This window comes from Eulemur rufifrons, chromosome 3 (genome assembly GCF_041146395.1).
Source record: "Eulemur rufifrons isolate Redbay chromosome 3, OSU_ERuf_1, whole genome shotgun sequence".
Taxonomy (NCBI): domain Eukaryota; kingdom Metazoa; phylum Chordata; class Mammalia; order Primates; family Lemuridae; genus Eulemur; species Eulemur rufifrons.
Genome location: NC_090985.1, coordinates 61,556,942 through 61,826,522, shown reverse-complemented (window position 1 = coordinate 61,826,522; position 269,581 = coordinate 61,556,942). Strand labels below are relative to the sequence as shown.

Here is a 269,581-nt window from a genome sequence, read left to right as displayed (position 1 = left end):
CTTATATTTCAAACCTAATCACTTGATCCCACTAACTGTTAAGGATGGGAACTAATAGTCTTTATTCTGTCTGGCTTGTCAGCCAAATGAACGTTTTGGGCTACTATTACTGAGGAAGAAAAGAATTGGATATTGGGCACTGCTAGCAATCTTTGTCACAGAGTTGACGTACACTCTGTATCTCCTACCCCCAAGCATCATTTTTGAGGTCAGATATTAGCTTTTCCAGCTGAGCAGAAATTTGGAAGGCTCTGGGATGCTACTTATTAGCAGCTAATAATATCCCAACTTCTATATAATAGATTCTAGAAGAAATCTCTGCCTCTCAATGATTGCTTTAAATTCTAGGGACAGGCTGAGACAAATGTAATATCCTGTCGTCACACACTGCAAGTATAGATTATAACAACTTTTAATAGAATTACCCTGGTGTATATTTTAAAAATTAAAAAGGCATTACTACTGTTGTATTCTTCCTAAATAACAGGACAATAATTTCTAACCCTAGCATTGAGACATGTATGTGAGGCGTGTGGAAAGATGTTTGCTAACTAATGGTTACAATACTAAGGTTTGTGAATAGGTAATTGAGGAAAAATCTAAGCAGATTCAAGGTCATCCCATAATAGTAGCATTGATATTTGTAAGTACGTGCTTTCCTTTTTTACTTGTATCAAGGAATTCAAAATGAATATATGTAACATACAAAAGTTTTAAAGCATGATAAAATGAACATCTCTGAAACCACCATTCTGCTTTAGAACTAGAACATTACCATAAAGGGGATACTGGGAGCAAGTTTGACTTTGGTTGTTTGGTAACAGGATTAAGGCGGATAGACATGGATGAAAATGGCTGTTCTCAAGTACCTGATTGGCACAGGTCCTTTTTGGTACTAGAAGTGGCTAAGGATCCCAGGTAACATTTAGCCTGGTTTTGGAAAGGTTTCATGGCAATCTTGTTGCTGTCCCTTCCTCAAGACATTCCAGTGATATCTCTTGGGAAATTGTTTTGATAAATAGACATAAGCACAATGACAATGAACGTGAATGATGCCCCGAGAGTTGTGTAGTGCACGACTCTACATGGCAGCCTTTCCATGAGGAAGGGTTAGATAGCAAGACAGAAGTCTTTTCTAGACAGGTTTCCCCAGAATTCAGAGGTGCAGCAGTGCCCCTTAGGCACTTAGGGTGAGAGTTCCTGTGAAGTTTGTCATGGGACTGGAAACTTTCTGACAAACACCAAAGAAGGTTTGTGGCAAAACAGCAAGAGCTATTAGTAACTTAAGGTAGTGGGATGACCAATGATTTCCTTCTCTTCTTAACAGTCTTTAATAATTAAAAAATATAACATTACCTGGAAAAGTTGCAGCTGTTCCCATTTCTAATCAAAATTGAGATGACCGAAACAATGGAAAAATTCGAGAAAACCTGCCTTAGTACTAGAACTAGGAAAGGGGGCATCCAAATGCCAGAAATTTCTGTTATCAAATAATAAAACCTAACACTTTATCAGAAGAATAAAACACTGATCAAGGATACAAGGGTGGGCTGACATCAGGAAATCTATTACATATTATCATTTCATCACAAAGCAGAAAAAGTGTATAATCATGACGTGCTGAAGAAGTATTTAACAAAATCCAATAGCCATTCTCAATTTAGATTTTTTAAAAACTTACAATAGGTGAAATACTAAAAGTCATCTCAATTAAAATCAGAGCAAGACACAGTTACCTGCCAGTCAGCATTGTCTTAGAGATACTAATAGATATAGTAGGCCGGGCGTGGTGGCTCACGCCTGTAATCCTAGCACTCTGGGAGGCCGAGGCAGGCGGATCATTTGAGCTCAGGAGTTCAAGACCAGCCTGACCAAGCTTGAGACCCCGTCTCTACTAAAAAAAAATAGAAAGAAATTAGCTGGACAACTAAAAACTATATAGAAAAATTAGCTGGGCATGGTGACGTATGCTTATAGTCCCAGCTACTCAGGAGGCTGAGGCAGGAGGATCACTTGAGCCCAGGAGTGTGAGGTTGCTGTGAGTGAGGCTGACGCCACGGCACTCTAGCCCAGGCAACAGAGCGAGACTCTGTCTCAAAAAAAAAAAAAAAAAAATTATAAATAATTTATTACTTTTTATTGTTGAGTTTTATCTCATCGTATAGATATACCACAATTTAACCATTCACCTATTGAAGAACATTTGGGTTGTTCCCAGTTTTTGGCTATTACAAATAAAGCTGCCATGAGCATGTACAAGATTTTGTGTAGACATTTCATTTCTCTGGGATAAATGCCAGAGATTTAAGATCACATGGCAAGTCCATGTTTAGTTTTACAAGAAACTGCCAAATTATTTTCCAGAGTGGCTGTACCATTTTATGTTCCACCAGCAACGTTTGAGAGATCCAGTTTCTCCACATCCTTACCAGCATTGGTATTGCCGTGTGTGTGTGTGTGTGTGTGTGTGTGTGTGTGTGAGAGATGTTCTAATGATGTACAGTGATGTCTCATTGTGGTTTTGATTTGCATTTCTCTAATAGCTAATAATGTTGAACATCTTTTCATGTGCTCATTTGCCATCATATATCTTCTTCAGTGAAATGTCAGCTGATGTCTTTCGCCCATTTTCTAATTGGTTGTTGGTTGGTTGTTCTGGTTTTTTTTGGTTTTTTTTTTTTCCGAGACAGAAATCAAAATCTAAAACTCTTGGTTTGCAAAAGCTCCTGCTTAGAAAATGAAACGACATGCTATAGCCTAGAAAAAAGTATTTGTAAACCACACATCTGATAACCCAAAAATGAGTGACTGAGACAACAGTCATGATCAGTTCATGTTTACTAACATAAAGCCAGAGTTGGAGGACGTGCCCCGGCTAGAGTGCCGTGGCGTCAGCCTAGCTCACAGCAACCTCAAACTCCTGGGCTCAAGCAATCCTCTTACCTTAGCCTCCTGAGTAGCTAGGACTACAGGCATGCACCACCATGCCTGGCTAATTTTTTTTTTTTTCCTATTAGAGAAAGGGTCTCGCTCTTGCTCAGGCTGGTCTTGAACTCCTGACCTCAAGCAGTCCTCTGGCTTCAGCCTCCCAGAGTGCTAAGATTACAGGCATGAGCCACTGCACCCCACCTGGTTGTTGGTTTTTGATTAGTGGGTTTTGAGAGTTCTTTATATTTTCTAAAGTTCTTTGTCAGATATGGGAAGAAAAATAAAATCTCAGGACCCCAAACTCCTTAAGCCAAAGGGAGAGCTAAGCCTGGGAACTAAGTTGTGCAACACTCATCTTTTTACCCAAAAAGCTGGGATTTCACAGCCTGTGTCATAACATTATTCATAGGTCACAATGATACAACAACAAAAGGCTTTATGCACCCTCACAGGCTACTTACAAGGAAATTCCTTGTTGGCCCCCAAACCTTTCAGGATACATAGCCCCCCTATAAACAAGTGCCTGTCAGTGGTAACGTGAGGTCTGCTAAACCTAAGTAAATTCTTAAACCTGAACTCTGTCAAGTCTCACACTGACAATGACTACAAGCTTATCTGCACAGACATAGAACGAGGACAAGATGAGATCCCTCCCTCCTCTACCTACCCTGAGACAGCTACATATTAAATAACTGACCTTCTTCTCTACTCCCTCTTCTTCCAATGTAATACGCAGATTTACTGAACACTAGTGCCTCCCAGGAATACAACTGTTGGCCTCACTGCCCACCCCCTCCTCCTTTTCCTCCTGCATCTTCTCTCCCCTTAAATACTGAGTTCCCAAAACCCTCTTTGGAGAGCACAGACCACAGATGCGCCTGTGCTGTGTGCTTTTCCTGGGCACGTCCTCCAACTCTGGCTTTATGTTTGTAAACATCAACTGATCATGACTGTTGTCTCAGTCACTCGTTTTTGGGTTATCAGATGTGTGGTTTACAAATTTTTTTTCCAGGCTATAGCATGTCTTTTCATTTTCTAATCAGGAGCTTTTGCAAAGCAAGAGTTTTAAATTTTGATAAAGTACATTTTATTGACTTTTTCTTTTATGAATCATGTCTTTGGTATCATGTCTGAGAACTCTTCACCTACCTATAGGTCCCAAAGATTTTCTCCTCTGTTTTCTTCAGTTTTGGGGGAGAGGTTTATTTTGTTTTGTTCTGTTTTGTTTTGTTTTGTTTGAGATGGAGGGTCTTACTCTATCGCCTGTGCTAGAGTGCAGTGGCACTATCATAGTTCAGTGTAGCCTCAATCTCCTGGGCTCAAGCAATTCTCCTGCCTCAGCCTCCTGAGTAGCTGGGACTACAGGCATGAGCCACCATGCCCATAATTCGTTTAATATTTTTTGTAGAGATGGGGTCTCACTATTGCTCAGGCTGGTCTCAAACACCTGGCCTCAAGTGATCCTTCTGCCTCGGCCTCCCTAAATGCTAGAATTACAGGTGTGAGCCACCACTCCCAGCCTGAATTTAAAAGTCATATGATCAGCCAGGCGTGGTGGCTCATGCCTGTAATCCTAGCACTCTGCGAGGCCAAGGCGGAAGGGTCCCTTGAGCTCAGGAGTTCAAGACCAGCCTCAGCAAGAGGGAGACCCCCTTCTCTACTAAAAATAGAGAACACCTACTCAGGAGGCTGAGGCAGTGGGATTGCTTGAGCCCAGGAGTTTGAGGTTGCTGTGAGCTAGGCTGACGCCACAGCACTCTAGCCCGGGCAACAGGGTGAAACTCTGTCTCAAAAAAAAAAAGAAAGAAAGAAAGAAATATTTAAACTTATTAGCACCTAGAAAATACAAATTAATGTAAGCATGAACTATCACTTCATACACATCAGACTAGCAAGACTTAAAAAAGAGGGATAACTCCAATTGCCAATGGGGATACAAAGAAAATGGTATTCTTTTCACCCCAAGTGGCAGCATAAATTAGTATAGCCCTTTGGGAGATCAATCAGGTGTTATTTTATTTATTTACTTATTTTTTAAATTTTTTATTTTTATTTTTGAGAGGCAGAGTCTCGCTCTGTTGCCCAGGCTGGCGTGCAGTGGCGTCATTATAGCTCACTGCAGATTTGAGCTCTTGGGCTCAGAGGATCCTCAGCTTCCTGAGGAGCTGGCACTACAGGTGTGAGCCACCGTGCCTAGCAAGTGCTATTTAAAAAATTACAAGTAACTGTAACAAGCTAGAGAAGTTGATACTAGAGTTCATGGAGGCCAGGTGTGGTGGCTCACATCTGTAATCCTAGCACTTGGGAGGCTGAGGCAGGAGGATCGCTTGAGGACTAGGAATGGAGACCAGCCTGGGCAACAGAGTGAGACCTCGTCTCTGCAAAAAATTTAAAAAGTAGCCAGGCATGGTGGCTACTTTTCCGAATTACAGATATCATCCCATGAGCAAATCCACAAATTTAAAGTGTTTATGTGTACTTTTTGGTATGAAGTATAAAAAGTGTTCTAAAAATTACAGAATGGAACCAAGACACAACCATGTGGCCTTGTTATAGACAAAGGGGAAAAAAACTGAGGGTGCTACAAGAGAGACCGAAGATACACCTTGGCAGAGACTCTTAGCTCAGACACGGGGCCTCCCTTCTCCCTTTGCTGGGCTTTAATGCAAACCCAGAGCAATGGGAAGCCTTTTTTAAGACCCTAAGTGGCCTGTGGGTCATCACGGTCAAGTAACAGCTGGCAAAGATGAAGACAATCAGTTGAAAAGGAGCTGGTGGCTTCTTTGACCCCAAGCAAACAATTTTGATGGTAAATGCGGCTCAAGGTATTCTCAGCCTTCTGTGGCTGTCATTACAAAGCCACAGGGCAGGTTTACAAACCTTAAGGCTGCAGTCCCCAACCCCTGGGCCATGGACCCATACCCTGGCATGTTAGGTGCCTGGCTGCACAGCAGGAGGTGAGCAGCTGGTGAGGGAGTGATCAAAGCTTCATCTGTATTTACAGCTGCTCCCCATGCTTGCAAAACCGCATAAGCCCCACCCCCTGTCAGATCATCAGGCATTAGATTCTCATAGGAGCTTGAACCCTACCATAAACTGCTGGTGGGAGGGATCTAGGTGGCACACTCCTTATGAGAATCTAATGCCTGATGATCTGAGGTGGAGCTGGGGCGGTGATGCTAGTGCTGGGCAGCGGCTGCAAATGCAGATCATCATTAGCAGAGAGGTCTGACTGCACAATAAATGTAATGTGCTTGAATCGTGCCGAAACCACCCCCGGCACCTCCCAGAAAAAAGCTGGAGACCGCTACCTTAAAGAGAAATCTGAAACCACCACAAGGTGGCAATCTGAACACAGGGCATTCACTTCCTATCCGCATCCCTGACTGCCATTTTTCAAATCAGGAAACTGCAAGCCAGAAGTTGAGCACAAATTTAAGTTGCACAGCTGACAAGTGGCACAGACTGTGTTGGAAGCTAGGTCCCCGTCCCCAGGTTTGGAACGCTTTTCAGTCTCCCAATCTCTGGCCACGTGCAGGTGCCTCTACCTGCACCCTGGGTCAGTATTTCTGTATATTTGTCCCAATTTTGCTCTTTGAAGATCTCTTTCTCTGACTCCTTGTATCTTTGTGTCTCTTTGTCTTCCTCTGATTATTTTTCTCCTGTGTGTCTTTCTCTTTCTCTTGTTCTAATCTCTGTCTCCACTTCTCCAGCCCCCAAATTCTGTTCTCTTTTCTCTCCCTCCCACTTTTCTCTCTCTAGTGATTAGCCTAAACATGAAACTGAAATGTAATACTCAAAGAAAGCTCTTGGGTTCTTTACTAAAATAGAAGGGTTTTATTTGTTGTATTTAAATCAATTGTTTCTGATTTATAAATAACAATAATTGCACAGAACTAATATAAAGTTTCCATTGTATAATATCATATTATATCTCACTTCTGTCATTACAGCAACTCAGTGAAGTGCCATTATTTTACAGATGAGGAATCATGAGATTAATTTCCCAGGATTGAGGAAGCTGACTCGACACTATGATCACACCATTTTATATTTAAAATAAATTAAGTTACTTTTGCTCAATTTAGCCCCAACAGAGTCTCCCGTTTTGTCCATAAACCGGAGCCTCCTCAATTAAAAAAGAAAAAAAAAGAGTTCTCCACCTTACCAGGCTAGCAACTGTCAATCATTCAGGTAGGAGAAAATTTGGACTAAATCTCTTGGTTTTACTCTAAGAGCAAAATGGGAAGGAAGATAGAATTTACACAGAACAACCCTAGAAATACAGAGTAAGGACAGTTCAGAATCAAAACCTATCAAATATGAGTCTGCACATTTCCTGTTATGTATGCATATTTTAATGTAATGTTTTGAATTGGTAGTGCATCCAGGTACTTCAAAATTCAAAATGGGCTGGGCGCGGTGGCTCACGCCTGTAATCCTAGCACTCTGGGAGGCCGAGGCGGGTGGATCGCTCGAGGTCAGGAGTTCAAGACCAGCCTGAACAAGAGTGAGACCCCGTCTCTACTAAAAATAGAAAGAAATTATATGGACAACTAAAATATATATATACAAAAAATTAGCCGGGCATGGTGGCGCATGCCTGTAGTCCCAGCTACTCGGGAGGCTGAGGCAGGAGGATCGCTTGAGCCCAGGAGTTTGAGGTTGCTGTGAGCTAGGCTGACGCCACGGCACTCACTCTAGCCCGAGCAACAGAGTGAGACTCTGTCTCAAAAAAAAAAAAAAAAAAAAAATTCAAAATGTATCAGAAGGGATACAGTAAAAATGTCTTCCTCTAAATGCATATTTCCTGACCAGGCATGATGCTCATGCCTGTAGTCCCAGCTACTCGGGAGGCTGAGGCAGTAGGATCACTTAAGCCCAGGAGTTTGAGGTTGCTGTGAGCTAGGCTGACGCCACGGCACTCACTCTAGCCCGGGCAACAGAGCGAGACTCTGTCTCAACAAAAAAAAAAAAAAAAAATCACAGTAATAAATGTTATATTTGCCATGGCACGAGAGGAAGAAGTTTGCTTGTCCCCCTCTTCCATATACTTGCTTGTCCTCTAAGTAGCTGAGACCACTAAATCTACAAAAGGAAGAAGGGATTTCCTGTAATTGTTTGCAGTGGCTGGAAGGACCACACAAGTGGGTTGTAGGCCAGAGGAGGAGGGATTGGAAAGATGTTGCTGAGAGGATACAAACTTTCAGTTAAACAGGAGAAATAAGTTCAAGAAATCTATTGTGCTACATGGTTACTATAGTTACTATAGTTACTAACAATTTTTTTTTTTTTTTTTTTGTAGACAGAGTGTCACTTTGTTGCCCTGGCTAGAGTGAGTGCCGTGGCGTCAGCCTAGCTCACAGCAACCTCAAACTCCTGGGCTCAAGCGATCCTCCTGCCTCAGCCTCCCGAGTAGCTGGGACTACAGGCATGCGCCACCATGCTCGGCTAATTTTTTCTATATATATTTTAGTTGGCCAGATAATTTCTTTCTATTTTTAGTAGAGACAGGGTCTCGCTCCTGCTCAGGCTGGTCTCGAACTCCTGACCTCAAGCAATTCACCCGCCTCGGCCTCCCAGAGTGCTAGGATTACAGGCATGAGCCACCGTGCCCGGCCAATAACAATGTATTTTATTCTTGAAAGTTACTAGAGTAGATTTTAAGTGTTCTCACCACAAAAAAATAAGTATGTGAGGTAATGCGTATGTTAATTAGCTCAATTTAGCCATTTCCCAATGCATACGTATTTCAAAACAACATGTTAAATGTGATGAATATATATAAGTTTTATGACAATTAAAAAAAAGAACTTTCTGTTGGGATCATTGTAAATTTATATGCAGTTGTAGGAAATAACATAGAACCCTTCATCCAGTTTCCACCAATGGTAAAATCTTGCAAAATTATAGTATAATATCAAAATGAGGAAATTGGCATGGATACCATCCACTGTTGCATTTAGATTTCATCAGTTTTAGATGCACTTCTATGTGCATCTAATCTTGATGCACATCTGATTAGATGCACTAATACTGTGTGATTCTATCACGTGTGGATTCATGTAATCAGCACCACAAGGGTGCCTTGTGCTACGCTTCTATAACTGTACCCACATTCCCTGACCCCACCCCTGTCCCTAACCCATGGCAACCGGTAATCAGTTCTCTATAATTTTGCCATTTCAAGATTGTCATATAGGCCGGGCGCGGTGGCTCATGCCTGTAATCCTAACACTCTGGGAGGCCGAGGCAGGAGAATTGCTTGAGGTCAGGAATTCGAGACCAGCCTGAGCAAGAGCGAGACCCCGTCTCTACTAAAAATAGAAAGAAATTATATGGACACCTAAAATGTATATATATATAGAAAAATTAGCCAGGCATGGTGGCGCATGCCTGTAGTCCCAGCAACTCAGGAGGCTGAGGCAGAAGGATCTCTTGAGCCCAGGAGTTTGTGGTTGCTATGAGCTAGGCTGACACCACAGCACTCTACTACCCTGGCTGGGCAACAGAGTGAGACTCTGTCTCAAAAAAAAAAAAAAAAAAAAAAGATTGTTATATAAATGAAATAAGGGCCATGGACAACAGCTCACGCCTGTAAACTTAGCACTTTGGGAAGCTAAGGTGGAAGGATCACTTGAGGCCAGGAGTTTGAGACCAGCCTGGGCGAGATAATGAGACTCCATTTCTACAAAAAATAGAAAAATTAGCTTGTCATAGTGGTATGCACCTGTAGTCCCAGCTACCCAGGAGGCTGAGGCAGGAGTATTGCTTAAGCCCAAGAGTTTGAGGTTGCAGTGAGCTATGGTGATGCTGCTGTACTCCAGCCTGGGCAACAGAGTGAGACCCTGTCTCTAAATAAATAAATAAATGGAATCATACAGTGCGTACCTTGGGGATTGGCATTTTTCACTATACATAATTCCCTTGAGAAGAATTAAAATTGTTGTATGTATCAATAGTTCCCTAATTTGTGTGTGTGTGTGTGTGCGTGTGTGTGTGATGTGGTAAGTAAAGATGCACCATGTTCGTTTAACCATTTATTCATTGCAGGACATTTGGATGATTTCCAGGTTTTGGCTATTATGAATAAAGCTGCAATGAATATTCCTGTACATATTTTTGTATGAACAGAAGTTTTCATTAATCTGGGATAAGTACCCGGGAGTGCAATTGTGTTGTATGGTCATTGCTTGTTCAGTTTTATGAGAAACTACTAAACTATTTTTCAGAGTGGCTGTATCATTTTACACTTCCCAAGAGCAAAGCTTTTAAAATAAGGCCAATTTGAAAATAAGCCAAATTCCTATTAAAAAGTCAGGTGTTTTGTTAAAATAAATTTGCTTTAGACCAAGGTCAAGCTCTGGCCTCCACGTTAGAATCTGCTGCTTCATAACAGATCATAAACTGCACTTGGGGACAGTTGATTTGGTTTGTTATCGCTTGCAGCTTGAGCGTGTCAGAAAGAATGAAGTGATCATAAAGTTCTGAACAGTCATTTCCTCAGGCATCCTATGAATAGCTGATAAAAACGTAGCAAGGCCAGTGAGTTCTAGCTGATGGTGATTGTTAGGGAGACATTTTAAAAAGTACCAAAGATATTTTTCATGGTGAAATGTTAAGTGCTGTTGAATTTTCAAAATTATAAACCGAAAATCCTTTAAAACAGCCTTGATTAAAATCAGTGTTAAGCCAAAGAACACAAGGTTCTAACAGCAATATCTTTGAGAAATTGAGTATCTTTGAGTTGTGACTTTGGGAAAAGAACGTACTGACCCAGCCATTGCCTTTTGTGATACAGGTGAGGGCAAAGCCCTGGAGAATATTACAAGTCAGTTACCTTGAAGACACCAACAATATGAACAATAAGCAGTTTGGGGTAAAAGTCCTTTTTGGAAAAAGTATATATACTGTGTATGTTATCACCATAAATGTAAGTACCTTGTTCCTAAAAAGCTCTCATTCTGAGACCTTTAACTCCAGTGGTTAAATGTGATAGCCTTTAACTTGGACCCTGTTATTATATAATCCAACAAACATCCAGCCATAATGTGTGTGTGGTGTCCAAAATATTTAATCACATAAGTATTGATTTATGTGATTAAATAATGAAAAACATACTATTTTCAGCCAGGTTATCCTGTCTCATAAAGCACAAAAGTGAAGATAATGGAGGCTGGGTGCGGTGGCTCATGCCTGTAATCCAAGCACTTTGGGAGGCCGAGGTGGGAGGATTGCTTGAGCCCAGGAGTTTGAGGTTGCTGTGAGCTATGATAATGCCACTGCACTCTAGCCCGGGTGACAGAGTGGAAAAAAAAAGATAATGAGACTTAAACACATCTGACCAAACCCTGATCTATGAAGGTTCTAGGTTCTGCATGATCATCACAAGGCAGTGACTTCTTAATCTCCCCCACAGTAGGAAAGAACTCCCCTCCACTCATCGCCTCTGGTCACCTGAGAATCGGGGCTGGGCACAGGACGGACGCAATCTGATCATATACCCCAGCCCCTGTTATCTCAGGGCATGTCATGCCTGGCTTTCACTTATTTGTTGGGGAAAATTGGGCTAACTCATTGCATGTTTGTAATAGGAAATTCAGTTTTCTAATATTTAACCCACTTTCTGTGACTTCACCCATTCCTTTAAAAGTTAATTGAAGCAGTATAGAAACTGCTCAGATCTTGGTGTTAGGACAAACATGCCAGATTTTCTCCATGTGTCAATATTGAAATATGCAAAATAAAGGAAGACTATAGCAGAAGTTTTTTTAAAACACGATTCAGAATTTAGGCTTTTTCCCTAACAGTACAGCGCGCATGTGATTGTTCTTACAACAAAAGAGCCATTGGTGAAATGTCCTTACTGATGGTGGGATGGGCAATGGGTTGATTCCACATCCATGAACCTCAGATATTTTTAATGAATATCTGTCATGTATGGGACATCTATTCTATAGCAGGTGTTTTATATGTGTTATCTTGGATGGTCACAAAAGCTCAGGAAGTTAAGATTTAGTCTTATTTCATAGTCCCAAATCACAAAGAGGCTGTGCAGCGGGGAGGCGGCAAGGAATAGAGAACCAAGGTCCCAGCTGTCTTTCTTTTTTTTTGTTGTTTTGTTTTGAGACAGAATCTCCCTTTGTTGCCCAGGCTAGAGTGCTGTGGCGTCAACCTCAAACTCCTGGGCTCAAGCAATCCTACTGCCTCAGCCTCCAAAGTAGCTGGGACTACAGGCGAGAGCCACCACGCCAGGCTGATTTTTTGTTTCTATTTTTAGTTGACTGGCTAATTTTTCTTTTCTGTTTTTAGTAGAAACGGGGTCTCGCTCTTGCTCAGGCTGGTCTCAAATTCCTGACCTCAACCGACCTTCCCGCCTCAGCCTCCCAGAGTGCTAGGATTATAGGTGTTAGTCCTCCTACACCCAGCCCGGGAATTCTTATTACTTGTCTCAAAACTGTGTTCCAGAGTCAAAGTTTAAGAATTCTGGCAAATTCTCTCCTCTGTCTCATGACTTTAACATTCACATCAGAATATTAGAGTTTCAGAGAAGTCCTGCATTAAAGAAAAGTATTTATTCCATTTAGTTGTTTCTAAACATATTTGGATTTGGAACTATTTTTACAAGGGATGCCCAGGAGCATCCTGGAAACTTACTGTAATTGATGTGGAGTTGAAGTCTTCTCACTGCCTTGGAACTGACCACTGAGGCCTTCAGCTGAGGACAAAGAGGGCATTAAGTACCCCAGGTTCTGAAGGGAATTGCCATCCCAGGAACATCATCCTGGTCTAAGTCCCCCCATCTGGTCAATCCCCAACCCCCACCCAAAAAGACTGGGTTGGGGAGATGGAAAGAGAGTCACAAAAGTAGGATGCTGTTGGCTTAGAGCAGCACACTGTGGCTTGTCCCTCCCCTTTGTGAGGGGGAGGGAGGAAGTGTGCTTCACCGCCAGCCTGCCAAATGAGCAGCTGCCCCAGGAGAAATTCTTCCGAAGATCTGGGGGCCTGCACAAGGATTCTCCACACAGAGGTCATTGACACAGTCCAGTGAGCAATGGCAGAGAAGCAGAGAAAAGCCTGTATCAGGATTCTGCAGAGAAACAGAATCACTAGGATGCATATATATACGTATATGTATAAAGAGAGATTTATTTTAAGGAATTGGCTCAGACGATGGTGGGGGCTGGCAAGTCTGAAATCTGCAAGGCAGGCCAGCAGGCTGGAGATTCTGCAGGCGTCAGTGTTGCAGCGTTGAGTCAGGAGGCCGTCTGGAGGCAGAATTCCTTCCCCCTCCAGGGACCTTGGTCTTATAAGGCTATCAACTGACTGGATGAGGTCCACCCACACTGAAGAGAGTAATCTGCTTCACTCAAATTCTACTGACTTAAATGTTAGTTATATCTAAAAATATATCTTCCCAGCAATATCTAGACTGGTGTGTGGCCAAAAAACTGAGTACCACAGCCTAGCCGACACATAAAACTAGCCACCACAACCTCCAAGAGAGAAAACCCTCAAGTTAGAAAAGAGGCTGGGCATGGTGGCTCACGCCTATAATCATAGCACTGTGGGAGGCTGAGGCAGGAGGATCCCTTGAGCCCAAGAGTTCAAGACCAGCCTGGGCAATATAGCAAGATCTCATCTCTACAAAAAATAAAAAATTAGGCAAGTGTGGTGGCATGTTCCTCAGCCTCCCAGCTACTCGGGAGGCTGAGGCAGAAGGATTGCTTGAGCCCAGGAGTTTGAGGTTGCAGTGAACTATGATTGTTCCACTGCACTCTAGCTTGGGCAAAAAAGACTCTCTCACCTGGCTGTATGAACACAGAGAAACTGGAGTACAGAAGAAAGGGAGTCCCCAATGTAGATCCAGAGGCAACCCCCCTACACACACACACTCCAAGATGGCAGAGGGAGAGAAATGGAAGCACAGAGCAAGCCCCAGTCATCTGTAAATCTCTAAACCACCAGTGCCCAGCCAATGCTGGACAGCACAAGGGACAAGTTTTATATTGGAGCCATAAACTGGACTAGACTTTTTTTTCTTTAAGGAGCCAGGCGTTGATCTGTTGCCTAGGCTAGAATGCAGTGGTGCAATCATAGCTCACTGTAGCTTCCAACGCCTGGACTCAAGAGATCCTCCTGCCTTAGACTCCCGAGTAGTTGGGACTACAGACATGCGCCACTATGCCCGGCTAATTTTTTAGTTTTTGTATTTTGCCGAGAAGGAGGTCTCAGTATGTTGCCCAGGTTGGTCTCAAACTCATGGTTTCCCAAAGTGCTGGGATTATAGGCATGAACTACCATACCGGGCAGGACTGGACTTTTAATTACTGAAAATGATGGAATGTTCTAGTGGCATCTCTAAGGGATAGAAAATGAGGATTCAACAGAAAATGAATGATGGTATTGATGGAGAAAGATAAACCATTTGTGTTTAGACCCTACCACACTGATATTAATAAATAAAAACAGCTGGGTCTTGTTATACCCCATTGCATTGACACTAATAAACTGGTAATATATTGCATGAGAGACCCCCAATTTGGAACAGCCTGCTTTAATTCATTTCTATCAATATTACCATAAGAAAGGCAGAGAAATTTTTTTAAATGTGTGAATGATTAAAAAATAGAAAAATATTTTTATTCCTATAATGACTTGAAAGTGAACTTATTTTCTCAGATATCAGGCTTAGGGAAATATGTCTTTGAAAAATCTGTACAGAAATCAGGATGGTAGCTGAGGACTTCCATGCCCTTAGTGCTGAGACCATGGGACCACGAAAGATAACATCACAGGATGCTGTGTGGCTCAGCAGACTCTGAAAACCTTTTCTGCATAAATTTCTACAATATCCAGAGTACAAAGGATAGTACTTTGTGTACAGAGTGTTACAAAGATACATTCCCAGAAAGGGAATTAGAATTTACATTCAACATTTATTAGCCAATTGTTCATTTCTTTCGAGCTATAAAACTTAAAAGGGAAGAATGACCAAGTGATGTTTTAAAAGAGGAAATTGGGATGCTAATGAGGACATTTAAAATCTCCCACTCTGTCCTTCTTGTTTCAAACAGTGGCTCAATTGAGATTTATTGAATACTTACTCTAAAAAGCACAAAATTAAAACCCCTCTGAAGAAAAGGGAAGGTGAACCCCTCAAGGCTTAGATCTGCTGCCAGGAATTTATTCTAAACATAGTACTGTATAAAAGACCCTCTGTCGAGCTTACCATTGTATCTCTGGCGTCCATATCTAGCCTGATGGAGGTACCCAAAAGGTACTTAACGTAAATAGATGGATCCACGTCAAATGTGTTGCTCATTTTATAAAGAAATTGTGCTTGACCTAACATGTCATGTGTCACCTCCATGCCTAAATTAGGAATCAAAAAGCTACTCTTGGCCAAGCACAGTGGCTCATGCCTGTAGTCCCAGCATTTTGGGAGGCCAAGGTGGGAGGATCACTTGAGGCCAGGAGTTCGAGACCAGCCTGGGCAACATAGCGAAACTCTGTCTCTACAAAAAATACAAAAATTATTTGAGTGTGAAGGACAGACCTGTAGTCCCAGCTACTTGGGAGGCTGAGGCAGGAGGATGGATTTTGAGCCCAGGAGTTGGAGGCTGCAGCAGTGAGCTAACACTGCAAAGCTGCCAAACCACCCTGGACCCTCTGTCTGCACGTTCATTTTACATGAGAGAGAAATTCACTTTCTGTCTTAAGCCACATTCATCACAGCTCTGTTATGAGTAGCCAAAAATTATCCCAAGGGAACCTAGCACCTAACTCAAACAGGGTAAGTCAGAGGAGACTTGCCAAAAGATGTCACATCAAAGGACAGACCCTGGCAAACAAATCAAAGAGGTGGAGAAGAGTGTTCCAGTTAAGGGACCAGCCCGAGTGCAGGAGGCCTGGGGACAGGAAGTGTGCCTAGACATGGGCTGGAATTCACTGTGCAGCTTGCAGTGCAGCAGGCTGGGGGGAGTCAGGTGGGGGAGGAGGAAGATGATGAGCAATGAAACCCAGAAGTCTATGAGGTTTTGCTGTACAGCAAAATGTCTTGTGGGAAAAACAATGGTTTATAGTCAGGTAGCTAAGTATATTAACCACAGCTGAGAAGAAATGCTTGAAATAAGATTGGACTAGGACTTCAAAATAGGCCTGGTGTGGTGGCTCATGCCTGTTTGTAATCCTAGCACTTTAGGAGGCCGAAGTGGGAGGATCGCTCGAAGTCAGGAGCTCAAGACCAACCTGAGCAAAAGCAAGACTCCGTCTCTACTAAAAATAGAAAGAAATTAGCCAGACAACTAAAAATATATATAGAAAAAATTAGCCAGGCATGGTGGCGAACGCCTGTAGTCCTGCCTACTCAGGAGACTGAGGCAGGAGGATCGCTTAAGCCCAGGACTTTGAGGTTGCTGTGAGCTAGGCTGATGCCACAGCACTCTAGCCCAGGCAACAGAGTGAGACTCTGTGTCAAAAAAAAAAGACTTCAAGATAAACTGTTTTGGAATTGTCGCTAGAAATGGAAAAGATGAGGAAATGGTTAGTTGATGTAATAGGAGATGGGTGATATTTAGGAATTTTATTTCAATCATCACTCGGTTGGTCAACCTTTAAGTCTGTTTTGGAGGGAACTCAGTATGAAAGGTGCTAGCTTTTTTTTTTTTTTTTTTCCTGAGACAGAGTCTTGCTCTCTCTCCTCTCCTACGCTAGAGTGCAATGGTGTCATCATAGCTCACTGCAACTTCGAACTCCTGGGCTCCACAGATCTTCCTACCTCAGCAAGGAGCTGGGAATAAAATCACACCACCACTCCAGGCTAATTTTTGTAGGTTTTTTTCTTTTTTCGTTTTTGGAGAGACAGGGTCTTGCTGTTGCTCAGGCTGGTCTGCAACTCTTGGCCTCAAGTGATCCTCCTGCCTCAGCCTCCCAAAGTGGGAGGATTACAGGCGTGAGCTAGGGCACCCAGCCTAGGTATTAATTTGATTTTAATCATCTCAGCAACAGCTACCCAATAGATCCCTTCCAAGTGTTAGCATTCTGAAATCACACAATCAATGAATGAATTACCAACTATCTGTCTAAAACCTATTATGTTCCATCAATAGGAATTTCTAAACTTTTAGAGTTTTTCTTAGTCAGGAAAGAGATAAAGTAGATCTTTGTAAGGGAGCTGTTTATGGGCTGGGCCTGGAAGGGGCATACGTCACTTTCACGCAGATTGCAGGCACAGGGCCTCATTTAACCACAGGGCAACCTGGGAAATGTGGTCTATGCATGTGTGCAAAGGGAAAGGGAAGTGGTTTGGCGAATTCCTATCAATCTGCATCCAATAGAACACCTGACACATGCGAAGTTGTCCATAACTGTTTGTTGAATGCTTGCCTGGTCTCAGGTTCTAGGGCCAAGTGCTAGAGCTGGAATTCCAATATCTTCCCACATCACCATGCTGTCTGTTCTTCTGCCAACCTGCACATGTAACACCCACCTGCTTAAGCAGTTAGAGGAAGAGGGAGCTTAATAACAAACCTCTAAACCATGCAGAATCAATTAGAGAGTACTACGGGCTATACTTAGCTGCTAATCCTATCAGGAAGGCAAGATGCAGAAGCCAGATCCGGAGCACTCTGAACCCTACCGAGAATCCAGTGGCAAAAGGAGAGGGGAAGGGGCAATGCTGGCAAAGCCAGAGGGGGACAGAAACACAATTAATGGGGACCTTTCTCCTCCATTTCAAAAGATTGGGTTCTCATATGAGTTTTCAAACTAGAGTTGATTTAAACTTGGATCAACAATGTTGATCTGGAGAAAACAAAATTAATTTTGGTGACCTGTTTTTGAAAGAAAGCAGGTTTCTCCTCTTTAAAGCTACATTTTTTCCGCCCTTTCCATACTGTGTGTGCTCTTTGGAAGGAAGTCACTAAAAGCAGCCCATGCATAAGGAGTGGGGAGTTGTGCTCCACCTCCTTGAGGGCAAAATATCTACATAAATTATTTGGGATTTTTCTGTATGGGGAATTTGTCTCTTCTCCCTCATTTATTTATTCAACCATTAATTTTATATCGGTACAGACTCCTGGATATTAGCACAGTTCTTTTATTTGGGGGAGTGGACAGGATCTTACTCTGTCACCCGGGCTGGAGTGCAGTGGCGTCATCATAGCTCACTGCAGCCTTGCTCTCCTGGGCTCCAGCGATCCTCCTGCCTCAGCCTCCCAAGTAGCTGGGACTACAGGTACGTGCCACTGTGCCCAGCTAATTTTTGTATTTTTTTGTAGATATAGGGTCTTGCTATGTTGCCCAGGCTGGTCTTGAACTTCAGGCCTCAAGCAATTCTCCCACCTCGGCCACCCAAAGTACTGGGATTATAGGTGAGAACCACTGTGCCCCGCCAAGGGTAGATTTGTGATTCTGCCCAGTCTCAGTTCATTTTTAAAAAACGTAAAATTTTTCCCCATTAGGGAAAACAAGAAAGGCTATCAACCATTTTCATAAACAAAGTACCCTTAGCCTTGTTTCAAGCACATCTCAGGAATGTATTAAATCCTCTGTGTAGCAAGGGACTTGTTGCAGGTAAAGAGGAATTATTGCATGTAATTTAAAATGGTTGCTGGCTGGGAGCTCATGCCAGTAATGCCAGCACTTTGGGAGGCCAAGGTGGGAGGATCACTTTTCTTTTCTTTCTTTTTTTTTTTTTTTAGACAAGAGTCTCACTCTGTTGCCCAGGCTAGAGTGCCATGGTGTCAGCCTAGCTCACAGCAACCTCAAACCCCTGGGCCCAAGCGATCCTCCTGCCTCAGCCTCCTGAGAGTAGCTGGAACTACAGGTATGTGCCACCATGCCCAGCTAATTTTTTCAATATATATATTTTAGCTGTCCAGCTAATTTCTTTCTATTTTTTTAGTAGAGACGGGGGTCTCGCTCTTGCTCAGGCTGGTCTCGAACTCCTGAGCTCAAAGGATCCACCCGCCTCGGCCTCCCAGAGTGCTGAGATTACAGGCATGAGCCACTGTGCCCAGCCTGTTCCTGGTTTTTACTTAAGTGAACCAATGAAAAAAGAAGACAGAAAACCTCCCTTAGACTATAAAAACAAAAACAAAACACACAAACAATACCCGTGGATGATTTGGTTGGAGAGAAAGGGAAGAGAGGCAGCCACAGATGTCCTCCGGCACTTCACAGCCTTCCTGGGGCCGTCCGATTAGCTGCAGGCCTTACCAAATCCTCAGGCCAGCTAAGCCTGCTAGGGAAGCTCTTGGGCGTCAAGGTGACCCCAGCAGGCAGCAACTTGCCTTCCACCGCTGCAGGCCATGGGCTTGGGGGACAGTCAGTCGGCATTTCCTGACTTCCTAAGGTCTCTAAGCTCCATGTGACTGCAGGGCTGGCTCCCTTTTCACACTGCCACCTCCAACATCTCGGGATGTTATCGAAAACCTGGCCACTTGTCCACGAGGCCAAATCAGAAGAATGAAGACACCTGGTTTGAGGAGGAAGGAAAGAGAGCTTATTTTGTTGACAAAGGAGGAAATATGGTAGACCTTCTTGTCTCAAAATCCAAATTTCCTGAACAAAGGCAGAAATATAGAGCTTTTAAAGGGAGGGTTCTCAGCTTTAGGCAATTACTGTGGTTAACTATTCTAATGTCCCATCTCTGCCAAAGACAAAGCCAGTGAACTCTGCCAGCTGCCCACCTCAGGGGCTGGTGCCACCTGGGAGTTGGGAGTTTTAACAAAAGACCAAACCTGCCTCAGGGATACAGGCCAGGCTGCAGGTCCCAAAAAGAGTGGGGGAAGTTTTAAGGAGACAGAAAATCTCTTTGCCCCTCCTTTTTTTTTTAGCCCATACTCTCTGTTTAATATCCCCCCTGTCAATTTTACCCTTCCATATCTATGGGAGGAGGGGTGACAAGTAGTCATCCAGCTATTTCCTGCTGCAATGGGGGTGACATTTCAGATGGAAGGTTTATACTCATGTATGTCATTGCAAAGCTTTGGCGTATATTTACAACAACTGAAGAAAAGGCAAAAACTGCAACACTACAACAGTGAGGATTGGCAGGGCAAAATGGACTGTGACCTTGTAGACAGTGTCTGATACAGGGCTGGGCAGGAAAGCACCCTGTGGGTGATCGAGAGACCGGCTTCTGCAAATTCAGAGATCACACACAGATGACAAATACAGGTCAACAGAAGACGAGATAGCCTGGGGAAATCCTCACTAGGGGAAATTCTCACCGAGGAGTTGTCTCTCCATCCTACACACACAATAATTCCCTCGGTGCCAGGGATTGTTCTCATACCTCCAACAGTTGCCCAGGTACGTGGCGCTGACTGAGAGCCAGTCTTCCCCTCCAAAGTCTCTCTTCCTTACTACCTTTGCAAGGTAATGCTACATGGGGACAAAGTTCTAGCTCTGACACAAATTACCTGTACGACTTTGGGCAAGTTGCTTCAACTCTCTGGGCCTCAGTTTCTCAAGTATAAAATGAAGACACTGGTTCTAGTTGGCTCCATACACTTTCCAGCTCCGAAATTTTCTGTTAAATCCTTAAAGGCTGGGATAATACTGTTTCCCAATACCGTGTAAGCATAACACTGGAGAAAACAGAATGTAGTTGTTAAATATTGCCCTGTCTTTCCCTCAATTCTCTCCTCTGACCAGCTGGCATTTTTATTTTATTTTATTTAAAAAAATTTGAGGGGCCAGGTGCAGTGGCTCACACCTGTAATCCTAGCACTTTGGGAGGCCGAGGCGAGCAGATCGTTTGAGCTCAGGAGTCCGAGACCAGCCTGAGCAAGAGCAAGACCCCATCTCTACTAAAAAAATTGAAAGAAATTAGCTGGACAACTAAAAACATATAGAAAAAATTACCCGGGCATGGTGGCACATGCCTGTAGTCCCAGCTACTCGGGAGGCTGAGGCAGGAGGATTGCTTAAGCCCAGGAGTTTGAGGTTGCTGTGAGCTAGGCTGACACCACGGCACTCTACCCTGGGCAATAGAGCGAGACTCTGTCTCAAAAAAAAAAAAAAAGAAAAAGAAAAAGAAAATTTTTTTGAGGTGGGGTCTTGCTCTATTGCTCTGGCTAGAACGTAATGACATCATCATAGCTCACAGCAACCTCAGACTCCTGGGCCCAAATGATCCTCTGTCTCAGCCTCCCGAGTAGCTGGGACCATAAGCGAGTGCCACCATGCCTGGCTAATCAGCTGGGATTTTTAATGATTGTCTGGCTTTTACACCTTGATATAAGTTGTGTTTTTTTTTTTTTTTAAGTATGCTTCTCACTTTTGCCATCAAAAAGGTGTAGTTTTTCAAGGTGGGATTTTTATTTTGATGGTTTCTAGCTTTTTTCAATGACTAATTTACTGAGTTGTAAAATGTAGACTTTTTAAAAGAAGAGGAATAAGATGGGGAGGGGTATGCAGGAAGCTTCAACTTAGTGTATCTGCAATGTTTTATTTCTTTAGAAAAATATGAAGCAAAAATGGCAAAAATCTTAGGATGTGATGAAATCTGAGTGATGGAATACAAAAGTTGTTCATTATATTCAGGACAATATTTTTCAGGAGTACCTCGAAGAGGGAGCCAGATTATTTGGTGAACAGGTGGGTAATGCAATCTACCATGCATTCGTAGGGAACATCTCTTCTGCTGAATTTGAACTTTCATCTCTCAACTGCCAACCATTCTCATATCAACCATCTCACCTGCGGATACTGCCAATTTCAGCAGTGTTGCCCTCTTAAGGAACTATTTGTACCAGCATTTAAATATTTTATTGCATTTTAGTCCTTACTAATTTTATAACCATGGATGGAAAAAGGAAAATTAAAGTGCTGATATGAGTCATAAGAAATATAGGTCCCTTGTCTACCAGTGAGATGTCAAAAGAAAAAAAGAGAAACTTAGGTCTCATAAATTTAAAATACATGAGAGGATTCCTTGGGCATGCCAGAGGCTATAACTATCTCAATCAGAGTTTTCCCGGACATGCTAAGCTAATTGACTCTGTTCAGTTTTTTTTTTTCTTTTTCTTTTTTTTAAATTAAAAAAAAAAAAATTTTGAGACAGAGTCTCACTCTGTTGCCCAGGCTAGAGTGCCATGGTGTCAGCCTAGCTCACAGCAACCTCAAACTCCTGGGCTCAAGCGATCCTCCTGCCTCAGCCTCTAAAGTAGCTGGGACTACAGGCATGTGCCACCGTGCCCGACTAATTTTTTCTATATATGTTTTTAGTTGTTCATATAATTTCTTTTTATTTTTTTAGTAGAGACGAGGTCTCACTCTTGCTCAGGCTGGTCTCGAAGTCCTGAACTCAACCCATCCGCCCACCTCGGCCTCCCAGAGTGCTAGGACTCTGTTCAGTTTTGAAGGAAACAAATTAAGAAACTTGTAAGAAGCTAGAGCAATATGATCAAAGTTCAAAAGTTGGGTGTAATTAGATTTTTTATTAAATCTCTGGGAACAGAAACTCTATTGTGTCAACTTGTGGACATTCTAGTTTCGTATATATTTTCAGGAACACATTATGTAGAGGCTACGCACATTTAGCTGACGTTTTTAGTTAGTGCGTTATACATGTGTCTTATTTCCTCAAATTGTGAGGAAACAATTTGAAGATCTAAACGGTAGTGTGGAGAACAGAATACATTCAAACTGCATTGGGACCAGGTTGGATCCGAATTCTGAATCCCAGCCCTGACACTGCCTGGTAACGGGATACTAGGCAAGTGACTTAAAGTCTTCGAGTCTCAGTTTTCTCATCTGAAAAATGGGGATTTTAACTCCTAGCTCATAGGTGGTTTGTTGTACCTTACCTAATCTATGTATAATCACTCCAAGGTGCTATGTAATGTCAATTTTGTTTAAATCTATCATTTACTACACTTACTATGTACTGGGCACATAACATGTTTTACCCTGTAATCCTCTCAACAACCACAAAAGATTATCATTCCCATTTTACAAAATTCAGAAAGATTAAGTGATTCTCCCAAAGACATAACCATTGGCAAATTATGTCTTGAACTCATGCCTTTTTTTTCCATGTAAACCGGTCATTTATTAGCATTGGTACAGTTTGACATAACAGGTTTCCAGTAAATATGCCAAGTTGCATGGAGGTGACAGAACACGGTGAGGTCCAGTTGCATGGACAGCACAGTCTCACTTCTTCCACTTGTTCTTGCAGTCCCACTTGGCAGAGATGCCCTGGATGGGGCTGACCTTCATGTCGAGCATCCTCTTGGTCTGCTTGGCCACCCAGTCATCCTCAAAGGAGTGCAGGATGGGGCCATACACGTAGCGCTTCTCCCAGATGACAGTGAGCGCAGTGAAGCCGATGAAGAACATAGCCATGCCCACAATCATCTAAAAATATGGAAAGCTTCACAAATTTGCATGTCATCCTTGCTCGGGGGCCATGCTGATCTTCTCTATATCGTTCCGATTTTAGTGTATGTGCTGCCGAAGCGAGCACAACTCATGCCTTCTTATAACAAAATTCTACAAACTGAGAAAGGGGAGGTTAACTGGTCTTCCTGCTTCATGGCCTAAGGCGTTGCAAGATTCTGATTTTCTAGATCATCAGAAAGATAAACTGTGCTTGATATTTCAGGCTTAGTGTTGTGTTCCCTAGATCATGTGCCTGTTTGCTCTCAAATCCATTCCCCTTCCTTCTCCTGCCTTTTATTTTTAATTGTGGTAAAATATATATGTAACATAATATTTACCCTTTAACCATTTTGAGTGTACAATTCAGTGGCATTAAGTACCTGCAAATGTTGTGTAATCGTTACTATTATCCATTTGCAGAACTGTTTCATCATCCCAAACAGAAACTCTGTACTGATTAAATAACTTCCTGTCTCCTTCTCCCCCTCAGCCTCTGGTAGCTTCTATTCTACCTTCTGTTTCTATGAATTTGCCTACTGTAGGTATCTCATATAAGCAGAATAATATATTGGTCTGACTTACTTAGCATGTGAACGTAAACAAAACTTTATGCTCACCCCCCACCCCCACCGGCTGACTGAATGGACCCCCTCATGTCCAAAGGAATATCCTAAAACTAAATTGCCTGCCAGGAGGAGGGAGGTCAGACATGTCTCATCATGCCCCCCTCCCTTCTTGGGGACATCCTTTGTAACCCATTAACAAGCCTAAGGGTATGGAAGACAAACCTGCAGGCCTTCAATTTACACAACAAATCTATGTCCTGTTGGTTTGTCTCCGATAAGCAGCAACTATGTTAAAACAGTCCAAGCCTTTAGACAAAGCTTCATGTCTTTAACCAATTACAAGCCAAAGAATCTTTAAACCCACCTATAACCTGCAAGCCCACCCCTCCTGCTTCGAGATGGCCCGCCTTTTAGGGCCAAACCAATGTATGAGTCCCACGTATTGATTTATGACTTTACCTGTAACCCCGGTCTCCCTGAAATGTATAAAACCAAACTGGAACCCAGCCACAGGGAGTCCATTTGCTCAAGACTTCTTGGGCATGGCTCTGGGTCATGATCCTCAAATTTGGCTCAGAATAAACCTCTTTAAAATTATTTTACAGAGTTTGGTTTCTTTTCCGTTGACAAGCATAATGTTTTCCAGGTTCATCCATGTTGTAGCATGTATCTGAATTTCATTCTTTAATTCTGTATTATGGTAAAACACATATAACAAAATTTACCATGTTAATCATTTTTAAGTATATAGTCCAGTAGTGTTAAGTATACTCACATTGCTGTGAAGTGGGTCTCCAGAATTTTTTGTCTTGCATATCTGAAGCTCTATATCCAGTTGCCTCCTTAGCACAGTAGCAAGGCACCAGTCTCATAATCTGAAGGTTCTGAAACTCTCTTTTCATTAAACAATAAATCCCTAATTCCCCCTCTCTCCTTGTCTCTGGCAATCACCCTTCTATTAATACTTTCTGTTTCTTTGAGTTTGACTACTCTCAGTACCTCGTATAAGTGGAGTCATACAATGTTTGTCTTTTTGTGACTGACCTCTTTCACTTAGCATAAAGTTTATCAAAGTTCATCCATGTTGTAGCATGTGTCAGAATTTCCTTTCTTTTCAAGGCCGAGTAATATCCCATTGCATGAATTAATATATATCACGTTGACTTATCCACACATTCATCAAGGGGCATTTGGGTTGCTTCCACCTTTTGGTTATTGTGAACAATGCTGCCATGAACATGGGTGTACTCCTTGCTCTTTTGTATGGCAGGAAAGTTGTCGCCCAGGGCCCCTTAGTCAGTTGGCTTGTGGGAACTCAGCCAGTGGGAGGCCCTGGCAGAAGACTGGAGGCTGGGAAGAGGAGAGAGGCCAAGATATTTCTCTTCTTTTCCCTCTGTCTGTGTCTGACAGCCATTTCCCCATGGTTTCAGCTCCAGCCCGGTGCATGGTAGCAGCTTTCTTCCTACTCCTGCTGATCTCTAGGTTGCCTCACTGTCTTGTCTGCCTTCTCTTCTGTTTGCAGCCACGGTATAAGATCTAAAGATTCTTTTGACAGCGACACAACACAACAGACACTTGGATAAATGAAAGGCAGAACTCTATGTACTTACAGCTCCAAAGGCGAGAAGTCTGCCACACAGGGCCACAGCCCCACAGGGGTTGCACCTTAGGATGGGGTAACAGCATCAGAAGGTGGCTTCTGTTAGTGCAAGAGGGGTTTTATGGACTTCTTAGGGATTGGGTATTTTGAATAATTTCTGTGACTTAAGTAGGAAGGGCTGTCCCTGTGTGCAGTTAGCTATCTGGGGCTCTGGCCTTGGGTGTGTGCCTATTGTAACCCAGGCATGTCACAGCCTGATAAGGGAAGTAGTTGGGGTGGGGCCTTAAGCAAAGTGTCTGTGAAGGTGAATTGAATCTTTAGTCATGATTTCTGAAGGAGCTCTGGAAACTTCACCCCAAAATGTATCTCCTTAGTATAAAAAATATTTTGAATTAATTAAAGGCTCTTAGAGATTAACAGGCCCCTGGAAAAGGCTTTCCCTCCATCTGTGTAAACCGGACTAACTTGATCAGAGGGAGCAATTGACTTCCCTTCCTCTCCCTGTTATCTCAATAGATTGATTGTAGGAAAGAAGACCAAGAATCCAAGCAGACCTGGCCCAACTTATTTTCAACACAATACCTGTCTGGCAGGTTAATTTAGTTTGCAAAGAGACTCATTTACAAGTCAATCTTTCTTCCCCATGGAATTGTCCTCCCTAGCACCCTGTGTCTCTCCTAAACAGAATTACCTATACTCCACATTTCCCCTCCCCCCCAAACAGACAGGTATAAAAATATCTGAACTTCAGTGGGATATTGGGTAATCACTATGTGATTCTCCCCGTGCCCGTGGTATTGGGAAATAAACATTTCTCTTATTAATCTGCCTTAATTGTGAGTTGAACTTTCACTGAACTTTTGGGGAAAAGGGTTTCCCTTTTTGGGAAAAGTTTCCCCTCAGCCCTACACTTCAAAACTGGATCAATATGTCACTTGTGAAACAACATATTACAGCAAACAATTCCCTGTATTACTTTCCCGTGTTTGACATACCAAGAACGGTTTCTGTTTTCCTGACTGGACGCTGAGAGACACAGAGATAAACTGCACAGAGTGCCACCGTACTGTCACTGTGAGAATACTGCTGTCTTATTGTAGGCCACCCCTCTACACTGCTGACTCCCTCTGCCCATCTTTGTTTCTCTCATTATTCTGAGTTCTTGGAGGGAGGGATTGTGTCTTACACAGGCCGTCTCACAAGCCCCAGACCCCCAAGGTGTGCTTTAATAAATACGGGATTAGTTACATGGGTCTCTGAGAGTGTAGGGATCATCATTTTTGACTTCCACCTCCGCTGCAGTTCGGCCTGGAGCCAGCGGCACATGCTGACCTTCACGGTCCTGCCCCTGACTGGGATGAGATCCAGATTCTTTCATGAATTGTCTGGCACACTACTTATTTCCTTCCATGCGCTCCTGTAGAACTGACATTTATCATGGCCTCCCTGCAGCAGTTCCCTGTTACCTGTCAGAAGCAAGAGACAGCTCACAACATTTTGTTTAATTTTGGTTTTAATTTCTTTTCTTTTTTTTTTTTTTTTGAGACAGAGTCTCACTTTGTTGCCCTGGCTAGAGTGAGTGCCATGGCGTCAGCCTAGCTCACAGCAACCTCAAACTCTTGGGCTTAAGCGATCCTACTGCCTCAGCCTCCCGAGTAGCTGAGACTACAGGCACGTGCCACCATGCCTGGCTAATTTTTTCTATATATATTTTTTAGTTGTCCATATAATTTCTTTCTATTTTTAGTAGAGACTATTTTTAGTAGGTCTCGCTCTTGCTCAGGCTGGTCTCGAACTCCTGACCTTGAGCGATCCACCCGCCTCGGCCTCCCAGAGTGCTAGGATTACAGGCGTGAGCCACCGCGCCCGGCCTGGTTTTAATTTCTTACAGAGATATGAAGTCTATCTCTAGGGCCAGTTTCATGGGCAGTATGACTTGCCACGGTGACGTGGGCTGTGTGATCAGGGTGTGTGACCTGGGCTTGTGACCTGGGTAGTGTGACCTAGGTGTGGGACCTGGTCAGTGTGACCTGGGTCTGTGACCTGGGTAGTGTGACCAGAGTGTGTGACTGGGACAGTGGGACCTAGGTGGATGACCTGGACAGTGGGACCTAGGTGTGTAACCTGGTCAGTGGAACCTAGGTGTGTGACCTGGACAGAGGGACCTAGGTGTGTGACCTGGACAGTGGGACCTAGGTGTGTGACCTGGTCAGTGGGACCTAGGTGTGTGACCTGGACAGTGGGACCTAGGTGTGTGACCTAGGCTTGTAATCTGGGCAGTGTGAACAGGGTATGTGACCAGGGCAGAGGGACCTGGGCAGTGTGACCTAAGTGTGGGACCTGGACAGTGGGACCTGGGCAGAGGGATCTGAACAATGTGATCTAGGAGTGTGACCTGGGTCTGTGACCTGGGTAGTGTGACCAGAATGTGTGACCTGGGCAGAGTGACCTAAGCAGTGTGACTAGGGTATGTGACCTGGGCAGAGTGACCTAAGCAGTGTGACTAGGGTATGTGACCTGGGCAGAGTGACCTAGGTGTGTCATCTGAACATGGGACTTGGGCAATGGGACCCCAAATCCCAAGCTTGGTTTAATGTCCTATTGTTGCCATCTTGAAATCCTTATTTTTTAAAAATTTATTTTTTATTGAGGTAAAATATACATATGTAATTTACCAGTTTACCATCTGTATCATTTTTAAATGGTAATAAATGCATTTATATGCTTCCCCCCCTTGATTGCCCCCTCCCTACCTCTACCATCTTGAAATTCTTAATACCTTTTAAATAAGAGGCCCCACGTTTTCCTTTTGCACTGTGAGACCCAGCAGGGACCCCCCTGAGGGCTCTGGGAGGGGTGCGGAGCATGGAATTAAGGGAAAATCTGGAGTCCCTTCAGGGGAAGTTCTGGGCACCTGGCTGGCCTTGAAAAGTGAATGGGCAACCTGGGGAGAACAGTGGCCCCTCCAAGCAAGCCTGAATCATGACGCCTTTGGAAAGGAAAACATGGAACCTTAACATATGTTCTTCGTTGTTTTCCAGAAACCCCCACAGGATGGAAAATGCAGATAAGGGGAACTGAGAAATTGAACTCTGACCATCCATTCATTGTTCTAAATCCCACCCCCTACCCCCAACAGGGGCCGGTCACACCCATCTCAACATTCCTGCTGCTCTGAATCCACCTAGGCCCACTTCCCTTCAGGACGTCCTCCTTTTTGGACAAGGCCTGCCTGAAATGTACCCCTGCCTTTAAAAATGGCCACTAGTAAGCCATCGTGGAGTTCAAGTTCTAAACCTTAGCTCCTTGCACGACACCCCCGCAAATAAAATACCTCTCTCTGCTGCCGCAGCTCTTGGCTACCGTGTCTGTCCTTATTACTCCAGGTGAGCGGACCCCAGTTTGCTTCGGAAACAACTGGATCCCACAAATTACGTAGCGGGTCCTGGGTCCTGCCTATCTCTTTGGTAGGTGCCTGAAGCCTATGACATTAATTATCAAGTCATGTGGGCTTTGTCACAGGTGTAAAGGTTCTTGGTAACTTTGCAGAAAGGAATTGTAGGACACGCACACAACCGAATGATAGTGACAAGTTTACTGAGTGACAGTAAACAGGCTTAGGAAAGGCTTGTGCAGAAGTGAGGGTACACTCCCAAGAAAGGGGGGGGGCAGGCTCAGAAAGAACAAATGCCCCAAACCCCCAGCCCTAAGTGGTTGCTGTTTTTATTTGTTGCAAAGGTCAGTGTTCATTCTGTTCTTACAGCTACTCTGTTTTTCCCACAAGTGGGAGTCTAAACCACAATGTTACCTTTTTTTTTTTTTTGAGACAAGGTTCTCACTCTGTTGCCCCGGCTAGAGTGCAGTGGCATCATCATAGCTCACTGTATCCTCAAACTCCTGGGCTTAAGTGATTCTCCTGCCTCAGCCTCCCAAGTAGCTGGGACTGTAGGTGCATGCCACTATGCCCAGCTAATTTTTTCTATTTTTAGTAGAGATGGGGTCTTGCTGTTGCTCCTCTCTCGAACTCCTGATCTTAAGGGATCCTCCCGCCTCGGCCTCCCAGAGTGCTAGGATTACAGGCCTGAAGGCCTGAGCCACCGCGCCTAATGGTTCTTTTCTTCTCCTCAGGGCTGTTTGTTCCTAGCCAGCTGACTAACTTTTCTGTTCCCTCCCCCCTTGCTCATACCCAACTGACTACCTACTCTAGCAGTTCAATATTTATGAAACCTTCAGTAGTTCTGCCATTCCCCATTTTCCTCAAGAAATATGCTCCAAATGTCTCAGGGTAGCATGGCAAGAAAAGGTTTCCATCATCAGTTATCTCCCCCACTCACAATGACACCACTAAAACTTCCTTAGCCTCAACTCTGTTCCCCTTCCCTTAGTTATTGTGTTACTTGTTCTTTTTAAACTTGTAGGATCCTATTTCCATCCTGCAGGGGGTGGGGGAAGTCCTTGCTCTCTCTTTTTCCCTGGCCAACTCCAACTTACCCTACAAGTCTGAATTTAGATGTCACCAACTCTGGGATTCCCTCTTACCTGATCTTCCCAAAGCTGAGATAAGGGCTCTCACAGCACCCTGGGCTAAACATATTGAAGCACTTGTCCTGCTAGTCAGGTTATTTCCTGTTTATTTCTCTGTCTCCCTCATTCATTAAATCATGAGCTCCTTGTGGATAGACTGCCTTTTGTTCTTTGAAGTGGCAGCCATGCTCAGGTCCAAGGAGGTACTCAGTAAGCACCTGTTCAGGCAATAAATGAATGAATGAATCAGTGGGTCCCTGGTTTATTTGGAGAATACATGAGGGGGCCTCTAAGATTCTTTTATTTCACCTAGGAGAGCAGTACTTTCATTTTTGCAGCAGACATTCAACAGCACCATCTGACATAGGTACATGGATTGCTTTTTCTTTATTATTTAAAACATTTTATTTATTGTAGAGAAGGGGGTCTTGCAATGTTGCCCAGACAGGTTGCACTCAAACTCCTGGCCTCAAAGAATCCTCCCACCCCAGCCTCCTGAAGTGTTAGGATTACAGACATGAGCCATCTTGCCTGACCTATATAAGGGTTTCTTTTCCTATAAATGGATTTCTTTTCCAACACATATAGGGAAGGCATTGCCTCCCTTTTTCCTTTCCAGGTGTTGGGGGGAAGGGAAAACTTCCCCTTTGTCCCAGGAAGGTTTGCTGAAAGATCAACTCACAATAAGGCAGACTGATAAGAAAAGATTACAAATTCATTTACCCTGGGACCATGGGCACGGGAGAATCACAGAGTGATTACTCAATATCCTGATGGAGTTCAGAAGTTTATATACCCTCATTTTAGAGGGGCAGGAGGAGATGAGGAATATAGTTAATTTTGTGGAGGGGCAATAAATGTTTATTGGGGAGGATGAATAGATACTTGGGAGAATGAATGGATGGGGGAAACAGATTGGCTTGCAAATGATTCTCTTTGGAAATTAAATTAACCTGAAAGATAGGTATTGTCTTTTAAATGGCTTGGGTCAGGTCTGGTTGCATTCTTGATCTTCTTTCCTTCAATACTGAAATAACTGGGAGGAGAAGGAAAGGCAATTCTTGATGGGTCTCTGGTTTTTAGGAAAATAGAGAGAAAGTGCCATCTAATGTCTGTTGATTTCTAAGGGCCTTTAATTCAAAAAAGTCTTTATACCAAAGTGTCATATTTTGGGCTGAAATTCCTTGAGCTCCTTCACAGGAAAACTAGATAGTAGCTCTTTGAGCCTTCACTTTTTTTTTCTTTTCTAATTTTTATTTAATTGTTTTTTGGAGACAGAGTTTCACTATGTCGCCCAGGCTAGAGTGCAGTTGCATAGCTCACAGCAACCTCAAACTCCTGAGCTCAAGTGATCCTCCTGCCTCAGCCTCCCGAGTAGCTGGGACTACAGGTGTGCACCACCATGCCCGGCTAAATTTTTCTATTTTTGGTAGAGACGGGGTCTCACTCTTGCTGAGGCTGGTCTCTGAGCCTTTAGAGGGGTCTTGAGGTCTCTCTTGGGACAGACCCTTGCTTAGATAACGGAGGTAGCTGAAGCAAGACCTTCCCTGCCACAAATGCCTCACTGGCCCGATCCAACCCCTGGAGGAAGTGTCTTTTCTCTCACCTTTCCTGAACCATTTCCCCTTCACAGGATCCAACTGAAATGCTAACATCCCACATTGTATTGTAATCATCCCTCCTAGGATTCCTACTGCATTTTGTTTTTTTACCTGTAATGATATTCAGCACAATTCTGACTTACACCTTAGTAACTAGTGCCTCTAGGCTAGATGGTCAACTTTGGGGGCAGGAACTGAATGTTTCTAATTTTTGTAGCCATTATTTCTCATATGTGGTAGGCACTCAAATTACTTTGGGTAGTTTGAATATCTAACCAAGAGATTGAAATACGATTAGTCGTAGAAAATTAGAGATTTGAAAAAGGAAGGAGAGTGGCTTTATCTAATAGAAAAATGTCCCCCCACTCACTGAGAAATACCTGAACTCAGAAGGGGGAGGTAAGGGGATGATATAAGGACTGAAAAATTGTGCGTATAAGAAGACAAAGGAAAGGCCCTGGGTGACAAAGAGGCTGCAAGCCCTAAAGTCTGAAAGGTGAGAACCATTTAAAATTTGGTAGGGAATGCACCTTGGGCAAGGAGGTGTGAGTGAATTGCAGGGCAACCTGACCTAGGTTATGGAGGCTGTTATCTTTTGCTCTAGCAGAAAAGGAGCAAGTGTGGTCCCTAGAAACTCAGGCTCCTAGGGATGAAAACCAGGCAAATTTTGTAAATAATTGTACTACTCCAATCAGTATTCCAGTTAAATTTGCCATTGTTTGAAAAGAGTGACCCAGCTGTGACTTAGTTCCTTGGGAAGCCTCTGTTCTTGTTTTTAGCCCAATCCCCACACTCTTACATCCAAATAAATGCAACTCGTATTATATAATACACTTCATCTGCAAAGGTATTTTTCTCTCTTCTTACTTTTGTTCTCCTGCTAGGTTTCCTCTAGTCTCTGTCTCTTTTCTTACCTAGACCAATTTGGCAACTGTCTGTAAATTCAGATCTTGAATAGTAAGCTTTCTGAAATCTAAAATTCCCTTGAATCAATGAGTCATTTTGCCTAATGAATATGACATTCTGGTGGGGAAAGAAGAGAGGGCAGGAGTTATGGGAACTTCTTGGGAGTTTGAATTTCTAGTCTCTTTCAAGGAAACATTCATCGTTCTGATCCTATAGTTCCATTTTTTCTCAGAGCACTAATGCTTGTCCTATATCTCATTAAAAGAGGCTGTGGGCATAATTAAATACTAAATGCCAAAGCCCAGAGAGAAAATTATCTTTAATGTGAAAGAAACTAGAATTTTGTGGTGAGAACACAAAATAAAAACTGAACTTTGGCCAGGCATAGTGGCTCAAGCCAGTAATCCTAGCACTTTGGGAGGTCAAAGCAGGAAGATCCCTTGAGGCCAGGAGTTTGAGGGCAGTCTGGGCAACGTAACAAAATAAAAATAAAATAATTAAAAATAAAAAAAATTACCTAGGCATGGTGGGATAGCCTGTAGCCATTGCTATTGGGCAGGCTAAGCCAGTGTTGCCGCCCAACCAGGTTCATTTTCCTGCTGCCCAAGAAGAAGCCAATATGGCAGAGACAGTCTTTATTCCATATAGAGCTAAGTGGGGAGATGGGAGAGATTTCTCAAATCTACCTCCCTGAGAACTTGGGAGACAGGGTTTTTAAGGATAGTTTGACAGGCAAGGGATTAGGCAATTAGGTTTGTTAATTGGGGCAAAATTATAGGGATGTGGAAATCATCTTTTTGTGTTGCTCCAGTCCCTGGGGTCACAATTCCAGTTGAGTCAGTTTTTTGGTATGGGCCACTGGTCTGGGTGGGCCAATGGATCCACTGGAATGCCGGGCCTAGATGATATCTTAAGAACTACCTTTAGGTTTAGAAAAGGTGATGTTATCTATGGAGAAAGTTAAGAATCTTTATGCACACCAGCTATGGGGAAAAGTTAAGAATCTTTATGACCACCAGCTGGGTGGCTGGAGTAGCAATTATGGGGGACAGTTACTAATTATAATCATTATTTTTAGCTAGGCCCTTACAACAGTTCTCACCTTGCACCCCGTTACTGAAGAGCAGTTTCACCAGAAAGATCTTCTGAGCCCAGTAGTTTGAGGTTTGATCTATGATCACACCACTGCACTCTAGTTCAGGTCACACAGCGAGACCCTGTCTCAAAACAAAAACAACTCCTGAGCTTTCTTGTTTGGTATTTCTGATGAACTCCCACAGTAATGTTACTTATTTTTTATTAAGGGCCTTTACTTGACATCTCTGGAGATGGCTTTTGGGTCCCTTAGGGTTCAGGATTAAACTACACAATAAGAATGTCACAGCCCAGCCTTAGCAAGAGTGAGACCCGTCTCTACAAAAAATAAAAAAATTAGCCAGGAGTGGTGGCATTGCCTGTAGTCCCAGCCACTGGGGAGGGTGAGGCAGGAGAATTGCTTGAGCCCAGGAGTTTGAGGTTGCAATGAGCTATGATGATGCCACTGCACTCTAGCCAGAGCAAGACCCTCTCTCAAAAAAATAAAATAAAATAAAAATTAAATAAATAAAAAAGAATGTCACAGCTTTAAAGCCTCGTAAAACTAACCAGTTCTGCACTTGAATAGTCTTAACTAACATCATTTTTCTTCCTATTATAACCTGTCCTTAAGAAATTTAGATCAAACCATTTTTTTTCTTGCCCCAAGTCTCAAATAAAACTTTCATACGTGCTAATAATCTGAACTATATTAGGTACTTACTTGGCTTTAGAAGTTAGAGGATAATCTGGAACAAGGGCGCTTTGAGACAAAACACCAGTTGGGAGGAAATAAACTCCAAACCAGTGCTATCTCTCAACACTGTGTTGTGTCTTACAGAGACCTTGTGTCAGTAAAATTGGTACGATAATTGTTTCTCTAGCGCTACAGTCATGATTAAAAATGCTACCCAAAGCACAGCGAGGATGTCCTTGACACACATCCGATTTTCTGGGAAAGATTAATTACTACCACAGGAATTGAGCTGGGAAGTAGAGACAAATTGCTCTTAGTGGCTTCAGCGATGGTTCAAAGTACTGCAGAGGACTGGAATCACCGCGCAATTTTGCTTCCTCTAGTTTTCAAGATAACAGTGATAGCACTCCACCCTAGGGCTTATCTGCAACATAGGAGTGGAGGGGAGAAAAACAACGAACTAGAGTAAAAGAGTCTCGAACACGTAACAGAGTTACACCCACGGCCAGATGAAACAGGGAAGGCCTGGAACTCCCCTGCAGGCCAACCGCGGGACGAGCCGAGGGTGCAGCGATGATGTATTTATTTACAAGGGCTCATCGCGCCCGCAGCTGGCTAGAACCCGCGGTGACGTCACAGGCCCGGGCGCAGGTCACGTGCCGGCCCGCCCCGCCCCCTCCTACTGCCTCCCGCGCCGCCTCCGCCGCCGCGGTCGTTAGAGCTTAGGGTCCCGCCGCGGCAACTGCCCGGAGCTCTCGGGGAAGCGCGGAGCGAGGCGGACAGCGGGCGGGCGAGCAGGCCGGGAGCCAGAGCGGCTGAGGAGGCGGCAGCAGCGGCCAGGCGGGCACTGAGCGACGCGGTCGACGCTCCTGAAAACTTGCGCGCGGTCGCACCACTGCGCCCGCGGCCGGAGCGATGAAGATGGTCGCGCCCTGGACGCGGTTCTACTCCAACAGCTGCTGCCTGTGCTGCCATGTCCGCACTGGCACCATCCTGCTCGGCGTCTGGAACCTGGTGAGCGCGGCCGCGGGACGGAGCGCACCGGCCAGGCTGGGCGCGGGACCCCGGGACCCCGGCCCACGCCCCCGCGTGGCTTTTCACGCCCCCAAGTTGGCTCCCGGTTCGGCCCCGGCGTTGGGCGAGGCGGCGCTCATCCGCCTAAAGTTATATTATTAGAAACTTAATTCTCCGGGCGAGCCTGTCCGCAAGTCCCCGCAGCTCGCCACCCCTGGCGGGGGTAGGCCGGGAGTTTGGGGCCCTGGGGCGGGGGTGAGGGGCGGGCCAGGGGCGCTTGGAGAAGGAGCGCGCCTCACGGTCAGCGCTCGGGGCGGTGCGGGGAGCCGGGCTCCAGCCGCCGCGGGGCTCCGCGGGGTCGGTGAAAGTGCACTCGGAGACAGAACAACTCCAGTCTTATCTTGCCGGCACGTGTTTCCTTTCCTTTCTTCTTAAAATCCGTTGGGCTTTGCGTTTTGACGGGTGCGGACAGCCGTCGTGGAGGTGACGGGGCATATTTTGCTGCCGCCGTGGTTAGGGTTGCAGATTTGGCGTGCCCATTCTGCATGCCCGCATCGCTCCTCGGGTTTGCTGTGCGTTCGCATCCCGAGTTGAAATGGTCGGGGGCTCCTGCCTCCCTCCTGTGCATGGGTCTCCCGCACATTCTTGTTTTAAAGCTCTTACCGTAGGAAGAGATTTGCGTGTGATTTACTGCGTGCGTTTCAATCTGCCCGGGGAAGCCATTTTCCACCCACTTCTTTCCTGCCCATGGACAGGTGGTCGCAGTACCTTTTATTAACGGACACATTTGGCAAGTCTGACATGTTTTTCAGGTTGGCGCTTTTAAGATCCTATTTGTATGGGGAGCAGTGATTCTCAGGGGTAGTGAGGAAACCTGATGGAATCTTGGCCTGTACGTGCCCTAGGTTGATTTTTGGCACTCCTAGACTGCACCAACACTGAACCGAATTCCACTGCATTTTGGGTTTTGTGACATTCATGATGGAGAGTTAGACCCGAGCCACTTTGCAGCGAATACCGCTGCGTCGAGAGGAAATGCCTTAAAAATGGTAGACAAGTGGCATATAGAACTTTTCAGTTCTTACTAAGACACATTCTTAATCATGAGTCGGAGTTTTTTGTTGACTCCTCATTTTTTCGTATAATATGGATATTATGTCGAATTGTGAACCCCTTTCTTGTGGTATTATAAGCAAAACATTCCACCTCCCCTGTATGGGTGTTTGGGTGTTTACTGTGCTATTTATAGTTTCAAGTTTCCTTTAGTCAGTGCCTATCATGGCCACACAATAGAAATTTTTGGCCTTAAAAGCTTTTAAACAGATCTTTAGTATGTGTGGGTTCTTCCTGTGTAGTGTAAATGCAGATAGAACATCAGCATATTGGCTCAAACTCCTCTTTACTAAAAGCCAAGAAATTCTTTATAGAAATCTAAAATTAGAGCAAAAGTATAGTGTGTGGCTTCAAAATAGTTGGTGTTTTGTTGATGATCAAGACAATTTATGCAAATGTCTGCGTCCTCCTTGAAAATGTTCAAATCTGCAGACTTGGAAGTACATCCTTGAATGTAATTTGTAAAATCTAGGGCACTGCATTAGGCAAATGTACTACGTGATCTACAGGAAAGATAAATCTACTTGAGCCCTGTTGTTGGCTGTAATCCAACCAGACACTATTGGTGTGATAAAAGGAGAGTACTCAGCATGCTTTGTCTACTGTGTGAGCATACTCATGTGGAAAGTAGTTATTGGTGTGCATGTCTTAGTATTTGGAAATATGTGGCCTTTTGGAAGATAATTAGAAAGCTTTCTAGCAGATGTGAATTAGAAATGACTTTTTGTCTTTTGTTTAATTGTGATTTACATATGATGAAATCCATAATTAGATGTGGCATTGAGTTGCAAATGCAAATGTAACCCACATTGCTTTAAAACATTTCCAAAACATTCCCCAGAAAAGTTCCCTTGTGCCTCTTCCCAGTTAATTCCCTCCACAGCCCCAACTCCATCTATCACCGTAGGTAAATTTTGCCTGTTCATATAAGTGGTTTTACACTGTGTGTAATCTTTCTGTATCTGGCTTCTTTCTCCTAGCATAACTTCTTTTATATTCATTCTTGTTATTGAGGGTATATCTATAGCTTTTTATTGCTGAGTATTGTTGTATGAATATACTCAATCTGTTTATCCATTTGCTAGATACTGGACCTTTGGGTAGTTTCCAGTTTGGGGATATTATATATAAAGCTGCTCTGAACATTCTTGTACAAGACTTTTTGTGGCCATGTTTTTATTTCTCTTTGGTAAATAACTAGTGTAGAGACCATCCCTGGGCAAGAATTGGCTTGAGCCCAGAGTCAGCAAAGCTGGACGTGCTTCTTGGGGCCAAAGGTCAATAGGTCCCCACACGGCCTATTGACTGCTGAATGCTTCTTGGAGCTAGAGGTCAATGGCCTATTGAATAGACAAACTGTTCCTTATGGCAAATAGCCATGGGCCTTAGGTCTTGGACACAAGCCAAGGCGTGTCTCATTGTCCTGCACCCGGGTAATGAAGTCTAAAGGTTAAGATGCAAACGTCTGCCTTCCTTGAGCAATTTCCATAAGAAATGGAACATTTTTCCTCAGGGCTCTAAAGATAGTCATGTACCAGAAAGTAGCTGCTGGACTAAAGGAGTATAAAAATAAAGCGACTGGTGCTTTCGGCGCTGCAGTCTTGTACCATCTTTGTGTGTCTGTATGTTTCTTTATGTGTTCATCCCCCATTCTGTAATCGGGCCGCAACAACTAGGAGTGGTATTGTTGGTCTTTGGATAAACATAGATGTATGTTTAACTTCGTAAGAAACTACTAACCAGTTTTCCAAAGCAGTTCTACCATTTCACACTCCCACTAGCAATGTATGAAGTTCCAGTTGGTCCACATCCTTGCCAACATTTCGGTGGTGTTAGTCTTTTTAATTTTAGTCATTCTGGTGGGTGTGTAGTGGTAGTTCTCAGTGGCTTTAGTTTGCCTTTCCCTTATGACTAATGATGTGGGACGGTTTTATCGTTGCTTCTTGGCGATCATGTATCTGCCTTTGTGAAGTTTGTTGCCCATTTTTAATTGGGTTTTGTCTTTTTCTTTTTCTTTCTTTTTTTTTTGTTTGAGACAGAGTCTGGCTCTGTTGCTTGGGCTAGAGTGCCATGGCGTCAGCCTGGCTCACAGTAACCTCAAACTCCTGGGCTTAAGCGATCCTCCTGCCTCAGCCTCCTGAGTAGCTGGAAGTACAGGCATGCGCCACCATGCCCGGCTAAATTTTTCTATATATATTTTTAGTTGTCCAGCTAATTTCTTTCTATTTTTAGTAGAGTCAGGGTCTCGCTGTTGCTCAGGCTGGTCTCGAACTCCTGACCTTGAGCGATCCTCCAGCCTTGTCCTCCCAGAGTGCTAGGATTACAGGCGTGAGCCACTGCGCCTGGCCTGGCTTTTGTCTTTTTCATATTGATTTGTAGGAACTTTATATGGATACAAGTCCTTTTTAAAATATATATTTTGTGAATATTTTCTCCTCAGTGTGTGGCTTGCCTACTCCTGTTATTGATATATTTTGATGAATAGGAATTTTTAATTTTGATTAAGTTCAGTTTGTCAATGCTTTTCTTTTATGATTAGTACTTTTCTGTGTTCTAAGAGCTCTTTCCCTACTCCAAGATTGTAAAGATACTCTGTTAGGTTTTCTTCTAGAAGCTTTATGGTTTTAGCTTATTTGGATCTGTGATCCATCTCAAATAATTTTTTTTTTTTTTTTTTTTTTTGAGGCAGTCTCACTTTGTTACCCTGCGTAGAGTGTGGTGATGTCATTGTAGCTTACTGCAGCCTTAGATTCCTGCCTGGGCTCAAACTCACTGCAGCCTAAAACTCCTGGCTGGGCTCAAGCCATCCTCCTGCCTCAGCCTCCCTAGTAGCACAAAACCAGGCTAATCTTGCCACCTTAATCTCTTCTTCTTTATTCCATCTCTGTGTCCTATCAATTTCTGTTCTACTTTCTTATTCTGTGCTGTTCTTCTCCTTCATTTTTCTCATTTAGCTCTTGGCTATTACAATAGTGTCATAATTTAGGAGTTTGAGGTTGCTGTGAGCTAGGCTAACGCCACGGCACTCACTCTAGCCTGGGCAACAGAGTGAGACTCTGTCTCAAAAAAAAAAAAAAAAAAAAAAAAATAGTGTCATAGGCCGGGCGCGGTGGCTCACGCCTGTAATCCTAGCACTCTGGGAGGCCGAGGTGGGCGGATCGTTTGAGCTCAGGAGTTCGAGACCAGCCTGAGCAAGAGCGAGACCCCATCTCTACTAAAAATAGAAAGAAATTATATGGACAGCTAAAAATATATATATAGAAAAAAAAAATTAGCCGGGCATGGTGGTGCATGCCTGTAGTCCCAGCTACTCGGGAGGCTGAGACAGGAGGATCGCTTGAGCTCAGGAGTTTGAGGTTGCTGTGAGCTAGGCTAACGCCACGGCACTCACTCTAGCCTGGGCAACAGAGTGAGACTCTGTCTCAAAAAAAAAAAAAAAAAAATAGTGTCATAATTGGTCTCCCTCCTTTAAACAGTTATGGCCTGAGCCACATCTCTTTCCCCTCCTCTTTCTCATTCAGGTTATCCTCCTTTTGGATACAAATGGCTGTGGCAGTTGCAAGCCAATACTTAAGCTCTAAGTCCTGAGATTCTTTCCGATTTGACCAGGTTAAATTATTTGTTCCTCCCTGAACCAAACATGGCCAAGGGAGGTGACAAGAATATACTGATGAATTTGGGTCTGGGGTATTCTTCTACCTTTGAACTATAGACTAGAAGGAATGGAAGGCCGCCGGGTAGGATTAACTATTCATAACACCAGGTTGAGGGTGGAAGGATGAGTAATTTCCCAAAGAATCAGACTATTACTAGAAGGAGAAAGGAATAATGTTTGGAGGCTAATAAAAAATATCTGCTACACTCCTTAGGATGAAGTCCACATTTCTTATGGAATATTTTTTATCATCAGGACCTGCATTTCTCACCATGCTCCAAAGCATACTTTCTCCTTTGCAATTTCTTGTATTGTTTTACCACGTGTTACTGGTAAATGGAAGCATCTGTCATTGACACCTGGGCTGGGTCCCCCTTTAACATATCCTTTTTAAAAATCATCGGTTAAGTTGTATTTTAGGAACTCAGTCACTCAGCAAATACATAATGAATGCCTCTTTGTGCCAGACACTATTCGTAGGGTAGTTGGGCATATATCAGATCATAAAGGATGAAAGAGGTCAGAGTAGCTGGTCTCACTGGCTTTATGACCTGGTCTTTCAGATAACTAGTTCACTTGGAAAGTCCCAGCTTGCTTGTGTACCTAAGTAAAGAAAACTAGAATATCTCGCACCCCAAAATATACCTCTTTGGCATATTTCAAGATGGTGTTTTAGAGAAACTGCAGACGGGAATAGCCCTGGAAAGCTGCCTTATGTGGAGGAGATTTGCATCTTTAGGGAAAATCTACATTAGGGAAATAAGCAGCCAGGTTTTCTCTGAGCTTCCCTCCCCCGCTCATGCTGACCTGAGAAAGATTAACTCTCCTAGGAGAGAGAGACTGAGAGTCTGACACCTTTTTGAAGGTCTGGCAGAGGAACTTGCCACTGGCTACCAACTATTGTTTCCGAGAGCTGCTATCCCAGAGATTTCATCTACATAACAAGACCGCCTTCCCTAGCTAGGCCTTTCCATCTCTCTCCCTGCCATAACCTCTCTTTGGGTTTTCATATTTTGTATGACTCCGGGGCACATGTGTGCATATAATAAATTTGTATACTTTTTTTTTCTGTTAATATATTGTTTTATAGACTCAAATGATCAAATTTTCAAAAGGAGGGGATTCTCTTTGTATCCTGAGAAATTCTATAGCTTATGGGTTTTGTCTGACTACAGGATAGTAAAAGCGACATCCTGTATTTGTAGAGTGATTGATAGTTTTCAGTGGGCTTTCACATTTGTCCTTATGTAGACCTCAAAGCAACCCTGGGTCAGGCATGATAGGTGGTAAGATACTCATTTAAGATTAATAGTTTCTTTCTAGCTGTCAAATTCTATGCCTTGGCCCATAGTTCCAGGGCAAAATACTGGCTGATTCATGGTATTTATGTAATCTTGTCTAGGGTTTTTCCCACTATGTTAGGTTGCAAAATACTTAAATACTGGGCTAAAGAGTTTGGATTTTATTTTGTAGACAGTGGGGAACATTGAATTACGAATAGGGGTGATATGAAAGCAGTTTTTAAGGAAGATTCAAATGGCAGGTTGTTTTATATGGCTGGAAAACCAGATAGGGTGTGTTATAGCTCCCTGGATATGAGATACAGCAGTTACTAGTTTTCAGGCATGAGCCACCATGCCCACCCTCAGAATGTGAATTTATTAATATTCAGTGGGGAAATATAATTGTTTTTGAGATGAATACTCTTACCCTTAGGCCTATGTATTCTTTTTCTATAGAGGACACTAAATATGATTGTGGAATGATTTGAATACTTAATAGTTTTTCATCAAGACAGACTGGTGAGTCCAATTTCACAAAAGAGGTAATAGACCTTCAGGTTTAAAAAGATCAAGTTTCGCTGTCAGTGGTCCAGTGGCTCCCAGCACTTTGGGAGGTCTAGGTGGGAGAATTGCTTGAATCCAGGAGTTTGAGACCAACAACATAGCAAGACCCTGTCTCTACAAAAAATAAGAAAAATTAGCTGGGCATAGTGGCACACACTGGCCTGTTGTCCCAGCTGCTCAGTAGGAGGCAAATTTTTCTATTTTTTGTAGAGACAGGGTCTTACTCAGGCTGATCTTGAACTCCTGGCCTCAAGCGATCCTCCTTCCTCCCAAAGTGCTAGGATGATAGGAGTGAGCCATGGTGCTCTACCTGGCTCTCATTCTTGAAAGATAATTTTGCTGGATATACAATTATAGGTTGACAGTTACTGTCTCTTACAACATTGAAGCTATCTTTTCACTTTCTTTTAACTTTTGTTTTGCTGCTGAGAGGTCGGTCGTCAGTCTAATTGACATTTTTTTCTGATTCCTTTCCTCTGTGGTGGGTCTTTGTGATTCTAAATTAGTGATTAGTTCCTTGGTGGTGCTGAAGCTGTTGTCAGACCACACTTTTGTTAGCAGTGGTTCAGTGGGACATGTACCTTTCTAATGCCAACCCCCCCTTTTTTTTAGAATCTTGCCTATGTAGTTAAAACTTTGACTATTACTAGTTTTTAATTCTTTCACAATATATTGAACAAAACAAAATCTTAATATTTATTCCAAAATGTGTGTAAGAATAGAATCTTAAGGATACTTTTATATTAGTGATAGATAATTAATTTGCTAATCTTTTCATTACTTTGAGAATAGCTAAGAGCAGCAGTGATCTTCAGAGGCCATCAATTTTTGAAGTAATTAGGTACTGTTTTCTTTTAAATAAAAGTAACTATCAAATATTGACACCTTGAAGAATGTTTCATTACCTAGATCCATAGTGATGAATATTTATGGCATATACTTAATGTATGGAAAGGAGAAAACATTCAACAATTTTATGTTTATAAACATTTCTTTATCTGAGAGATGGTTAATAATTACATTTGATTTTAATTTGAGAATTGATTTTTTAAAAACTGTGAAGTTATACTTTTGCAGCTTTTTGTTTCAATCCTAGAAAATGTAAATTTTTAATCTTTAATTTTAAAATTTGTTTTTGGATGTATTGAATGTATTGCCATTTTTAAAGAAAATTTTAACACTAAAGCACAATGTAACAACACTGTTCCTGAATGGAATGAAAAAATTATATCTGATTTACTGTCCTACTTTCATTTGTAAAAACATTCTGTTTTAGGTGTTTAATTTCTGTCTTCGGTAAACAGCTACAGGAAGAAAGCATTTTTTATGTATTAAAACTAAACAGGAAGTTAAAAAATACCACTTCAAATAGTCTTTCAATGTATATCTTATGACAATCCAAGTTGTTGCAATAGAGTGGTTAAGAGCAGTACTAACAGACCTGATGGATACAGTGTACTAGAGCACAGAGAGCCCCATGTTTGCTGTACTAAAAAGTTAATTCAGCCATTTTGCACTTCACATTTTCTCTTTTTTCCAGATTCCAGCCTTCTAACTCCCTAGCAGTTGGTACCTTTTTAATGCACAGTTTATGTCTCCATTGCCTATCCTAAACTAAGTTCTGGGCTGGGCCTGTCTCTTCATATTCAAAGATTTAAAATGTTCTTTAAGACATAAAAGGGACACGCTCATTCTCCTGGTCCCCTCCGCACCCCTAGGTCTCCCAGTGGCTCTTTGGACAACTTCCCTCCTGCCTCTGGTAGGGGACCATCGTTTGGCTTCTATCCTCTGTCTGTCCAGAGATCTTTCTTCTTAGTTATGTGGACCTTGTGTTCTGAGATTCTATTGGTGTCTCAGCCTGAGAATGAAGACCAGAACCCACCTAAGTCCCTTCAGAGAAATTAGGGGATTGCTTCTGCTGGTGGGGTGGGGGGAAATCATTTTGCATGTCAGCCTTCTGCCGGATTCAGAGTGGCTGTCTGGAACACTCCCTTGAAAAGAATTCTGAGCCCGCTGCCAGGGATTGGTTAGCAGAGTTGGCCAGGGCTTGTGAATGGGGTGTGGTGGCTTCTTGAAAGTAACCCGGGTTACTGGAAAGTGCATATGGCATTTGTAATCAAAGAGCCAACGATTGTGTTTCAGCTGAAAACCATATGCAGCTGAGAACACTGCAGGTTTCCTCTAAAGCTGAGAGTCCTCATCGTAGAATGGTGTAATAATAATCACACGTGGTAGGGAAGCAACACTGCTTTTGTAATATAAAACGGTATGTGTGGTAATGGTGGTTTCTTGATTTAGTTCCTCACCCATGAGGAAGACCTGCCAAAAGAATGGCACTGTGGGCTGCACAGATGAGTCAGAGGACCTGATTGAATCTGGGGGGAAACCTCTATAATTGATCTTAAATTTGCCTATTGAGATGGGCTCTAATAAAAAGTACAACTTCTATTTTACTCCTTAAACTTTTTCCTTCACAGTCTGCAACCTAGTGACTGTCCTTTGATTTAGAGCTTCAGCAACTCAAAACATGGGCTGCCATTATAATCCATTTAAAGAACCACCAACCAGGGCTCATTACTGTGTTTGTGTTCCTTGGAGTTTTTAACTGGGCAATTCTCAGTCACTTGGTCTGATATCCTAAGATTATTTGTGCTGTAATCTTTGTCTCTCAAGATTTCCAAAAGTCTGTTACTTTCTGGTGTTAATGTCACCTCCTGGTGAAGTCTCTAAACTACCAATCCCCTCTCCCCAAGCCACTAATATAACAATTCATTTCCACTCTGAATGGAACATTCAATTTGTTTGGTTATCTCTCCCACTGGATAATAGGCTACCTTTGAGGGGTTCGCCATATGTTGCTTAGCATTGTGCCTGGAAAGTATTTGTTGCTTAATAGGTAATTTTTGAATACTTGAATGAATAGGTTAATGAATATTATAGCATTTCCATAATTTACTTGGCTGTTAATGTATGTTTCTCCCTCTGGACTACTAATCCTTTGGACCATGTCTTAATCATTTTTGTATAACACTTTTTGTTAGCTTCAAGCAGAGTGTTGGGCACATAGTAAATTGACCTAATTTAGTCAATTTCTTAGGCAAATGGGATTTTTATGGTAAATCTAATTTTTCCCCCAGAATATATCCACAATTGTTTGAATTGAAATAGAAAGTGTCAAAAATTTATTTTAAAATCAGAACAGGTCCTTATTGAGGGTCTAATTTAAATAAGAGCACATTTGGATCAGAATTCTAAAAAAAAAACTTGTTGAAAGAAATTAAAAAAATTTTTTTAAACTTGGTGCTGTTAGGTTTAAAGAATTCACCCTCCCCAAACTTCCATCCAAACCTCCTATAGAACCCACCCTTCTCCCCTTCCTAGGGGTGTGTTAGGCACAGAACCTTTGCCAGACCCCTAGGGAGATACACGAATGAAATGCAAAAGGAGAACTTACTTTCCTTATCCCTCCTGGTTGTTTGAAAAGTATTTACTCCTCTCACAGAAACCCAAGGCTGTCCCCTTTTCTCTCCTGGATGCCTTTTTGGGCTCCACCGATCTGTACCCAGATGCTCAAAATAAACAACATTTGCTATACAGGAGGCTTCCTCTGTGTGTGTGTGTGTCTGTCTGTCTGTTTCTCCCTCCCTCCCCCCACTTCTCTCTCCCCCCCCTCCCCCCACTTTTCTCTCCCTCTCCTTCTCTCTCTCTCTCCTCTCTCTCTCTCTCTCTCTCTCTCTGTGTGTGTGTGTCTCTTGGCTCCGGACCTAACAGGTGCTAAAATAGAAAGGCATTAAAGAAATTTTAAGTTAAAAGTTCAAACTTTTCCTTTCATTAATTTGCCCATGAAGTGGAACCCAAATGAAAGTCACACCTGCCATTAATAACTTTTAGAAAAGCTGCCACCCTAGTCTGATTGTTCTTAATGATTATCCTAGACATTGTAACATACATCTTTGACTTTTTAAAATCTAACATTAATTGGTACTTTTGTTCTCTTCCTTGACAATGCTTAGTTCACTTCAATCAACACCTCTTTATGTATATGCTGCTGTTATGTATTTTGATTCTATTTATTTTTTTGTACTCATAAATCATTACTATATTTACCAGTATTCACAATTGCCAGTGTAATTATTTTTTTTCATTGTTAGTTTCTTTGTGCATCTTCAGCCTTCCATCTGGTATCATTTTCCTTTTGTCCAAAGAATGCCCTTTAGTGCTACCATGGCTGTTGAGCTTCTGGTGAATCCCCTCAGTTTTATGCAAAAGTATCTGAGTTCATTTTCATCTCTGAGGATTTTTTTTTTTTGCTTGATATAAAATTGTAGGTAGGCAGTCCTCCCTTCACCTCCTATATTTTGAATATGTAACACCATTGTTTTCTGGCTGCTTTTGTTTTTGTTAAAAGCAGCTGTCTGAATATTCTGTTATCTGACTCATTAATTTTCTTGCAACCCTGTCTAATGGGTTAAAGTCATCCCTAAGTTCTTGATTTTGATTTCTGTATTTTTTTTTTTTCCGAGACAGAGTCTCGACAAGTGCAGTTGGCTAAAATATAAGAGGGATTTAAAAAAAAAAAAAAAGAGAGAGAGAGAGACAGAGTCTCACTCTGTTGCCCAGGCTAGAGTGCCGTGGCATCAGCCTAGCTCACAGCAACCTCAAACTCCTGGGCTCAAGCAATCCTACTGCCTCAGCCTCCTGAGTAGCTGGGACTACAGGCATGCGCCACCATGCTTGGCTATTTTTTTCTATATATTTTTAGATGTCTAGATAATTTCTTTCAATTTTTTTAGTAGAGATGGGGTCTCGCTCTTGCGCAGGCTGGTCTCGAACTCCTGAGCTCAAATGATCCTCCCGCCTCCGCCTGGAGCCACCACACCCGGCCAGATTTCTGTATTTTTTCATTCTAGAATTTGCACCTTTTTTGTGATTCCAGTTCTGTGCCAAGATTCTCATTGTCTCTTTTTTTTCTTATCTCTTTGAAGATCAGGGACATAGTCACTTAAAGAACATACCCATCAACTTCAATACCTAGAGCACCTATGGTCTGTTGTGTGTTTCTGCTGGTTTTTGTTCTTGAAGTCCTGCCTTCTCTTGTTTGTTGCATTCTGGACATAGTATTTGAAAAATTGAAGAAATAATTTGAGGCCTAGGCTGTTAATCTTTCTCAACTAAGGATTTTAATAGCTTCTTACAGGGGTTGGGGATCCCCTTAATCCAGTTTCAGGATTCAGATGAAGCAAAGCTGGACTGTGTCCTTACAAAGGCTTGTCTCCTTCTGGTTTACCTTACTGCTGTGGTAAGGCCCCTCTGGGTCTCACTGGCAAAGGACTAGGGAATTATGCCCTGCACTGCCCCTCTGCACCCTGCTTTTGATGCTCTGGCCCAGGCCCAGCAAGGCTGCCAGGGCTGCTGCTCAAGCTCTTTGCTTTCATCTCTTCTCTTTGATTCCATCTCTTCTGGAATCAGCAAACGCTCCCAGGGGTGTATTTGCCTTCTGGATCTGGAAGCAGTAATTCTTCACTGCCTTGTTAGCGCTCTAATGCCTTCTCACAGACGTTGTTTATATTTTGTCTAGATTTTCCAGTTGTCCTCAGTGGGAAGATTGGTTTGTGTTACCTAGGTTGCCATTATCGGAAGTGGCAGATCCCTGAATTACTGCTTTACTCATGATGTTTTCCCTTGTGTTATACTTACTTCCAAGTTTTGATTTGAATGCCTGGACAGATTTGCTTATTATTGATCATCTTCTTACCATATTCGTTTTTTCTCTTTAGACAATCAAGTTTAATAATAATACAGTATTCTGGAATGTATTTTATATTGAACCATTTTTGAAGCTTTTAAATAATCTTTTCTGACTTTAAAAGTAATTATGCTTACTTGCTCTGGAAAATAATAAAAAGGTATAATGATAATTAAAGGTACAAGTCACCTGCAAACCTATGACCTGGTTTATAACTGTTATATGTTTTAGAGTTTTTTAGCCTGTGATTTATATACATGAACATATTACAGATATAGATAAGAAAATTAGAATCATAAATTTTTGTACAGTGTTTTTCATTTAACATTATACTGTGAACATTTTTTTGTCATTAACATCTTTTAAGAAATGATTTTAATGCTTTATAGGATTCCATTACTTGACTTTAATATGTAGCCATTCTACATTTAAATTTTTATTGTTACAGATAAATCTGCAATGATCATTTTTGGGTACAACTTTATGTGTAAATTTCTGGTTATTGTTTAATTACTATCACGGTTTGAATTTTCTAAAGGTTTTTTTAATTGAGGCTTTTATTTATTTTATTTTAATTTTTTTGCTTTTTAATTTCTTTTTATTTCCATCTCTTTTTGTTTTCTTTTTTCTTTTTATAGTATTTATTCTATTCATCTCATAAATAGAATTATTGAGGCTTTTAAAAAGTAGAGTTGACAATTACATTGTCAATTGTTTAGATTCAAGCTGCAAGTCTCTTCATTTGGGATCTGATATATGACTTAGATGAAAAGCACTTTGGATCCCTGGCGAATACACGAGGGCCTAACAATGCTCAAGTAATTGGACAGAAGTTGGATTTATTTACATGTGGAAGTAATCATTGTCAGGAACAAGGAAAAATATGTGATACCACAGAAACAGTTTGTAAATAGACCAGGAACAGTCTGTACACCACATAACAAAACAGACCAAAATACAAGAAAAGTGCAAGTGAGCATCAAGAACATAAAAAACTCCTCTGTTTTACATTTAGATTAGCTGTGGTCATTATGTAATCTCTATCTTCTTGGTTCTCATTTATGGTGATATTTCATTCGTGGTCAGAATTGATGATTGGGTGATTTCCATTTTCTCTTTTTCAGAAAGTTCTTCTCCAGTGTTCATGGGGCTTTGACCTATGTTTGACCTTTTCTGTCTAACCATGCTTACCATGTCTAGTCCCACCCTCATCCTTTGCACAGACACAGGTGCTGGGGGACCCTTGCTGTGTTCACATCAGCCATGGGTGCCAGATCCCCATCCAGCAATTGAAGTTTTACCTACTAACACAGTAGATACATGTTGGCACACAGACCTTCTGTTACAAAAATTTTACTCTGCGATTGTGAAAGAGCACAAGGGTGAATCATTTGTGATGTGTAATAAGCGTACCATCACATCTTTGTTTTATCTATGCCTCCTTTATCTGGACTGTCTCATAAAGAACCAGACCAGACCACCTGTCAGGGAACTTGGCCCCAGGACTACAGTCTGTGACTGAGCGCAGAGAGAAGGGCCACAGGGCTAGAGGTACAGGGTAGATGATGGTAGTTACTAGAGCAATTAGGAATTAGGGCACAGCCAGGCGTAGGAACCAGGACCCCTCCTGGAGTGAGAAAGACACACTGACAAGCAGCCAGAACTGTCAGACACCATGTGACGTGTTACAGATGCTGAGCAGGAGAGAGCAGACATGCACGTAAGACAGAAAGGCAGAGGGCACACGTGTGGATAAAAAGAGGAGGGTTAGAGGCCAGAGGACAAGCTAGGAATGATTATTTGGACATCCTACAGGTACTTTCAGCACAATGTATCTAAAATCAGTCTGTCATAGTCCTTCCAATGACCTTCCTTGTTTCTGATAATGACAAGATTCCAGGGTCTTGTTTGCTTCCCTTTCCTTTATCTTTGCACCTAGTCAGTTACTATGTCTCTAATAATTCTACCTTCACCTGGAAAGGTTCTTGGAGTTCAAATCTTGGCCCTCTCACATGTAGGACCTAAGATAAAGGTCTTGGGGTTCAAACCCTGGCCCTCCCACACATTGGACCTGAGATAAAGTCACTTCTCCAAATAACACATGGAAGATGACAGCCTCGCAGGGTTGTCATGAGAATCAGAGATGAAAGGGATAAAACCCTTATAACCTATCAGCCAAACTATTGCAAGATTATCCACTGTCAAAGGACAAAATTGCAACAATTTAAAGATCTTCATTGGCTTTATTTGCAATTCTAGAATCGGGCAACACTTCATTCCATAAAATGAGCTGAGCAGAGGAGGTTTTGTAGACAGAAAAGGGCTAAAGAGGCAGAAATGAAGAAAAGCGGATTGGTCATTTTGAAGTTATTTTCCTGGTAAGGCAGGAACCGGGAAACAGAACAGTAGAGAGATAACTGATTGGCTGACATCAGGTTACTCATGGCACCTCAGCATGAGTGATGACTCCACTTTGGTTTTTAGTCTGGTCTAGGTGCCCAGTGTGGGAGCTCAGTCCAGAACAGTAAACTCCTGTAGTTTCTATTTAACACCAGATCGAATTGAGCCTCCCCACCTCTCCCAGTTAGATCTTCTAACGACATAACCTCTGATCATATCATATCCCACCTCAAAAACCTTCACAGCGTCTTCATTAACTGTTGGAATAAAGCCCCAAATTCCTAGCCTGGTTTTGAGGCCTCTCCCCCGTCTGGCCCCATCCTGCATTTCTGGTTCCATCCCCTGACACTTCCCTTCATCCCTCGTGTTCCAGCCAGATTGAACTACTTGCTATCTTCAGGACCGGCCTCTGTCCCAGTGGCCTTGCTCATACTTGGAATTATCTTTCCTTGCCTCTGAGGCTCCAAATCCTCATTGTTCCAGTCCCTGTCCAAATGCTGCCACCTCTGTTGCAGGTCCCTGCCAACCCACCTCAGCCCCAGGCTTCAGTGGTATCTTTCTTTTCTGTACTTCCATACTTCTTTCGTGGAGCTCTTGTCATATGTGCTGCTTTATGCTTTGTGTTATTTGAGTATGCGCCATATTTAACTTCATGTTCTAAGTCCTGGGGAGTTAGTCCTTCCTGAGCGCTTAGCAAGCACCCGTATGTGTTGTAGGCAATTAGTAAATGTATTATGAGCAGACCAGGCAAGGGGATGATAACAAGCTGATTGAGAGTTGACTGGTCCCTTGGAACTGAGAGGGCAGGAAAGCAGCTACATAACAGTGGCTTAGAAGATCAGGACGAGTAATTTTCTGATGCCAGCCAAGAGCTTTTCTATGGTTCTTGTTAAGGTGCGAAGAAATAAGGGAACTAATTTGAGTGGATGTTATGTGCCAGTCGCTGGTCAGTCTGAATGTTTTACATGTGTTCACTCATTTAAACTCTGGTCAGATGACAGTCTTCCCTTCTGTAATATTGTCCATTGACTTCTTGTTTCGCTTATCCAAACTCTGCAAGTAGCCCTGCAGGGTCCCTAAATCTGGCTTGAGTCCCCACTGTACTACCTCCTCACCTTACCAACTCCTTACTCCATCCCTTCTTTTATAGCTTTGCCCATGAATCCCAGATTTGTCTTCTTCCTTTTTAACCTTAAAACCTACCCTTTATTGTGGTAGCAACAATGAATACATTGCTTTTGTGTGGTTCTTTATACTTTTTCAAAGCACATTTGATCTGATCTTATTTCATTCCATAATTTTTCAGAAATGAGAGTATAGAGGGAATGAAATGCCAATAAAATGTGACAATTTATCAAGTAACATCTTTGCCAAACATCGTAATGCCCGTTGTGGGACTAGCCCATACTTCCTTTAAGCCTTAGATATGTTCCGTAAAGTTTTCTTTGAACAGGGTTTTATTAATCACACTCTCTTTAAAATGCACTATGAAATTTCTTGGCTCTTTGGAAAGAAGCAAGAAACTGTTAGTTCTCATAACCACTGTGGGGAAGGTAACTTTCCACCATATGTCCTTTTTGTACCTTCACTTTTTTGTCTTTTTTTTTAAAGAGACAGGGTCTCACACTGTCACCCAGGCTGGAGTGCAATGATCATAGCTCACTGTAGCCTTGAAGTCCTGGGCTCCAGCGATCCTCCCGCCTCAGCCTCTCCAGTGAATACCTGGGACTACAGGCATGCGCCACCACACTGGCTAATTTTTAAGTTTTTTTGTGAAGATGAGATCTCTGTGTTGCACAGGCTGGTCTTGAGCTCCTGGCCTCAAATGATCCCGTCCTGCCTAGGCCTCCCAAAGTGCTGGGATTACAGGCATGAGCCACTGTGCTCAGCCCCTTAAAAAAAATTTTTTTTAATTACATGCTTGTATCTATTTAAATTAGTCTTATGTATATGTACTTTGGGGAATGCTATTCTTATAATTGTTTTCAAAAAGCAGTCATACTATATTGTACAATCTGGAAAATAGAGGAAGAATTCCAAATCCTACAACGATCCTAAAACAACCACTTGGGGATTGCCATTTAAAAATGAATTCTGGATTGAATGTCATGCTGTACTATTAAAAAAATGAATCCTAGAGTGGATGTTTTGTAAAGCAACCCGACATTCCATATGAACCTCTTCTGTAATAGATATTTCCAAATATGATTTTTATAGTAGCATATGCCTTTAGTTAATGTTGTTAGTGAAAAGGCTTTTGTATGTATAAAGGTTGTTCATCTTTTCTCTCTATTTTGAGAAGGATAAAACATTGAACTTCATGAGTTTCTGAATAAAACCTCAGTTCTGAATTTTGAAAAAAGGAGAAATAACAACACAGTCTCGGCCAGGCTCAGTGGTGCTCACGTGGTGTTCAGGAGGGCGAGGCAGGAGGATCACTTGAGCTCAGGAGTTCAAGGCCAGCCTGAGCAACATAGAGACCTCCCCTCTCAAAACAATAAAACAAACAGCAACCCAGTCTCAGCCTGTGGGTCACCTAAACTGTACAACACTTGCCCCTCCAGCCCCATCTGTATTGACACACATGCATATTAGTCAGCAAGGACAATTAGAACAAAGGAAATAGAAATGCAGAGGTAGAATGGTCAGGGCTTCACAGTTGGTTGGATGTGGGGAATAAGGGTGGGTAAGCCCATAACAATCAAGACTTCAAGAATGATCAGGACACTTTGAGAGGTTAAAATTCCTGGATTCAAATCCCACCACCACAGTTTGTTAGGTCTATATTCTTTGGTGGTGTTCTTAACCTCTGAGTCTCAGTTTTCTCATCTACAAAATGGGGATAATTTAGCACCTACTTCAATTAGGTTCTTGCAAGGGCTTAAGAGAGAGGATCCACATGAAGCACTTAGCACAGTGCCTGAATGTCTTCTGTTAATCATTTATGGTGATGCTATTTTTAAAGACAGAAAACAGAAAAGGAGGAGCAGAGGTGGTGGGAGATGTTAAGAAAGATGATTTCAGCTTAGAGGAGCTGAACTTTGAAGTAGCCAAGGGAAATGTCCTCAGCAGTATCCAGAAGGCAGAAATGTGGGCCTGGGCTAGAAGGGGAGTCACGTGGGCTGCTCTGCAGTGCAGGGGTGACGATTTTGGGGCTCTGTCACTAAGTAGCTTTGCATTCATTCTCTGAAACTAGTTCTTAGATGGTTTGATTGAACCTGTGAAAATGTTTGATCACCTGAAGAAACTTGGGCTGCTTACCTTTAGCTCATTAGAGTGTGCTTGGCTAACTGCAGAGTGTTTGTGCTTTTCTAACCACCAGCAGCCAGTGCTGCTGCCTATATTTGTACTGTCGTGCTCTGGGGTGTCCAGGCCAGAGGGAGGGAGGTGCAATCCTGCTGTCATCTGGGCTGCAGCTGAATGGGCTGGCAGTGTTCCTGCCTTGGGAATGTTGGCCTGCCCCCTTCATGGGCAGGTCTTGGTATTGAGTGTTTAGCCGCTGTGGAAGTCAAACTCCATGTGGTCAGTGTGATTTTCTGTTATAAGGGCTGTATCCTGGGGTTACTTAAAAAAATTTTTTTTTCTTACTGCAGGTCATCAATGCTGTGGTACTGCTGATTTTACTGAGCGCCCTGGCTGACCCGGATCAGTATCACTTTTCAAGTTCTGAACTGGGAGGTGACTTTGAGTTTATGGATGATGCCAGTAAGTCGTAGATATTTTGGTATTTTTTAGGGCAGGGAATCTGATTGTCAGTCCTTCCTATTAAATTACAGGTATTGATTCATGGGCCCATTTGGGCTGATACTTTCTATCATTACAAATCAACAAATATTTATGTGCTTCCTAGTTCTGCCTCTGTTCTAAGTGCAAGAGTCTAAGATCTCTCCTTTTTTCATCTTTTTTTTTTTTTTTTTTTTTTGAGACAGAGTCTCGCTTTGTTGCCCGGGCTAGAGTGAGTGCCGTGGCGTCAGCCTAGCTCACAGCAACCTCAAACTCCTGGGCTTAAGCGATCCTACCGCCTCAGCCTCCCGAGTAGCTGGGACTACGGGCATGCGCCACCATGCCCGGCTAATTTTTTCTATATGTATTTTAGTTGGCCAGATAATTTCTTTCTATTTTTAGTAGAGACGGGGTCTCGCTGTTGCTCAGGCTGGTCTCGAACTCCTGACCTTGAGCGATCCACCCGCCTCAGCCTCCCAGAGTGCTAGGATTACAGGCGTGAGCCACCGTGCCCGGCCTCCTTTTTTCATCTTATGTTAACTTACCCATCTTTAAAATAATTGCTTTATCATGGACTTTTTACCCTGGGCCTTTTGGCTTTTGTAGGAGGAAGAGGAGTAAATGACAGGGAAGATTAAAAGGATCATGAAAATCTCATTGTGTATTCTATTATGTTTCAGCATTTACCTTCTAGAAGGTGGTCATTTTCCATTCTAGAAATGATGTTGCTGATTATTTGGGGAATTTAGAGCCTTTTTTCAGTAAATGGAAACACGCACAGGGATGTGGGTGGATGTTGGATAAGCAGGGCGGAAGCTAGGCGCCCAGCTCCGAGATCACTGCAATCTGAACATTTTATATCAGAATCATGCCTTGTCCAAGCTAACGGAGAGGGATGCTGCTGTGTGTAATCTCAAATAGAAGATTAAGCAAATTTCTTTCTTTTTTTCTTTTCCTTTTTTTTGATACAGGGTCTTACTCTGTCACCTGGGCTCTAGGGTACAGTGGGTGTGATCATAGCTCCCTGCAACCTCAGACTCCTGGGCTCAGGAGATCCTCCTGCCCCAGCCTCCCAAAGTGCTGGGATTACAGGAGTGAGCCACTATGCCGGGTCTTTTTCTTAATGGCTGCCACTATGCCCGGTCTATTTCTTAATGGCTTTGTAGAAACCTACGCGAGTTTAAAAAAACAAGACAAAACCAGGCGCCATGGCTCATACCTGTAATCCTAGCACTCTGGGAGGCCAAGGTGGGAGGATCACTTGAGGTCAGGATTTTGAGACCAGCCTGAGCAAGAGTGAGACCCCATCTCTACTAAAAATAGAAAAAATTAGCCAGGTGTGATGGTATGCGCCTGTAATCCCAGCTATTCGGCCAGGAGGCTGAGGCAGGAGGATTGCTTGAGCCCAGGAGTTTGAGGTTGCTGTGAGCTAGGCTGATACCATGGCACCATAGCCCAGGTGACAGAGTGCGACTCTGTCTCCAAAAACAAAGGGGCTAGAGCAAACAAAGTTCATGGGGAGAGAGTAGCTCAAGATGCAGTTTTAGAGATAGACCAGGAGCATTCAAAAGATATAGTGAGGATTTTATATCAAGAGTGAGAAAAAGCTACTTAGTGGTTTTAAGTAAATGCACAAAGTGATGTGTGTTTTAAGATCCCTTTTGTTGCTGAATGGGGACTGGGTGTGTGGGCACAGAGGCCAGGAGACTGGTCTTGGGGATGTTTCTCTACAATCCAGGATGCACTGAGGATAGAGAAGAGGGTGGGATTTGGCAGAACTTGCTGGTTTTAGGCAGTGAGGGAAAGGGAGGAATTAAAGATGCTTCTACTTTCCAACTTTAGTAAATGATCTGGGTCTTTACTAAGTTGAGAAAGTCTGGGGTCAGGAGATAAGAACATAACATGGGGAGGAAACTAGACTTTGATTTCAGTGACTTAGCTCAGTGTAGTTGTTCGGAGTGTGGGCTCTGAAGCCAGAACAGCTCAGTTTGAACCCTGACCCTGCCATGTGTTAAATATGCTGACCTTTGTGTGCCTTAATTGCCCCTCTGAAAGATGGAATAATCCTAGTATCTACCTACCTCATAGGGTTGTTGTGAGGATTAAATGACTTAGTACATGAAAAGTGCTTAGAATGGGGCTTGGCCCATAATAAGTGCGCTCAGTATATTTCGATGTTTAATAGCTATTATATAGATGTGTTATGGTTGAAACATGTGAGCTATCGTAGAATGGAGATAGAGGTAGTCAGACCTCTATCTACATGTGAGTCTGTAGCCCAGAGAAGACATCTGGACTAGATATAAATTTGAAGACATCAGCCTAAAAATGACATTTATGTTAGGGAGAGAGTAAAGAGAAAAGGAAGGGGGCCCAAGACCCAGCCCTGAGCTCTGACTCTGTGAAGTCTGGAGGAGAGCAACTCGTAGTGAAGTAAACAGAAAACCAGGACATGCTTTATAGCCATCATCTTCAACCACTATTTCGTAAAATTTTAGTTATTTTTTTAGAGACAGGGTCTCATTGTGTCACCTAGACATGAGGTGCAGTGGCACAATCATAGCTCACTGCAGCCTCCAACTCTGAGCTCAAGCCATCCTCCTGCCTCAGTCTCCCAAGTAGCTGAGACTACAGGCATGTACTACCATGCCTGGCTAATTTTTCTTATTTTTTTTAGACTTGAGGGTCTCAATATGTTGCTGGTCTTGAACTCCCAGCCTCAAGCAATTCTCGTGCTCCCTCCCCCCCATTATACTCATTAGCCCGGCCCTTCCATCACTATTGTTTCTTAACATGGATTAAGAAATCAGGGCATTCATTATATTATCCTGTGATTTGTTACCTTGCCAGACAGAGATGTGACTTCTGCTGTAACATTTCGTATTCTCTCTGTTTTGAATAATCCTGTTACTCTTATGAAGTCCTCCAGAAAAGATAATGAGTTCCATTAATGTTAAATTAATATCTTTCTGCTTTTCTCCCTGAGTTTAAAGACTATATAAGCTGTACAATTCCAGTAGCAGGATTCCTTTTCTAAGGTAATTGAAATTAGAAAAAGAAGTTTTAAATGATCCCACTATGGTTCTGTCTGGACTGAATAATAACACTGCATGCCTTATTCTAATTGCCAGAGATTTTGCTGGGTAATGACTATCTGACGGGGTAGGCTTAATTTAGCTGCCTTCAAAGTCTTGCTGGTACTTAACATTTTAAAATAATAATTGTTTTGTAATGTTCTGGATATTAATTCCAGTACATTTGAGGTTTTTCCTCATATTTCATATATTTGAAGGGATTGAATGAATACTTTGTAATTATTTTAAAGACTTTATATCATTTAAATCAAGATGGATAAAAAGGTACAGAAGAGTGGATATATTCAATTGAGTGGGTCTTTTTTTTTTTTTTTTTTTTTTTTTTTTTGAGACAGAGTCTCACTTTGTTGCCCAGGCTAGAGTGAGTGCCGTGGCGTCAGCCCAGCTCACAGCAACCTCAGACTCCTGGGCTCAAGCGATCCTCCTGCCTCAGCCTCCCGAGTAGCTGGGACTACAGGCATGCGCCACTATGCCCAGCTAATTTTTCTATATATATATTTTTAGTTGTCCATATAATTTCTTTCTATTTTTAGTAGAGACGGGGGTCTCGCTCTTGCTCAGGCTGGTCTCAAACTCCTGACCTTGAGCGATCCACCCGCCTCGGCCTCCCAGAGTGCTAGGATTACAGGCGTGAGCCACCGCGCCCGGCGAGTGGGTCTTTTTTTTAAAACTTCTTTTACATTTCCAAATGTGTTGATCTCCTTTCTTTAATAAACTCATAGGTCAAAGGTCATTGTGTCAGACACACCTTCCCATATTTAACTCACATGTGGATAGAATTAATAGTCTTTGAGATGGGCACAATCAATTGCTTTAAATTGTGCTCGAAAATTATGAAAGTTGGCCAAGGGCGGTGGCTCATGCCTGGAATCCTAGCACCCCGGGAGGCTGGATCACTTAATGTCAGGAGTTTGAGACCAGCCTGAGCAAGAACGAGACCCTGTCTCTACTAAATATAGAAAATATTAGCCGGGCGTGGTGGATTGTATTCCCAGCTGCTCAGGAGGCTGAGGCAGGAGGATCGCTTGAGCCCAGGAGTTTGAGGTTGCTGTGAGCTAGGCTGATGCCAGTGAGACTGTCTCAAAAAGAAAGAAAATTGTGAAAGTTAATATACAGTTTTATGTTGATATCTTTTTGGAATGGTGGCAGCTGTCTGACAATTTTATCCAGACAGAGCAGAGATATATCTCACTTTTTTTTTTTTTTTAATTTCATCTTATTGTTATGGGGGATACAGAATTGCAGGTTACATACGTTGCCCATGTACCGCCTTTCCCCCCAAGTCAGAGCTCCAGGCGTGTCTGTTCCCCAGATAGTGCGCGTTGCACCCATCATGTAGGTATATATCCCTCCCTTCCCCCCCCTCCCGAGTCAGCACCTTCAAGCGTGACCATTCCCCAAACGGTGCACAATGCACTCATTGTGTAGGCATACACCCATCCCCTCCCCCACCCCATATCTCACTTTTTTATATGATCTTTTCCTAAAATGATCTCTGGTAGAAAGCCAAATTCCTATTTACATCAAAATAGAGCCTATAGGAGAAACTGCTGGGACAAACAAAATATAATTATGTCTCATTATTTTTAAATCTAGTGTTTTTAACATTTCTATTTTATAAAATACAAAAATACATGCTTATGATTTTTAAATGATTTTTTTATTATAAAAAATTGTACTAGGAAAGAATGAGGAGCTGTCATAGACTGGAGGAGACTAAGGAGACACAACTAAATGTCATGTGGGATCCTGGATTAGGTTCTGAAACAAAAGGAGGACATTGAGGGGAAACAGGTGAAATCCAAATAATGTCCATAGTTTAATTGATAGCTTACAATGTTAATTTCCTGATTTTCATGATTATACTAGAGTTCAGTAACTTATTAACAGGGGAAGCAGAGTGAAGAGTATATGTGAACTCTACTGTGTTTACAACTTTCCTATGTGTCTAAAATGACTTCAGAATAAAAACTTAAAGAAGAAATAGTTCATTTCACTAACCTAGAAGCTCAAAGGGTAGTGATTGAAAAGCATGTATGTGTGGCATATTGTCTTATGCACGTATAGCTTACTTAGAGTAGAAGTAAACTGCACAGAATTTTATTTGTGAAATTTTAATGCTTTGGCAAAGAATTTTAACAGCAAGTGTCAGTGTTATGCATAATACCACACAGCAGATCATCCAGTTTAACTTCTGATTAATTTTGCAGATGTCTTTCTAGAAGTAATAGTTATTTTTTTCACTGGATAGACACACTTAGCTTGAAGAAGAGAATGGCCAGAAAGTAGTCTAGATTCGATGGTTACCCATATAGATGGTCACCTGATTTAGGGTGAAGGCATTCCTACATTTATTGGAGAAAACATGGTCTTTTCAATGAACAGTTCTGGGTGAAATGAATAAGAGAAAGACAGATACCTCACAAAACAAGATGACCATATGTTCAATAAACATATGTGAATATTCTCTACGTTATTAGTTATAAGCAAAATGCAAATTAAAAGTACAGTAATGAATCACTACAGTACAGTAATTACAGTACAGTAGTGAATCACTACACCCCTTCAAAATGACCAACACCTTCAAAATGACAGTACTACCCTGGTATGAGTGTGGAAAGACTGGCATTCTCAAATTGCTGCTGGGAGTATAAATCATACAACCACTTTAGGCAAACGAACACTAAATATACACCTACCCCATGACCCAGTAGTTCCTCTCCTAGATATATACACTACAGAAATGGGCACTACGTAAGTCCATTGTATGCCACATGTAAAAATGGTCATAGTAGCTTTATTCATGATAGCCAGAAACTGGAAACAATCCTAGTTTCCACCAGTGGTGGATTGGGCAGAAAATGGAGCAATCAGAGGTAAAACAATACAGGCAAATTGAGTGATGGGAATTCATTATGTTTCTCTGTGTATGCTTATATACTTCTGTGTATGTTTGAACGTTTTGATAATAAAGACTAAGAAATAGAAAAAAACAAAAGGTTGGTCGGAGTGCAGTGGTGTTGACAACTAATTGATCACAACTGGTTACAGATTCCTTTTTTCCTTCTCCACTCCCACTGCTTCACTTGACCAGGAAAAAAAGAAAAGAAAAAGAAAAAAAAAAGAATGGTCAGCCCGAGGAGAGCTGGGGCTTTCCCTGTGGCTGTCAGCAGCAGAGTTGGGCTTACCCTGCTGTGGCATTCTGCTCCATCCGTGTACCCAAACAAACTTGGCAGTCTCCTCACAGCCTTGAGGAAATAGAACTTACAACAGCAGGGGACCAGCCTGGCCCTTTGTTTTCATCCATCTACCATTCTTTCATCTATTTATCTTTTAAATCACGTTGTTTAAAAGGTGGCACATTCTATATCTGGACTACATATTGCCCAATTTTTTAAAAGGATAATTCAGTGAATATTTGATGAATGATTATTTTCAAGGAGGTTTTTTTTTTTTTCTCTCAGAGATGTAGGTATATAAGAAGACCATTAGAGATGGTGAAGTCACTTGGATAATCCAGGCCAGCTGATAACTGTCCCTAGAGCTGAAGGATAGATAGGAGGCCCTATGTACTGGAGCTGGGAATGAGAGAGTCACCTAGAGTTGACCTCTTTGTGAGGAGCAGTGACCTTTGATATAGGGCCACAGCCAACCCAAGACAACCTCAGCAGGAGGCAGCCTCACTGTCTTCACTCCACCTGATCTCATTCCTGGGTGAACTCAAACTGTATATTGGTACCCCGTACACGTCTGCTCTGGGACAGGGAACAGAGCATTGAAACTGGCTGGTAGAGTCATTCAACTATTAATACTTATGTTGATGTTCCACTTAACCAAGTTATTTAACTTGGTGCACATTTCCCTGCTTTGCCTACAAAAATATTATGAAAAATTTGCTAAATTTCTTACTGATATCTGAAGATACGCTAGGCCTGCAGGATGCCATGAGTCGTTTGAGGTCCTAAATTTGCCAGTGGCTGAGCAGGAACTAGATCAGCCCAGGTGTCCAGTACCCCCCTTTTGTGCTCTTTGCCTCAGCTGCTGCTTCTCTGATGCATGTGGTTGTTGTTTACACTAAAAGTTTATTTTTATTTTTTAGACACAGGGTCTTGCTCTGTTGCCCCTGTTGGAGTGCAGTGGTTTAATCATAGCTCACTGTAGCCGTGACCTCCTGGGCTCAGGCCATCATCCTGCCTTTGCCCCCCAAAGTGCTTAGATTTATAGACGTGAGCCACCGGCCTATTGTTTACATTTTTTGAAATTAGGATTTGATTTACAGTTTAGCTTAGATTTAGTGTGTGGATCATTTCTTTCTCCCTCAAGATCTTCATATTGAAAAAATTTAAACCTTTTAGAAAATTTGCATGTACAATGAACATTTTTTTCATTAACAGTCGTTTGGAGTTCCTCATTTTTTATCGAATTATTTCTTATTAAATATTGAGTAGGTATAAAATAATATTTATAAAATGTACCAAATAATGGTACTACAAGCACTTGTATACTTGCCTGATGATTTAAAAAACTGAATTTTAGTCCAGGCGTGGTGGCTCACACCTGTAATCCTAGTACTTTGGGAGGCTGAGGCAGGAGGATCGCTTGAACCCAGAAGTTAGAGGTTGCAGTGAACTATTATGATGCCATTGAACTCTACCTGGGGAGACAGAGTCTCACTCTGTCTCAAAAAAAAAAAAATTGAATTTTATTAGCTGGGTGTGATAGTGCCTGCCTGTAGTCCCAATTACTCGTAGGCTGAGGCAGGGCAGGAAGATCACTTGAGGCCAGGGATTTGAGGTTGCAGTGAGCTATGATCACACCATTGCACTCTAGCCTGGGTGACAGAGTGAGACCTTACCTCAACAAAAACAAAAAAAATAAAAAAGAAATTGAATTTTACCTTAATTTTTAAAGAGCCTTATCTGTCCCTTTCTGATTGCATATTTCTTCTGCTCAGAGATAGCCACTCTTCTGAATTATCATTCCTTTGCTTTTTCTTTTCATTTACCACATACATTTGTATCTCTAGTTGATCTGTTTTTTAATTTTCATGAGCTTTAACTTAAATAATGGATTCATATAGTATGCATTCTTCTGAGACTTGCTTTTTTTCAGTTTTACTGTGTGTTAAAGAAAAAATTATTCAGACACTTGTTAAAGATGGTAAGGAAGACTTTATTCAAGAGGGACTGCCACAGTGGGGTCTCTGCAGTAGGGAAGAGATTGGACTCAACTCCCACCCCAACGGGGACTAGTGGAGATACCCCAGGAGCAGGGTGGGGGGTGGGGGATGGAAAATGAGGAAATACAAAGGCTGGGGAACTCTTCCTAGACCAACTCAACAAGATTCTTGCTGCAGGCAGGCTAGGGTGATAAGATAGCAAGAGTGAGGGGTAAGGAATTGAATCAGATACCAAGAGTGGAGATTTTTGTTAAACGGACACAGTAGGATTCTTGCTAAAACTAGATTATATGGGCCAATGTTGAAGCCGACAAAAAGATGACTGGGGGGGGGGGAGAACCTGGCTCAAGTTTGGTCAAAGGAAATTCTTTGCCACATGTCTGGATTTAACTGGGAAGGCCTAATCTGCTTCCAGCACCCAGCTGCAAGGGAATCTGGAAAATTTAGATTTTTAGTTTTCTAGCCTCTGCAGAATAGGGAGGTGGGAACAAATGTGCAGTGCCAATTTACTATATCCTCTGTAGATATGTCTCAGTATATGGTAAGGCTAACTCTTTTTCTGTTTTAGAAATTTTCTCACTATTGCTCATTTATTTTTCTTCCGTGTTTTAGCATTAACTTGTCCAGTGTGACTACATTAAATTAATTGATCTGTTTTGGAGGAAGTGACATCTTTACGTGTTTTTATGTATATGTGTGTATATATATACACACACACACACACACACACACACACCTTTTTTTAAAATTTTTTTTATTCCACGGAAAAGAGGTTTTTCTTTTTTCCAAAAATTGCACCAAGGTAAAGAAAGCAAAGCTCTAGTTGATGTGGGTGTGTTGTGTAGGCGTTTGCAGTACCGGCCTCACTAGGCAGTCATTGGACAGTAGCGCAACCCTAAGAAAAGGATATATGTTATGTTTTATCTAGTTACATGTGTTTTAATTTTTTAATATATTTTTTTACTTTTTAAATTTTTTAAAATATATATTATGGTTTGGCTGTCTTTTTTTTTTTTTTTTCCCTTTTTTTTTTTTTTTTTTTTTCTTTTTGGAGACAGAGTCTCACTCTTGCCTGGGCTAGAGTGCTGTGGCATCAGCCTGGCTCACAGGAACCTCACACTCCTGGTTTCAAGCAATCCTCCTGCCTCAGCCTCTTGAGTAGCTGGGACTATAGGCATGCGCCGCCATGCCCGGCTAATTTTTTTTATTTTTAGTAAAGATGGACTCCCTTGCTCAGGCTGGTCTCCTCCTACCTTGGCCTCCCAGAGTGCTAGGATTACAGGTGTGAACCACCACACCTGCTCAAGTTAACATGGTTTTTTTTTTTTTTTTTTTTTTTTTGAGGCAGAGTCTTACTCTGTTGCCCAGGCTAGAGTGCCATGGCGTCAGCCTAGCTCACAGCAACCTCAAACTCCTGGGCTCAAGCAATTCACCTGCCTCAGCCTCCCGAGTAGCTGGGACTACAGGCATGCACCACCATGCCCGGCTAATATTTTCTATATATTTTTTTAGTTGTCCAGCTAATTTCTTTCTATTTTTCAGTAAAGACGGGGGTCTCGCTCTTGCTCAGGCTGGTCTCGAACTCCTGAGCTCAAACAATCCTCCCGCCTCGGCCTTCCAGAATGCTAGGATTACAGGCGTGAGCCACCGTGCCCGGCCAACGTGGTTTTTAAACAGCTTTGTTGAGGGTATAATTTATATACCAAAAATTTATCCTTTTTAAATGTACAATTCAGTAATTACTAATAAATTTGCAGTGTCATGCAACTTAAAAAAAAAATGTCTGTTTACACCTTATGCCTCTGCAATTATCTAGATCTTTAATGTTTGTCAGTGTTGTCTCCAAATTTATCCATGTAGATCATGCATATTTTTATTAAATCTGTTTTCTTCTGTTGAGGTCCAGTCACACAACTTGGTTCCCCAGTGAACATAATCACAAAAATATAAATGCTGTCCACTGGTTTTTCCACTGTTACATAAGCACCTTTGTAATACTTATGTCAAATCTCTTAATAGAAGAGTATAGCTGGCAGAAGCTAGTTTCCTTAGAGAGTTGAGAGTTAAGAGATATTCTCTGATGAAATTGACATTTAAGAGTATATTAATTATTTTTAACTTTTTATAGCTTATTTTCAATCTTTAGGCCCTACAACATGGATGACCCTTGAAAACATGCCAAATGAAGGAAGCCTGACACAAAAGGCCATATACTGTATGATTCCATTTATATGAAATGTCCAGAAGAGGCAAATGCATAGAGATGGAAAGTAGATTAGTGGTTGCCAGGGGCTGGAGGACGCAGAGAATGGGGAATGATTGCTAATAGGTATCCAGGCTCTTTTTGGAAGGATTTAAATATTCCGAATTAGCGGTTGTGGTTTTACAACTTTGTGAATGTACTTTAAAAAGATACTGAATTGTACACCTTAAAAGGCTGAATCTTATACGGCATGGGAATATAGTAATAAAATTTATGAGGAGAAAAAAGACCCAGCCTAAATACCATGTCCTCCAATAAATTCTTCCTTTTGGTTAAATATAATATCATCCCCTCTGAACTCCCCCAGCCTTCATTTGTTAAGTTCCTACAGATACTAAGCTTTTGGAGAATTAAGACTATGTCCTGTTAATCTTTGTAGCATCACAGTGTTTATCCCAGGTTACACATCTATTGAGAACTTTTGAAATAAATTTTGGGTTTAAGAATGAAGTTATACATTATCAAGTTACCAAAAAAAAAAAAAACTGTATGAATTTTATACTTCAATAAAAAATTATAAGCAATCACCATGTGCATACAAAAAGGATATTAGACTCTCCCTTCTGTTTTAGGGGAATAAAATTAGTATCTTATTGCTTATTCTTTCCCAAGCTTTCAACCTCAGAATGTGGGACCTTGTGGTAGGGAATTGAATGGGTTTTCAGTTTGCCCCTTTTGGGTTTGAGGACTTTGTATTTTCCTCTGAGTAGCTAGCTACGTATACTGTTGTTGTGGACACAGCTGACAATAGTTCTCTAGACTTAATGGTCATAATAGACCCCAGATGCTGTTTGTTTTCATGTATTGCAGTGCCAGAAAGGTGGGCAAAAATTAGAGAAAATCTAGAAATAAGAATGATTTATGATTAGGCCAATAAGATGTGGGAAAATAAATTAGGTAGCTAGCTAGCTACAAGTTTTATGGGAAGGAAACAAATCCAAGAAATAAGGGAAAGTAGAATTAGAAATAGATTATTTAAATGAAGGCAGTTGAGGTAATTTATATGCCTATTCTGTTTCAATGACTAATTGACTAAGTATCAGGAAACATTTTCTAATGCCTTTTGTGGCCTGTGGTATGGCTTGTCCTAGGATCATTTTCAAATTAGAACTGCATTATTAAGGCAGGAATTTAATTTAGGAAACAATGTGATGTCAGTGTGTTTTGGCATTTGGTTGGGGGAGCTACCGTGCAAAGAATAAGTAAAGGATATTCCTATCTCTGGCCAGAACTAATAATACTTGGAAAACCCTGTGTTATTATCGGGACCATTTCCTCATTCGCCTTTGATATAATTACAAGGAATGAGTTTTAATTCCTCAGAATAACTGTATTTACCATGGTCTGCTGCACAGTGTTTCCAGCGTGCTCTAGATTGCTGGGAGATAGACTGTATACTAGCCCATTTTATCTGCTCTTTTGTTTTTAACTATTTCACATGCTTGAAATATTTTTGTCTGTGCATTGTGGAAACTTCCTCATCTCAAATTAACGTTTTTACGGTAAATAGTATCTCATTGTGGGTGGTGATAAGATACTCTTTGACGACTTTCCTTTTATTTGTACCTTTTAAATTTCTGAGTTCATTGTTAGTAAAGGATGTAAATTTAAAATTTTTTTATTATGATTGTGAATGTTAGTCCCAGTCCCGGAATGTTATTTGAAAGAGTGTGAAATTCGTACTCCTGCAGACAAAGATTTTCTCAAAGTTTAGGATAGAAAGATGTACAAAGTTTATTACCTTCTCCTGAGACAAAGGGCACCGCACCAGAAGGGAAGAGAGACGTGTGTTGGCCCCAAAGCCCAGCGATTTTGAGGCTCTATTAGGAAGGCAAAAGAAAATTTACCGCTATATCCCAATTAACAGGAGACAGCTGCGAAACTGTTGAGTTGCTCTTTTCGTGTTTCTTATGTAGCAGATTGATAACAGGAATTGGTTTCTCTTTCTTCCTAGCTATAGATTGATAACAAGAGGCATCTGGTGCCCTCTCTGCTTGAGGAGGTGGGGAAGCTCACTCCCCTGGCTGTCCTCTCAGGAACTCTTCTTCAGGGCTGTTTAAACAAACTCAGAAAAGCCTTTTGGTCTACAGGTAGTGAATCTTAAGGACAGTCAGATAGTCTACCCTTTCCTTCCCCTCTCCTGGAGACTTATCTCTGGAATGTGGATCGGCCAGCGAATGTTAATGAGGATTTATTCTTTCTTTGCTCAGCTTCTTTTAATTGCTAGGTAAACATATCTGTAGGACAGATATTCCTGTAACTAATCTTAGAGACAATTTATTTCTCTTCTAAGAGGGTGGCAAAGCTGCCCTTTAGGAATTTATTTTTCCTGTCAGCAAGCTCGTTCTTTCATTATTTATTTATTTTTTCAGAATAGGACGTATAATTAAGATTATTCTTTTTGTAGGTTATATTAATATTTTTATTTTTTGAATAAAGCCTTGAGTTTGTTTGCCTCTATCTATCTACGTCTTTTTTTTTTTTTTTGAGACAGAGTCTCACTCTGTTGCCCAGGCTAGAGTGAGTGCCGTGGCGTCAGCCTAGCTCACAGCAACCTCAAACTCCTGGGCTCAAGCAATCCTCCTGCCTCAGCCTCCCGAGTAGCTGGGACTACAGGCATGTGCCACCATGCCCGGCTAATTTTTTCTATATATATTTTTAGCTGTCCATATAATTTCTTTCTATTTTTAGTAGAGATGGGGTCTCGCTCTTGCTCAGGCTGGTCTCGAACTCCTGAGCTCAAACGATCCGCCCACCTCGGCCTCCCAGAGTGCTAGGATTACAGGCGTGAGCCACCACGCCCGGCCTATCTACGTCTTTTAAGATCTATGAGGTAGTCAAAGAATATCCTACAGTGGGCTGGCTTCTGTAAAATTAATTTTTTTCCTCATAAAATATACTTGTACAGAATTTAGAAAACCTCAGTGTATACAGAGAAGGAAATAATAACACTTCTGCCTGAGTTCAAGATTCAGAGATTGCTAGACTCTAATAGGCTTTACAGATAGTGCTTATTGACCTCTAACTCCTTTTATGATTTCCCCAGCACTTTGACCTCTACAATTGCGTGTGATCACTTCCTTCACAGCTAGGTAGCGTGCGGGCCAAGAGTACTGGCTCTGCGGTTAGACTTTCTGGTAGAATATCTCATCCATCGCTTCACTAGCTGGCATTCTTGGACAAGTTACTTTTTTTAGTCATCCTTTTGTTCTCTAAAAGGGAGATAATAATTGTGCCTATCTCATATGGTTATACGTGTTAAATGAAGTAACACAGTGCCTAGTTCACTGGGGGAAAAGACACTTAGAGATGGAGGAAAGAGAAAGCAGACAGTGAGCATTGCATTGTGGTCATACCTTTGTACAGGAAGTTCAAGCCTCATTGCTCCACATGCATAGGACAGCACTAGAAAGTATCTTTGTGTGTGCTTAGATGTATGTGTGTAAACAGACTTTTATCTTTGGGTTTAGGGAGTTAAGTCACTCAGTTTTTGGCCTCAGTTTTTGCTTGTAAAATGCATTCAAGTTTATTCCCCCCGTTGACCCCATGAGAGTACAGTGAGGCATGCAGGAAATTTCCTTGTGGGCACCTCTTCCCTTACAAGAGGGGAAACTTACAAATTGTAAAATGTATGTGTGTCCTGAATGAAGTCATGTTCCCCTTTTTCTTTTTCTTTCTTTTTTTCGTTTTGGAGATAGTGAGTCTCTCTGTCACCCTGGCTAGAGTACAGTGACATCATTATAGGTCACTACAACCTCAAACTCCTGGGCTCAAGCAATGCTCCTGCCTCAGCCTCCTGAGTAGCTGGAACTACTACAGGTGTGCACCACAATGCCTGGCTAATTTTTTTATTTTATGCAGAAACAGGATCTTCCTGTGTTGCCCAGGCTGGTCTCAAACTCCTGGGCTCCAGGGATCCTCCTCCCTCAGCCTCCCAAAGTGCTGGGATTATAGGCGTGAGCCACCATGGCTGGCCCAAAGTCCTGCTCTGTTAAGTAATGAGTAGTACTGATCATTCTCTGATGCTCTCATAACCTTCACTTTTCTTCCTTTTTGAGAATCAAGTTTTTACTTCTTTATTAAGAGCCATCAACATCTTTATGAGTTTCTTGGATGAAGTCTATAGACATATTTAAGGAACCTTAACTTTTTTAGGATGGCAAATGATCTTTGTTGATACATCTGCATTTCTGTCCTAGAGTATACTTTTACGGTGCTTTTGTTTGTAAACCTCTTGCTTAAGATGTTCGCCCATTTCTGATCCTTAGGATACAGAGAGGATGGTTCTAAAACGAGATACTTTCCTTTGGAGAAAGACGTATGGGAAGTGGCAGCCCAGGTTGGTTCATTGATTAGTATTTCAAGCTTAAATAGAGGCAACATAGTGTAGTAGAAAGAGGCAGAGCTTTAAAATCATAGAAATAGAATTAGTTATGGTTTAGCCTTTTGATGCAAATGCTATTTCAGAAAGGTACATGACCTCTGAGCCCTAGTTCTGTAATCTGTTCACTGGAACAGTAATATTTACCTTGGCTGGGCTCAGTGGCTCACGGCTGTAATCCTAGCACTTTGGGAGGCCATGGTGGGAGGATCACTTCAGGTCAGGAGTGAGCAAGAGCAAGACCCCGTCTCTACTAAAAATAGAAAAAAAAAAAAAAATTAGCCAGGCATGGTGGCTTACATCTGTACTCCCAGCTACTCAGGAGCTGAGGCAGGAGGATTGCTTGAGCCCAGGGGTTTTGAGGTTGCAGTGAACTATGGTGATCCCACCGCACTCTAGCCCAGGCAACAGAGCAAAACTCTGTCTCCCCCCGCAAAAAATCTAAGTGTTAGGAAGACTAAAACAGATATTTGTGAAAATGCCTTGAAAGCTGTCAAGCACTGTACAGATACTTTACTACACTAGTTTTATGCTTAGTGTAATGGTAACCCCCATGTTGCCTTTAGAAACCTAGTCATCCCATACTTCTAATCAGAGTCTCCTGAAGATATGGTAGCAGGACCTGAGTAAATGTTCACTTAGTAACTACTATGATGTAGGCATTGTTCTAGATCAGCATTGTTCAATAGAAATAAGATGTGAGCACATATATAATTTTAAAACATCTAGCAGCCACATTTAACAAGGAAAAAAGAAACAGGTGAGATTATTTTTAAATTATTTTATTTAGTGTATCTAAAATATCTTTTCAGCATGTAATCGTTATAAAAGTTATTGAGATATTTTATGTTCTTTTGTTTATACTAATCTTACAGCACATCTCAATTGGATCGAGTCGTTTCTAGTGCTCAGTGCCCACGTGAGGCGGTGGCTACTCTGCTGGGCATTTCTCACCTAGACATTGGGGTTGTTGTGGTGAACAAGATACAGAAAGCCTTTTCCATCAGGAAGGTGACTTTAGCAGAGGGAAGCAGATAGTGCACAAGTAACAAATAGAAATAAGGTAATAGCGATGTATGCTTTGAAGAAAATACTGCAGTAATGTGATAGTGACTGGGAGGCGGACCCCAGCTAGAATATTCAGGGAGGCTCTTTGAAGTTTTGACATTGGAGCTGAGACGTGAATGAATGATTAAGAAGGAGGAGCTGGTCCTGTGAAAATACGAGGGAATTTTCCTCTTGTCAGTGGGAACTGTAAACACAAGGCCTGAGATGGCATGATCTTCCTGTATTTAACGAACCAAATGATATGGCTGGATTATGGTGAGGAACGAGCGTGTGGGCCGAGTTGTGATTAGAGAGGTAGGCACAGGCTCTTGAGATTTTATTTTAAATGAGGTGGGAAGGTACAGGAAGGTTTTAATTAGAGCCATGAGGCACACATGAGTTAATAAAATATACATCAGACACCTATATGACCATGAAAGAAAACCTCACTCATTATTTCTATAATTCAGTGGACCAGAAGACCAAACTTTTAAAAATACCCGCAATCAATATCTCTTCCCCTATTTTGAAATAATCTCTTATCTATGGTCATTTATATTGTAGGGAGAACATCTTATATTAGCGATCACCACCTCCAATTCCAAAGAAAGTGTGATGGTTTACTTAGCATTAAGTTTTCACTTAAAATTGGTTTATAAATAAAATGCTTTTTATTTTATTTTTGAACACCCAAGTGTTCAAAGGCTGGGTGCAATGGCTTATGCCTATAACCCTAGCACTCTGGGAGACCAAGGTAGGAGGATTGCTTGATGTCAGGAATTTGAGACCAACCTGAGCAAAGGTGAGACCCCATCTCTACTAAAAATTCAAACAGTCGATCTACTACTGATTGTCTTTGTCTTTTTTTTTAAACCCTTTTACAGACATGTGCATTGCTATTGCAATTTCTCTTCTCATGATCCTGATATGTGCAATGGCTACATATGGAGCTTATAAGGTAAGCAGCTTGCAATAAGATGCTGGACCTTTTCCTCAGTTCCTTACATATATAATCTGTGCAGCTACCTATAATAAGTAAGAAGTAGTTATTTCCAGTTTTCTCCAAGAATCTTTGAAAGCTTAAATCTCTTATTAATATCACATGGCGCTAGGAAGACCATAATAAAACCAATATTATAGTACCAGAAATGTTCTTTTAGGCTTGTTTGTTGACTACTTATCTTTGGCATAGCAGTTGCCATCATGACCTGGTTTAACGAATTTCAATTTTTCCATTTCTTTTCAGATTAATAAAAGATTTCTTTGAACTGAACAAAATAATGTTTTACAATATTGAACACAGTCTATTTTCTATTATGTTTAGCAACGCGCTGCCTGGATCATCCCATTCTTCTGTTACCAGATCTTCGATTTTGCCCTGAACACCTTGGTTGCAGTCACTGTGCTTGTTTATCCAAACTCCATTCAGGAATATATACGGCAGCTGGTATGTGGCCCTCTCTCTCAATAACTGCTGCTGTCTATGCGGGAAACCTGCATTAAAAAACCTGATTTACAAGTATAGAGATAGACATACGCACAAATTAATTTGTGGATTTTTAGCTTGCATCTGAGTTACTGACCAGAGATTTTAAAAAATGTTATCCTAAATATAAGAGTTTTGGTTTCTTAGAATACTATTTGGGAAATCATAACCTCCCTGAGTCTGAGAGAGATTAAGTTGGTGGCAAGGTTGATGGTGGTGTGTGGTTTTCAATGTGCCTATCTAAATTATGATCTAATTACTGATAGTCTTACTTTCGTAAAATGCTATTTACTCAGTAATCAGCAAAGAGTAGCTTTTTGCCTTTGCTGTTGTACGGAGAAAGTGGCACCATGCTGTACCTTAGTTTCCAGACTTATTTGACCTTAGAACCCCTTTCTTCCCCAAGCATCATTTCGGGACTCATTTCCAGCTAAATGTCCTTTGTGACCAGGTGAACAAACATTGGTGCCTGGTATTAAGAAGCTTAGGGCAGTTTTGAGGTTGGAATACGTCTGTCTCTGCCTTCACATTCTTTGACCCTTGCCTTTTAAATTGTGAATGTGCCTTAGAATTTAATTTCTTTGAAATCTTAGAATGTTTTAAATAGAGAGGATGTTCACTGGAGGTTTTCTCTGAGCAGGGGGTATGCGGTAGGGTGTTTTCCTGGTTTGGGAGGGATGAAGCTGTGAGATTTGATGTGAGAGCGGGGCCTAGAAGAGAGAGTGGTAGTGGGGCACTGGAGGGAGAGAGAAATGGGACAGCAGATGTTGGTCATCTTGATTACAGTCCTGGCCAGATCATCTGGTACCCAGCAGACCTGGCAAAAAAAGCTCCTTAAAAGTATCTGTTGTGTCATTGTTGTGGTTATCATTCTTATTAGTAATACCTTCCTTTTTTTTTTTTTTTAAGAAAACAGATCCATGTTTCCATAGAATGTTACATCAAGAAAATTTTTCTGTATTTCCCACTTGGTAATTTTATGTATTACCTCTTCTGGGCCAGCTAAGTGTTTCTGCGTCAGGGGTTTATATATGATGAGCAGGTTGTAGAATTATCTCTGTTTTTAAGGACTTGTGTTTCTACTCCCTAATAATGATCTGATGCTGGGCTCCTCAGATCATACTGGAAGTGAGGAGGAAACATGATCTCAACAGAGCCTGTCATGTGAAGGAGCTGGGACAGGGCAGTGGTGATTAAGGAGACATGAAGACAGCCCTGTGACTGTTTGCATAGTATATTATGTGCTGCATCCCATACATTGCAGAGATGATAAGGAACAAAAAGCCTACTATGGAAGGCAAGCGTGCAGAGCACTTAGATGCTACCTAGACTTCGTTTTGTGCCCCACACAATGTGTAACTATGTACTCATTTGCTTTAGAGCCATTGGTTATGTAATAACATTAGTGATTTTAACAGTAATTTTAATGTCAGTTAAAAAAATCAGCATCTACTCTTATTTATAATCACAAACCAATAATATAAGAAGATAATAATATCTTCTGTGTGTTCTACTTCAAGATCAGTCTGGGTTGATCAAGCGAGGCCTGCAGGTTACCACGATGCCCAACAGACAGTGATGAATGGGAAGGCTCATGTTCCACTCATGGAGGCCCCTGTTGACAGATTGGATATATTGAGTCTGGGGAGAATGTTATCTGAGAAGGCTGGAAGACAACCCCCACTTAATTCTAATGTCGGTTCTGTTTATCTGTTTAAGTGGAGTCTTGTAAAACACATTAAAATAATTTGTGCATATCTTTTTATTGATCTCAACTGAACATACTGATCTTGACCGTGTTCACTTTCCAGGGGAAGAGTGTGAAGATCTTTGTGGAAAGGATCACATACGTATTTGTGCGTTAATCCCTTTTAAAAAATAGACATAGGAACAATATAATTTCTCGCTGGTCTTGGTAAACAATACCACATTATTTTATTCTTTCCCTTTAAGACCAGCACTACAGAAAAACCTTTCAGGCTCCAAGGGAAAAAATGGTCCAGAATTTGCAGAAAATCCAAATATCAGAGGTGTGCAAAATGTCCCTGGATACAGACCACTGACTTTTAACTTTTGTATAGTAAGAGGACAGAGTTATATTTTCAGGTCTCACTTCTGACTCTTCCTTGATTTTTCTTGTCAAGAGTTATTATGTGACTTGTGAACAGATCAGCCTCTCCCCCCACACCATTTGCAGCTTTTTCATCAGTGATGTTAAGCTAGAAATTTTGTATTAGTCCTAAATAATACCTTACCGCTTCAAGCAGTTGCTGTCTGATAAGCACATCTGAGTTGCCGCCTAAGGAATATAATCTTGAATGATTAATGAGATTTTCCTAATGAGGCCCTTTTCTTTTGCAGCCTCCTAATTTTCCCTACAAAGATGATATCATGTCTATGAATCCTACCTGTTTGATCCTTATTATTCTTCTGTTTATTACCATTATCTTGACTTTTAAGGTAAGCATGACGATTATACTTATGATCTAAATCTTAAGTGTTTTCCTGAATGCCAAAGATGTAAACAAACTTTAATCAGTTCCTTGTCTTATTTTGCATATCTGAACTGCTTTTTGATTTCTTAACATTACAGTTCCTTCTGTTTTCTATATTAGAGATAAACACTAATTATAATTTTACAGGCCAAGCTAGGGTTATTCCAAAATATATTTGGATGGGAATAAATTAATATAATAGCTGTATATTATGGGGTTGGGGAAGAGGGATAGGGAAAAATAGTTATGTGTTACATAGTATATATTATAATAGTGCAACATCCATTACAATGTGTATGTAATATACATTCTTTTGTATTTTGTGTTTAAAATATATTCTGAACATTGTTCTATATCAATCCATTATATGAATATCTTTTTTTTGCAAATTACACATGATTGGACATTGAAACGGTTTTCCACTTTTTCACTTATTAATAGTGCTGCAGTGAATATATTTAAATGCATTCTTGTATACTTACATTTATTTCCTCAAGATAAATTTCTTAAAGGGTATTCATGCATGGTTTCAAACCTTTTGATAGGTTGTCAAATTGATGCTCCCAAAAGTTAAACGACTTCCACTGCCATTAGCAGTGTCCCCTTAACCCTCATCAGTTAAATACTACCTATTCTTTTTCATCTTTGTCAATCTGTATATAATTTGTGCATGTGTGCTACAAACAGGTAGAAAATTCTCAAATGGCTTTTATACTTCGAACTTTTAAATCTCAGTACCTTTCATTGCCTTTATTTTGGAATAAAATTACCCCATTCTTTGATAATCAAGCCTCAATAAGCTTGAGAAAGCTGCATTTTGGGAGGAAAATCATCTAGATACTATGATGAAGGAGGAGTAGAAAGAAAATGATTCATTGAAAATCAGTGGGCCAGGCGCAATGGCTTAAGCCTGTAATCCTGGCACTCTTCATTGGCTGAGGCAGGAGAATCGCCTGAGCTCAGGAGTTTGAGACCAGCCTGAGCAGGACTGAGACCCTGTCTCTACCAAAATGAGAAAAATTTGCCCAGCATGGTGGTTTGTGCCTGTAGTCTCAGCTACTGGGGAGGTTGAGGCAGGAGGATCACTTGAGCCCAGGAGTTTGAGGTTGCAGTGAGCTATGATAATGCCTCTGCACTCTAGCTGTGATGACAGAAGGAGACTCTGTCTCCAAAAAAAAAAAAAAGAAAGAAAGAAAAAGAAAATCAATGGAATCTGAGCTGGGTGTGGCAGCACGTACCTGTAGTCCCAGCTACTGGGGAGGCTGAGACAGGAGGATGGATCTCTTGAGTCCAGGAGTTCCAGGCTTTAGTGCACTTGATGGCATCTGTGAATAGCTACACTAGCCTGGGCAACATAGCGAGACCTTGTCTTTAAAAACAAGGAAAGAAAAAATACATTGAATCTGAATTTTCCCCCATAAAACACCTCTCTGAATTGTTTGATATTGTATGTGTAGTTTAGTGGTTAAGGATTTGAGTGAATTTTATCCATGGATGTTGGGACCTACCACCAGGCTGCTCCCACTCCCAAGTTCCAACTTTCTGGCTGCTTGGTTGGTCCCATATGTTGTCCTCTAACCCCCAGGCCTGTGACATTAGTGCTACCTGTTGCCCAGGCTGCAGGTGGGGTTGGCAGTGCCCCCTGGTGAAAGGCCACAGACTCTCAAATGTCAGTCATTGCAGTTTGTCTTTCAAGGATAGACTCCTTTTGACACCTGCCTTTTTTGGGTCATTTTCCCATGCCTTAAAATACTGTGTGTGTGTGTGTGTGTGTGTGTGTGCGCGCGCGCGTGCGCGCACAGACAATATGTATGTATTTATTCCATATTTTATAATTTTTACCTCGAGAAAGGTTAGTCTGACCAAGCTAACTCTGCCTTTACCAGAAGGTCAGAAGCTGAAACCTCCAAGACCTCTTTTTTATAATGGCTTTTAAATTTTGTGGGCATTTTACCTATACTGGAAACGCCCACTTCAGATTTTGTCACAGGACCTATGGTTGGCCTCTATCACTACTACTACTAACAGTGTGGTTAGAGCCTTGGTTTCTTCATTTACTAAATAGCAATAATAATTAATAAAACATCCTACAGGATGACTATAAGATAAAAGGTGGAAAGGTATGTCCTTCATTCATTTATTCAGTAAATATTTATTAAAAATCTCTTTTGTGGCAGGCTCTGTTCTAGGTACTGGGGTTTGGTAGTGAATACGACATCCCTGATTTCCATGGTGCCTTTATAAATTGCAAAACACAGATTGATTATCATAATTGTCCCATAAAAGGCATCGTACAAATTGTTCACAGCACCGTCTCCAGCCTGTGAGAAATATATACTTGTTTATATTTCTTTATTTACCTCTCTCTCTCTCTCTCTCTCTCTCTCTCGCACTGACTAGACTGCATTTCCTTGGGAACAGTCTGTTACTTCTTTTCTATATCCCCCTTAGCACTAAGCTGATGCTTTGTGCCTAGAGACTCAGTAATTATTATTTTAAATTAACATGGGTATTTATGTTGCAGTTTTACCTATTGGTTTACTGGATTAATGGCTCTCAGCACCTAAATTCGCTCTTACTCTTCAATACATTTTGTCACTACACTGGTTTTCTGGGACCCCAAAACGGGACGTTTGTCAGCTTGGTTCTGTCCTAAGACAGAAAAGGGAGGAATGCTTACCACCTAGTTCTGCAGAGCTGGCAGGAGGAATTTTTTTTTAGACAGCAGGCAAAGGTTTTTCCCCATTTGGAGTGTGTAGTGAGTAAATAAACACTAGGTGCTGCCCATTTATGTGTCTCATGGCCTCTCAGGTATAGAATTGTCATTTTAAAGCCTCGTATCCAAAGGATTTTTTGCCTTTTTACTTTTTTTGGTTTACACAGTGCTTTATTTTTTTTTTAAAGACAGATCAAGGCAGCGTGCCAGTGGTGGCCTAAGGTAACTTTCAGTGGCATTCCTTCAGACGTTGTGCTGCCTCTCCTCTGATAGTCCATAAGCAACTTGAGTGCAGGGTTGGGTCTTACTCTTTGAATCCTCCAGAGACTAATGCACAAAAGCATTCAACAAATCTGAATTAAAAAAAAAAAAAAAAATTGACTTCCAGCCCCAACTGACAAAATTAATTCAGATTAAAATTATATATACATAAAACATAAGAATTGAAAACTTAAGTTTTGTGTAAATTAAAAAGTGCATATCATTAACATCAAATAATTCATTTTACCACATACCAGAGGGATAAAGAGGCTGACACTTAGAAATAAATTTTTTTTTTTTTTTTTTTTTTTTTTTTTTTTTTTTTGAGTCAGGGTCTCACTGTGTCTCCTAGGCTGGAGTGCAGTGGTGTGATCACAGCTCACTGCAGCCTTGAACTCCTGGGCTCAAGCAGTCCTTCCACCTCAAGTTCTTGAATTGTGATTAGTCTTCTTACATAGCACGTGACTAATATGCGTAAGCATCTCTTTTCCATTTTTACTGAAATTCTTACAGAAGTGTACATCTTGCCCTCACCCCCATGAGGAAGTGGTAGCATTGTTGACTAAACTGAACGTTCGAGTAAATTGACTATTGTGTACTTTGTTATTTAAAAAAAAAAAAAAAAAAGCTGGTTGGTCTGAGTGCAGTGGTGTTTACAACTAATTGATCAGAACCAGCTACAGATTCCTTTGTTCCCTCTCCATTCCCACTGCCTCACTTGACCAGAATAAAAAAACCCTTTCCATCTTTTTCTTTCTCATTGTCGATCCGTGGTTTCAAATTATTGACGTTTATGAAATATATTTTCATCTTAACATCATATAATAATTAAATACAAGAAATAATCACCATCAATTATGAATGCACGTTAAAGACTAGTTCTGAGTATACAACAGAATATTTTACCCCCTTTGTCCATAAATGTCTTCATTTTTATAAAACAAACTTACTGAGATATAATTCACGTCATAAAATTCGCCCATTTAAAAGGTACAAGCCAGTGGTTTTTAGTGTCTTCACAGAATTGTATGATCATTGCTCTGGTTGCACAATCTAATATTAGAACATTTTTGTCACTTGCCATTCACTCTCATCCCCTACTCCCGGCAGTCACTAATCTGTTTTCTGTGTCTATAGATTGTCTATTTTGGACGTTTCATATAAATACAGTCATATAATATGTGATCCTTTGTGACTGGCTTCTTTCACTTAGCATAATATTTATAAGGTTCATCCATGTTGTACCATGGAGCAGAGTTCCTTCCTTTTTATTGCTGAGTAAAAACTCCATTCTGTGAATAATATCACATTTTGTTTATCAGTTCATCAGTTGATGGACATTGGGTTGCTTCTTCTTTTTGTGTCTTATAAATAATGCTGCTGTGAACATTTTCATGCAAGATTTTGTATGGGTGTGTATTTTTATTTTCTTGGGTATATACCTAGAGTGGAATTGCTGAGTTATGTGGTAACCCTTGTTTAGCCCTTTGAGCAGCATTTTACATTCTTATCAGGAATGTATTTCTGGATTTCAGCAGTCCAGTGTCTGCATATGTTTAAACCTCTTCTAATCAAAGAATTTTAAAGCTAGAAAGGGACTTTGAAGTCATTTAGTTCTAATTCAATTACAAGTGATTGGAATGAAAGTGCAAAGAGTTCTTAGCTTAAACAGCTCCCATGAACTCATGTTTTATTTATAGCATGTCTTTATTATGGACATTAATTTTAAGTATCTTCATTGGATATTTCATTAAGAAAATGGAAATGTTTTAGTGAATTTTATTGACAGTGAAGTAAACTTATATGCTATGAGCCTTTTTAAAAAAATTGACTTGTGTAATAAAATCACAGATAATCACAGAATAAAACTTCCCAAAGAAATAGTTAAAATGTGGTGATAAATGGGTTAATAAATTTTATCTGTGCATTTGGGGGCAGTAAATGTAGTGGTGATTGTTCTTCCCACCTTTTCTTAGAAATTTCTCATTCTACTCTCAGCCCCTCCCCTTGCCTCCTCCCCACCTACCACCAGCACTGCCGCCCCCCCCATGTGATATAGGGTATGGCTCCAGTGCCACACTTTGCCAGAAAGTTACTGTACCCAACATTAGTAATTTTAAAGGCTTTTGTTTTAGTAGAGTTAATGTGTGCATTTATAGCTTATATAAATAAAAGTTTTATAAGATAGCTTTATCTGTGTGGTATTTTAAATTGCCTGCACTTTGAAAATTAAAAATCTAATAATCATAATCATTACTCACTTCTAGGGTTACTTGATTAGCTGTGTTTGGAACTGCTACCGCTACATCAATGGCAGGAACTCTTCTGATGTCCTGGTTTATGTGACCAGCAATGATGCTACGGTAGGTGTGATTATCACTTAAGGTGGAGATCTCCCCACGACTCTGCTAGGTGATGGCTTCTAAATGTTGTAGTGTTCACTCCATCTTTATTGTCATTGAAGCATACTCATGAGCTGCTTAGTCATCAAAGGATTCATAGTTAAATGAGACATATTTTGTTTTCCTTACAGCATGTTAAAATCTAGGTGGTGCTACTCTGGTTTATTCTTAAAAATATTACAGGTAGGTAATATATGTACCCTACCCACATTTATGTATCTTAAACCTGAATTATTAAACTATGGAATATGATTGTAGATGCTGATTCTGCATAGTATGACTGTACTATCTTATTTTACATGTGGAAGTAAACTAAGAAGTGTGATTTTATAGGTTGATAAGAATGGCAGAAGTTACTATATCTTTATAACTTGCCCCTTCCCTTGTGTATGAAAGCTTTAGTAAGAGAATTTAGATGATCTCTATTCTGCTACTAGTTGCTCATATGTAAAAATTATAAACCTATCAGATAAGATTTTTGGGAAACGTGTCTTCACTGGAAGAGTCCATGAAAACATTTGTTCTTTATGTAAATTGTCTTGAAACTGCCTGGCTTGAGGTAAGATAAAAGTGTAAGTCCTCTAGGTATTTTCCAGATTGAAATATTTTATTTATTATATTTCAAAATATTAAGGGGCCTCTAGGTATTAAACTTGCTGTGTCTCTACCATCTTTGTATTCAGCACGGTGCCCGATGAAATGCTTGGTGCCAGTAAGTGCTTGATGAATGGTTCGTGGCAAGGGTGGGGATGCATGACAGGAATGTGTGGGGAGAGGCAGGAGGAATGGGTCAAAATGGATAGGGTGGGACGGGATGGGATAGAATGGCCTGGATAGCTGACAGGACACGTAAATGGTAGGTCAGATCTAAACTAGAACAAGTTTTGTGCTTTGTTTTTAAAATTCTCGTGACTTGCTCACTCTGAGCTTACTGAAATAATTTAACTGTCCCTTACTTTACTTTCTTGGGTAGAAAATGGGAATAAACTATTTTCATGCTGTATGCTAACTTATATGGATGTAATTGAGTATTACTGAGAACTTTGTGGGGATATCTAAAGCATGTTACACATAAATATTAGTAGTTTTCTGAAGTGTTTGCCAAACATCCCTTGGGTCGAATCAAATGCTTGTGAACATGAGCAGTGGTTTAAGAATAGACTCTGCTGTGATCAGATACACAAAACTCGGCATACCCAGCTGCTGAGGAGGCCCTTTTTGGGGGCCTGCAGAATCCTATGCACTGATTACAGTAAACACATGTTTTACTCAACCCTTTAAAGAATTGTCTTGGGTCAGTAAGTCTCTTTAAAGAAATAGCTGTTCAAAATTACTGTAATTACTGGCTTAAGAATTTTTTTCCTTCTAAGTCATTCAGTATTTAGTTACCTATAAGTTTTTTTTTTTTCCAGTCTTTTTCCCCCCTGACTTTTCTTTAAAAAAAAAAAAAAAAAAAACAAAAAGAAAAACCTCAGTACAATTATTGTCTTGCTGAACTAATGAAAGATCTGTGAGCAGAGTTTGAGATTTTTGAGGAACCAATAAAATTAAATAAGATATATAAGATATATTAGAACCTTGTCCTAGATTTTCTGGTATACAGAGCTTATAAAATTATTATCTTTTAGAAGTATTTCAGACAAGATAATGCCCATGTTGCATGTGCTTGTTTTGATATACTTTTGGTTATTTTTTTCGGTAGAAGTTTTGTGGAAATTAGGGTGCCCAGAGACTTTAAGAACCGTTAAGTCCTTAAAATGCATTCTACTAGCTTTTTAGAAAAACCTTTTAGTTTTCCCCTTTAAAAGAGAGAAAATATTAAAAGATATGGAATAATAAGTTTTATGTAGGCTTACTTTTAAAATTATAAAAATTAGTTGTACTTTTTAACTGGACATTCCCTGCTCTTCTAACAATATGCCTCTTTTTTTCAGAAAGGCTTCCAACTGGGCAGTAGTGTGTAGTAGCTATTAATAGAATTTGGGGTCATGGCCTCTGGCCAACTGTGATTGTTGCGTGTTGACACAAGGTGCTAAGGAATTGTTTGATGGTGGTTATTGGTCATTATTCTCTGTCATTTTGTATTGTCTTGCCATTTTTAAGATGAGGAATCTGAGTTGCTTAAGTTATTTTCTTCAATTTCCCAGTAAAGCATTTTTTTCCTTCTGTTTTTAAAGAATTATGTTCCTGGAAAAAGGAGGATTTATCTTTTCTTATAACTGTTGTATTGGTGGTCCAGTCTGAAAGATTGGAATGATCACCACCTGAAGACTCTGCTTTCTGACAGTATTTTTAAAAATATTTTTTAAAAAGATAATGATATTATGGTTACTTTTGTTTTTAAGGGGGACTTATTAGACCTCTAAAAATAATAATTAACTTAATATCATGAAATAGTAAGTGCTCAGGTTTCCATTTGTCTCCTAAATGTCCTAGTTTTCTAGCAGTTTATTTGAAACACAGGGTCTTGGGTCAATATGTAGTTTAAGTCTCTAATTTTTTGTTGAAGAAATTAGTTTGTCCCTCACTCTAGATTTTTCTGATTACATACCTCTAATGTAGTCCTCTGTATTTCCTGGAAATTATTAGTTGGATCTGGAGGCTTTCCATATTCAGGATTTTTTGTTTTTGTTATTTTTTTTGCAGGACTATTTCATAGGTGATAATTTGTTCTTCCACCAAGAAGCAGAAAATGTCTGGTTGACCATCTTTTTGGAATACCAGCAACCATTGATCTTAATGGCTAGATTCATTTATTCATTAGGATTATGATATAACATTCTATCATTCCTATTTCATTTATTAGCTAGAACGTTTCTATAAAGAAATATATTCCCTCTTGTACTATTTGTCTACCCATTGGTATGACATGGAAAAATATCCTTGCTTTTGTTCTCTTTATTTATCATTTATTTATTTATTTATGAGACAGAGTCTCACTTTGTTGCCTGGGGTAGAGTGCCGTGGCGTCAGCCTAGCTCACAGCAACCTCAAACTCCTGGGCTCAAGTGATCCTCCTGTCTCAGCCTCCCGAATAAACGTGCGCCACCATGCCCAGCTAATTTTTCTACATATATTTTTAGATGTCCATATAATTTCTTTCTATTTTTAATAGAGACAGGGTCTCGCTCTTGCTCAGGCTGGTCTCAAACTCCTGACCTCGAGCGATCTTCCCGCCTTGGCCTCCCAGAGTGCTAGGATTACAGGAGTGAGCCACCACAAGTTTTTTATTTTTTATGTATCAGTTTTCAAAATGAATTGATCTATCCATCATTCTCTATTTATGACCAATAAGGTTTTTTTTTTTCTGAGACAGAGTCTCATTCTGTTGCCCAGGCTAGAGTGCCGTGGCGTCAGCCTAGCTCACAGCAACCTCAAACTCCTGGGCTACAGTGATCCTCCTGCATAAGCCTCCCAAGTAGTTGAGACTACAGGTGTGCACCAGTATGCCTGGTTGATTTTTTTTTTTTCCTGTTTTTGGTAAAGACAGGTTCTTGCTCTTGCTCAGGCTGGTCTCAGAACTCCTGGCCTCCCCGAGTGCTAGGATTACAGGCATGAGCCACCATGCCAGGCTGGTTTTGTTTTGTTTTGTTTAAAGATTGTTTTGACTGAGAACTAAAGGAGTTAAAGTTAGCATTCTAACTTAAGAAAACCAAATTAACTGAAGCCTACCTCTGAGACCCTAAATGGGGGTTGGAATGATCTAGTTCTGTCATTTTCCCTGGTCTTCATGCTACATTAAGAACCTAATGTAGGCTGGGAGCGGTGTCTCATGCCTGTAATCCTAGCCCTCTGGGAGGCCAAGGTGGGAGGATCGCTTGAGGTCAGGAGTTCGAGACCAGCCTGAGCAAGAGCAAGACCCCGTCTCCACTAAAAACAGAAAGAAATTAGCCGGATAATTAAAAATATATATAGAAAAAATTAGCCAGGCATGGTGGCACATGCCTGTAGTCCCAGCTACTCAGGAAGGTGAGGCAGAAGGATTGCTTGAGCCCAGGAGTTTGAGGTTGCTGTGAGCTAGGCTGATGCCATGGCACTCTAGCCAGGGTGACAGAGAGAGACTCTGTCTCAAAAAAAAAAAAAAAAAAACAAAAAACCAAACCTCATCTCGTGTAGATGTATGTTTCTCTTTTGTTCATATTTTTATTGGGAATCCACATTTACGTAACATGTTGTGCCTAGCTTGCACTTTCTATCAAACATTAGGCCAGATGGCTTTTCTCCCAGGCTGAATAGTTCTGGTTGACCTCCGTGGTGAGATATTGGGGCTCTTATTGGTAAAAAATAAATGTGCTTTTTTCCCCTTCTCTGAGACAGCACCCATACTATTTGTCCAGATAAATACTTTCCCAAATTATGCTCAGAGAGAGGATAGAAGAGACTTACTAGATATTGGAGATCATTCCCTGGCTTAATTTCTCTTCCAGTTTCCCAACTAAACCAAACCAAAACCTTTGAAAGAAATGCCTGGGACAGAGGGTCACAAACTCTTCTCTGTTTACAATGCTGAAGGGTCTTAGTGATTTTTTTTTTTTTTTTGGTAGCACCCTTAGGCCATGAAGATAAATACACAACTGTTCATTTTATTAAGTAGTCATGTGCAAATGACTTAGTAGTGGCTGGTGTATTATCTAACATGAAGTGTTTTCCTTGAAGCTTTAAAATATCCTGAGCTGCCCCTGGAGTCACTGCAGTTCCCTAGGGCCTCAGCACACTGGTGGGTGCCTTAGGGAGATGCGCCCTTCATTTTAGGACAGGGTTGTACAAATCACATAGTCGATGCATACTATGTAATGTCACCTTCTCTCCCTACTGCCATCAAAATTTGGCCATAAGAGGAAAAATGTTAAAATACTAACCAATACTAACCATGTATATTACGGAAATAGATTTCTTTCAAATTAAACTTTATACAAATTGAGCTTTTAAAAACTTTTAATATGTGCAGCCTTGTTTTGCTAATATTAATAAAGACTTGAGTCATGCATTCTGGGGGTTTTTTGTTTGTTTGTTTGTTTGTTTGTTTTTTTAAATAGAGTCTTTCTCTGTCACGGCTAGAGTACCGTGGTGTCAGCCTAGCTCACAGCAACCTTGAACTCCTGGGCTCACCAATCCTCCTGCCTCAGCCTCCCGAGTAGCTGGGAATAAGACTCACACCATCACGCCCAGCCAGTTTTTCTATTTAATAATAGAAACAGGATCTCACTCTCGCTCAGGCTGGTCTTAAAGTCCTGGCCTGAAGTGATCCTCCCGCCTTGGCCTCCCAGAGTGCTAGGATTACAGAGTGCCACCTGTAATGGCACCTTGCCTGGCCTCATGCATTCTGTTAAATCTAGATGTAGGGAACCTGATTCCTTTGGAATTGAGGCACTTTAAAAGCAGATGGATATTTAACCAAAATGGTGTCTGAAATTCTGATTCCAGATAAAAGAATCATAGTCATGGGTAACGTAGAAAAATTCCTAACTATTTATGGATAAACAGGAAAATTTTAAAGTTCCTAGAGTCTATTATGCCTCGTAGGTCTTAATCTAGACCAACATTCTATGCAAAAAATATTTTGCTATGTGGGGCCTTCTTTTGAAAACCACAGTTAAGAAAAAGGTCAGTGACCCATGTGAAGGCCACATCATCTTCCCAGCAGCCATTTCCCAATAGGTTCTCTTTGACATACTAGAGATTAATTAAGGCTGAGCATAGGCTCTCAAAAAGCCACAAAACAAGTTATTTGTTGACCAGTAGAGGGTGGGGGTGGGGTGCAATTTAGTAGTGGTCAAATTGACTTTCAAAAATGGTGTATAAAGTATTCTACTGGTTTTTTTTCCACCACTACTTAAAAAAATCTGGTGGTTCATTATTTCTTAGTCTAGGTTGGATGTGGTTAGAATAGAAACAAACTCTTGTCCGGGTAACATGACTTCTGTTTATATTTCCCCAATATAGAGAGACAAAGGGAAGGGAATGAGCTAAATTGATAGCAGGAGATTGATTTAGACTTCAAAAGTTACTTCATACCCGAGTACCCACTGTTACCAAGGTGAACACACGATTTTCATCTTGGCAGATTCCTCAAAAAGGCATAACTAACTTTCTGAAACGGTTTGAGAAAGGCTTTTCCTAAAAGGTAGTCACTAATCTGGCTCTTCTTTTAAGATCTCTTTCAGTCCTATACACACTAGATTCCTGTACATTAAAAACACCTCACAGATGAAACAGCTTTCCCCTCCTGTCACATGCCTAAATGAACCAGAGGGTCCTCGCACAGTGAGGGGAGGAGAAGATTCCCCAAGAATTGGACTAGAAGAGTTCCATTTCTAGGGGGTTTGAAACTCTAGACTATGAACATTGGCTTTGAAGCTTCTATTAAGTTCTGTAATGTAAAAGGGAGATCTTGTTGTATGTCAATTTTACATATCATTTTTCATTTACAATTTACTATTATGTACTCTGATACCCTTCAGCCTTTTTTTTTCTTTTAATTTTAAAAGACTAAGACAAATGTAAGAAGCTGATGTAGACTTGGTAAAGTCCCAAATAAGCTGAGGGCAGCTAGAAGACTTTCTGAGGGGCAGTGAGGAGCAGTGTCAGCAAAGGTCTGGCCCAGGGCAGGGGTGAAGGGGGTGACTGGAGAGAGCTGTACGAGGTGGAAGTGATAGTTGGTCTCTGAGAGGAGATGGGGTGACATGATTCTCCAGGATCTCTCTTGTGTTAGATTGCAACTCACAACACAAAATCGACCTTACTTGCAGGATAGGGTGACACCTTGAACGTCATCTGGCCCAGCCACCTTTTGATGCCCTCATCTCCTCGACATCTGTACCCCTGCCAAGGACTGAGTGACTGCAGTGACGGTCCACTCTCCTCCGCATTGGTTGTACCTCCTGCTCTGTAGTGTGTGCGTTGTGGGTTTCTCCCCAAATGCTTGTGTAGTGGTTGCCTCCCTCCAGGCTCTGTGCCGAGTGTGTTACGTAGATTGACTCACTAAGTCTCCTCTTAATCCCTGTGTTACAAAGTAGGCAATTGAGGCACCAGGTGGGTGACTTTGAGATCACAGCTGTAGTGTGGCAGGAGGGGGATTACAACCTCAGCAGCCTGAGCCCTCTTCTCCAATCTCTTCTGAGCCCTCACCTCCTCCAGGACTGTGGTACGATTGGACTGCAGCTGGGGCCATGTGTTCTCATCACCAGTGCTTGGCTGTATGTGACCAGGATAAGGAGTGACGCAGGTGGACACGTGTCCATTTAGGCAGCTCTTCTCGAGTACAGTCACAAAGTTTAAAAGCAGTGAGACTTTTGGTTTTGTTTGTTTGTTAGTTTGTGCTTAAAATCACCATGGAAAGGAGGCATGGATGACATAGGAAAGAGGTGGAAGAAAAGGAAAGGTTAAAAGTAAACCTTGTAACCGCCCCAGACAGCCTCCTTATCTAAAATTGTGCTGAATAGTCCTGCTTCCTACATCCCAGCCCCTGCATTTTTCCTGATATTGTCATACATGCACACGGCCTCAGATGTACTTGTCTGTTGGTTCTAACATTTAAAAGCATCTTGGGTGAGATTGGACTAGATGTCCCTGAGATTTCCCCTGAAAGCTTTATCTTGATGTTCATGTAGATTCTGAGGTTTAGGCTGATAAAGTGTGATATTAACTCTGCTCGTATTTCTTTCCTTCTGCATAATATTCTTCAGTCAATAAAATGCAGCGTTTTTTAATGTCCTTCTGTTTTCTTGGTACTTAAATATCTAATATTTGTCCAAATATTATAAATATTTAAACATGCAAACCACTTTAACTTTCAGTTTGTGCTGGTCCGTTATTCTTGTATTTTGTTCCTAAATATTTTCTGCTGGAAATTATCTCTGACCCATATAACTTTGAACCATTTTACCTTTAATATACACACAGAACTGCTTGTTTAATAACATGTCAGTCTGTATTGATTTTACTATCGGGACAAATGAGGCATTTAATTTTATTTTTTTACATTCTAGGAACGGTTTCTGGGAATGTGTCTTAAGGAAATAATAAAAAATGTATAAGATGCTCAGGCAGCATTGTTTTTAACAGCAAAAGTATCTGGTCTAATCGTCTAATAATTGGAGAGTGGTTTGGGCATACCCTCTTAATAAAATGCCTTTATTTCCATAAATGTTATTGTGAGTAGTGTAACAGCAGAAGAAAGGCTTGTGGTATTTTAAAAGGCAGAATGAAATATTTGTGGTGACAGCTATGAAGAAAGAAAGCTTGTAGACAAAGATTAGATTGTAATAGAAAATTAAACAGTTGATTTGTTGAGCAGTAGAAAGAGGAGATGTTTCTCCCTTTCCATCAATGCAATGGGTGGGTAGGCAGGGGCGGGTATGGGAAAGAGGAAGTGGATAAAACAGGTATGGGAAAGGGGAAGTGGGTGAAATGGCAGTCTGAGGTATGAGGTTCTGAGCTGTCCTTGCAGCTCTTCTTTTCTAGCTTAAGTCCCGTGGCCCCAGCTGAGTGGGGATTGGAGCCCCTTGCCATGGTGTGTCGTCATGAAGGAGATGTGTACAGTAGGTGGCGTAGCAGGTTCAGGCTTGGGGGACACGTTACCATGGTGGTAGCTCACTGTTAGGTCCTGCTATTTTCTCAGTACTTAAATATCTAATATTTGTCTAAGTATTATAAATATTGAACACACAGAACCATTTTAATTTTCAATTTGTGCTGCTATATATTATTTTGGTATTTTCTTCCTAAATATTTCACCAGTGAGAATTTTTAGACCCAATTTGAAAGATTTGAGGTATGAATTCTATATTATGAATATAATCTATCAAAGAATTTGGATAGCTTCTCTGCTGAGAATTAAGGGAAGTAATGGGTTCTTTCCGTAATGTCAGGTGAGGATAACTTACAGCTGTTTTTCAGTGAATTGAGTATAAGATCAACTTCTATCTTATTTGCCTTTGGGCAGTGATTCCTTACTATAGGTGGGGGGGGAAAGCGTCTCATTAGAATTCCCCCAAATTTCTGCCCTCTTCCGCTGAATATTGGAGTCATTGAATATGGAGTGCGATCAGTTATAAATAGCACTGTTATCTTGTTGTAAGGTGCTATCAATTATAAGGCACAGCCTAAATCCAGAGATGTTAAAATGTACAAAAATGTGTACCTTGGGGGGGAATATCTCTATTATATAAAATATGTATATATATGTATGTGTGTGTGTATATATATATATAGATATAGATAGCACGTGTGTGTGTTTACTTACACTACATATTATAGGTAGGGGCATTCAAAAAGTTTGAGAACAATTATTTTAGATGTCTTAAAGATAAGCCCAGACTTTATATTTTTGATGATTCTATCCCAGATTCCCAAATGGTTATTTCAGTTAATCATGGAGATTCATGATTCGGCTACCTCCCCTTTCCTGTTTGGCCTGAGTAAAGGAAGCTCACATCTAAATAGGCAAAATGTGTTATGACCAATTTAAGACAAACATTTAATGTAAACATTGCCTGTTTTAAACAAGATGTATTATAGGCAATTAGGGATGTAGCCAACGGTGAAAAAGAGAAACAAATATTTTGGCTACTTGGGATTAATTTAAATGGACCTTTGGAAGATTTAAGTGCCTCTAAATAATGAGATTGTTTTGGGGGTTGTGTACTTTCTCATTTTACATTGTCATGTTTTCCAAGGTCAGAATTCAGGGTAGTACTTAGTTTAGGCAAAGTCAGACCTTTTCTGTGAAGGGCCAGTTAGTAAGTATGTCAGGGTTTATGGATCATAATGATCTTTGTCATAACCACTCAGTTCTGCTATTGGAGCTCAAAAACAGCTGTAGAGGTATGTAAATGAATGAGTGTGGCCACGTCCTGATAAAACGGTATTTATGGATGCTGAAATTTGAATTTCATGTACCTTTCACATGTCTCAAAACATTTTTCTTTTGTTTTTTTCCAATCATTAAATAATATAAAGAATCGTTTTAAGCTCTCAGGCCATACGAAAAATGGTGGTAGGTCCCTATTTGGCCTATGTATAATAATTACTGACTCCAGCCTTAGTGGAAATTTAGGCAGAGTTTTCTAGGCAATTGTAGGACAACTATTTGAACTGTTCCAGAGAATTTAGCAGCCCTAGCTTTTGGCCTGGATGGAGCTGAAATTTTTTTTTTTTTTAATTTCAGCATATTACCGGGATACAAATGTCTAGGTTATATGTATTGCCTTTGCCCCACCCAAGTCAGAGGGTAGATCTGAATTGAGCTTTCCCCTCCTGTAAGGGGGTTAGCAAACAGTGACACCTAGTCTTTGGGCTTTTAATAAGGATTATCTTTTTCAAGTGAAAGTTTTAATGCTCTCATATATATTATTCTGCCTTACAGATTTATCAAACTTACATTTAATATATGATAGTGGAAAATCAATAGAGGTGTCGTTTGCTTACAAAACAGTTGCTAGAGTCTTGAAAAACAGTATCTGAAGCTTTTATATACAGTATTACCCACTGGTTTTCATACAATGATCCATTCTATAAATTACCATTTTAGTTTACTACCAGAAGAAAACTTTTGTCTTTCTCCCCACAATTCCCTTTTTTTCTATGTATATATAGAAATAAAAACCTCACAATGCAATAAATTTCCATTTTGCCTTATTTATGGGTCATTTTTAACACTCAGTTGTCTTATTTTGTACAGTGTTCTGATACTGGAACCCATTTCACAGCCCAGGAAGTGCAGCAGTGGGCTCATCCCCACAGACTTCACTGATTTTAACCGTGTTCTCACTACCCAGAGGTGCCGGAACCTAGTTGCCCTTGGGGTTTGGGGTGTTTCTAGTTTCCGTTTCAATGTGGAGGTTGGGTTACACAGGACTGGAGGACTTCTGTGAAAACGTGTCACCTCTGAGGTAATAGTGTCCAACAGCACTCAACTCCCCGCTAGCTTTATTTAGTGTCTGTTCAGTCCAGTTCCTACCTCTGTTCCTCGTGTTGAAAGCCACCTATTTGGTGAGTTTGGCTTGATTTCCAGGCCTCCGCAGAGGCTCATAGGCAAACCCACGACTTGCCTGCCAACTGGGAAGGCCAAAAGAATGGGGTAGCTCTTTTTTTTTTTTTTTGACAGAGTCTCACTTTGTTGCCCAGGCTAGAGTGAGTGCCGTGGCGTCTGCCTAGCTCACAGCAACCTCAAACTCCTGGGCTCAAGCGATCCTCCTGCCTCAGCCTCCCGAGTAGCTGAGACTACAGGCATGCGCCACTATGCCTGGCTAATTTTTCTATATATATATATTTTTAGTTGTCCATATAATTTCTTTCTATTTTTAGTAGAGACGGGGTCTCACTCTTGCTCAGGCTGGTCTCGAACTCCTGACCTTGAGCGATCCACCCGCCTCGGCCTCCCAGAGTGCTAGGATTACAGGCGTGAGCCACCGCCCCCGGCCTGGGGTAGCTCTTTGTGTGCCCACCAGCCTCAGGCTGAAAGTTGCCTCTTGATGACTTTCTCTTTCCTTCATGACTGCCATGATTATCTTTTTATTTCTAGAATGTTACTTTTAACACAGTCTTGCACGTACATACCTAAAAATCATGGTATTGAAGGGTTTGTTTTTTAATTGCCCTCTGCCATTTCTTCACCCATCTTCTACTTTTTCACCCCAGCAGAAAACACTTTCAACTTCTTTTTTCTTAGAGATGATCTCTTCCTCTGTTGTCCGGGCTAGAGTGTTACGGCATCAGCCTAGCTCATGGCAACCTCAAACTCCTGGGCTCAAGTGATCCTCCTTCCCCAGCCTCCCAAGTATCTGGGACTACAGGCATGCACCACCACTCCTGGATAATTTTTTTTTCTTTCTATATTTAGTTGCCCAGCTAATTTTTTCTATTTTTAGTAGAGATGGGGTCTTGCTCTTCCTCAGGCTGGTCTCAAACTCCTGACCTCACCCACCTTGACCACCACCCAAGCAATCCTCCCCCACCTTGACCTCCCAGAGTGCTGTGATTACAGGCATGAACCACCATGGCTAGCCATGGAGTATGTCTTAACATGACCTCAGCTACAGAGTGACTAGATCACAGTGGAACTCTCTTCCACATGGACAGAAAAATCCCTCTTGCTAATGACCCCAGAAGGCATCTATTCATTAGGAAGATTACCATCTATCTATAGATAATGTCTCTTCCATTGAAGTTGTCACTAGGAGACAGCCTGCTGGTGGGAAAGAAGCTCATCGTTCATTTCAATTCAACTCAACAAAAACTCAGAGTGTCACCACAGGAAACTTCATTCGTCTTAGCTACAACATACACAACAGCTGGAGGGAGAAATAAATCCATGTCAAAGGTTGCAAAATCTAGTGTGCACCTGTAGTCCTGGCTATTCAGGAGGCTGAGGCAGGAGGATTGCCTGAGCCCAGGAGTTTGAAGTTGCTGTGAGCTAGGCTGACGCCACGGCACTCTAGCCTGGGCAAAAGAGCAAGATTCTGTCTCCAAAAAAAAAGACATACTCCAGGGGACTGTACTTAGATTAGATTTGGTTGTATTGAATATTGCTTGAAGTAAAGCAGTCTGTGGTTGAGGTTTGTAACGTATGAACTTGGGTTTATCTGCTCATTGAGTAGCTGCTGCTTGCCAGAGCTTTAGAAGTGGAACACGACCTGTATTCTTGAAAGTTCTCAGAGATTATTTTTTGGTCATTTGTTGTGAGTAGTTAGATTTTTTTTTTATTAAAACAATAAAAACTGTGTTTAAACCACCTTCTAAAAATGTCAAAATAATCGCGTTTCACCAGTTTTGTTGTATGTCATCTTACTGGGCATATTCTATATTAATCATATTTCCAAGTAAGTCACGGGTCCTTGTAGAAAAGGAAAATACCAAGTGTTTTCACTCAGTGTTAACAGATTACAGTAGAAACAGGGCGGCAGTCCTTCCTTTGCAGCTCTTCCGTTAAGTCATCAATAATGCAACATCATTTAGATAAAAAGATGATGCTGTCCCTTCAAGAATGTAATACCATTTCCATGTGTAGAATTTTGAAAATAGTCCAATAGTACGAGGCATCATGTGAAGAATATTTTACTGTCAGCATTAAGTATGTGGCGATGGAAATGTGAAAATCAAAGTGGGTCTTGGAAACTTCAATGAAAGTAGAAATTCTTCACCTTGGCACCTTTGGATCAAGCGTTGAAGGTGGTAGAATATTTGAGAGAAAATGTTATCAGGATGTTAAAATACTGATTTAAAATGGAACTTTAAAACAAGTTTCAAGATGAATAACAAAGACATAGTGACAGACTGCCAAATTTAATGTGAAAGTTTTATTTTGACAAAGATCTGATTTATAGCATCTTTTTTTTCTTTTTAAGAAAATTTTGTGTTTAATCTTTGAACATTTTGGAGAATTTGGTTTGAGTGTTGCATTTTGTCAGGTAAACAAAGTTGGATGTGATGGCTGATTTTACTTCTTCGTAAGTAGCTCTACTGCGTTTTAGGATAATTTCTCCAAAGGTGATGGTAGATACGAATCAGTTAATTGTTTATGAGGTGGTGAAGCTTCATGCTGCAGCTTGATCATACTAAATTTCATAGTTCTGGTGCTGATCACAGGCGTTTCCACTATAAGTTACTGTATCTAATGTGTGTGTACACGCATGCACGCACTGCACGCTGGATGCTCGGTCCTAAAGTCAAACTTGGAGATGCAGAGAGGAGAGCCGCGGTGGCCTGGGAGGCTCTCTTCATCCTCCGAGCCTTGCCCATCTTTCCAACTTCATCTCCACAACATTCTCCCAGGAATATTCACCATAGCACACTGCTTGCAGTTCCAGAAAGTGCTCTGCATCATGCTTCCTTCTTACCTCTCCACCTGGAATGTCGTCCTCTACTCCACACCTGAACACCTCCTGTCATGCTACCAAGAGGCCTTTCTCAACTCCTCAGCCTGAATTGGTGTCCCTGTCTGACCTTCATTGACATCTTACCTACACTCACACGTCGATCATGCCAGCTTTTACCCATTTTACCCACTTGCCTTCCAACAGACTGTCAGGCTCTCAGGCTCCTGTTGCTGTAACTGAGTGCCCTGTGGATATAGGCGCCCGGCGAGTGTTGGTTTGTTGGACGTGAGAGTGGAAGACGTCATTTTGTGGGAAGAACATGGAGGGCTTCCTTGCCTCGGATTGGCTTCCTGTACTGAGTGTATCTTGGGTACTCCATTCCCTTTCCATGTGGGCAGCAGCTGAACATTTGCCCCAGGCACTGTTACTTTGGGTAATGCCCGAAATATAAAGGATTTAGGACACGGGCACAGTGTCACTACCTCTTTCGGGAGTGAGGCCATGAAGCTGACAGGCACGGTTGTGGCCTTGCCATTGCCTGTGTGTTGCTGTGCGGTTATCCGTCTGCTGCTTCACGGCTGCAGTCTCCCTCAGCCTTGCCAGGCCTGGTCCTTGTTTCTCCTTTATCACTAGACCCCAGTAAGCAATGTCTATGGAGCGTGCTGGGGGAGAAGGGGGTTTGCTTTTCCTGGTTCCTCTGCGTGATGCAGAGTATTTGGATCTTGTTGGCAGTGCCCCCCAGGCCCAGATGGGAGGTGCGGACAGCAGGGCAGCACCCCCCGCCCCCTACAGGCTTCTCCAGCATACACCTACCTCTCAGGCAGCTTCCAGGGCGAGTGGAACTGCCTCCAGCAGCAGGTCAGCGGCAGCCCCACAGGTGGTTCTTTACACACTAGCCACCACCTGGCTCAACCCAGACAACTTCTCCACTGTTCACTGGGTTTCAACCACACCCTCTCCAACAGTGTCTCATCCCAGCCTTGGGGAAGGGGTCTCTTTCCATGCTTATTCCTACCATGGATACCCGCCTTCAACATGAGAGTACATTAGAGCTCCCTTTCCCCCCATTAGTCAATTCCCCATTCTGTAATCCCCTGTTAATAATGATTTATTAAACTTTGTTCAAATTACTGTGTCCTGATTGGACCCTAACCAGTACAATGCCCTCTCTCTAGGTGGGCAGCTCCACTTCCCCACCGAATGAGCCATACAGGTTCTTTGGGGGCAGCCTAAATGGCCCCTCGGTCATTTTCTCCGGAGTTACCGAAGTTCCTGCTATTAAATGGGCACTGGGCCCCACCCTTGGGGGAAGCGCGACAGGGCATCAGCCCTTCAGGAGCTCTAAGACTGTAAGAAGACAAGTGGCAGTTAGAGAGAAGGATGTGTGTCTGTGTGAGGCTGGTAGAGTGGAGTGTGATAAAAAGTTAAAACAGAAACTTAAGACAATTTTAGTGCCATCCCTCCAGGAGCGCAAGGGACTAATAAATGGAAATTCGTGAAATGGAGGTGTGCCGATTTAAGTCTAAATGATGTCCGTAACAGAAAACATAACAAAAGTGTGGTTTCGTCTGTGAATGTATTTTCTTTTTCCACAAATCACTTGAAATATGAAAGATTCAGAACAGAGGCACAATGTCACTACCTCTTTCTGGAATGAAGGCCGGGAACCTGACAGGCACGGTTCTGGCCTGTCGCCATCGCCCTGAGGTTTTATTTTGTCTTTTCATCTCTGAACTCCTAAAGGGGCAGGAACTGTCTTTTATCTTAATTATCTCGTACCCACAATGCCTTCCACATAGTAGGTGCATAATAAATGTTAGTTAATGAATAAAAGGAAATTGAGTTGACATTCTGTGTTTTTTCTACTCCAAGAAAGCAGAAATCAGCCAATGTTTTCTTCTGTTAGTTGATCATAAACAACTACAAACAATTGTTTTTGTATTTGAATTGTGAACAAGGAGGTTATCAATCAATTTAGTGCTTGTTCTTGTTTGTTCCTCTCCCACCATTTTCAAATAATAGCAGCCATTTCAGGTGTGCGCCACACAGAGTGTTAGGTATTTTGTAGCCCTCTAATTCTCAGATGTGGGAACTGAGGTTAAGTGACTTCCCCAGGGCTATGCTGACAAAATGTGGCTGAGCCAGGCTCTAAGTCCAAGTTGATGCCCAAATCCTGTGTTTTACACGGCCGTACTCGGGGCTCGCCGTGAGCGGTCCCTGAAGTCAGACAGGTGCGTGCCCTCTTTGTGGGGACACACGTGCACACTCACCTGGGAGGCTGTTCCTCTTCAGAGCTGCCACCGTCTCCTTTCTCCTGGAGACACAGCCCTCCAGGCGCATGTGGACAGAGTTAGGGAGACTCAGAGAGGACTGAAGGTCTCTTCATTTGCTTCCGTAAGGAGTGAAAAAGTCTCTCATGGAAGTGTATGCCCTTGCTGGAAAATTGAACTTGGTATAAGTTATGGAAGACATTTAATTGAAAGTGAAACCTCAGGGGAACATACGTCCACTTTTAAACACTAACTCGTCTTCCTTTTTTCTTCTCAGGTGCTGTTACCTCCGTACGATGACGCCACTGTGACTGGCGCTGCCAAGGAGCCGCCGCCACCTTATGTGTCTGCCTGAGTCTGAGAGTGGAGGCGGGGCCGAGAGCAGCAGCTCCACTTTTCAGCCGTCTGAGCAATACTTCTGTTATTTCACTTTTGAGATGAGCTCTCTGAGCTTATTTGTTCCTGAAATGCTACATTTTAAAATATAGATGTTAATTTGAAACCTCCTGTAGTTTTAAACATGCTTTAGCTGGAACACTGTGGTAGATTCGCTGTAGAATTCTTTGTCAGGGTGGGAGTGTATTGGGCTTCACTAGTCTTCCCTGGGCTGGAACTTCCCTTGAATTGAGGGGGGCCTTGAGGCAGAGATGTCTGCTTTTGACCTGCTGGGCCCCAAATCGGGCAGTCAGTCGTACTTGTTCTCTCTGTTCCCTCTTTCTTTTTTGAAAGTGTAAAATAAAATCAAAATTAGTGCTTTTCTTAAACCATTCCAGTTTAAGAAGAAGCCCTTATGAAAACAGGAATGTTAATTCTGTAATCATTGCTCTAATTAAGCTAATAGGAGTCCTTATATATGTGTTACAAAAATTTCCTTAACATCCTTTATGGCAGTTTGCATTTGCCAGTCAAGGATTTCCTCTGTGGGCTGAATTAAGACCATTAGATAGTCCCAGGCAGCGAGAGCAGTGATGTGACTGTTCTTGGACACCTAGAGCCTGGGCCACGGGGCTGCCTGTCTCACCTGTGCTGGGGGTGGGACTGCCTTTTTTGGCACGCAGAGGGGTCTGGCGCTTCTTTTCTTCTGGTTTCTCCTCCGCACCTGGGGCCCCTCTTGCTAAGTGTTAGCCCAGTTCGAGCAGGACATCCAAATGGCTTTATCAAGTGGAGCTGTGATATATTTGATAAATATTTGCCTAAAATGAAAAAAGGTTTTCTCCTTTCCCTGCAAGGTCCATCCTATTGCTTTGAATTTCCACGTATGCCTAGTCACCTTTTAAAATGTAAAACAGCTTTCAGAAAAAGGATTGCTTTCCTTGTATGCTCTTGACTACCTGAATTGCAAGGAATTTTTATATATTCACGTGTTCAAAAGTCAGCAACTCTTCTGTTGGTTCATTAGTGAATGTGCTGTAAATGAAGCCTTTAGCAATTAAAGTGAGATTTAACCACATCTAAGAAGATAACCTTTAGACTCCGTGGTGATTGTGCCTAAGGACCCTTCCCACCCACTTACTTTCATGTAAACAGAGTTTTTGAAAAAAATATTTCAGTGCTGATAAGTCCCAGAGCCTCTTAGGCCAAGAGGAACAGGGGACAAACAGACCTGAGCCAGCCCTCACCCCTCCCAGGCTCCACGTGCTCACCCACACTGCATGTGATTACTTCATGCCCATCGTGCGCTTTTAATGAGCAGTTAAGATTTTACTATGTTCTGAGGGAAATTAAAAGAAGTATGGGAGGGGGATTTTTATCTCTGAGAACCAACCTCAGCTATTCCTTTTGGTAGTTCCATTTCTCATCAGCATTCTTTATAAACTCAACCTAAGGAATTCTGTTCCTTGAAGCTTTATGTTCATAAGATTCACACAAAGTTAATCACATTATGGATTATTAGGAATGGTTTATCAGATAAGTTTCACAATTTTTGTGTAATGGACATACGAAGTCACAGTTACTTGCCTGTTGCTACCCATGATTTCCTAGCTCTTTGCCTAATGTGTTTTGCAGTATGAAAAATGGTACATGGTTAGATGGAGAGAAGTGCTGATTTTGAGAGTCCAGGTAGGGTCCCTGGAGAGGAACCAAGACTGCTGCTCTTGCTCATGCAGAGCTCAAATAGCACCGTAGACACGGGGGTGGCACTTCATCCTCAGAGATCCCACATGGTGCTGGTGATGCTGGCTTTTCCTGACCTGTAGCATAATCCAGGCTAAGCCATATCTACCTCTGCAGGGTGAGGAACTGTCCTCTTGTCTCCACTAAAGGGAGGTCATGATGTTGGATTAAAGTAACCTCACAGAGCACATTACATGCCTCAGCAGTTCTATTGGTCTCGTAGCTACTCCAGACAAATACCTTTCTTTTAAATCCCATTTGGAGACCGGGTGCGATGGCTCACGTCTGTAATCCCAGCACTCTGGGAGGCCGAGGCAGGAGAAAGCTCAGGAGTTCGAGATCAGCTTGAGCGAGAGCCGAGACCCCGTTTTATACAATAAATAGAAAAATTAGCTGGGTGTGGTGGCACATGCCTGTATTCCCAAGCTATGCAGGAGGCTGAAGCAGGAGGATCACCTGAGCCCAGGAGTTTGAGGTTGCAGTGAGCTATGATGATGCCACTGTGCTCTAGCCTGGGTGACAGAGCAAGACCCTGTCTCAAAAAAAGAAAAAAAATCCCTTTGGAGATCTAGCCCCTGTCTCCTATTTTCCTGTTCACAGAGAAACAAGAACAGTCATTCCCTCAGTTTTTCTCGTACCTGCATACTTCTTGGTCACTTTACTGGTGGGAATTTTTTTCATCTTGACCCCAAGCTCTTAGTTTAAGGTCATGGACATTGAATCCAGCACCACAAGGTTTGCAGATCGACCCACTAATAAGCGGCCCATTTAGGACAGAATTTTAAGTCTCTTTTCCGGAGTAGAAGGAAGGGAAAACCCATTTGGCTTAGAATGTGGGCTGTCCACCCTAGAAACAGCTTCTGTTGAACAAGCCAGTCAGATTTCCAGAACGCCAAGTTACATAGAAGAGACTTAAGGCCAGTAGGCCCTCTCCTTCCTGAAGCTTCTTCCTACATGAACATTCTGTGCAGCATTTGCCCCAACGTTTACGGCCTCGTCCCTGCCCCGCCCTATGCTGTTGTCCCCAAGAATGCAGGAAACCACCCCCATTCTTTCTGCCCCTCTTTTTATACATTAGTTTGATTGCTTAACCAAACCACATCTCCTTCCATTTGTCTATCCTCTCCACCCTCACCTCATTAATCCACAATACTTCTTAGTAATGATCTCAATAGACCATCTTTGTACACTGTAACCTTTAAAGTTGTTTTCTCCATAGATGGATGTATTGTATTTGAAATATTCCTCATTTGAGAAAAACCTGCTGTGCAAATGGAGCTTTTGCAAGACAGGAAAACTAATGAGACTATAAAAACATCTATTTCCCTTTTGTTTTTAGAGATGTGTTAGTTTTTGCAGCAGTCTGGAAACTGACTTAAATATCATTAAATTGTATTGCTGCTGGTCATGTAGGCAGTCTCATGTTCTGGAGGGGAGAGGGCAGGTGTCGTTGCCAAGGTATTGAATGAACAATCATGCAAAAGAACTGCCAGCACAAAGTGCAGGCGGATCCTTTTCAGGGCTCCCCCTTCAGAACTAACAAGCACCAAAAATAGTGCCTGTGGCGATGTAGAAGGGGTCGGCAGCTCAGATACACATTTTAAAGGGAAGGAAAAAGGAGGCAATTGCAAGGATTGTGTCCCCACCCATGGAATTCACTTAAAGTGTTTTTGCACACTGGCCAAGTTTTCTGCTCATAGTGTATGGAAACCAGCCAGATCTGCAACCCTCTGCCGAGAAGCCCACACATGCCTTCTGCCAGCTACAGTACCGAGACAGCATAAGAGAAGCTGTCACGTGGCCAACCCAGAAACTGTTACAGCAAACAAAAATCTTAGCTCTATATATCCTTCAGTATGACCCTGATTAGCAAAAACTGCTGCAGGATGAGGAGACTGGCTTAAAACAGCACAATGCACTCAGGTTTTGTTTCATTCCATCTAAAGTTCAGGTATGCTTTCAAGGTCATTAATGGTATAAACATAGTTTTTGTCAATAAGAGGGAAACCTCAAACCCAGCAAATAAAATTATAAATTCCTTGATGTATGTCAGCATGTCCAGGGTATATTGCTTCAACAGAGCAAAGACAGTTTGGGAAGGAAGTGTGTGGCCCAGGGCAGGTTGGGTGTGTTTCCCCAGTTTTTATCTCCGGAAAGGCTGGGATTGAGTGTGTCACCAACCTAGCTGCTACTTGCTAGTCACAGGCCTAGGGCTGTGGTGTCTCAGCCCCCACCATACCTGCACACAACTTAAAAAGTTGTATCCAATGACATGTTCCAATTCTTGGGATTCTAGATTCAGGACTTCCAGTCTAGGCCTTCTGAAGAGCAGATGAGGCTTCCACCTGTGGTATCTCTGCCTCAGGAAAACCCTGGCTCTGGGGAGACAGGGAACAGTGGGTCTGCTCTCTCTGACCAGCAATGCCACAAAGGACCCTGATGTCCTGTGGTAGGGACGGCCTTTGGACCCAATGTGGCCTTTGTGTGATGTTCATTTTAACTAAAGGAATATACTTTATTCTCTATTTTACTTTCACAAATTTTCCTTTAGTTTTTAACTATAGGTCATATCTTTCCTGCTGTATTTCCCTTCAATAAATAATAATGGCAGCTCTAATCCTGCTTTTATCAATGTTTCCTAGTCTTTTCTGTCTTGACGACCTATTGACATCTCATATTCATTGCGCCCCAAATGGAAAATGGTCTGCCCTTTCCCCCAAATCTCCTGTTGACTCATGTGTCTCTTAGTTCCCTCCCCATCGTTCCAGCCTTCCTGACTTAAGGTCATAGGTCCTCTTCGCCTGGCCCTCTTTCTTCCCCTGTGCTTTCTACCTTTTCAAGAGGTAGGATGACGTTTACCATTTCCTGAGCCCGTCCTGTGTCCCAGACGTGCTGTAAGCACTTCATGCATGCTAACTCTTTAGCCCTGTTCCACAGGTCAGGAAGCTGAGGCTTTTAGAGGAAAGTCACACAGTAAGTGGCAGAGCCAGGACTTAAGTACAGATGGAATCAAAGTGGGTGATACAAATCTTTGAGACATCTAGAATTTCAGATTCTGTACATATAACCTCTCGCTTCTAAGGACAGTCAATTTCTAGTAATTGAGTTAATACATCCCAAGAAGGAAAGCAAGTCATGCAAAGTCAGGTGAACTTTAAAAAGTTGGAGTGGATCTTTTACTTGAGGTTTATGTTACACAAGTAAAGCTGTCGATTTCCCTGGAGAATGCTCTGCAGATAACAGCTTTTCATTGTTACAGGAATTTATTCAGGCAGGAGGAAGGTCGACTGAGTTTCCTTGTTTTTGGTTTTTTTTTTTTGTTGTTGTTGAGACAGAGTGTCACTCAGTGTCCCTGGGTAGAGGGCAGTGATGTGATTGTAGCTCTCTGCAAGCTCCAACTCCTGGGCTGTGAGTGATCCTTCTGCCTCAGCCTCCCGGGTAGCTGGGACTACAGGTGTGTGCCACAACGCCTGGCTGGATTTTTTTGTTTTGTGTACCTCTTTTTTTTTTGTCCTTTTGTTTTTCTTTTTTATTCGGTAGAGACAGGGTTTCCCTGTTGCTAAGGCTGATGTCGAACCCCTGAGCTCCAGCTATCCTCCCTCCTTGGCCTCCCAGAGAGCTAGGATTACAGGCATGAGCCACCGCACCCCTGGCCAAGGAAGATCAACTGAGACGGGCCTTTTAGAGTGGTTAATTGTTTTAAGAGAGCAATTTCCTTTTGAGGAAATTAGGCACCATTTTAAACCACTGATTTATGTTTGTTGAGAAGAGTGTGTATTCAGGTTTCAAGCTCTGGCTGGTCGGTAGAACACTGCTGTAATTTGCACTGTCTTGGAGGAATAATAGAGGATCTTAAGACCGCCCCTGCCCCAGAAAGCCTGTATCACTGTGTCTATTTTCATACCTATCAAATAGAGACAGAAGAGAGCAGTCATTTCCCATGGGAATGCAGGCTTTATTGCGCCCTGTTGAAGTTATTGTACTATATCATCTTTATCTCTGAGAGTTAACTTCTTTAAACACCTTTGAAAATCCAAGTATGACCTTGGGTATTGGGAAATGTGAACTTGTGGCTTTTTTAATAAAATTACGTAAGTAATGAACTGTGAGAAAAAGTAAAAAATAAAGCCAATAACTCTTCCTTTGGTTCTCCATTTGAAAGTGACCTCCTTCAAGAAGCCTTCGGTGACCCACTAATCTGGGTGGCATCACTGTAAATTCTCCCATAGCAACCCCAGTCAAGGCACATCTTACCCTCCGCGGTGACTGCTTTTCTTGTTTATAAACCCCCTGTGTACTGGAAACTCACAGAGTCTGTGTGTTACTTATTGTTCTGTCAGCGCCTAGCACACGTCTGGCAAATAGAAGGAACTCAAAACATATTTACTAGAATAAAAATTAAAGCCAGATGTAATCCCACCCCCAGTGATTGCAACAAAGTCTTGGTAAAGCTCAGAGTTCCACAGAGACGACTCTTCACAGAAAAGCCCACTGGAAAAAAAATTTCATTCCTATAGATCATGCCAGGAGACAAAGGAAGGGTCACTCCTCCAGCAAACCCTACCCATAGCCACAGCTGGAGCAGTTTACTGTGGGGAGTTGGAGTTGGGGAAGAATGGGCTTTTAGAAGAAAGTTGTAAAAGTGATAACAGCATGACCATAATAAAAGGCTTGATCTCTGAAGAAAGATTAAAGGACTGCTGAGATGAGAGGCTAGCTAATGTTCTGCTTAAATTTAAAATAAAAGGGAAATGGCATTCTTGGCTCCTGTTCTTGTGATCAAATCCGTTTTAGGTGAGCTTAATTCAGTAGGGCTCTGAATAAAATATTGCTAGATGTGCTTCCTAGGAGATTTCTCTTTTCCTTTTCCTGGTAAATCATTGTATTATGAAACCAATAATGACCAGTCAGAGACCCCGTGCAATCCTGAGACCATGGGTATGTGGGAGGAAATTCTCAACAGCTAACATAAGACTCAAGTACAGTGACCTGTTCACCTACTTCTTGGGCACTTCAGATTTAACTGAGATCCCTGTAAGATTGTGTGATAAGCCTTGTTGTCTTTCATCCTGCACAAGAACATCACAGCATTCCGAAAGACACTAGCAAACAAATTCCTACCAGCAGGCAATTTCTGCAGTAGCCAGCAAACTTTGAAAAGATACGGGAAAGAACAGGAACAGCTCCTCAGCTTAGCATGTTTTCCAGGTTTATCCATTTTATATTATGTACCAGTATTTCATTACTTTTTATAGCCAAATAATATTCCATTGTATGGACACAACGCATTTTACTCATCCATTTATCAGTTGTTGATCACTTGGGTTGCTCCCACCTTTAGGCAGTTGTGTGAGTTGGCCAACTTTGTTCTTTTTCAAGATCATTTTGGCTACTCTGGATCCTTTGAATTGCCACAGTAGCATTAGTTTGTCCATTTCTGCAAGGAAGCCTCTGAGATTTTGGTAGGGATTATGTTGACTCTGTACATCAATTTGGGGAGTATTGCCATCCTAACGATATTGTCTTGCAATTCACAAATATGGGATGCCTTTTCATTTGTTTGGATCTTCCTTAATTTCTTTAAACAGTGTTTTGCAGCTTTCGGAGTATAGGTTTTGCACTTCATTTGTTGAATTTATTTCTAAGTGATTTATTCTTTTTGATGTTATTGTAAGTGGAATTTTTTTTATTTCACCCCATGCTGTGCTATTACATGGGATTGTTTTCTTAATTTCACTTTCAGATTGTTGCAAGTATATGGAAATACAATTGATTTTTGTACATTGATCTTGTATTCTGAAACCTTGCTAAACTCAGGTATTAGTTCTAATAAATAGTTTTTAGTGTATTCCTTGGAATTTCTACATAGCAGATCATGTCATCTGCAAGTAGAAATATTTTTACTTTTTTCTTTCCAATCTGGATGCTTTTTATTTCATTTTCTTGCCTTGGTTAGAACTTCTAGTATAACGTTGAATAGAATTGGTGAGAGAAGACATCCTTGTCTCATTCCTGATTCTAGAGGGAAAGCTTTCAGTCTTCCACCGTTAAGTATAATGCTGGTTGTGGGTTTCTTGTAGATAATCCTGTATTAGGTTGATGAAGTTCTTTTCTATTTCTAGTTTATCGAGTGATTTTGTCTTGAAGGAGTGTTGAATTGTATCAAATGCCTTTTTTGCATCTATTGAAAAGATCGTGTGGCTTTTGTCCTTTATTTTTTTTTTGTTTATTTATTTATTTTTTTTGAGACAGTCTTGCTGTGTCACCCAGGCTAGAGTGCAGTGGTGTCATCATAGCTCACTGTGATTTCTAATTCCTGGGCTCAAGAGATCCTCCTGCCTCAGCCTCCCAAGTAGCTGGGTCTACAGGCATGCACCACCATGTTGGGATAATTTTTCTACTTTTTGTAGAGACAGGGTCTCACTCTTGCTCAGGCTGGTCTTTAACTCTTGGCCTCAAGCAATCCTCCCACCTCAGCCTCCCAAAGTGTGAGCCAGGGCTTCAGGCCTCCTTTATTTTATTGATATGGTGTATTCCATTAATTGATTTTCACAAAACGTTCTGACATACTATTCTGCCCCATGTGCAGGCTGGTACTCAAGGTAAAGCAGTGCTACTAGGTGCTCTATTGTTAGGCTTGACCAGGGATGCTGAACTCACTTGGAAATTTTGCTCTAAACAAAAGAAACTTTCAACTCTTTAAAACTTTGGCTATTGCATCCTCTTTTCAATGTCTTTCTCTTTCTTTCTTTCTTTTTTTTTTTTTTTTTTTTTTTTTTTTTTTTTGAGACAAAGTCTTGCTTTTTTGCATGGGCTGGAGTGTAGTGGTGTCATCATAGCTCACCACAACCTCAGACTCCTGGGCTCAAGCTGTCCTCCTGCCTCCTGAGTAGTTGGGACTACAGGCATGAGCCACCACACCTGGCTAATTTTTTTAATTTTTTATTTTTTGTATAGACAGGGTCTCGCTGTTACCCAAGCTGGGCTTGAACTCCTGGGCTAAGTGATCCTCCTGCCTTGGCCTCCCAAAGTGTGTGAGCTGGTCTAGAGAATCTTCCTTGTAAAATATACATTATTCACAGGTAGTATGCTTGTAGCCAGTGTTTTTTTTTTTTTGGCAGTTTCCATACTTGGGAATAGCTATGTCAATTCTTGTTTTAAATGAGTCAAGACATTTCCATTGCTGCTTCTCAGAGACTGCTCTACTGTTGAAATTGTTCACTTTAGTGCACTACATGCTATTTTTCTCCATCTTATAATTTATTTGAGACTCTCAGCAGCTCATTACTTTATTCTTTCCACTGAACCATCTGTAGTGTTTCCCCTTCTGCTGGACCCTGGTAATAACCGTGTCCCAGTTGTTTTCTTCGGCAAGAGAGAATATGGAAACATCCTGACTTCTGGTATTTTTTTTATTCTTGAATCCCCGCTTATAGAGCAATGCCAGAGTGCTGGGGGATTTTACAAAACAGATGCACATAGGCATTGCCTGAGTATCTTGCAACCTGATTTAATACCAGGCAACCAATGCAAATTTAGACTTGAGAGAAGTAACTGAGTGTTTACAAGAATGAGGCTGTTGGCTTCTAATAGCAGGCCACTTTGTGCCAATTGCTAGGTTTAGGGGTGAAAGAAGCAGCCATTCGTGTTGATGGGTGACCTTTCCATGCATGTGAAAGGAGGTCCATCCTCCACTTCAAATGTGGAAACTTTTCTTCAGGTAGGCTGTGTTTCAGCCTTGTTAATATCCAAGGAAACAAATTATATTTCTACTCATTCTTGCCTATGCTTTAAGGCTCCCTATTCTACCTTAGTTCATTCTTTAACTTTTAAAGACAAGACCTCACATTGCCCAGGCCAGACTCTAACTTCTGGGCTCAAGGGATCCTCCCTTCTCTTCTTCCCGACTAGCTGGGATTACAGGTACACGCCACCACTACACTTGATAGGTAGCCACATCGACCTAATTCCACAAAAGCTGCAAGGCTCTAAGCTTCAGGTTAATACCACAGTAACCCAGTCCCTGCCCTCGGGAGCTCATATAGTCCAAGTTCAAGATCACATAAAATCACTTGAGTCTCCTTTGAAATGATACTGTTTTCCTGAACAGATTTTCAATTTGCTACAGTTTTTCCTGATCACTTTCATCCTGTCTTGCCAAGGTGGGATGATAATGTTTATTTAGAAATCATTTCACCTGGGGCAACGGTGCCATCAGTCAGCCTGTCCTCAAGGGGATCCTTTGGACATTGAGCCAACTGCCCACGTTGATGGCATCTGGAAAGCACCATCTCACCTAGGAGGACACGCTGGGCCGGGGTGGAAGGTCGACTGCTACCTTGCAATGCTCCCCTCTCAATCCCATATTGCCAGCTCCAGCAAATGGGTAGCTGGCTGGGTAGGAAGACGTTCCTCTCCCAGATGAGACATCCTTCCCTTCTACTTGAGGGAGAGCGAGAGGGGCTCCAACAGTTTACAAGGGACTTGAACATCATTTGTCATCTAGAGGAACAGGGCAAGTGAGATGACATTGCAATTTTCCATTTCTCCTTCTGCATTTAATACAAGCTTTATTGTAGTCTAGAAGTCCACGAGCCAATCTGTCTGTCCTTTAGTTTTTTTTTTTTTTTTTTTTTTTGAGACAGAGTCTCGCTTTGTTGCCCGGGCTAGAGTGAGTACCGTGGCGTCAGCCTAGCTCACAGCAAACTCAAACTCCTGGGCATAAGCGATCCTACTGCCTCAGCCTCCCGAGTAGCTGGGACTACAGGCATGCGCCACCATGCCCGGCTAATTTTTTCTATATATATTTTAGTTGGCCAGATAATTTCTTTCTGTTTTTAGTCGAGATGGGGTCTCGCTGTTGCTCAGGCTGGTCTCGAACTCCTGACCTTGAGCGATCCACCCGCCTCGGCCTCCCAGAGTGCTAGGATTACAGGCGTGAGCCGCGTCCGGCCTCTGTCCTTTAGTTTTCCTCATTGTGTACCTTGGTCCCCTTTGTGTTTGGCGGAATCTTATTTTCATCTGCCTTCTAGGTAAGGGAGCTAGGTTTCAAATAAGAAGTATTCTAATGCAAACCAAAACAAAAAGTGCTAGTGTTTACGAGGAACAAATGGGAGGAACAAATGGATGCTTATGTCAAAAGTCTATATTTGAGCCTCTTCATGTATATGAGGCCTGGGTCAAATGAGCTCCCCCCCCCCAAATCCTTATTGTACCACAGTCCCTAGATAGAGAGCTCATCCAGAGAATAGCTACTAAGGCGTGATTAGTTTAAGCAGATATCAATCCCAACTAATTCGTGAGCTCTCAGATACTACACACTTCATTCTTGTTTGCTTACATAAGTGCCCACATGAGAGCTGGAAGTTTTTTTTTTTTTTTTTGTTGAGACAGAGTCTCACTTTGTTGCCCAGGCTAGAGTGAGTGCCGTGGCGTCAGCTTAGCTCACAGCAACCTCAGACTCCTCGGCTTAAGCGATCCTACTGCCTCAGCCTCCCGAGTAGCTGGGACTACAGGCATGCGCCACTATGCCCGGCTAATTTTTTCTATATAGATTTTTAGTTGTCCATATAATGTCTTTCTATTTTTAGTAGAGACGGGGTCTCGCTCAGGCTGGTCTCGAACTCCTGACCTTGAGCGATCCACCCGCCTCGGCCTCCCAGAGTGCTAGGATTACAGGTGTGAGCCACCGCGCCCGGCCGAGAATTGGAAGTTTTAACCCCACACTTCTGAGTAAGGCTGAGTATATAGCACATAGCAGGGCCTCTGGCAGAAAAAGCAAATTTGGTCTTTCTCCAACAGCCTTATTATCTTGCATTCACCCTAAAGGTAACCTGGAAATTAGGGCATTGTTTGTCCTGACTAAATATTTCAGGACATTGAACTTGCTTTTGCTTCATTTTTTTCTGGCAGACCTGAAGATTATCCCACAAGGTAGAACAACTCATTTGACTTGGCCCCAAGCATGCTTCATACACAGATTTCCTATTATGAAGAATTCCAGTAGGATTCCCTAGGGGGGAAAAACACCCATTTTAGTTGGCACACACCAGAGTCACTGGAATCAGTTACTAAGTCACAATTTCCTTAAAATTTGGAAGGATTTTGGGATTGCTATTGTTTTCCTGGTAAATTACTGGATCATACTGGTGTCTTGGAATAAAGAAACACATTTTAAATATAAGTTTCCATAAACTGTAACTCAACTTCCCAGGCTCCTGGGGGATTTTCACTGGCCCAGACTCAGGAAGAGTTTTCTTTTGTGGGATTCAAGATTTTAGAGACGAAACATTTCCTGCAGACTTTCCTCTGCTTTCTGATCTCCACCTGCCTCCTCCCCAAAACAACAAAGAAGCTATTTCTGATCAGTGCAGGCAGCCAAGAGTGCCCAGTGGGTGTAAGGTACAGGGTAAGGGAACAAGAGACCGTGAATCCAAGATTCTTTCTTGGCATTATGGTACCATTGAGTTGCCCAATGGCTTCAGTATGTTAACCCCTTGCTTTATGGCTGGAATTTTAATTACACCTCCTGGAGCTTTTCTGAAGAATTGATTTTTTACATGGTGTTTAATTCATATTCCGGAAACCAACTCTAACATCAAATAGGAGTGACGGTGACTTACAAGACAAAGTTTGCCCAAAGCACCAAATTGTCAGACTGTGGCACACCCAAAGGTTTTGAAACTAGGTAGTTTGGCTGCCTCTCCCTGTAGCTTGTTAAAACCTGAACTGGGTGCTTTGGTTAGTGGTTTGGGGATAGAATTTTAGAGCTTAATTAGGAGATGTCCTGGCCTGATGTAGAGCCCACTTCCCCCAGCAGCCAGGAGCAGGGGCCTGAGAGAGTGGGGTGCCAGCCACTTCCCCTGTCCCTAACCAATCTTGTCTCTGCAGCCCTCCAAGGCTCTGCGGGTACCTTTAGAGTAAGTTTCCCCCATTTCACAAAGTTGCAAATGTCTTTGCCCATAATTTCAAAAATCTTGCCTGAACTAGACTTTCACTGTTCCTTTAGGGTAGGAATCTTGTTTTCTCTCCGTCCTGGCGTCTTTACCCTCTCCCCACCCTGGGGCCTGGTCCCCAGCCAGTGGACTCTGTGAGTATGAACTCGCACTGGCAGGGCGATGGGGCACTGCCTAGACAGCTCCTGGCACTTGTCACCAATTATTCCAATTCTCACTTTTTTCATGGTCGTCGTCGTCGTCGTCGATGGATTCCCTCTGCAGATCATGACCCCAGGTTCAGGGTACAGGACTCCTGCCGTACCTCCGCTCCCCGGGAGATACCTCCCTACACTCCCACCCCGACAAAATCCTAAAGCTCTCTGTTGTTCTGAGCCCGCGGCTCCCGACGCCTGGAGGCTGATCCGCGCCTGGGCTGGGGACCATCAGAGTGGAGCCAGGTGGCAGCGGGCAGGGCGCGCGGCCAGGGCGCCCAGCTCCCGGGGCTGCCTGCAGGGTGGGGCCGCCCTCGCCGTCGCTCCCCACCCCCGCGCCTTCCCATCCCCAAAGAGGACACCCCTCCTTCCGCCCGGCCCGCTCCCCACCCCCGCGCGGCGCCGCCTCTCCCGCAGCCCGCCCTTGCCTAGAGCCTCCCAGGCAGCCAGCGAGCAAGGGGAGCGCTCTGGGATGGGACTTGGAGCAGGCGGCGGAGGAGGAGACAGCGGCAGCGGCGCGGGCTTCTTCCTCGGCTCCCACGAGCGATCCTCGAGGACAGCCGCGGCCCCGGGCGAGGGGAGGAGGCCAGAGAGGAACACCCGGGCGGCCGCGCCCCTGTCTCGCTTCCCGGGCGCCGTCGGCGGCGGCTGCAGGTGAGCGCGGCGCGCTTTCCCCGGGGGTCTGCGCGGCCCGGCGGCCCCGAGGTGCAGACAGACAGACAGACAGACAGACCGAGCCTGGGCTGGCTGACGCACGCGGGCTATGCCCCCGCAGCCCGGCCACCGCAGCTCCGCGTGGCCCCGAGCTCCCGTGGCTTCCCACCCCGCGGAGGAGAGCGGGAGCGGGAGGGCGCACTGCCCGGACCCCGCGGCTGGGCGAAGTCCCGCCGCCCCCGGCCGGCGAGCAGGGCGCGCTCCCTGCGCGGGACGCACTGCGCGGCAGCGGCCCCGGAGTGCCCCGTGGGGGCGCTGTGCCCGCGGCTGGGACACCCAGACCCGGTCTGCACGGACCGGGAAAAGGGGAGACTTGTTGAGCGGATATGCAGAGTGATTCCTATTGAACTGGCAGCCGTTGAGTCCTATTTCCCCGCCTTCGGAGCCTGGTATTTTAATGCCAGTGTCATCTGAATTTTGTTCTTGGTTCGCCGCGGCAGCTAGAGCTCCAGCTTCTCTATATTATAGAAGAGGGAGAGGGGAGAGCGTTTTGCAGTAGTTGCTAGAAACCCCGAGGACACTTTGGGGAGAAGATGGAAAAATGGGGACTGTTCTAGTAGGGTCTCCAGGACTGGGCGCACAGAAAGGCACTTTCCGGCCGGGCGCGGTGGCTCACGCCTGTAATCCTAGCACTCTGGGAGGCCGAGGTGGGCGGATCGTTTGAGCTCAGGAGTTCGAGACCAGCCTGAGCAAGAGCGAGACCCCATCTCTACTAAAAATAGAAAGAAATTATATGGACAGCTAAAAATATATATAGAAAAAATTAGCCGGGCATGGTGGCGCATGCCTGTAGTCCCAGCTACTCGGGAGGCTGAGACAGGAGGATCACTTGAGCTCAGGAGTTTGAGGTTGCTGTGAGCTAGGCTGACGTCACGGCACTCACTCTAGCCTGGGCAACAGAGTGAGACTCTGTCTCAAAAAAAAAAAAAAAAAAAAGAAAGGCACTTTCCTCAGGGACACCCACTCCCACCCTGAACAAACCCAACTGACCAAGTTCCAAGCTGTCATAAATCAGGAAACCACAACGCATCTCCCTCGAGTGCATTTACAGTCGGCCTTTGAGGAATGGGGCAGTCAGGGGTAGTCAAGAGGCTGCAGGGGTCCGCGGTCAAGAGCAGAGACTCTGGGGTCAGCTTGTCGGGGTCTAAAGACCAGCTATGAAGCTTACAGGCTTGATAACTTGGAGGTACCCAGCTACACCATGCCTCAGTTTCCTCATCTGTCTAATGGGCATGGTAATACCCACAGGGCTGGGAGGATTAAATGAGTTGTGACAAGTAAAGGCCTTAGAATATTTCTTTTTCTTTTCCTGAGAAAGCCTCAAACTCATCTATCCTTAGAACATTTCTAGGAGCATCCTAAGGTTATGTGGTGAGCTCCACCACCTGTCTTTCCAGAAAAAGCAAGGACTGGTATGAGCAGTGAATTCACCTCTTCCCCAATTCAGAGAGAGAGAGGCTCTCCATGGACATGTGAGGGTGGCAGATAATCCACATGTATTTAACGAGAGTCTTCCATGCACGAGTCTACTCCTGCACAGTCCTCCCGGCCTGCTTTCAAAGGGACAGCCTCACAAAACCATGTCAAGATACTGAGGTGGGTTTATGGTCTGGAAGTTTCCTCTCGGCCCCTGAAGCTTGGTTCCTTAGAATCCTCTGTTGAGAATGCAGATACCTACGTGTCAGTTTCCTCTCTGTCCACACTTGTAACTTTTATTTCTTTCAATAGAATTCAGTTTCAGGTCTTCAAGTTATCAGGCCCCCTTTTTTACAAATCAGGGCTCCAAGTTCCTTGTTCCCAGAGTTCAGACCCGGACAAACTGGAAGCACCGAGGCCTGAACTCACTTGCTAGAGGTGTCACATCTGAAATACCCCTGGACAGTTGTCATGCCCTATGCTGTTGTCAGCCAGCACCATATGTCTTTGTTCAGCAAAAGGTAGTCGAAATGAGGCCCAAGATTTAAAGAAAAAGGTGATGCTGGGTGCGGAGGGTCACGCCTGTAATCCCAGTGCTTTGGGAGGCTGAGGCAGGAGGATTACTTGAGGATAGGAGTTTGGGACCAACCTGGGCAGCTTAGCAAGACCCCATCTCTACAATTAAAAAAAAAAAAAAAAGAAAGAAAAGGAAAGGAAAGAGATATTGCTCCTTGAAATAAGAGAGCCATTGGGGGTTCCAGAACAAAAATTCCAGTTTGCCTAGAAACAGTTCTGGCTGGTACCTAAGAGAAAGCAAGGGGTGTGGTGGGGGGTGGGAAAGGGGAAAGAGGGGGAGAGACAGGCTCAGGTCTCAGGAAAAGCAGGCAGAAGCGGGTGTGTGTGGGTGTAACACTGGCCTGAGCAAGGTGTTGGGGCAGGAGGCTGGACAGGCAGCGAGAGAGGATATGCGAAGACTCAGTGGTGAATGGCTGAGGTTTAAGACCAGCAAGTCAGCAGAGAGTCTCTAGGGCCTTCTCTTGGATTTGCTGCCCTCTGGTCTGTAGCACATGCAAGGGAGTCCTTTCCTGGGCTTCCCTGTCTTCTGGGGAAGCTAAGGAGGACGCATGCCTCTGCTTACAGTACAGTGGGGCTAACTCAGAGTGTCGGGGAAGAGGGAACTCAAAGTGCCAAGGAGAGGGGAGCGTACTGGTGCTGTAGCTATTGCGTGGTTCCAGGGAGGGCCTTCCAAGGGCCCAGTTGCCACTTGGAGCTTTAGCCTGTGAGGTCATCCTTGAACCCTGCCATGTGTCTCGGCAGACAGCCACCACTGCCTGAAGTGGGCTCAGATGGAGCAGCAGGGCTGGGCTGAATTCCAGAAGCCTTGGCTGTTGTTGGTAATTGGTGGTAATGACTATGACAGTGACTTTGACAGTGATGAGAGGGAGTACAACAGGAAGGTGCAGTGTGCTTTGAGGGTACAACCCAAAGCACACTGATCTTGGCTCTGGAAAGACCTGGGTTCCCATCCTAGCCCCTCATAACTGTAAATAGTTTGAAAAGTTACTTAGACTCTCTGTGCCTCAGTTTCCTCATCTATAAATGGGGAACTAGGATTGTTGGGAGAATTAAATTAATTAATACACGTTCAGTACAATGCTGGCTCAGAGTTAATGCTCATTATTTATTAGCTATACTTACTTTTATTATCTGAGCCTTGGTTGTATAATCCATCAAATGGCTGTGATATTAGGTCATAGGATGTTGTGAGGGTTAAATGAAGTGATTGATGTGAATTTATCCAACACATTGGGAAGGATGTAGTAAGTACTCAAAGTGAGTTGACTGCAACTGAAATTTTCACAAAATATCTGCACATAAAAATAAGTGGCTGAGCAGGTGAACCCACTAACATTTCTGGAAAGTTCTTCTAAGAGTGTTGTCGGAAGAACTTCCGTCTCCTTATGGAAAGTGTGGCTCACTGCTGATTGGAATACCCTGCTGCTATTTTAGCTTATTGTATTAGTTTCCTATTGCTGCTATAATAAATTTCACAAATGTAGTGGCTTAAAACAATACAAAGGTGTTATCTTGCTGTTCTGGAGGTCAGAAGTCTGAAATGGGCTTGGTGGGACGAGCATTGAGGTGGCAGCAGGGCTGCGTGCCTTCTGCAGGCGCTAGGGAAAATCCGTTGCGTTGTGTTTTCTGACTTCTAAGAGCTGCTTGCATTTCGTGGCTCCTGGTCCCTTCTTCCGTCTTCAAAGCCAGTGACATAGCATCTTCCAACCCCCTCCCTACTCTGACTCTCCCATCTCCCTCCTACAAAACCCTTGTGATTGCATTGGGCCCACCAGGTTTATTTCCACTTATCAAGATCCTGAACTTAATCACATCTGCAGACTCCGTTTTGCCATGTAAGGTAACAGAGTCACTGATTCTGGGGATTTGGCAAAGACGTCTTTGAGGGGCATTATTCTGCCTGCCACAGATGATTTTGGAGAAACTGATCTAAACCAAAGGGTTTTAACTCACGACTGTGTAGGCCCTCTCCCTGCGCCTTCCCAATTAGGGGAGTTTGTTTTCACTTGTCTTAAAGATGACAAGTTCAAGAGCAGAGAGGTCAAGGCCATGGGCCAAATCTCCCCTTGTCAGCCTGGGACTTCTGTAGACAGTTCAGAAGTTGCCGCTACTTCCTGTCCTTTCTGGGCTCTCTCCCTTTCCTTGACTAACCCTTTTGACCCAGCCCCTCAGCACCGTCTCCATTTCCCCATCAACGTCATTTGCTGACTTTTCTAGCTCAGAATTTTCTAGCTGCTTCTTCTCTTCCATTTATAGTGAAATACAAGGACTATCCCCATCCCCAGAGCCAGGTCTCTGCTAAGAAAATCACCACGACATGGTGTTTGACCTCCCTGAGATTCCCAGACAGTGTCTGTGTGAGTTTCATATTGCTGCTGTAACAAATTACTGCAAACGCCGTGGCTTAAAACAACACAAATTTATTATCTTACAATTCTGGAGGTTAGAATTCTGAAACGGTTCTCACTGGGCTAAAATCAAGATGCTGGCAGGGCTGGAGCCTTCTGGAGGCTCTTGGGGGGAGTGCACATGCTTGCTTTTTCCAGCTTGCAGAGGCTGCCGCATGTTGCTTGGCTTGTTGCCTCCTCCCATCTTCAAAGCCAGCAACATCAGGCTGTGTCCTCACACTGCCACCTCTCTGGTTCTCTCTTCTGCCTGCCTCTTCTACCTTTAAGGACCCTTGTGATTACACTGGGCTCACCTAGGTAATCTGGGCTAATCTCTCTGTCTTTAAGGTCCATCTGATTAGCAACCTTAATTTCCTTTGCCTTGTAACATAACATATTCACAGGTTCTGGGGGTTAGGATGCGGACATTGTGGGAGGGCCATTATTCTGCCAACCACAGGGCCTGAGAACAAGTTCCAAATTATGACCAGCTGTGCAGCATCATTCTTATTAACTATCCCTGTCCAGAATGTACACAGTGGCCCATTCAAAAGAGAACACCTGTTAAACTTTCCAAAATTCCTGCCGCAACTCTGATCTTTCTTTTAATCCCCCTGTCAGTGGCAGGATGTGAGGGCAATGGAGCCTGGAGCAGTACTGCATATGTTATTTGTTCAGTCGATTTTTTATCAAAGGAAAGGTGCACAAGCCGTAAGAGAATGGCTCAAGGGAGTTTTACAAAGTGAACAGTCTCATGTAACTGCCTCCCAGATCTGCACCCCAAAACTTCCCTTTGGCCCCAAATTGATTATCACCTCCCCTAAAAGTAACTATTATTCTAACTTCTATCACCACAGTTTTGCCTGTTTTAAAAATTTTATTTTATTTTACTTATTTTTATTTTTTTTTACGTTCCAGAGAGGAAAGGGTCAGTCTCCACTAGTGGAGAAAGACCTAAATTTTATTTTTTTAATTGACAAATAATAATTGTGCATATTCGTGGAGTACATAGTGATGTTTTGATACATATAATGTATGGTGGTCAGATTAGGGTAATTAGGATCATCTGAAACATTTATCATTTGTGTTGGGAACATTCAATATCCTCCTTCTAGCTATTTGGAACTGTGTAATATATTATTGTTAAATTTTGTCATCCACAGTGTTATAGAGCACTGGAACTTGTTCCTCCTATCTAGCTGTAACTTTGTAACCTTTTACAAATTTCTACCTACCCTCCCTCCCCCTACCTTTCCCAGCTTTTAGTATCCTCTGTCCTACTTTTTACTTCTATGAGATCGATTTTTTTTAGCTTCAACATATGAATGAGAACTTATGGTGTTTAGCTTTCTGTTCCTGGCTTATTTCATTTAACATGATGTACCCCAGTTCCATCCATGTTGCTGAGAATGACAGGATTTCATTCTTTTTGGCCAAATAGTATTCCATGGTGTATATATACCACATTTTCTTTATACATTCATCTCCAATCTTGAGTTTTGCCTGTTTTTTTAACCCAAACTTTTTATTGAAGTAGACATACAGAAAAGTACACAAACGAAGGATGTCGCTGGGTTAATTTTCATGACATGAACACGTGTGTAACCAGCATTTCGATTAATAAACAGGACATTGCCAACACCCAGAATCCCCCCATACCCTTGCTGTGCACTAACACCCAAATGTAACCACAAACTGTGATTTCTATGATTGTAGATTAGTTTTGCTCATTTTAGACTTCTTTTGTTCAATATTATTATGTTTGTAAGTTTACCATGTTATTGTGTGAAGCAGTCATTCATTCTTTTTTATTGCTATATAATATCCCATTGCATGATGACATCACACTTTATACTATTGTTAAGGGCCATTTAGGTTGTTACCATTCTCTCTTAATTTTGTAAGGGAGTGGCTACCTACCCATATCTCAGTTGTCATAAACTCAGTTCATCCTGCAGAAATTAAGAGACGTTGTGTGGAGTTACCTGGCTGGAATGCGGGGTTAATGATGAAGAGTGTGTGTGTGTATGTGTCTGTACGCATGCATGTGTGTGTTTTGCCAGGGTTGAGGTTAACATGGTAACACAGGGCTGGATTATGGGGCTTTGAATGCCAAGTTAAGCAGTCTAGATTCCTTTTTTTGAGACAGAGTCTCACTCTGTTGCCTGGGCTAGAGTGCCTTGGCATCAGCCTAGCTCACAGCAACCTCAAACTCCTGGGCTCAAGCAATTCTCCTGCCTCAGCCTCCCGAGTACCTGGTACTACAGGCATGTGCCACCATGCCTGGCTAATTTTTTCTATATATATTTTTAGCTGTCCATATAATTTCTTTCTATTTTTAGTAGAGATGGTGTCTCGCTCTTGCTCAGGCTGGTCTCGAACTTCTGAGCTCAAACAATCCGCCCGCCTCGGCTTCCCAGAGTGCTAGGATTATAGGCGTGAGCCACTGTGCCCAGCCAGCAGTCTAGATTTGATTCTACTGGTATGTAGGAGCCCCTGACAGTTTTTTGAGTAGGATCATAGTAAGCATGATACTGTGTTGGGAAGGTTGAATGTAGTGCTGGTCCCAGATGGGTTCAATAGGAGAGACTTAGAAACAGTCTATTAATTAGGATTAAGTTCAGCTACAAGTTACAGAAAAAATGAAATGACAGTGGCTTAAAGAAGGAAATTTATTCCCAGGCTTCTCTGCCTCATTGCTTGTAGCATGCTTGGCTTCCATTTCCATGCTGCTTCATCCTGCATCCAGATGACTGCTGAGTTTCCAGCCAGGATGTCCTCATTCCAGGCATTAGGAAGGAAAACATAAGGAAGACCCCCCTCCCGGCCTTTTAAGTTTTTAAGGACACTTTTCCAGAAAATGTACACACCACGTCTCCTTCCATCGTGCTGGCCAGCACTTAGTCACCTGGCAGGGAAGAAGGAGCGCTGGGACTCGTGGGCTGGTTCCAGCCCATCATGTGTCCCGTTGCAAAGTGGCGTTCTGTTACAAAAGAAGGACAAGGACGGCATTGGGGGACAGCTAGCAATCTCTGACAAGGACTTTTCAGTCTCTGATGTGAATAAGGGCCAGGGCTAGGGCTGTGAGTGCGGTAGGAAGGGCAAGGGACATAGGGGACATCACAGGCAAAAACCAGACAGGACTTGTGCCTGATTGGATGGGAGGGAGAAAAGATATGGGAGGAATGACCGTATGCACCAAAATATGAGGTGAGGGGTTTACCCCAAAAGCCAGTTTGCTTCAGTTAATCTTTTATTGATCAATTAGAGATCAATGTGTTTATTCACATTTATTAATTTTATAATAATTTATTTATAAAGTTCAGCACCCAGCACATGGGGGATACAGAGATGACAAAGTGTAGCCCCCAAGGAGTAGCTTATAGTCCAGGCAGGGAGAGGCCATGGTAACGCGAAAAAGAAACCATGTGCTAGAGCAGGCTACAAACCCATTGTCAGGGGTGTGTAGAAAAGTCAGTCCTCGTTGGGAAAATTGGAGAACATTTTACAGTGTGGGTGACATATGAGCTGAGCCTTGAAGCCCGAATGAATGCCATTTTGATTAATGTAGAATGTAGACATTCCATTCCAAGGGACCGGCATGGATGAAGGCACCTAGCTAGGACAGGAATCTGAGTTCTTCAGGCCCCAGCGGGGAGTCTGGGGTGGATGCGGGGACCGCCGAGGCTAGAGAGTTGGGCAGTGGTCAGTCATGGAGGGCCTTGAATGTTCACGTGCAGCGAGGCCATAGACAGCTTCCAAACAGAGGAGGGACAGGGCCATTAGGTGAAGGACCCAAGGCAGGGAGGGCAGTTCCGAGGCTCCTGGAAGAGTCTGGGTGAGAAAAGGTGAGAAGAGAAGCTTGGCTGCCGCGGTGGGAACAGTCAGGAGGGCCGGCCGGACGGGGGAGCCATGCAGAGGCGGGAAAGCCAGAGTGTGTCCACTCACGACTGTGACGGCTCTGCAGAGGACACGTGGAGCTGGCTCCTGGTCCCTGGTCTGGGTGGCTGAGCAGATGGGGTTGCCTTGACTGTGAAAGGACTTGAGTGGGAAAAGATGACTTCGTGTCTGGGCAGGCTGAGCTGGCAGGCAGGCCTTCGTCACTGGGTGGAAGTTGCAAACGGCAACGTCAGGTCAACATGAAGGAGAACCAAGGTCTGACATTTAGAGCCACCTGAACGCCATGCAGCCCTGAGTCCTGGCGGAGGTTGGCTTCCCACTCGCCGGGGGTTCCAGCATTAGGTGGGAAGCAGATGGTGAGGCCTCTGAGGTTTGTGCAGCTCCCGGTCTCGTGCACTTGCCGGTGAATGTGTAGCGCGGCCGATGTGCATACCGGCCGTGCTGACAGAGGGCCTTAGCGGGACAAGGCTGTTGAGCCTGATGTCTAAGAACTCACAAATTAGGGAAATCTCTTTTTCAAAAAGTAGGCTGACTGCCTGAGAGGTGGCAAGGTAGAATCTTGGCTTTGTCAGTTCACCAGCGCTCAAGTCTTAGTGTCTGTCTGTCTGTAAACGTAGTGTTCCGCCCATAAAATTAGGAACTGCTCCAGCTCACGGCATGATTGTGGGGATCATGTGAGATGATAATGTGCAAAATGCCCAGTTCACTGCCTGGCCCATCGCTGGCACTTAATCAACATCAGTGCCCTACCCCTTTCTCTTCTTGTGTGGAGGTGGAGCAGGTTGCTGCCACCTTCTCCTTCGGGATAGCAGGGCCTGACAGGCCTATGGTCTTGGTTAGGTTGAGAAACACTGCTTCCAGGCCATGCCTCTTATTTTACTGCTAATTAAGCCCAAAGAGTTAAGTCACCTAGGTGAGGTCACACCAGTGTGGACAGCCAGGCTTCTTGTCTCAAGGCCCACAGCGCACAGTGTGGGCTTTGGAGGGATTCTACTCGCCTGTGGGTTTTCTTGCAGCAGTGATGCTTAAAGAACTGTAGCTAAGACAGAACAGTCTCCCTCTCTCTCTTCCCCCACCCCCTTGGTAAAGTTCAATGAAAAGACTCATTGTCCCATGGAGAGGAGAAAAATTGCTAAAACAAAAGTCAAAGCCGTTGTATTATTTTAAAATATTCTTTCCATGTTCCCGAATGCTTTGTGGAATCTGCTCGGATTGAATTAACCTCTATTTCTCAGCACAACAATTCTTCTCATCTGCCCATATGTGAAAGGAACTGTTCTCAAACGTCTTTCCATTTTCCAGTTAGAAATGGATCCTGTTCTTCAAATGCCAACAGCTGTAAATGCCAAATCGAGACACAACCATTGAGATGGGTGCATGCTCTGACTTATTTTTTTTTGTTCCACTGCCATTGCATTTTGTAAAAAAATCTGTCTTGCCTGATATTAATATTGCCATACTGGTTTTATGTTGCTGTCTAAATAGTATCCTTTTCCTCATTCTTTTACTTTTTTTAAAATAGCTTTTTAAAAGTTTAACTTACAGATCATAAAATTCATCAATTTTAAGTGTACAATCTGATGTGTTTTGGCAAATGTATAGATCTGTCATAATCATGATGTGAACATTTCCGTCACCTCCCAATTTTCCCTCATGCCCCTTTATAGCCGATCCCCTATCACACACCCAGCCCCTGGAACCACTGGGCTGCTTTCAGTCATATAATTTTTCCCTTTATTGAATGTCATATAAATGGAGTCATTCAGTATGTCATCTTTTTGTAACATAACTGGCTGCTTTCTCTCAGCATAATTATCTTGAGATTCATTCAGTAGATCCTTTCTTTAATTGTTGAGTAGTATTCCATTGTACAGATCCATGATTTATTTATCTGTTCATCAGTTGATGGACATTTGGGTTGTTTTTAGTTTTTAGCTTTTAGAAATAAAGCTTCTGTGAGCATTTGAGTACAAGTCTTTGTGTGGATGTGTTTTCCTATCTTTTGGGTAAATACCTGGGATCATGTGGTTGCTGGTAGGAGGATGAAACATCTGGTTTGCCTGGGACTGAAGGGTTTCCAGGATGTGAGACTTGCAGTGCAAAAACATGGGTAGTTCTGGGCAAACGGGGACAGTTGGTCACCCTGTGCTGTGCTGTTTGGCAAGTGTATGTTTGACTTTGTGAGAAACCGCCAAATTGTTTTCCAAAGTGACCACACCATTTTGTATTCTTGTCAGCAACATATGAAGGTTCCAGTTTCTTCACCTCCTCGCCAACACTTGATTATATCAGTGTTTTTAATTTTATCTATTCTAGTGGATTTGTCGTGGGACCTCATTGTGGTTTTAATCTGTATTTTGCTAATGACTAAGAATGTTGAATGCCTTTTCGTGTTTATTTGTCATCAAAATATCTTTGGTGATATGACTGTTCAAATCTTTTGCATGTTTTTAAGTGGGTTGTTTGTCTTCTTACTGAGTTATGGTCTGAATATAAGTAATTTATCAGATTTTTTAAAATTTTGAAGTATTAAGGGGGTATAAATGTTTTTGGTTACATGGATCACTTTTGTAATGCTTGAGTCATGGCTATAAATGTGCCCATCACCCAAATAGTGTTCATTGTACACTTTATGTGGGTTTTTGCCCCTCCCTTCCTAGCCTCTCCCCTCTGAGGTATATGTTTTGCAAATATTTTCTACCAGCATGTGGCCTGCTATGCCATTGCATTTTGAAAAAAGAAAGGTTTAAATACTTCCAGATACTAATGTGTATTTAAAAATTATGAATTTGTGTGTCATTGTTTTATTATAATAATATTCATAGGTAAGCATAAAAGTTAATTTCGTGCACATTAAATGGCTTTGTTTGATAAAATTAACAATGCATACTTTCTATTGATTGGTTTGAGTGCAGAACGATAACAATAATAACAACAGGCCGGGCGCGGTGGCTCACGCCTGTAATCCTAGCACTCTGGGAGGCCGAGGCGGGTGGATCGCTCAAGGTCAGGAGTTCGAGACCAGCCTGAGCAAGAGTGAGACCCCGTCTCTACTAAAAATAGAAAGAAATTATATGGACAACTAAAAATATATATATAGAAAAATTAGCCGGGCATAGTGGCGCATGCCTGTAGTCCCAGCTACTCGGGAGGCTGAGACAGGAGGATCGCTTGAGCCCAGGAGTTTGAGGTTGCTGTGAGCTAGGCTGACACCACGGCACTCACTCTAGCCAGGGCAACAAAGTGAGACTCTGTCTCAAAAAAAAAAAAAAAAATAATAATAATAACAACAAATAGCTAATGTTTATTCAGTACTTTCTATGTGCCAGGCTGTGTTTTAAGTGGTTTATATATGTACATATATGAACTAATTTAATCCATACAACAACTGAGTCTACTGTTATCTCCAACTTCAAGATAAGGAAACTGAGGCCAAGAGAGGATAAGTAACCTCCTCAGGGTCAGACAGCGAGAAGTATTTAGTTTTGTTTATTTTCTGCCCTTCCCCTATTCTCAGTGCCTTTGGTTAGCAATGGTGGCTTGAAAACACAAACACTTCTTGAAATCCACAGTAAACACAAACCACATGCAATGGTGTTCATTTTCTTTAGAAATGTTAATCATTGACTACATCATATTCTAAATGTTTGATTTAAGTGCAAATGTGTCAGGGTGGAAGTGGGCCTTGAGAGCGTGTTGTATACGTTTGGAAATAAATGAACGTGGACTTTGTGTCTGCTCAGTTAGAAGGCAGGGGAATAGCAATAAAATAATAAATCACAAAGAAATGATGTAACAAACATAGTGTCATATAAAATAAGGTGATAAATAGCAAAAGAGCTCAAAAGTAAATAGTAGGTTTAAGATTAGAGAAAAGGGCAAGATGTTCTAAGTTTTCTTCCTTTTCTCAAAAGGAATCTCTGAGTTAAAGCTATGAAAAGGGACCAGTTCAATTAGTAAAGAGTTTAAATAGTTTAAAAAGGGAGTGAGGGGAGCGGTTCTCTGTAACGAGAGAGTGGGTTCTGGAACTTCACCCCTCCTAAGCCACGTAACCTTGGCCAAGGTACTTAACTTCTCGGAGTTACTGTAAGAATTAAATCACTTCACACATTTAAAGCACTTGGCCCAGTGCCTGGCTTGTAGTAAGTGCTAAATAAACAGTCACTATTTTTAATATAATTTTAATACATAGTAAAAAGTGAACTAGCTCAATACAGCAAGTGTGAAAAACTGTGGACTTTGAAGGTTGACGGGCCCAGGTTCATTTCCAGGTCAATTCCTGAGAGCAATTTGCTGAACAAACAGTTCACTAAATTATTGAGCATTTTTTTAAGTTTTGGGAAATGGTTGCCTCCCTGTGCCTGCCCCTGACAGTGAAACAGCTACGGCCTTTCGTGAATTCACTTCTGGGGATTTGACTTTCAGCTAATTGAGTTTTCTGCTAATCAATGCATGGAAAATTGGCCTGCTCACCCTGGGTTTGAATCCTGGCTCAGACTGTTGGTTACTGTGTGTGACCTTGGGCAAGCCACTGAACCTTCCTGAGCCTTATGGGAATACGGGAATAATATTAGGTAATTGAATGAGTTAATATATGTAAAGCATTTGAATAGTGCCTGGCACATGGACTCAGTCTAGTATCAGAGTCCAAGTCCTTAACCACTGTGCCAACTCCCTCTTAATAAATGTATGTGGGAGACAGGGAGACTGGGAGGCTGGAAGGCTGGAAAGGGAAGCTGGGAGGTTGAGAGGCTGGGAAGGGAGGCTGGGAGGATAGGAGGCTGGCTGTATGATACTACTTATGTCAACTACACATGAATTTCTTGGGAAATTTATATATATTAATTTGTGCCATCTGCTATTATTGGACTGAAGGAATATTGTTTCTTGGAATTCTCAAATACAGTTTTTCCTTGTTCAAATCTAAGATACAGAATGTGACTGTGAATGATTGGTAATACACTTAACTGATAAGAAACTTGAGGATAGATTTTTCTCCTCAAGTTTTCCATTCAATCTTATAGCGACCAAAGTGATGAAAAATTCCAACTATGCACTCCCTGCTCGGAGTATCCAAGAAGAACCTACCAACAGGGGCTACTTAAGCTCTTAAGGGCCAAACACACAAATGGCATTTTAAGTACAAGTGGCGTGTTTGAAACCTGAAAAGGTGGGGCGGTGGGTCTGTGGCACCTGGAGTTCAGGAGACCCAGAAATCTCACCCTGTTCCCTTCTCTTGTTGTTTGTCACAGCCGCGCCCCTCTTCCTCGTCTTGAAAATGGAAAAGATGCTTGCGGGCTGCCTTCTGCTGATCCTCGGACAGGCCGTCGTCCTCCCCGTGGAGGCCAGGCAGCGGCCACACATGAGGGCCACCTCCAGGGGCAGACAGGCTCGGACCCACCCCCAGACGGCCCTCCTGGGTGAGTGAGGGGCCCCACCTGCAGAAGCAGGCGGGTGGGGAGCTTGGGGGGTCCAGGCTAGGGGACTGGTGTCCCCTGGGGAAGCGCTCCTGTCCCTGGGTCCTGTGTTGGCCGTGCTGGGCCGGGTCTCACTGGGCATGAGCGCATCTGGAGTGGAGGATGTGGCTGTACACAGGCTTTCAAAATAAAACCAAACGTTTTCTATTTTGAAGCCTTCAGTTTAATCTGAGGCTCATGACTTTTCTCCAGTATTCAGGGCAAGATTTTTCATCTGAAAATATCCTTATTGGATTTATCTGGACAAAGGTGTTATGAAAAATTTTTTTATTGGATTTGGCCAGTTAGATCTGTTACTGATGCCTCCCCACATGGCAGCGGGGAAGAAGGGCATGCACAGAGGAGAGGTGGGACCTTATGAGCTGAATCAAGATATCGAGAATGGAATATGCCAGGGGTCTATGAGTCTGGTCCGGCCCGGTCTTTCAAAAAAAATTCTTGCAGAGAGAAAGGAAATGTCATGAGACCACACAGAACATAGATGAATCAGCTGGTTCTAAACCAGGGCTCTGGTAAGCACAGCATGTGGAGGTCCTGGGATGCTTGGCCATTGGAAAGAGAATGGGTTATGGCATAGACCTGAGTTCAAGTCCTGCCTCTGCTGCTTACCAGATGTGTGTACGTAGGCAATGTCACCTGTGAGATTCAGTTTCCTCATTTATAAAATAGGAATGTTAATGCCAACATTGGAACATTTTCGTGAGGAGTAAATGAGGTAATGTAGGTAAATTGTAGGTATGCGGTGGGCGAAAACTTTATCACGACTATCATTCCACAAAGTTCTCTGAAACGGTATTTTACATTTATATCCTATTGGCCAGTTGTTAGAATCCAACCCTCTGTGAAGGCTACTGAGAGAACTACGCAGGACCGGGTGGCCTCAGCCTTGCAGTTACGGTCAGGGGCCAAAGAGCCCTGTTCAGAGAGGTCAGAGTCTTTACTGACGTTGACTGAGCAACGACCCCAGCAATACTGCGTCTTCCATGTCCGCGGTCTCCTGAGACTCCCTGTTTCCATGATGGCATAAACATGTGAAAAGGACTGGGAGATGTTTAGTATGTTAATTAAAAGGTTTTTAAAAACAAGTTTCAAGTTGATAAACATACCTGTGTATATAACTGAAAATGTCTGATTTCTAGATCATCAGCGGTGATCGCACAGTTGGGTTTCTGATAGGGCTGGTCTCTGGATGAACCACCACACACTTACCTGGAAAAGCACCCTTCTTCTCTGGGCTCCACATCTCTCTCTCTCTCTCTCTCTCTCTCTCTCACACACACACACACACACACACACACAAACCGGCCTTCCGTGGTTGTCAGCATTTGCTGTCCTTCTGCTTCACCCTAAGGTCAGGCTCTGAAGTGGTAACCCTTGCGTTCTGAGATAAGAGCTGGAAGCCTGTTTTGCCAAAGGTATCAACCCTGCATCCAGCATTGATCCCTTTTCTTCATTTTGCTAGAGAATGTGTCAGGGACAAAGGAGGGTGCGACACAGCCTGTCTCCCCACCCCCAGGACTGGAAGTGGACACGCATGTTTCTGTTCCACGAGAGCAAGAGGCCGCTCCCAGACACGCTGGAGGGCTGCTTGGCTTGTGAACATGGTTGAGTGAGAATCGTGAAGCCGGAAGGCAAACACTACAACTCTGGCCCGAGTCTCAAGTGCAGTCTGCTTTGGGAAGCGTGCTCATTGGTAGTCCTTGCCCGGATCATATGACCTCTTCCTTCTTAGAATATGGTGTCCTATGTTTTCTGCGTGTTTGCTTTTCTTGGCTTTTGGGGGGTTTTCTTGTTCAGAACGTTGCCCAGGCTGCACTTCACTTTTTTGTGGCAAGTCATTTTGGTCATGTTTGTGGCATCCACCAGCATGATGTATTCCACTGGTCACTTGCTTGCAAGTGTGTCTCTGAAAGTTTGTTTAACAGAGGAGAAACAGCAGAATTGTTTCTTAGGTTAATTTTTTGTTTGAATTTTCTGGTTTTTTAAAAATGTTTACATCTTATGTGTAAATTCAGGTCAGAGTCTCAGTCACAGCTTGAATCAGTTAAAAAAAAACTAATGCATGTATTTATTCACCCGTCCTGTGAATAGCTTTAGGCCGGTCATTTGGCAGCCTGTGATGTCTGTCTTCGTGGGCTTATCTCTTACCTCATGTAGGAATTTCAACTCTGTGCCAGACACTGGGTGTTTCAGAAGATGAATAGGCACCGTCAGGAAGTGCACAGTGTGGTGGAAGAGACAGGCATGCGAAAAGATCATTAATGTGGTAGAATCAGTGTGCAACAGTAGAGGCATGTCTGAGTTCCAGCTTGACTCTACCTGATGCGTGGGCTTGGTATAAGGCAGTGGTTCTCAAGTCTTTTGGTCTCAGGACCTTCCCTTTTACATTCAACAATTATTAAAGATCCCAAAGAGCTTTTATTTATTTATTTATTTTGAGATAGAGTCTGGCTCTGTTGCCTTGGCAAGTGTGCAATGGCGTCATCATAGCTCATTTCAAACTCCTGGGCTCAAGCGATCCTCTGGCCTCAGACTCCCGAGTAGCTGGGACTACAGGCATATATGTCCCACCATGCCCGGCTAACTTTTCTACTTTTCCTAGGTGGGGAGGGGGGGCTGTCATTATGTTGCCCAGGCTGGTCTTAAACTCCTGGCCTCAAGCAATCCTCCCACCTCAGCCTCCCAAAGGGCTCGGATTACAGGTGTGTGCCACTAAGCCCGGCCTGAAGAGCTTTTGTTTATGTGGGTTAGATCTGATATTTACTGGATCAGAAGTTAAAATGGAAAACTTTAAAAAGTATCTGTTAATCAATTTAAAAATTAACGATCTATATGCATAAAAAACTATATTTTCTAAATAATAAAAAATTAGTGAGAAAAGTGGCACCATTTTACATTTTTTTTTTTTTTAGAGACAGAGTCTCACTCTGTTGCCTAGGCTAGAGTGGTGTCAGCCCAGCTCATAGCAACCTCAAACTCCTGGACTCGAGTGATCTTCCTGCCTCAGCCTCCTGAGTAGCTGGGACTACAGGCATGCGCCACCGCGCCCAGCTCATTTTTCTATTTTTTGTAGAGACGGGCTCTCACTCTTGCTCAGGCTGTAGCTTCATTTCTCATTCATTCAGTCTGTCACAAAATGTCATTTGGGTTATATTACGTGAAAAAAACATGGCCTTGAACAGATACGTAGTTGGAAAAAGAAGCATTTTAGTAGCCTTTTCATGTATTTGTGGATATTCTTCTTTGATACTACACCAAAACTTGACAAATAGTAGTTTCTTTTTTTTTTTTATTTCAGCATATTATGGGGGTACAAAAGTTTAGGTTACATATATTGCCCTTGCCACCCCCCCCCCCAGTCAGAGCTTCAAGCGTGTCCATCCCCCAGATGGTGCGCATTGCACTCATTATGTATGTATACACCCATCCATTCCCTGCCCCCGCCCCAATCTGCCTGACACCTGATTAATGTTATTCCTAAATGTGCTCTTAGGTGATGATAAGTGAAACCAATTTGATGGTGAGTAAAAATATGGTGCTTATTTTTCCATTCTTGGGATACTTCACTTTGTAGAATGGGTTCCAGCTCTATCCAGGAAAATACAAGAGGTGCTGTATCACCACAAATGGTAGTTTCTTTTTTTTTTTGAGACAGAGTCTCACTCTGTTGCCTGGGCTAGAGTGAGTGCCGTGGCGTCAGCCTAGCTCACAGCAACCTCAAACTCCTGGGCTGAAGCAATCCTCCTGCCTCAGCCTCTCGAGTAGCTGGGACTACAGGCATGTGCCATCATGCCCAGCTAATTTTTTCTCTATATATTTTTAGTTGTCCAAATCATTTCTTTCTATTTTTAGTAGAGATGGGGTCTCGCTCTTGCTCAGGCTAGTGTCAAACTCCTGACCTTGAGCGATCCTCCCGCCTCGGCCTCCCAGAGTGCTAGGATTACAGGCGTGAGCCATCATGCCCGGCCAAGTAGTTTCTTAACAGTTAGTTGCAATGTGGAATCTAAAACCACGTCAATAAACTGTTGTACTCTATACACTTGTGAGAGAATGACAGTATAAAAGACAAACATTAGTGTTATTATGCCTTTCATGGATACTCAGAAAGCGTCTCAGGGACTCCCTAGAGTTCCCCAAACCACACTTTGAAAATGGTAGGTTTAGGGAAATTGTTCTCAGTGAAGGTCATGACCAGGTACAGCCCTCAGGGATGAGCAGGCAGCAGAGGCGTGAGGGTGCCGTGTGGCGGCGGGGCTTGGACGTGGCTCAGGGGACTGCAGGCTGTCCATCAGGCAGCTGGTGTGAGCGGGAGGCAAGCCATGGGAGGGGGGTCCAATGAAGAGTTTGAGCTTCATGTTGCAGGGGTGGGAGCCCGTGGAGGACTAAGCAGACCATGGGCATAGCTTTGACTTTGCCCCCACTGTGCCCTCTGCACAGACTCAACCTTCCGGGCTGTGGCAAGTGGGATTCTAACTATCAGGTGGCAGCCCTGAGCCAACGCTTCCAGGCCAACAGGAGAATGAATAAGCACGTGCTCCAGCCCAAGGACCCTTCCAGATGACACTGGCAGGTGGAGCAGCGGGTTGTTCCTATTCTTCCTCCGACCCATCCCTTATCAGCAGTGCCCATCCCCTTCCAGACCCTCCCTAGGCCCTCCTCCTGGGGCAGGAACTGGAAGCCATGTTGCCCCACCCCAATTACTACCTGCTTTATTTGTGCACGTTTTCTCTCTTTGTTACATTCCTGTCCTATGGGGGTGGACCTGTTGCCAGGGCAACCAGTGGGGCACGTCAGCCTTTTTGGAAACCTTCACCCTCCTTGCCCCAACCCCACTGTGTTCTTGGCCCCCTCATTCCACACACCACTTCCCGTGCCTCCAACTGCTCCCCCTGTTTGCTGTTTCTCTTTTACAAGGTCTTGTTGACATGCGCATTCTTTTCTAAACTTACCCACCTAGCTCATTTCATTTCTACTAACTAACCTTGAAATCTTTTTCTTTCCCTATTATAGATTCCCCTTTGGATCAATACCACCCACTCAGGATTTATGTTTGTGTTTTAAGAGAGCACTTTGTGGCAATAATTTAAAAGGAGGCTGGCCCTAGGCTCTGGTCAGGGCCTGGAGGGAGCTGAGCTCCCTTCCTTGCCCCCACTCTGCCAGGAAGAATTCCAGAGGCGTTCCAGGTAGAAGCCACAGAATTTAGTGAAACTTCTTCATAACGGTTAATCAATTACTTAAAAATGAAGCTAATGAAGAAAATCTAAGGATTCACCTTATATAGCCCCAAATTCTGCTCTTTGGAAATCACAGCATATAATGAGGCACTTACTTCCACTTTTGCATATATCTCTAATTAAACCCGACATCAAAATATTAGTAGAGTTGCCATGTGTTTCATACGAGGAGCTGAAACCTTCTAAATTGGCAATGTGTGGGAAGGAGTTGGCTGGCCTGGAGAATTGAACGTAAGAATGTCCTGCTCTGTGTTGCCAGTGGAAGTTTTTACCTAGGTTGATAATTATTAACATTTTCAAGCCTTAGGTACCAGTAAATGGATTTCCACATCCAAAAACAATACCTCTAATTGACTTTGTTAGCATCTCTTGTGAGGGAGGGAAAGCAGATGCCAGCAGCCATCAGGGTCCTGGAGAGTCTGACCCATTGAAGCCACCAGTCTTACAGCCCCTGAAGCCACTTTGCCAAAGTTAGAACTTTTGTCTCCTTCCCTGAGCTTTCCAGGGCTTTGTTCATCCTCTTCCTCACACCTGGGGTGTCCTTCCTCTGCCAGGACACGGTGTCAGTGAGAGCCAGGTCCAATGCTGCCTGCTCCCACCCCCAGCCACACACTGCAGGTCCTCTGCCAGGGCGCCAACCCTGTCTGCCTTGTATTCCAAGGGGCAATAGTGGTACCTACGCCAGAGGGATTCATATTTTAGTTATCTTTGCACTTGTCTCATTTTTACCACTAGACTGTAAATCCCTTGAGGATAGGGACTGAGTAGTTTTCATTTCTCACAGCACCTATGGAGGGCAACTCTCATTGACTGAGCCCCTGCTATGAGTAGGGACATGTTCTCTCACTTATTCCACGGCGGGGAAAATACTGCATGGTGATTATCGTTATATCCTATTTTCAGACAAAGAAGCTGATGCTAGAGAGGTTAAGCGATTTGGCAGACTTGTCAAGGCTTCTGCAAACCTAGGCAGAAAAGGTGCCCAATCCCTAATTCCTTCGTGGAAAGGATGCGTGGCTTAGGGTCAGAGGTGCCTTGGAGCAAAGAAAAAGGCATCTTACATACTTGAACATGCTGATTTCAGCCCCTGCTTGCTCCTTGACCGTGAGTCTTTGTGCAGACCAAAAAGTGCCTGTGTGTATTCGGAGGTTCTGCCGCTGCTGGTCATACCTGGGTTCCACTGACCTCCGGCCCTGGTTTTGGTCCTGTCCACAGCTCAGTGTGTATTGAGCAACTGAGTGAATGAGACATGCAGATGGCTGATTTCATCTCATTTGGGATGATTCCAGACTTGATTTGTCTTCTTAGCTAGAGACCTGGGGCAAACTGTTTATTCTCCGGAACTTAGTTCATTTATCTATCAAAGGAGGAGTTTGAACTCAGTGATCCCTTAGGTCTTATCTGGGACGTGGTGATGTCACTAATTCCATTGCATTCCTGATGCCCCTTCTGTGTGGGACACCTGGTGACATCCTCTCTTTCTTTCACTCTCTCCAGGTAGGAGAGCCAGGAAGTACCATATTCTAGAGGCCAAAAGGGAGAAGTTTTGAGATAGCAGCCCTGGGCGGTAGGATCAGGCAACACAGCAGGGCTGGGCAGTAGGATCAGGCAGTGGAGCAGGGGTTCTCAAACTTCATAATAAATCAGAAGCTTCTGGAAGGCCCGCTAGAACACATTACTGCTCCCATGCCTAGAGTGTCTGATTCAGTAGGTCTGGGTTGGGGCCTGAGAAGTTGCATTTCTGGACATGTCAGTTTGAGAATCATGGCGGAAGTGAAACCTATGGGAATGGGCTATGGGAAAAGATCTCAGGAGGAGATGCTCTGGGGTGTGTGCCAGAAAGACAATTCCAGATGAGTAACATCTGCAGGGAAAATTGCAGCTGCAGAGTATAAACTAATTGGAGTCTGGGGTCCATCCCTTCTGAAGCTTTGAACATAATCTTTTAGCATTTGCCTACCTTATGAGGAGTTGGCAAAAAGTGGGTCTCAAAACTATATATATGACAGCCTTTTACCACATAGCGATTAGCAAAGCATATCCAAAGAATCAAGTGGCTGGCATGTGTTTTTATCATCAGAACTGATTATACAAATTAAGGTTGATGTATAGAGCTCAAAAAAATTTTTTTTGTCTGGAGATGGGGTCTTAGTCTGTTGCCCAGGCTGGAGGGCAACATAGCTCATAGCTCACTGCAGCCTCCAACCCTTGGGCTCAAGTTATCCTCCTGCCTTAGCCTCCTGGGTAGTTGGGACTACAGGCACATGCCACCACACCCAGCTAATTTTTCTTATTTTTTGTAGAGATGGGGTCTTGCTATGTTGTCAGGCTGGTTTCAAACTCCCAGCCTGAAGCTATCCTCCAACTTCTCAAAGTGCTGGGATTATAGGGGTGAGCCACTGTGCCCAGCCTATCCTGTTTTAAATGTAGCAAAGGATTTTTAAAAAATAAAACCCTTTGAGGCCGGGCGTGGTGGCTCACGCCTGTAATCCTAGCACTCTGGGAGGCCGAGGTGGAAGGATTGCTCGAGGTTAGGAGTTTGAGACCAGCCTGAGCAAGAGCGAGACCCCTGTCTCTACTAAAAAATAGAAAGAAATTAACCGGACAACAAAAAATATATAGAAAAAATTAGCCGGGCATGGTGGCGCATGCCTGTAGTCCCAGCGACTCAGGAGCCTGAGGCAGTAGGATCGCTTAAGCCCAGGAGTTTGAGGTTGCTGTGAGCTAGGCTGATGCCATGGCACTCTAGCCTGGGCAACAGAGTGAGACTCTGTCTCAAAAACAAAAACAAAATTAAAAAAAAACCACAAAAACCCTTTGAAGCCCCCCCCCCCTTCTTTAATACTCAGCTGCTGTGCATCCTCTGCAGGAAATCTGGAAATTCGGACCTGATAGAGGGACTGTCATGGCCGCTGCTCAGCACAGACGTGCTGTTCCCATCAAATGCATCCTTCCTGCCTGTGCTCTGTTCAGTGTATACACCAATCTCTGGTATCAATCATTTTTTATAAACTGTAAGAAGTAAAATTCTTCATTCCTATCTTGTGATTAATGCTGGGAGAACCCAAAATAGCACAGTATCTGACTTTCAATAAGCCACAAAGTTAAAAGCTTTCCTAGAAAGTGAATAAATAACTTGATTTTTTTTTTTCTACCACAGATCCTTTCTCCCCTTCTTTCTCCCTTTCACTTCTGTATTAAACTCTTTCTCTACGCCCTTCTTTTTCTATAACCTTCTTTTATCCCTTCCACTCAAATCTCTCCCTCCCTCATTCCTTCCCTCAGTTCTTGCATGTTCTGTCCTCAGCTCGCCCATGTGTCTTGCACCTGCAGGGCATGTATGTGTGTGTGGGTAGAGTTGGGGGGTTATCTCCTCAGTGAGTGACATTGTTCTTTTCTTTGCTGGCTGGTGCTTTTGCGGGACAAGGCATACAACCTTACCCCTTGGGAGCCACTGATGTCCCTGAGGATAATAACAATGGTAGTGATGACAGCTGCTGGGTGCCAGGCACTATGCTGGCCAGTTCACACTTCACTGTGCATGATACTATTATCCCTATTTTACAGATGAAGAAACTGAGAACTTAAAGAAGTTAAATGTCTCGTGCAAGGTCTGTACAACTACTGAGCAGCCAGGGGTAGAATTTGAGTAGCCAACTTGCTGTTTCTTCCGGTCAAACCCTTTTGTACAATCCCACTCCCTCTGTTTCATCCAACTGAATTGGACTCATCTTTCAGGTCTCAATGGAAGCGTTTCTGATCTTCTAGGTTGGGATTTAATGCCCCGACCATGCATCCCCACAGCATGCTGTATGTCCTCATCAGTGCACTTAGCCTGGGCAGCAGTTGCCTGCTTAACAGTCTGTGCGGTTCATCATTGTATCAGCAGTGCCCAGTAAGGGGCCTGGAACACAGCAAGCGTTCTGTAAATACCTGTAGGATGGGCAAATGAACCGACAGGCGAGCAAAGAGGAGAGTGTCTAGAGGGGAGCTATCAGGATGATGAAGGTTTCCAAATTCAGGGCATGTGCAAAATATTTGGAAGAACTAAAGATGTTTAGGTTGTAAGACAGAAAATGTACGGCTCTCTGAAGGCTGTGTTGTGGAAGAGCTTACATTTGTTAAGACCTTAAAGAGGCAATTCAGATCCAAACTCTGTGCTTTCCCGGAAATAAATTTTTCTTCTATATGAAACTTTGTAGCCACTGGATCAGCCCACAAAGGAAACACATTGCTTCCTAGTGCATTGGGGATATTGAACACCTTGTATGTAGGGGGTTAAATAAATTCCTAATCTGCAAACCCTGATAATCAGGGATTCTATGGTGGTGCCTGCAGAATTAGGAAATGACCTGGGAGATAAGGACTCTTTCCTTTGTTAAAAAAAGAAAGAAAGAAAAAACACTAAATATTTACTTTCTAAGAAAAATCTGCCTTAGAAGCATTTGAGATAAATTTTTTAATCAGGGGAGAACTTAAAAAATTACTAATGGAAAAATTATTAAGAATAATTAATAATAATTATTAATAAACCCATATCACTAATAACCCATTATATGGGTTATATATGTTGCCTTTCCAGCAATGTTAATTGAGTGAATGAAGATTACAGGTAAACTGCATTAGCCTTTTTGGTTAATTCACGTAGAGCTTGCAGTCAACAAAAATCACTAGACCTTTATGACACATGGCTTAACAGCTATTATGTAGATGATTTTTCTTAATGTAAGTGGAATACTTTAAATTTATTTGTATTAAATTGTATCTTTTTCATTTAGGTGCATCATTCTTGCTTGCTGAGTTCTTTACCCCCCTAATTTAGCAAGTTAGGATCACTTGCAAATTTGATAAAATGCTTTCTATATCTTTTCCCAAGTCACCACAGAAAATACTAAAAGAATATTTTATATTCGTTTTGAATGATGATAAGGAATAATCTTCACTTTTTTTTTTTTTTTTGAGACAGAGTCTCACTCTGTTGCCCTGAGTAGAGTGCCGTGGCGTCAGCTTAGCTCACAGCAACCTCAAACTCCTGGGCTCAAGTGATCCTTCTGCCTCAGCCTCCCCAGTAGCTGGGACTATAGGCGCACACCATTTTTCTATTTTTAGTAGAGACGGGGTCTTGCTCTTGCTCAGGCTGGTCTTGAACTCCTGAGCTCAAGCAATCCTCCCCCCTTGGTCTCCCAGAGCGCTAGGATTACAGGTGTGAGCCACTGCACCTAGCAGGAATAATCTTCACTTTTAAAAATTCATGTCTAAACATTTAATGGTTATTAGATATTGAAAATATGAGGAGAGCTAGTTCAAAAGTTGCCTGAACAATCTACATATAAGTATTTAATGTACTCTTGATAGGAAATACAGAGATTTGAGTTGCATATTAGTTTGTTAGGGCTGCCGTAACAATGTACCACAAACTGGATGATTCAATAACAGAAATGTATTGTCTTGCAGTTCTGGAGGCTAGAAGTCTGTGGTCGAGGTGTTACCAAGGTTGGTTTCTTCTGAGGCTTCTCCTTGGCTTGTAGACGGCTGTCTTCTCTGCATGTGTCACATGGTCTCTTCTCTTTGTACCTGTGTCCAAATTTCCTCTCCCTGTAGGGACAACAGTCAGATTGATTTAGAGCCCACCTTAATGAACTCGTTTTAACTTAATCACCTCTTTAACGACTCTAAATCCAAATACATTCTGAAGCGGGGGTGGGGTGAGGACTTCAACATATGAATGGGGGGACGAGGAGGGAACACAATTCATCCTGAGACAAGTTGCTTTGCTTCTCACTTTCCCAGTTTGTGGAGGACAATATGTCATCTTCTGACCTGTTTCTAAATAGCCTCTTTTCCTTTCTGATTCACTTTATATTCCCACTTCAGGGTGATATAACCATCACTGACAAATGCCAGGGAGGCATCTTCAAAGACTTGAGCAGTGTGTTACTGATTATTAATACTTTACCATCGTGTTTTTCTGAGTTGTCCAACAAGCGCAGTGGGTTGTACAGCCAACACCCTGGGGCTGCAGATGGGAAACGAGTGCAATCTAGCCAGGGTGTGAAACCAAGTCCAAGGAAGGTTTTTCAAAAGCTGAGAAGTAGAACCACTAGCTCAAAAAGTCTTTCAATCTATCCAGGGGAGGCTGATTTATAGGGAAAGATGAAAGGAGGACAATGTGTGTATTTTGGCTGCTCAGAGGACGGTGGGGCTGGGAAGGGAGAGGGAGGAAGTTATCATAAGCCCACAGCCAGCCCATGAGTAAGAACATCAAAGAGGAAGCTGCATGGCTTCCAGGAGCTGAGGCTCGGGAAGGGTCTGGGGGAGAAACAAGATGAACGTGCTCATCCGACAACTCCAGCTTAGAGCCAGCAGGGGCCTTTGGAAAGGCGTGATGGATTATGTGCCATGTGAAGCCTGAAAGGATGAGCCCCAGAGGCCCTTAAAGTCGGGTTGGACTTCGAAATAAAGTGCAGAGGAATCCTGTCCAAAGGGCTCAGACCTGGCTACTTTCCATCCAGCTCTTAATTCCCCAGCCCTGATACCGGGCTCGTTCCAGCCTGCTCAACCCATTCATTGAATAAATATGTATTAAGAACCGCATTGTTCCAAGGGCTCTGTGAGGCCCAGTGAAAGACGGTGAATCCTTAAATCTTTGGGACTTGTTGATAGGGTCGCTGGGGAAGTGTCCCCTCCTCCTAGAGGTCTGCGTGTCCCCAGATGCCAGTGCGCCTGTGGCCGCCCTATGCGATTGTCCCACCCACTGAAGGAAGTAGGCTTCTCCACTCTCTTCTTCTACTCAAATTTGAATTTGTCTGCAAAATGAAGAGGAATAGGAAAACTGTCAATTTTATGTAGATTTTTTTTTCTATACCAATGTGGTTTAGTTCTAATGCACTGTTTTGTGTTTCATAATTTGCCTAGGTTATCACTCATTTGTTCATTCGACAAATATGTATTGAGAACCTGTAGTGTGCAAGACATTGTTCTGGGTGCCATGGATACTGCAGGGTTGTGCCAGAATCTGGCTCAGTACCTGTCATGCTTTAGGGTGCAATCTAGCCAGGGTGTGAAACCAAGTCATTCCACAGCCCGGCACCGTGTGTGCGTAGGATCAACAAGAGAAGTCCTTAAAGAGCTGGTAAACTCACCCATAAAACTGTCTGGGCTTGTTGCCTTCTGTAGGGGGAATATATGTGACAACTGATTCGATATCTTCAAAAGCCATCAGTGTATTCAAATTCTTCATTTCTTCTTGAGTCTATTTTGGTCATTGGTATTTTCCTTAAAAAATGTCCCATTTGTCTACATTTTCAAATTTGTTGGCATAAATTACAGTTCATAATACTGAACTATGTTTTAATAGGGGACATGGTATTCTTTAACAAAAAGTGCCTACTGTTTTGTTCTCATAGGTCACACAGTTCTTAGGAAAAATTCTGAAGAAACATTGACAGCTTGTGCATAGGTATGTGTGATGGGGGAGAGAAGTATCTATTGACTCTTGAGTTTCTCTGATAATACTTGGCATTTACGGAAGAGCTTTATGGTTTTTCAAAGCACTTGTTGGTTACCTTACCGCCCTTGTCTGCCTGATGCCCACAATTTCCCAGAAGTGCCAGTGTCCGCAGCTTGGGTCAGTGTGGGCCTACATTCCAGTGAAGGGGCCATCCCTCCTGCCCCTTGGAGGGGTCTCCTGTTTTTAAGCAAGCTGGGAAAGCAGCCTTGTCAAAGGAGGAATGCCCAGCCTGCTTGGTGCCGATGGTGTGGCTTTGGTGGCCCAGCTGTTTGCAGGAGTTGTCTGGGGATGTCAGCTGCCCAGTACCCAAGACTCCTGGGATGTTACAGCTCCTGCGCTAGCAGAAGTAAGCCACTGCACCCACAAAGGGTTGAGCTTAGAGTAGCCTGTCCTCATGGGAGAAAGGAGAGTCTCAGATGCCAGCAAACTCGTTGTCCAGGCAGTCCATAGTGAGTGTCCAGTCATTTTCTGACAGTCCTGCTCATTGCACTGTGTGTGGTGATTAACACTGACCTCACCTGCTTTGTGGAACACTCACATGCACACCTTCATCCACCCTTTCCTGTATCTTTGGAACTTTTGGAATAGGAATACTGTATCTATTGCATTTGGGTATGGTTATGTGTGCAAGGGCAAAGACAGGTTTCCTACGGAGTGCCTGAAAGACAAGATCATATTCTGTGTCAGTTCTGTGCGCAAGGTCCCTTTCTCACAGACGTTGGAAAGGTACCGGTAGAATCTAAGCTCCATGAAGGCAGGGATTTTTGACTGGCACATAATAGATGCTCAATAAATGTTTGTTGGATGGATGTTGGAATAAATGGAAACTGGGATGAAATGGAGAAGCCTCAGTGGGTTGCAGAAAGGACTCTGCCTCTCTTGGTCTTCATCCTGTAGATGGCAAATACTCTAGGAGGGAACTGGAGGGTTCCATTGGCAGATGCTGCTGGGGGACAGTGGAGCAAAGACTTGAAAATGTCCAGCCTGTCTCAGCTAGGGAAAGAGTTTTTTTTTGTCTACATTGGGGTAAGAATATTAAAGGGGTACCCTGTATCCTCAGGAGTCAGAGTGGGGCTAAGAAGCTCCGAAGGGCAAGTGAAACCCAAGGGGACTGAGGTAGGACCCCTTGGTCCATCCTTGCAGGTTCAGAGATTATGTTATCACATACTTTTCCTTCATGTATTAACATGACAATGAACTACTTCTACTTTGGTCTGCTAATGCAATAGATTATATCCATAGATTTTCTATTGTAGAACCACTCCTTGCATTATCGGGGTAAACTCTATTTGATCGTGATGTACTTTTTAATACCCTACTAGAATTATTTTGAGAATATATTTTTGTACTTAGATTCATAAATGAAATTGGCTAGTATTCCTTATAATTTTCTTTATTTTTGTACTGTCTGGCTTTGGTATCAAAGTTAAGTTAGCTTCATAAGAACAAATTGTTTTTATAAAATGGGGATTATCTGTTCCATAAAGAGCGGTAAATTCACTCATAAAACCATCTAGGTTTGATGCCTTTTGTAGGGGAGATATAGTTGAAACCTAATTTAATTTCTTTAAAAGCCATTAGTCTATTTGACTTTTCTATTTCTTTTTGAGTCTGTTTTGGTAATTGGTATTTTCCTTAAAAATCTTCCCATTTGTCTACATTTTCAAATCTGTTGGCATAAATTACAGTTCATAATACTGAGCTGTGTTTTAATAGAGGACATGATATTCTTTAACAAAAAGTGCCTAATGTTTTGTTCCTTTAGATCACAAAGTTCTTAGTAAAAATTCCAAAGAAACATCGAGACCAGGGGGATGGATGGATGTGTGTGTTGGAGGGAGAATAGTCTCTATAGACTGTTGGGTTTCTCTGATAATACCTGGTATTTATGGAAGAACTTTAGCTTTGCAAAGCACCTCTTGCTTATCTTATGTCTCTTATCTTCCCAAAGTCCTTGAGAGGTATATTTTTAATGATTTACAATTTATAGATAAGAAAAATCTGATCAGAGATGTTCATCTATCCTTGATGTACAGATGAAATCAGAAGTCCCTCCTAAAGCATGTCATTTTAATTAGAAGAGAGTTTAGAGATTATTTAGTTAAGAGATTCCAAACCTGGGATCCACTGACCCCCAGAGAGCCCTGGGGTAGACTTCAGTGGGTCCATAGTTTGGATGGGAAAAAAATTACATCATTTTTCACTAACCTCTAACTGCAATTTAGCATTTCTTTCTATTATGATTGTAAGCAGCAAACCACAGGACTAGTAGCAGTACTGTGTGTCACCAGTGGAGATCACAGATATTTTCATGACAAATTAGAGTTAAGAGATAGTTCAAAATATTGTTTATGCTCATCACTACTTCAAAATTAGTTAGTAGACCTACCTCTTGATCTTATGTTATTTCAAAAAGTACATATGTTACTATATCCCCAATTTTTTCTTTTTAATATCTTAATAACTGTGATTCAAATAATTAGTCTCCTTTCTAATCCTTTGCACTTATTATTTGTTTATTGTGGTAAAAAAATATTAGGTTATTAAGTATGAAATATCCAATTTTCTTCAGTACTAAGTTTGACAGTTGCTATTTCTGACATTTCACTTTGACACTTCTTGTTTTATTTTTATTGTTAAGGTACATCCTCGTTCTTTTCAAACACACAGTTTGGCTTGTGATTATCTCTCAAATTTTTTTTTAGAGCAATTTTTGTGAAACCATGGATAAGTCAAAAATTTGAGTTATTTTTGAATATGAGTTGCATCGTGGAACCAATGCAGCGCAGATAGCTCAAAATATCATCAAAGTGTTTGGGAAGGATGTGGCTAATGAATGCACAGTATGTCAGTGGTTTAAGAAGTTCCGGTCTGGTGATTTTAATTCTTCAAAATGAGCCACGTGGGCAAACTGAGACCGAGGTGGATAATGATGAGCTGAAAGCTGTAGTGGAAGCAAATCCATCTCAACCTATGTGTGAATTAGCAGCAAGGTTTGACATTACTATTCCAACAATATTGGACCATTTGAAACAAATTGGCAAGGTAGAGAAGCTGGATAGATGGGTACTTCATGAATTAAATGAGCATCAGAAGATAAATAATTGCGAAGCTTGCCTTTCTTTGCTGTCATGACATAAAGGTGAACCTTTTCTACACCGTATTGTTACATGTGATGAAAAATGGATTCTTTTTAACAATCGCAACTCTTCAGCACTATGATTGGATAAAGACGAAGTGCTGAAACACAGTCCAAAACTGACTATTCATCAAAAAAAGCTAATGATGTCTGCTTGGTGGTCCAGCGCTGGTATTATCCACTACAGCTTCATGAAACCTGGTCAGTTGATTACAGCGGATGTCTACTACAACCAACTGGATGAAATGATTAGGATGCTTGTGATTAAGCAGCTGAGATTGGTTAATAGAGACAGGCCAATCCTCTTGCAAGACAATACTTGACCACACGTCACACAAACAATGCTCGAACTACAGAGGCTGGACTTGGAAACTCTGTCATCCACTGTATTCACCAGACCTTGCATCAGCTCCTTCCAGGCTTTGGACCACTTCTTGCAAGGAAAAATACTCAATTCTCAACAAGCTGTGGAAAATGCCTTTAACGATTTCATTGCATTCTCCAGGCTTCTTCACTGCTGGCATAAGCAAGCTATCGTTCAGATGACAAAACTGTATCGATAGTTTAGGTGCACACTTTGATTAATTGTATACTTCTGATTTGAAATCAGACATTCCGTATTTAATGACCTAATATATTAATATGTAACATAAAATTTATCATTTTAACCTTTTATAAGTGTATATTCAATGTCATTAAGTACATTTATAATGTTGTGCAGTCATCACCACTATTTCCAGAACTTTTTCATCATCCCAAATAGAAACTCTGTACTTATTAAGCAATAACTCCCCATTCCTGCCTCCCCCAATCGCTGGTAACTTCTATTCTACTTTCTGTCTCTATGCCTTTGCCTATTCTAAATACCTCATATAAATGGAATTATATAATATTTATCCTTTGCTGTCTAACTTTTTTCATTTAGCCTAACATTTTCAGGGTTCAGCCATGTTGTAGCATGTATCAGAATTTCATTTTTTTAATGGCTGAATAATATTTCATATATATATATATACACCAAATTGTTTATCCGTTCATCTATCAATGGACACTTAGTTTGTTTTCATCTTTTGGCTCTTGTGAATAATGCTGCTATGAGCATTGGCATATAAGATCTGTTGAAATCCCTGCTTTCAGTTTTTTTGGATATATACACAGATGTGGAATTTGCTGGGAACTATGGTAATTCTATGTTTAACTTTTTGAGGAACCACCAAAATGTATTCCACACTGGCTGCACCATTTTGTATTCCCACCAGAAATGCACAAGGGTTCCAATTTTTCTACATCCACACCAACACCTATTAATTTCCATTAAAAAAAATAGTCATCCTAGTGGGATGCATTTTATATTAGGCATTTAAAAAAGCTTTATTCTGAGAAGGGATCATGGGCTTCTCCAGACTGCCATGGGGGTTCCTGATACAAACAAAAGTTAGGAAGCCAGGATGAAGGAAACAGAGCCCAGAAATATTGTCACTTGTCCAAGGTGAAGTGATGGACTAGCAGCAGCCCAGGGCTTACAACTGAGTCTCTCGGGTTTTCACTTGGTTTTTAAAGGATCACTCATGCTGCAGGATTGAGAACAGTCTATGGAGGGCAAAGGCAAACACAGGTTAGGAGGTGAACGTCATCATCCCAGTGAAGGATGATGTTGGAATTGAGCAATCTCTGGAGTGTAATAAAGAGCTAAGGATTAGTTTATTTTGTGGCAAGTTTCCCAAAGCCTTTTTGAACAATACCAGGCTGCTGGGAATTTATGGATACAGCCTGGAGAATATGTATAGTTAGGGACCATTAATGTAATATAAAGCCATGCAGGTTGTACTCTTGTATAGATAGTCGTGTGTGTGTGTGTGTGTGTGTGTGTGTGTGTTTATTGCTTCCTGTAGCAAAACTGAAGAGTGTGAGTTCTAGAGTCAGACTCCCTACATTCAAATCCTGGCTCCATTGCTTACTAACTGTGTGACCAGGGGCAAATTCCCGAACCTCTCTGAGCTTCAGTTTTCATTCCTATAAAATAGGGACAATAGATTGTTGTGAGGAGTAACAAGTTAGAGCACAGACAACATTTAGCATCATGTCGATATATAACCATAGCTCAATACATATTAGCTGTAATTATAGATATGGATATAACCATTTGTAAAGGTCAAGGAATATCTCATTTCACTTATTTTATTTAGAACTATAGCACACTGGAACTGAAAAAAGAACTTAGACACATCATTTAGTACAACGCTTTCACCTTACAGGAGAAAAGAACGAACACTAGGGATCAAAAGTGACATAGCCAAAGTAAAATGAAAGTATGCAGCCAGTGTTGCCTAGCTGGTGGCAGAGTGGGAACCAGAACACGGGCCCTGGACTCCTAGTCTGGCGCTGCCTCTGCTGTGCCACGTTGCTGCCACATAACCCTTAGTGCAATACCAGGTGGAAATAATAATAACAATAAAGGATTAGTTGACTCTTGCTTTGTGCCAGGAATCATTCCAAGCACTTTACACATATTCTCCCATTTAGTCCTCGCTCCTATGAGGTAGGTGCAGTTATTGTCCCCATCTTGCAGAAGAGGAACCCGAAGGTTAGAGAGATCAAGTGCCTTGCCCGGGGTAGAGAGTGTGTGTGGTGAAGGGGACATAGGCAGCTTCCACCATGACCCCGCCTGGCCCTTTGTAGAATAGGGAAATTGAATCCAGCCTTTCAAGTGCCTGTTCAACTTCAGAATTTGCAAATCCTAAGTGCCTTGCTATTATCAGGTCTCGAAGAAATACCCATTTCAGTTCATTAAAATTGCTGTCTTATTAACTGGCCTTCATCTTAGTGATCAGCTGCAAGAAAGACCATTTGTTAGAACAGCCTAGAAACCAAAGTCACCAAGGCTGTGAGGGAGTCTTGAAATGTTATTTCTGGTTTCCATAGCAACCCTAACACTGGGCGTCAAGCTCGATGGAGTAAGGAGAGCAGCTGGAGCCGAGCGGTCAAGCACCGAGTGCAGAGGAAACAGGTCGCTGGCTCAGTAGTTTTCCTTTTGTGTAATATACTGTCTCAGTGTGGTTAGGGAGTTAAAACCAAGGCCAAATTAGGTAAGAATGGAGGAAATGAAGCACTGTATCCAAGTGTACACTGTTTCCTAGTGGAGTGGAGAATGTGCACAGGTCAGGCACCTGGGGGTGTCCTTGCAGACGCAGGGTGAGGGTGGACATGCAGATATATGGGGAAGGAGGGAGGCTGGGCTTCACTTTTCCAAAGCATAGAGGGCCAGGCCTTCAGGTGAGCTTGGGGGAGAGGACTGAGCATGCCCAGTTGTACTTTTCTGTTGCAGTGCACTTGGAGTCCTCAGCAGAAGCCCACTGTGGGTGTGTGAAGCGTCAGGAAGGTAGATATGTTGAGGAACGATGGAACCACCAGGGCCACTAAGGAAACAAAGCTGTCAGGTATTTTAGGCAGAAAAGGATTTAACGCAGGCAATCAGGTGCTTATGTGATTGTTGGAAGGGCTGGAGGAGTGGGAGTCTGGGGACCACCACACAAGAGCACATCAGCGTGATCAGGATGCTGCTGCCACCGTAACTGACATCTTTGCAGCTATCAACACTAAGTCTGGCTGCTGCAACTAACTGGCTTTCTACAACCTTGATTGCCATCAGGGACAGCATCTGCCTCACCTCATTCTTTGTGAGTGTACCTAATTGGGGTTACCTAATTCTTACCCAGAACCCTAGCTGCAAGAGTCTGGGAAATGTGGGTTTTGTTCTTTGAGCTTCCACAGTACTGGGAGGCTTGTAGGAAGAGGTGGGAGTTCCCGCTGAGTGCCAGTTGACATCCAATTAATATTTATTTCATTTGAAATTTAGAGTAACTAAGTAGAGGAGTTGAAAGGGCCTAATCACTGATCTAAACTGTCTGCTTCACTACCTGAAAGTTCTTCGGGTAGATTCAGTCCAAGGTTAGATAAAAAAGGGGCAGAAACTCAATCCCTAAAGACAAAGGAGCTGCCTTACAATTGTCTCTGGTGCCTTCTCTATTAGTATATACATAGGGCAATATCAATTGCCACCCGAGGCCAGGCTGGGTGGGAGAATGAGAGGGAAAGCAGAGGTAGAGGCCATACCGGAGGGACTGGCTTTGGGTTGGGCCAAGAATGGAGACGAGTGAAGCCTGAGCTGAGTCCAGACCCCTGAGAATGTGCCCTAAAGTAGGATGGGAACATTTAAAACCCTTCAGTGCTCCCCACTGGCTCCTTAATGAAGTCCAGACTTCTTACATAGGAGGCACGTGCAGCCCCCCATGTGGCTCTGTCTTCCTGTCTCCCCATCTTGTGCTTTAGGACCCAGCCATTCCACACCACCTGTGGTTACCTGGGTGCACATGTTCTGGCCTCCAGGACTTTGCACATGCCACCCTTTTGCCCAAATGTCCACTGCAACTCTTTGCCTGGCCAACATCTGCTCATCCTGAAATAACTTAATAATAATAAAATACTCATCACCTTGTCCAGGAATCTCCTTCCACCCCCATCCTCCACTGTGGGATTGGTGCTCTCCTTCAGGTTCTAGCTGCTCGTGCTTTTTCTGAATCTTACGAATCTGTCTTCTCCACAAGGTTGTAAGTGTCTCCCAAGCTGAGGCTGGTTCTCATACTGTATCCCCAGCACCGAGCACAAAGATGGGGTTCCTGTAATGTTTGCATAACCCAACCAATCCAAAATGATGACAAAAGTGTCCCCATAGACAAACTCTGCCCTTACTGGCACAGGGTTGTAGAACTTTCTGCCCAGGCTCCTAGCTAGCCCCTTCCTGCCTGCATACCTGTACCTGCTTCTTCTGGGGAAGGCCCCACGACCCTGCATCAGTGAGGCCTGACATTTTGGGGCCCCTCCTCCTGGCGCTCCTCTCTCACAGCCCAACCCTGCCCTGCTACTCACAGGTCTCTGCTCTGCTCCTGGCTTCCACTGGCTGAACTCTCAGAAAGCAGATTAGGCAATGGCTCAACTCATTACGTTAAAATACTCCTGTGGCTCAAATGCCAGTTTGCTTTTTCAAACCTGCCTATGCGGTTTTTTACTTTGCAGAGAGCAGAAATCTCCTAACTTTCCCAGTTCTTTCTGTACTATCTTGTATTGGGGGATAGAGTGTGTGTGTGTGTGTGTGTGTGTGTGTGTGTGTTACAATTTTAAAATATGTATCATTTCTTGATTTTAGAAAGGAAGAAAGGTGGTGACAGGGAATTTGTTATAGAAGAACAAAATTCTTCTGTATGTATTCAGTCAGCTCATATCACTTTATTAAAAAAGGTTTTAGGCCGGGCGCAGTGGCTCATGCCTGTAAATCCTAACACTCTGGGAGGCCGAGGTGGGCGGATCGTTTGAGCTCAGGAGTTCAAGACCAGCCTGAGCAAGAGCGAGTCCCTGTCTCTACTAAAAATAGAAAGAAATTAGCTGGACAACTAAAAATATATACAGAAAAAAATTAGCTGGGCATAGTGGCTCACGCCTGTAGTCCCAGCTACTCAGGAGGCTGAGGCAGGAGGATTGCTTGAGCCCAGGAGTTTGAGGTTGCTGTGAGCTAGGCTGATGTCATGGCACTCTAGCCTCTAGCCTGGGCAACAGAGTGAGACTCTGTCCCCAAAAAAAAGAGAAAGAAATAAAAAAGATTTTAAAACCATTGACTATTTCAAGGCTTATTTTACTTCTCTTTATCAATTAAGAAAAAGACTGTTTGTATAGCAAACTCTGAGCTAGGACTCGAGGGCCATTTTTTAGCAAGACTGGAGCAAACTGCTTTACCTTGCAAGGAAATTCAGTTCATTGGAAACTGTTTTCTTCAGGCTAAACTGGGGCAGCTTTCTCTTTGGCTCCATTGCAAAGAAAATTGTCCAGGATTCTGGAAACCACAGTTGTTGAACCTCATACGATGTCTCTTTTCTTTCAGCTCATGTAACAGTTACTAGAGGAGACTGGTGTGATGTGGCATGTTTTTTCTTTATTTCTTTTTTTTTCTTTTCCATTTTGCTGGCTGGTTGGTGCACACTTCCTGCAGGCCTTAGAGGGCTGTGTTCCTAAAGGAATTTATGACAGTCAGCAGGGACAACTGAAATTTGAGCTGGTGTCAACCCAGGATCCCTCAGGGCCCCGCTGGCCAGTGTCTCTGCTTTAGGGAGCCCGTGGCTACCCAAAGACGCAGGCTCATTCACCAGAATTGTCTTAAAACAACAACAGCAAAACTCAACATGACATTGCCAAGCATACTTTGCACAGAAACTTCCCAGTGTGAATCTCTGTGGGCAGACAGACTCCATCCTGCAAGGGTCCCTCTCTCCCAGCACACTCTACTGCTCTCTGCTCTGCAAAGGCCCTTCTTGGTAGCTCGTAAGTATCAGAAATAACTTGGTAGAAAAAGGTTAACGTTCGGCCTGTACTCAAGCGTTCTTGAGAGAAGCACATGGCACATGGCACCCTGAAGGGCATCTGCTGCTTGTTCCCCAGCTTGCTGGGACAGGTGGGTCCATGACAGAAAACAGAGCAGGAGAAGCACCCCAGGCTGGCTCTGAGGGACAGTGAGCCCAGCTAGCCACCACTTCTCTTTCCTCAGCCATCTGCTACCTTTTTCCTTCTTAACCAGGCTTTCAAAGCAGGTGTATTGGGGGAGACCAGGGAAATCACCTCCATCTGGATGCACATTGTTACTTTTATCCTCAGTAGTTGGCCACGAGGTAGAGAGTGTGTTTGCTCTGTATCTTTATTGGGTTCGTGCCCCCTCATTCAGAATTGCAATCTCTAGAGACTGTTCTTTGTGATCTAGGGTTAGGCTGTTCTGGTTAAGCATATGTTATGCTTATTGAGTAATAATTCATCTTAGTCTGCCTTGCTCTGCAGTCACCTGTATACTTGTCTCAATGATCCCTGGACTGTGTCTTCTAAATGTCAACATCCCCACAGCACCAAGCAGTATATTTTGCCTGTGGTGCCTTCGGTTCACTGCCTTCTGTGTGCCAGCCCTGAGCCAGGTGTCAACGAAACAAAGATTAATAAGGCCCAGTCATGACCCCAAAGGTGCCTTATGGTTTGGTGGAGCTTTTAGGCCAGTAACCACCATAGGTGTCTGTGGGGTGACATCCCTGCATGTGAAGTTACTAATTTGGCTTACGTCATCACTGCCTGGCGATGAGAAGGCACGTTTGGACTCTGCTAGGTGCAGCAGGTGAATCTCTGGGGCCTGAGGCACAGTAGTGTCTCCCAGGGCACTGGCCCAGGCAAGAGGCAAGAGGGGAGAGTGGGACATTTGCACTTAGGGGAGTGTGTCTTGAGTTGAGCTTTATCTCCTGGTCTCATTCCAGTCTAGCTGCCAGTTAATGTGTTATCCGGTGACTGAGAGGGTAACGGAGTTCTTGTCTGCCACATTTTCCCGTTAAGAGGAAATTCCTCATTCTAGGCCACTGCTGGAGGGCAGTGGCTAAAAATGGCAGGTATTAGAGTCAGATTGATGCAGGGTTTTTTTTGTTTGTTTGTTTGTTTGTTTTTGAGACAGAGTCTTGCTCTGTTGCCCAGGCTAGAGTGCCATGGCGTCAGCCTAGCTCTCAGCAACCTCAAACTCCTGGGCTCAAGCGATCCTTCTGCCTCAACCTCCCAAGTGGCTGGGACTACAGGCATGTGCCACCATGCCCGGCTAATTTTTCTATATATTTTTAGCTATCCAGATCATTTCTTTCTATTTTTAATGGAGACGGGGTCTTGCTCTTGCTCAGGCTGGTGTGGAACTCCTGACCTCGAGCGATCCTCCCGCCTCAGCCTCCCAGAGTGCTAGGATTACAGGCGTGAGCCACCGTGCCCGGCCTGATGCAGGGTTTAAGTCCTTGTTCCACTACCACTCATTAGCCCCGTGACTGTGTACTCGTTATTTAAGCTGTCTGGGTCTCAGCTTCCTTATCTAGGACCGGGGGGTAATGATGGTGCCTACCTCCTTTGTTTTCTGACCCCAGCTGAAAGCGAAGATATACCTGCCATGCACACGACCCGACAATGGCACAGAATGTTTCCATCAGGAGATGTGGGAGAATCCAGGATGTGTGGTCGCCGTATTTCCAAGGCTGCCCATGCCTGGTTTGGGGGAAGAAGGTGCTAGGACACAGGAGAGGGGTGCCTGGCCCCCATCTTCTCTTCCAGACTCTTGGCAGATGGTCTCTCTGGTTCACATGTCCCTAGAGACAGAGTTCTCAGATGTGTCATGCCTAAGAATCACCTGGAACAATTACAAATGCAGATTCCTGGGTCTCAGCCCCGGAGATTCTAAGACATTGGGTCTAGGGTGCTGCCCAGGATTCAGCATTTTAAATAAGTCCTCCAGGTGTTTCTCATGTCATCAAGCTGTGGAGGGTCCCTGCGGTGGCCTGTTCTTCATGGTGCCTTGGCTGCCAGCTTTCCTGGCCCATTCCAGCTCATGGACAGGACCTGCAACCTCTCTCTCCCCTGCCTTCCCATGCCCCTACCCACAAGTGCACACCAAGGGCAAGGAGCAAAGACTGAGGTAGGACATGTAGTTGTCTGGTGCTGTGCTGGGTACTAGGGATTTATAGAACACACATCCTGTGGCCAGGTAGCTCCGCATGTGAGATGCTCATGGGGAAGTGCTCATTCAGAGGTAGACAGGGGTACCAGGGGGCTCAGAGGAAGGCCATTTAGGCCAGTGGCGAGAGGCCCATCAAGGAAAGGTTTTCAAAGTAGGTGACTACAGGGCAGAGGCGTCCCTTGCAGAGGATGGTGTGCAGGAAACTACAGACAGGCAGTCTGATAGTGTTGGGGCGTGAGGTCAGGAGTTCATTCTCCCTGGAACGTTAGTGACCTTGCTGTTAGTGACCTTTAGGACGGTGGCTTCTGAATAAATTGCTGTGATGAAACAGCTCCCTGCGGCCCATTTATACTGAGAACTTAGAGCTGCCAATTCCAGCTATTGTGACTCAGATCAATGAAACGCACCAAAATATTCATTCCTAGGAAAGTTCTGGTACAAAGGGAGGAAGACAAAGGTCCGTTTTGTCCAGAGAGTCCCTCTCTCTGGCCAGGAAAGCCACTGATGAGATGACTGGGGCATCAGGTGGGAGGTAAGGGGAGTGATTGGGAAGTGGCATCTGGGTGGCAAGTTGGTTTCTTTCCATAAGCCCCTCCGGTCTGTGGGTGGCAGGAACTTGGGGTGCTGTGTTGAGAGGAATGCTGTGGTTGAACTTTGATTCCGAGGCTGGGATTGATTAGGGGTGTTTGCCACAGGTACGGGGGCTGGGCGCGTGAGAGCAACAGGCAAGGCTGGGATTTGCCATCCTGGCTCCAGATTTTGTCCTGTGACCAGCTGTCACTCCACATGTCTCCCTTCCTGTGGTTTATACAGTTCATTTTGAACACTACGTGCAGGGCTTGACATTTATACAATTAGATTTCATCTTGTTAGCTTTGACTCATTACTGCGGCCCTCAGAAATCCTTTCCCGCCCGACCGTGTTACTTGGCTTATGAGCGATTCCTCCCAGCATCTTACATAGTGGTATAGAGAGAACCACACATGCCCCTAGAATTTGCAAAAATGTTTGGAAAATGTTACCATTTTGTAAATGATTTTCTAATGAGTCCAAGATATGTCCTAGACCTATTAAGTAGTCAAGGGTGTTTCCCTAATATAATATAATATAGTCAAGTATTCAGGACAGTCCCCAGTGGTTCTTTCGGAAGATGTGAATAGAGCATGACTGATTCAAAGGAAGCCCAGCTCATCAAGCACATCGTACAGTGTCTGGTCTGATGTAATGTGGCAGCTGGCGACTGACTAATAAGGGAATTGGAGAGGGAAGAATTGATGATGGGCTTTCTGGCCCTGGCCAAGGACCACAGTGGCCTGATCAAGCACACCAAATACAGGGGAATTGCAGGTTAAGTTGCACTGGGGGTCAAGAGCAGGGAGAGTCCAAATTACCTCTGAAATAGGCTCCAAGTCACCTGTAAGCACTGAGAGCTAGTCACAGTCTGGAGGCACCTGACGGGGCAGCAGGGGCCACATCTCAGGCTTATGTGGGCACAGGCTCACTGAGCACAGTGTTGGGAAGGGGGAGTTCCCTGTGCCGTGTCTCATGGTCACCCTTTGCTGTCAGTCCATGTGTCTGTCTGTCTTTCTTCAACAAGCCCAAATAGTTCAACTCTCATAAATCAAGTGCCTATAGAAGGCAATTTCCCCATATTCTGATGTGTTGGTTGTATATTCCTATAATGGAGGATCCATGCCACTTTCAGTTTGGGGAGAGTATTCCTTGCGATCTTTCTGTCTCTTTTGCTCTGACCCTGTGCCCACCTGGAGCCCCCATCATACATGCAGCTTCATCTGCAAGCTCACGTGCTGACTGTCGACACGGCCAGCCTTGTCTGCCCTTATTTCTCAGGGTCTGCTAAGTATGATAAACTGATTTACCTTTATTCAGTCTCTTAGATATGGGCACAATTGAGTACTTCAGCCTTTGTCGTGGAGCCCCAGACTAAAGCCAGGATGACCAAATGACTGTATTTCCCGTGTCAACTTTGATGGATTGTCTGCAGGTACCTGGAGTGCAGTGGTGAAAGGATCCCGGCTTCCAACACTGCTGAGTCCAGGCTGAGGGGGAGAGGGCCAGATTGATTAATAATGTCTGCCAGGAACTGAAAAATAGGGCTTTGCTAAGCTTGTCCCCGAGAGATAGTCAACCATTTTCTCTCTTCCTTCCCCACCTTCTCTGCACATACCTCTAGAGACCTCCTTCCACACGGGCTTGATGTATATCTATCAACAACAGCACACTCTGGTTTCTTAGTCTGCCTACTTCATTGCATCCTATTATTGTTTGTCTATATGATTGCCTTTCACCATCGGGAGTCTTTTCTTTTGTTGTATCTGCAGAGCCTGTGACACGCCACAGGTACTCACTAAGTATTTGTCAATGACCGGCTCTACCTAAGTGTTCTACTAACTGTTCCACACATATGGGATCTGCGTTTCTGCCTCACTACAGTCTTGTGCCTTGTTGAGATCCCAACTGTACATTTCCCGGGATCCTCCTGATCTGTTTCATCTAGGAATAAAAAATAAATTTTGCATGACTTTTTTTATTTCTTACAGTCCTGGTGGCTCATAATGATCATGCCCTTCTCTTTCTCGCTCTCCCTCTCTCTCAACATAAAACAGCATTAATTTTTCCCCCTAGTGTCTCTTTGAAACTCTTGGGGTAAGCTAGTTTTTTCTCTGTCCCTTTATGAAATTTTAATTGTGGTTTTAATCATGTTTCCTAGCGTTTTGGGCCACCCTTAGGTAATTAAAAAATCCTCTGTTCTAAGAACAGTTTCAGTTCTTGGCTTACTGCTACTCTCTCCAGCATGACTCTTGTTATAACTTGGTGGTTTCAATATCCATGTGAATCATCCTTTAATAGCTTTGGCTTTCTTTTCTCCAATATTCTTGTCCTCCACCATATCTCAGCCACTCACTTCTCTTATCTTGACGCTGTGATTACCGCGACTGTAATCCCTCCATAATCTCAATATAAACTTCCTATCTTCCCGGCTCACCCCTTCTAGTATTCCAACTCCAGCGGTTCTGTGACCTTATCTGGACTTTCCATCCATTGATCCGGCTATCTTTTGACTGTCCTTCACCCCCTCAGTTCCTCTATTCCCTGCTGCCCAGCTCTAATTCCACCAGGAATCACTGTAGTCACTCTGCCCATGACCTTTGTCCCTCTCCAGACTCATCATTCTCCTATGGCTATGTGATAACCCTGCCTTGCCCGCGTGCCTGGGCAGCTGAATGTCGCTGCAGCAAAACACACAACCGCGTGGATTAGTCTCACAGATCTCTCAGATTTCATGATCGCCACTTCCAAGTAGGCCTTTAACGCTGCCTGGAAATCACACTCTAGCTCCCTAATCCATTCACTCTTCCACTGTCCTAAAAACTGTTAGTTTTTTTTTTCTACTTGTATCATTAAATTTTTCACGGTTCTCTTGTTAAGTGCCCACTAGCCATCTGCTTGTGGGACCTTTGCTGAGAATTGATATGAAGCATCACATTTTCTAAAATCCATTTCCCTGGGCATTTGCCTATTGTCCAGACTATATTCCACCTATTCCCCACGGTCCCTTGAAGATCAGTGACCTCTGTCTTTCCGTCACATCTGTCCCATCCTACAATCTCCCGTGGGACGCCACTCCTACTGAGCTCTCGATAGGCACTTGTCGAGTGAATGAGAATGTGAACGCCTCACAGTTTGATTTACTGGGCTGCTGCTGTTCAGGGAGGCAAGCATCTGTTTTCATCATTTTATTAAGTTTTTTTTTTTTTAAGTAATACAAATAGGCATTTAGCAAGGGAGAAGCACTTGGCAGGAGGCAGGCAAGTTTGGGCCATAGCTCTCAGGATCTGATTCCAGGCAAGGAAAAATCTGACCCCAGAGAGCCAGTGCAGTCTTGGTGCATCTTGAGTATTCTGGAAATGGCAGTTCTAAAAGGACAAAATTCTTTCACATTCATCATTTAAGGTGTGTATGAAGAATAAATAAGCCAACACACATTGGCCTGGCACTTACCTAGTGCTCAGTAAATATCAGCTATAAATTATGATTATATTCTCTTTTGTGTCTCACAACCATCTTGTAAGGTATTATTGCCTGCATTTTACAGAGGAAGAGACTGAAGGTCAGAGAGTTTAAGGAGGGGCTCAAGTCCATTTGCACAGAAAGTGGCAGAGGCTGGAATGGCATGGGATCCTAGGACTCTAGTACTGTTTCACTTAGGATTTCAGAGCACCCTTAGTCTCCAGATGAAATTATTTTACCCCCATCATGGAGATTGATATCTCTTCCTTCTCCAAACTTGTCCTGACCTCCCCAGGCAGATGGCATCAGATACTTACCGTATGTTTATAGCCATGACTGAATTTAGCCAGAAGAGGGGAGGCTGATTAGCCACAAGGCTGCAACCCTGAGAGGAGGAAACAGTTCTGAGGTTGCACCCTGCATTCTGCTGGAGTAGGAATGTTGCTTAAAATTGTCCTGGCTCAGTTCTCCTTCTCTGGAAGGGTAAGAGACACTCTTTTGGCAAATACATGGACTTTGGAGCCAAGCTGACAGTATTGGAAATGCTGTTGACAGCATCCAGATCATTGCTTTATGGTTAGAGGGATGACCAGGCCAAGGAGACAGGGATGGCCTTCACAGAAGCAAAGTTCACCATAAGAGAAACACATGCAGAGTTTTCTTTGTGTTCCATTTTCTGGAAACATCTCTCAGTAGTCTCCATGTGGAGAAGCTGTGAGGCTCTTCACGGCAAATATTTTAGAGTGCTCCCAAGTATTTGCAAAGCTCATATTGTAATGCCAGCCATATTGAGAATTTCTTAGCATGCCTGTCATGAGACGGTGGAAAAGGCATCAGTATAGTCCCAGGTCTCACAGTGATGAGCTATGAGGTCTTGCAGAGATAAAGTCATCTCTCTGAGCCTCAGTTTCTCTTTCTGTAAAGTGAGTGACTTGGACTCTGTTTGGGCCCCTCCAGCTCTAATATTTTATTAGTCTATGATTCCATGAATCAAAGTTCAAAAATAGTTGTGTTCCCTTATAAAATGGCAAAATTGTGGGTTCTAGAATCTATGACTCTATTAGCAGGACCATACCTACTCTAGAAATTTTTGGCTTCATGTTTGTCATTATCTTCTTGAGCTAACTGCTCTGACTCAATCTCTTCCACCTGAAGCCTTGTTACCTCCACCAGAATTCCATTTAATTCCACAAACAGTGGCTGAAGACTCACTGTATTTCCAACTGCATGGCTACAAAGATGAATGAGACTAGTGTCCCACCCTTGGGAAACTCACAGTGAGATAGTCAGGTCAAGACTTGCCAGGACTTCTTTTCCCCAGAGATCTCTGTATTTCCTTGACTAGTGGTTGGTTCTTAAAGTGTGGTCCCTGGACCAGTAGCATTGACTTTACCAGAGAACTTGTTAGAAATGCAAACCTACTAGATCTGAAGGTCCGGGGTATGCGGTCCACTGATTTTAGTTTTTAACAAGTCCTCCAGGGAATTGGGATGCACACTCAAGTTTGAGAACCACTGAAGTAGCCCTCCCAGGGACAAGCTATGAGACTGTGGTTCTGAGCCCTCAAGAGACCTGAGGAGACATCTTGAAGAAAATTCAGTCACCTGGGCTGCCAGAACTTGGTGTTTTCAACTCAGAATCCCAGCTCACTTGGAACCTCCAACAACATTTTGAACCTCTGTGGTATTTTTGTAAATGTCCAGGCATTGTGGAAACCACCCATTTGTTTTGACAGGAACTAATCCCATTTAGTGCATAACTCCCCATGGAACTTCCAGTCTTCCCTTTCAATTGATTGTGATGCTTGGTGGGATATTGACACCATGACTAAGACCCCTAATAAAAATCTCAGTTCATGGAGGACTGCCTGCTTCTAAAGTTCTCCAAAGGAAGAGAGTTCTCAGGAGGCCAGTTCTCTGTGTACCTCCCTCCCTTCAAAGGTGCTTTAATTAATATCCTTCTCCATGGCAGGGTCTTAGCCTGGTCTCTGTTCTCCTCAACAGGTGAAGATCATTGGGTCACACTGTAGTAGATTCAGACATGAAGGGTGGGGCAGGTGTGGCTCCTGGAGAGGGGCTTGCCTGGGTCCTGGAAGTGACTGCTCTTGTCCTCCTTCTTGGGAACTGCAGATCTGTCATCCACTGTGCCAGCCCAGGGCTATGTGCTAAACCATAGGTACCTTGGTGAAAATTAGAAATGCACCTCCTCCAGGTGCCTGTTAGGGTGGACTCAGCCCCTGGGACTCAGGGCTCGGCTGGATTTCAGTTGTGCTTGGGCAGGTGGCTGTGTGCAGCACCAACTGCACAGCCACAGCCGTAGCCCTGCCCCCCCCCCCCGAACCCCAGCCTAGGGCTAGACACATGTGAGGGCTGAGGCAGGGGAGCCGGTGGGGGTGGGGCGGGTAGAGGAGACCCCGTACATGCAGCCACCACATGATGGGGGTTCCCACAGGTAGGCTCTTTCCCCACATCATTTCATTAAATTCTCACAACTATCCAATGAGGTGGATATTAGGATCATCTCCGTATTTTTGTTTCTTTTTCTAAATCATGAAAAATTGCATATTCTCAGTGCTTCCATTTTGCCATCTATCCAGTGGGGTTGATACTCTTAGCTCTTTTCTCAAAATCTTGTTCTGAAAATCAAATGAGACCATAGTGACAAAGTGCTCTGGAAAAAAGGTTTTAGAATATCCTACAAATGTTAGGTTTAGTATAGATCTTATCGCTGCGTCCTCAAAGGCAATTTCTGGGGCCTCTGTCTTGAGAATCCCTCAGATTCACCCAGCCCCCCAACAGTGTTATATGTGGCTGTGGCAGAAGGTTGGTTTCTTGCCAGGCTCCTGGCGTTTGGGGGTGCCTCCCCCAAACATCATTAGGCTGTGAGGCTGCAGTGATGGGCGTGTGTTCAGGCGCTTCGGGACGAGTCACGGCCTGGCAAGCCTGCCTGGACAGGATGACCTCATGGGCCTTTCCCACTTCTCATCTTTGTGACTGGCTTCACTGTTTCATTTTGGCTTTCTCTCTCCTTCTTGCAGCTGTGGTGATTGGGATTTAGAGCAAGCATTTAGGATCCCTTTTCTAATCCCTTTCAAATCCTGATTTAGCTGCAAAGTCCGGGAAGAGGGAGGAGAAGGAGGGAGGAGGGACTCCCCTGGCTAAAGGCAGCAGCTCAGCATATCCGAGAAACTCCACCAGGGAAGCCCACCTTCCGCCCACCGAGGCAGGAGGCCTCTCTTCCCATCCAATGTCATCCTCGTCCCAGAAACACGGAGGTTTGAGTCAAACCTCTTACAACCTTCTCGCTTAGGTGCTTAAGGCATAAGGGTGGTAGTGGTGGGGTTAGAGAGAGACTTAACATCTGCCTTTTTCCAGTTGAACTGTGTCCTTTACTGACATGTTTCTTGGTCAGGTCCCTTTGTCTCCATTTCCACTGCTGCCTCCTGGATAAGATCTGAGTCCGCCTCTCAGCCAGATTAGTGCCACAGCTGCGTGGATCATCCACCTTGAAAACCACTGCCAGACTCAACCGGCTTTTCATTGTGTAGCTTCCCTGCAGGAGAGCTCAGTTACACAGCATGATGCTAAGACACCCCATCCCCAGTGGCACCATGTACAAATTCCTCAGTCTGAATTTAAAGGTATTTTACAACTGGCTTCAGGCTATCCCTCCAACTAATTCCTGCCTGCACCTCCCTCCTTCTGCTCCGAGGTCTCATCACTTATTCTGTTACCCACCACATTCATTCCATCTTGGGCTTTTGTTCGTGTGTTCGTTCCCTCCAATCCAAACACTATGCATCAGTAAGGCAAGCTCAGGTCCTGTCCCCTTGACCTCAGCCCACTAATATCCTATTCCCTTAACATCCATTGTCAGACCACACACTATTCTTTCACTTTTCCATTAGTTAAGTCTCCCCAGGTAGACTGTAAGCTCTTTGACATTGGACCCTGTCCTAAGCTTCTTGTATATTCTCTGCAGTGCCCAGCCAAGTTATGTGCCTTTTGGTAAATAATAAAATAATTTTGACCTTGATTAGGTGTTTGCGCACTTAAAAACTGCTTTGGTGACTTTCTAGAAACAAATCTGTTGATTTATCTTGCAAAAAGAAATCCTCTGTTTGTAGCCCATAGTCACAACCATCCAGCTGTGCACATGTACACCCTTACAACTTCCCTGAGTGAGGAGGGAAACTGCTGAACACAGCCTCAGCCACTCTGTGCTGGGTCCTTAACTCTGTTCTAATGTGTTCTGCCTCTCCTCTTTCCCCAGAGAACTCCTGTGACAATAAGCAGGCAGACCTGGTCTTTATTATCGACAGCTCCCGCAGCGTCAACACCCACGACTATGAGAAGGTCAAGGAGTTCATCGTAGACATCTTGCAATTCTTGGACATTGGTCCTGACGTCACCCGGGTGGGCCTGCTCCAATATGGCAGCACCGTCAAGAACGAGTTCTCCCTGAAGACCTTCAAGAGGAAGATCGAGGTGGAGCGTGCCGTCAGGAGGATGCGGCATCTGTCCACGGGCACCATGACGGGTCTGGCCATCCAGTACGCCCTGAACATCGCATTCTCAGAAGCTGAGGGGGCCCGGCCCCTGAGGGAGAATGTGCCACGGGTCATAATGATCGTGACGGATGGGAGGCCACAGGACTCGGTGGCCGAGGTGGCTGCAAAGGCACGGGACACGGGCATCCTAATCTTTGCCATTGGCGTGGGCCAGGTGGACTTCAACACGCTGAAGGCCATTGGGAGTGAGCCCCACGAGGACCATGTCTTCTTGGTGGCCAACTTCAGCCAGATCGAGACGCTGACTTCCGTGTTCCAGAGAAAGCTGTGCAGTAAGTCCTCCTCCTCTGTGGCCCTTCTGGGAGAGTCATTGGGTTCATTCATTCATCTTCAAGCGCTCATTCTGTGCTACCATGTCCCACGTTCTGTGCTGGCAGTGGGTGTTTAGCAAAGGCCAAGATAGGCACAGTGTTCTCTTGGGGCTTACATTTTAGCCAAGGAGACAGATATTAAGTATCTAATTACACAAATAAGTGAGTAACCACATTTTTGACAGTGTAATGGAGGAAGAATTCAGGGCATGATGGAGCGAACAACCCCAGGACCTAACCTAGGCCCTGTGTCGGGGAGCTTGCCCTGGGGGAGAGACATGTGAACCCACACTGCAGAAGGAGTGAGAGTGGGTAGACCAGGTTTCCCTCCAGCATGTCGAGCTGCCCTGGCATTCCCTAAGTTGGAATTTGTGAGTTGGAGTAGGACTGGGAATGAGGGCAGAAGTACTAACGTAATTTCTCCTTGGGTGGTGTGGAATTTCAAGGCATTTCTGCCCCATGGTGGTGCTAGCAGTGGATGGTTTCTCAACTGACAAAGAGGCCCAGTGTACTGGGAGGACCAGCATGCGGTCCTGGTGGCTTCCCACCTGTTGAGGCTGCGGGTCCCCCTCCCACCTACCAACTTCAGCAGGAAGATGCATTCTTCTATGTTGAGAGTTTTCTTCCCTCTCTTGCTTTCCAACCCTCTTCTCCACAAGGCTTCTCTTTCCCTTCCTTCCCACACTGCTCCCAGTTACCTCCAAACCTAGCTTCTGCCCCCACTTTTCTCAGCAGGGAAGCTCACTTGTCTCCCCAGTTTCTTTTCTCTTGCAGCTGCCTCCTTGTCCCTTCCTCCTCCAGGAGGGCAGGGGCCCAGGGTGCCAACCCAGGAAATGTGCAGCCTGACCTGGCAGTGTCCCATCCTGCCTTGTCCACCCCTGGTGGTCTCTGTCCTCTCCAGCGACCGTATGTCTTTGGTGGAGAAATAAAAGGAAATATCTGTTTTTAAATGACCAGTCTTTCCCCAGTGTATGAGTGGAGAATGAGCTTAAGAACCAGACTCCTGGCCGGGTGTGGTGGCTCACGCCTGTAATCCTAGCACTCTGGGAGGCTGAGGCGGGCGGATCGTTTGAGCTCAGGAATTCGAGACCAGCCTGAGCAAGAGCGAGACCCCGTCTCTACTAAAAAATAGAAAGAAATTATATGGACAACTAAAAATATATATAGAAAAAATTATCCAGGCATGGTGGCACATGCCTATAGTCCCAGCGACTCGGGAGGCTGAGGCAGAAGGATTGCTTAAACCCAGGAGTTTGAGGTGGCTATGAGCTAGGCTGATGCCATGGCACTCTAGCCAGGGCAAAAAGAGTGAGACTCTGTCTCCAAAAAAAAAAAAAAAAAAGAACCAGACTCCTTACCAATTCTGCAGGAGGGGGAACCTTCCCCTCCAGGGATGCTGGTGACCAGTTAGTTCTCAGATTGTGACAAATCCTAGACCTCCATAATACAGGCCTCAGGGAGGAAGAACGGTGTGCTTTTGATGTGTCTTAAACAAATCTCTTGCTGAGAACTAACCCCAAAAAGCAGAGACCCCATTCATTCTTGACTCCAGAGTCAAAAGATTTACTTAAAAAAAAAATCAATGCCGTGAAGGAAAAATAAACTTTTCTTTGCAATGTCACTCGGAAAACGTTCAGAAGTGCCGTTCCCCTGGCACTGCAGAGAGGCTGTGTTGCGGTGTGCCGTGGCCTAAGTCAACTGGAAAACTTCAATCAGTAGAACACACTGCAAACATTTTTAAGGTTTATGACTTTAAATGACTTCTGCAGAATTTATGTTCCCCCTTTCCTGGAAATATTAAAAGAGAAATTGGTTCCCTAACAGCTTTGACAGTTTATTCATTTGTGTTGGGAAATTTTAATGGAGGAGTTCTTTTGTAAGCACTCTGGATTTGGCAGCCAATGGCAAGAGATACTGTGATAAGGCTGTGGAGCGACACAGCAGGACTGACCCTGTGTCATTGAACGTGAACTTGACCGTGCAAGAACCTTCTCTGAGTGTTTTATGGCAAGGCAGCAAAATTATAATAAAAGGCAGTTTGGATTCTTTTTTCTTCTCCATCATCTTTGTTGGAATCTGGAAGCTCTAAGAAAACATCAGTATTGCTCCGATGGCTCATGTGGCCTGCGAGTGAATTCCCCTGGGTCCCCCATCCGCTCTGCAGGAGATGTGGCTGCGCTCTCCCTGCACTGCCCCGCTCTGCTGAGCAGACTCGTCAACTGTCTTGAAAGGCTGAGGAGGCCCCAGGGCCTCTTTATCAACTACACAGTAAAGACCGCAGGAACTAACATTTATAGAGCACTTTCCCTCGTGCTTTCGCGTTTGATCCTCAGGAAAACCTGGGGAGTCGGGAGGCACAATGCTCTCCTTCCCTTTGTACAGGTCTGTACGCTTGTTAAGTGAGTCGTCCAAAAACAAACAGCCGGGAGGTGGTTCTGATTCCAAGTCTCTTGCTCATGTCCTCTGCATGTCAGGAATTCTAAATTCCTCTTTTTAGGTAAACCATTTTCTGACGGCAACCTTCACAGTCCAGCCTTGCCAGGTAAAGCTGCTTGTGGTTGGCATCACCCGAAATAGGTGAAACTCTGAAGGAACCCTTTGTAGGGTGAAGAGGCACAGGCTGCAGCTGCACAGTGCTGAGTAAATCCTTTGTGCTCACCGAGCCTCAGTGGCCTCATCTGTAAATGGGGCTTTTACGTGCAGAGAGTAGATGTGTGAACAAGAGTTATAAACCGTAGAGCCCTATTGAGTGTGCACCATGTTGTATGTTATTACATCAAATACACTGAGGACCAACAGGCTGACAAATGGCCTCAGTTTTGATCTGCACTCAAATGACCAGACAACAGTTGTCATCTTCCAAGCTGCAGATGACATCTCTGAGGTTTTGGAAGTCTCATTTGTTCCTTACAATGTGTATCAAGCTACACTCTGATAATAGCTAATCTTGTCCTTTCTTTGAACTTTTTATACATTATTCCATTTAATACTTAAAACTGCCTTTTGAGGCAGGTACTGTTATTATACTTTTTTTTTTTTTTGAGATAGGGTCTCTTGCTCTGTTGCCCAGGCTGCTGGCCTCAAACTCCTGGGTGCAAGCGATCCTCTCATCTCAGCCTCCTGAGTATCTGGGACTACAGGTGCACACCACTGCATCCAGCTCTATTATCCTCATTTTCCAGAAGTGGAAACTGAGGCTTAGAAAGGATATGTAACTCCAGATAGCAGAGTTGGAGATTGAGAGCCTCAGCTCTTACCCTCCACATCCCAGGCACCAGGGCTCCAGGCTGGTGGAAAGATGGTCTCATTTCAGAGCAATGGGATGTTTGCTGTACGAATTGTGCACTTCAGAGGCCTCAGAAAGTCACCTGGGGCTGGGGGAGCTTGAGCCAAAGAATGCCAGGCTCTGCTGGGGGGCTCCAGGAGAGCTTTGAAGAGGAGGTGATAATAATAAAGGCTAACATTTATTGATATTAATATGTGCATGTGCTGTTTTAGCTACTAGTATATGTTGTCATTTTATTCATACAACAAACCTTTGAAGTAGGTGCTCTTATAATTCCCATTTTACAGAAGAGGAAATTGAGACCCAGAGAAGTTAAATAACTTGTCCCGGGCCACACAGCCATAAGGGTAGAGATGTGAGCCTGGGAATTCTGCAGGCGGAACTGATAGACGCTGTGCCTGCAGAGTGGTGGAGACAGTCCCCAGGTGTGATCAAGGCGGGACTTTATCACACAGTGGGGAATTGATCCGGCTGTGGAGCCAGACTGCCTGAGGTGAGAGTCTTGGCTTTGGCTCTCTCTGGCTGTGTGGCCGTGAACCTGGATACAGCGGTGGCTTTATACCCAAGGCCAGTGACTTCCCACAGCAGCCACAGCAAGGGGGAATCCTGAGGCTACATTCTCAGGCCACCCCTGAGACCACCAGAGAGACCTGGAGGCCAGGTGCCTGTGAATTGAGGTCTTGTCTACAAGATGACCAAAACCCCACACATCCCGGGGTGCGCCATGTTTGCCACCCAGGAAGAGAGAAGAACACTGAGTCTAGGGGCTGGAAACGCTGACCCAAGAGCTCTGGTGATTCGTGGGAACCTGGGCAGGACCGCTTTTAATCAGCCTCTGGGTGCCTGCTTTATCAGCCTTTCCAGATATTTTAGAGCAAGGAGCCAAGCTGTTCCTGTCCTAATAGCTCCACCCCACCCGGGCCAGGCCAATTTAAGGCCCTAATAATGTTCCTAGGACACACCCTTCATCAACTGGCCTGGGCAGAGTCCACGCTGACTGCAGCCCTTGGAGGCCTTGTGGTGCAGGCGTGGAGTCTACCTACTCGGTAATCGCTCCTTGTAGCACCTCCAGGCAGCCTCGCTATGGTGATCGCCCCTTTAGTCATTCATATAATCATTAAAAAACATTGAAGTACATATTTCCTAGCCAGAAAATCCAATCCTGCCAGTGACTTAGTCTGCTGGTCAGTTATTCCCCCCAAGCCCACTGGGCTGAGTGCAGACCCAGAAGGCCTTCTGAGAAAGGAGGTTACTGGAGAGAGGAAGGCACCTGGGCCCAGGTGCTCGAAGAGTCACTCAGCACTTGTCCATAAAGTTCTACAAATGGGAAAGTTTTATTCTATTTTAGTAACCATAGTAGAGATTCTTTTGGTTGAAAGTATCAGAAATTCAACTTGAACTTGCTTTAAAAGGGGGAGGGGGACTGTATTGCACTATTCATGGCAGTAAGGCCAGCAGTGGTGAGTTACTGCCCCATCCCTCCCTCCCCGCTCTGCTCTCCTCCCTCTTGGGTCAACGGGCAGGAGGCCTGTCAGTCCCCCCGGGTCACTTGCCCTCGGTTTGAGCTCCCTTTGCTCAGTTCTGGTTCCTAAATGCCAACAAAGCACTCTGATTGTCAAACCTTGTACCAACCAAGAGTGGCCAGGAGTGGGTCTGCCTCGGACACCCTACGGCATTTGCAGAGAGAAGGAAGGGCAGTGTCTAGAAAAAGGGGGTGCTACACAGACTAAGTAAGAGGTATCGGTACTGAGGGTCCCTAAAGACTGTTCACGGTTTTATTCTACAGGTAAAGAAATAGGCCTAACAGGGCTGCCCGACTCACCTGAACTTGCCCCATTTGTTCAAGGTAGAGGGAAGTGAACCCAGGTCTGGCCCCCGGCCCAGTGCTCATTCCACCACACCAGACTATGGTCTCTGAACTCTAATTTCTTTTATGGTATGTGGCCAAAATAAGCCTTAGTGACAAGCTGTCACTCCAAAAACCCTATGTATTAGTTCTTTTAATTTCCCTATTTGCTGGGTGATGAAAGTGGAGTTTAGAGAAATGAAGTCATTCATGGAAGGTCACAATACGTTGTGAGCTATAAGCTGTCAGGTGGTCTGTTCCCAGGAGCCATCCCCTTCCCCACTGTGCTGCCTGCTGCCCAGCGGGTATTTTCTCTGCCCCACATCTGCTGTCTGCTGTCGTCCTCTTTTGTCTGTTAGGGTCTCAGTAAGAATATGGGCACCAGGCTCATCTCATGGGCCTCCCGCCAATGGGTGACTGCCGTAGTTGGTCGCCTAGACGTTAGACTTCCTTTGTTCTGGAGGAAGGTGGTGATGTGCCGTGAGTTCCTCAGGAATGTCTCTCTGCCTGTGGGCAATCTGACTCCAGCAGTCCAGGAAAAGAGAGCCTTCCAGAATGCGGAGCAAATGCAAATTAAATATAAGATAATGATTTTTTTTTGTCAAAAACTTAAAGTTTGATTAGACTATGTGCTGAAGTTTTGAGGGGGTGGGAATTGTCACTTTTGTCATTGCTGGTGTGAGCCATCTTGGAAGGTAGTTAGGCCACATCTATTTAAACTGAGACCCAGTCCTAGAGAAACAATTGCACATGTTCAAGAATGTTCATAACAGCATTGTGAAAGTGAAAAATTGGAAACCACCCAAATGCTGACCAAGGGGGAAATAACTAAGTAAAATAAGGAATAGTCAAATGACCAAGGGATAAATCAATCTGGGGGGATACACTAGATCTAATGTGTTTGATCAAATCTAAGATACAGTTGATTTCCATTATTCGTGATAATTATGTTCTATAAAGTCACTGCAAACACTGAATTAGCGAATACTGAACCATTGCTTTTAGGGGAAATCAATCCATTTGTCACATTTTTGTCAACTGATCAATACATACTCTTGTTTCATGTGTGTTTCTGTTTAAAGACATGTTATTTGATATATACTGTTGATTCGCTAACAGTGAACTCACAGCCAAGGACAGTGTAACTCGCACCTGAAATGAAGCTTATCTAACACATTTTCCCTGTAAGGCACATCACAGCCTTCTTGCATTTCGGAACACTAGACAGCACTTCATTTTAAACAGCAAAATCACAGACAAAAAGTACAAAAATGCAAAGAACATAGCACAAAGTAGACTGCGAAAAGGACACTTGTTTGCAGCATGAGAGCCGAAACTCAGCTGGGAACATCTGCCTCAGGCTGAGCATGTCCGTAAATGACTGTGAAAGCGCTGTGAGTATTGCCTTGGGGTTACAAATAAATTTTATGAGTAGGCGAATTCACAAATACCGAGTCTGTGAATAATGAGGATCAGCTGTACATGTCTTCACATTTTAACATCTCTGAAGTTGGACTGCATTTTAGATTCCATGAAATAGTATATGTATCAATATGGATAGAATCTGGATTGATGTTGAGTGAAAACCAAGTTGAAACTATATATAGGATGAACCTACGTATGTAAAATAAAACAAAATGCCACTATGCTTTTCCTTTGCTATAAAATGGTTAACAGGTTTCTCGAGCATTCCCCAGGCAATGAGTGGTGTTCTCAGCACTTTACTATCTTAATTAAATTAATCCTCACAAGGTCCTTATAAGGGAGGTACTATTTTTATACCCTTGTTATATAAAGATGTTAAGAAAATTGCCCAAGGTCACACACACAAAAAAGATGTTTATTTCATCCTGAAGTAAAAATGACTGATTGGATGTAATCTACAAACTCTCCCAGTGTTATTTGTATCCTAACAGGAACTAAAACACAAACAATCATAAACTCAGAACAATACCTTCTAAATTGTATTGTTATAAAATAAAACAGTTTTACTCCCCTAGTTTGTGTATTGCTCTTACCTTGATGTAAAGAGACATATACTTATGATGGATTTCATCAGTAGCTGAGTATTTCTAAGCCCAGGATTAATGGAATTGTTTTTAGCTTTTCAGAGGCCCTTTTATTTTAGCTTCATAAAAATATATTTCTACATATAGACATCTTTTTTGTTTATGAGAACACTCTCATAGCTTGTTCTGTTAATACTGATGCTTGCTAATTTTAAATATGGCTGAGTTGCATTACATTGAATAAAGTCATACATTAAGATGAAAAAACAATGAGAATTTTTATGAGCTTCACACAGACTTATGCAGGAACCAATATATCTGAAAGCTGAGGTACTCAGAACTAAATGCAGAAATATTTCAAATTGAGACAAAGATTATGGAGGCATGAAACATATGAATGCATTTTTTATTCCAAATTTTTTTGTGTACTTTTGCATATTAAAAAAATCACATTACTCTTGAGATTTATGATCCTGAGAAACTGTTGGTTCTTTAACATATCCTTGTTTATCTAATAGCTTTTCTTCTAATCCCATGGCTGCTTAGTGAAAATCCACGATTTAGCCAAAACCCCATCCAATGTCAGCAAACTTTTTGGATCCTCTTGCCCACCAAATGGGTATTATTAAGTTGAACTGAAAATTTCTATGTCAAAAATTTGTAGGTCAAAAACAACTGGGTATCAGCACTTTCATGTGGTTCAGCCTAACGCTATTTCCCCTTGACCTTACATAGTCCGGTATCCATATGTCCCGATGGCATTTGTCTAGACCCATCTTGTCTACCTTAGACTGTGAACCCCCGTGAGGGTAGGGGCTGCAGCTTGGTTCTCTTTGGGACCTGCCGTCTCCTTCACAGAGTGGGCTCTGAAATAACGTCTGCTGGGTGGAATGAAGTTAGAGGAGGCATCACTGTTCACTGACCTTCTGTGTCCTCCCTTGCAGCGGCGCACATGTGCAACACCCTGCAGCATAACTGTGCCCACTTCTGCATCAACACCCCCGGCTCTTACGTCTGCAGGTGCAAGCAAGGATATATTCTCAACTCGGACCAGAAGACTTGCAGAAGTAAGATTGCTTTGCTATTTGTACTCCTCTCCTCTTCTCTCTTCTTTTACCTGGGCTGACTTGATGCCTCTGTGGTCTTTCACCCAACCCCGTTTCCATAGCAGGCCATCAGGAAGAGTTCAAAGGGTAACAGAGGCACCTTCTCAGAAACAGCCTCCTTGCATGAGTGAGCTGGTCTCCTTCACCTCCAAGCTCGTTGTTTGGGGGACTACTGAAGAGCCTTTTCATTCGTCTTTATTAACTGTTCCCCAAGGAGTTGTTTCCATATTTTATTCTCTTCTCTAAAGCATGGACTTAGGGTGGGTTATTAACATTAGCTAGGAATGATTATTCAGGTGTGCAAAGATCCAGGTGCTTTGGTGAGGGACACTTTATAGGTCTCCTAAATTTAAAAAAGGGTAAACAGATATAAAGTGTTAGAACTCCCATGCTGTTTTTTTCACCAAGCCCCAAAGACTAGACAATACACTGCTGTTTGTGCCAGTGCCAGGTAATCCTCCCCTTAAAGGAGAGAATGACCCCGGTGCTGAGTATTGTGCCCTTACTTTTTTGTTTTTAAGTCGTGAGTGAAGCCACTGTGTTAACCCACAGACAGCCAGGCCACCAAAGCCAGGCCACCAAAGCAAGGGCTGAGGAAGAGCAACCCACATGGAGGCACATAAAACTCAGCTAATCTGACGTGCAGCTCATGCGATGCGGAACTGTTATTGCACCGCATGGTAAGCAACTAAGCACTAATGGAAAGCAGTTTGCACAAATGGCTGTAATTAGTATTGCATTTATAGAGCCAAACTACATTTTCCATTTTTCCTCTCACTTTTCAGTTTCAGGGTTGAGTGGTTGGCTGGAGGCCTCCCTGTCCCCCAAGATTAGGTAACATCTGCTTGACCCTCTGCTTCTGTGGCCTGTGGAAGCCGAAAGCCCCCCAGACTGTGAATCCCAGGGGGCTCTGTGTTCTTAGGCTCCTCCCAGACCCCAGGACCCCAGGTCGCAGAATGCAGCCTGAATCAGCCTCATCTTCCGATTGAAGATCTGACACCTCTTCAGTTTCCACAACAAAAATCACTCGCACCAAATACTTCTGGGTTTAATAGAATTTACTGAAGAGCTGGAGGAAAGGTCACCTCACGTGCTGCTCACATGTTGTCGGGAAACAACCTGGACGGCTCTCTTAGACTTCCCCCCTCTTCAGGCACCCTCCCTCCCCAGGAGGCTTCTTGGCACATCTCTGCAGAGCACTCAGCCTCCCGCCGCCTTGCCCACTCGCTTCCTGCCCTTCCCTTCGTGGGAATTGCTCTGCCTGTCCCAAGCCCCAGCGATTGGCTGGGACATGGGAATCTGCTGATGCTCACTCTCCGTTGGCTGACTTAGCTAAGCCAGAGGAATTCTGACACTAGTGAATGAAAAACAAAAAGCTCCCCCTGGTTTCATGAGCCTCGCAGTTCCCCCTGCACCAGGATTTGCCAGGCCCTGCCCCGATGTCCCTGGGCTCTCGGGAGTGCTGCTCTGGCCTCGGCTCCCTCCTGCCTGGGGCTGCAGCGCAGAAGAGAGTGAAGCAGAAACCGCCTGCACTTTGGACAGGCTGACTGGGCGGAGGACAGGGAGGCCCAGGCGGGGGAGGAGGAACGGGTGCCCAGGGCAGTGGTTCTCAAACTTCAGTAACTCAGAATCAGCCAGGAGGCCGACTCCTGGGCCTCCACCTTGCGGATTCTGAGTCTGTGGTCTGGATTTCAATGAGCTGACAGATGGCTGTCACACTTTGAGATCCACAGGCCTCAGGCAGTGAGGGGACCCAGAGAGGGGTTTAGCAGAGCTCTGCTGCCCCATCGGACCCCGCCCCCTGACACCGTCACGCAGTCAAACCATCTTTACCTTCAGTGCCAGGCTTAGCTTAATACACGTATGGTGATAAACAGCGGGCCTCTCTCTTTCAGAAGATAACACTAATAACTCTTGCCTTCCTGCAGTTGGTGTACCAGTGGCCGTGGGGAAAGAACATGGCCTTTACAGTCCGCAGATCTGGTTTGAATCCTGACATTTTCACCTACCAGTGGTGGTTGTCTCACCCTGAGCTGGTTATCTAAACTCTTTGGCTCAATGTCCTCACCCATAAAATGGCAAGGGTGGTAGCAAATCAATACCTGTCTATTGATAGGTGCTTGTTGGTTCTGCTTTTGGTCTGGGGGACAGATAAAACTGTGCGAAGGGGAGGTTGGCAGGGACCGGTCCCTGCTAACACTGAGAGAAACTCATTGTGAGCCTGGAGAGGAACAAGACACAGCTATTAATATTTACATTTCTTTTCCTATCCTGGGTGCAGCTGGATAATCTCCCAGATGGAGAGGAATGTGGTTACACCTCCTCCCTGAGGCACCTTTCGGTCCCTAAGAAGTGCTTGCCATTCATTCTTCCACATACTCGTTGATTGGTTCCTTTTTTCTTCATTTACCACATGTTTATGAGCACATCAGATGTACCAGGCAGCATGCAAAGTACTGGAAATAAAATAGTGAATAAATCAGCAATGCTCCTTCTCTTTTGGAGCTCACATTCTTGCATGGGAGTGAATCGAATAAATAACCAAGGTAACCATAAGCGATTGCAGCCCATGCCCAGCTTGGTGTGTGGCACATGAGGTTGGGCCTAACTATAGCCACTTCTTGAGTGTTTACCCTGTGCCTGGAGCTCTCCTGGGTGCTTTGTATCTGTTATTTCATTTAATTGTCACAGTGAGCTTTTAAAGCAGGTTTTATCACTCTCATTTTACAGATAAGAAAAATATGGAACAAAAAGGTTAGACAATTTACCCAGGGCCATGTGGTTAGCAACGTAACCAAACCAGAATCTAAATTCTGTTATGTCCTAGCTCTTGGCCACCACTTGATACTGTCTGTCGCATGACCTTTGAGGGCCCTCAGATGGCATCAGGGCAACCCTTCCATGAGAGAACCTTCTCCAAGCCCGGGAGGACAGACAGGTTCCACAGCCCTTTAATCCTGGGGAGACTTGGAATGAATTCACCAGGACTAACATTCAACTGATTGTTATTTCCCGAGTCCACTGCCAACAACTGCTATGCTACTGTCACTGCACACAATGATTGTGGGAGGGCCTTTTCGGCAATTGCCTTCAAATACACACACACACACACACACACACACACACACTAGATGTAGTATATATATCTCCACTACTTTCTATTTGTACTTTGCCTGTGTGGAGAGAGGAAGCAGACACAGTTGATTCATAGATTCTTTGTGTGGTAATGGACCCTGGCTATTAGACTTCTACCTCCTTCTCCCATACAACCTCAGAATTCTGTCCCCTCCCAGTGTCCCACATGGGTGATGGTTCTTGGGAACCAGGTCTTTACAAAGAACCTGGATCCAATATCCATGTAGTCTGGATCAGTGGTTGAGCTAAAATCCTACTCTCTATAATTTCCACCTGTGATCCTATTGCTGCCATCTGAGGCCATTTACCAAAAAGTTATTTTTTAAATCCAAATAAAAAGAGAAAGCCCTTCAGTTATTGAAGAGTGTTATTCCCACACCACCTACTCCTAGCAATTTTCTCTTTTTGGGGGGAAAAACCCATCTTTAGGTGACCTGGTTTTGGGTTTCTTCACTGTCCAGCTATCCCTATTATGGGTGGACACCAGTTGTCTCAAAAGTGCCTTTCTATTCAAAGACTAGATCAAGTGTATTGAAGAATCTTACTTTCTGTCGTTTCTTTTTTTTTTTAATTAAAAAAAAAGAGAGATTCTTTATATGTATATATATATATATTTTTTTTTTTTTTTTTTTTTTTTTGAGACAGAGTCTCACTCTCTTGCCTGGGCTAGAGTGCTGTGGTGTCAGCCTAGCTCACAGCAACCTCAAATGCCTGGGCTCAAGTGATCTTTCTGCCTCAGCCTCCCGAGTTGCTGGGACTACAGGCATGTGCCACCACACCCAGCTAATTTTTTCTGTATACTTTTAGTTGTCCAGCTAATTTCTATTTTTTTTTAGTAGAGACGGGGTCTCGCTCTTGCTCAGGCTGGTCTTGAACTCCTGGGCTCAAACGATCCACCCGCCTCAGCCTCCCAGAGTGCTAGGATTATAGGCATGAGCCACCATGCCCGGCCTTTCTGTCATTTCTTGATCTTTTGGCTAAGATCAAGTGTAGAATATTACTTTCCAAGTTCTGCCCATATGGGCAATTTCAAACGCATTAGAGATCAATATTGTGGATTCCCTCTGCCTTTCAAAAAGTCTTCCCTATACAATACCATTATATGATATATGCAAAAGCATTAGCATAATGTTAGAACAATAGAAGTTTATGTTCTTGGAATACTTAACCAAAGAGGTGAAAGATCTCTACAAAGAGAACTATGAAACACTGAGGAAAGAAATTACAGATGTTACAAACAAATGGAAAAACATGCTCATGGATTGGTAGAACCAACATTTTAAAATGTCCATACTACCCAAAGTGATTTACAGATTCAATGCACTCCCCATCAAAATACCAACTTCATATTTCACAGATCTAGAAAAAGTAATTCTATGCTTTTTTTGGAAACAGAAAAGAGCCCAAATAGCCAAAGCAGTGTTAAGCAAAAAGAAGAAATCTGGAGGCATCACATTACCAGACTTCAAAGTATACTACAAGGCTACAGTAACCAAAACAGCAGGGTATTGGTACAAAAGTAGAGACGCAGACCAATGGAATGGAACAGAAAACTCAGATATAAAACCATCCACACACAGCCAACTGATCTTTGACAAAGCAGACAACATTATACACTGGGGAAAAGAATCCCTATTCAATAAATGGTGCTGGGAAAATTGCATGGCCATATGCAGAGAATGAAACAGGATCCGTATCTCTCGCCACTCACAAAAATTAACTCAAGATGGATAAAATAATTAAATGTAAGGCATGAAACCATAAGAATACTAGAAGAAAATGTTGGAAAAACTCTTCCAGATATCAGCTTAGGCAAAGAATATATGAAGAAGACCCCAATGGCAATCACAGCAACAACAAAAATAAATGGGACTTGATTAGATTAAAAAGCTTCTGCACAGCCAAGGAAATAATCAACAGAGCAAATAGACAACCTACAGAATGGGAGAATATATTTGCAAACTATACATCTGATAAAGGACTAATAACCAGAATCTACAAATAACTCAAACAAATCAGCAAGGAAGAAATCAAACAACCCCATCAAAAAGTGGGCAAATCCATGAACAGAAGCTTTTCAAAAGAAGATAGACAAATGGCCAATAAACATATGAAAAAATGCTCAATGTCACTAATCATCAGGGAAATGCAAATTAATGAAATTAATTATCACAATTGATATCACATCAATATCACAATGAAATATCACCTTACCCCTGTTAGAATGGCTTTTATTAAAAAGTCCAAAAACAATAGATGCTGGTGTGGATGCAGAGAGAAAGGAACACTTCTACACTGTTGTTGGGACTGCAAATTAGTAAAACGTCTGTGGAAAACAGTATGAAGATTTCTCAAAGAACTAAAAGTCGACCTACTATTTAATCCAGCAATCCCACTACTGAGTATTTACCCAAAGGAAAAGAAGTCATTTTATCAAAAAAACACCTTCACTCGAATGTTTATTGCAGCACAATTCACGATTGCAAAGATGTGGAATCAACCTAAGTACCCATTGATTCATGAGTGGATTAACAAAATGTGGTATATGTATACCATGGAATACTACTCAGACACGAAGAAGGATGACTTAATGCCTTTTCCAACAATTTGGATGGAACTGGAGACCAGTATCCCAAGTGAAGTATCTAAAGAATGGAAAAACAAACACGACATATACTCACTATTAAATTAGAACTAACTGATAAGCATACATGTGCATAGAGGGGAGTAAAACTCAGCGGAAATCAAGCAAGGGCAAGGGGCCAGGAGGGGATGGGCAAAAATCTACTTAATGGGTATAATGAACACTTTCTGGGTGATTAGCACACTTGTAACCATGACTCAAGCATTATAAAAGTGATCCATGTAACCAAAAATATTTGTATCCTACAGTATTACAATACTTTGAAATAAAATATTTTAAAAAGTTTATATTCTTTCCTTCCCCCATTTAAAAATAGGGGAAAAAACCTCATGAAGTGTGCCCCTCTTCACATGCCTGTTTCCCCGTCCCATTCCCTTCCCCTTGAATTATTTTCCCACTAACAAGAAAGAATTTTATCTTGTTCCTTTTTCTTTCTTTATTTTTTTAAATAAAGAATTTTCTCTCCCTTCTAGAACATTTAATCTGTCTGGAAGCTAATGAAAGGGCAACATTTAGAAAACTTCATTTGGCAGAAAACATAAATTTTCTTGTCCAGTTTTTAATTTTTTTTTCCTCTCTCAAGAACCATACCAAATGCATTTTACTGCTTTAATTCCTTGGAAATTTTCCTGACATTATTTTTCCCAAGCTACATAAGTGACCTAATAGCCTTTGTGATTTAGCCTTAATGTTAGAGTTTAAACAAGGAGCATGACCCAGAAAAACAGTCACATTACTAGAGAGAGAAAGGAAAACTATAACCAACATCCTTTGTGAATTTAGATGCAAAAATTCTTAACAAAATTTTAGCAAATAGAATCCAACAATATTGAGCACCAGGAATGTAATAAAGATAGAAAAATAAAATTAAAAAAAAGAAAAGAAAATTTTAAAATTAAAGAAAATTAGAATCCAACAATACATAAAAAGAATAAGACATCAATACCAAATGGAGTTTATTCCAAGAATGCAAGGTTGTTTTAACATTCAAAAATCAATCAGTGTAATTCACCATATTAACAGACTAAAAAAAGAAAAATCATACATCATCTCAGATGCAGAAAAAGCATTGGATAATACCCACTATTCATTCATGATAAAACTCTCGGCAAACTAGGAATAAATGGAAATCCCTCAACCTGATAAATAGCATTTATGAGAAAATCTATAGCTAACATCATACTCCAGGGTAAAAGACTAAATGGTTTCCTCCTAAGATAAAGAACAGGACAGTATAAGGAACAAAACTCGCCACTTCTATCAACTTTGTATTGGAGGGTCTAACTGGTGTAATAATGAAAGAAAAAGAAGTTAGATGTCATACAGATTGGGAAGGAAACAGTAAAACTGTCTTTATTCACAGACTATATGATGGCCTTTGTAGAAAAGCTGATGGAATTGTCCAAAAAGCTACTAAAACTAACAAATGAGTTTAGCAAGTTTGCAAAATAAAAAGTCAATATAAAAATTACTTTATTATATTTCTATATATTGGCAACAAAAGTCAGAAATTGAGATTTTAAAATACAATTTATAATAGCATAAAATATGTAAATTAAGGACAAATTTAAAAGATATGTATGATCTATACATTGAAGAGTATAAAAGATTTCTGAGATAAATGAAATATGACTTAAATAAATGGGGAGGTGTACCATACCATGGCTTGGAGGACTTAATATGGCCAAGATGCCAATTCCTTCCAAATTGATTTATAGATTCAAGGCAATCCCCATCAAAATTCTGGCAGACATTTTTTTTTTTCGAAACTGACAACCTGATTCTAAAACATAATGACAGCGGGGTATAGTGGTGAGCATCTATAGTCCCAGCTACTAGGGAGGCTGAGGCAGAAGGATCCTTTGAGCCCAAGAGTTGGAGGTTGCAGTGAGCCATGGTAGAGCCACTGCACTGCAGCCTGGTGACAGAGTGAGACCCTGCCTCTAAAAATAAAATAGTAAAATACAGTCAATCTCATTATTCCCAGTAGTTATGATCTATAAAATATCCATGAACATTAAATTAGCAAATACCGAATAATTTCTCCTGGAGGAAATACAGGATTAGGTTCCTGAGAGCTTCTGGTCACAACATTGGTTAATCAGTACATCACCTTATTTGATGTGTGTTTCTGTTTAAAGACACCTTATTGAGTATATATTGCTGATTCATTAACACTGAACTTACAGCCAACAGCACTATTATTCATGCCTGAATGAAGCTTGTCTAACATACATATTTTTTCCATAAGGAACATCACAGCCTTCTTGCACTTAAGAACACTAGACAGCACTTCAGCACTACTCTTGGGGGACATTTTAAACAGGGAAATCACCAATAAAAAGCATAAAAATGCAATGAAATGTGGCACTAGATAGACTCCAGAAATGGTGCTTGTTTACAGGACGAGAGCTGCAACAGGAAGCCAGAATGTTGCCTTATTTGACCTTACCTGGGAACATATGTATTGGGCGACTAAAATTTTTTGTCACTCTGCACATGTCCATGAATGGCTGAGAAAATGCCACAACTATTGATTTTGGGTTACAACCAAATTTTAGCAAGTAGGCAAATTCACAAATATGGACTCTATGAATAATGAGGATTGACTAAAACTTGGAAAAAGATAAAGTTGGAGGGCCTAGACTACCTGATATCGAGACTAATTATAAAGCAATAGTAATTAAGACTATGTGGCATTGGTGTAAAAATGGACATATAGAGCAATGAAACAGAATAGAATCCAGAAATAAACCCATATGTATATGGTGAAATGATTTTTGACAAAGGTGGGAAAGCAATTCAATGGGGAAAGGGTAATGTCTTCAGCAAATGGTGCTGCAACAATTGAATTGCCAGGTGCAAAAAAAAGGGGAGGGGAGGGGCTTTGCCCTTACCTCATACCATATATAAAGATTAATTCAAAGTGTATTCTAAGCCTAAATGTAAGAGTGGACACTATTAAATATTTAGATGAAAACATAGAAGAAAAATCTTGGTGACCTCAGGTTTGGCAAAGACTCCTTAAATAGCACACAAAAAGCTGCAAAACAGAAAAGAAAATAATTAATAAACTCCATCAAAATTAAAACATTCACTCTTCAAAAGACACTGCTACTAAAGTGAAAAAAGCAAGCCACAAACTGGAATAAAATATTTATAAAATATATATCCAACAAAGGACTTTAGAATATATAAAGAATTCTAACAAGAAGACAAACAACTCAGTAAAAATGGACAAAAGATTTGAACAGACACTAAACCAAAGAAGACATTTGGATGGCAAAGAAGCACATGACGAGACGTTCTATGTTATCAGATATTAGGAAAATGCACACTAAAACCAAATGAGATACCACTATACCTCCACTAGAATGGATAGATTTGTAAGAGATTGACCATACCAGGTGTTGGCAGAGCTGGGATCTGGAACTCTCAGACACTACCAGTGGTTATATAAATTGGTTCAGCCACTTTGCAAAACAGTTCAGCAGTTTCTTACAAAGTTATTTACCTACCATATGACCCAGCCATGTAACTTTTAGGTATTTACTAAAAAGAAATACAAGTTTATGTCCAAAGATTTGAACACAAATGTTCACATCAGCTTTACTTATATTAGTAACAGCCCCAAACTGAAAACAACCTACAGGTCCATCAACAGGCGAGTGGGTAACACACTGTGACACGTGCATACAGTGTAATACTACTCAGCGAGGAAAAGAATGCACTACTGACACATGAAGCAGCCTGGATGCAGCTCAGAATAACCATGTTGAATGCAAGAAACAGGCTAAAGAAAGTACCTACTGTGTGATTCATTTATGTAAAATTTTAGGGAATGGCTCCTAATCAATAATGACAGAGAACAGATTAGCAGGTGCCTGAAGCTGAGGGGAGGGGCAGGTGCAGGAAGCTTTGGGGGTGAGGACTATGCTCATTATCTTGTGGTGATGATGTACTGATAGGCCAATTTATCAAATTGTACAGTATAAATATGTGCCGTTCATTGTATGCCAGTTATAACTCAGTAATGCTGATCTATATTAATTGGAGCAGGATATGAAAGATGCAAACAGTGTACAATTCTAATCAGTTCAGTCAATTCAGTGTATGTGTTCCTTATGCCCACGGAATTAATTAGGAGACCACAGCGACAATCTCAGCCCCGGGGAGGAGTTTTTGACATCAGATGAGTGGGGTGGGGTGGGGGTGGTAGTAATTGAGACTGACAGATAGCTTCAGCAAGGAAATCTGGTTTTGAGGGCACACTGAGTCCAGGAGGAAGCCCACCCAAGTGGTTGAGTGCAGCTGGAGATGGAGGATTCAAGTTCAAGGAAAGGGCCTGGGTGGGACGTGCTTGGTGGTGGTCATTGACCCTGAAAATGGATGGAATCTTGGAGGAAGAAAGGGGGTGTGGAAAGTGAAGGTCAGGGCGTGAGCTTCGGGGTAGCTCGGTCAGAGCGTGGAGCAAGAGTAGAAGGGCGAACGAGCCACGCTCACCTGCAAAGCAGCCGCCTTGGCCACTCAATCAACTAACTCAATCAGCTAAGACCGCCAGGAGCAGAAGCAGCGGGCTTCCTGAACAGGGGAAATGCAATCATCCCGCCTCTGAGCCCTGGCTGCTGGCCTGGAGCATGTAGTTTTCTCACCCTCTGGCTGTGCCAGGGCACAGGGTTTTATTAAAAAGAAAAAAAAAAAAAAGGAATCTGGGATGATTAGAAGAAGCCCATGGGAGAACTGAGCTGACTAAATGTGAGTGGAAAAGTGCCAATTATGAAAGAATTATACACGTCATGGGAAAACGAGCTTGAACCTTGTACAGCTTCTCCTCTGCCTTGCTATCTTCATGAGCACCCAGACAAGTGGTTCTCAAAGTGTGGTCCCCCGGACAGCAGCATCAGCTTTGCAGAGAACTTATTAGAAATGCAAGTTCCCAGGCCTTCCCTAGACCTACTGAATCAGGACCTCCGGGGGCGGGGCCTGGGAATGTGAATTTCCCAAGCCCTCCAGGGAGTTCTGACGTCTGCTCCAGTTGACCATTGACTGAGACGTTTTAAACCAGATCTCTCCCCTGGGAGAGTCCACTCATGAGGGGGTTTATATTAAGAACATAATGACGTGACAACTGTTTGGAAATTGGAAAGCACTCTGCAAGAGGAGGGCATTATTCACATTTATTTATTATTTTGATCAACCTCATCCAGTCAGATTTACCTATATTTTAAGGCTTTGTTTTGAGCACGTCCCCCTTCCTCCTTTTTCCTTCCCCAAAGAAAACCAAAATCTTGTTAGTGAACAGGAGAGTTGATTGAAAAAGAATTCAGCTGCTGGGGGTAAGGAGCTCAGGCACAGCTGGAGCTTGCCTGTGACATTGGGCTTGTTTTGTTTCTTTTTTTTTTTTTTTGTCAGTGTAGAAGCATCAGGCCGATGACTCACACTTACAGTTGAAAGTCTTTAAATCCAAACTGCAGTTGTCAAAATAAGATTAGTGAGTGCTCTCAGACCTGATGAAAGAAAGGGGATGGTCCCTAAAATGCAGGCTTGGGTTTTGCCTGCATTTGTGGAGCCCTAACTCTGAGTGAGCTTTCTGGGGGGAGCAGGCAGAGACCTCATTGTTCCCCAGGTAAGTGAAATAACAGCCCTGGTAACACGTTTCTCTTTCTCTCTTGCTGTGATAAATAATTTCTGATTTCTGTATCTCAGGTTAAATACCAGCAGGAGCTATAAAAGTGGAGAGTGTCTTGTAAAGGTGTTCATTTGCTTTAATTCCAAAGGAGAGGTTAAACTGTTGTTGATATTAACAGCATACAGTGTGGCTTGTCTAAAATTCTGAAAAGTCCATAAAAACGCTTTGATTTAGCCTTGGCTGATGTCGGCCACAGCAGCCACAGTGTTTGTCGCACGTTCCCCTTGTCCAGCGTAACCAGATGAAAGTTCTCAAGTTCTCTGGGCTGAGATGCAGGTGCCAGGGTTTCGAGGTCACAAATGAAGGAAGTCACTTAAACACAGGGTGCCTGGGAGCCTCTGGGAGACACTGTGGATGGATTTGAGCACAGCTTTGTTAGCTTTCAGCTAACAAACCCTCACTAATTAGTTTCACCTGGGAAGACCGAGTTACCGTCCCTCGTAAAATTCTCCAGGAACTGAAAGAAGCAAGCAGATTTTGCTGTCAGATATGTGCTAATGGTTGCCCTCTGGCAGGGCGTAGCTTGAACTGGGCCAGATCTTTGATTATAAGATTCAAAATTGCCTACTTCGCTGTATCAGACCAATTCAGCATAGAACTCACAAACCAAAACTTAGCCAAAGATACTTAAAAAAAATGTTTGAATCTAATATCTGTGTTTCAGGTTTTCATAGGTACCCAATAAAATGAAGTCATCTTTATTAGAATTATGGTGTGGGCAAAATTTGGTGGCGGTTCACCTCTCTCCTGTGCTTAAATAGGCTTGTACCACCAAGAATCCCCTCCATGCCACCCCCATGCTGGATTTAGGAAAGGAGAAGGAGGTTCACGTTTGTGGAATACCTGCTGTCATCAGATGCTTTGCCCATCTAGATTATCTCATTTAACCCTGCAAATAAGATGTTTCCCCCACTCAATTATCTAACTTCTCTATGAAACTCAAATCTCATGATAATCCCTTACTTGAAGTCATGCAGGTCCCCCAGCTGGGGCCAAGTCTGGCTCCAAAATCGATATTCTTTTCTGAAGAGATGTAACTGACATATAGCCCTTCCCCCATGGTAGACCCCTTTATCCCTCTTTTTTCATATAACTTCCTTCAGGTCCTTGTACAAAATCATCTTTTCAGTAAAAGCACATTTGATTACACTGTTTAAAATGGAAGGCCTGCTCTCTAGACATGCTTGACTCCTCTTTCCTGCTTATAACATATCACATATTTTTACCTATTTAATTTGTTTTTTGTTGGTCCCCTCTCAGTGATATGCTGGTAAATGTTTAACAATCAGCTCTCTAGAAAAAAAAGCTCTGATTTGAAGTGTCTGCCGATTTCCATGGTGTAAATACTCCCACCATGGCCTTTTCAAGCTACCAACTTGGCCTCATTGAATGCAGACTTGGGAAGAGATGCACGTAATCTGTTCTTATGAGTCAATACAGCTGCCTCCAGCACACTGCTGATTCCTCCACTAGGTTATCAGCACTATGAGGCTAGGGATTTTTTTATTTGTTTTATTCACTGTTGTTTTCCCAGTGCTTTGAACTATTTCATAACTAAACTAATTATTTAATTCAATCATTCACAATTTTTTTTAATTAACCACATGCCAGATATTTGAGCTAGAGTGCTGAAAAAGACCAGCGCAGTGACTGCCCTCGTGTGGCAGGGGAAATAGACGTGAAATAATCCATTGCAAATTAAGTATTACATTATAATAGTGGTGAGGACTACAGAGGGAAACAATGAGGGGGAGGACTTGACCCCTAATGGCAGGTTAGAGTCCCCTAAGAAAGTACCCTTTAAGGTGAATCCTAAAGGATGTATTAGAGTTAGATGGCTGAAAAGGAGGCAAAGAAGGGGCGTGAGCATTCTAGGTAGAAGGAATGGCATGTGCAAAGGTCCTGAGGCATGAAGAAGCTTGATTTGAAAAATGGAGAGGAGCGTGTAGCTAGAGCAGAGAAAACAAGAGGGGCCATTAGAAAAGGCTGGAAAGATGAAGGGGTGGATTGTGCAGCACCCTGACCATACATTAGAGGTTTGGGACTTCATCCTGGAGCAGTGGGAAGCCATTAAGGGTTTTAAGCAGAGGAGAAGCAGGAGCTGATTACTCTGGTTGCAGGAGAACCCTGGGCTGGAATGAATACAAGAAGACCAGTTAGAAGGCTGCCACGGTTGTACAGTCGAGAGAGGATGGTGGCTCCATGTTGGCAGGGGAGGTGAAGAAAAGTGAGTCAGTGGGACCTGAGGATTGACTGTATCTGAAGGGTGCAGGAGAGGGAGGAGCCCTGTGACTTCCAAGTTTCTGCTGCCATCCTTGAACTCAAGGTAAAAGTTAGCTAATCTAAAATCTTTGCTAAGGGGAAGTTAAAGAATACTTCAGTTCCTTCCCAGCTGTCCCACTTCTGCCCAGTGACATTCATTAATTGAGACAGTGCTCTAGGCTGGCCAGGAAGGGAGGCTGCCAAGTCAAATCAACAGATGGCCACTAAGCCCCGGCTGTGTGAATGCATGGTATTATACAGGCTCCACGAGGAAGACCAAGACTCATGTCCCTGTCCCTCACAGAGCTTACAGCCTAGGTAGGAGAGTTGAGCTAGGAACACCCGACAGCCCTGTTTATGTAATGTGGGCATGGGTCATTTGTCCATTCAACAAGTATTTATTGTATTTGTTGAACAACTGCATTGTCCCAAACACTGTGCCAGGTAGTGGGATGCAGCAGATAGCAAGGCACAGGGGTTCCCTAACTGCCATGGCAGCTTCTCTGGTGTCTGCAGCTGGGGGCTGGCTCTCAGATGTCATTGTACTCTGAGCCTTCTTCTGATATGAGAATTCCTATTACTGGGGAGAGGGGAAGCACAGAGACTTGGAGAGAGTTTTGTTCCCATCTCACTCGTCTTCCCAGGACCTCATTTCCGATGGAGGAGAGTATTTTTAGGATGTTAGGAACATCCCTGTTGGGAGGCAGAGCATATGGGCTTTTGCCATCCTTCATTCAGCAAATGAACGCTTATGGAGACGAGCTACACATGCTGGGACGCTGCAGTAGGCTCTGAGTCAGACCAGCTCATGTGCTAATGGGGCAGGCGGACGTGCGATCAAGTCTTCCCAGTATCCTGGGACAAAGGCGTGCATGCTAGAGTGAGCTGTGTCCCCATGCAGCAGAAGCCCAGGGGAGGAAGCTGAAGCACAGCCAACTTGGAGAAGGCGTCCCCAGGGGGATGGCACGTGACTGGCACTGTGAGCCATAAGTGGGGGTCACCAGGTGGAGAAGGCGGAAGGCTGTGCCGGGGGGAACAGGAGCTCTGAACCCAACGATTCTTGCCCTTCAGCGAAATCCTCCCAGCTACAAGAAGTGCTGTTTTTCAAAAGCAAAAGGAATCATCCAAAAATATCTGTATTCGTTTCAAAAGGAAGTGACCACTGCCAGAAAAACAGCAAAGTTGTTTTGTCAGAACCCAGTCTGTATTTATTCTTTTGTCCTTGTTTAATTAGATTAATCCCTCAATGGCTTCCCCTGGGTCGGTACAAATCACTTGTGGCCATAAATCCCCGACATTCTAAAAACAGCACGAAAGGACAGTCCACATTAGGCCAGCTGGCAAGCTCGCTGTTTGTGCGACAGTTCTTCTGGAACGCGAGCAGCAATCCCGCCTGGTCCTACCACGCTTTGCACTCTCGTGGAGGTGTCTGGGGTTCTTCTAGCCACTCGGAGAGGCGAGCAAGGGCAGTAGTCACTAGAGATTAACTAAAAGAGGAAATTGAGCCTTGGGGTCTCTGTTAATAAAGCGGGAGGCTGACTCCTGGGTCTGGGCACCTTCCTCCCGGAGGAATGTGGGAACGACTGTACACTGGGGTCCCCCGGGGAGTTTTAGCAAACACCACTGCCCGAATCCCCCCTCAGCCTGTCTGATTTCATCAGGGGGAGGAGAGTACCTTGGCATCAAGAGTTCCAAAAGGTGCCCAGGTGATTCTAACGGGAAGCTGAGGTTGGGCACTGTCACTTCTGTAGACGGGTGTCCCAGCCTGTCCTGAAAGGAATAAGCATTTCATTGTCTCTATCTACCCTAGAGGGGGAAGCCTTTTGGAAAAAAAGATTGTTCCTTCTAGGTCCTGGTTCATTGCTTTTGAAATGCTACCTTCAAAAGGGTTTTCTTTTAATATGTTGATTCCCCCCCCCATTATTATAAAAGCTCTTGTTGGAAAATTTGAAATTAGACAATTGTAAATAGGAGAATAAAATCTCCTATACTCTCACCACTCCTCGGTAACCATGGTTAGGCAGGGTTCCTGCTGGACTCCTGAGCAGCATCTTCAGCAGAGATTGGGAGGACCTGGGCGGAGAAGCTCTTGTCTCCCCTCCAGAGACGGGCTGGGGACGATGGGGAGCAGCTGGGTCCAGCATGCTGGAGCATCACTTCCCAGCCATTAGAACTTTGTGCAGGGATGCTGCCCACCCATTTAGGGAGTTTGGAGCCTAATAAGGGAGACACAGTAAATGCATCGCTACATAAACGCTGACAGCCAATGGGTGAGGCCACAAGCTGGAAGAATACTGAAGGCCTGCAAAGCAAGAGGTTACTTTTCCCATCACCATGCATGTAAACCCAGGCTCCTTCAGCCTGGAGTTCAGAAACCTACCGCTATTCCCAAACAAAGCAGTGATTTTCATTTAACTGTGCTAGAAGTCCTTAAAGTTTCCCAGAGTTGAGAGACTCTGTGGTGCTGCCATATTTATCTCACAACACGGGTGAAATTGCAAGTCTCCCTTTTTAAGATTTTCCCTTTAGTGGTCCCCATTGCTGCCGAACACAGTTCGGACTACTCAGCCTGCACACAGAGGGCGCTCTACTGTCTGGGATCAGTGGTCTTTCCCATCCTCCTGCTGCTTCCCCTGGAATTCCCACAGTGGGACTCAGCTGCCATGCCTGTCCTGCCTTCCGCACATGTACTCACACTTTCTGAGCCTGGAGAGCCATCTTCCTTTCTCCATACCTGTGAGCCTCTCCCATGCCCTACTTGACTGGCAGGAATCCATCCCGATGCTGGACTCCCATAGTTTCATCAGCATCTCTCTTAGCTATTTCTATCATGTTCTATCTACCTCATATTTTAGTTATTTACATGGCATCTGATAGCCATTCTGTCCTTTCAGTTCCTCAAATGAGGCAAGTTTGTTCTACCACAGGACCTTTGCATTTGCCTTTCTTTTAGCCAGAAATACTCTTCCTAGACCTTCGTGTTACTAACCTCTGAGAGAATATAAGCTGCATGACAGCAGGAACCCCTCGTCTGTTCTGTTCACTGCTATATCCCCAATGCCTGGGACATAGTAGGTGCTCAGCATATGTTTATTGAGTAAATGAATGAATATCCTTTGATTCAGATTGTATCTCCAGCCTAGGCTTACAACTAACTGTAGGTTTTGTCATTCTTTGATTATTCACTATGATTTTTGCATCAGCAGAAGTGTTTTTCTGGTTATTGGTGTTTTCCTTACATCTAAATCCATGGGAAATCTACATTGAAAGTCCCATTCCAGGTTCCCAACTAGAAATTTAAGATGTAAACATACTGGTAAGAGGTAAAGGAGTTTATATCTTGAATTTTATTCATCTACTTGATTGATTTGGGAGTGAAAATACTTCTTTTAGGATTTTTTTTTTTTTTTTTTAGGCAGAGTCCTGGTCTGTCACCCTGGCTAGAGTGCCATGGCATCAGCCTAGCTCACAGCAACCTCAAACTCCTGGGCTCAAGCGATCTTCCTGCCTCAGCCTCCCGAATAGCTGGGACTACAGGCATGCGTCACCATGCCTGGCTAATTTTTTCTATATATTTTTAGTTGTCCAGATAATTTCTTTCTATTTTTTTAGTAGAGATGGGGTCTGGCTCTTGCTCAGGCTGGTCTCGAACACCTGAGCTCAAACGATCCGCCCGCCTTGGCCTCCCAGAGTGCTAGGATTACAGGCATGAGCCACCTCGCCCAGCCTTCTTTTAGGATTTTAAAACCAGAATCCTTATTTGTGGAATCTTAGGCCTAAGCATTTTTTAATGTGATGATGTAGATTTTATTTTTAAAAATTGTTTAATACATTTAATAGAGATGCTAAATCAAATAAACTTTTATCTTTTTATAAATTTGTTATTTTATATTTATCTAAAAGCATAATAAACTAGGAAATGCAAAGATCTAGGAAATATTAAGGTGTAGCCATCGGATTCAGGGATTAATCAAGCTTTTTAAGTAATTGAGTTTTTTTTTTTTTTTGAGACAGAGTGTCGCTTTGTTGCCCAGGCTAGAGTGAGTGCCGTGGCGTCAGCCTAGCTCACAGCAACCTCAAACGCCTGGGCTTAAGCAATCCTACTGCCTCAGCCTCCCGAGTAGCTGGGACTACAGGCATGCGCCACCATGCCCGGCTAATTTTTTTTTTCTATATATATTTTAGTTGTCCAGATAATTTCTTTCTATTTTTAGTAGAGACAAGGTCTCGCTCATTGCTCAGGCTGGTCTCGAACTCCTGACCTTGAGCGATCCACCCGCCTCGGCCTCCCAGAGTGCTAGGATTACAGGCGTGAGCCACCGCGCCTGGCCGTAATTGAGTTTTTATCATAGCTGTCATAGTGATAGCTTTTAACTGGAGAAAATTCTCTAATGTATTCAGTCCCATTAATCCTCTCTGATTTCCTCCAATTTTAATTGTAAAATCACTGGTAGAGCTAGCTGTTTCAGAGCATCCAAGCTGTTCTCCTTGCTGGGAAATAGTGTCACAGACTGAGTCAGTGATGGATTGAAGATGCCTTTAACCTTTTCATTCTCTGATATATTCTTAGTTCTATGCAGCAGATGCATTCTGTAAGGGTGTTCCTACACTGCACGTGAATAAATAGCCACAGCCCAGCACTTTGTGGACACGTAATAAACATTTGCCCAAAATAAGACCACATGTGGCCATACGCCATTTCTTCCTAGTAATCTTTGTTACCTCTACCTAACCTCTTTGGGTTTTTCCATTCTCTTTGTTTATTACTGGGATGCATAAATAGAGCACAAAGAGGATTTTCAGAGATCCTTCTGGTAGGCAAATGGAATGACGAAAGTATGTCCAAAGGGAATGGTGCCAACTTGGAAATTCAGGGCTATTCTTAGGCTTGCTGTGCCTTGGGAGAGTTGCAGGTCCTTTCACTGGATCCATCTGCAAAATGTCAAAATGCTGAATCATCTCGGTGTAAATCGGTGAGACTGTGATTACGAAGCACTTTAAGTTCCCAAAGGAGGGGAGCTTGATGCCAACAAGTGCAAATGCTGCTCATGAAAACTGACAGCTCTCAGGGGCCATGAAGATATTTTCACAGCACTTCTCATTGACATGGGGAAATACAAACTGATATTAATTAAACACTATTCAATGTATTTCATAGAGGCCATGAATAATTCCAACTTTGAAAAATATGTTTTTATATATGCAGAAACTCACCTGGAAAGAAAAACTCACCAGAATGTTCACAGTTGCCTCTGGGTGGTAGGATTACAGATGGGGGGATTATAGGTTGGATTTTCTTTTACCTATTTTTCTGTGTTTTCCAAACTTTGTACTATGATCACATATTAATCCTCATAATGCTTTTAAAAGTCATTTTGGCAAGTGGTATGAAGCGCTCATTGCATGGCCCCGTGCTGAGGGTGCACCTCCCCTGGTGTTGTGTCCTAATGGTGCAACTTTGCCTCAGTCCAGGACCTGTGTGCCATGGAGGACCACGCCTGTGAGCAGCTCTGTGTGAACGTGCCGGGCTCCTTCGTCTGCCAGTGCTACAGTGGCTACACCCTGGCCGAGGATGGGAAAAGGTGTGTGGGTGAGTATCCCCTCAGCCTTGCTTAGTGGGGAAGGCCAAGTTCAGCATAGTGAGGAGGGAGAGGGTGGTTCAACATGTACCCCCCACAGATCCATTTACTCTGCTTTGGGTTTCAACAAAGTACTCAGTTCTTTGGTCTAGTTGTTAGGCAGAATTTGAACTTTAAAGATTTCATTTATGGCTGAAGTCAGCATTTTTTTCATTCTGGGTCCTTGGCAAAAGGCATACTTATGATAATCTATGTAAGCGTCATCGCTTGAAAAGGACTTGGTGGATTTTCTTCAAATTTGGGATGGCCAGACTTAAATATAGCTCATGTGTTATACGTGAAATTCACTGGGTGGTGGGCAGGGTTGCTGAGTGGCACCTCAAAGCCATAGGCACCCTTCCTCCCTAGTGTTGTACCTGCAGCTCAGCAAGAGGCCCACGTGACTGCCACGTGTAAGAGCCCAGCTGGATATAATAAGAGTGCGTGGTCAGAGAAAATAAACAGTAGCAGTAGCCTCAAACACAAGCCCAGGTAGCTCTCAAGGGCAGCCCTTGGAACTGCAGCCACTGACTTGGGGTCAGCTGAGCACTTCCCTCCTGGGAGACTCCACACTGAGTGACTAGGGGAGAGGTGGGATAGGTAGGTGGCCTCCGATTTCTTCAGTCCTGTTATTTGCAGGTGAGTGATGAGAGTAGGATGGGTTTGTTTTTCCACACTGATGAGGAGGAAGGCCACCCTCATCAGAGGGCCACAAATGCAGTGAGTCTCCTGAGCCTTTGGGTTGTTTTTTTTTTTTTTTTCTTAATCTGCTGGTGGTGACCATGCTAGGGTGGCCGGATACTGCCTCCACCAACACTAGCAAAAAAGAAATCAACATGTAAACACCAATGATTATTTTTGCGTCATTAATTTTTATTGTGCAAGTAATATACTTTCATTGAGAAATCTTAAGGAGATGTGAAAAATCACTATTAATAGTGATAGTTAGTTGTAGGCTGGATGAGGTGGCTCATACCTGTAATCCCAGTGCTTTGGGAGGCCGAGGCTGGAGGATCACTTGAGGTCAGGAATTCGAGACCAGCCTGGGCAACATAGTGAGACTCCATCTCTACTAAAGGAAAAAAATTAGCTGGGTGTGATGGCATGTACATGTTGTCCCAGCTACTTGGGAGGCTGAGGTGGGAGGATCGCTAGAGCACAGAAGTTTGAGGCCATAGTGAACTATGGTCGCACCACTGCACTCCAGCCTGGGTGACACAGTGAAATCCCATCTCAAAAAAAAAAAAAATCCTTCAACCTCAGCCTCCCAAAGTGCTGGTATTATAGGCATGAGCCACCTCGCCCAGCCCAGGTCAATATTAATGACATGCTTTAGCAAGGTCAAAGAAAACAGAACTTTGAGAAAAAGCCAGCAAGTTGAGTCCCTGACTCACCTCAGCAAACATTTCAGAACTGTCTGCCAGGTGCTCTACGAGGTGTGAAGGAAGCCAGATGACCAGGAGCATTTGTGGTGGTAAAAAGGGTGGGGTGTAGGTGATGACAAAGTGTGGATAGAAAGTCTAAACTATTTATTTAAAGAAATTTGGTAGAAGTTAACCATGTCCAGATACTGGTGAATCAATGCAGTGGGTTTTTGGTTTCAACCGCCCTAGCAGTGGTTCTAGTACTCTGACGCATCCCTGAATTATGACTGTGACCTGCCTATACAACATTTCCACACATTCCAGTAAGTGGAACACTAACTTGGAGTGCCAGAGTTCCATCTCCCTGACTGCTCATTTCACTATCGACTCCTGAGTTTATTTCCACATTCAGGTGAGCAAAGATGGATTGCTGCCTCGGATTCTCCTTTTGCTTTTGTGGAGTCCCTGAATCTGTAATCCATCAGCTGCCACTACAGCTTTGTTAATTGCCATCTCATTGTTAATTGTATATTTTTCAAAGCTCACTTATCTAGATCTCTGGGGGTGAATTTTCTGCTGTACTTCCTCACCTGGTGTTTACTGACTGCTTTGCATTTTGGGGTAACTTTGGTCCTGTTTGCATCCTGTCTGCCTGAGCAGACTGCAAACTGTCGAGGGCAGAGACCACTTGTACTCTTCATCTTTCACAGAATGGACTCAAGATACATTTTTCTTTTTTTTCTTGAATCATTGACCGAGGTTGAGTGACTGATAACAATCTCAAGCATTTGTGTTTTTAAAAAAATCTTTTCTCCTTGACTGGTTTTTAAATTACAAAATCAGTTTTCACTTATTTAAAAAAAAAAAAAAAGCCAGAGTACAAATGTGCATAAAGTTCAAACCTGAAGGTCGCTTCTCCCCAGTTTCACCTCCTGGAGGTAATCACTGCTAACAGCCCGGTGTATCCTTCCTGCCTTTCTTCTAAGACGCCTTACAGGTGGTATTTGCTTGTCATTACCACCCAGGTGTTGGCACACTGCCCCACAGAGTAATTACAAATAAATGCTTGCAAAACAAATGAATGGCATTTAGGTGTCTCTTAACTCCCAAATTCGACCTTACCTGGTCAGAGAGGCAGTGTGGCAAAAATACAAACTACCTTTATTGAATGTTACTAAGTCCTGGGACCCTTTAGAGATATTTGATATATATTGCAAAAACCTATGAGATAGGTACTAGTGTTATCCACATTTTATAAGTCACTTAACCACTTTATGTTTCAGTTACTTCATGTGTAAATTGAGGCTGATACCACCTACCTCAAAGGGTTCTTGTGAGGGTTAAATGAGTTAATGTGCATAACGCACTTAGAGCAGTGCTATGTAAGTGCTTGCTAATATTATTGCCATCATTATAATGTCTACTAGATGGGCAACTGATGAACATTACATGAATCTTAATTTATATATCCTTTATGAATTTTTGCCTTCTTAGGAATGCTTGAGTTTAATAATATAGGTATACCAAAAGCATGGTACACTTAAAAAAGCATACTGAGGTCCATTCAAACCCGGAATGGTGGTGCATAGCAAGGGATTTAGCATGGCATCGCTGCTGCCTTGGGAACTCCTCTCCCACATTCTCCTATGTCAGTTCCCCTCAGAGAGGAAGGGGTGGTTGATATTTAAGTTGGGCACAAGGGATGGGAGGATGAATTTTGTATTGAAAGGTCAGATTTTGAATTAATCAGCTAACTCCTCATGTTTGAGACACGATCCCCCCACCCCCAAGATGGTAAGCATTGGATTTCTCCCTGTGTCAGTTTGCTAGGACTGCCACAACAGAACACCACAGACTGGGGGGCTTAGACGAAAGAAATGTATTTTCTCATTGGTCTGGCAGCTGGAAGTCCAAGGTTAAGGTGTCAGCTGTTTTGCTTTCTTCTGGGGTTTCTGTCCTTGGTTTCCAGATGACCACCTTCTCACTGTGTCCTCACATGGGGTTTCCTGTGTGTGTGTGTGTGTGTGTGTGTGTGTGCGCGCGCGCACACATCCCTGGTGCCTCTTTTGTGTCCACATTTCCTCTTCTTATAAGCACACCAGTCAGATTGGTTAGGGCCAACCTAGCAGCCTCTTCATCTCCTCTTTAAAGGCCCCATCTCCAAATACAGTCATGTTCTGAGGTATTAGGGGTCAGGGCTTCAACATATGAATCGCGGGGGTAGGGACACAATTCAGCCCATAACACTCCTCTGTTGTTATCAAAATCAGTAGGAAACTTTCTCTGAGTTTTTAAATCCTGTATATAGAAATCCAGTCCTGGCCAGGCTCGGTGGCTCTTGCCTGTAATCCTAGCAATCTGGGAGGCTGAGGCAGGAGGATGGCTTGAGCTCAGAAGTTCAAGACCAGCCTGGGCAAGAGCAAGACCCTGTCCTTATTAAATACAGAAAAAAATTAGCCAGGCATGGTGGCACATGCGTGTAGTCCCAGCTGCTCAGGAGGCTTAGGCAGAAGCATCGCTTGGGCCCAGGAATTTGAGGTTGCTGTGATCTAGGCTGACGCCACGGCACTCTAGCCTGAGGGACAGAGCAAGACTCTGTCTCAAAAAAAAAAAAAAAAAAAAGAAAAGAAAGAAAGAAAGAAAAAAGAAATCCAGCTGTGCCTTGGAGAGAAGAGGTTTTGTGAGTCCGATTCTATGTGTCTAATATATGCTCAGCAAGTAAATTGGTTCTGCCATTTCTCTAAATGACAAATTTGGTTTTTCTTCCTTTTTTATCGACAAACTTTAAAATCCAAATGCTCCTCTTTAAAATATCCTGTTTCTGCTAATGCCATCCTCTTGCACACTGATCCCTACTGAGAAAACCTGGGAATATGACCAGATTATAAATCAAAAACTGGTGATCTTGGGTTTTATTACCTTGCACCAAAGTATCATTTATCGTTGGAAACAGCTGACTGATTTCTCACACATCGGACAGGGACTGAATGTGGCAAGACTGACTTCTGACTCTGAGATCATCGCACTTAGTGACTTGGAAGGCCAAAGGGCTACAGCTAGAGAATTGCTGTTTCCATTTGTAAAGAAATTTCAGGCAAAAAACGACTGAGAACAGATTTTGTTGAAGTAGGTAAGAACTTGGAACAATGAAGGCATCACTGAATTATACACAAAGATCACCTCCATACATCTGCCTCTCAACCTGGGCCTCCCTTTGTTACAATTTTGCAACAAAGGGAGTTATGCAAAGAACCCAAAACATTTGGCAAAGGATGTCAGAGTTGAATGAATTAGAACTCTCTTGGCCTTAAAAAAACTTTTAGGTTCACGTGCCTGGAACTGGGTTCTTCCGTGTCTAACCACTGCAACCATGGCTGATGGCCGTGTCTGCTGTCCCCAGCAGCCTGGCAGTGAGTCAGTGGGAGGCTCTCAAATCAATATGGGATTTGACACCTGGGGGTTTTCTAGACCAGGGGCCCAGGGTCCAGAATGCCTGAATCCTGTCTAGCCAGTCACCGCCTCCCCTCAGTTCCCAGAGAGCTGTGCACACAGGGAACAGAAACAGAGTGAGAATCAAGGTCCAGGAGAAGCCCCCTTATCCCAGGAAATCGGGCCTGTGGTTGGCCGATTAATCGAAAACATCATTTAAAGGGGGTAATCCTAAAAAAGTACATATTCAAGCCTACCTTAATCGTTTTATTTTTATTTAAAACACATACATGTACACTTCATAAAAATTACTTTTAATTACACCTTTAAAAATACTAATTTTAAGTTGAAGAAAAAATATGATATTTAAAAAACTTTCTTACACAAACTATACCCATAAAGTGTCCTCTATGATTTCTAATTTTGGTTCTTTTAAATTGGAGCAAGGATTTGAAGACTTCTATAAAGTAGTGTAGGGGCAGACTCCTTGTCCATTTTAATGAAAAATTTCCCAATCTTTGACACTTGTTTCATCCATGCCTGGTCTTACAGCAGTTTTGGTTAGCAAATTGCCTGAATTCTTTCCAAAGCTTTTTTCAACTTAGTTTTTATTTTTTAAAAACTCAATTTCTTTTAGTGCTTATATTTTCTTGGTTTTTGTTATATTGAAATTAATTACAATAACATGTTCAAAGGGCATATGTAGGTTTGGAAACGACAACAACTTTGACCCTTTTTGACAATGTCTCTCGAATTTTAGCATGCATCAGAATCACCTGCAGGGCTTGTTAAGACACATATTCCTGGGCCCCACACCCAGAGCATCTAACCAATAGGTCTAGGTGGGGCCTGGGAATTAGCATTACTGACAAGTTCTCAAGCAAGAGTTGATGCAGCTGGTTCAGAGGCCACGCTTTGAGAACCAATGCTTTATAAGCATACAACTCAGTCCATGGAAGGAGTACCCAGGTGTTCTAGAGCACACGTGTTCCACCAAGGCTGCTTTATAAGCCTACAACGCAGGTGGTGAGAGGCGTGCACAAGTGTTCTGAAACGCAGGTGTTCCAGCTGCCTTGAGCATTTAGCATGCTCTGGGCATCGGTCTCCCATTGTCAGAGGGAATGAAAGCATTGATTGATCGGGAGTTGGTTAAGTGGAGGTCTGTTCAAAGAGCTTCTCCTATACAGCTTTTTTTAAACACCTGAGCCAACATTCGATACTCTATAGCATTCTGGAAAAAGGGGAGTTTAGAGTATGTGGCTTAGACTCAATGCTTAAGCAAAGCTTCCAGCTTCTCTCCAGTCTAAATTATGAGGCCAGCATAATTATGGGATATCCCTTTGAGGGACAGAGATGGCTGGGCTCAGAGATTACACCCCATGGTATGAGAGAGGGAGTTGAAGAGAGAGGTAGAGTCTGAGTTTCTGTCTTTTAGGCCTAGTGACGTGAACACTCATCATTGTAGCAATGTCAGTGTCCTACAACTTGGAAGTCAGATTAACAGCTCCTCTGTTTGAGGGGATACTGAGAAGAGGCCACAGGTAGGACGGACTGCCCGATGGCAGACACCTATATCAGGGGTTGGGAGATTTTCAAGATGGAGCGTCAGGCCCAGAGTGAGGAGGTCGAAGGTGAGGATTGCTGGCTGCTAACACAGGCCCATGTGCGCCATGGCCCGGCCAACTCTGTTGACCCACAGCCTGGAGTACATGCCAGGGCTTGGGACTCCTTGATCTCAATGTTCCCAGTGTCACCATTAATTTGTTTAATGACCCATTGGTTCTTGAGAGATGAGAAATTAACTTTTATAAGGATTTGGTACTAGCTCCATATTTATGTTATGACAACTCCAGCAACTAATGGCCAATGTCCTATGACATTCAGACCCTGAGACAACATGAATGCCTTGTCCCCACCATAATGACTAGTGAATTAAGCCCACAAATATTAGGTGCTATTAGAACCCCATAGGGAGGTGAAGTTACAAACACAATATTTAGACTGAAACTTAATGAAGCTTGGGAGCAAAAGAATAAACATAACACAGGTTATTACCTTTTAAGAATCTTTAGCTTTTCCCTTTGCTTCGTTTTAGTACTATGCTAAATATATCATTATCTTCTCCATGCATGGTTTTACTTTTTAAAAATTATACATGTATATTAATTTTGCGGATTCCATTTCCTTATGATTCACACAATTTTGTTATTAATATATCCTAGAACATTGTAGAGGGAAACATTTTTAAAGAAAAAAAAATCATCCATAATCCTACTACCTTAACACAACAGGCATTTTTGTTTCTAATTTCCAGGCTTTGCCTTACAGCTATATTTTCCCTGGATATAATCACTGTGAATGTACAATTTCAAGAGCTACTTTTTTTCCACCAAATTTTGTCTCCCTATTTACAATTATGTCGTCATAATGATAATATTAAAGACTGCCTAATGCCCGACTGGAGCTCCTGGTCTCCTCCCATGAAACCTGCTCCTCTTGTGCCTTCCCCATCTCGGCTAATGGCAGCTCCTTTCTCTCAGTTGCTTACACCAAAATCCCTGGAGTCAGCCTTCATTGTTCTCTTTTTCTCTTGCCTCACCGCGAACCCAGTGGGAATCTGTCAGCCCCACCTTGGGCATATACCTGGTGTGTTAGTGTACTAGGGCTGCCATAACAAAGTGCCACAGGCTAGGTGACTTAAAAAAAAAACCAGAAATTTATTTCTCATAGTTCTGGTAGCTAGAAGTCCAAAATCAAGGCACTGGCAGGGCCGTACTGCCTATGAAACCAGTGGGGAGAATCCTTCCTCGCCTCTTCCTGATTGCTGGCGGTGGCCGTGGAACCTTGGCGTTCCGCTGCTGCCGGCTGCGTCACTCCAGTCTCTGCGTCTGTCTTCATCTGGCGTTCTCCCCGGGTGGCTGTCTTCACATGGCCTTCTCCTCTTGTAAGGACACCAGTCATAGTGGACTAGAGCCCACCCTAATGATTGCATCTTAACTTTATCACTTCTGTAAAGACGCTATTTCCAAATAAGGCCACATTCATAGGTAGGAGGGGTTAGCACTCCAGCATATCCTTTGTGGGGACACAATCCAAGCCATAGCTCCCAGAAGACCACTTCTCCCCACCCCCATCCTGGTTTAAGCCTCTGTCCTTCCTCAGTGTGATTACTGGGGTAACCCCCTGACTGGTTTGTCACTGTCACATCTGCCCTCTACAGCCTATTCTTAACTTCTCCGTTCAGAACCTGCCAGTGATCCTCAGCTCACTCAGAGTAAAAGCAAGGTCCTTGCAGTGGCCCCTGGGTCCCTCCTGACTGCACCATTCCTGTGTCCCACCTCTCCCTGTGCTCCAGCCGCCCTGACCTCTTTGCTGATCCTCCAGCACACCAGGCATATCCGTTCCCACCTCCTGGCCTTTGCACTTGCCGTTCCTTTTGCCAGGATGCTGTCTCCCGGCTACCCCCATGGCTCGTACCTCGTTCAATACTCTGCCCAACCGCCACCTTCTTGGAGAGGCGTCCTGACCACCTCGTGACATCCCACCTTGCCTCCCCCCCTCCAGCTCTATTCCTGTTCCTTGTCTGATTTTTCTCCAGAGCACTCTTTATCTTCTCATAGACTATGCTATTTACTTACATATTTTATTTTTTGTCTGTTCTCTCCTCCCACCATCACCACTGAAATATAAGCTTCTTGAGGGTTGGAGTTTTTGTCTGTTTTCTTATTTGCTGTATCCCTGGTACCTAAAACAGGGCGTAGACCGTGGAAGGTACTCAGTAAGTATTTGTGGAATTAATGAGAAATCAGCCAGTGTATTTTCGCATAAGTTACTAATCCATTTATCCTTATTAAATGTTCATCTTATTTTCCAGATCTTTTAAAATCTTATTAAATAATGCTATTAATATTTTATTGCATATCATTAATTTTGCTCTTTTTTCAGTCATTTCTTTGGGTCACATTTCCAGGGTGAACGTTGTCAAATTGCCTTCCATAGAGATTTTTATCAATTTATAATGCCACCCACATTAATATTAATAGCTCTGTGTCCATGCTGCCTTGCCACCATTGGGTTTTAGCTCATCTTTACTTCTGCCAGTTTTATAGGTATGTGTCTTGTGATTATTTTGATTTGCATTTCTTTAACTTTTAAATACAGTTGTTCATAAGCTCTTTATCTTCTGATATGAATTGCCTGATATAGACTCCTAAATTTTTTTTTTTGGCAGGAATAAGGAAAAGGAGGTCTTGGATCCATATTTATTTATCCATATTCTTTTTGGATCAACAATATTAATGCTTATTCATATTTGCTATAAGTATGCTTCCATCCTACCATTCCTTTTATCTCTGTTTGCATTTCTGATTAAACTCTGAATGTGTTTCATTCCATACAGCTGTGGACTACTGTGCCTCGGAAAACCACGGGTGTGAACACGAGTGTGTAAATGCTGATGGCTCCTACTCTTGCCGGTGCCGAGAAGGATTTGCTCTTAACACAGATGAAAAAACGTGCACAAGTAAGTTACACACACACAGAGAGAAGCATTTGATACGACTGCTACTGGGACTCTGGCCTGGGAAATCTCCCAAGCATGGATTAGCATATGATTACACCGTGGGAGGTCTGACACCTCCTGCCCATCCCTCCTCTGTCAGACCTTTCTAGACTGGTCCTACGACCGACTGTAGCCCACTCTAGTTCAACACCCCCACTCAAGGAATCTGATGAAGGTGTCTTTTATCGGCCACCACCTGTGGGGGTGTTCTTCCAGCCTCTGCTGAGCCTGCTGGTCACCAGGCCACCTTGCTTCCTGCGGACTCAGCCTGGCTGTGCCCCTCGGTATTAACAGGGCTTGAGGAATGTTTTCCCTGAAGCTTTGCGGCTTGTGAGCTTCAGCTCTGACTCCACACACGTACCAGAAAATTGCTGAGCCAAAAAGAATTGAATGTGGTTTCTTCTGTGTTGGGGAGGGATAGGTGGACGGCAGTTTGCAGAGAACTGCTCATGTTTTGTTTGAGCTATTTAGCTCTATTCGATTTTAACTATAAATAAAAATCAGAAGTAATTTTAGCTCCCCAAATCTGAACATAAAACTCTATAAACTAAAGGGGATCACTAGTTTTGCAAAAGGATTCCAAAAGCGTTCTTTTAAATGTGAAGGTCCATCGAAGCCCTTAAGGGATTGTGTGTGGATTATTATCCTCCTATAGGGAGGATCACATGAGAAAAGCTTGTTTTCAAAGTATTAGGCCCAGCAATTTTAAAAAGTGAATTTTAATAGCAATTTAGAATAAGAAGGCATCTCTGAGGCATACATCAATGAGAAAATAGGATTTTAATTCATAAAAAGTTCATGTACCTACAACCTTTCTAAAAATGCATCCATTATGTAAAGCAGTGTACACCTGCACAAAACCTCCTTAAACATAAATTTAACTCCTACTCTTCAGTCCCTAAATATCAACAGCTTATAAACACCAGACCTAGAGATAGGGGTGCATATGGAGCTACAAGGGCCACATTAAGTTAAAAACACCCACTTCTGGAGCCCTAACCATGTGCCAATAATGAATATGGCAAGGTGCTTCCCGGAGGAGCAGATACCGTGGCAGTCTTGAGGGTGGAGCTGTCATTCACCAGGCAAAGAAGGGTGAGATGAGGGTTCCAGGAGAAGGGAAGACGTGCAAAGGTATGAACCAGACAGGGTGTTTTAGATCTCCATGCCCAGCGTGTGACTGGCATGCAGCTGTTTGTTTTGTTTATTGAGAGAATAAGTGAATGAATGAGTAGACTGCTTTGTTCCTATCCCTTCCCTTCTGAATATTCTGAACTAGGAAACGGCAGCCTGGGCAGCGGTCATGGCGGGTGCTGGGGTGGGTTGTGGTTGCTGGGCGGGTGAGTCAGTACTCCCCTCAAAGGGGAGGCCCCATGCTGCTGGGGGCTAGCCTCAGTTCAAATCCTGGCTCCTCCGCTTTTCCTCTGGGTGATCTTGGGCAAGTTATCTATGTCTCAGTTTCCTCACCTGTAATAGGGGATACCGCCAACTTCACAGCATTGTCTTGAAGACTAAATGAGATAATTAGCAAAATGCCAGGTGCTAAGTTCTTGTAAGGGACGATACTGGCTTCAAAGGCTTTAAATTATTGTTTATTGAGCATATACCACAAGCTTGGGTTAAGTTCAAAGGTGCATGAACAATTCAAGACTTCCACTGGGAGCTGGTGGGCCACATAAGCCATGGCCACACAGAGCCTGTCAGTCATGATGCCAGGCGTTATATGACCAGGGGCCCATGGTGTAATGCTGAAAAGACCCCTGGCAGGAGCTAAGGGAAGGGGACCAGTTAGATCAGAACAGGTGAAGATGCCGCCAGGCTCCTTCTTGCCTCTACAGAACGCCTTCCCTGGCTGGGGTCACCTGACTTCCACCGCACCCCAGCCCCAGTTCCCAGAGTGGCACTATCTTCCCACACTGTGGCTCAGCCTGTCTCCTATCCCAGAGCCAAGGTCCAGGTTGGTACAGGCAAGGAGGAGGGCTCAGCCCTGGGATCCGACCGTGCAAGTAGATACTGCAGCGTAGAGGGCCTGGGAGAGGAGGTTTGGCTAGGAGCCAGGGGAGGGACTGATCCAGCTGGGAGGTCTCACCGACTGGGCACCGAGCCCAGCAGTTCAGCTGTCTCTGAGCCCTGTCACAGTAAGACCGAGGAGTGGGTCGCCCCACCTGGACAGGGAAGAGTGCTGGGAAATCTGAGGGGTCTGGGCAGGCAGCACCAGGGTGGTAAGTCCCCCAGAAGAGCCCCCTTCCCACCATGCCAGGGGGCAGGGAAGAGCAGGAACAGGGCCGCAAGAGAAAGGAGACACTTGGAGAACTTGGAGAGCTGTGAGAGTAGGAAATAAGGCAAAAGCTCAGTTGTGAGGACCGAGATGCCCAGGAGTGCTCCAGATCTGTGGCAGGGACAAGAACTGAGAAGTAGGGACCAGCTAAAAGGAACAGGAACACAGTATGGAGGCAGAAGTTCAGAATCAAGGTGGCCACCCTGTCAGGAAGCACCAAGGCATCCCATCAGCTTCTAGCCAAGTCAGCCTGGCCATTGCTGTGATGTTGAAAGATTTTAAAAAATGTTTTCCTGCCAGATGCAGTGGCTCATGGCTGTAATCCCAGCATTGTGGGAGTCCAAGGCGGGAGGATCGCTTGAAGCCAGGAGTTTGAATCCAGCCTGGGCAACAGAGTGAGACCCCGTCTCTACAAAAATTTAAAAAATTAGCCACCATGTAAAAAGAACATTCGTACCTCCTTAATGTTTTGAAACTTAAAAAAAAAAGCCATTAAAATGTACACAAGCTACCCACTATTTTTTTTTAAAATCAATGTTTAAATACTTATATAATAAAACATCAATAACAACAACAAAAGTAAAAATTATCTGGGTGTGGTGGCACATACCTATACTCCCAGTCAGAAGGCTGAGGCAGGAGGATCGCTTGAGCCCAGGAGTTGGAGGCTGCAGTGAACTATGATCATGCCACTGCACTCCAGCCTGGGCAACAGAGCGAGATCCCTTTCTCTAAAAAAAATTTGAAAAAACACTTTCCACTTCTTATAAACTTGTGAAAAATAAAAGTAAAATAAACTCAGTTCCTTAAATTTCAGTCTCTGTTTTTTTTTTTTTTGAGACAGAGTCTCACTTTGTTGCCCAGGCTAGAGTGAGTGCCGTGGCGTCAAGCCTAGCTCACAGCAACCTCAAACTCCTGAGCTCAAGGGATCCTCCTGTCTCAGCCTCCCGAGTAGCTGGGATTACAGGCATGTGCCACCATGCCCGGCTAATTTTTTCTATATATATTTTTAGCTGTCCATATAATTTCTTTCTATTTTTTTAGTAGAGATGGGGTCTCGCTCTTGCTCAGGCTGGTCTCGAACTCCTGAGCTCAAACGATCCGCCCACCTCGGCCTCCCAGAGTGCTAGGATTATAGGCGTGAGCCACTGCGCCCGGCCTCAGTCTCTATTTTTAACCAAAAGTATATTTGAAAGCAAATTCAATTAGTAATTGTGTAATTATCTAAAAAAGATAGACTAGCTAATGTAATATACAAAGCATGGTTTATCGGGGGTTCGTGACGTCCTCAATAAAGATAGGGTCCCCTGGCAGAATGTGTTGCAAGAGATGAAAGAAACACAGACACAGACACAGAAATAATATTTAAAAGAGCGGGGAAATCAGAGGACCACCAGCACTCCGGTGCCAAGGTGGCAGTGACTGATACCCAGCACTTGCTTTTTATTCTCTTTGCCATGCTGCAAAATACAATGATCTCATGGGAAAAAAAATCATGGGATACAATGATCAAAGGTCTCAGGGATCCCCCCCAAATCACAAGGTGTCCTAGCTAATTTCCTTCTCCTGTCTAGAAGGGAAAACCACATAATTCTTCAGTAGGTACAACCCTTTTGATCAAGGTAAACTAATTTTATCCCAAGCTCAAGCTGTGTACATGGATATCAATCTTCTAACTTCAGTAGCTGCGACCCATTTGAACAAGGAACAAAGAAACTACAGGCTTTCCACTGGGAGACTGGTTTTACATTAACTGAGGCATTGTGGAGAGAAAGGGAGAGAAGAAACTTGGCCCAGTGTTCCAACAATGGAAGCCTTAAGACCCTTTTCCCGGGCTGACATATTGTAATCTACCTCCACAGCCATGAGAAGTTTTCATGTCAGGCTGCTCCGCGGCTTTTCATACCTGAGACCCCTTAGGCTCTGAGGTTGGATCATGCTCTGCTGTACTCTCAGATTGCCGATATATGTCCCCCAACTAGGCAGTTAACATCTGCCCTGATTTCAGGCTTCTGCTCAGGCAATTCCTTCATCACCTCCTTTCCTCTCACAGCCTCAGACATAGCATCCCTAAGTCCCAGTGGTCTTAATCCCATCAATGGTTAATTTATGATTAAGCTGAAGTATACATAATAGAGCTTTATGTTCCTGAACAAGTACTATAATTTGAAATATCTGAGTAGTGTTCAAAAAAGGACTACCTTTTTTTTTTTTTTTTTAAATCAATTCCTTACCCTAAAGCAACCCATCCAAATCTAGAGGGGAGAAGGGTGGAAACACATAGGTACCATTGATTTGCAAAATATTGGCAAGACTTTTTTTGTTTGTTGTAAAATATGCTATAACATAAAATTTACCACTATAACCATTCAGTAGCTTTAAGTATATTAACATTGTTGTGTGACCATTACCACCATTCTTCTCCAGAACTTTTTCATCATGCCAGACTGAAATTCTGTACCTGTTAAACACTAACTCCCCATTCCCTGCCACCGCCTCTATCCCGTGGAAACTACTCTTCTAGTTTCTATCTCTCTGAATTTGACTACTCTAAGTACCTTGTATAAGTGGAATCATACAGTATTTTGTTCTTTGGTGTCTGGTTTATTTCATTTAACATAATGTCCTCAAGGTTCATCCATGTTGTGGCATGTGTCAGAATTTCCTTCCTTTTTAAGACTGCATAATATTCCACTGTATAAAGCTGTACCCCATTTCATTTATCCATTCATCAGTTAGACATTTGGGTTACTTTTACCTTTTGCCTATTGTGACTTATCCTGCCATGAACATGGGTGTTCAAGTCCTTGCTTTCAGTTCCTTTGGGTATATACCCAGAAGTAGGATTTATGGGTCATATGGTGGCAAGACTTTTTGAGATCTAAATTGAAACCTTTACTCTTGAGTCAAGCCTGAGAAAGAACACTCTCAGATATCCAGGGCCTTTTCACCAGAAAGACATATAGAGGACTTCAGCGTACTAGATAGGGATTCGTGTCTTTGGTATCAAGGAGACTATAGGGTTCAAGTCCAATGCTTCATCATCTAATGCCTGTAGTGATGAATAAAGGCAATTGTGGACACCGTATTTTGCATGTTGCTCTTTATTATTTTCTGACTTTGAGATCATTAGGCTCATTGTTTTTCAGACTCCATTGATTACTTGGTTGATATTTCCATCCTCAATTTTGAAATAAGAATGCTTTGCACAGAGTAAGGCACTGAATGAATATTTGGTGCTTGCATTAAAAGCGAAATACAGAAGGAAATAATTTCATACTGAATCAGCAACAGAGAAACTAGAAAGTATCAGTGGTCAGGCTTCCTAGCCAGGAAATAGTCAATGTGCTGAGCCCTGCTACCTTCCTACAGCCTGTATTATGCCACTTTTGTGAGGCCCTGTGTGCATGAATCAAAGACTTTTGGCTGGAAGAGCCTTAAAGTTCAATCTAGTTCTTGCCCAACTACCCATCCTACACTGTCCCCACTGTCCCATTGTCCAGCCTGCACTTGAACACCACCAACAGGACATTCACTTATAGCCCATGGCGGTTCATTCCACTTTGTACAGCTCTGATTCTTAGAAAGTGATTTCCCAGACTGAGCTGATATCTACTTCTTTGCTCTTAAAGACCAACAGAACAAATTGAGCTTCTTGAATTCTTTGTGGTCACTAAGAATGAGTCATATCAGAATAACTTTATTTCCTTTAGTAGACTAACCAGGCATGGAAAATGTGGTAGCAGCTATCTGGACCAAATAGGCATTTGACCAGTTTGCTAAAGAGAGCTCCATGCTTTGTGGACTAGATGGAGAAATGTGTGCTGAATGAAAGAATGATCAGCCTGAATAACTGCCTGAATGTCTGTACCCAGAGAATGCTGATTGCTGAACTGAGACTCTCCTAGAAGGAGGTTTTTAAACAGCCCGGTGGGAAGAAGCCTTAAGGAGGGCATGGGAGCTGTCTTCCATTCTTAGTGACCCCGTGTTGGTTCTTAGTGCACAATGTTTACGCATCTGAACCCTCACAAAACACTCCAGTAAGAGTAATATCGATAACCATTTATTCATTCAACAAATATTTTTTGAGCATCTGCTATATGCCAGATATGGTTGTAGACACTGGGCTTACAGCAATAAATGAAACAGACAAAGAAAAAAAAAAAACGATCTCTGTCTTCATGGAGCTTACATTCTATGAGAGCAGATTAAAAGAAGACTACAGGTCTCAACAGGAAAGTGACATTTGATCAAAGACTTGAAGGAGGTGAGAGAAGGAAGAGAACTTTGAGGCAGAGGAAACACAGCACCAGTGCAAAAGGAACTTAAGGCAGGAACTTGAGGCTTAACAATGTTGAAGGACAGCAAAGAAGTCGTGTGACTAGAATAGTGTGAGGGACTGTGACATAGGCATTGTGGTCCACAGGGCATGATCTGCTCTTTCCATGGTCATGAATTTTGTTCCTATCTGCTTAAATTCGAGTAATACCCATGAGCTCATGGTTACTCCCCTATATGGAGGTCTGAAACTTGCTTTGTTTGTTGCCTGTATTTTGTTTTTTGGATGTTTAGTCTATTTGTGTTGCTATAAAGGCATAATGAAACTGGGTAGTTTATAAAGAAAAATGCATTTGGCTCATGATTCTGTTGGCTAGAAGACTGGGCATCTGTGGAAAGCCTCAGGCTGCTTCCACTCACGGCAGAAGGTGAAGTGTAGCTGGTGTGTGCAGAGGTCTTATGGCAAAAGAGGAAACAAGGTATGTGGAGGGTGCCAGGCCCTTTTTAACAACCAGCTCATGAGGAAACTAATAGAGCAAGAATTCACGCATTACCATGAGGATGGCTATTAACATGAGGACGGCACCAAGCCACTCATGAGGGATCCACCCCTATGACCAAGACACCTCCCACTGAGCCCCACCTCCAACTTTGGGGATTAAATTTTAACATGAGGTTTGGGGGGACAGACATCCTAACTATAGCAGATGTGGACATCTGAAACTACATATACTGTTTTCAGCAGTGTTCCCTGATTATTTTTGTCTCTAAATCTCTGGGCACCTCCCACATTGTTCTTTTTTCTTTATTATTTCTGCTGTTTTCCATGGCAACTAGTTTCACAATTATGAATGTGTATATTTATTTTTAGTACTTTTTCTGATTACAAAAGTAATACAGGTTCATTGTAGAAAACTAGTTCTTATAGAAATGAAATTGTAAAAAATAAAACAATCTGTGATCCCATTATCCAGAGATAACCATTGTTAATACTAACTTGGTACTTTTCTCTAGTCTGTTTTTCTAATGTGTGATATATTCTTATATAATTGAGATCATACTCTATAACATTAAAGCATAGGCATTTTGACATGTCATTTAAATTTTATTAAAACTATTGTAATGTCTACATAATATTCTATCATTTGTTCGACATGTTTTTTTGGCTGCTCAAATTGTATTGTGATAAACATTCTTATGTGTAAATCTTTGTATTTCTGGTCATTTGCTTAGGAACAAAACAAAAAGGAATCAAAGGCTATTAACATTTTTAAGGCTTTTGATGCATATTCAAAATTGCTTTTGAAAAACATACCAATTTACACTCTACCATAAGTGTTTTGAGGCAATTTTAAAAATTTTTGCTAATTTTTTAGGATAAAATTTCTTCTCATTGCTTTATTTATGTTTTAATACCTTTTCTTCATAAAATTATTCAATTATATATATCCAATTTATAAATGTATATTTATTGGTGTTGTTATTTGATTAATGAATAATGTGCTCTAATATGAGAGATTATAAGGGACTCATAAGCTCCATGAGGCAGGGACTGTGCCTTTTTGCCCACTGCTGATCCCAGTGCCTGCCTCACGGTAGATATTCAGAAAATATTTATTGAATAAATGAACGAAGTAATAAATGAGCAGTGAGGATAACACTTTTTAATATATTAGACATTCAAAAGAAAGGAAATAATAAAGATCTGAGCTAAAATGAAAGAAAAAGGAGACATAAAACCCAATAGAGAAAATCGGTAAAACCAAAAGGTGGTTTTTATGAGAAGATCAATAAAATTGATAAACATCTAGCCAGACTAGTCAGGGAATAAAAAGAGAGAAGACACAAATTACTGATATTAGGAATGAGAAAATGGACAACACTACAGATCTTATAATCGTTGAAAGGATAATACAGGAAAATAATGAACAAATGTATGCCAATAACTTTTGACAACTTAGATGAAATGGACAAATTCCTTGAAAGACATAAACTACTTGCTTCGGTTTGAATCCAAGTCATAGCACCAAAAAGCACCTGGCCTTTACCACTTCTATTTAACATTGTAGGCTGGGCGAGGTGGCTCATGCCTGTAATCCTAGCACTCTGGGAGGCCGAGGCGGGAGGGTCGCTTGAGATCAGGAGTTTGAGACCACCCTGAGCAAGAGCGAGACTCCGTCTCTACTAAAAAATAGAAAAAAATGATTTGGAAAGCTAAAAAAATATATAGAAAAAATTAGCCGGGCATGGTGGTGCATGCCTTGTAGTCCCAGCTACTCAGGAGGCTGAGGCAGAAGGATTGCTTGAGCCCAGAAGTTTGAGGTTGCTGTGAGCTGGGCTGATGCCACGGCACTCTAGCCCAGGCAACAGAGCGAGACTCTGTCTCAAAAGAAAAAACAACAAAAAACACAAAAACACAAAACAAAACATTGTACTGGAGGTTCTAGCCAATGCAATAAGGAAGAGAAAAATGAAAGAAATAAATAGTATCTAGATTGTAAAAGAAGTATTAAAACCATCTTTATTAACAGATTAACATGATCACCTATGTAGAATATCCAAAGGAGTCTACAAAAAAGCTACTAGAACAAATAAGTGAATTTAGCAAGGTTGTAGGATACAAGATCAATATACAAAAACAACTATTTTGTATATACATTGAATGAACAATCAAAATTTGAAATTAAAAATTGCTTTTTAAATAACATAAAAAATGTAATACCTATGGATAAATTTGACAAAAGATGTGAAAGACCTCTACATTGAAAGTTATAAAACATTGTTAAGGGAAATTAAAGATTTAACTAAATAGATTTACCATGTTCATGGATCAGAAGACTCAATATTGTTAATGTGTCATACCTTTCCAAGATAATCTATAGATTCAGAACAATTCCTAGCATAATCCTAGCAGGGTTTTTTGTAGAAATTGACAAACTGATTCTAAAACATATACGGAAATGCAAAGGACTAGAATAGTAAAATAAATTTTGAAAAAGATGAACAAATTTGGAGAACTTAAACTACCTGATTTTAAGACTAATTATAAATTAACAGTAATCAGAACAGTGTAGTATTGGTGTAAAGATGGACATATAGATCAATGTTACAGAAGAGTCCGGAAATACATGCACACATATATGGTGAAATGATTTTCAAAAAAGATGCCAAGATGATTCAGTAGGAAATGTTAACATCTTCAAAAATAATGCTGCAACAATTAGATTGCCATATGGGGAAAAAAAAGAAACTGACCTTTAACTCACACCACATACAAAAATAAACTTGAATTGGATTTTAAACTTAAATGTAAGAGTGAAAACTATACAAATTCTAAAAGAAATTATATAAGATCTTACTGACCCTGGGTTTGGCAAAGCTATCTTGAGTAGGACACAATAAAACACAAAGTATAAAAATAAAAAATCAATAAATTGAACTTCAAAATTAAAACATTTATTCTTGAAAAGACAATATTACTAAAATGAAAAGGCAAGCCACAGACTGGGAGAAAATATTTACAAAGTGTATATCCAACAAAGGACTTGTATTTAGAATATATAAGAAACTTTTTATAATGAGACAAACAACTCAATGGAAATGGGCAAAAAATTTGAACAGATACTGCACGAAAGAATATATGGAGATCAAAATAACCATATGAAAATATATACAACCACATTAGTCATTAGGAAAATGCAAAGTGAAATAATAATGAGACAACCACTACCTACTTACCAGAATTGCTAAAATTACCAAGTGTTGGTGAGGATGTGGAGCACCTGGAATGCTCATAAACTGGCCAGTCATGGGAATATTTAAGAAGTTAAGCATACATCTACCATGTGACCCACCCATTCTACTAGATATTTACTCAAGAGAAATGAAAGAATGTTTGCACACAAAAACTTGTACCTGAATGTTTATAGCTCCTTTATTTGTGATAGCCCCAAACCGGAAAGATCTTAAATGCCCATCAGTAGGGGAATGGATAAACACACTGTGTTTGGCTGGGCGCGGTGGCTCACGCCTGTAATCCTAGCACTCTGGGAGGCCGAGCCAGGAGGATCGCTTGAGCTCAGGAGTTCGAGACCACCCTGAGCAAGAGCGAGACCCCCATCTCTACTAAAAATAGAAAGAAATTATATGGACAGCTAAAAATATATATAGAAAAAATTAGCCAGCTATGGTGGCGCATGCCTGTAGTCCCAGCTACTCAGGAGGCTGAGGCAGAAGGATTGCTTGTACTCAGGAGTTTGAGGTTGCTGTGAGTTAGGCTGACACCACAGCACTCTAGCCAGGGCAAAAGAGGGAGACTCTGTCTCAAAAAAAAAAAAAAAAACTTTCACATGAAAAAGATAACCCTTATTAAAAGCCCACATGTGGCTACTGAGCACTTGAGATGCAGCCAGTGCAACTAACTGAATTTTTATCATTATTTATTAATAATATTAATCAATTTTAAGTAGCCACATTAGACAGCATGGTTCCAGATTAAAGGAGGCCAAGCAGATATGAAAATGAAAATTTCTGACCCTAGACTGGATCCTATGTTGGAGGATGAAAAATGCTATAAAACAGTATTATATCAGCTGATAAGAATATGAGTGATAGATTAAATGAAAGTATCAGTATAAATTTATGAAATTTATATTAATAACCACACTGTTGTTATATAAGAGAATATCCCTTCTCTTAGGAAGCACACACTGTATTTAAGGGAAAAGGACTAGGATGTATATAACTTACTCTCAAAGAGTTTCAAGAGATGACCAAATGGTCATACAAATGGGGTAAATGTTAACAATAAGTGAATCTGTATAAAGAGTATATAGATGTTTCTTCACTATTTTTATGTTTGTAATTTTTTGTAAGTTTGAAATAGTTTACAAATAAAAAGTTTAAAAAAAATGCTTTTATATATAACCATGGTATTGCAGTTATATTTTTAAAAAGGAGCCCTAGTCTTTTAAAGATACATAATGTAATATTTATGGGCAAAATGATACAATGTCTGGGGTTTGCTTCAAAGTAATATAGGATCTTAATATGGGGAGTAAAAGCATAGATGGAAGAAGAGCAGCCATAGATTGAGTCTCTTGAAGGTGGGTGATATGAACATGGATTTATTATACTATTCTGTCCACTTTTGTATATGTTTAAATTTCTTATGACTTTGAATTGGGAAAAATAAGCATTTACTCAATAGTACTCCTTTCATGAATATTGTATGCCTTTCTTTTACTCAGTTTTTTTTTAATAAACTGGGAAAACTCATTTATACCAAATCCTTCATTATGAAAATTATTTATATAGCTCAAATGTTCCTTAAAACAATAAAAATTCTCATCAAAACAAAGATTTCTTTTAAGACCCCATAAGTGGCCACTTATTTCAAGCAATGCATCCCAATTCCATTATGGGACAATACTTTGCTCAGACACTTCAATAGAACAGTCTCTTTCCATATTTAAAAATACTTATACAAGTAAAATTTCATTATAACAAATTTCATGAAACTATTTTCTTCTGAATTTTTGGTTTAAGTTAATATATTCCTAGAGATCACATTCTCTGACTGTGAATCTTGAGATGAAAAACCCTATTTTTGTGCAGCTAAGTCCAGTTAGGTAATGAGGAGCTGTTTTGAACTCAGAATATTTATGTTTATCATTCCTAGATCTTGTATTTCCCAGGATATGATTTTGTATACTATTGTTAAGTGGTTTGGCATTTGACTTTGGGAAAGTTAAATTGCTTTAATTGCATAAATCCCATAAACCACTCAGCTAAGCTCTCTCTTCCCAGCCTGTAATCTGGCAAACAACCACCCATTTTCATTTTAGTGGCTCTCACATGAACCAAGACAAGGAAAGCATGTTCACAAATTCATTTGTTGCATGAACATTTTGTACTATGTCAAGAAGTTTCTCTTACTGGGGGACCATATCCGTAAACATGGGAGTATCTTAATTGAGAGGTTCCTTTCATGGCATAACATTTTTAAGACATAGGATTTTACCTGTTTAGGAAAAATTAAGACTGAAAACCCCTGGTTTTCACTTGCTAGCTTTATTATTTTGTTTGTCATTATGATGATTTTTCTTTCTTTCCAGAGATAGACTACTGTGCCTCACCTAATCATGGATGTCAGCACGAGTGTGTTAACACAGATAATTCCTATTTCTGCCGCTGCCTAAAAGGCTTTACCCTGAACCCAGATAAGAAAACCTGCAAAAGTAAGTCACACTGGGAGTTGGAGAAGGGCTCGTTTCACTAAGTGCTTCTCCAGTTAGTTTTCCTTTCCTTGTAATCTTAAGCAAGATGTACTTAGCATTTGTGTCTACTAACATTATTCTGCCCTGAATTTTACCTTTTGGCCCACTAGATCCTATTATGGGGATGATTTTTCAAGATTGAATAGACTGGGTCTGGCCATTGGATTCATTTAGCAAAGTCGGGGCCCAAGCTGAAGCTCCCAACTATCTGAAATGAGGGTGCACTCTCCCTCCTCCTCACCCCCACAGTGTGTATTTGGAAGAGAAAAGAGTGTGCCCAGGGATGGGAGGTAAAAGGAGCTGGTTTCTTCTAGTCCTACAAGATAAGACAGTTGATGGATGCTAAAGGGTGTAAATTGCAGCTCTCTTCTCTTTGATAGGAAAGAAGAAAAAAATGAGAGTCTGGGGCATCCCAGCAGCATTCAAGGGGTACAGGGTGTCAGCAGGATGATATTGAGGATATGCTGAGTGCTTCAAATGCCTGTCATCTGGCACGTCAAGGGATGTGACCAGAATCTGAGCATGGACCCCAGACGGGACCTGTCTAAGCCAGACTGTTCCTGAGAGACTGCTAGAATGGATGGCCCATGAGGACAGAGATGGTTGTCTTTTTCTCACTGTTGCATCCTCAGTAACTCAAAGAGTGCTTGGCGTACTAGGTGCAGCACAATGTTGAATGGATGAATGAATGAGTCAATGAATCTTTCTGAGATGTGTCATCCTGGAAAAATTGCAACTATTATTTGAATTCCTTGCTCTTGTTAGAAAAATGGCCTTTTTGAGGCATGCAAGTTGTGAATTTTTTTCTCAAAAAGCCTTCCCTTAGTCCACACTTATGCACACTGAATTGTTCAGGGTCAGCTGACAATGTCATTCACAGAAGTCTCTGGAGCTTCCATTTAGGGATGTATTTTCCCATATGCTCCTTTATCCACTTATTCCTGGCGATATGTACAGCAGTGTTCTGCACAGCAGGACTGTGTTTGCAAAGGTTTCACCATATATCTCTTGTGAAAAGCACTGTAGGTTATATAACTGAATCCAGACGAGTCACATTCTACTTATAGCACAGATTAACTTGTACGCTCATTCTAATAAGTGTTATGCTGTGTATAGTGGCAGATGGTTGCACAGCCCATATTTTGAAACTGAGCCTCTCTTATAAAACATAATTCCCCCTGCCTTGCCTAGATACAAACCCTGGAAACATTCAAGCATTAAATGGGAATTTTAATTGCGAGTATTCAGAATGTGAAAACAATTAGATGGGATATTTTCCATTAGACCACACACGCCTGCAATGCATCGGGGGGCCAATTTTTCTGGCCTGGCCACTCCTCTCCCTGCCATTTACACCTTTAGCTAGGGGTGAGTGTGTGAGGGGCTGGCTGCACCCAGGGATAATCACTCACAGGTGGACTCATTTGCAGACCCAAAGCTCTTATGTGGGCGATGATGATTAGATCTGGTTCAGCTTAGATGCTCATTGTGGCTGCAAGCTTCTTCCTGTGTTACTAATGGAGGGGGGAAAAGGAAAACAAGTTAGGCATGTGGCCATTGGTGGAGGAGAATTTTCTCGAAGCTCTGCATCTCTTACCAATCATCTGAGTCCCTCAACCTCTGCTACTCCCTCAACCACCTGGAGAGGCACTTGGGGTAAGAGAAGGGTGCAACGCGGTGCAGGCGTCATTACCAAGGGAGGAGGGAGGCTGAGAACAGAAGGGTGAGTAGAGGGTAGTGACCATTTGGGAGGGTTCCCACCACAAATTAGCCCCCAGATGGGCCTGTTTACAGGCTGTGGCCCAAGGCCAGAGACCCTAATGCTCATTCATGTATATTCGGTGGGTATATCACCTCTTTAGCCAGGTGTCCTACATTTTCATCCAAAAAAAATGAAATTTGTTCCTAAAACCCAGTGTCCTCATCAGCCCTTCTCCCAGCATCCTGCCTCATTGTTACATTTTCCATTGTCTTTGCTGCGAACCCAGCCCTGACTCCTGAGGCCAGCCTCTTGGAGCTGCCCTTGACTTAATGCCTGTGCTCAGTCCATTAGGCAGACAGCTGTAAATGGAAGTGAGTGCTCACTGTCTCTCTGGACCATTACGTGGATGAGGGGAGCCAAGAAATTGGGTTTAAAATCTGGAGTTTGTTCTTAGGAGTCTGAGGTCTCTTGAGTGATCTGAGCATTACAAATCTCGACCTCAGGGTACAGCCATTTACAGTTAATAGGAGGTTGATGGATGTTGGCTATTTTCAAATCTAATAAGAACTCTATTTTTCAAAGGAATTTTATATCATCCAAATTAAACTGGAAAAAAAAAAAGTGAAGGCAGAATCCTACTAAAGAAAAGACTCGTGGCCAGAATTTGTTCTTGCTTCTTATCTGGGCACAATTTCTCCTCCTGGAGAGTGCCGCTGTCACAGTGTCAGTTATTAAGGGACTGGCCTGGCCGCCTGGGTGCATGGAGCCCCCGGGCTGAATCAGACGTGAGTGCTGGACTCCATGGTTCCTGACCCTGCTGCCATGGTGGGTGCTCCCTGTGGCTGGAGATATGACACTCTAAAAACCGGTGTGAAGTCCACAGGTTGGACTGGGCCAGAAAGCCAAGAGACGTGAGGTCCAGGCTTGGAGATGTCACTCGTATTGACTGTGTGACCTTGGGCAGCTACTTTCTACTTCTCAGGACCTGGATTTCCTAAACTGAAGGAGCAGGACTTCCTGCTTGAACATTCTGTTGCCCCTCCAGTTTCTCTGAAACTTATCATCTGTGCACTCAGCTGGCATCGAAGTGTACTGCCCCGGGTCACTGATCTTTCATGTTTTCGTCTTACTACTTCAGCTAGGGCTCCAGCTCTTTCAGGCATTGGCATTCATAAAGTCCTGCCATCTGCCCCGGGCACTCTGGGCCTTACCAGATACGCTTGCGTCCAAGCCTGGCCCGTGTGAAACACTTCACAGTTTGTGAGGAGAGTTAGCCAGGTATGGGATGAATACTAGCTACTCAGTAAATACTTACTGAAGGAATAAATGAGTGAGTGAATAAGTAGCACACACGTATTGTGTGGAAAATATGACACAAGTGTGGAAAGAAGGCAAAGAGCTATGGTTAAACCTCTGCTAAAAAGAAACATTTGGGAAGAGTAATTTTTGAATTGCTGTTTGCTAGATTGCTGAGTGATAACCTCTTCAAGGTTCTAAATATTTTCAGTTGAATTATTTTTTGTGCAAATCTTCCTTTTTTAAAAATATATTTAAAACATTGTGGTTTTTTTCCCTTTTTTTTTTAGGTTTTTTTGTTTGCTTTTTTTGGGAGATAGGGTCTTACTCTGTTGCCCAGGCTAGAGTGCAGTGGCATGATCATAGCTCACTGCAGCCTCAAACTCCTGGCTTCAAACAATCCTCCTGCCTTGGCCTCCCAAAGGGCTGGGATTACAAGCATGAGCCACTGTTCTCAGCCCTTTTCTGGTATTTTTCTTAAATTGATATATCATAGCTATATATATTCTTGGTATTTATTTTTTTAATTGACAAAAATTGTATACATTGTGTACACCATGTTTTGAAATATGTATATGTAAATCTTTCTTAAAGACAGTGGTGGCTTTTTTGTTATAAAATATATAGAACATAAAATTTACCATTTTAACCATTTTCAGTGTATAATTCAGTGGCATTAAGTACATTAGTATTATTGTACAACCATCACCACCTTCAATCTCTGAACTTTTTCATCACCCCAAACTGAAACTCTATACCCATTAAACAATAACTCCTCATTTCCTCCTCTCCCACCTCCTGGCAGCCACTAATCTACTTTATGTCTCTATGAATTTGACTATTCTAGGTGCTTCATATAGGTGGAATCACACCATATTTTTATCCTTTTGTGACTGGCTTATATCACTTAACATAATGTTTTCAAGCTTCATCCATGTTGTAGCATGTGTCCAAATTTCCTTCCTTATAATGTCCCATTGTATGTATGCACCATATTTTGTTTATCCATTAATCCATCAATGGACACTAGGGTGGCTTCCACCTTTTGGCTGTTGTGAATAATGCTGCTATGAACTTGGGTGTGTAAACTCAGAAGTGGAATTGCTGGATCATACAGAGGTTAACTGGGCAATAAGGAGCCACGGAAGCAAGAGGATGCCGTGTGTCATATCTTCAAGTCATTTGTGTATGTAAGCTTCCTCCAATAATTTTTGGGCAGATATACGGTAAAAGTAAAAGGTGTACATTCTCAGTTCATTACTTTATGGTTTCAGATCATTTCTACTGTACCAGTTAGGGTGCTAACAGAAAATCCAATCAATGCTGTCTTAAGTCACAAGGACATTTACTTTTTACCTAAGTCTAAAGCTAGCTGTCCCAGGGTTGGCTTAGTGACTCAGCGATATTATCAAGAACCCAGTCTCTGTCTGTCTTTCTATTCTACCGAAGCATATTGACTTTTCCTCCTCATGCTTGTCACCTCATGGCTACAAGATAGCTGCTGCAGCTCCAAGCATCATACCCTCACACTACTAGACTCAAAGGCAGAAGGGAAAGAGGACTGAGAAAGGCATTTCTTTTCATACAACTGTCTTTTCAGGAAAGAAGATTTTTTCCTAGGTCCCCTAGTAAACTTCTCCTTATGTCTCATTGGCCAGAACGAGGGCATATTCCCACTGCTTGACCAATCACTGACAAGGGAGAACTGTGGTTGCCAGGCTGGCTTAGACCAGCCATGATTCATGCCCTGGGGGTCTTGGGGTAATGGTTGTTGGCAAGACAACCAACAGTGTCTGCCACATTCCCAGAAAAAGAACAATGCTGTACAGTTAAACTGTGCTGTCAGTAAGGTCGGAGGTGACGTTTTCCCTCAATACCAGTCTCATAAAGGCCCTCCACAAGCCCATTTTGTGTCCTTTTCCAGTTTTCTATCCCCCTTGTAACTGCTATGTGTGGGATCTTGTGGTTTTAGCATTTTCTACCAGGAAATGAACTGCTTATTGGCTGCTGGTTATGATGCAGCTTCCATCTTCTGGCAGAGGCACGGCTTGGATGGGGGTGAACTTACCACAGGGCAGCGGCAGTAGCCTGGGCAGCGTCAGAGGCACGACTCCTCCAGGCTCATGATACGGGTGCTGTCATGATCTCACCAGAGCAAGGTTAAGCATTGGACCCTCCTTAATGTGCCTGCCATTTCCTGACTCCCCTAAAGAGCTGGATATTTTGCAAGACCAGTTTTTCTTTATTCTGCCTCATGCTGTCTGACGTCACTGTCAGATGTCGCTGCAGACAGGAGCTCCGAATGTGCTTTGAACACTACTGATCAAGGAAGGGACTGATAGGATTTTCTTAGCTTTTCCATCTTTCTTGGAAGGGGATGGGCTGGGAAGTGTGGCCCCCACCCCAGCTCTCCGCTCTTTGGCCACCAACTCAGCTCAGCTGAGCCTCCACTTAGCTCTTTGGCCATGGAAAGGGAAGAGACCGCCGCTGGGGAACCCAGAGCGAGGCTTCAGGTACCCGGCTCTCTTTCAGACAAGCGCCAGCAGAGCAGGCGCTGTTTTCTCCGTGTCCGGTAGAGCACCTTATTTACTGAATATTTATTTGCTGCAGTCCGCCTGGCTTCCACTGTGGAGTCTTCTTCAAGCATGACCCTGTCCTTGTCACTTCCACCAGCAGTGCCACCTCCAGCCGCCTGTCTAGAGCCTTCACTGCTCCATTCAGAGGCCTGCAAGTCCCTGCCCCACCGTCCCTTCACCTCCCGGCCCCATCTGTGTCCTCGCACTCCAGCCGCACGCTTGCTAGCAGCTTCTTGCAGCTCCCCAAATGTCCCTGTGCCCTCATCCCCAGGCCTTTGTGTTGGCTGTCCCTGAGTCCTCACGCTCTGCCACTTCCAGCCCCCTTTACCTGTTTACCGGACGCCGGACGGACTCGGTGGGCGCCTGCTCTGGGCTCTGTGTTCCCTGTGGCCACCGCTCTTCTTGCCCCCTCTGGAGCACGACCTTGCGGCAGGGCCCCTCAGCCTTACCGGCCGCCGCATCCGCGCCTCGAGCTCTGGGCCTGGCGCTTGGGTGGCGGATAAACGAATGAATGGCCAGTTCCCGGTGGGCTCGGCAGGCAGCACCACCCGCTGTCTCCACTAGGGCTCGTGGGGCTCCCGAGAGAAGCCCGGCTCTGAAGTGGCGGCTGCCCTTTCTCCCCGCAGGGATCAACTACTGCGCCCTGAACAAACCGGGCTGCGCGCACGAGTGCGTCAACACGGAGGACGGCTCCTACTGCCGCTGCCGCCGCGGCTACACCCTGGACGCCAACGGCAAGACCTGCAGCCGTGAGTGTCCCCGGGCGCTCGGGGGCGGGGGCCACCCCCGGCGGGCTCCCCAGCACCCAGGCCCTGCCGGAGCTCCTGGGCTTCCAGAGGGCTCCTTAGTATAGCCTACCTCACCTGCGTTTCATCATCCGTAAAATGGAACTATTCATACTAACCTACCGCGTAGGTTGGGTTGCAAGGATTAAAACAATCCGTGTAAAGCACTTAGAACAGCGTTGCTGGGCAAACGCACTCAATAAATATTAACTATTACTATTATTTGCTGTGGAGAGCATTTACTAAGTCAATGGGCCAGAATTCAAATCCAAGCTCAACCACATACTACGTGTGTGACCTTGGGCAAGTTGTTTAACTTCTAGCTTTGATTTCCCATCTATTTAAAAAAGGGGAAACTAATAATAGTATTGATCCCCCAGGGCTTTTATGGGGAGAAATCGGGACCATTTTAATCTCTTAGCATGGTGCCTGGTGCCAGATAAAGATGCAATCAAGAACAGTTTTAGGCTCACGCCTGTGACTCACACCTAATAATCCTAGCACTTTGGGAGGCTTAGGCAGGAGGATCACCTGAGGCCAGGAGTTGGAGACCAGCCTGGGCAAGAATGAGAACCTGTCTCTACAAAAAATTAGAAAAAATTAGCCAAGCGTGGTGGTGCATTCCTGTAGTCCCAGCTACTTGGGAGGCCGAGGTGGGAGGATCGCTTGAGCCCAGGAGTTTGAGGTTGCAGTGAGCTATGATGGTGCCACTGCACTCTAGCCTGGGTGACAGAGTGAGACACTGTTTAAAAAAAAAGAACAATTCCTAACAGGGAGCCTGTGAGAGTGTCTGGAGCCCCAGTTGCAGGCTAGGACAAGAGGCCAGAAGGGACAGACCTCAGAAAGCAATGTGCTACACAGGCTGATCTGAGGGCAGAGCTGAGAAATGTGGGACCTTCTGTGAAGGCTTTTCTTAGTTTTCTTGTGTCGGAGCCATAACAAAGGTCCACTTGGTGATGTAAATGCATGGGAACTTGCAGGCTCTGCCAGCTGGGCGGTTCCATTGTGTTTTATGAGGCACAGTCTCCACTGGTCCCAGCCAGCAGGGCGGGAGCCATGAGCGCTGCGGTGTCTCCCACGCCCCTGGCACACTGGGAGAGGGGCTCCGTGACATGGCCGGTGCAGAAGGGGCCCTTTGTGAGGCTTCCGCCCAGCAAGCCCCACATCTGCTCCGCTTTGGAGACAGAGATGGATTGTGAGGGAGAACAGTGCAGCTGTTGAGCATCTGGGCCCTAAACTGCCAGCAGGGAAGTTTCACAGATGAAGTAGGAGCTCCAGAGCAGCCCCCGGGAAAACGAGTTCCCCTTCGGGGAAAACGTCTTCAGAGGGGCAGAATGCCTCCTTAGGCTTTCTAAGCCCTGATCTCAGAGGCCAGAGGGCTTTTGAACTAGAAGGTTGGTGCAAAAGCCAGAGCCTGCCGTGTGTTTGCCCTTGAGTGTTTGTGAGTCCTCACAAAAAGCCAGTGGGGAACAGGAGGTCTCCCATGCAACAGGGACACAGCCTGGTGACAATGGGTTTGTGCACATCCTGCCTTTTCCAGGAGTGTGGGGTCTCCCCACTGATGGCCCTGGCAGGTCTCCCGAGGCAGGCTGGGGGCAACCTGGCCGAACCCACCTAGGCCAGCAGGGGACGAGCCTGCCTGCCTCTCTCTCCCGGCTTGCCTAGAAGCCTAGAATTGCTCAGAGCACCAGCCACAAGAGGCCAGGGCCCTCCGGTCTCTCTGGGATCTAGTCGACTCTAAGAAATCATAAACCAAGCCATCTCTGTCCAGGAGTGCCTGGAGAAAGCCATGCTCCTCTGCTCCCCCTGAGGGCTCAGGAAGCCCCAGGCCGTAATGCGCTCACTCTGCAGGCACTGCTGCAAGCACTTCCCATGCACTGACTCACTTTGTCCTAACGACAGCCCTGTGTGGCATCTCCATTCTTGTCCCTGTTTGAAGATGGGGCAACTGGGGCACGAAAAGATTAAGTCACTTTCCCAGGGTCCTGTGACTAGTAAATGGCAGAACCAGAATGTGAATACAGGCGTGTGGCTCCTAAAATCCTGCAAGTGTTTGCAGTCAGTGCATCTACCAGTGGAATGTTCCAGAAGGCCTTGGTCCCAGGCCCTGCGGGAATGCAGAGGCCCACTTGGTGGCCCTGCACAAGGCCTCCAGTGTCTGTCCAGCCTCTGGGGTGCATTTTCTCCAACCAGGAAATGTGGGAGGCAGCCTGCTGGGCTGTGGGCGCCATTCACCACAGCTGTGTGTTCACTGCCTTCGGTGCTCACTGCCCAGCGGTCAGCCACGTGGCGCTCAGTGCCAGGATGGCGTTCAGTGCCCATTCATGTTTTCTGAATCTGGATGTCCTGATTGGGGGGTAAAAAAAATCTCTTTTTCTTTTTCATTTTCAATTAGAAGTGAAACTATACAATTAATCCTTACTCAGCACTACTTGGTAATAATAGTAAGTATTCATTAAGTGCTTGCGGTATGCCAGCTGCTGTTCTGAGGGCTTTGCGTGGGTCAGCTCCTCTTACTCTCACCACATTCCTGTAAGAAAGCAACCATCATCGTCCCCGTTTCTCAAGTCAGGAAACGGCGCCGGGACTGCCCAGCCTCCATAGCTAGGAAGTGGCGGAAATATGATTTGAGCCCACGTGGTTTGGTGCCAGACCCCCTTTCTTAAGCACTGCCCTGTCAGCTGTGTGGCTTGGGCAAGCACCTTGACCTTCCCTGGGCCCCGCTTTCCTGTGCGTGAAATGGGAATTGCGCCTGCCCTCGGTGTTGCCCTGAGATTGCAGATTCTGCGTGCCCCGGCCCTGGCACTGAGTGCTGCTGTCATCAGTAGCATTCCCCAGACGTTGGAGGTGTCTGTGTTTACTCTTTAAAGAAATGGGAAGACAAACACACAAGTAAGGCTGATTTTCCAGAGAGGCTGGTGGCACAGGGCAGAATGAAACCTTCCCCGTGGCTCCTCGTGCCTCCCAGAAGGTTTTGTTTTTCAATCTGGGTTGCTGATGGAGTGTTGCCCCCTCAGCTCTTCTGTGTCTTCCTGTGTGTGACAAACGCAGGAGTGGACCACTGTGCGCAGCAGGACCATGGCTGTGAGCAGCTGTGCCTGAACACAGAGGAGTCCTTCGTCTGCCAGTGCTCAGAAGGCTTCCTCATCAATGAGGACCTCAAGACCTGCTCCCGTGAGTCCCTCCTCCTCACTCCTCCTGTAGGGAAAGGTTTGCACCAGGAGTGCCACCTGGGTGGTGACTGCAGAGGATGCAGGTCGTGCGTGGACCCCCTCCCCTCTGCCCTCTTCTCTGTTCCGGGGAGACTGTGGGGATGTCAGCTGGGAACTGCATGCCTGGGTATGGTGGCAGTGGTAAGCATGAAAGTCACTTGGTTCCCTTCATAGCCCAGAGGCCTCGCTGACGGAGGCCGTGGGGACCACCTGGCTTTTGGTTTTGCAGGGGTGGATTATTGCCTGCTGAGCGACCATGGATGTGAATACTCCTGCGTCAACACGGACAGATCCTTTGCCTGTCAGTGTCCTGAGGGACATGTGCTCCGCAGCGATGGGAAGACATGTGCAAGTGAGTGTTTGAGGTCCTGGGACAAGCAGGACGTGGCACAGACGTTCCGTGGGCGTGAGCGTCGGTGTGCTGCTGACATCCTCATGCTCGAGTGTCCTCTCTCCAGGCTTCCCTTTCGCTTGTGGACGTATGTGACTGAGTCTCTTGCCATTCGAGCCCTGGTGGCTGTTTCTCCCCTGCCTCCAAGCTTCCTTCCCCAACTCCCTGAAATGGCTTTTTGCTGTTCCCACAGTCTGCCTCCCTGTCATTCTGAAGCTGGACAGAGCCTTAGTTCTTAGCCCTCTCTGATCTACCGCAGCCAGCCAGCATTGCACGTGACTAACAGCAATGGGGACCCTCCCTGACTGCTGGCCGCATGCCAGGCGCCGTGCTAAGCACACACGCTATCGCGTTCCGGCTGCAGATGAGGAAACTGGCTCAGATTAAGTGAAGAGCCTAAGGTTACCAGCTATGAAATGGTGGGTTTGAACTCTGCTCTGTGTGATTCCAAAGTCAGTTCTGGGAGAAGGTGAGGTTCCTGAGAAAATTGCCCACTCCCTTATCCAGATGGCCTGAGAGCACATGGTGAGGCTGGCAGCAATATTTTCTGGTACATATTTCCTTGCAGCTGGTCTCAACTCCTGCCTCCATTAATTTAAGAAAGGAAAAAAAAAAAAAAAAAAAAGACTGCTCCCAGACCACCTTCTCTCTTTCACAGAAGAACGAGGCTTTGTTTGTTGCCCTGCAATCTGGTTTCTAAGTGGACCAGGATAAAGACTTGAAAAATAGTCATTTTGAGAGAAGGGATCAGAAATGGAAGAAAAGGACCATAATTTTCCTTCCGCATTCTGCTGCTCTTTCTTACTATAGAGCCAAATTCCCCAACCACTGACACAGCTACGGACACCTTTGTCCACCTCTTTATATCATCCATTCACATGGGCAGATGAGCCAACTGCACAGCTGGCCGTGCCTCTCTAACGATGCTGCCTGTGAGAAAATATTTCCCCAGTTTGGGACAGATTCTTGAATCTCAGCAAATAGGTTATCCATGTCATGCTTGCCTGTGGCTCCCTGCCCAGCTGCCTCTAGACGGGTGCTGCAGCCAGCTCGGGGAGGCACTGGGCACCGGGGGTGCAGAAAGAGGGTGGGTGTGTCGAATTGCATCTGCATTTGACTGCATGCCAGAGCCAGCTGTGAAGGATTTTGTTGGTTTGTTTTAATTCTCTAGCATCTTACAGTATTTGTGCCCTTTCTTTGTCCCCCTCTTCACTGTGATGATCAAGAACTGACTATACAAGGGGTGCCGGATCTCTAAGAAATTCTCATGGGCCCTTCTAAACATGTGCAGCCCCTTCTCTTTTTAATCTTATGCCCACCCCTTCCCCCTCCCTGGTCCACATCTGGGTTATGCCTTTGCCACTTTTAAAGGCTGCCCATTTTCTCATTTAAAGTGTCTTTCTGACTCATGGCACAGTGACACCATCTACATGAACAAATGCCCCACAATGCAATTAATAGTGAGTTTTGTTGTTTATGTGTGGTTATGTCTATATGAGAGCTTATGAGGTAATCAGATGGGAAGAATTGTCCTTGGGAACGGTGCATGAGAGTCACATTTTACCTACTAGCTGATACAAATTCGTTAAGCTGTTCCCCTAATCGAAGACTTTCTATCTGCCCTGGAATGATTCAGTCTGACTGCCCCGTCCTGTAATAACGGGCTAGGTTTTCTGTGCGACCGCAACTAACTGGGGGTTGGGATGTGTATTCCCCAGCTCTATGCCAGATGACCAAGAACCAGATGACGTGACTGCACCTTTTTGGCAAAGCCTGCTGGGGACCAGCCAGCCCTGGCTCAGCAGATGAGGGTATCCTTGACCCTTTATAAAAGTAGCATCTGCTTACAGCCTTGATAGTGGGGATGGAGGTTTGTCCACTCATCTTCTGGAAAGTTCTCTGAAGTGTGGAGACCAGGCCCAGGTCCCTGGGGTGCTGGGATGAAGTGGGCACTGTTGTTCTCATAATAGGATATTATGGGTTCCTGGGCTCTCTGGCCTCTGGAGCGATGCCCCCTTCCTGTCAGCCCCTTCACCTCCAAGCACCGATTGTGGGGATTCTCCCTAGAAGCCACCTTACTGGGGCAGTTAGATGCCCAGACTGGGGGTTGGGGGGAGAATGGTCTCTTCTACCAGTTGCAGCTGAGAGGCCTCCTCCTCTAGAAGTTTCCCTGAAATACACCTTGTACAAAGGCATCTCAACCCCAAGAAAGACTCCACAGGCCAGATGTGCATGCGAGCTCCTGAAGGTCAGAGATCAGAGGTTGGAGGCCAAAGTAAAATGAGTGGGAGAGTGAATGGACCAAGACCACCTGTCTGTTTACCCCATGGCTCCTGGCACAGGGTCGGCTCCCTGCTCCATAACCTTTAGTGGTTCTCCCTTGCCTCCCAGAATAAATTACCTTCTCACTCCGTGATTCGGCAGCGTGGAGACCCCTCTCCTCCACCTCTTTAGCCCCATCCTGGGTCTTCCCTGAAGCCTCCCATTCTTCAGCCAAAGTGGCGAGTCCCCTGTTCTCTGAGCAGACCCTGCAGCTTCCGGCTTGTCCTGTGTCCACTTGGGGACATCCTACCCCCGCCCCTGCTGGTAGAAGCCCAGCACACCCAGACATCGCCCCCCATGGGGAACTTCCTCCCCTACCCACTGGTGAGGCTCAGTTGGGACCCCCTGCAGTGTTCCCCTGCCCGGCCTCACCCTCTCTCTGCACAGATCTGAGGAACAGTGTGGCAGGGTAGAAAGAGTGTTGAACTGGGGACACAAAGACTGGGTTTAAATCTTGTCACTTCTACACTGGGCAAGAAAATTGACCCTCTCTGAGTCTGACTGTTCATCTGTAAACGGAATGGTCACTCCTGCCTTCCTCTGAGGGTCACCATGTGGCGCAGGGAGAGATTGCCGTCAAAGTGCTTTGTGAACGTGTAGAGCGCCGTAAGCCCCTAAGGTACTCTTGTTAGGGTCTTACCTCCCACCATCAGGCTCCCCTGCACAAAGGGAGGCCGAGGGTGGATCCCTGAATGCTGCCTGGACGCCCATCTCCCAGGGCCAGGCCTACCCTCTTTGGAGGGGCCCCAGAGACACACCACCCTGGAAGGCAGTTGGATTCAGAAGTCCAGGGGCAGTCCTAGGGGAGACCCTCCCTCTGCAAATGGGGGATGCTGACAGGGATCTGGGCCACAAGCCATGGGGTGCTGGGGGGTCCTGGCTGGGAATACTTCTAGTCCAGCTCCCACAGTGGATCTGCGAAGGCCTGTCCAGGCCCGAGGCCCTGAGGGCTGAAGAAGCCCTGAGCAAGACTAAGGGAATGTCTTAGTCTTCTTGGGCTGCCATAACAAAATAACATAGACTGGGTGTTATTTCTTAACCACAGAAATTTATTTCTCAGTTTTGGAGGCCAGAGGTGTGAGACCAGGGTGCCGGCATGGCCAGGTTCTAGTGAGGGGCCTCTTCCTGCTTGGAGACGGCCAGCATCTGGCTGTGTCCTCACATGGCAGGGGGCATGGGGTGACAGAGCACAGGAGTGCAAGCAAGCTCTCTAGTGTCTCTTCCTATAAGGGCACAAATCCTACCGGATCGGGGTGTAACCCTCACGACCACATCTAAACCTAATTGCTTCCCAGAGACCCACCTCCAAATATCATCACATCAGGGGTTAGGGCATCAGCATATGAATTTGGAGGGACGCAATTCAGTGCACAGCAGAAAGTAAGGGAGGAGGACCACCCTCACGCTCTTGTAGTCCCATTAAAGTCTTGCTGGGGCAGAAGGAAGCTTAGCGATTTTCCCTTTATTTTGTGGGAAACAGCTGTAGGGAAGAAACTGATGCCTCCAAGCTGGCCCTGGGGAATCAGTGGCAGAGCCAGGACTGGAACCCAAGTCCCCTGACTCCAGGATCTCTTGCCCAGTGTGAGATACCCTTGAAAAGTACATCTCAGTTCAGCTGCTTCTCGGTTTGTCTGAGGAAACCTATATAGAGTTAGCAAAGGACTGGCTGCTCCTAGTTTTATTATAACAAAAGTCAGGAAATAGTGTAATTCTATCTGTCAGCCTTTGGTTATCCCCTTGGCAGATGGGTGCTGTGGCTTTCTCCCTCTGGGGTCGGGTTGGTTTTAATAACCTCTTACATGGGCCCCAGACACAGGATTGCTGTCTGTCATCGCTGCAGAGGTGCGAGTCCGTGGAACACTTTACCCAGAACTGAACCACAGACATATGTGACTCACCAGATGTATAATCCAGATGTGTGGGGCTGCTAGACATGGACCATAAAGACCTGTGCTACCTCGTGAAACTTCTTTTTTTTTTTTTTTTTTTTTGAGACAGAGTCTCACTCTGTTGCCCAGGCTAGAGTGCCGTGGCGTCAGCCTAGCTCACAGCAACCTCAAACTCCTGGGATCAAGCGATCCTCCTGCCTCAGCCTCCTGAGTAGCTGGGACTACAGGCATGTGCCACCATTCCCGGCTAATTTTTCTTTTTTTTTTTTTTTTTTTTTTGAGACAGAGTCTCACCCTGTTGCCCAGGCTAGAGTGAGTGCCATGGCGTCAGCCTAGCTCACAGCAACCTCAAACTCCTGAGCTCAAGCGATCCTCCTGTCTCAGCCTCCCGAGTAGCTGGGACTACAGGCATGCGCCACCATGCCCGGCTAATTTTTTCTATATATATTTTTAGCTGTCCATATAATTTCTTTCTATTTTTAGTAGAGGTGGGGTCTCGCTCTTGCTCAGGCTGGTCTCGAACTCCTGAGCTCAAACGATCCGCCCACCTCGGCCTCCCAGAGTGCTAGGATTACAGGCGTGAGTCACCACACCCGGCCCCATCGTGAAACTTCTTTTTTTTTTTTTTTTTTTTTTTTTTTTTGAGACAGAGTCTCACTCTGTTGCCCAGGCTAGAGTGAGTGCCGTGGCGTCAGCCTAGCTCACAGCAACCTCAAACTCCTGAGCTCAAGCGATCCTACTGTCTCAGCCTCCCGAGTAGCTGGGACTACAGGCATGCACCACCATGCCCGGCTAATTTTTTCTATATATATATATTTTTTAGCTGTCCATATAATTTCTTTCTATTTTTAGTAGAGATGGGGTCTCGCTCTTGCTCAGGCTGGTCTCGAACTCCTGAGCTCAAACGATCCGCCCACCTCGGCCTCCCAGAGTGCTAGGATTACAGGCGTGAGCCACCGCGCCCGGCCACCATCGTGAAACTTCTAATCATCCTGATCACAAATTGCACATCTCACTCACGATGAAGATTGAGTTAAAGGTGTGGACCTGCTTCCTCATGTGTGAAAGAGGAGCTTTCTCACGAGCCCTCTCACCTGTTTCATTTAAGTGATGGCTCCTAATCGAATCTGTCTCTCTCTCCCCTCTCTGGGTTCTAGTCTCAGTACTTCCTTAAGCTCTTGGTCCCTTTATTCTTTTTCTGTACAGCTATTCACTGTGTCGCTGCAGTGCTAGGTACTGGGGACCCCTAGGGTTGACACAGATTCAGTTTGTGCTGTGATGGAGTTTAAAGTTTCTCAGGGAAGAAGGATATTAAAAATGGATGGTCCATTCCTTGCAGTGAGAGTCGAGCTGGGGGAAGGAGAGGTGCCGCGGGAGCCTCCCCCAGTCTAGAGAAAGATGCTTGGTCCAACACCTGGAGAGCGAGCAGAGTGAACTGCCCAGAGATGGAGGGAAAGAGCTTCCAAGGCATTGGAAACAGCATGTGCAGGCCCAGGGGCCAGAGCATGAACCACAGGGAGTTCAGCGTCCTGGGTGCGAGAGGGAGGCTGGTGGGAGACTAGCCTGTGGTAGCTGGTGGGACACATCACCCACAGCCCCTGGGATTCCAGGGAACTTTCTGGAGGCTAGCCTCTCTTGAGAAAACTATTTCAGTTTGTCTTCTGAGAACCTACCAGGCTGTCGGCACACCCTGTTGAGCTCGGATGACTCATGGATGTGAAACTGAAACAGAAGACACAGAGGTGATGGGTTTGGATCTAGTCTCACCTCTGCCCCCAGGACAGCTAACACTGTCACCTCTGCAGGCTAAGGGATCTTGGGTAAGCCACTTTCCCTCCCTGACCATCAGTTTTCTCAGTTTTCCCATCTCTAAATGAAGGGGTTAGACTAGTTCATCTCCAAGGTCCCTTCCAGCCCCAAATAAGGACAGTACCTGGCACAGATAAGTGCTCCATGAACACTTGCTGGATGAATGACCTCCTCGTTGGGGTGCCCACCATCGTCCCCCAGGCTGAAGGCACGCCGTGGTAGTGAGTCAGGGATGGTGGTTCTCTTCACCTGTTAGGGGACCTCCAAAGCACTTTCTTGTAGGGGAGTATCTTTGGCCCTGGGGGGAAGCTGACTCCAAATTGGTTTCCAGACTTGGTGGACAGAAAGCAGCTCGATAGAGCCTATGGTCAGGAAGTTAACTGCTGTCCACCTTTGGCGTTCTCTAAATTTCCACGTGTGATTCATTGAATTTATAAGTGACCCAGGACATCCCTGACATGTGGAAACTGGACATTTGGCTGAACAAATGTGAATTGTGTGTTCTGCAAGACTGATGTGGGGGAGAGAGTGAGGAGCCCGGCTGACTGCCAGCATCCACGCCCCACGGGGTTCTCATTTGAAACATCTGCACAAAACTGTGAGGTGGAGCTAATTACTCTCAATTTTCAGGGTGGAAAACTGAGGAAATATTTCCTTTTGTTCAACAGGCCTTTCCTGGGGGTCCGTTAGGTGCCAGGCATTATGTCCACTGCCAACATCTCACCCCTGGTGGTTCATCAGAATCATCTGTGCAGCTTTGAAAAAATCCAGAGGCCCAGGCAGCACCCCGGAGCCCCTGAATCAGAAACAGAAACAGAGACTGTCTTACATTGTTGGTGAAAGTGGAGATTGAAATCACCTCTTTGGAGGACGATTTGGAAATACTTACCAGCTTTTAAATGTTCATACCCTTGACCTAGGCGATTCCGCCTCTGGATGTGTATCTTTCAGATAGGCCCTCACATTGTGTGTAAGACTACATGCACAAGAGGATCCATTGCAATAATATTTATAATGTACTGGGAAGCCCTGTTGTGAGCAGCCTTGCAGAAAGGCCTGCAGCGCAAGGAACCGAAGCCTCTGGCCAACAGCCGGGGAGAATCGGAGGCCTGCCAACAAATACACGCGCGAGGCTGGAAGCAGATTGTCCTGCTCTCCGGAGCCTTGGGATGCCCACAGCCTCACGAGAGACCCTGAACCAGAACTACTTGGCTAAGTCACTCCTAGATTCCAAACCGCCAGAAACTGTGTGAGATAATACATGTTTGCTGTTTTAAGCTGCTAAATTTGGGGGTAACTCGTCACACAGCAATAGACAGCTAATATACCATTCTTACTTTTTAATTTTTTTTTAAAAGACAGAGTCACGCTCTGTCACCCAGGCTGGAGTGCAGTGTCACATTCATAGCTCACTGCAGCCTCAAACTCCTGGGCTCAAGAAATCCTTCTGCCTCCGCCTCCTGAGTAGCTAGGCCTACAGGCGTGCACCACCACACCTGGCTAATTTTTTAAATTTTTTGCAGAGATGAGGGGTGGTCTCACTATGTTCCCCAGGCTGGTCTTGAACTCTTGGCCTCAAACAATCTTCCCTCCTTGGCCTCCCAAAGTGCTGGGATTATAGGCATGAGCTACCACACCTGGCCTCCATTCTTATTAGTTTATTAAACCTTCCAGTGCTTCTTTATGTGAATAAAAGTAAATACAAATAGATGTTTTTATTTTCTCCCCTTTCTTATATACATAAAAAAATGGTGTACTGTAATACCACATTCTATACTTTTTTCCCCCACACAATATTTCCTGGAGATGCCTTCATATCATTACACAGAGGAATTCCTCATTATTTTTATAGCTGCAAAATGCTCCATAGCATGGAATGGAATATTTATTCAGCCAGTCTCCCGTTGTTGGACACTTGGGTTGTTTCCCACTTTCCATCATTACCAACAATGTGCAGTGAATAACTTGCAAGTATATCTTTTCATATGGTGCAAGGGTATCTGTAGAAGAGAGCTTCAGAAGGGAAGCTGCTGGGTCAAAGGTACATTTTGTAACGTCGGTAGACACTGCCAGATACTCCTCCGTAGAGAAAGTACGCACTTTAGTGTTTGGCTTTTGGATTATGTGCCTGTTTCATCTCTGTAGGAGATTCTGATGGTCATCTGAGATTAAGAACTCATCTACTCCTACTCTACTCTCTCTTGATCAGATGCTCTGAAGGGATGAGGAGGAGAAAGGTTAAAAGTCAAAATTCTCCACATGCTTTTAAAGCATGCACACAACGGACATTCCAAATAGCTACTAACGTGAAAGCCCAGAGGAGCTGAGACACTGGGCTGGGAGCTCCTGGGCTGGCCTGCAGCCAAGGGCAAAGACACGCTGCTGTGGGCACGTAGCTTCCCGCTCAGCAGCCCCTGATGAAGGAGAGCAGCACCCAGGGCCCAGGAAAGCCTGGGGGCAGTGGCTCCTGGGTCTGTGTGGGGTAGACGCTCAAGCCCCTTCAAGATAAAAGCCTGAGCTGAAGCTAAGGGACCAGCAGGGAGGAAAGACGTGCTCAGAGGGGTCTGTCTGGATTATGGCTTGACAAGGCTGGCCTGAAAGAGCTATATCTCTTTTATTACCTTGGAAAATGGAGTATTCTTATTATAAATTCATGGTGGGGGAAAAAAGCTCCCTTCTACGGCCAGCCAGCCATCTGTATTACGGATCACTCAATTGTACTTTCCACTCTTTCACTACGTGAGGAACTACCCCCACGCCATAGGGAAATGTTCTGCATTAATAATGAGACTAGAATGTGCCCGGAAAAGTAAGTCATGTTCAGGGCAAGCAGGAGGGTCCAACTCTGCTTTCAGTCTCTTCTGCAGCTATAATTTCAGTTAACAACATTTTCCCACTGTTCAAAGATTTTGGCAGCGCTTTGGCCCAAAGAAAGGCAAGCAAAATTCCCTTCATGTTTGCAAGCTTACTTTAAAATATAGCAATGCAGTACAGTAAGAAAAAACATGGGATTTATTGTCATAAGATTACATTTTTTGTCTGGTTCTTCCTCTTATTAACAGTTGGTCTTGGCAAGCCATTAACCTGCCCAAACCTTAGTTTCCTTAGCTGGTAAATGAGTATAACAACAGCTCCCTTAAATAACCCACAAGTGGTTCTGAGGAGGCCCCCTCCAAAGGGAAATACTGCAAAATGTTCATAAAAAGAAGTGTATGGTTTGTGCCTGATTATAAAGGTCATTATGTGCTTTGGTGCCTTTATTTAATAACTTCAATTCATATCCATTGTAGAAATTCTATACATCGGAAAGGATTGAGTTAACTCTCAGAAATTTGTATGCTTCTTATAAAAAGTCACTGCCCATCTGTCCTCACTCACAAGCTTTTAAAATAGCAGCCTGGTTTTCACAGGGTCCCAAATATTCTGGTCCCCTAGAAGTCACCCAGTTGTATAGATGACAATGCCATCCTTCAATTGCTCTCTCAGGCTAGCAACCTCAAGTCATCCTTGACTCTTCTGTTCTATCCATATGGATTCTTCATGTCAGTCCATCAGCAAAACTAGCCACAGTCTGACCACTTCTCACAACCTGGTTGGGCCACCAAGATCTTTGCAGAAAGCTGCCTCCAGCCCTCTGTGCTCCACTCTGGGCGGAGCAATCCTTTAAAAACAAAGTCTGGGCCGGGTGCAGTGGCTCACGCCTATAATCCTAGCACTCTGGGAGGCTGACGCGGGCAGATTGTTTGAGCTCAGGAGTTCGAGACCGGCCTCAGCAAGAGTGAGACCCTGTCTACTGAAAATAGAAAGAAATTACATGGACAGCTAAAAATATATATATAAAAATTAGCCAGGCATGGTGGCACATGCCTGTAGTCTCAGCTACTGGGGAAGCTGAGGCAGAAGGGTCGCTTGAGCCCAGGAGTTTGAGGTTGCTGTGAGCTAGGCTGACGCCATGGCACTCTAGTCCGGGCAACAGAGTGAGACTCTGTCTCAAATAAATAAATAAATAAACAAAGTCTGGCCAGGCTCGGTAGCTCACACCTGTAATCCTAGCACTTTAGGAGGCCAAGACAGAAGGAACATTTGAGGCCAGGAGTTTGAGACCAGCCTGGGCAACATAGCAACGCCCTGACTCTACAAAAAACACAAAAATTAGCTGGACATGGTGGCGTACACCTGTAGTTCTAGCCACTTGGGAGGCTGAGGAAGGAGGATCACTTGAGCCCAGGAGTTGGAGGCTGCAGTGAGCTATATGATCATGCCACTGTATTTCAGTTTGGTGACAGAGTGATACCCTGTCTCAAAAAAAAAATTTTTTTTTTAATTTTTTAAAAATAAATAAAAAGATTGTGTGGATCCACTGCTCAAAACACTCCAGTGACTGCTCTTTTTACTCAGATCTGACCTCTGCCTGGGAATCCCACGTGGTCTTCCCCTGCCGACCTTGCTGGCCACATCCCTTGCCAGGCTCCAAGTTGCTCTGTTCACACTGGTCTCCTTGCCTTTCCCGAAAAGTGCTAAGCTTGCTCCTGCCTCTGCAGTTTGCACATGCTGTTCTTTCTTGCTGGTACTGCTCCTTCACAGACACCACCGCTCACTTTCTTTCTGCAGGGCTCTGCCTGTTGTGACCTTATCTGACTTCAGTGCGTAAAATAACAAGACCCTCCCCACCCCTGCCCCAGCCCAGCAGCCACTCTATCCCCTGCATCCTGCTCTCCCTCCATGGCACTCTTCCCACACAACATGTCATATGTTTGTCTGTTGTTTATCTCCCACCCACCCCTGCTTCCCCTGATACCCACTGCCAAAGGTAGGCTTCACAAAGCAGGAACTTTATTTCATTCATTGTTATATCCCCAGAGCCTAAAACAGTGCCTGGCTCATCATAGGGACTCACGAAGTGTTTGTTGACTGACTGAATAAATGAATGAATGGATTACCTAAGTGTGGTATCTACATATGTACGTAAGTAGATATGGAGATAAGTTGATAATATAGTTATGTGCTGCCAATGAAGTTAAATGTATTTTCTAGTATTTATAGGCGATTTATATCTCTCCTTTTGTAAATTGTCTTTTCATATCTTTTGTTCATTTTTCCTTTAGAGATGATAATATTGTTAGATTTTTATGTGCTCTATATATATTAGGAATTTTTGTTCATAGACATGCTTTCTATTCTGAAATGTTCGCTGTGGGATAAGGTACTGCATTAATTTAAGGTGTCTGAAATGTCTTTTACAGTTGAATAAGTCACTAATGTATGAATCATTTTCTTCTTCTGTTTCTCTAATTCCAATTTGGTTCTCAGAGTTGGACTCTTGTGCTTCGGGGGACCACGGTTGTGAACATTCGTGTGTAAGCAGTGGAGACTCTTTTGTGTGCCAATGCTTTGAAGGGTATATTCTCCGTGAAGATGGGAAAAGCTGCAGAAGTAAGTTTTTACTGGAGCTGGCTCATGCCACTGTGTCAGACCACTGCACAAAACCCACTGTCCCGATCTCTGTATCAATCAGTTACTCTCAAGTCAATGCCACACAACTAAATGTAATGTGGTGCCCTGGATGGCATCCTGGGACAGAAGAATGACACTGGGTTAAAAACTACTGTAAATAAACTTCAGACTTTAGTTAATAATAATGCATCAAAATGGGTTCATTGATTGTAACAAATGTACGACGCATTAGTTACAGTAAGATGTTAATAATAGGGGAAACTAGGTGTAGAGTACATGGGAATTCTCTGTACCATCTTCTCGATTTTTCTGTAAATCTAAAATGGTCCTAAAAAATAAAGTTTGTTAAAAAAAATGCACGAACAAAAAAGTCAATGTCAGAGCTACAATTGAAGTTGCTCATTTATATGTTCTGTGGCAAGAAAGAGTGGGTTAGCAGTGTGCTCCAGTGGAAAGACATACAGTCGGAAATCCAAGATTCAATCAATTTCTATTTCTGCCATTTATTAGCTAGGAAAGTTGCCTGACTTCTCTGAGCTTCTGTTATTTATCTATCATAGTGTTGTTGTTATTTCTGGTAGCACAAATCCCTCATAGAGGGCACCTTGCGATGAGGCCATTCTTGCCTTCCAGAAGGCAAAGCCTCTCAGGGCCATGACAAGGCTGCCTTGGACAGGCAGCTGCAGGGTGAATTGCTGGTGGCAATCTTAAAACACATCACTGCACAATCAAAGTGAAGTGGGTGACCCTGAGCAAATGATTTCTGTCACTATTGGTTATCTTCTTCTCAAGCTTCTCAAAGTACTTCATAAACAGCAACTTGTGTTGATGCATTTTTGAAGAAAAGATGGGTAACTGTAATTATTATGCTCATATTTTAGACAGCAAAGGTAAGACTCCAAGAGGTTCTGTGATCCTTCTAAGTCATGTATTATGTCAGGGACAAAGCCAAAATTAGATTTCAGTGTCGCTAATAAAATTGAGGTTTAATCTCCTAAGTAATCATAGCAACAGTGTTTCCATTCTGAGATCAGAAACTATATCTGCAGAAAGCTGATGACGGATTGCATTTCTATGAGACACTAAAGTAGGTGCTGGTGAATGATGATGGCGGTGATGGCAAGAAAGTTTGAAGAGTTAGCCTGAATTAGAGCTGCTAAACTTTACTCTCAGTTTTATCTCTCTGTCCCGTGGGTCACTGAGCTCAAGTGGCACTGGAGTGGCTGAGATGGATGGCTCCTCCAACATGAAGTCCGTGGAAAATTCATGTTGATGACATTGTTTTAACTTGCTGTGCTCTCTGCAGGGAAAGATGTCTGTCAAGCCGTAGACCATGGCTGTGAACACGTGTGTGTGAACAGTGGCGAATCATACACGTGCAAGTGCTTGGAAGGATTCCGGCTTGCAGAGGATGGGAAACACTGCAGAAGTGAGTAGTCGCAAGGTGGAGAAGGACTTTTCCATCTGTGAGACCCAGACGGTTATAGAACTACATTTAATCTTTAAATCTTCCTTTATTACCAATGTCACAAATATCAGTTCCTACCTTTTGTGTGCTCTGAAAGTGTTTTGCTAGAGGTCAGTCAGTTCAGGAGACTCTGAGTTTTTTAGGAATTTCTCAGTCAAGGCCCCGAGTTGTCAGGCTCTTTGCTTCTTTTCGGTTTCTCTCAGCTGTTGGTCCTTTCCATGATGTCGTGTGGGTGCCCAGAGCCTAACACAGGGCCTGACTAGTCACTGGACTGAATTAGAATCTCTGTCAGCAATCGCCACAAGGATCGAAGGTTCTGTTGTGCTTTTTCTTCTTGGCAGACCTTATAAGTAAGGGTAAAGGATGAGAGAGGGGCTGAAGGGATTTTCCGTGAGTTTTATTTGTTCTTTCTGTCATTTGTTTCCATAGATTGCTCAGATTAGACTTGGAGAGTTTAGGTAGAAAGTATATTAGCCAGGATTCTCCAGAGAAACAGACTATAGGAGATAGACAGTAGACAGATAAATAGATATGGAGAGAGAGAGAGAGATGGATTTTAAGGGATTGGGTCACAGCATAGCGGGGGCTGGCAGGTCCTGACTCTGCAGGGCAGGCTGGGGAGCCAGGCAAGAGTTGATGTCGCAGCTCCAGTCTGAAGGCAGCCTGCGTGCAGACGTCCCTCTTCCTCCGCAGACGCTAAGGCCTTCAACTGATTAGGAGGAGGCCTGCTTACATTGAGGAGGGTAATCTGCCTTACACAGACTCTACTGATTTAAATGTTAATCCCACCTAAAACTTAACCTCACAGCATCATCTCCACTGGTGTTTGACCAAACTGGGCACTAGGTAGCCTAGCCAAAATGACACAGAAAACTGGCCTTCGCAGCACCTGAGGGAAGAGAGGGACCCGGGCACCCTAGCTCAGTGAGGTGGGCATTAGAGGAGCACAGGGCAGGGATATTTTCCCCACTGTGAGATTCTGAGGGGTTTTGACAATGTCTGCTTGCATTAGTGACACTCTGCCCCTGTGAGCAGATGGCCCTTTTTCAGTTAAAGCAAAATAAGTTCATTTGCTTTTGAGGTTGATTTTTGGGAATCTTCTTGCAGACTCCTTGTTTGGAAAAAGCACTAGAACCTCGCTTTTCCCTCTGCTCTCCCAGCACCACAATCATCAACACAGAAAGACTTCTGTGACCAAATGTGTGGGGTTCCCCCCGCCCCCCCGACACCAAGCCCCAGACAGCAGCTAGGTGTCCTCTGACTCAATTCCGACACTGTCTGTGTGGAGATGGCGTCAGATGCCACGGACTGAGGGCTCAGTCCTCCAGGCTGCCCCCACCCCCGGCACAGTCACAAGTTCGGGCCTGGGGAACTTCTGACTGACCAGCTTCAAGCTGAGGTCCCACAGCCCCTGCTTTGTTCTTGATTCATTTACTAGAGCTGCTCACGGAACTCAGGGAAACACACTTACGTTTACTGGTTTATCATAAAGGATATCGCAGAGGATACAGATGAGATGTGTAGAGTGAGGTGGGGGGAGGGGCTCAAAGCTTCCACCCCCTCCCTGGCGCCTCCCTCCCAGAACCTCCCTGCGTTCAGCTCTCCAGAAGCTCTCCGACCTCAGCCCTTGTGGGTTTCTATGAAGGCTTCATTGCATCGGCATGATTGACAGCTGTGTCGAGACGTGATTGGACGAAAAGTACCTGATCTAAACCCAGCAAGGCCTATCTGTATAGCATTGCTTCCTGTAGGGTATGGGGCAGGACCCTCCCCTCTCTTGGAATGAGTCTTTCAACCCACAATCAGATCAGAGTCCTGCCTTGGGCAGGTGAAAGGAGGACAGGAGAAGGTCAGAGAGAGAGATTCTGCTTCCTGAGGCTGCTCCTGAGGCCTAAGGTGCCCCCACATTATAACAGAACACCGGAGCAAGGGCTGTGGGAGTTTCAAGTCAGGATCTGTGGGTGAAAACCTATAAACACGTGTAAAAGAACGTCACACTCTTTTGAGATACATGGAGACATTGCACATGCCGACAAAGCTGGGCTGGATGGAACTCGCTGCCGTCCTACTAACACTGGCAAGAGGGCCTCCCACCTTTAGCAAGAAGTTCTGTTCCGGCAGCTGACTCCTGGGGTGCCTGTGGCACCCTGGCCTACCTGCAGGATCCCCGCATGTCCCTCGGTCCAGCTTCGCACTGCAGCGTCCCTTCTGTGGAGACTGTCCATTCCGCTCATGACGCCTGCCTGAGCTGCTCGTTCACGCTTTCGTTTCTGTAAACGTCTGCACGTTCACACACACCATTTATTCATTCAACACAGCTATCGCTCAATAAATTGACCTATTGGACACAAGGCGCAACTTCTACCTCTGCAATTTGATCGCTAAATCAGATTCCACCATTCCCACTTCCTGGAGGGGTCTGTAGTCCCTGACTGATTTTGTGTGAAGCTTCTCCTTTTAAAGGGCTAATGCCAGAAAAGAGCCATGGGCTTTCGTGCGTGGAGGAGGGGGAGGACTCGGGAGACGTGGGGCCTCGGCTGGGTCATCACCTTGCTGGATGGCCGTGGGCATTAGTGAGACGTTTGGGGATCTTCGTGTATATATTGGGAATAATTATCCCTGCCCTCCTCCTCTCACAGGATGTTGTGAGGATTAGAGGGCTTTGAAGAGTTTACAGTACCTCACACGTGAGAAATGTTCATTAGACAATCAAAACTGGAGTATTTGGGATGCCTATGGAAAAAAGCAGAAGCTAAAGCACATATAACAGTTCTAAAATTGAATAATAAGTCAAGGACATCCAATCACCTGACCATTCAGATCTGTGGCAGCTAGAGGTTTCTGAGAGGAGCTTCTTTCTTATCATGGCCTGTTCTGAGTATGAGACTTAAAGGATGTTATGAAGGACGTTTGAACAGAGATGGATTTTCTTAAAAATAAATTATTTCCATGACCTCTCCTTCCATGACTATTCAACGCGCCTCATTTGTACACTGATAGGATTGTTCAACTCCCTACGTTTTCCTCAGGGAAGGATGTCTGCAAATCGACCCACCATGGCTGCGAGCACATTTGTGTTAACAATGGCAATTCCTACATCTGCAAATGCTCAGAGGGATTTGTTCTAGCTGACGACGGAAGACGGTGCAAGAGTAAGTGATCTGAACTTGGCTCTCTGCTTTCATTTGGTTCAGAGCAACTGCTTTTTGGAGTATCTTCAGGCAACAAATCCCTCAATCCCTCAACTCTGCTTCTCTCATAAATATAAATGCATATGCACAGATACGGCATGGGGAAGGGAGGGCTTAACCGCAGCACCTGCGGAAACACTGTCAGTTTTAGTTGACAGTAAGTTCATTACCAGCCAAAAGGCTAGAGTGATCTTAGGCTGAATAAGAAGATCTGGCTGAGGAAGGGTAGGATTGTGCTCTGCTCTGTGCTGGAGAATTACATTCAACTCTGGGCGTGGTACTTTATGAAAAGAGAGATGGATCAAAAGTTTAAACATTAAAAAAAAAACCTTGCATATACAACCCCTCACTGCTAAATTTGACTGGCTTAAAAAAAAATTAAAAAAACCTTGCAAAATAGCAAAAGAAATCTTGAGAGAATAATTTTATAATCTCAGAGTAGAGAAGATCTTTACATTATGTGAAAGTTCAAAGCCATAAAAAGGGAAAATATATATTAAGAAATTAAAGTTATAATAATTTTTTTAACCTTTTATCAGAGATCAAAAAGTTTGATGAGAGCTGGGTGCTATGGTTCACACTTGTAATCCCAGCACTTTGAGAGGCCAAGGCAGGAGGATTCCTTAAGGTCAGGAGTTCAAGACCAGCCTGGGCAACATAGCAAGACCCTATCTCAAAAAAAAAAAAAGAAAAGTTTGATGAGTCTGTGTGTTGGTGAAAGTATGTTGTAATAGGCAATTATAAATGGATCAGTGGGTGTCTGAATTGATACCATCTTTAGGAGGGCAATTGGGCAATTATTTTAAATGTAAATCCACTCCTAAGAGTTTATCCTACAGATATGTGCATGGGTTTACAAAGCCTTATATACAAGGATATTTTGTGCAGCATTATTTGTAGCAGCAAAAAACTGGAAACAAGCTAAATGTTCACCCATAAGAGACTGGTTAAATAATTTATAGTATATCTATACAATAGAATATCATGCTTCTATTAAAAAGAACAAAGCAGCCCTGGACATATCCCCAAGATATTTTAAGTGAAAAAAAAAAGCATGGTGCTGAATGGTTTTTATGATATGTTACCATTGATGTATTTTCTCTCATACATTGATGTATTTTCTCTCATACATTGATGTATGTACTCTAACGTAAACATTCTCCCTCTCTCTCTCTCTCTCTCTCTCTCTACACACGCGCACACACACACACACACACACACCTTTTTTCTTTATTTTTAGAGACAGGGTCTCCCTCTGTTGCCCAGGCTGGAGTGTACTGGTGCCATCCTAGCTCACTGCAACCTCAAACTCCTGGGCTCAAGCAATCCTCCTGCCTCAGCCTCTTGAGTAGCTGGGACTACAGGCGTGCACTACCACATCCAGCTAATTTTTCTTATTAGACAGGGTTTCACTGTGTTGTCCAGGCTGGTCTTGAACTCCTGGCCTCAAGTGATCCTCCCACTTCAGCCTCCCAAAGTGCTGGGATTATAGGCATGAGCCACCTCACCCAGCCTATACCCCCTTTTTCTAATGTTTGACTTTTGTTCCATGTGCATGTATTATTTTTTAGGAAAAAAATGTAAAGAAATAGGATAAAGATAAACATGACTCACGAAAGAATTAAGCTTCGTGATGAGCAAGTTCAGTACTATGTCAAGTGAAAAATAAAGGAAGAAACTGGGGATCTTTGTAGGAAAAAAAAACTTGAGGTACCAAATACCAATGTGACTGTTATCTCACTCATGATTTATATGACACAACCTATTCCAGGTAAAGAAAGAACACTAGGGAGAAGCTACAGCTCTGCACAAGGACAGAAACTTTCTACTGGGAAAGCTGTATGATTAATTAGTTCAGAGTATGAGCTTTGGTTCAGACAGGCCTGGATTTTCAGCTTTGAGTCAGACAGACCTGGTCTACTTGGTGACCTTGGTCACATTATTAACCTCTCTGAGTCTCAGTTTCCCCACCTATAAAATGAGGATAATATCTCACAGAAGCAGCATGAGGAATACATGAGATCATGTATTAAAGGCGCTGAGCCCAGAGCTGGCACACACCGAGTGAGAAACGATTGCTATTGCCATCGGCAGCAGAGCCGCCCAAAGGGGCGTTGTGGCAAGGTGATGAGTTCCTCACCCAGAGAGGTGTTCAGGCCCAGACTGAACGGCCGCTGGGTGGGATGCTGTAAAGAGCATGTAAGCAACGGCAGGGCTGGAGTAGATGACCTTGAAGGGGTTTTTCCAACCCTGAAATTCTAGGACTCTGTGAAAATTATATTCTGAACGCAAATCACGGCTCCATTCCAGCCTCATTGACTTCATTACCAAAAAGAAAATGCCCAATAAAAATGGGAATGACCCTCCTGAAACAAGTAGCCAGCAAGTGGGGCTGTCCTTCCTGGGTCTGAAAGCAAACGTTTGGGCCCTTCTCACCCTGACACTCTTCCACTCTACCTTGTTTTTTGTTTCCTGGAGTAAGCCTTCTGGGCTCTCCTCTGTAATGGAGGCTGCAAGCGCTGCTTTGTTCTGTAAGAAAAGAGTGTATGGAGGAGAAAACAGACTCAGTGCTGGAAAACTATTTCAATATTTCTGAAATCTGCTGGAGAGGCTTGTGCATGCCACCTGCGTCTTTTTATGGTTGATTTAAAAACAGGCTCTGAATGTAAATGAAGCTCTGGATTGGCCTCTTCTTCCTTCACTAACAGAGGATCAATAGGTTGAGTAATCAGGACAAGCACTTAATGGAGAAAGAGGAGGACCCAGCGCCCCAGCACGTGCACGCACACACGCACACACAAATTATATCAGCATGTTATACCAGCCAGGCATAGAAATATTTTTGCATGTGTATGTCTTTACTTGCTTAAATTGTTGTGCTTCACTTTGAAAGATTAGACAGCTGCTTGATACATAAAAGAGAATGCTTTATCACATGTTGTAGACTGAAATGAGATCATCCATTTTGGATCTGTAAACTTTTCTTATGCAGCCCTAAACAACAAAAAGTCTCTCCGCACCCAAATTGCTGATGCATTTGCATAAAGCTTTTACCTCTGTTTTACCATCAACCATCTGAGTTGCCTGAAAAGCCTCTGTGTAATGAATTCATGGTGATAATTCTTTCTTAAGCTTTCATAGGTCAGTAGGATACTTGTAGGTATGCTATCTAATGAACACCCCCTCATTCATTTATTCTGTCAACAAGCATTTATTGAACACCTATTGTGTGCGAGGTATTGGGAGCACAAAAATGAATGAGACACAGTCCCTGCTGAGGAGGAACTCAACAGACTGGATGAGGAGACAGACACATAATTAAATAATTGTTGCACAACATGGAGCCAATTGCAGAGAGTACATTAGACTGTAAGCAACTTGGTGTCAGGGACTTTGTCTTGGTTACTATCAAACCCTGCTGTGCCCACTGCCTTGTGCAAAGCAGGTACTCGATAAATAAATTCTTGGTTGAATAAATAAATTAGTAGTGTTAAGGGTATACAGACAGTAACTGATACAAGCTGGTTGACTAGGAAAACTCTGGAAAAGATGATGGCTGAGCTAAATTTTAAGAATCTCCTTCTCCATCGTCTATCAGAAGCCTGCACCAGGGTAATGTCACCCTCCTGGAGTAGGTAGAGGAATCTTCTGGGTGTTGTCAGACCCTTCAGTGTACTCTCTACACAGCCCCTCCCAGACCTGGCTGTCAGTGTTCCAGGGTACGATGTGGACTTGGTTTTCTAGACAGTTTAGTTTGTACATCCGCTGTGTGATTTTGCTTGTGAAAATAGTTTTTTTTTTTTTTTGAGACAGAGTCTCACTCTGTTGCCCAGGCTAGAGTGAGTGCCGTGGCGTCAGCCTAGCTCACAGCAACCTCAAACTCCTGAGCTCAAGCGATCCTCCTGTCTCAGCCTCCCGAGTAGCTGGGACTACAGGCATGCGCCACCATGCCCGGCTAATTTTTTCTATATATATTTTTAGCTGTCCATATAATTTCTTTCTATTTTTAGTAGAGGTGGGGTCTCGCTCTTGCTCAGGCTGGATGAAAATAGTTTTTATCAATTTGACAAGCCAAACATAAAAGCATATGTGAAAATTACTGTTGCTTGTGACCCTCCCAATGCCTCTCGTCTGTCCTGTGTATCATCTAAAAATCAAAGGTGGTTCCCCAAAGTGGTTATGCCTCCAACTGAAGCATAATTTTCTTCTACTCTTGTGTGTAAATGATTTTTAATTATTTAACCATGTCAACTTTCCTGTGGTTTCTGTAGGATGCACTGAAGGCCCAATTGACTTGGTCTTTGTGATTGATGGATCCAAAAGCCTGGGAGAAGAGAATTTTGAAGTTGTGAAGCAATTTCTCACTGGCATTATAGATTCCTTGGCGATTTCCCCCAAAGCTGCTCGAGTGGGGCTGCTCCAGTATTCCACGCAGGTCCGCACAGAGTTCACCCTGAGAAACTTCAACTCAGCCAAAGACATGAAAAAAGCCATAGCCCACATGAAATACATGGGCAAGGGCTCTATGACTGGGCTGGCCCTGAAACACATGTTTGAGAGAAGTTTTACCCAAGTAGAAGGGGCCAGGCCCCCCTCTGCACGGGTGCCCAGAGTGGCCATCGTGTTCACCGACGGACGGGCTCAGGACGACGTCTCCGAATGGGCCAATAAAGCCAAGGCCAATGGTAATATGGGATGGAGGTGTCGTTAACACCACTCAAGGCTCAGATTTCTTAAACTCACTCCATGGTCACAGCTGGCCATAGGAGTAAGTCTTTGAAAGTCCAGAAAGGCTTCCTGGGAACCGTGACCATACACCTTTACTAAACTGCCACCTAGAGGCCTTCATGGGGCCCCACAGGAATTAAATGAAGTGCTCAGAAAAGATGAGAAAGTCTCGCCAACTGGAAGGTTAGGTTACCCAGACCACACCCAGGTAATCATCTGTGGTTTACTGGCCATTTTGTGACCTCCAGAGGAAAGACTCCCCCCTGCGTGTGCTGTTTCACCACAGACAGACACACAGCAGTGCCCAAACACAGGTCTGGTTACTTCAGAATCACCTGAAGAGCTTGTAAAAACTAGAATCCCGGTGGGAACTCTTACTGAGATGTACATATATATATGTATATATTTAAATGTATATGTCATATATTATATATATTTCATATATAATATGCCATATATAATGTATATTTTATATATATTATATATATTTATATTTTTAACCAATGCTTCAAGTGAACACTCTGAAAGTCCAATAGTCTTAGGATAGAGAATGCTCTTGTGTTTGCAGGAAGCAAAAGTTAGCTTTTAAGAACACTAAAATGTTGGAAGAGATTATGACTCTAAATTCTTGTTGCTCAGTAAAGCTCAGCCTGTTCTCTGAGGTGTTCTTGACCTCATGTACAATGTGGGAAGGGACTTGAGGGTTACTTCAGTTATACAGATGTGAAGTGTGATAGAGGAGGAAGGCCCTCGGCAAAAGGGAATCCAAAGGCTGGGTTGGTTGGTAAAGACAGTTTATGGTGGATTCTACATTCCTTGAGGGAAGATGAGAAAACTTGAGGTTGTGAGGTAATTTGCTTGAAAGCCATCTTCTTTAAGTGCTTGTTGAGGGCACATTGCTTTAGCAGGTCCTATGTGGGGACATAAGGCATGCACAGATCAAGGCCTCAGCCAAGACTTTATGGACCCAGTGCCTAGATCAGGCCTGGCACATAGCAGATGTGACAACTACTTGCTGAGTGAATGAACAAAGGAGGAAAGTACTAGCAATCCCACTGGTCAACTCCATTCCTCCTCACAGAGGGCTTATTCACATGGACAATCACTCTCTTTGTGAAGGTGGTCATTTTATTGATACTGCTTATCTTACTATTCAGTCCTTTTTTTCTAGCCCAAGAGAGTGGTAGCCACAAAAAGTGTCGTGCTCTGAGTTATCTGGGTGGATTGTAAAATTGGCTGTTCATAATAGACTAGCTTGCTAGAGCTCATGCCTAACTCATGGGCCCCTCCAGCCTGCATTTTTAAAAAGTTTTGGGGGGCCAGGCACAGTGGCTCACACCTGTAATCCTAGCACTTTGGGGAGGCTGAGGCAGGAGGATCGCTTGAGGCCAGGAGTTCAAGACCAGTCTGAGCAACATAGCAAGACCCAGTCTCTACAAAAAATAGAAAAATTAGCTGGGTGTGGTGGCATGTGCCTACAGTCCCAGCTACTTTGGAGGCTGAAGCAAGAGGATCCCTTGAGCCCAGGAGTTTGAGGTTGCAGTGAGCTATGATGATACCACTGCACTCTATCCTGGGCAACAGAGCGAGACCCTGTCTCAAAAAAACAGTATTTGGGGAAGCATTTTGGTCTCCAGAGACAGTGGTTAGCCCTTTTGTTTCATTGAGACTAATCTACCTTACACTTTCTCCCATTTAGATTTCCACAAATCACCCAAAGGTAGGTGGCAGGAGAAACAGATGTTTATTTGGTTCTTGAATCAACAAGATTTATTTGAGGTAACATCCTGTTATGAATTTAATTATTTTTATGTATAGCTAACACAATCTTAAAATAGTATTAATAGTTATCCTTTTTAGGAAGTTGTGCATAAAGTTACTGGGCTCCCAGACAAATATGCTGAACTTGGTTATTGACCTTACACAGACTTAGAACAAGGCATAACTCTTGCTCCTTGGCTTGAAGAGCCATTTTTATGTGCATTTTTAAAAAATCTAATGAATTAGCCAGAATAAGATATCAGTGCTGAAAAATGTAAGAAATCAAGCAGAACTTAATTCTTATTATGTTTTCCTTTCAAATGAAGAATATATGAGGGAAGGAAGTCTAATGATTAATTTGATTTAGAAAAGCTTTTAGAGCAATCTTATATCCCTTTTGAAATTTAAGGTTCTTCTTCTTGACTTTGGGAATTTCCAGTGGCCTGCAGATTCTCTTTTTTAGTTTAGCACCTGCTCACAAGGTGGTGTCCTTCCAAGAAAGGTGGCAAAAAGGCAGCTTCACTTGGCCCAGGTCGCTTGAGTTTCCTATCCTGTACCTTTGAAAAGGACAAACTAGGTTATAAGGTCATAAATTGACTTGCTTCTTAGAATTCTTCCAGAAGAGATTCCCATTTAACAAGCCATAAGATAGTGCTTTTTTCTACTTATCCAGAAGACTAATTCGGGGAAAAGTTAGATTTTTTAAATAGCCTTGCCTAGAGCTGAGCAACAGGTTGGTGGTTTAGCTTTCCAGCCTCTCCCAGATGCCTCACCTCTCTCTTGGATCCTTTTTGTTCACAGAGCCAAAATAAAAATGGTGGAAAAATAAAAAGAAATGGAGGCTGACATGGACCCCTCAAATCACACCACTTATTATCTAGCTGGCTTTGGGGGCAGTACACACAAGTTCCAGACCCAGGGGACACAATTCTAACTACCTTGTTCTCTGCCCCTCCCCCCCTTGCCCCCCAACCACCTGCCAAGAGATGGGTCTTGCTATGTTGCCTAGGCTGGCCTCAAACTCCAGAGCTCAAGTGATCCTCCCACTTCAGCCTCCTGAGTGGCTGGGACTACAGGTATGTACCACTGCGCCCAGCTTTCAACTCTACCTTTTTCCTAATTTTCTCTGTGCCTTAGGTATCACTATGTATGCTGTTGGGGTAGGAAAAGCCATTGAAGAAGAACTACAAGAGATTGCCTCTGAGCCCACAGACAAGCATCTCTTCTATGCCGAAGACTTCACCACAATGGGCGAGATAAGTGAAAAACTAAAGAAACGCATCTGTGAAGGTACTATAGTTTGTGTCTAGGAAAGATCTTAGTGAACAGGGCAGCATGAACCCTTGAATGAGAAATTCTCAACCCATTCCTTCCAAGTGCTCCCTGGTGAGCAGGGCCAGTGGTGCCTGGAAACACTAAGCACAAAACAGGGAACAGGGAGAGAGGGCAAGCCGAAAGGAACAGCTACCACTGCGTGAGCACTTGTGCTGTGCCAAGCAGTGTGGTAAGGGTTTTAACACGCCAGCAACTTCCTCTTCACAAAAACCCTAGAGAGATGATCATCTGACTAAGAGATAAAATTCAGATTTTGTTGTGTATGCTTTTCTCCAGTTTGCTAACTGTGCCAGGTATACTTACATAGAGCAGTTATGCCCATTTTTCTTTTTTACTCATGTCCCAGGTTCAGTCACCAGTAAAATCCAAGTCCAAGTGCTGTGTCTTACTCCTCCAAAGGAAAGAACTCTGAGATGACGGGGCACCAGGGAGGGAAGGCCTTTCAGATTTCTGTGAATAGAGAATGTTTTGCCTCTTGGCTGTTTCATTCAAGTTAAAATGCCTCAAGTGGAGCTGCTGACATTGTGACTTGATCCTGCAACAACTTCACCTTTTTGTCTGCCCTACTTTCTAGACATGACATTTTCGGGAGCATTCTTAAGATGTACTTAAAGGATCTAGGCTTCTCTTGCTAGTGAGAATTGCCCTAGAGTGGTCATAGACATCATGGTATGCAGTTGCTTTTTTTGAATCTTTGGTGTTACCAAATAAAACCAAAAAACCCTGGGTTATGGCAGTAGGTAAGGAGTTGGTCTGAGACCAGATTCCTAAAGAACACATGCATGCACGTGGACAACTGTCACTCGTTTTGGTCATCTTTTTCCGCTCAGCTCTAGAAGACTTTGATGGAAGACAAGACTCCCCAGCAGGGGAACTGCCGAAGAGAGTCCACCAGCCAACAGGTAATTTTAAAAAGCAGTGTTTTTAGAAACTTTGGTGGGTACTTCTACCATGGTTTCCCTCCAGATAAAAGTTGTAAAGGAGTGAAAGTAAGTAAGATTTAAATTATGTTAATTAAGGCCTTTTCTCCTCAAAAAAAAAAAAAAAAAAATAGGAAATTAGCATCTCTGCTGACAATCTTTTTGCCACAGTATATCCCAAAGTCAAGCTCTGTACCCAGTGCTAGGAATACCAAGTACCTTATTCTGCTGATTGGCTGTTTTATAACCACAATAGTGTCAAGCAGGTTTGACTTCAGTTTTCTTTCTCTTTACAGAATCTGAGCCAGTCACCATAAATATCCAAGACCTACTTTCCTGTTCTAATTTTGCAGTGCAACACAGATACCTGTTTGAAGAAGACAATCTTTTACGGTCTACACAAAAACTGTTCCATTCCACAAAATCTTCAGGTAATGCCATGTGAAATATTACTATAAGATAACTTGATTCCAGACTTTTAGCTTGTTAACAAACTTAACTTTAAGGAGGAAAGGAAAGGAGGAAGTATGAAATACTATAGAGGAAACGAAAAGAAAGAACTTAAGTAATTGTGCCCGGTATACTTACATAGAGCAGTTATGCCCAATTTTCTTCTTTACTCATGCCCCAGGTTCAGTCACCAGTAAAATCCGAGTCTAAGTGCTGTGTCTTATTCCTCCAAAGGAAAGAACTAAAAAAAATAAACTAAAAGAAACTGGAGTAGTCTTCCCCACTAATCCACAATAATGGCCACTTCTAGTGCTGGAAGCATATACAGCCCTTTTTTGGTATTTACTGGATCTGGCTCCATGGAAAAAGTTAAAAACATTTCTTTCATTATGGTTTCCTCCATATACTGATTCAGTCCTATTATTATGCATCTGGGAAGTCTGGTGGATTACAGAGGTAAACACTTTCCATCTGCTTTCTCAGGAAGCCCTTTGGAAGAAAAACACGATCAATGCAAATGTGAAAACCTTATAACGTTCCAGAACCTTGCAAACGAAGAAGTAAGAAAATTAACACAGCGCTATATCCTTTTCTAATATTATGCTTCTGTATGGAACATAAAGAATATTACCAAAACTTCACAAATACTTTATGTGGGTTTATCAACTTTAGTCATTCCCATGAATTTGAGAACACTGAACTCCAGGAAAGGCTTTTGCTTAAAAAAGCAGCCTAAGAGGTGTCTGGGAGTGAAGGGCAAGCCAAGCTTAGTGGCAATGGTCAAGCACTTAGTTGCATCTCCTGTTCTAGGGGGTTTAGCAATAAGGCCAGTCAGCATGCAAAGTAAAGAAAAAAGAGACTGACTTAACTTCCTCTCTGCTGGGAGGATATTTAGGATATGTACTGGGTTTCAAATACATCAAAGGTACAGTATGTATAGGCAGAGAATGTCATAGGAGGAAGAGATTTCAAACTCAATCTAAACTCCAAACCTTTCCTTTAGCCCCAAGCTACACCACAGGAACATTTGGATTCAGTGTGTACTTTCTGGAGGGCTGGAGTGTTCTTGTGTGTGGGTTGGGTTTTTTTTTTTTTTGGCAGCAGAGATATTTTCTATCAGCACTCTAAAAGATGAAACATTCTAAGGGAAAAGCAGGATCCAATGATTCATTAAAACAATATTACGAATAAAAGGAATGCTTTGGGACAATAGAGAAATAAGGATTCAGTGCTTTTACACATTGAACACCCTGCCAACTGCTCTGAACTTAGAATTACAGTAAGCTTACTAAAGCTGGCTGGTGTCTTTCTCAGCATGTATCAACTAGTCTACAGGGAAATGGTTTAATTCTGAACTACCTCTTTGCCAAAGGGCTTACGTAATAAGGAACAACAGCATATAGCACTTCCCTTTCTGAAAGCTGGAAATATGCTCCCCTAAGTAAAATAAAATAATCTTTCTGACAATGGTTAATACAGATGATGAATCGAGACTCTCATTTTGCCACCGGGAGGGCAGATGGAGGGTATTAAGGAGCTTACAAGGAAGATAAATACTTATTCTAATGCCCCTTTCTTCTACCTTTTCCCACCACACCCCTGAAAGTCTACTTCATGAAGACTAAAAAAGATATACATATATGAAAGAGCACAAGTCAGACAGAATTCCTGAAGGCTGCCACCCTTTGGCTTTATCTGGCACCATGGATAAAAACTTCCCATTTCCCTTCTCTTCTGACTTCATATCTTATTTTCCAAGGCCTAATCCTTCATTTTCTTCTCTTCACCACATTCCCAACATTATCAATTCTCTAGTTCCCAGCAGTGTGCTATGGCAAACTGATTTACAAGCAACAGGGGTGGGAGTGGAATTAAAAAGACAAATTCAGAGCTATCTGGCTTTGATAATGTTTTTTAAAAAGTGCTTACCCTAAAATATATTTGTCTTGACATCACATGTTAAATAAGTTACTATAAACTTACAAGTCAGAGTTTTAAAATACTTGACAAAAATGGAAAACAAACCAAAGCCTTTGTATTTCAGAATACAAATTTTTATGTAGATGATCAAGTTATATTTGAATGTGAGTAAAAAAAGGCAATGCAGGTTCCTCTTCCTTAATTTGAGATTTACTAGAAGAAATGACACAGAGAATGGAAGCCCTGGAAAATCGCCTCAGATACAGATGAAGATTAGAAATATTCTACATTATGTGTACGTCATTGCATCAAAGATTACAATGAAAGCAGTTCAGGGCCCCAAAGCTCAGGCTTAGGTAGATAATGTTGTGAAGTAAAACAAAACCAGTACTGAGAAAGCTGGTTTGCTATAGAACAAAGACAAAAAGTAGATACTAACTTGTATAAATTTATTTAGGAAAAAAAATCCTTCAGAATTCTATGAGTTTACCACGAGAATAAATAAGCTATGCAAGGTATTTTGTAATATACTGTGGACATGACTTGCTTCTGCCTCATCCTGCCTTAGTGTTGCAATCTCATTTCACTATAAGATGAAGTTTGCGCAGTCTTAGTGCTGTAGAACACTGGCCATAGGAAATGCTATTTTTTTGTATTGGACTTTACTTTGATATATGTATATGGATGTATGCATAAAACACAGGACATATGTACTTGTGTAACATGTTGGTTTTTTTATACAATATTAAAATTCACTTCAGAGAATGGCATTGTGTAAAATTATTACTGTAACTTTAAATGCAAGATATGTATACATGAGAAATAGCCAACATGCATATGAAAAAAATGTTGAATCTTACCAGTAATCAGAAAAATACAGGTTAAAACAATGATATCATTTTTCACACATCAACTTAGTAAAAATGAGTGTAATTGACTATCGCTAAGGATGTGGCAATACGGGGCTCTTACAGTAAGAGTGCAAATAACAGTCTCTTTGGAGAATAAATCTGATATCTCATAAAACTGAAAATACACACAACCCTGTAACTAGCAACTGCACTTATAGTTACCTAACTAGATGATTTTAATACATACTTACAAGATCTGTATAAGAATATACTAGAGTTATAAAAGCAACAAATTAGAAACCACCTAAAATATCATCAGAAGGGAAACTGATAAACTATGTAGTCCATGCCACAGAAACACTATATTTACAGGAATGCACTAAATCTACACAAATACATGGTAAAACTCAAAAACAAGAATGACTTTAAAAAACCAATGAGGCCTGCCTATAATCCTAGGACTCTGGAAGGCCGAGGCAGGAGAATCCCTTGAGGCCAGGAGTTCAAGACCAGCCTAAGCAAAACAGTGAGACCCTGTCCCTACAAAAAATAGAAAAATTAGCTGGGTGTGGTGGTACGTTCCTGTAGTCTCAGCTACTCAGGAAGCTGAGGCAGGAAGATCACGTGAGCCCGGGAGTTTGTGGATGCAGTGAGCTGTGACTGCACCACTTCACTCCAGCCTGGGCAACAGACTGAGACCCTGTCTCTAAAAAAAAAAATAGCCAGAATGATGTTCTTCCCATGGAAGCCACTGTATTTTAGAGTCCAAATGATCCTTTACAAACAAAACACCTTGAATAAGCTTAGGTTTAAATATTTCAAGACAAGTGTTTCCATCAGAATGTCCTCCCAAAGGGTAGATAGAGTGGGAAGAGTATCTCCAGGGCCTCAACTTTATCTGAAAATCAACTTCCTTCTAGGTATAGAAGTTGTGACTCAAAGTATTAAATCTTGAGTTCATATTTATATTTGAGTGAACCATTTGACCCTGAAAACACAGGGTTTCATGAGGAAGTAGTATTGGTTTGTGTTGACATTATGTTTGAGATAGTCATGCATCCCTTAACAATGGGCATATTGTTAGGGGACATTCTGAGACATGCGTCATTAGGCAATTTCATCTTGTGAACATCATAGTGTACTTACACAAACCTAGATGGTATAGCCTACTACACACCTAGGCTGTATGTTATATCCCATTGCTCTTAGGCTACAAACCTATATAGCATGCTACTGTAATGAACACTATAGGCAACTATAACACGGTGGCTAATTATTTGTGTATCTAAATATATTTAAACATGCAAAAGCAATTTCTTAGCTTTACTGTAATCATATGGGGCCACCACTGTATATGCAGTCTGTTGTTGACCAAATGTCATTATGTGGTGCCTGACTGTGTATTAGTTCAGGCATTGCTTCCAGTCAGTCAGTTCTACTTCATTTTCTATTGTGTTCAAGCTCCCTCTAGTGGCTCAAGACTGCCCCTCCCCCTTTAGCTACTAAATACATCTCATCGTACATTTTTTAGCTATTAAATACATTTCTCCATCTTGGAGGGAATACAACTTCATGGAAAACAAAGGCTTCCAAATTTTTGTAAATTGATTGATAAAATTAATCAAAATTTACAGGTTAATCTAAGATAACTTGAAGATTGCCTGAAATTTGAATATTTCTAACTTTTTTTTTGCCACCTATGCATTTCAGTGTAAGGGATTTACATTCCATTTTCATCATTTATTGTGACCTTTCCATGCCTTGATTTCATCTGCAAAATGGGGCTAATAGTTCTACTTCATTGGGTTGTCAAGAGGATTAAATGAGTTAACATATATACTACTTAGTAAGACATTTTAAATGCTCAAAATTAGCTATTATATTTTTATTCTTCAGCAGCCAATAGTATCAGAAACAAAAATGGTCCTTGAGTTAAGTGTACGTTGAGTGACTGAAAGGATAGAATGAATTCATTCCTTACCTGAGAAAAGTATTTTGGCAGATTCCCACCCCTAAAATTATCTTTTGAGGCAAACAGGTTGGAGGTAGTAGATTAAATAAATGGTAAGTGCACAAGATGGTAAAGTACTATTAACAAGACAAAAATAAAATTCTAGACAGCCAGAAGTTTATCAGTGAGAATTAACTAAACTTTTAAGCCCTAAAAATCATTATTCACTCTAATTTTTTTTTCTTTGAGACAGAGTCTCACTGTTTCCCCTGGTAGAGTGCAGTGGCATCATCATAGCTCATTGCAACCTCAAACTGCTGGGCTCAAATCATCCTCCTGCCTCAGCCTCCTGAGTAGCTGGGACTACAGGCATGTGCCACAATGCTTGGTGGAGTTTTTATTTTTAGCAGAGACAGGGGTCTCACTCTTGCTCAGGCTGGTCTCAAACTCCTGAGCTCAAGTGATCCTCCTTGGCCTCCCAGAGTACTCGGATTACAGGTGTTAGCCACCACACCTGGCCTGCTCTAATTTTTGGTAAGTGACAAAGTTGAGTTATGTTGAGTCCTTATCCTCTAGGACCTTAGTTTAGTGAGAGACAGTTGTGATTTAAAAGGCCATAAAAAAGGTCTACGGTAACTCCGAGGCACCTGTTCTAGACTGGAAGATGTCAGGCTCTCCCTCAGAATAAGTACAAGTAGGCTGGAAAAGGGGGAGGGGGGGAAGGAAAGCAGATGCCACTGCAGGCAGAGGGAGCAGCAAGTCTAAGGGGTAGCTGGTAGTTACAATGAGCAGATCAAAGAGAAAACAGCTTTCCATGAAGCAGATGACCATCTTCCTGGTGACCCAACTCATTGCATTCATCATTAGCCTAAAATTTGGTTTCTTCTCTACACTTCTTTTGCTCCTACCACCATTCCATACCAACTGTAATTCTTAACACACTCCATAATATCTGATCTCTCCTTTGGGACTTCTATCTCCATACCTAACGATTCAGTATAGGTATGGGGTAAATCCAATAGGCTAGAATTTCCTGCAATCTCCTGCATTATTAGAGCTACCCAGTCAAACACCATTGCTTTCATTGTAATCAGAAGAACATTTAAAAATGCTACCTTACACGTTCCCAGATCTTCTTAGCCAGTGGCATTTTCTGACTCTGGCACTACGTCACAGGTACCACAGGCCAGAATGACTGAGGTATGTTTCCTATCTACTAGCTTTAAACTCCTTGTCCCTGAACTTTAAATTCCTTTCTTGCTGCAAGACACAACAGTGATTGCACAAAAAGTACATGTAAAGAAAAGTAAAAGACAAATGACCTTACAGCTTATTATCACTGCCTAGGAGAAGGCCCTAGAAATCATAAATTTTCTAAAAACCATTATTCCAAAATGCCTTCAGCCAAAAAATCATGCAACAGAAGAAACATTGCAAAGAGATGATAGACTGGCTTCCTCAAAAACCTGAAAATAGAACTACCATACTGGCCGGGTACAGTGGCTCACGCCTGTAATCCTAGCACTTTGGGAGGCCGAGGCAGGCGGATTGTTTGAGATCAGGAGTTCGAGACCAGCCTGAGCAAGAGTGAGACCCTGTCTCTACTAAAAATAGAAAGAAATTATATGGACAGCTAAAAATATATATATAGAAAAATTAGCCGGGCATGGTGGTGCCTGTAGTCCCAGCTACTCGGGAGGCTGAGGCAGTAGGATTGCTTGAGCCCAGGAGTTTTGAGGTTGCTGTAAGCTAGGCTGATGCCATGGCACTCTAGCCTGGGCAACAGAGTGAGACTCTGTCTCAAAAAAAAAAAAAAGAACTATTATACTACCCAGCAATTCCACTGCTGAGTATTCAGAGGGGAATTCAGTATATGGAAATGATACCTACACTCCCATGTTTATTGCAGCACTATTCACCATAGCCAAGATACGGAATCAACCTAAGTGTCCATCCATGGACGAATGGATAAAGAAATTGTCGTACATATACACAATGGAGTATCATATAGCCACAAAAAGAATGAAATCCTGCTATTTGCAACAACACAGATGAAACTGGAGAACATTATGTTAAGTAAAATAAGCCAAGCACAGAAAGACAAATTCCACATGTTCTCACTTGTATGTGATAGCTAAATATTAAAAACAACGGATCTCGTGGAGACAGAGTTGACAGTTACCAGAGGCAGGGAAGGGTAGTGGGGAGGGTTGGAATAAAGGAAAGATGGTTAATGAGTGGAAAAATGGATAGAATAAACGATACTTGATAGCACAACAAAGTGGCCATAATCAACAGTAAGTTACGGTATACTTTAAAATAACTAGAAGAGTAGAAGTGGAGTGTTCCTAATACAAAGAAATGTTAAATGCCTGAGGTGATAGATACCCCAATTGCCCTGCTTTAATTCACGTTGTATGCCTGTATCAAAACATTGTATGTACCCCATAAAGATATACAACTATTGATTTGTTGGCAAATTAATAAATTCCTCTTTCCTTCTCAAAAAAAGAAAAGATATACAACCATTATGTACCCATAATAATTAAAAAAATTTTAAAAAAGAAATGGTACACTGGCGTCTGTAATATTTTCTTCAGGTCACCACCCTTTAAGAAATTAAAGCTCGTCAACCTGGAGGAAAAAAATAACCCAAATAGTGTGAAAAGTTCACTTGTGGGAGAAATTGACCAAGCATATAAAAACATTTTCAAACTATGGAAACAGACAGTATTAGTGGTTAGAGACCAAAAGTCTCTATATTAAATCTTCGCTAAGACCAAGCAATTCTTATTCTTATTAAAGAGTTCAAACATTATATATCACTTTGGGCACAATGGTCTCTTGATATATAAACATGAATACTTTAGAACATTTATAATTTTCCATACGACTCAGTGGCTCTTAACCAGGGAAGATGTCAGTTTAAAAAAGTTGGGATGCTTGAGGTGATGGATACCCTACTTACCCTGCTTTGATTAATATACATTGTATGCCTATATCAAAGCATCACATGTACTCTATAAATTTGTACAACTATTATGTGCCCATAATAATTAAAAAAAAATTTTTTTTTGAGACAGAGTCTCGCTCCGTTGCCCAGGCTAGAGTGAGTGCCGTGGCGTCAGCCTAGCTCATAGCAACCTCAAACTCCTGCGCTTAAGAGATCCTACTGCCTCAGCCTCCCGAGTAGCTGGGACTACAGGCATGCGCCACCATGCCCGGCTAATTTTTTCTATATATATTTTTAGTTGGCCGGATAATCTTTCTATTTTTAATAGAGATGAGGTCTCGCTCTTGCTCAGGCTGGTCTCGAACTTCTGACCTTGAGTGATCCACCTGCCTAGGCCTCCCAGAGTGCTAGGATTACAGGCGTGAGCCACCGCACCCGGCCAATAATTAAAATTTTTTTTAAATGTGGGGATGACATTTGGGGGTGTTGAATGTTATGATGACATGGAAGGAAAACCAAGAATGAAAATTACCCTGCAGTATCCACTGCACTGGACAACAAAGAATTGTCCCATCAGTCAGTAGGGCTCTCAAATTCAGAAATATTACATAATCAAATAACCAGTTAATAAAAGCCAGATTCTCCAAAGTATATCCACCTCAGATTAACTTCAGACGCAAACTAGAATCATGAGATATTACCGTGAGAGAAACCAACTCCCTCACCTGTAAAACTGGGAACATGACCCATCCGTGGTTGTCTTACAACTATTAAGAGCTGGAGTCCTGACCCCAAGTTCAGAAAATGTTTGATTTTCTGGATGGTATATAGAAGGCATCATCATCTCTTATGTCTCACTCATCTACCAGCCAAAATTGTTTTAAAGAAAGAGGGGAGAGAGAGAAAGAAGGGGGAAGAGGGAGATTGAGTCTAAAATCCAAAAGACATTGCCATTTTTGACACTTCTGCAGCCTCCCTCAAAGCCCAGCAGGCTGCATAGGGTATACCCTACCAGCACCATTCAACTCTATAAATTTAAGATGTAGCTAAATCAGTATCTTCCCCAAAATTAATTTCTTTGAATGTTCCAAAGCATTTTAACATATGTGGGAAAAGAGTTCCAAAGGATATACTTGGGAAATGGGAAATGCAGTATGCAGTTTCCCAAAATTCTAAACACCAAACATACGTCACAGTACATCTTTTAGAACAAATGATATAAAACACACACTTGGGCAAAGATTATTTTGAAGTCAATCAAGTATATCTCTTCTACTCCAACCACTGCACAACTTTAGGAAAGATCTTTCTTCATTAAAGTTCAATAGAACCTTTCTCAGCCTGTGACAGCATTTTGGGTGGGGAAGCATATTTCTCACTTTAATCCTTTTTGCTACTCAGATTTGGTAAAGTGCATTTCTCGCTAAATTTCGGGTATTTAACCTTGCTGTCTCTCAAACACATTCAAATATACAATGCAAACGATGTCCCTGAGACTGGAATTACAAAATCAAGCCTCTCAATAACTTAGTACTTCCTTAGAAAGGAACTTGGTGCGCTCCCTTTACAAAGACTGAAAAATGGAAACTGGAATGTTTAACTCTTCAGTGAAAAGTCCCACCACCACATCTATTAATAGCTACTTCATCCCCTCTAATCCTACCCCCAGAAAAGTGTACTAAAACAAAAGATATAAATAACTGAAATGGATACACTGTTTTTATATCACAGGCACTGTCAAATTTTATTTAAAAAAAAATTTGCACAATTTACTTTTCACCAGTCTGTTCTGGCATGCTTCTAATGATATCAGAGTCACCTAGAAAATAAAAGTACAGTAATTTTACAATTCATTTAATGATAACTAGCAATCACAAAATTTTCCTACTTTGCTTATTCCTTTCGACAAAAGTCTATAAATTAGCACTGATTATTTGCAAAAGTTATTATCACATAAGGTGTACTGTCATTTTTCTTAAGGTTGACTAAAGATAACCTAGATCACAGCCATTATACAATTACACAAATGATCATATAATAAATCACCCCTGGTTTGTCACAAGCATTTACAAAACCAAACCTAGGGAAAGAACTAGGTCTGGGGACACATGCATGGTTTTAATATAGCGAATGTTTAGCCTGTCCTGATTATTACGAAATCAGAACAGCGAGAAAATTCGCAGTATTTTATGAATTAACTAAAATTCACGTGTATTTGTAGGCACTTCTTTTTAAACCTAATTTTACCTGTTTTCTAACAACTTGGATTACTTTCTTCTACTATTTTACCTGATTATCCCCACTTATAATTTCACCTTTTACCAAGTTCCTAAGACATTATTTCTTAGGTGTTTTATCAAACAATTCATAATCTCAGAGTAAAAAAATAATTACTAACATTAATTATAATGTATTGGCATTCATTACCAGTTCTCTACACAACACAACCAGGATATCTCTTGCTATATCCAAATTCTTACTATCTGAACTCAGGAACCAAAGACATTTGCATAACAAGGAAAACTTAGATATTACATTAGAAAGAGGAAAATGATTTTATGATTTAAAATGCATACCTGGATCAATGATAGCCAGTGTGCATACTCTGTAGTATTTTCCACATGCTGTGCCCAATTCAATATTATTGCCACTGTAGTGATGGACACCAGTTTTGGCTAACATGGCATAGTACTCTATTTCAGATTTCCTTTGGGAACAAAAAAGGCAAATAAATAAATGCCATACCAAATGACTGACAGATTAAATGTTACTACTTCTCTTATTAGTTTTAATGATGCTGAGACCTCCCAACAGTAGCAAAACCACTTATTACTGTCAGAAACATATTATCATATCCATTAACTGATACAAGGTAACCTCTCCTTGGATCCCTCACAAGTGAGGGGACAACCAGACAATATCTTCTGAACACCTACTATGTTCACAACAGTATCTATGCTCATGGAATAGAATAGGATGCAAAACAAATAAAAGCAAAGCATTATTCACTTAGCATTAAATGCTAGATACCTTACATTATATAATCCCATAACCCCTAAAGTAGGTATTATAGACTCTATTTTTAACTAATTAAGAAATCAAAGCACAGAATAAGTGGAGGATTCAGAATCCAAACTCAAGTTACATTTAAAAGACAAGCCATTTCTATCACCCTCTAGTGCTCTGAATCCTAGATGAGTGGTAATATTTACCCAAAGAGTTAACATTTCAGTGTTAAAATCATCTCAGGCCCCATCCCAGACCCACTGAATCAGAACCTACATTTTAACAAGACCACCTATGTGATTTCTTTGCACAGCTACCTTTGAGAAGCACTGCTATAAAAGGTAAGCTTGAAAGAATGGTTTCTTTCTCACAACCAAACTGTGAGATGGGATGGAGAAAGCACTCGGGGCTCTGCCAATAAGTACAGAAACACGACACAAAATGCTGTGTGCAGGTTATGCGTTACTATAGAAAATCAACTAGGGTAGGGGACTGACCAGATGTCTTATATCCTGCAAGCTCCAAGTTTCTTTTGCTTATTTACAATTCCCACCAAATTCGATTTCAAAGCAGTAAGCTGAGCATAAACCATGGCTCAAAGAGTCGATACAGCAGGCTGACCTAGGTGATTTTTTAACAGCCTGCAACTCCATAATCCAGCCTCAACCTTTCTTTGATGTTCTGTGGTTTTTACCCCTCCTGCCACACATTTCTCCCCAAAACAAGCTTACAGAAGGAAAGCACATAATAAGAAGGGGGGACAAACTTAAGAGCCAAACATCACAATAACAACCTAATAATTGTTCTCAAAGTGTTCGCTTGAAAAACACGTTTTACATAAAATCGAATTCATGCTACCCAAATCCCAAGTTTACACTATAGGATACTGGCTCACGATGAGTTTGCGATGGGCGACGCAAGCTCAGGTTCCTTCAATTACCTCAAAGCTGGGCAGTTGTTGGCGAGGATGACCAATTTCGCTTTGCCTTGTCTGATCATCTTGAGAGTCTGCTTGTACCCCAGCACATACTTTCCACTTTTCATAACAAGTTGGAGCCTTGAGTTGATAGACTCCAACGACTTTTTCTAAAAAGCAAACATTAAACAGGGACCTGAAGACCTTGTTTGCAACCACGTCAAAACTGGATCCAGCTTTCTGGAGTCGACCCCCTTAATAAAACTTCCGAAGTCGAGGGTCGCGAGTCATTGAGAGGACCTCTCGGGTTCCCTTTGGGACCCTCCAAAATGCCAGTGGGCATGCTGTCGCCCCAGTGGGCTCAGATCTGCCCGCCCCGGCCAGGAGTCATTTGTCCACGTGAATCGGCCTTCCGGCCCCAGATTGCCTCACTCACCGTCTTCTTTGCGGCCACCATCTTCCTGCCTTGGGTGCGGGACGGCCCCCAACCTAGAACATACAAAGGACAAGACAAGAAATTTAGGATCCGGAGTTCCAAACAGCACCCCACAGGGCTACCGGCGCGGTCCAACCTCGGCCTGGTGGAGCCCACTCACCAAGACCAGCCACTAAGATGGCCGGGGAGCGAGAAAGGAAGGAGTTCCCACAATGCAAAGCTCTTCACAGCGACGCTGGGATTGCGGGACCGGAAGCGGAAGCACGTCGCAAGCGGAAGAGGCGGAGCAAGAAGGAGACGACCTCCGCCGGTTGTTCTTGCTACCGCTGGTAAGTATGGTGGCAGGGATGTTCTCGCTTTTTCCAGCTGTGGGCCCTAAGCTTCCCAGCGTTGTATTACTTTTCTGCAGCTAGCTGCGAGTTCAGGAATGGACCAAACCCAGCGGGAGTTGGAGCACCTGACTCAGAGTGAGGTAGGAGGCTCGATGAGAAGAGGCGGCGGCGGCGGCTGCAACCACGGCCTTTAATACCGCTGAGCTCTCTGCTGTTGGGGAGGCACGCCGCAGCTCCCAAATCCATCCTCCGCCGGGCAAATGCAGAAATAGCTGCGTCCGCTCTCCTGCCCTTGCACAGGTTGCTGGTCTCTTGGAGAACGGTGGCGCCTCGCGGGGGCTCCCTATAAATCCCTTTGTGGCTCGGTTAATGTGAATTTGTAGATCGAGTTTGCATAGAGAGAGCAGTTCTAATTTTTAAAAAATATTTTTGCTGTTAACATTGGACCTTGGTATCAATGTTCAGTGACAGGTCGTTCAAAATATTGGGCACTGAAAGTCCCCACCGCGTCACCAGCTCAAAAAAAATAAAATAAAATAAAATCAGACCACTAGGTAAGTTATTTCGCGTGTCATCTTGCCCTGGGGAAGGACAAGAGGGGCAGCAACCTCGATGCCTGCTCCACACTCTGGCCGTAAAAACGCGTGCTGTGCCTGTGACTAATCTATGTCGTTTGCCTGTATTATTTTATTTAATAGTCACAACCCCCCTACGAGATAGTAACCTTTTTATTCTCAGGATTACATATTTAGTGTATTGTCTGGGGTAGGACCAGAACCCAGTTAACTTAGGTCTCTTCACAATTAAAGTTTATTCAGGTGTGCCACACTTTTATGTGAATTTAACCAAGCAAGTAGAATTAGATCATCATAATACTTGCTTTAACATTTTGTCATAAATTACAGATAACTAGTCCTCTGATTTAAAGGCCAAAAACCTAGAGAACTTGTGATACTGCTGCCTGATAGAGTAAATGTTATAATACCAGTCCCCTTACTTTTAATCCTGTGTTTTGTTTTGTTTTGTTTTTTTCTGATCTAGGTTTCATTTGTGGCTTATGCCTGTAATCCCAGCTACTCAAGAGGCTGAGGTGGGAGGATTACTTGAGCCCAGAAATTGGAGGCTGATAACGCCACTGCACTCCAGCCTGGGGGACAGCGTGAGACTCTTTCTCTAAAAAAATAAGGTAAAGTAAATAATAAAAATGAGTCATCTACAAGAGCAGACCTATGAAAGAAATCTCTGGGTGTGGGGCCTGGGAATCCATTAAATTCACTCCAGGTACAGTTTGGAGATTGTTTAGAGTCTAGCATTCACATTAGACATTCAGGTATCCATCTTTTTTTCCTGCATTATCATCAAACATTTTTGTTAGATTTGATATGGAAAGAACTGAATCCTACCCTCAAGGGGCTAATGGTCTTGTATAAGTATCAAACCATTGTTGCAGACATTGCATGTTCATTCCACAAATGGTTCCATGTGCTGGGTTCTGTGTTAGGCCCTGATTATATAAGATGCCTTCAAAAACCTTGCTGTGTTTGAAGGAAGACATAAACAAATAGCATAAGATGTTTATTCAATTTAACAAACATATTTGACAAATTCAGCCTCACTCCAGGCACTAAGAATATGCAGAAATAAGACATGTTGCCTATTCTTAGCTTACTAATCTATCTAGGCCTTAAAGGAGAATAATACTAAGAGTAATTAGTTTTTGAGACTTTAGTGTACTTTTTGCAGACCTTAACTCATGGTTACAGTAACCTCATAGGCATTATTATCCTTATTTTACAGGGGCTAAAGCTAGAGCAGAAAGTGATTAATTTAGCAAAGGTTAGGCAGGTCAGAGCACAGATTTGAACTCAGGTCCTCTGTAGTATTAACTGAAATCAAGGAGGGATGCATTCTAGTCAAGGAAGAGTAGAAGCAGAGCTAAAAGGACATAATCTGAGAGTGGCTAGTACTTTGGCTAGAATGAGAGGGAATGATGAGAATATTAAAAAAGTGAAACATATGTTGGGGGGGAGGGAAAAAAGATTTAGATATTAAAATTATGTTTTATGCTTTAGTGTAGAATTTTAAGAAATCATTTTATGCTCAAATTCTACTTACTATTCTAGTCTTTTCCCAGAAATTTATTTAAATCCCTAGAGACTCATTGATCATTACTGAAGAGCCTTTGGGAAAAGCTTCCCCAATTTTCAGGCTTATTAGAAGCAGCATGCCAATCAATGAATCCATTGCCAGTGGTATTTGAAAACAATGAAGGCAGTAAAATTAAAGAGCCACCAGAAAAATTTAAGTTAGCAATAAAATAGGTTAGGGAAATAGGCAGTCTTGAAGGACAGATTGACAATGTGTCAAAATAAAATGAACATACCTATATAAACATTTTGTATAAGGATACACAAGATCACAGTGGCACCCTCTGGAAAATGAGATTGGAAGTTGGAAGGAGGTGGGGAAACACTTTTAGTTTTATTCCATTGTGCTATTTAAATCTTTTGACCCAGTGATTCAACGTTTAGAAATTTATCCTACAGAAGCAGTCACAGAGTTGCTCAAAGACATGAAAACAAGGGTATTTATTTCAGCATTATTTTTTTTTTTTTTTTTTTTTTTTTTTTTGTTGAGACAGAGTCTCACTTTGTTGCCCAGGCTAGAGTGAGTGCCGTGGCGTCAGCTTTGCTCACAGCAACCTCAAACTCCTGGGCTTAAGCGATCCTACTGCCTCAGCCTCCCGAGTAGCTGGGACTACAGGCATGCGCCACTATGCCCGGCTAATTTTTTCTATATAGATTTTTAGGTGTCCATATAATGTCTTTCTATTTTTAGTAGAGACGGGGTCTCGCTCAGGCTGGTCTCGAACTCCTGACCTTGAGCAATCCACCCGCCTCGGCCTCCCAGAGTGCTAGGATTACAGGCGTGAGCCACCGCGCCCGGCCCAGCATTATTTTTAATAGCAAAAAATTAGAAACAACATCAGATGCTCATCATTTTTAACCAATATATAGTCATGCACTGCATAATGACGTTTTGGTCAACAACAGACCTCTTATACAATGGTGGTTCCATAAGATTATGGTCCCATAAGATTACAATGCCTTATTTTTACTATACTTTTTCTATGTTTAGATACACAAATATTTACCATCATGTTACAGTTGCCTACAATATCCAGGTATAGTAACATGCTGTGTAGGTTTGTAACCTGGGAGTAATAGCATATAGTAATACCATATAGCCTAGGTGTATAGTGGGCTATACCATCTAAGTTTGTGTAAGTATATTCTGTGTTGTTCACACAATGATGAAATTGCCTAAGGATGTTAAGCGATACATGACAGTATATGTTTGTATAGGTATTAAAAAAAGTCTAAAAAGCTAATCATCAAAACTTAGAGATGAGAAGAATGGGTGGTGAGGAGAGAATCTTTTTACTTTACATTTTTCAGTACTGTTTGAATTATTTTACAGCATGCATTAAGTATTAAATAAAAAGTTCTTTTTTAATAGTTGTTTCATGAAACATCAATTGTATCTCAAAGCAGCATTTCTCAAAGTTTGCCTCCCAGATCACCTGCATCAGAATCAACTGGAGTTCTGACTTGTGGACCCCACACAGGCCTATGGAAGAAATCTCTAGGTGTGGGGCCTAGGAATCTGAGTTTAAAGAATGAGATAGTGAGAACTCACATTCTATGTTTGCATTGGGTCTGGGCCTCACCAGAGCCTCCACATTCCACAGTCCCAAGCTTGCAGCAATAACCCTTAGGCATGCATGACATGTGTTGAGGTCAACTATGAACACAAACTGAAACCGTACAATTTCTCATGTGTTTCAGCTCTTACCGAGGCTCAGGCTGCTAGTGGACCAACCTCCTTCCTCTGGCTTCTGCTTGTTCCAAAAGCTAAGAGGTCGGTGGTAGCCCACTTACCTGGTTACTTATACTGGGTGGCATCAGCTGACTGTTGGCAGGTCCTTGAGCAAACTGTGTGAGATGGGACGGACGTCGAAGGACAAGCGGGATGTCTACTACCGCCTGGCCAAGGAGAATGGCTGGCGTGCCCGGAGCGCCTTCAAGCTGCTACAACTTGATGAAGAATTCCAGCTCTTCCAAGGTGTGACACGGGCGGTTGACCTATGTGCAGCCCCGGGCAGCTGGAGCCAAGTGCTGAGCCAGAAGATTGGGGGCAAGGAGTCTGGCCACGTGGTGGCTGTGGACCTGCAGACTATGGCTCCGCTACCAGGTGTTTTACAGATCCAAGGAGATATCACCCAGCTGTCCACTGCCAAGGAGATCATCCAGCACTTTGAGGGCTGCCCCGCAGACCTAGTACTGTGTGACGGGGCTCCCGATGTTACTGGCCTCCATGATGTTGATGAGTATATGCAGGCCCAACTCCTCCTAGCCGCTCTGAACATTGCTACACATGTCTTGAAGCCGGGGGGCTGCTTTGTGGCCAAGATATTCCGAGGCCGGGATGTGACGCTCCTCTACAGCCAGCTGCGTGTCTTCTTCTCCAGTGTGCTTTGTGCCAAGCCCAGGAGCAGCCGGAACTCCAGCATCGAGGCCTTCGCTGTCTGTCAGGGTTATGACCCTCCTGAAGGCTTCATGCCAGACCTGACCAAACCCCTGCTGGATCACTCTTACGACCCAGATTTCAACCAGCTAGACGGTCCCACCCGTGTCATTGTGCCCTTTGTGACCTGTGGGGACCTGAGCTCCTATGATTCAGACCGAAGTTACCCACTGGATCTAGAGGATGGCTCAGAGTACAAGTACACTCCGCCCACACAACCCCCCATCTCTCCACCATACCAGGAGGCTTGCACATTGAAGAAGAAGGGGCAGCTGGCCAAGGAGATCCGCCCCCAGGACTGCCCCGGCAGCAGAGTGGACACGCTGCCTCAGCCACTGGCTGCCCCTGAGATCGAAGACAATGAAGTGAATTAGTCACCTTAACCCATTAAGCTGGCATGCTGATACAACTCTGAAACTGCTTGCTATCAGGAAAACCAGAGCTTGGGTTGATGAATTTGTTTTCAAATATCTCATCAATGGGACCTGAATGAACAAGCCCTGAGTAGGAATCTGCAGCAATCACCATGAAGACAACGAGGAAAGAAAGACTGCAGAAGTCTGTGCTGCAATGGGAATTCTTGAGTGAGGTCTTAACCTCTTCTCTGAACCTCATCAGGGATGTCCTGATTATGTCCAGAATTTCCCTTGAAAGCAGAGGTTCTGACCTGGATAGAAGTCATATCCTTGAACTTAATGGAGGAAAATGTTACATCTTTATTTTCACTGATTTTCCAGAAATTTACCCTAACTCCCAGTTATAAATGCTGGCAACAAATGGCCATAGTAAAAGCAGTACCTGCAGTTTTCCCACCAGTACAAATCTGTTCCTTTTTATGTTACGTTACAGTTGTCGTAGGCATCTTGAGATATAGTTCACATTCATCACCACTTGGCGTGGCAGATCTTTTAATTTGATGTACTAATAAAATAGCCTATATACTACTGCAAAAAAAAAAAAAAAGAATGAGTTAGCCAAATTGGTTCTGAGGCATACTTAGAGATACTTAGAGATATAAACTACACAATAATGTTTAGTTCACACAATGTAAATACACTTTTATACTGAGTGCTCTAGTTTCAAAGCTTTTTAATATTCATTTTCCTCCAAACTAATCATAGATATTACTAATCATAGATAGATATTACCCCCATTTTAGAGAATAAGTGAGTAAAGTGTTTGAAGTAATTTTTCTGAAGTGATTTTCATTATATGATACCAAGTATCCTGTTCCCAGTGTGTGTTGTGGTTTGAATATTTGTGTCTCCTCCAAAATTCATAGGTTGAAACCAAATTCCCAATATGATAGTATTGGTAGGTGGGTGCTTTAAGATGTAATTAACTCTACCCTCATGAATGGATTAATGCCATTATAAAAACGGCTTGAAGAAGTGGATTTGCTATTTCTTTGCCCTTTTGTCTTCTGTCTTGTGAGGATGGAGACAGTGTTCCAGGCATCGTCTTTGAAGCAGAATCACCAAACCTTTTGGCACCTTGATACGGGACTTCCCAGCCTCCAGAACTGTAAGCCAATAAATGTGTGTTAATAAAGTAACCAGTCTCAGGTATTCTGTTAAAGCAGCACAGACTAAGACACTATGTGTCCTCACTATACATTAAAGATAGGACTTAGTTGCTTTCTCCCAAGGATCTTGACATGGTTTTGTACTGGAAGCCAGAGAAGCCCAAAGCACTCATTTGTATATGGATCATAACTGCAAAATGTTTGAGAATTCCTCCTAGGGAATCTAAACTGAATCCACTGTATCTCTCTTTGGAGACAGACTTGGGTCCTTGGTTTTTCTCTTTAATATCTGCATGACTTTGAGCAAATTTTTTAACCTCTCTAAGCCTCAGTGTCCCCATCAATAAAACTGGATGAAATAGAGATGCCTACCTCATAGTATTGTGAGGATCACAGTAAATGTGATGGTGTATTATAGCACCTATCACAGAGTCCTGTACAGGATAAGCATGTAGTAGGTGTTAGTAGATGTTCCTTGATCCTACTCTTACCTCCCCACCACAGCCACCCACCTATACCTTCTATAGTTAGTCACAGCAGCACAAAATCTATACACTAGAGGAAGAAACACTTCCTTACCTGGCTGGGTGCGGTAGCTTATGCCTGTAATCCTAGTACTTGGGGAGGCCAAGGCAAGAGGATCCCTTAAGGCCAGGAGTTCGAGATCAGTCTAAGCAAGAGTGAGACCCCATCTCTACAAATAACAAAAATTAGCCAGGCATGGTGGTATATGCCTGTAGTCCCAGCTACTTGGGAGGCTGATGCAGGAGGATTGCTTGAGCCCAGGAGTTTGAGGTTGCAGTGAGCTATGATGATGCCATTGTACTCTAGCCCAGGCAACAGAGTGTTGAGACCCTGTCTCAAACGTAAAAAAAAAAAAAAAAAAAAAAATCTATTTTACCTGAAACACACACACTTGCTATGCAAAAATGACATCCATATCCTTTGGCTCATGAAGATTTTGTTAATGTTTCCACACATACATGTGTTATAGAGCAGGGGTTGGCAAACTTTCTGTAAAGGGCCAAATAGGAAATACTTCAGGCCTTTCAGGCCATATGGTGGTCTCTATGGGGCAACTATTCACCTCTGCTGTTATAACACAAAAGCAGCCACAGACAATATGTAAATGAACAGCCATGACTGTTCCAATAAAACTTTATTTACAAAATAAGGCAGCAGCCACATTTGGCCTGCAGATCATAGTTTGCTGACCCCTGTGTTAGAAGATTACTATTACTAATATTAAAAATAACCACTTTAAGCCATATAGAGAATGTCCTTATTCTAAAGAGATGTATTTTGAAGTATTCAGGGGTGAAAAGTCATGATTTCTTCAACTAATATTCAAATGGTTCAGATAAAAATACATAGAACAAATGCAGCAAAGTGTTCATTGTTGAATTTAGGTGTAGTATATATGAGTATTCATTGTATTATTTGACTTTTTGTAAGTGAAAACCATACTAAAAATTCAGGAGATTTATAATCTTTGACAAAGAATTTTGCCACCAAGACATATTTTCTGGATGCTAGTACATAGCATTTCAGAGTGATTTTGAAAGAATACCATCAGGTAAATATGATAGTACAGAATTAACACATGGCCCTCCTTTGGTTTTCCTTCACCAAAATTGCTGCTCCAAGTTTCTGAGAACTTTGCAGGCACCTGGATTCATTGTGCTTCTGGTTTTCACTTGGTATGAGAATAAAAAGTGACAGGCTGCATTCCTTGATGGAGCAAATACCAAGTTCATCTCACTTTTTTTTTTTTTTTTTTTTGAGACAGAGTCTTGCTCTGTCACTCAGGGTAGAGTACAGTAGCATCAGCCTAGCTGACAGCAACCTCAAACTCCTGGGCTCAAACAATCCTCCTGCCTCAGCCTCTCAAGTAGCTGGGACTACAGGGACATTCCACTACACCCAGCTAATTTTTCTATTTTTAGTAGAGACAGGGTCTCACTCTTGCTTAGGGTGGTCTGGAACAACTGAGCTCAAGTGATCCTCCCACCTCGGCCTCCCAGAGTGCTAGGATTACAGGTGTGAGCCACTGAGCCAGGCCAGTTTATCTCTCTTTCATTGGTTTAGTACACTGGCCCATCTCCTTATTGTCAGGCAGTTAAAACTATCATATTTATTATCAGCTATTCAGTGTCCAGATGAGGAAGCAGTCCATTAGTGATTTGGAACTCAATTTGTCTAAATCAGCCTTCATATTCTTACCAGTCACCCTGGACATTAGATATGCTCACAAATATGGTAGGGAGAGGAAGGGACAAGGAATCCAAGTGAAAAGACCCTGTAAACTCAAGTGAATGTTAGTGGCCTTACAACTAACTAAAACATACAAGAATTCTGAACTCTTAGGGGACGAGAAGGAATGAAGGTTACCTACTCATCTCCACCATTTCTACCTCCACAATAATAATCTAAACTATTTCTCCTATGCCCCTTTCTGTTCAGACTGGGAGTGCTCCAGACTTAACAGTTTTGCTTTCTGGCCTTTATTTATTTATTTATTTAGAGACAGAGTCTTGCTCTGTTGCCCAGGCTAGAGTGCTGTGGCAGCCCAGCTCACAGCAACCTCAAACTCCTAGGCTCAAGCAATCCTTCTGCCTCAGCTTCCTGAGTAGCTGGGACTACAGGCATGTGCCACCATGCCCAGCTAATTTTTTCTATATATATTTTTAGTTGCCTGGCTTATTTCTTCCTATTTTTAGTAGAGAAGGGGTCTCACTCTTGCTCAGGCTGATCTTGAACTCCTGACCTCGAGCGATCCTCCCGCCTCGGCCTCCCAGAGTGCTAGGATTACAGGCATGAGCCACCACAACCGGCCTGCTTTCTGGCCTTAAAACTACAAATTGTGCTGGACTAGACTAAAAATAGGCCAGAGAAACACTTTCTCCCGTTTCTTAAAACCATTTTTTTCATCCATGGAAGCATATGCTTTTTATACTCTTGGATACAAAGAACCCAAAGTACTTTATTCACTATTTTACTGTGGAGAGTAAAATAGTAATTTTGGAAAGTAAAGTGGTACCTATAAAGGTTGGTCTTTTGGATGTTTTATATTTCTTAGAGTCAGTTTCTGAAATTTTAGTACATTATAACTGGGATTCCTGTGCCTCTTAAGTGTCCACAAAAGTATGAAATTTTAACATTTTCAATAATTTGAAAAGTCTATGTACTTTTGTCCTTTAAAAAGCTGGAAAACACAGGCTAAACCAATGTATTTTGCTTTTAACTGGAATAATATCTACTTAATGTTGTAAAACTGCATGTAATGCTGATCAGAAAATACCACTGATTACTTAATGGAGAAATACCTAATAAATGCAATTTTGTAACAAAATAAAAACAGGGATGTGGAAGAAAAATTAATAAAAGGAGTCTTCAGAGGTGAAAAGATTTCTGAACTACTGCCTCGAAGATATTTCCAGCTTTTAAAATCACAATATCAGTTATGATCTGGTATTACCAATGTAGTCATCAAATAAGACTAAAGAGACAAGATAGGACAAGTATTTGTTAAGAAGGAGAGAGGAGAGGAGAAGGGTAAGCATTGTATATTAGTCTGGAGTCGTGTGTTGTAAGCAACAGAAATAAATTAGCTCACTTAAGAAACAGAATTATTTTGTAGTTCAACAAATGGACAAGAGTCCAGGAGAGCAAGATCCAGATTTCGGTATACGGGTCAGAGGAGAAGCAGCACCATTTATTAGTCGCTGATTCAGAACACACTATGCAAACTACAGGACAACACCTAAATCTTATTTTGGCTGGTGTCATAATTGAGTGTTTAATGTGCCGTTCCACCATTCTGTAGGTTTGGCTGCTTCTGGATGATGAGGTAAATGGAAAGAAGAGTAAATCACACAGAAATTAACCTGTTACCTTTCTTGCCTCACAATAAAGTGAGTTCTTTGATAAGACAGTACAGTCGTCCCTTGGTATTTGTGGGGGATTGGGTCCAGGACCCCCACCCCAGGATACCAAAATCCACGTATGCTCAAGTCCCTTACATAAAATGCTGTAATATTTTCATGTAACCTATGCACATCATGTATATCTTAAATTTCTACATTACTTATATGATAATATCTAATGTAATGTAAATGCTAGTAAATAGTCATTATAAGGTATTGGGGTTTTTATATTTTGTATTGCTTTTTTTCCCAAATATTTTCAATTTGTAGTTGGTTGAATCCACGGATGTAGATCCTGCAGATACGAGGGGCTGAGTGTACTGGATGTAATGTCTTAATGGTATGCCCACTAATGGGTGAGCCGGCAGAGGCATGATGGGCAGGAAAAGCAAATCTAATACAGTAAAGATCATCTATTGTCTCCAAAGAAATCCAGTCTATCTTCCATGAATTGGCTGACAGGTCCCCTCAAAGTGTAGTATCATTTCAGAGAGTTAAAGAGTTGGTCACTCTTGCTACAGCTTGCAAAGTGGAAACTCAGCCAGGTAAGCCTTGGTAAGGGGAAGCACATGGTGTTGAGTGCATGATTATTATTGTTCGCCTGATTATAAAATGCTTCCTCTGAAGAACACAGGAGATACCAAAACTTGACTGACAAATTATTCCTGAGGAAAAGTGAGATACACCAGGCAACTCCTAAAAGATAATGGATGGGGAAAACGGGAACCTTAACTGGGTTCAGTAAGCCCTGGTTTAGCACCAAAGTGTTAAGATTCAGAGAATTTCAGGTTACATATTTACACTTAACTAATCTGTGAGTTACTGCATCTCTTTTTGGGAAGAATGGAGTTTTTAAAAATTTCTCTATATAAATAAAATGTCACTTTAATTTTTTTACAAAAGCACTCTAGACGTGGGAGCCTGCTATGGATTGAATTGTGTCCCGCTTGCCCAAGTTCATATATTAAAGCCCTAACCCCCAGTGTGAGTGTATCTGGAGACAGTCTTTAAGAAGAGGTACTTAAGGATAGGGCTCGAAAACAATAGGACTGTGGCTTTATAAAAAGATGAAGAGAGAGATCTTTCTCTCTGTTGTGTGAGACAGAAGGTGGCTGTCTGCAAGCTAATTGTGTCTCCCCAACATTCAGTACATCTCAATGTGACTGTACAGTATTTGGAGATACAGCCTTTAAAGGGCTAATGAGGTCAAATGGGTGGGCCCTAATCCAGTATGACTCATGTCTTTATAAGAGGAGGAGACATACAGAGATAGGCACAGAGGAAAGATCAAGTGAAGACATTGGAGAAGATGGCCATTTTCCAGTTGAGGGAAGCCCCTCAAGAAACCAACCCTGAGGCCGGCCCGGTGGCTCACGCCTGTAATCCTAGCACTCTGGGAGGCCAAGGTGAGAGGATCTCTTGAGCCCAGGAGTTTGAGTCCAGCCTGGGCAACGTAGAGAGACTCCTCCCCATCCCCCTCCCACCCCCAAAAAAGCCTGTCTAAAAAAGTCAAGGTCATGAAAGACAAAGCAAGATTGGGGAAACTACTTCAGGTTAAAGCAAACTAAAGAGAGGCAGGACAACTAAATAAATGTAATGCATAGTCCTGGACTGGAAAATTGACAAAAGTTGAATATGGAAGGTGGATTAAGTAGTATTGTATCAATGTTAAACTTCCGTGTAGTAATTGTTCTATAGTTATGTAAGAGAAGACTGTCATCACACATCCAGTCTACCAATCAATAGCCACTGGCCCAGCCGCCTCCTCCCCTCCGAACTATTTACTGATGGATGATTCAGATGACACCTCCTGGCACTTCCACTTCACCCTCGCCCCTGACATCACCCTTTTCCCTGCTTCAGGGACTTATCCTCTCTGCCTTTACCACACCCTCCGTCTTCTCCCCACCTGGGTCCTCGGTTCCACTGGCTGGGGCTCTCTTCCGCTCTGCCCTCCCTGGCTCCTTCCAGCTCCCGCTCCCCTGCCCCTCCAGGTGTGCAACCCGCTACCTCGCTCTCCGCTGTGCGCTTGCGCCGTGCCCAGAGATAGCCCGGCTGCAGAGTTGGAAAAACTTCAGCGGCTCCCGGTGCGGTTCGCGCGGGCTCGGTGGCCTCCGCCCACGCTGCGCTGGGACAGGTGGCTGCGCTCCCCGCGATGGGCTGCTCCAGCAGCACCCTCAACAAGGCCGGCGACAGCAGCAGGTTCCGCAGCGGTGAGCAGGGGAGCGGGCGCCACCCTCGCCCGAGCCGGGAGTCGGGTGGGCTCCCTCCCGGGAGGTCCAAAAGGCGCGCCCTGTGCCCACCGCGCCCGGTAGGGGGCGGGCTTCTCCCCAGCGGGTGGGCGGAACCCGGGCAAAGGGCGATTTCCCCCGAAATCCGGAGCGGCGCTGCTGTGACCGAGGGTGCGGCGGTCCCGGAGCGTTGCACTGCGCTTGCTTCCCGTACTTGCGCGGCCAGCAGCCAGGCGCTGCGTTTACCCTGTGCGCGATGTGACCGCGGGGAATCGGTGTCACATCCCTAGCGCGCTTAGCCGCGACACTGGAAATGTCCGATCAAGACCTTCTCCCCTTTGCCCTCCCATCAGTGTTTCCGCATAGAAGATGGCAAAGGATGCAGAGAATGCAGACGGGCGTTCACTCCATCAAATAAATAGGTTCCTGCACTTTTGAAGAAATCACATACACTTTCCCCTATCTTTGGCTTAGCTATTTCTTGAGAAATATGTGATAAAAAGTATTCATCACTGACTCTTACAAAGAAATTCAGCAAGGATATTTTGAGCATCTACTATGTAATAACACGGTGCTTGGCTAGATGCTGGACCCTGCTTATGGAGGTTGAGAGTGAACCAGACAGACAATAAGCATGAGAAACAAATGGTTAAGATAGTATCAGAAAGTGGTAAGTACTGTATTGTAAAAAGTATAAAAGCACATACATGAACTAGAGAATAACTGGGTTTTACAGTTGAATTCTTAGATTTTCAACAAAGCTCTGCAGGGTAAGCAAATTCCTTCAAGCTGGTTTACAGTCTTCTGGAAGGCTAATGCTGAGGGGAATTTTATGCTCTAGTTAGTTCCTCTTCGCAGGTCTTCTCTTAGCACCTTGTGCTATCGCAATAACACAAATGTCTTCCTCTCTGATTTTGTGGTAGAGAGCACAGGATTGTCATGAATGCTGTTTCAAAGCTCAGCTAGTGTGTCTTAGTGAGAAATGTGTTGCTGCTATTTTCGTGGAGTATGGTAATTTATTTCTAGCTTCAGTGGATAACAGAAAGCAATAAAAAGTTAGGGAATAAGCAAAAAATTAAAACCGTATATAAAAGTGATTCCAACCCCCTTTTCAACTGACAAGAATGTGAAGAGATAGGAAAACGATTCCTCACCCACGGTGCTTGCTAACCTTTCTCCTAAAGAGGCAAGAGCCTCCATCACCCCAGCATGCTCTGAAGAGGCCAGAGCAAGTAACAAATCAAGTGGATTTTTGCATTCTGTTCCATGATAAGTCCTTGTTGGTTTCAATATGAAAAACTGGGGGAAGATGGATGCTTCAGAAAGATACATTTGATTATTCTGGCTTCTCCTACCACCTTCTATGCCTCAGATATCCTAGGAGTAGCGTCCTGATTTAAAAAGCAGAAGACTAAACCATCATTACAGACTTTTAAACTTATTAAAACATGTATTTCAGGGAATGTAGTTTTTGAGGAGGGACAAACGTATCCAATAGCTGGAGTTGGGTTTTTAATAGTCTCAGAAAATAATGAATAACCTTGTCTTAAAAAATATTTTATTACCAATATTAATAACCAGCCATGAGTTACAGTACTCTTTCATTTTTTATTCTTGCTTTCATTGCTGTTCTAAGTGTTCATGGATGTTGTCCTGAAAGAAATGTTAAAACACCTGACAACTGATTTTAATGTATAGAAAATTAATGCACTGCATAAATTGCTCAACACACATATTGAATCAATCAACAGGTGTATTTTGCTTCTGATCCTCAGTGAGACAATACTCTCTTGTAATTGGACACTATTATATGTTCATCAGCATTTCAACTTCATCATCTCAGAGGCCTGATAAATAATTCAGTCCTGTTTCTGCAGCTTTAAACTTCTTTAAATCCTATGTACCTCCCCAAACCTACCTGGTGTATGTGCTTTTACATAAAAACAATCCAGGTTTATTGAATGTCCTGTACATGCATTTATTCACTCTTCTCCCAGTGCCTAACAATGCTTTGCACATAAGCAGAGTATACAGATAGTTGTGTAGAAACTTCCAGTGCCTTCCCAAAGAGATAACCTTCATATCATAATTCTTGTAAATTTGCAATAGCAACCTTGGCACTCCAGGAGTTAAAGCTAAAATACATGAACTATTCTGTAAACTGGATTTGTGATGACAAATCTGCCTTACTGAATGTGCTGTAAGAAATTTTCTGGTTTAAGAACTGTTACACGTGATGCAGTATTGGCCTACAAGCAAAAGAATCATAAAATAATGGGTTCAGCTTGATTCTGTCTTGGGTCTCTTACAGCTAAAATCTTGTGACACCAAAATATGAAGGTACTTATTTTCTAGATTCAAATTTAAATCAGCAGCTACTATTAGGTAGTCATTAGGTTGCACAGGAATAATCTATTCTACTGATTACATGGGGAGACATTTGCCCTGACCAATCACACACTCTGAGTCCCATGGAGCTTCTGCCCATCACCTCCAAAGACAACTGGCCAGGTGTGTGTGTTGGAGAGAACAGCGGTAGAGACAGGGATCTGGTTGTAAATAATTATCCAGTGCTACTCAAAGTGTAGAATAGTGCCTGATACGTGGTAGTCACACATAGAGTTTTACTAAGTGCCCTGAAACATGTGAGGAAAGAAACTTTTCTTTCCGAAAGGACAATAAGACAGATTGAGTTTGGAATTTCTTGTGTTTGTGGAAGCAATTTTTAAATATTACAGCAATTCTGTTCTTTTCAGTGCCCTGAGGATTTGATGGAATCTGAACACAAAAGTTTTGTTGACTTCATGGATTGTAATGTACCCACAGGTCTTTAGGCCTTTGCATCTAAACCCTCCTCCCAGGCTCCTAGCCCCCTGCTAACATATAATCACTGCTTCGTTCTTTCATAATGTAAATGCTATCTGTTTCTGGCAGACTTCTCCTTCCTTATGTGGTATAGCTTAAGCACCAATGTGGACAAAGTAAATAGATGGTGATTATTGACAAATTCATTGCTAGGTTAATGTGTACATTTCCACTGACAGCTATAATCATTTGTTTGTTCTAACCTGAACTTTTTCACTGGCTGCTTGGAGTCCACGCTGCCTAGGCAATCAGATGAGGCTCGACTTTCACACGGTTATGTGAATTGTTCTCTGTACTGTGTTCGTACCTTTAGTCTTCAACCGATATTTTCACACAGTGACATTTCAGGCCTAATTAGACAAATATTTTCCCTTTTAATTAAAGAACAAACATCATTAACATTAAACTTAATTTTTATAGGCTTTTCTTACATACAGAAATGATATAAATGGGATTTTTTTTCTTTTAAATGCCAGAAGTCTCCAGACTGATTGTTGTGTGATTTTGTGTCCTCCCTAGAGCCTGGCACACAGAGAGTGTTCACTATCTTTGGTTGTTGCATACAGCTAATTAAAATGAAATATTGGAACTGCATACATGGTTCCAAATGTGAAAATATTTGGAAAAGGCTAGCAGTGAAAAGCATACCTCAGACCCTATCTCCACCATCTGCTTAGTTCCAATGCATATTAGTTTTGGGTATTTTTTGTA

At 43.1% G+C, this 269,581-nt stretch overlaps 5 protein-coding genes and 3 non-coding genes across 11 annotated transcripts in view; 4 read left to right on the top strand and 4 right to left on the bottom strand.

The window, feature by feature from the left end:
• Positions 1–23,303: 23,303 nt before the first annotated feature.
• LOC138382054 (U6 spliceosomal RNA) lies at positions 23,304–23,410 on the bottom strand. The gene has a single exon (XR_011233231.1). It is a non-coding gene; the product is annotated as a U6 spliceosomal RNA (small nuclear RNA).
• An 11,582-nt stretch (positions 23,411–34,992) lies between these two features.
• LAPTM4B (lysosomal protein transmembrane 4 beta) lies at positions 34,993–96,086 on the top strand. The gene is made up of 7 exons (XM_069465469.1): positions 34,993–35,307; positions 53,662–53,773; positions 70,641–70,714; positions 71,081–71,203; positions 73,604–73,702; positions 78,982–79,077; positions 95,481–96,086. The coding sequence occupies exons 1-7, from the start codon at positions 35,209–35,211 to the stop codon at positions 95,556–95,558; spliced, it is 681 nt and encodes a 226-aa protein (XP_069321570.1). The 5' UTR covers positions 34,993–35,208; the 3' UTR covers positions 95,559–96,086.
• LOC138382292 (U4atac minor spliceosomal RNA) lies at positions 62,847–62,976 on the bottom strand. The gene has a single exon (XR_011233380.1). It is a non-coding gene; the product is annotated as a U4atac minor spliceosomal RNA (small nuclear RNA).
• Positions 96,087–108,897: 12,811 nt separating the features above from the next.
• Positions 108,898–244,555, top strand: MATN2 (matrilin 2). 3 transcript variants are annotated; one of them, XM_069465464.1, is made up of 19 exons: positions 108,898–109,121; positions 122,713–122,880; positions 155,691–156,260; positions 164,385–164,507; positions 183,744–183,866; positions 193,087–193,209; positions 205,921–206,043; positions 212,283–212,405; positions 215,493–215,615; positions 215,883–216,005; positions 227,375–227,497; positions 228,825–228,947; positions 232,016–232,138; positions 236,449–236,862; positions 239,804–239,956; positions 240,832–240,903; positions 241,275–241,352; positions 241,855–241,953; positions 243,506–244,555. In XM_069465464.1, exons 2-19 carry the CDS (start codon positions 122,739–122,741, stop codon positions 243,559–243,561), a joined length of 2,814 nt encoding a protein of 937 aa, XP_069321565.1. In that variant the 5' UTR covers positions 108,898–109,121; positions 122,713–122,738; the 3' UTR covers positions 243,562–244,555. The 3 variants fall into 3 exon arrangements, with proteins under 3 accessions (XP_069321565.1, XP_069321564.1, XP_069321566.1); XM_069465463.1 differs by having other exon boundaries at positions 241,218–241,352; XM_069465465.1 differs by lacking the exon at positions 205,921–206,043 and having other exon boundaries at positions 241,218–241,352.
• A 6,214-nt stretch (positions 244,556–250,769) lies between these two features.
• RPL30 (ribosomal protein L30) lies at positions 250,770–253,619 on the bottom strand. Its single transcript, XM_069466190.1, has 5 exons — positions 253,565–253,619; positions 253,405–253,457; positions 252,993–253,138; positions 251,623–251,753; positions 250,770–250,865 (listed from the first exon to the last, which is right to left on the bottom strand). Exons 2-5 carry the CDS (start codon positions 253,423–253,425, stop codon positions 250,816–250,818), a joined length of 348 nt encoding a protein of 115 aa, XP_069322291.1. The 5' UTR covers positions 253,426–253,457; positions 253,565–253,619; the 3' UTR covers positions 250,770–250,815.
• Positions 251,098–251,229, bottom strand: LOC138382271 (small nucleolar RNA SNORA72). Its single transcript, XR_011233361.1, has one exon. It is a non-coding gene; the product is annotated as a small nucleolar RNA SNORA72 (small nucleolar RNA).
• Positions 253,620–253,700: 81 nt separating the features above from the next.
• On the top strand, positions 253,701–259,866 carry LOC138381729 (tRNA (cytidine(32)/guanosine(34)-2'-O)-methyltransferase). Its single transcript, XM_069466189.1, has 3 exons — positions 253,701–253,733; positions 254,778–254,922; positions 257,585–259,866. The coding sequence occupies exon 3, from the start codon at positions 257,741–257,743 to the stop codon at positions 258,695–258,697; it is 957 nt and encodes a 318-aa protein (XP_069322290.1). The 5' UTR covers positions 253,701–253,733; positions 254,778–254,922; positions 257,585–257,740; the 3' UTR covers positions 258,698–259,866.
• Positions 259,867–265,715: 5,849 nt separating this feature from the next.
• Positions 265,716–269,581, top strand: part of ERICH5 (glutamate rich 5) — a 20,852-nt gene continuing 16,986 nt past the window's right edge. For both annotated transcript variants that reach the window (XM_069465467.1, XM_069465466.1), the window contains exon 1: positions 265,716–265,987. In XM_069465467.1, the coding sequence (XP_069321568.1) occupies positions 265,930–265,987 (58 nt within the window). In that variant the 5' untranslated portion in view covers positions 265,716–265,929. The remainder of the gene's footprint in view (positions 265,988–269,581) is intronic.

Coding starts and splice junctions, on each gene's coding strand:
- RPL30 (XM_069466190.1), bottom strand. CDS start 253,425: ATGGTGGCCGCAAAGAAGACG. Junction 251,754..252,992: donor AACAACTGCCCAGCTTTGAG/GTAATTGAAGGA, acceptor TTGTTCCCAAAG/GAAATCTGAAATAGAGTACT. Junction 250,866..251,622: donor ACTGGCTATCATTGATCCAG/GTATGCATTTTA, acceptor TTTATTTTCTAG/GTGACTCTGATATCATTAGA.
- LOC138381729 (XM_069466189.1), top strand. CDS start 257,741: ATGGGACGGACGTCGAAGGACAAGCGGGATGTCTACTACCGCCTGGCC.
- LAPTM4B (XM_069465469.1), top strand. CDS start 35,209: ATGAAGATGGTCGCGCCCTGGACGCGGTTCTACTCCAACAGCTGCTGC. Junction 70,715..71,080: donor CTACATATGGAGCTTATAAG/GTAAGCAGCTTG, acceptor TATTATGTTTAG/CAACGCGCTGCCTGGATCAT. Junction 79,078..95,480: donor TGACCAGCAATGATGCTACG/GTAGGTGTGATT, acceptor TTTTCTTCTCAG/GTGCTGTTACCTCCGTACGA.
- MATN2 (XM_069465463.1), top strand. CDS start 122,739: ATGGAAAAGATGCTTGCGGGCTGCCTTCTGCTGATCCTCGGACAGGCC. Junction 193,210..205,920: donor AGATGAAAAAACGTGCACAA/GTAAGTTACACA, acceptor CTTTCTTTCCAG/AGATAGACTACTGTGCCTCA. Junction 232,139..236,448: donor CGACGGAAGACGGTGCAAGA/GTAAGTGATCTG, acceptor TGGTTTCTGTAG/GATGCACTGAAGGCCCAATT.